This window comes from Silurus aristotelis, assembly GCF_946808225.1.
Source record: "Silurus aristotelis genome assembly, chromosome: 7".
NCBI lineage: Eukaryota > Metazoa > Chordata > Actinopteri > Siluriformes > Siluridae > Silurus > Silurus aristotelis.
In genome coordinates this window covers 20,425,397-20,651,772 of record NC_139580.1, presented here as the reverse complement: position 1 = coordinate 20,651,772, position 226,376 = coordinate 20,425,397, and the positions used below count along the sequence as shown (strand labels likewise).

General features: G+C 37.4%; 6 protein-coding genes and 1 long non-coding RNA gene across 17 annotated transcripts in view; 5 read left to right on the top strand and 2 right to left on the bottom strand.

Annotated features, from left to right (window-relative positions):
* The first annotated feature begins 74,112 nt into the window (after positions 1-74,112).
* On the top strand, positions 74,113-79,806 carry sqor (sulfide quinone oxidoreductase). Its single transcript, XM_083545899.1, has 10 exons — positions 74,113-74,260; positions 75,140-75,371; positions 75,854-76,024; positions 76,418-76,471; positions 77,369-77,563; positions 77,728-77,937; positions 78,028-78,211; positions 78,398-78,465; positions 78,566-78,744; positions 78,838-79,806. The coding sequence occupies exons 2-10, from the start codon at positions 75,156-75,158 to the stop codon at positions 78,893-78,895; spliced, it is 1,335 nt and encodes a 444-aa protein (XP_083402025.1). The 5' UTR covers positions 74,113-74,260; positions 75,140-75,155; the 3' UTR covers positions 78,896-79,806.
* A 722-nt stretch (positions 79,807-80,528) lies between these two features.
* Positions 80,529-89,457, top strand: ctdspl2a (CTD (carboxy-terminal domain, RNA polymerase II, polypeptide A) small phosphatase like 2a). 3 transcript variants are annotated; one of them, XM_083545893.1, is made up of 13 exons: positions 80,529-80,761; positions 83,039-83,247; positions 83,369-83,507; positions 84,170-84,316; positions 84,848-85,072; positions 85,225-85,312; positions 85,405-85,516; positions 86,017-86,103; positions 87,197-87,259; positions 87,396-87,475; positions 87,646-87,772; positions 87,854-87,949; positions 88,143-89,457. In XM_083545893.1, exons 2-13 carry the CDS (start codon positions 83,062-83,064, stop codon positions 88,206-88,208), a joined length of 1,416 nt encoding a protein of 471 aa, XP_083402019.1. In that variant the 5' UTR covers positions 80,529-80,761; positions 83,039-83,061; the 3' UTR covers positions 88,209-89,457. The 3 variants fall into 3 exon arrangements, with proteins under 3 accessions (XP_083402019.1, XP_083402017.1, XP_083402018.1); XM_083545891.1 differs by having other exon boundaries at positions 80,532-80,631; XM_083545892.1 differs by having other exon boundaries at positions 80,558-80,757.
* Positions 89,458-91,526: 2,069 nt separating this feature from the next.
* Positions 91,527-184,482, top strand: scaper (S-phase cyclin A-associated protein in the ER). Of its 4 annotated transcripts, none has more exons than XM_083545861.1 (31): positions 91,552-91,863; positions 108,392-108,530; positions 110,526-110,602; positions 110,794-110,991; positions 119,505-119,605; positions 120,080-120,196; positions 122,049-122,191; positions 122,309-122,547; positions 123,088-123,396; positions 125,594-125,761; positions 125,851-125,899; positions 125,996-126,113; positions 126,407-126,518; positions 127,195-127,335; positions 127,656-127,811; positions 127,951-128,093; positions 129,414-129,495; positions 129,612-129,764; positions 132,650-132,757; positions 140,020-140,156; positions 146,138-146,203; positions 146,515-146,641; positions 154,227-154,342; positions 162,518-162,641; positions 164,808-165,028; positions 168,611-168,766; positions 171,541-171,787; positions 174,684-174,833; positions 181,854-182,045; positions 183,194-183,242; positions 183,468-184,482. In XM_083545861.1, the coding sequence occupies exons 1-31, from the start codon at positions 91,693-91,695 to the stop codon at positions 183,557-183,559; spliced, it is 4,401 nt and encodes a 1,466-aa protein (XP_083401987.1). In that variant the 5' UTR covers positions 91,552-91,692; the 3' UTR covers positions 183,560-184,482. The 4 variants fall into 4 exon arrangements, with proteins under 4 accessions (XP_083401989.1, XP_083401987.1, XP_083401990.1 ...); XM_083545862.1 differs by lacking the exon at positions 91,552-91,863 and adding an exon at positions 98,909-99,393; XM_083545863.1 differs by lacking the exon at positions 123,088-123,396 and having other exon boundaries at positions 91,527-91,863.
* A 4,006-nt stretch (positions 184,483-188,488) lies between these two features.
* Positions 188,489-195,895, bottom strand: isl2a (ISL LIM homeobox 2a). Of its 3 annotated transcripts, XR_014534262.1 has the most exons (7): positions 193,441-193,547; positions 192,821-193,010; positions 192,067-192,332; positions 190,911-191,197; positions 190,564-190,731; positions 189,841-189,931; positions 188,489-189,254 (listed from the first exon to the last, which is right to left on the bottom strand). XR_014534262.1 is itself a non-coding variant. In XM_083545902.1 (6 exons), exons 2-6 carry the CDS (start codon positions 192,991-192,993, stop codon positions 189,138-189,140), a joined length of 1,011 nt encoding a protein of 336 aa, XP_083402028.1. In that variant the 5' UTR covers positions 192,994-193,010; positions 195,785-195,895; the 3' UTR covers positions 188,489-189,137. The 3 variants fall into 3 exon arrangements, 2 of the variants coding, with proteins under 2 accessions (XP_083402028.1, XP_083402027.1); XM_083545902.1 differs by lacking the exons at positions 189,841-189,931; positions 193,441-193,547 and adding an exon at positions 195,785-195,895; XM_083545901.1 differs by lacking the exon at positions 189,841-189,931 and having other exon boundaries at positions 193,441-193,634.
* Positions 195,835-211,913, top strand: etfa (electron transfer flavoprotein subunit alpha). Its single transcript, XM_083545904.1, has 12 exons — positions 195,835-195,970; positions 197,701-197,850; positions 197,935-198,016; positions 198,759-198,841; positions 202,151-202,250; positions 206,127-206,234; positions 206,405-206,506; positions 206,766-206,834; positions 206,962-207,044; positions 209,074-209,139; positions 210,222-210,302; positions 211,340-211,913. Exons 1-12 carry the CDS (start codon positions 195,932-195,934, stop codon positions 211,373-211,375), a joined length of 999 nt encoding a protein of 332 aa, XP_083402030.1. The 5' UTR covers positions 195,835-195,931; the 3' UTR covers positions 211,376-211,913.
* tmem266 (transmembrane protein 266) overlaps positions 211,774-226,376 on the bottom strand; it is a 50,071-nt gene continuing 35,468 nt past the window's right edge. For 2 of the 4 annotated variants that reach the window (XM_083545884.1, XM_083545887.1), the window contains 7 exons: positions 225,724-225,780; positions 224,303-224,441; positions 221,203-221,318; positions 217,660-217,852; positions 214,792-214,854; positions 212,841-213,750; positions 211,774-212,744 (listed from right to left, as the gene is read on the bottom strand). In XM_083545884.1, coding sequence (XP_083402010.1) covers positions 213,125-213,750; positions 214,792-214,854; positions 217,660-217,852; positions 221,203-221,318; positions 224,303-224,441; positions 225,724-225,780 — 1,194 coding nt within the window. In that variant the 3' untranslated portion in view covers positions 211,774-212,744; positions 212,841-213,124. Of the gene's footprint in view, positions 212,745-212,826; positions 213,751-214,791; positions 214,855-217,659; positions 217,853-221,202; positions 221,319-224,302; positions 224,442-225,723; positions 225,781-226,376 lie in introns of all 4 variants that reach the window. The other 2 variants (XM_083545886.1, XM_083545885.1) reach the window with 2 other exon arrangements.
* Positions 222,568-226,376, top strand: part of LOC310728479 — a 4,024-nt gene continuing 215 nt past the window's right edge. Inside the window, exons 1-2 of the long non-coding RNA XR_014534267.1 lie at positions 222,568-224,745; positions 224,841-226,376. The exon at positions 224,841-226,376 is cut by the window's right edge and continues 215 nt beyond it. This is a non-coding gene — a long non-coding RNA (uncharacterized lncRNA). The remainder of the gene's footprint in view (positions 224,746-224,840) is intronic.

Below are 226,376 nucleotides of genomic sequence, written 5' to 3'. Positions count from 1 at the left end.
AATCGATTTACAGTTTAATATCACAAAGTAGACAAACTATTATGTTTTATATATAAAAAATAAAAATATAAACTACAATGCCAATTCTGGGACTTGAACCCACAACCTTGTGGGGACCTGCTGACCAGTAAACCTATGCTTTACCCACTGAGCTATCGGATCTGTCTTGTGCAAGCAGTCAATAAGCCTAATGAACCAGCATGGCTTCTTTTCCATACTTAAACAGTATGTAACTCATATTAAAAGTAGGCCAAACAAGTTTTTAAAAAAAAAGACAAATAAATAAAGCAATATTTTAAACAGGTCTCTCTAATTAACAAATCGATTTACAGTTTAATATCACAAAGGAGACAAACTATTATATTTTATTAAAAGAATAAATAAATAAAAAATACTACCATGCAAAATCTGGGGCTTGAACCCACAACCTTGTGGGGACCTGCTGACCAGTAAACCTATGCTTTACCCACTGAGCTATCAGATCTGTCTCATGCAAGCAGTCAATAAGCCTAATGAACCAGCATGGCTTCTTTTCCATACTTCAACAGTATGTAACTCATATTAAAAGTAGGTCAAACAAGTTTAAAAAAAAAGACAAATAAATAAAGCAATCTTATAAACAGGTCTCTTTAATTGACAAATCGATTTACAGTTTAATATCAAAAGTAGACAAACTATTATGTTTTATTAAAAAAAATAAAAAAATAAAAAATACTACCATGCAAAATCTGGGGCTTAACCCACAACCTTGTGGTTACCTGCTGATCAGTAAACCTATGCTTTACCCACTGAGCTATCAGATCTGTCTCATGCAAGCAGTCAATAAGCCTAATGAACCAGCATGGCTTCTTTTCCATACTTAAACAGTATGTAACTCATATTAAAAGTAGGCCAAACAAGTTTAAAAAAAAAAAGACAAATAAATAAAGCAATATTTTAAACAGGTCTCTCTAATTAACAAATCGATTTACAGTTTAATATCACAAAGTAGACAAACTATTATATTTTATTAAAAGACTAAATAAATAAAAAATACTACCATGCAAAATCTGGGGCTTGAACCCACAACCTTGTGGGGACCTGCTGACCAGTAAACCTATGCTTTACGCACTGAGCTATCAGATCTGTCTTGTGCAAGCAGTCAATAAGCCTAATGAACCAGCATGGCTTCTTTTCCATACTTAAACAGTATGTAACTCATATTAAAAGTAGGCCAAACAAGTTTTAAAAAAAAAAGACAAATAAATAAAGCAATATTTTAAACAGGTCTCTCTAATTAACAAATCGATTTACAGTTTAATATCACAAAGTAGACAAACTATTATATTTTATTAAAAGAATAAATAAATAAAAAATACTACCATGCAAAATCTGGGGCTTGAACCCACAACCTTGTGGGGACCTGCTGACCAGTAAACCTATGCTTTACCCACTGAGCTATCAGATCTGTCTCATGCAAGCAGTCAATAAGCCTAATGAACCAGCATGGCTTCTTTTCCATACTTCAACAGTATGTAACTCATATTAAAAGTAGGTCAAACAAGTTTTTAAAAAAAGCCAAATAAATAAAGCAATCTTATAAACAGGTCTCTTTAATTGACAAATCGATTTACAGTTTAATATCAAAAGTAGACAAACTATTATGTTTTATTAAAAAAAATAAAAAAATAAAAAATACTACCATGCAAAATCTGGGGCTTAACCCACAACCTGGTGGTTACCTGCTGATCAGTAAACCTATGCTTTACCCACTGAGCTATCAGATCTGTCTCATGCAAGCAGTCAATAAGCCTAATGAACCAGCATGGCTTCTTTTCCATACTTAAACAGTATGTAACTCATATTAAAAGTAGGCCAAACAAGTTTTTAAAAAAAAAGACAAATAAATAAAGCAATATTTTAAACAGGTCTCTCTAATTAACAAATTGATTTACAGTTTAATATCACAAAGTAGACAAACTATTATATTTTATTAAAAAAATAAATAAATAAAAAATACTACCATGCAAAATCTGGGGCTTGAACCCACAACCTTGTGGGGACCGGCTGACCAGTAAACCTATCCTTTACCCACTGAGCTATCAGATCTGTCTTGTGAAAGCAGTCAATAAGCCTAATGAACCAGCCTGGCTTCTTTTCCCTACTTCAACACTATATTAAAACTCATATTAAAAGTAGGCCAAACAAGTTTAAAAAAAAAAGACAAATAAATAAAGCAATCTTTTAAACAGGTCTCTCTAATTAACAAATTGATTTACAGTTTATTGTCACAAAGTAGACAAACTATAATATTTAAAAAAAAATACTACCATGCCAATGTTGGGGCTTGAACCCACAACCTTGTGGGGACCTGCTGACCAGTAAACCTATGCTTTACCCACTGAGCTATCAGAACTGTCTTGTGCAAGCAGTCAATAAGCCTAATGAACCAGCATGGCTTCTTTTCCATACTTCAACAGTATGTAAATCATATTAAAAGTAGGTCAAACAAGTTTAAAAAAAAAAGACAAATGAATAAAGCAATCTTTTAAACAGGTCTCTCTAATTAACAAATCGATTTACAGTTAAATATCAGAAAGTAGACAAACTATTATGTTTTATATATAAAAAATAAAAATAAAAACTACCATGCCAATTCAACAACCTTGTGGGGTCCTGCTGACCAGTAAAACTATGCTTTAACCACTGAGCTATCAGATCTGTTTTGTGCAAGCAGTCAATAAGCCTAATGAACCAGCATGGCTTCTTTTCCATACTTCAACACTATGTAACGCATTAAAAGTAGGCCAAAGAAGTAAAAAAAAGAAAAAGACAAATAAATAAAGCAATCTTTTAAACAGGTCTCTTTAATTAAAAAATCAATTTACAGTTTATTGTCACATAGGAGACAAACTATTATATTAAAAAAAAAATACTACAATGCCAAAGTTGGGGCTTGAACCCACAACCTTGTGGGGACCTGCTGACCAGTAAACCTATGCTTTACCCACTGAGCTATCAGATCTGTCTTGTGCAAGCAGTCAATAGGCCTAATGAACCAGCATGGCATCTTTTCCAGACTTCAACACCATGTAACGCATATTAAAAGTAGGCCGAACAAGTTTAAAAAAAAAAAAAGACAAATAAATAAAGCAATCTTTTAAACAGGTCTCTCTAATTAACAAATCGATTTACAGTTTAATATCACAAAGTAGACAAACTATTATATTTTATTAAAAAAATAAATAAATAAAAAATGCTACCATGCAAAATCTGGGGCTTGAATCCACAAACTTGTGGGGACCTGCTGACCAGTAAACCTATGCTTTACCCACTGAGCTATCAGATATGTCTTGTGCAAGCAGTCAATAAGCCTAATGAACCAGCATAGCTTCTTTTCCATACTTCAACAGTATGTAAATCATATTAAAGTAGGTCAAACAAGTTTAAAAAAAAAAGACAAATAAATGAAGCAATCTTTTAAACAGGTCTCTCTAATTAACAAATTGATTTACAGTTTAATATCACAATGTAGACAAACTATTATATTAAAAAAAAATAAAAAAATAGAACCATGCCAATGCAGGGGCTTGAACCCACAACCTTGTGAGGACCTGCTGACCAGTAAAGCTATGCTTTACCCACTGAGCTATCAGATCTGTCTTGTCCAAGCAGTCAATAGGCCTAATAAACCAGCATGGCATCTTTTGCATACTTCAACAACATGTAACGCATGTTAAAAGTAGGCCAAACAACTTAAAAAAAAAAAAAGACAAATAAATAAAGCAATCTTTTAAACAGGTCCCTCTAATTAACAAATCGATTTACAGTTTAATGTGACAAAGTAGCCAAACTATTATATTTTATTAAAAAAATAAAATAAAATAAAATACTACCATGCAACATCTGGGGCTTGAACCCACAACCTTGTGGGGACCGGCTGACCAGTATACCTATGCTTTACCCACTGAGCTATCAGATCTGTCTTGTGAAAGCAGTCAATAAGCCTAATGAACCAGCATGGCTTCTTTTCCATACTTCAACACTATATTAAAACTCATATTAAAAGTAGGCCAAACAAGTTTAAAAAAAAAAAGACAAATAAATAAAGCAATCTTTTAAACAGGTCTCTCTAATTAACAAATTGATTTACAGTTTAATATCACAATGTAGACAAACTATTATATATATTAAAAAAAAAAATACTACCATGCCAAAGTTGGGGCTTGAACCCACAACCTTGTGGGGACCTGCTGACCAGTAAACCTATGCTTTACCCACTGAGCTATCAGATCTGTCTTGTGCAAGCAGTCAATAGGCCTAATGAACCAGCATGACATCTTTTCCATACTTCAACACCATGTAACGCATATTAAAGGTAGGCCAAACAACTTTAAAAAAAAATAAATAAATAAATAAAGCAATCTTTTAAACAGGTCTCTCTAATTAACAAATCGATTTAGAGTTTAATATCACAAAGTAGACAAACTATTATATTTTATTAAAAAAATAAATAAATAAAAAATACTATCATGCAAAATCTGGGTCTTGAACCCACAACCTTGTGTGGATCTGCTGACCAGTAAACCTATGCTTTACCCACTGAGCTATAAGAACTGTCTGTGCAAGCAGTCAATAAGCCTAATGAACCAGCATGGCCTCTTTTTCATACTTCAACAGTATGTAAATCATATTAAAAGTAGGTCAAACAAGTTTTTAAAAAAAGACAAATAAATAAAGCAATCTTTTAAACAGGTCTCTCTAATTAACAAATCGATTTACAGTTTAATATCACAAAGTAGACAAACTATTATGTTTTATATATAAAAAATAAAAATATAAACTACAATGCCAATTCTGGGACTTGAACCCACAACCTTGTGGGGACCTGCTGACCAGTAAACCTATGCTTTACCCACTGAGCTATCGGATCTGTCTTGTGCAAGCAGTCAATAAGCCTAATGAACCAGCATGGCTTCTTTTCCATACTTAAACAGTATGTAACTCATATTAAAAGTAGGCCAAACAAGTTTTTAAAAAAAAAGACAAATAAATAAAGCAATATTTTAAACAGGTCTCTCTAATTAACAAATCGATTTACAGTTTAATATCACAAAGTAGACAAACTATTATATTTTATTAAAAGAATAAATAAATAAAAAATACTACCATGCAAAATCTGGGGCTTGAACCCACAACCTTGTGGGGACCTGCTGACCAGTAAACCTATGCTTTACCCACTGAGCTATCAGATCTGTCTCATGCAAGCAGTCAATAAGCCTAATGAACCAGCATGGCTTCTTTTCCATACTTCAACAGTATGTAACTCATATTAAAAGTAGGTCAAACAAGTTTAAAAAAAAAGACAAATAAATAAAGCAATCTTATAAACAGGTCTCTTTAATTGACAAATCGATTTACAGTTTAATATCAAAAGTAGACAAACTATTATGTTTTATTAAAAAAAATAAAAAAATAAAAAATACTACCATGCAAAATCTGGGGCTTAACCCACAACCTTGTGGTTACCTGCTGATCAGTAAACCTATGCTTTACCCACTGAGCTATCAGATCTGTCTCATGCAAGCAGTCAATAAGCCTAATGAACCAGCATGGCTTCTTTTCCATACTTAAACAGTATGTAACTCATATTAAAAGTAGGCCAAACAAGTTTAAAAAAAAAAAGACAAATAAATAAAGCAATATTTTAAACAGGTCTCTCTAATTAACAAATCGATTTACAGTTTAATATCACAAAGTAGACAAACTATTATATTTTATTAAAAGAATGAATAAATAAAAAATACTACCATGCAAAATCTGGGGCTTGAACCCACAACCTTGTGGGGACCTGCTGACCAGTAAACCTATGCTTTACCCACTGAGCTATCAGATCTGTCTTGTGCAAGCAGTCAATAAGCCTAATGAACCAGCATGGCTTCTTTTCCATACTTAAACAGTATGTAACTCATATTAAAAGTAGGCCAAACAAGTTTTTAAAAAAAAAGACAAATAAATAAAGCAATATTTTAAACAGGTCTCTCTAATTAACAAATCGATTTACAGTTTAATATCACAAAGTAGACAAACTATTATATTTTATTAAAAGAATAAATAAATAAAAAATACTACCATGCAAAATCTGGGGCTTGAACCCACAACCTTGTGGGGACCTGCTGACCAGTAAACCTATGCTTTACCCACTGAGCTATCAGATCTGTCTCATGCAAGCAGTCAATAAGCCTAATGAACCAGCATGGCTTCTTTTCCATACTTCAACAGTATGTAACTCATATTAAAAGTAGGTCAAACAAGTTTTTAAAAAAAGACAAATAAATAAAGCAATCTTATAAACAGGTCTCTTTAATTGACAAATCGATTTACAGTTTAATATCAAAAGTAGACAAACTATTATGTTTTATTAAAAAAAATAAATAAATAAAAAATACTACCATGCAAAATCTGGGGCTTAACCCACAACCTTGTGGTTACCTGCTGATCAGTAAACCTATGCTTTACCCACTGAGCTATCAGATCTGTCTCATGCAAGCAGTCAATAAGCCTAATGAACCAGCATGGCTTCTTTTCCATACTTAAACAGTATGTAACTCATATTAAAAGTAGGCCAAACAAGTTTAAAAAAAAAAAGACAAATAAATAAAGCAATATTTTAAACAGGTCTCTCTAATTAACAAATCGATTTACAGTTTAATATCACAAAGTAGACAAACTATTATATTTTATTAAAAGAATAAATAAATAAAAAATACTACCATGCAAAATCTGGGGTTTGAACCCACAACCTTGTGGGGACCTGCTGACCAGTAAACCTATGCTTTACCCACTGAGCTATCAGATCTGTCTCATGCAAGCAGTCAATAAGCCTAATGAACCAGCATGGCTTCTTTTCCATACTTCAACAGTATGTAACTCATTAAAAGTAGGTCAAACAAGTTTTTAAAAAAAGACAAATAAATAAAGCAATCTTATAAACAGGTCTCTTTAATTGACAAATCGATTTACAGTTTAATATCAAAAGTAGACAAACTATTATGTTTTATTAAAAAAAAAAAAAAAAAAAAAAAAAATACTACCATGCAAAGTCTGGGGCTTAACCCACAACCTTGTGGTTACCTGCTGATCAGTAAACCTATGCTTTACCCACTGAGCTATCAGATCTGTCTCATGCAAGCAGTCAATAAGCCTAATGAACCAGCATGGCTTCTTTTCCATACTTAAACAGTATGTAACTCATATTAAAAGTAGGCCAAACAAGTTTTTTAAAAAAAAGACAAATAAATAAAGCAATATTTTAAACAGGTCTCTCTAATTAACAAATCGATTTACAGTTTAATATCACAAAGTAGACAAACTATTATATTTTATTAAAAGAATAAATAAATAAAAAATACTACCATGCAAAATCTGGGGCTTGAACCCACAACCTTGTGGGGACCTGCTGACCAGTAAACCTATGCTTTACCCACTGAGCTATCAGATCTGTCTCATGCAAGCAGTCAATAAGCCTAATGAACCAGCATGGCTTCTTTTCCATACTTCAACAGTATGTAACTCATATTAAAAGTAGGTCAAACAAGTTTTTAAAAAAAGACAAATAAATAAAGCAATCTTATAAACAGGTCTCTTTAATTGACAAATCGATTTACAGTTTAATATCAAAAGTAGACAAACTATTATGTTTTATTAAAAAAAATAAATAAATAAAAAATACTACCATGCAAAATCTGGGGCTTAACCCACAACCTTGTGGTTACCTGCTGATCAGTAAACCTATGCTTTACCCACTGAGCTATCAGATCTGTCTCATGCAAGCAGTCAATAAGCCTAATGAACCAGCATGGCTTCTTTTCCATACTTAAACAGTATGTAACTCATATTAAAAGTAGGCCAAACAAGTTTAAAAAAAAAAAGACAAATAAATAAAGCAATATTTTAAACAGGTCTCTCTAATTAACAAATCGATTTACAGTTTAATATCACAAAGTAGACAAACTATTATATTTTATTAAAAGAATAAATAAATAAAAAATACTACCATGCAAAATCTGGGGTTTGAACCCACAACCTTGTGGGGACCTGCTGACCAGTAAACCTATGCTTTACCCACTGAGCTATCAGATCTGTCTCATGCAAGCAGTCAATAAGCCTAATGAACCAGCATGGCTTCTTTTCCATACTTCAACAGTATGTAACTCATTAAAAGTAGGTCAAACAAGTTTTTAAAAAAAGACAAATAAATAAAGCAATCTTATAAACAGGTCTCTTTAATTGACAAATCGATTTACAGTTTAATATCAAAAGTAGACAAACTATTATGTTTTATTAAAAAAAAAAAAAAAAAAAAAAAAAATACTACCATGCAAAGTCTGGGGCTTAACCCACAACCTTGTGGTTACCTGCTGATCAGTAAACCTATGCTTTACCCACTGAGCTATCAGATCTGTCTCATGCAAGCAGTCAATAAGCCTAATGAACCAGCATGGCTTCTTTTCCATACTTAAACAGTATGTAACTCATATTAAAAGTAGGCCAAACAAGTTTTTTAAAAAAAAGACAAATAAATAAAGCAATATTTTAAACAGGTCTCTCTAATTAACAAATCGATTTACAGTTTAATATCACAAAGTAGACAAACTATTATATTTTATTAAAAGAATAAATAAATAAAAAATACTACCATGCAAAATCTGGGGCTTGAACCCACAACCTTGTGGGGACCTGCTGACCAGTAAACCTATGCTTTACCCACTGAGCTATCAGATCTGTCTCATGCAAGCAGTCAATAAGCCTAATGAACCAGCATGGCTTCTTTTCCATACTTCAACAGTATGTAACTCATATTAAAAGTAGGTCAAACAAGTTTTTAAAAAAAGACAAATAAATAAAGCAATCTTATAAACAGGTCTCTTTAATTGACAAATCGATTTACAGTTTAATATCAAAAGTAGACAAACTATTATGTTTTATTAAAAAAAATAAAAAAATAAAAAATACTACCATGCAAAATCTGGGGCTTAACCCACAACCTTGTGCTTACCTGCTGATCAGTAAACCTACGCTTTACCCACTGAGCTATCAGATCTGTCTCATGCAAGCAGTCAATAAGCCTAATGAACCAGCATGGCTTCTTTTCCATACTTCAACAGTATGTAACTCATATTAAAAGTAGGTCAAACAAGTTTTAAAAAAAAGACAAATAAATAAAGCAATCTTATAAACAGGTCTCTTTAATTGACAAATCGATTTACAGTTTAATATCAAAAGTAGACAAACTATTATGTTTTCTTAAAAAAAATAAAAAAATAAAAAATACTACCATGCAAAATCTGGAGCTTAACCCACAACCTTGTGGTTACCTGCTGATCAGTAAACCTATGCTTTACCCACTGAGCTATCAGATCTGTCTTGTGCAAGCAGTCAATAAGCCTAATGAACCAGCATGGCTTCTTTTCCATACTTCAACACTATATTAAAACTCATATTAAAAGTAGGCCAAACAAGTATAAAAAAAAAAAAAGACAAATAAATAAAGCAATCTTTTAAACAGGTCTCTCTAATTAACAAATCGATTTACAGTTTAATATCACAATGTAGACAAACTATTATATAAAAAAATAAAAATAACATAGAACTATGCCAATGCTGGGGCTTGAACCCACAACCTTGCGGGGACCTGCAGACCAGTATACCTATGCTTTACCCACTGAGCTATCAGATCTGTTTTGTGCAAGCAGTCAATAAGCCTAATAACCCAGCATGGCTTCTTTTCCATACTTCAACACTATATTAAAACTCATATTAAAAGTAGGCCAAACAAGTTTAAAAAAAAAAAGACAAATAAATGAAGCAATCTTTTAAACAGGTCTCTCTAATTAACAAATCGATTTACAGTTTATTGTCACAAAGGAGACAAACTATTATATTACAAAAAAAATACTACCATGCCAAAGTTGGGGCTTGAACACACAACCTTATGGGGACCTGCTGACCAGTAAACCTATGCTTTACCCACTGAGCTATCAGATCTGTATTGTGCAAGCAGTCAATAGGCCTAATAAAACAGCATGGCATCTTTTCCATACTTCAACACCATGTAACGCATATTAAAAGTAGGCCAAACAACTTTTTTTTAAAAAAAAGACAAATAAATAAAGCAAACTTTTAAACAGGTCTCTCTAATTAACAAATCGATTTACAGTTTAATATCACAAAGTAGACAAACTATTATATTTTATTAAAAAAATAAATAAATAAAAAATACTACCATGCAAAATCTGGGGCTTGAACCCACAGCCTTGTGGGGACCTGCTGACCAGTAAACCTATGCTTTACCCACTGAGCTATCAGATCTGTCTTATGCAAGCAGTCAATAAGCCTAATGAACCAGCATGGCTTCTTTTCCATACTTCAACACTATATTAAAACTCATATTAAAAGTAGGCCAAACAAGTTTAAAAAAAAAAAAGACAAATAAATAAAGCAATCTTTTAAACAGGTCTCTCTAATTACCAAATTGATTTACAGTTTATTGTCACAATGTAGACAAACTATTATATAAAAAAATAAAAATAAAATAGAACTATGCCAATGCTGGGGCTTGAACCCACAACCTTGCGGGGATTTGCTGACCAGTAAACCTATGCTTTACCCACTGAGCTATCAGATCTGTCTTGTGTAAGCATTCAATAGGCCTAATGAACCAGCATGGCATCTTTTCCATACTTCAACACCATGTAACGCATATTAAAAGTAGGCCAAAAAAGTAAAAAAAAAAAAAAAAAGACAAATAAATAAAGCAATCTTTTAAACAGGTCTCTCTAATTAACAAATCGATTTACAGTTTAATATCACAAAGTAGACAAACTATTATATTTTATTAAAAAAAATAAATAAATAAAAAATACTACCATGCAATATCTGGGGCTTGAACCCACAACCTTGTGGGGACCTGCTGACCAGTAAACCTATGCTTTTACCACTGAGCTATCAGATCTGTCTTGTACAAGCAGTCAATAAGCCTAATGAACCAGCATGGCTTCTTTTCCATACTTCAACAGTATGTAACTCATATTAAAAGTAGGCCAAACAAGTTTTTGAAAAAAAAGACAAATAAATAAAGCAATCATTTAAACAGGTCTCTCTAATTAACAAATCGATTAACAGTTTAATATCACAAAGTGCTTTACCCACTGAGCTATCAGATCTGTCTTGTACAAGCAGTCAATAAGCCTAATGAACCAGCATGGCTTATTTTCCATACTTCAACAGTATGTAACGCATATTAAAAGTAGGCCAAAAAAGTAAAAAAAAAAAAAAAGACAAATAAATAAAGCAATCTTTTAAACAGGTCTCTCTCTAATTAACAAATTGGTTTACAGTTTAATATCACAATGTAGACAAACTATTATATAAAAAATAAAAAAATAAAAAATAGAACCATGCCAATGCTGGGGCTTGAACCCACAACCTTGTGGGGACTTGTTGACCAGTAAACCTATGCTTTACCCACTGAGCTATCAAATCAGTCTTGTGCAAGCAGTCAATAAGCCTAATGAACCAGCATGGCTTCTTTTCCATACTTCAACACTATGTAACTCATTAAAAGTAGGCCGAAGTAGTAAAAAAAAGAAAAAGACAAATAAATAAAGCAATCTTTTAAACAGGTCTCTTTAATTAACAAATCGATTTACAGTTTATTGTCACAAAGGAGACAAACTATTATATATATTAAAAAAAAAATACTACCATGCCAAAGTTGGGGCTTGAACCCACAACCTTGTGGGGACCTGCTGACCAGTAAACCTATGCTTTACCCACTGAGCTATCAGATCTGTATTGTGCAAGCAGTCAATAGGCCTAATGAACCAGCATGAAATCTTTTCCATACTTCCACACCATGTAACGCATATTAAAAGTAGGCCAAACAACTTTAAAAAAAATAAATAAATAAATAAAGCAATCTTTTAAACAGGTCTCTCTAATTAACAAATCGATTTAGAGTTTAATATCACAAAGTAGACAAACTATTATATTTTATTAAAAAAATAAATAAATAAAAAATACTATCATGCAAAATCTGGGTCTTGAACCCACAACCTTGTGTGGATCTGCTGACCAGTAAACCTATGCTTTACCCACTGAGCTGTAAGAACTGTCTTGTGCAAGCAGTCAATAAGCCTAATGAACCAGCATGGCCTCTTTTTCATACTTCAACAGTATGTAAATCATATTAAAAGTAGGTCAAACAAGTTTTTAAAAAAAGACAAATAAATAAAGCAATCTATTAAACAGGTCTCTCTAATTAACAAATCGATTTACAGTTTAATATCACAAAGTAGACAAACTATTATGTTTTATATATAAAAAATAAAAATATAAACTACCATGCCAATTCTGGGGCTTGAACCCACAACCTTGTGGGGACCTGCTGACCAGTAAACCTATGCTTTACCCACTGAGCTATCGGATCTGTCTTGTGCAAGCAGTCAATAAGCCTAATGAACCAGCATGGCTTCTTTTCCATACTTAAACAGTATGTAACTCATATTAAAAGTAGGCCAAACAAGTTTTTAAAAAAAAAGACAAATAAATAAAGCAATATTTTAAACAGGTCTCTCTAATTAACAAATCGATTTACAGTTTAATATCACAAAGTAGACAAACTATTATATTTTATTAAAAGAATAAATAAATAAAAAATACTACCATGCAAAATCTGGGGCTTGAACCCACAACCTTGTGGGGACCTGCTGACCAGTAAACCTATGCTTTACCCACTGAGCTATCAGATCTGTCTCATGCAAGCAGTCAATAAGCCTAATGAACCAGCATGGCTTCTTTTCCATACTTAAACAGTATGTAACTCATATTAAAAGTAGGTCAAACAAGTTTTAAAAAAAAGACAAATAAATAAAGCAATCTTATAAACAGGTCTCTTTAATTGACAAATCGATTTACAGTTTAATATCAAAAGTAGACAAACTATTATGTTTTATTAAAAAAAATAAAAAAATAAAAAATACTACCATGCAAAATCTGGGGCTTAACCCACAACCTTGTGGTTACCTGCTGATCAGTAAACCTATGCTTTACCCACTGAGCTATCAGATCTGTCTCATGCAAGCAGTCAATAAGCCTAATGAACCAGCATGGCTTCTTTTCCATACTTAAACAGTATGTAACTCATATTAAAAGTAGGCCAAACAAGTTTTTAAAAAAAAAGACAAATAAATAAAGCAATATTTTAAACAGGTCTCTCTAATTAACAAATCGATTTACAGTTTAATATCACAAAGTAGACAAACTATTATATTTTATTAAAAGAATAAATAAATAAAAAATACTACCATGCAAAATCTGGGGCTTGAACCCACAACCTTGTGGGGACCTGCTGACCAGTAAACCTATGCTTTACCCACTGAGCTATCAGATGTGTCTTGTGCAAGCAGTCAACAAGCCTAATGAACCAGCATGGCTTCTTTTCCATACTTAAACAGTATGTAACTCATATTAAAAGTAGGCCAAACAAGTTTTTAAAAAAAAGACAAATAAATAAAGCAATATTTTAAACAGGTCTCTCTAATTAACAAATCGATTTACAGTTTAATATCACAAAGTAGACAAACTATTATATTTTATTAAAAGAATAAATAAATAAAAAATACTACCATGCAAAATCTGGGGCTTGAACCCACAACCTTGTGGGGACCTGCTGACCAGTAAACCTATGCTTTACCCACTGAGCTATTAGATCTGTCTCATGCAAGCAGTCAGTAAGCCTAATGAACCAGCATGGCTTCTTTTCCATACTTCAACAGTATGTAACTCATATTAAAAGTAGGTCAAACAAGTTTTTAAAAAAAGACAAATAAATAAAGCAATCTTATGAACAGGTCTCTTTAATTGACAAATCGATTTACAGTTTAATATCAAAAGTAGACAAACTATTATGTTTTATTAAAAAAAATAAAAAAATAAAAAATATTACCATGCAAAATCTGGGGCTTAACCCACAACCTTGTGGTTACCTGCTGATCAGTAAACCTATGCTTTACCCACTGAGCTATCAGATCTGTCTCATGCAAGCAGTCAATAAGCCTAATGAACCAGCATGGCTTCTTTTCCATACTTAAACAGTATGTAACTCATATTAAAAGTAGGTCAAACAAGTTTTTAAAAAAAAAGACAAATAAATAAAGCAATATTTTAAACAGGTCTCTTTAATTAACAAATCGATTTACAGTTTAATATCACAAAGTAGACAAACTATTATATTTTATTAAAAGAATAAATAAATAAAAAATACTACCATGCAAAATCTGGGGCTTGAACCCACAACCTTGTGGGGACCTGCTGACCAGTAAACCTATGCTTTACCCACTGAGCTATCAGATCTGTTTTGCGCAAGCAGTCAATAAGCCTAATGAACCAGCATGGCTTCTTTTCCATACTTCAACACTATATTAAAACTCATATTAAAAGTAGGCCAAACAAGTTAAAAAAAAAAAAAAAAGACAAATAAATAAAGCAATCTTTTAAACAGGTCTCTCTAATTAACACATCGATTTACAGTTTAATATCACAATGTAGACAAACTATTATATAAAAAAATAAAAATAAAATAGAACCATGCCAATGTTTGAACCCACAACCTTGCGGGGACCTGCAGACCAGTATACCTATGCTTTACCCACTGAGCTATCAGATCTGTTTTGCGCAAGCAGTCAATAAGCCTAATGAACCAGCATGGCTTCTTTTCCATACTTCAACACTATATTAAAACTCATATTAAAAGTAGGCCAAACAAGTTTTAAAAAAAAAGACAAATAAATGAAGCAATCTTTTAAACAGGTCTCTCTAATTAACAAATCGATTTACAGTTTATTGTCACAAAGGAGACAAACTATTATATTACAAAAAAAATACTACCATGCAAAATCTGGGGCTTGAACCCACAACCTTATGGGGACCTGCTGACCAGTAAACCTATGCTTTACCTACTGAGCTATCAGATCTGTCTTGTGTAAGCAGTCAATAGGCCTAATAAAACAGCATGGCATCTTTTCCATACTTCAACACCATGTAACGCATATTAAAAGTAGGCCAAAAAAGTAAAAAAAAAAAAAAAGACAAATAAATAAAGCAATCTTTTAAACAGGTCTCTCTAATTAACAAATCGATTTACAGTTTAATATCACAAAGTAGACAAACTATTATATTTTATTAAAAAAAATAAATAAATAAAAAATACTACCATGCAATATCTGGGGCTTGAACCCACAACCTTGTGGGGACCTGCTGACCAGTAAACCTATGCTTTACCCACTGAGCTATCAGATCTGTCTTGTGCAAGCAGTCAATAAGCCTAATGAACCAGCATGGCTTCTTTTCCATTCTTCAACACTATGTAACTCATTAAAAGTAGGCCAAAGAAGTAAAGAAAAGAAAAAGACAAATAAATAAAGCAATCTATTAAACAGGTCTCTCTAATTAACAAATCGATTTACAGTTTAATATCACAAAGTAGACAAACTATTATATTTTATTAAAAGAATAAATAAATAAAAAATACTACCATGCAAAATCTGGGGCTTGAACCCACAACCTTGTGGGGACCTGCTGACCAGTAAACCTATGCTTTACCCACTGAGCTATCAGATCTGTCTCATGCAAGCAGTCAATAAGCCTAATGAACCAGCATGGCTTCTTTTCCATACTTCAACAGTATGTAACTCATATTAAAAGTAGGTCAAACAAGTTTTTAAAAAAAGACAAATAAATAAAGCAATCTTATAAACAGGTCTCTTTAATTGACAAATCGATTTACAGTTTAATATCAAAAGTAGACAAACTATTATGTTTTATTAAAAAAAATAAAAAAATAAAAAATACTACCATGCAAAATCTGGGGCTTAACCCACAACCTTGTGGTTACCTGCTGATCAGTAAACCTACGCTTTACCCACTGAGCTATCAGATCTGTCTCATGCAAGCAGTCAATAAGCCTAATGAACCAGCATGGCTTCTTTTCCATACTTCAACAGTATGTAACTCATATTAAAAGTAGGTCAAACAAGTTTTTAAAAAAAGACAAATAAATAAAGCAATCTTATAAACAGGTCTCTTTAATTGACAAATCGATTTACAGTTTAATATCAAAAGTAGACAAACTATTATGTTTTATTAAAAAAAATAAAAAAATAAAAAATACTACCATGCAAAATCTGGGGCTTAACCCACAACCTTGTGGTTACCTGATGATCAGTAAACCTAAGCTTTACCCACTGAGCTATCAGATTTGTCTTGTGCAAGCAGTCAATAAGCCTAATGAACCAGCATGGCTTCTTTTCCATACTTCAACACTATATTAAAACTCATATTAAAAGTAGGCCAAACAAGTTAAAAAAAAAAAAAAAGACAAATAAATAAAGCAATCTTTTAAACAGGTCTCTCTAATTAACAAATCGATTTACAGTTTAATATCACAATGTAGACAAACTATTATATAAAAAAATAAAAATAAAATAGAACCATGCCAATGCTGGGGCTTGAACCCACAACCTTGCGGGGACCTGCAGACCAGTATACCTATGCTTTACCCACTGAGCTATCAGATCTGTTTTGTGCAAGCAGTCAATAAGCCTAATGAACCAGCATGGCTTCTTTTCCATACTTCAACACTATATTAAAACTCATATTAAAAGTAGGCCAAACAAGTTTAAAAAAAAAAGACAAATAAATGAAGCAATCTTTTAAACAGGTCTCTCTAATTAACAAATCGATTTACAGTTTATTGTCACAAAGGAGACAAACTATTATATTAAAAAAAAAAAAAAAAAAAATAGCACCATGCCAATGCTGGGGCTTGAGCCCACAATCTTGTGGGGACTTGCTGACCAGTAAACCTATGATTTACCCAATGAGCTATCAGATCTGTCTTGTGCAAGCAGTCAATAAGCCTAATGAACCAGCATGGCTTCTTTTCCATACTTCAACACTATGTAACTCATTAAAAGTAGGCCAAAGAAGTAAAAAAAAGAAAAAGACAAATAAATAAAGCAATCTTCTAAACAGGTCTCTCTAATTAACAAATCGATTTACAGTTTAATATCACGAGGTAGACAAACTATTATATAAAAAAATATATATATATAAAACCATGCCAATGCTGGGACTTAACCCACGAACCTTGAGGGGACCTGCTGACCAGCAACCTATGCTTTAACCGCTGAGCTATCAGATTTGCTTTGTGCAAGCAGTCAATAAGCCTAATGAACCAGCATGGCTTTTTTCCATACTTCAACAGTATGTAACGGATATTAAAAGTAGGCCAAACAACTTTTTTTTTAAAAATGACAAATAAATAAAGCAATCTTTTAAACAGGTCTCTCTAATTAACAAATCGATTTACAGTTTAATATCACAAAGTAGACAAACTATTATATTTTATTAAAAAAATGAAAAAATAATTAATACTACCATGCAAAATCTGGGGCTTGAACCCACAACCTTGTGGGGACCTGCTGACCAGTAAACCTATGCTTTACCCACTGAGCTATCAGATCTGTCTTGTGCAAGCAGTCAATAAGCTTAATGAACCAGCATGGCTTCTTTTCCATACTTCAACACTATATTAAAACTCATAAAAAATAGGCCAAACAAGTTTTGAAAAAAAAGACAAATAAATAAAGCAATCTTTTAAACAGGTCTCTCCAATTAACAAATCGATTTACAGTTTAATATCACAAAGTAGACAAACTATTATATTTTATTAAAAAAATAAATAAATAAAAAATACTACCATGCAAAATCTGGGGCTTGAACCCACATCCTTATGGGGACCTGCTGACCAGTAAACCTATGCGTTACCCACTGAGCTATCAGATCTGTCTTGTGCAAGCAGTCAATAAGCCTAATGAACCAGCATGGCTTCTTTTCCATACTTCAACACCATATTAAAACTCATATTAAAAGTAGGCCAAACAAGTTTTAAAAAAAAAAGACAAATAAATAAAGCAATCTTTTAAACAGGTCTCTCTAATTAACAAATCGATTTACAGTTTAATATCACAATGTAGACAAACTATTATATATAAAAAAAAAAAAAAATAGAACCATGTCAATGCTGGGGCTTGAACCCACAACCTTGTGGGGACTTGATGACCAGTAAACCTATGCTTTACCCACTGAGCTATCAGATCTGTCTTGTGCAAGCAGTCAATAAGCCTAATAAACCAGCATGGCTTCTTTTCCATACTTCAACACTATGTAACTCATTAAAAGTAGGCCAAAGAAGTAAAAAAAAGAAAAAGACAAATAAATAAAGCAATCTTTTAAACGGGTGTCTTTAATTAACAAATCGATTTACAGTTTATTGTCACAAAGGAGACAAACTATTATATTTAAAAAAAAATACTACCATGCCAAAGTTGGGGCTTGAACCCACAACCTTGTGGGGACTTGCACCTATGCTTTACCCAGTGAGCTATCAGACCTGTCTTGTGCAAGCAGTCAATAAGCCAAATGAACCAGTATGGCTTCTTTTCCATACTTTAACACTATATTAAAACTCATATTAAAAGTAGGCCAAACAAGTTTAAAAAAAAAAAGACAAATAAATAAAGCAATCTTTTAAACAGGTCTCTCTAATTAACAAATCGATTTACAGTTTAATATCACAAAGTAGACAAACTATTATATTTTATTAAAAAAATGAAAAAATAAATAATACTACCATGCAAAATCTGGGGCTTGAACCCACAACCTTGTGGGGACCTGCTGACCAGTAAACCTATGCTTTACCCACTGAGCTATCAGATCTGTCTTGTGCAAGCAGTCAATAAGCCTAATGAACCAGCATGGCTTCTTTTCCATACTTCAACACTATATTAAAACTCATATGAAAAGTAGGCCAAACAAGGTTTTAAAAAAAAGACAAATAAATAAAGAAATCTTTTAAACAGGTCTCTCCAATTAACAAATCGATTTACAGTTTAATATCACAAAGTAGACAAACTAATATATTTTATTAAAAAAATAAATAAATAAAAAATACTACCATGCAAAATCTGGGGCTTGAACCCACATCCTTATGGGGACCTGCTGACCCGTAAACCTATGCGTTACCCACTGAGCTATCAGATCTGTCTTGTGCAAGCAGTCAATAAGCCTAATGAACCAGCATGGCTTCTTTTCCATACTTCAACACCATATTAAAACTCATATTAAAAGTAGGCCAAACAAGTTTAAAAAAAAAAAGACAAATAAATAAAGCAATCTTTTAAACAGGTCTCTCTAATTAACAAATCGATTTACAGTTTAATATCACAATGTAGACAAACTATTATATAAAAAAAAAAAAAAAAATAGAACCATGTCAATGCTGGGGCTTGAACCCACAACCTTGTGGGGACTTGCTGACCAGTAAACCTATGCTTTACCCACTGAGCTATCAGATCTGTCTTGTGCAAGCAGTCAATAAGCCTAATAAACCAGCATGGCTTCTTTTCCATACTTCAACACTATGTAACTCATTAAAAGTAGGCCAAAGAAGTAAAAAAAAGAAAAAGACAAATAAATAAAGCAATCTTTTAAACGGGTCTCTTTAATTAACAAATCGATTTACAGTTTATTGTCACAAAGGAGACAAACTATTATATTTAAAAAAAAAATACTACCATGCAAAAGTTGGGGCTTCAACCCACAACCTTGTGGGGACTTGCACCTATGCTTTACCCACTGAGCTATCAGACCTGTCTTGTGCAAGCAGTCAATAAGCCAAATGAACCAGTATGGCTTCTTTTCCATACTTCAACACTATATTAAAACTCATATTAAAAGTAGGCCAAACAAGTTTAAAAAAAAAAAGACAAATAAATAAAGCAATCTTTTAAACAGGTCTCTCTAATTAACAAATCGATTTACAGTTTAATATCACAAAGTAGACAAACTACTATATTTTATTAAAAAAATGAAAAAATAAATAATACTACCATGCAAAATCTGGGGCTTGAACCCACAACCTTGTGTGGACCTGCTGACCAGTAAACCTATGCTTTACCCACTGAGCTATCAGATCTGTCTTGTGCAAGCAGTCAATAAGCCTAATGAACCAGCATGGCTTCTTTTCCATACTTCAACACTATATTAAAACTCATATGAAAAGTAGGCCAAACAAGGTTTCAAAAAAAAGACAAATAAATAAAGAAATCTTTTAAACAGGTCTCTCCAATTAACAAATCGATTTACAGTTTAATATCACAAAGTAGACAAACTAATATATTTTATTAAAAAAATAAATAAATAAAAAATACTACCATGCAAAATCTGGGGCTTGAACCCACATCCTTATGGGGACCTGCTGACCAGTAAACCTATGCGTTACCCACTGAGCTATCAGATCTGTCTTGTGCAAGCAGTCAATAAGCCTAATGAACCAGCATGGCTTCTTTTCCATACTTCAACACCATATTAAAACTCATATTAAAAGTAGGCCAAACAAGTTTAAAAAAAAAAACACAAATAAATAAAGCAATCTTTTAAACAGGTCTCTCTAATTAACAAATCGATTTACAGTTTAATATCACAATGTAGACAAACTATTATATAAAAAAAAAAAAATAGAACCATGTCAATGCTGGGGCTTGAACCCACAACCTTGTGGGGACTTGCTGACCAGTAAACCTATGCTTTACCCACTGAGCTATCAGATCTGTCTTGTGCAAGCAGTCAATAAGCCTAATAAACCAGCATGGCTTCTTTTCCATACTTCAACACTATGTAACTCATTAAAAGTAGGCCAAAGAAGTAAAAAAAAGAAAAAGACAAATAAATAAGGCAATCTTTTAAACGGGTCTCTTTAATTAACAAATCGATTTACAGTTTATTGTCACAAAGGAGACAAACTATTATATTAAAAAAAAAATACTACCATGCCAAAGTTGGGGCTTGAACCCACAACCTTGTGGGGACTTGCACCTATGCTTTACCCAGTGAGCTATCAGACCTGTCTTGTGCAAGCAGTCAATAAGCCAAATGAACCAGTATGGCTTCTTTTCCATACTTCAACACTATATTAAAACTCATATTAAAAGTAGGCCAAACAAGTTTAAAAAAAAAAAGACAAATAAATGAAGCAATCTTTTAAACAGGTCTCTCTAATTAACAAATCGATTTACAGTTTAATATCACAAAGTAGACAAACTATTATATTTTATTAAAAAAATGAAATAATAAATAATACTACCATGCAAAATCTGGGGCTTGAACCCACAACCTTGTGGGGACCTGCTGACCAGTAAACCTATGCTTTACCCAGTGAGCTATCAGATCTGCCTTGTGCAAGCAGTCAATAAGCCTAATGAACCAGCATGGCTTCTTTTCCATACTTCAACACTATATTAAAACTCATATGAAAAGTAGGCCAAACAAGTTTTTAAAAAAAAGACAAATAAATAAAGCAATCTTTTAAACAGGTCTCTCCAATTAACAAATCGATTTACAGTTTAATATCACAAAGTAGACAAACTAATATATTTTATTAAAAAAATAAATAAATAAAAAATACTACCATGCAAAATCTGGGGCTTGAACCCACATCCTTATGGGGACCTGCTGACCAGTAAACCTATGCTTTACCCACTGAGCTATCAGATATGTCTTGTGCAAGCAGTCAATAAGCCTAATGAACCAGCATGGCTTCTTTTCCATACTTCAAGACCATATTAAAACTCATATTAAAAGTAGGCCAAACAAGTTTAAAAAAAAAAAGACAAATAAATAAAGCAATCTTTTAAACAGGTCTCTCTAATTAACAAATCGATTTACAGTTTAATATCACAATGTAGAAAAACTATTATATATAAAAAAAAAAAAAAACTAGAACCATGTCAATGCTGGGGCTTGAACCAACAACCTTGTAGGGACTTGCTGACCAGTAAACCTATGCTTTACCCACTGAGCTATCAGATCTGTCTTGTGCAAGCAGTCAATAAGCCTAATGAACCAGCATGGCTTCTTTTCCATACTTCAACACTATGTAACTCATTAAAAGTAGGCCAAAGAAGTGAAAAAAAGAAAAAGACAAATAAATAAAGCAATCTTTTAAACAGGTCTCTTTAATTAACAAATCGATTTACAGTTTATTGTCACAAAGGAGACAAACTATTATATTTAAAAAAAAATACTACCATGCCAAAGTTGGGGCTTGAGCCCACAACCTTGTGGGGACTTGCTGACCAGTAAACCTATGCTTTACCCAGTGAGCTATCAGACCTGTCTTGTGCAAGCAGTCAATAAGCCAAATGAACCAGCATGGCTTCTTTTCCATACTTCAACACTATATTAAAACTCATATTAAAAGTAGGCCAAACAAGTTTAAAAAAAAAAAAAGACAAATAAATAAAGCAATCTTTTAAACAGGTATCTCTAATTAACAAATCGATTTACAGATTAATATCACAAAGTAGACAAACTATTGTATTAAAAAAAAAAAAAAAAATAGAACCATGTCAATGCTGGGGATTGAACCCAGAACCTTCTGGGGATTTGCTGATCAGTAAACCTATGCTTTACCCACTAAGCTATCAGATCTGTCTTGTGCAAGCAGTCAATAAGCCTAATGAACCAGCATGGCTTCTTTTCCATACTTCAACACTATGTAACTCATTAAAAGTAGGCCAAAGAAGTAAAGAAAAGAAAAAGACAAATAAATAAAGCAATCTATTAAACAGGTCTCTCTAATTAACAAATTGATTTACAGTTTAATATCCCAAAGTAGACAAACTATTATATTTTATTAAAAAAATAAATGAATAAAAAATACTACCATGCAAAATCTGGGGCTTGAACCCACAACCTTGTGGGGACCTGCTGACCAGTAAACCTATGCTTTACCCACTGAGCTATCAGATCTGTCTTGTGCAAGCAGTCAATAAGCCTAATGAACCAGCATGGCTTCTTTTCCATACTTCAACACCATATTAAAACTCATATTAAAAGTAGGCCAAACAAGTTTAAAAAAAAAAAAGACAAATAAATAAAGCAATCTTTTAAACAGGTCTCTTTAATTAACAAATCGATTTACAGTTTAATATCACAATGTAGACAAACTATTATATAAAAAAAAAAAAAATAGAACCATGTCAATGCTGGGGCTTGAACCCACAACCTTGTGGGGACTTGCTGACCAGTAAACCTATGCTTTACCCAGTGAGCTATCAGACCTGTCTTGTGCAAGCAGTCAATAAGCCAAATGAACCAGCATGGCTTCTTTTCCATACTTCAACACTATATTAAAACTCATATTAAAAGTAGGCCAAACAAGTTTAAAAAAAAAAAGACAAATAAATAAAGCAATCTTTTAAACAGGTCTCTCTAATTAACAAATCGATTTACAGTTTAATATCACAAAGTAGACAAACTATTATATTTTATTAAAAAAATGAAAAAATAAATAATACTACCATGCAAAATCTGGGGCTTGAACCCACAACCTTGTGGGGACCTGCTGACCAGTAAACCTATGCTTTACCCACTGAGCTATCAGATCTGCCTTGTGCAAGCAGTCAATAAGCCTAATGAACCAGCATGGCTTCTTTTCCATACTTCAACACTATATTAAAACTCATATGAAAAGTAGGCCAAAAAAGTTTTTAAAAAAAAGACAAATAAATAAAGCAATCTTTTAAACAGGTCTCTCCAATTAACAAATCGATTTACAGTTTAATATCACAAAGTAGACAAACTATTATATTTTATTAAAAAAATAAATAAATAAAAAATACTACCATGCAAAATCTGGGGCTTGAACCCACATCCTTATGGGGACCTGCTGACCAGTAAACCTATGCTTTACCCACTGAGCTATCAGATCTGTCTTGTGCAAGCAGTCAATAAGCTTAATGAACCAGCATGGCTTCTTTTCCATACTTCAAGACCATATTAAAACTCATATTAAAAGTATGCCAAACAAGTTTTAAAAAAAAAAGACAAATAAATAAAGCAATCTTTTAAACAGGTCTCTCTAATTAACAAATCGATTTACAGTTTAATATCACAATGTAGAAAAACTATTATATAAAAAAAAAAAAAAAATAGAACCATGTCAATGCTGGGGCTTGAACCAACAACCTTGTAGGGACTTGCTGACCAGTAAACCTATGCTTTACCCACTGAGCTATCAGATCTGTCTTGTGCAAGCAGTCAATAAGCCTAATGAACCAGCATGGCTTCTTTTCCATACTTCAACACCATATTAAAACTCATATTAAAAGTAGGCCAAACAAGTTTAAAAAAAAAAAAGACAAATAAATAAAGCAATCTTTTAAACAGGTCTCTCTAATTAACAAATCGATTTACAGTTTAATATCACAATGTAGACAAACTATTATATAAAAAAAAAAAAAATAGAACCATGTCAATGCTGGGGCTTGAACCCACAACCTTGTGGGGACTTGCTGACCAGTAAACCTATGCTTTACCCAGTGAGCTATCAGACCTGTCTTGTGCAAGCAGTCAATAAGCCAAATGAACCAGCATGGCTTCTTTTCCATACTTCAACACTATATTAAAACTCATATTAAAAGTAGGCCAAACAAGTTTAAAAAAAAAAAGACAAATAAATAAAGCAATCTTTTAAACAGGTCTCTCTAATTAACAAATCGATTTACAGTTTAATATCACAAAGTAGACAAACTATTATATTTTATTAAAAAAATGAAAAAATAAATAATACTACCATGCAAAATCTGGGGCTTGAACCCACAACCTTGTGGGGACCTGCTGACCAGTAAACCTATGCTTTACCCACTGAGCTATCAGACCTGTCTTGTGCAAGCAGTCAATAAGCCTAATGAACCAGCATGGCTTCTTTTCCATACTTCAACACTATATTAAAACTCATATGAAAAGTAGGCCAAACAAGTTTTAAAAAAAAGACAAATAAATAAAGAAATCTTTTAAACAGGTCTCTCAAATTAACAAATCGATTTACAGTTTAATATCACAAAGTAGACAAACTAATATATTTTATTAAAAAAATAAATAAATAAAAAATACTACCATGCAAAATCTGGGGCTTGAACCCACATCCTTATGGGGACCTGCTGACCAGTAAACCTATGCGTTACCCACTGAGCTATCAGATCTGTCTTGTGCAAGCAGTCAATAAGCCTAATGAACCAGCATGGCTTCTTTTCCATACTTCAACACCATATTAAAACTCATATTAAAAGTAGGCCAAACAAGTTTAAAAAAAAAAAAGACAAATAAATAAAGCAATCTTTTAAACAGGTCTCTCTAATTAACAAATCGATTTACAGTTTAATATCACAAAGTAGACAAACTATTATATTAAAAAAAAAAAAAAAAAAAACAGAACCATGCCAATGCTGGGGCTTGAGCCCACAACCTTGTGGGGACTTGCTGACCAGTAAACCTATGATTTACCCACTGAGCTATCAGATCTGTCTTGTGCAAGCAGTCAATAAGCCTAATGAACCAGCATGGCTTCTTTTCCATACTTCAACACTATGTAACTCATTAAAAGTAGGCCAAAGAAGTAAAAAAAAGAAAAAGACAAATAAATAAAGCAATCTTCTAAACAGGTCTCTCTAATTAACAAATCGATTTACAGTTTAATATCACGAGGTAGACAAACTATTATATAAAAAAATATATATATATAAAACCATGCCAATGCTGGGACTTAACCCACGAACCTTGAGGGGACCTGCTGACCAGCAACCTATGCTTTAACCGCTGAGCTATCAGATTTGCTTTGTGCAAGCAGTCAATAAGCCTAATGAACCAGCATGGCTTTTTTCCATACTTCAACAGTATGTAACGGATATTAAAAGTAGGCCAAACAACTTTTTTTTTAAAAATGACAAATAAATAAAGCAATCTTTTAAACAGGTCTCTCTAATTAACAAATGAATTTACAGTTTAATATCACAAAGTAGACAAACTAATATATTTTATTAAAAAAATAAAGAAATAAAAAATACTACCGTGCAAAATCTGGGGCTTGAACCCACAACCTTGTGGGGACCTGCTGACTAGTAAACCTATGCTTTACCCACTGAGCTATCAGATCTGTCTTGTGCAAGCAGTCAATAAGCCTAATAAACCAGCATGGCTTCTTTTCCATACTTCAACACTATGTAACTCATTAAAAGTAGGCCAAAGAAGTAAAGAAAAGAAAAAGACAAATAAATAAAGCAATCTTTAAACAGGTCTCTTTAATTAACAAATCGATTTACAGTTTACTGTCACAAAGGAGACAAACTATTATATTTAAAAAAAAATACTACCATGCCAAAATTGGGGCTTGAACCCACAACCTTGTGGGGACTTGCACCTATGCTTTACCCAGTGAGCTATCAGACCTGTATTGTGCAAGCAGTCAATAAGCCAAATGAACCAGCATGGCTTCTTTTCCATACTTCAACACTATATTAAAACTCATATTAAAAGTAGGCCAAACAAGTTTAAAAAAAAAAGACAAATAAATAAAGCAATCTTTTAAACAGGTCTCTCTAATTAACAAATCGATTTACAGTTTAATATCACAATGTAGACAAACTATTATATATAAAAAAAAAAAAATAGAACCATGTCAATGCTGGGGCTTGAACCCACAACCTTGTGGGGACTTGCTGACCAGTAAACCTATGCTTTACCCACTGAGCTATCAGATCTGTCTTGTGCAAGCAGTCAATAAGCCTAATAAACCAGCATGGCTTCTTTTCCATACTTCAACACTATGTAACTCATTAAAAGTAGGCCAAAAAAGTAAAAAAAAGAAAAAGACAAATAAATAAAGCAATCTTTTAAACGGGTCTCTTTAATTAACAAATCGATTTACAGTTTATTGTCACAAAGGAGAAAAACTATTATATTTAAAAAAAAATACTACCATGCCAAAGTTGGGGCTTGAACCCACAACCTTGTGGGGACTTGCACCTATGCTTTACCCAGTGAGCTATCAGACCTGTCTTGTGCAAGCAGTCAATAAGCCAAATGAACCAGTATGGCTTCTTTTCCATACTTCAACACTATATTAAAACTCATATTAAAAGTAGGCCAAACAAGTTTAAAAAAAAAAAGACAAATAAATAAAGCAATCTTTTAAACAGGTCTCTCTAATTAACAAATCGATTTACAGTTTAATATCACAAAGTAGACAAACTATTATATTTTATTAAAAAAATGAAAAAATAAATAATACTACCATGCAAAATCTGGGGCTTGAACCCACAACCTTGTGGGGACCTGCTGACCAGTAAACCTATGCTTTACCCACTGAGCTATCAGATCTGCCTTGTGCAAGCAGTCAATAAGCCTAATGAACCAGCATGGCTTCTTTTCCATACTTCAACACTATATTAAAACTCATATGAAAAGTAGGCCAAACAAGTTTTTAAAAAAAAGACAAATAAATAAAGCAATCTTTTAAACAGGTCTCTCCAATTAACAAATCGATTTACAGTTTAATATCACAAAGTAGACAAACTATTATATTTTATTAAAAAAATAAATAAATAAAAAATACTACCATGCAAAATCTGGGGCTTGAACCCACATCCTTATGGGGACCTGCTGACCAGTAAACCTATGCTTTACCCACTGAGCTATCAGATCTGTCTTGTGCAAGCAGTCAATAAGCCTAATGAACCAGCATGGCTTCTTTTCCATACTTCAAGACCATATTAAAACTCATATTAAAAGTATGCCAAACAAGTTTTAAAAAAAAAAGACAAATAAATAAAGCAATCTTTTAAACAGGTCTCTCTAATTAACAAATCGATTTACAGTTTAATATCACAATGTAGAAAAACTATTATATAAAAAAAAAAAAAAATAGAACCATGTCAATGCTGGGGCTTGAACCAACAACCTTGTAGGGACTTGCTGACCAGTAAACCTATGCTTTACCCACTGAGCTATCAGATCTGTCTTGTGCAAGCAGTCAATAAGCCTAATGAACCAGCATGGCTTCTTTTCCATACTTCAACACTATGTAACTCATTAAAAGTAGGCCAAAGAAGTGAAAAAAAGAAAAAGACAAATAAATAAAGCAATCTTTTAAACAGGTCTCTTTAATTAACAAATCGATTTACAGTTTATTGTCACAAAGGAGACAAACTATTATATTAAAAAAAAAATACTACCATGCCAAAGTTGGGGCTTGAGCCCACAACCTTGTGGGGACTTGCTGACCAGTAAACCTATGCTTTACCCAGTGAGCTATCAGACCTGTCTTGTGCAAGCAGTCAATAAGCCAAATGAACCAGCATGGCTTCTTTTCCATACTTCAACACTATATTAAAACTCATATTAAAAGTAGGCCAAACAAGTTTAAAAAAAAAAAGACAAATAAATAAAGCAATCTTTTAAACAGGTCTCTTTAATTAACAAATCGATTTACAGATTAATATCACAAAGTAGACAAACTATTGTATTAAAAAAAAAAAAAAAAATAGAACCATGTCAATGCTGGGGATTGAACCCAGAACCTTCTGGGGATTTGCTGACCAGTCAACCTATGCTTTACCCACTAAGCTATCAGATCTGTCTTGTGCAAGCAGTCAATAAGCCTAATGAACCAGCATGGCTTCTTTTCCATACTTCAACACTATGTAACTCATTAAAAGTAGGCCAAAGAAGTAAAGAAAAGAAAAAGACAAATAAATAAAGCAATCTATTAAACAGGTCTCTCTAATTAACAAATTGATTTACAGTTTAATATCCCAAAGTAGACAAACTATTATATTTTATTAAAAAAATAAATGAATAAAAAATACTACCATGCAAAATCTGGGGCTTGAACCCACAACCTTGTGGGGACCTGCTGACCAGTAAACCTATGCTTTACCCACTGAGCTATCAGATCTGTCTTGTGCAAGCAGTCAATAAGCCTAATGAACCAGCATGGCTTCTTTTCCATACTTCAACACTATGTAACTCATTAAAAGTAGGCCAAAGAAGTAAAGAAAAGAAAAAGACAAATAAATAAAGCAATCTATTAAACAGGTCTCTCTAATTAACAAATCGATTTACAGTTTAATATCACAAAGTAGACAAACTAATATATTTTATTAAAAAAATGAAAAAATAAATAATACTACCATGCAAAATCTGGGGCTTGAACCCACAACCTTGTGGGGACCTGCTGACCAGTAAACCTATGCTTTACCCAGTGAGCTATTAGACCTGTCTTGTGCAAGCAGTCAATAAGCCTAATGAACCAGCATGGCTTCTTTTCCATACTTCAACACTATATTAAAACTCATATGAAAAGTAGGCCAAACAAGTTTTAAAAAAAAGACAAATAAATAAAGAAATCTTTTAAACAGGTCTCTCCAATTAACAAATCGATTTACAGTTTAATATCACAAAGTAGACAAACTAATATATTTTATTAAAAAAATAAATAAATAAAAAATACTACCATGCAAAATCTGGGGCTTGAACCCACATCCTTATGGGGACCTGCTGACCAGTAAACCTATGCGTTACCCACTGAGCTATCAGATCTGTCTTGTGCAAGCAGTCAATAAGCCTAATGAACCAGCATGGATTCTTTTCCATACTTCAACACCATATTAAAACTCATATTAAAAGTAGGCCAAACAAGTTTAAAAAAAAAAAAGACAAATAAATAAAGCAATCTTTTAAACAGGTCTCTCTAATTAACAAATCGATTTACAGTTTAATATCACAAAGTAGACAAACTATTATATTAAAAAAAAAAAAAATAAAATAGAACCATGCCAATGCTGGGGCTTGAGCCTACAACCTTGTGGGGACTTGCTGACCAGTAAACCTATGATTTACCCACTGAGCTATCAGATCTGTCTTGTGCAAGCAGTCAATAAGCCTAATGAACCAGCATGGCTTCTTTTCCATACTTCAACACTATGTAACTCATTAAAAGTAGGCCAAAGAAGTAAAAAAAAGAAAAAGACAAATAAATAAAGCAATCTTCTAAACAGGTCTCTCTAATTAACAAATCGATTTACAGTTTAATATCACGAGGTAGACAAACTATTATATAAAAAAATATATATATATAAAACCATGCCAATGCTGGGACTTAACCCACGAACCTTGAGGGGACCTGCTGACCAGCAACCTATGCTTTAACTGCTGAGCTATCAGATTTGCTTTGTGCAAGCAGTCAATAAGCCTAATGAACCGGCATGGCTTTTTTCCATACTTCAACAGTATGTAACGGATATTAAAAGTAGGCCAAACAACTTTTTTTTTTAAATTGACAAATAAATAAAGCAATCTTTTAAACAGGTCTCTCTAATTAACAAATCGATTTACAGTTTAATATCACAAAGTAGACAAACTATTGTATTTTATTAAAAAAATAAAGAAATAAAAAATACTACCATGCAAAATCTGGGGCTTGAACCCACAACCTTGTGGGGACCTGCTGACCAGTAAACCTATGCTTTACCCACTGAGCTATCAGATCTGTCTTGTGCAAGCAGTCAATAAGCCTAATAAACCAGCATGGCTTCTTTTCCATACTTCAACACTATGTAACTCATTAAAAGTAGGCCAAAGAAGTAAAGAAAAGAAAAAGACAAATAAATAAAGCAATCTTTAAACAGGTCTCTTTAATTAACAAATCGATTTACAGTTTATTGTCACAAAGGAGACAAACTATTATATTTAAAAAAAAATACTACCATGCCAAAATTGGGGCTTGAACCCACAACCTTGTGGGGACTTGCACCTATGCTTTACCCAGTGAGCTATCAGACCTGTATTGTGCAAGCAGTCAATAAGCCAAATGAACCAGCATGGCTTCTTTTCAATACTTCAACACTATATTAAAACTCATATTAAAAGTAGGCCAAACAAGTTTAAAAAAAAAAAGACAAATAAATAAAGCAATCTTTTAAACAGGTCTTTCTAATTAACAAATCGATTTACAGTTTAATATCACAAAGTAGACAAACTATTATATTTTATTAAAAAAATGAAAAAATAATTAATACTACCATGCAAAATCTGGGGCTTGAACCCACAACCTTGTGGGGACCTGCTGACCAGTAAACCTATGCTTTACCCACTGAGCTATCAGATCTGTCTTGTGCAAGCAGTCAATAAGCTTAATGAACCAGCATGGCTTCTTTTCCATACTTCAACACTATATTAAAACTCATATAAAAAATAGGCCAAACAAGTTTTAAAAAAAAAGACAAATAAATAAAGCAATCTTTTAAACAGGTCTCTCCAATTAACAAATCGATTTACAGTTTAATATCACAAAGTAGACAAACTATTATATTTTATTAAAAAAATAAATAAATAAAAAATACTACCATGCAAAATCTGGGGCTTGAACCCACATCCTTATGGGGACCTGCTGACCAGTAAACCTATGCGTTACCCACTGAGCTATCAGATCTGTCTTGTGCAATCAGTCAATAAGCCTAATGAACCAGCATGGCTTCTTTTCCATACTTCAACACCATATTAAAACTCATATTAAAAGTAGGCCAAACAAGTTTAAAAAAAAAAAGACAAATAAATAAAGCAATCTTTTAAACAGGTCTCTCTAATTAACAAATCGATTTACAGTTTAATATCACAATGTAGACAAACTATTATATATAAAAAAAATAAAAAATAGAACCATGTCAATGCTGGGGCTTGAACCCACAACCTTGTGGGGACTTGCTGACCAGTAAACCTATGCTTTACCCACTGAGCTATCAGATCTGTCTTGTGCAAGCAGTCAATAAGCCTAATAAACCAGCATGGCTTCTTTTTCATACTTCAACACTATGTAACTCATTAAAAGTAGGCCAAAGAAGTAAAAAAAAGAAAAAGACAAATAAATAAAGCAATCTTTTAAACGGGTCTCTTTAATTAACAAATCGATTTACAGTTTATTGTCACAAAGGAGACAAACTATTATATTTAAAAAAAAATACTACCATGCCAAAGTTGGTGCTTGAACCCACAACCTTGTGGGGACTTGCATCTATGCTTTACCCAGTGAGCTATCAGACCTGTCTTGTGCAAGCAGTCAATAAGCCAAATGAACCAGTATGGCTTCTTTTCCATACTTCAACACTATATTAAAACTCATATTAAAAGTAGGCCAAACAAGTTTAAAAAAAAAAAGACAAATAAATAAAGCAATCTTTTAAACAGGTCTCTCTAATTAACAAATCGATTTACAGTTTAATATCACAAAGTAGACAAACTATTATATTTTATTAAAAAAATGAAAAAATAAATAATACTACCATGCAAAATCTGGGGCTTGAACCCACAACCTTGTGGGGACCTGCTGACCAGTAAACCTATGCTTTACCCACTGAGCTATCAGATCTGTCTTGTGCAAGCAGTCAATAAGCCTAATGAACCAGCATGGCTTCTTTTCCATACTTCAACACTATATTAAAACTCATATTAAAAGTAGGCCAAACAAGTTTAAAAAAAAAAAGACAAATAAATAAAGCAATCTTTTAAACAGGTCTCTCTAATTAACAAATCGATTTACAGTTTAATATCACAAAGTAGACAAACTATTATATTTTATTAAAAAAATGAAAAAATAAATAATACTACCATGCAAAATCTGGGGCTTGAACCCACAACCTTGTGGGGACCTGCTGACCAGTAAACCTATGCTTTACCCACTGAGCTATCAGATCTGTCTTGTGCAAGCAGTCAATAAGCCTAATGAACCAGCATGGCTTCTTTTCCATACTTCAACACTATATTAAAACTCATATGAAAAGTAGGCCAAACAAGGTTTTAAAAAAAAGACAAATAAATAAAGAAATCTTTTAAACAGGTCTCTCCAATTAACAAATCGATTTACAGTTTAATATCACAAAGTAGACAAACTAATATATTTTATTAAAAAAATAAATAAATAAAAAATACTACCATGCAAAATCTGGGGCTTGAACCCACATCCTTATGGGGACCTGCTGACCAGTAAACCTATGCGTTACCCACTGAGCTATCAGATCTGTCTTGTGCAAGCAGTCAATAAGCCTAATGAACCAGCATGGCTTCTTTTCCATACTTCAACACCATATTAAAACTCATATTAAAAGTAGGCCAAACAAGTTTAAAAAAAAAAAGACAAATAAATAAAGCAATCTTTTAAACAGGTCTCTCTAATTAACAAATCGATTTACAGTTTAATATCACAATGTAGACAAACTATTATATAAAAAAAAAAAAAAAATAGAACCATGTCAATGCTGGGGCTTGAACCCACAACCTTGTGGGGACTTGCTGACCAGTAAACCTATGCTTTACCCACTGAGCTATCAGATCTGTCTTGTGCAAGCAGTCAATAAGCCTTATAAACCAGCATGGCTTCTATTCCATACTTCAACACTATGTAACTCATTAAAAGTAGGCCAAAGAAGTAAAAAAAAGAAAAAGACAAATAAATAAGGCAATCTTTTAAACGGGTCTCTTTAATTAACAAATCGATTTACAGTTTATTGTCACAAAGGAGACAAACTATTATATTTAAAAAAAAATACTACCATGCCAAAGTTGGGGCTTGAACCCACAACCTTGTGGGGACTTGCACCTATGCTTTACCCAGTGAGCTATCAGACCTGTCTTGTGCAAGCAGTCAATAAGCCAAATGAACCAGTATGGCTTCTTTTCCATACTTCAACACTATATTAAAACATATTAAAAGTAGGCCAAACAAGTTAAAAAAAAAAAAGACAAATAAATAAAGCAATCTTTTAAACAGGTCTCTCTAATTAACAAATCGATTTACAGTTTAATATCACAAAGTAGACAAACTATTATATTTTATTAAAAAAATGAAAAAATAAATAATACTACCATGCAAAATCTGGGGCTTGAACCCACAACCTTGTGGGGACCTGCTGACCAGTAAACCTATGCTTTACCCAGTGAGCTATCAGATATGCCTTGTGCAAGCAGTCAATAAGCCTAATGAACCAGCATGGCTTCTTTTCCATACTTCAACACTATATTAAAACTCATATGAAAAGTAGGCCAAACACGTTTTTAAAAAAAAGACAAATAAATAAAGCAATCTTTTAAACAGGTCTCTCCAATTAACAAATCGATTTACAGTTTACTATCACAAAGTAGACAAACTATTATATTTTATTAAAAAAATAAATAAATAAAAAATACTACCATGCAAAATCTGGGGCTTGAACCCACATCCTTATGGGGACCTGCTGACCAGTAAACCTATGCGTTACCCACTGAGCTATCAGATCTGTCTTGTGCAATCAGTCAATAAGCCTAATGAACCAGCATGGCTTCTTTTCCATACTTCAACACCATATTAAAACTCATATTAAAAGTAGGCCAAACAAGTTTAAAAAAAAAAAGACAAATAAATAAAGCAATCTTTTAAACAGGTCTCTCTAATTAACAAATCGATTTACAGTTTAATATCACAATGTAGACAAACTATTATATATAAAAAAAAAAAAAATAGAACCATGTCAATGCTGGGGCTTGAACCCACAACCTTGTGGGGACTTGCTGACCAGTAAACCTATGCTTTACCCACTGAGCTATCAGATCTGTCTTGTGCAAGCAGTCAATAAGCCTAATAAACCAGCATGGCTTCTTTTTCATACTTCAACACTATGTAACTCATTAAAAGTAGGCCAAAGAAGTAAAAAAAAGAAAAAGACAAATAAATAAAGCAATCTTTTAAACGGGTCTCTTTAATTAACAAATCGATTTACAGTTTATTGTCACAAAGGAGACAAACTATTATATTTAAAAAAAAATACTACCATGCCAAAGTTGGGGCTTGAACCCACAACCTTGTGGGGACTTGCATCTATGCTTTACCCAGTGAGCTATCAGACCTGTCTTGTGCAAGCAGTCAATAAGCCAAATGAACCAGTATGGCTTCTTTTCCATACTTCAACACTATATTAAAACTCATATTAAAAGTAGGCCAAACAAGTTTAAAAAAAAAAAGACAAATAAATAAAGCAATCTTTTAAACAGGTCTCTCTAATTAACAAATCGATTTACAGTTTAATATCACAAAGTAGACAAACTATTATATTTTATTAAAAAAATGAAAAAATAAATAATACTACCATGCAAAATCTGGGGCTTGAACCCACAACCTTGTGGGGACCTGCTGACCAGTAAACCTATGCTTTACCCACTGAGCTATCAGATCTGTCTTGTGCAAGCAGTCAATAAGCTTAATGAACCAGCATGGCTTCTTTTCCATACTTCAACACTATATTAAAACTCATATAAAAAATAGGCCAAACAAGTTTTAAAAAAAAAGACAAATAAATAAAGCAATCTTTTAAACAGGTCTCTCCAATTAACAAATCGATTTACAGTTTAATATCACAAAGTAGACAAACTATTATATTTTATTAAAAAAATAAATAAATAAAAAATACTACCATGCAAAATCTGGGGCTTGAACCCACATCCTTATGGGGACCTGCTGACCAGTAAACCTATGCGTTACCCACTGAGCTATCAGATCTGTCTTGTGCAATCAGTCAATAAGCCTAATGAACCAGCATGGCTTCTTTTCCATACTTCAACACCATATTAAAACTCATATTAAAAGTAGGCCAAACAAGTTTAAAAAAAAAAAGACAAATAAATAAAGCAATCTTTTAAACAGGTCTCTCTAATTAACAAATCGATTTACAGTTTAATATCACAATGTAGACAAACTATTATATATAAAAAAATAAAAATAGAACCATGTCAATGCTGGGGCTTGAACCCACAACCTTGTGGGGACTTGCTGACCAGTAAACCTATGCTTTACCCACTGAGCTATCAGATCTGTCTTGTGCAAGCAGTCAATAAGCCTAATAAACCAGCATGGCTTCTTTTTCATACTTCAACACTATGTAACTCATTAAAAGTAGGCCAAAGAAGTAAAAAAAAGAAAAAGACAAATAAATAAAGCAATCTTTTAAACGGGTCTCTTTAATTAACAAATCGATTTACAGTTTATTGTCACAAAGGAGACAAACTATTATATTTAAAAAAAAATACTACCATGCCAAAGTTGGGGCTTGAACCCACAACCTTGTGGGGACTTGCATCTATGCTTTACCCAGTGAGCTATCAGACCTGTCTTGTGCAAGCAGTCAATAAGCCAAATGAACCAGTATGGCTTCTTTTCCATACTTCAACACTATATTAAAACTCATATTAAAAGTAGGCCAAACAAGTTTAAAAAAAAAAAGACAAATAAATAAAGCAATCTTTTAAACAGGTCTCTCTAATTAACAAATCGATTTACAGTTTAATATCACAAAGTAGACAAACTATTATATTTTATTAAAAAAATGAAAAAATAAATAATACTACCATGCAAAATCTGGGGCTTGAACCCACAACCTTGTGGGGACCTGCTGACCAGTAAACCTATGCTTTACCCACTGAGCTATCAGATCTGTCTTGTGCAAGCAGTCAATAAGCCTAATGAACCAGCATGGCTTCTTTTCCATACTTCAACACTATATTAAAACTCATATTAAAAGTAGGCCAAACAAGTTTAAAAAAAAAAAGACAAATAAATAAAGCAATCTTTTAAACAGGTCTCTCTAATTAACAAATCGATTTACAGTTTAATATCACAAAGTAGACAAACTATTATATTTTATTAAAAAAATGAAAAAATAAATAATACTACCATGCAAAATCTGGGGCTTGAACCCACAACCTTGTGGGGACCTGCTGACCAGTAAACCTATGCTTTACCCACTGAGCTATCAGATCTGTCTTGTGCAAGCAGTCAATAAGCCTAATGAACCAGCATGGCTTCTTTTCCATACTTCAACACTATATTAAAACTCATATGAAAAGTAGGCCAAACAAGGTTTTAAAAAAAAGACAAATAAATAAAGAAATCTTTTAAACAGGTCTCTCCAATTAACAAATCGATTTACAGTTTAATATCACAAAGTAGACAAACTAATATATTTTATTAAAAAAATAAATAAATAAAAAATACTACCATGCAAAATCTGGGGCTTGAACCCACATCCTTATGGGGACCTGCTGACCAGTAAACCTATGCGTTACCCACTGAGCTATCAGATCTGTCTTGTGCAAGCAGTCAATAAGCCTAATGAACCAGCATGGCTTCTTTTCCATACTTCAACACCATATTAAAACTCATATTAAAAGTAGGCCAAACAAGTTTAAAAAAAAAAAGACAAATAAATAAAGCAATCTTTTAAACAGGTCTCTCTAATTAACAAATCGATTTACAGTTTAATATCACAATGTAGACAAACTATTATATAAAAAAAAAAAAAAAATAGAACCATGTCAATGCTGGGGCTTGAACCCACAACCTTGTGGGGACTTGCTGACCAGTAAACCTATGCTTTACCCACTGAGCTATCAGATCTGTCTTGTGCAAGCAGTCAATAAGCCTTATAAACCAGCATGGCTTCTATTCCATACTTCAACACTATGTAACTCATTAAAAGTAGGCCAAAGAAGTAAAAAAAAGAAAAAGACAAATAAATAAGGCAATCTTTTAAACGGGTCTCTTTAATTAACAAATCGATTTACAGTTTATTGTCACAAAGGAGACAAACTATTATATTTAAAAAAAAATACTACCATGCCAAAGTTGGGGCTTGAACCCACAACCTTGTGGGGACTTGCACCTATGCTTTACCCAGTGAGCTATCAGACCTGTCTTGTGCAAGCAGTCAATAAGCCAAATGAACCAGTATGGCTTCTTTTCCATACTTCAACACTATATTAAAACATATTAAAAGTAGGCCAAACAAGTTAAAAAAAAAAAGACAAATAAATAAAGCAATCTTTTAAACAGGTCTCTCTAATTAACAAATCGATTTACAGTTTAATATCACAAAGTAGACAAACTATTATATTTTATTAAAAAAATGAAAAAATAAATAATACTACCATGCAAAATCTGGGGCTTGAACCCACATCCTTATGGGGACCTGCTGACCAGTAAACCTATGCTTTACCCACTGAGCTATCAGATCTGTCTTGTGCAAGCAGTCAATAAGCCTAATGAACCAGCATGGCTTCTTTTCCATACTTCAAGACCATATTAAAACTCATATTAAAAGTAGGCCAAACAAGTTTAAAAAAAAAAAGACAAATAAATAAAGCAATCTTTTAAACAGGTCTCTCTAATTAACAAATCGATTTACAGTTTAATATCACAATGTAGAAAAACTATTATATAAAAAAAAAAAAAAAATAGAACCATGTCAATGCTGGGGCTTGAACCAACAACCTTGTGGGGACTTGCTGACCAGTAAACCTATGCTTTACCCACTGAGCTATCAGATCTGTCTTGTGCAAGCAGTCAATAAGCCTAATGAACCAGCATGGCTTCTTTTCCATACTTCAACACTATGTAACTCATTAAAAGTAGGCCAAAGAAGTGAAAAAAAGAAAAAGACAAATAAATAAAGCAATCTTTTAAACAGGTCTCTTTAATTAACAAATCGATTTACAGTTTATTGTCACAAAGGAGACAAACTATTATATTTAAAAAAAAATACTACCATGCCAAAGTTGGGGCTTGAGCCCACAACCTTGTGGGGACTTGCTGACCAGTAAACCTATGCTTTACCCAGTGAGCTATCAGACCTGTCCTGTGCAAGCAGTCAATAAGCCAAATGAACCAGCATGGCTTCTTTTCCATACTTCAACACTATATTAAAACTCATATTAAAAGTAGGCCAAACAAGTTTAAAAAAAAAAAGACAAATAAATAAAGCAATCTTTTAAACAGGTCTATCTAATTAACAAATCGATTTACAGATTAATATCACAAAGTAGACAAACTATTGTATTAAAAAAAAAAAAAAAATAGAACCATGTCAATGCTGGGGATTGAACCCACAACCTTCTGGGGATTTGCTGAACAGTAAACCTATGCTTTACCCACTAAGCTATCAGATCTGTCTTGTGCAAGCAGTCAATAAGCCTAATGAACCAGCATGGCTTCTTTTCCATACTTCAACACTATGTAACTCATTAAAAGTAGGCCAAAGAAGTAAAGAAAAGAAAAAGACAAATAAATAAAGCAATCTATTAAACAGGTCTCTCTAATTAACAAATTGATTTACAGTTTAATATCCCAAAGTAGACAAACTATTATATTTTATTAAAAAAATAAATGAATAAAAAATACTACCATGCAAAATCTGGGGCTTGAACCCGCAACCTTGTGGGGACCTGCTGACCAGTAAACCTATGCTTTACCCACTGAGCTATCAGATCTGTCTTGTGCAAGCAGTCAATAAGCCTAATGAACCAGCATGGCTTCTTTTCCATACTTCAACACCATATTAAAACTCATATTAAAAGTAGGCCAAACAAGTTTAAAAAAAAAAAAGACAAATAAATAAAGCAATCTTTTAAACAGGTCTCTCAAATTAACAAATCGATTTACAGTTTAATATCACAATGTAGACAAACTATTATATAAAAAAAAAAAAAATAGAACCATGTCAATGCTGGGGCTTGAACCCACAACCTTGTGGGGACTTGCTGACCAGAAAACCTATGTTTTACCCAGTGAGCTATCAGACCTGTCTTGTGCAAGCAGTCAATAAGCCAAATGAACCAGCATGGCTTCTTTTCCATACTTCAACACTATATTAAAACTCATATTAAAAGTAGGCCAAACAAGTTTAAAAAAAAAAAGACAAATAAATAAAGCAATCTTTTAAACAGGTCTCTCTAATTAACAAATCGATTTACAGTTTAATATCACAAAGTAGACAAACTATTATATTTTATTAAAAAAATGAAAAAATAAATAATACTACCATGCAAAATCTGGGGCTTGAACCCACAACCTTGTGGGGACCTGCTGACCAGTAAACCTATGCTTTACCCAGTGAGCTATCAGACCTGTCTTGTGCAAGCAGTCAATAAGCCTAATGAACCAGCATGGCTTCTTTTCCATACTTCAACACCATGTAACGCATATTAAAAGTAGGCCAAAAAAGTAAAAAAAAAAAAAAAAAGACAAATAAATAAAGCAATCTTTTAAACAGGTCTCTCTAATTAACAAATCGATTTACAGTTTAATATCACAAAGTAGACAAACTATTATATTTTATTAAAAGAATAAATAAATAAAAAATACTACCATGCAAAATCTGGGGCTTGAACCCACAACCTTGTGGGGACCTGCTGACCAGTAAACCTATGCTTTACCCACTGAGCTATCAGATCTGTCTCATGCAAGCAGTCAATAAGCCTAATGAACCAGCATGGCTTCTTTTCCATACTTCAACAGTATGTAACTCATATTAAAAGTAGGTCAAACAAGTTTTTAAAAAAAGACAAATAAATAAAGCAATCTTATAAACAGGTCTCTTTAATTGACAAATCGATTTACAGTTTAATATCAAAAGTAGACAAACTATTATGTTTTATTAAAAAAAATAAAAAAATAAAAAATACTACCATGCAAAATCTGGGGCTTAACCCACAACCTTGTGGTTACCTGCTGAGCAGTAAACCTAAGCTTTACCCACTGAGCTATCAGATTTGTCTTGTGCAAGCAGTCAATAAGCCTAATGAACCAGCATGGCTTCTTTTCCATACTTCAACACTATATTAAAACTCATATTAAAAGTAGGCCAAACAAGTTAAAAAAAAAAAAAAAGACAAATAAATAAAGCAATCTTTTAAACAGGTCTCTCTAATTAACAAATCGATTTACAGTTTAATATCACAATGTAGACAAACTATTATATAAAAAAAAAAAAAATAGAACCATGTCAATGCTGGGGCTTGAACCCACAACCTTGTGGGGACTTGCTGACCAGAAAACCTATGTTTTACCCAGTGAGCTATCAGACCTGTCTTGTGCAAGCAGTCAATAAGCCAAATGAACCAGCATGGCTTCTTTTCCATACTTCAACACTATATTAAAACTCATATTAAAAGTAGGCCAAACAAGTTTAAAAAAAAAAAGACAAATAAATAAAGCAATCTTTTAAACAGGTCTCTCTAATTAACAAATCGATTTACAGTTTAATATCACAAAGTAGACAAACTATTATATTTTATTAAAAAAATGAAAAAATAAATAATACTACCATGCAAAATCTGGGGCTTGAACCCACAACCTTGTGGGGACCTGCTGACCAGTAAACCTATGCTTTACCCAGTGAGCTATCAGACCTGTCTTGTGCAAGCAGTCAATAAGCCTAATGAACCAGCATGGCTTCTTTTCCATACTTCAACACCATGTAACGCATATTAAAAGTAGGCCAAAAAAGTAAAAAAAAAAAAAAAAAGACAAATAAATAAAGCAATCTTTTAAACAGGTCTCTCTAATTAACAAATCGATTTACAGTTTAATATCACAAAGTAGACAAACTATTATATTTTATTAAAAGAATAAATAAATAAAAAATACTACCATGCAAAATCTGGGGCTTGAACCCACAACCTTGTGGGGACCTGCTGACCAGTAAACCTATGCTTTACCCACTGAGCTATCAGATCTGTCTCATGCAAGCAGTCAATAAGCCTAATGAACCAGCATGGCTTCTTTTCCATACTTCAACAGTATGTAACTCATATTAAAAGTAGGTCAAACAAGTTTTTAAAAAAAGACAAATAAATAAAGCAATCTTATAAACAGGTCTCTTTAATTGACAAATCGATTTACAGTTTAATATCAAAAGTAGACAAACTATTATGTTTTATTAAAAAAAATAAAAAAATAAAAAATACTACCATGCAAAATCTGGGGCTTAACCCACAACCTTGTGGTTACCTGCTGAGCAGTAAACCTAAGCTTTACCCACTGAGCTATCAGATTTGTCTTGTGCAAGCAGTCAATAAGCCTAATGAACCAGCATGGCTTCTTTTCCATACTTCAACACTATATTAAAACTCATATTAAAAGTAGGCCAAACAAGTTAAAAAAAAAAAAAAAGACAAATAAATAAAGCAATCTTTTAAACAGGTCTCTCTAATTAACAAATCGATTTACAGTTTAATATCACAATGTAGACAAACTATTATATAAAAAAATAAAAATAAAATAGAACCATGCCAATGCTGGGGCTTGAACCCACAACCTTGCGGGGACCTGCAGACCAGTATACCTATGCTTTACCCACTGAGCTATCAGATCTGTTTTGTGCAAGCAGTCAATAAGCCTAATGAACCAGCATGGCTTCTTTTCCATACTTCAACACTATATTAAAACTCATATTAAAAGTAGGCCAAACAAGTTTAAAAAAAAAAGACAAATAAATGAAGCAATCTTTTAAACAGGTCTCTCTAATTAACAAATCGATTTACAGTTTATTGTCACAAAGGAGACAAACTATTATATTAAAAAAAAAAAAAAAAAAAATAGCACCATGCCAATGCTGGGGCTTGAGCCCACAATCTTGTGGGGACTTGCTGACCAGTAAACCTATGATTTACCCAATGAGCTATCAGATCTGTCTTGTGCAAGCAGTCAATAAGCCTAATGAACCAGCATGGCTTCTTTTCCATACTTCAACACTATGTAACTCATTAAAAGTAGGCCAAAGAAGTAAAAAAAAGAAAAAGACAAATAAATAAAGCAATCTTCTAAACAGGTCTCTCTAATTAACAAATCGATTTACAGTTTAATATCACGAGGTAGACAAACTATTATATAAAAAAAAATATATATATAAAACCATGCCAATGCTGGGACTTAACCCACGAACCTTGAGGGGACCTGCTGACCAGCAACCTATGCTTTAACCGCTGAGCTATCAAATTTGCTTTGTGCAAGCAGTCAATAAGCCTAATGAACCAGCATGGCTTTTTTCCATACTTCAACAGTATGTAACGGATATTAAAAGTAGGCCAAACAACTTTTTTTTTAAAAATGACAAATAAATAAAGCAATCTTTTAAACAGGTCTCTCTAATTAACAAATCGATTTACAGTTTAATATCACAAAGTAGACAAACTATTATATTTTATTAAAAAAATGAAAAAATAATTAATACTACCATGCAAAATCTGGGGCTTGAACCCACAACCTTGTGGGGACCTGCTGACCAGTAAACCTATGCTTTACCCACTGAGCTATCAGATCTGTCTTGTGCAAGCAGTCAATAAGCTTAATGAACCAGCATGGCTTGTTTTCCATACTTCAACACCATATTAAAACTCATATTAAAAGTAGGCCAAACAAGTTTAAAAAAAAAAAGACAAATAAATAAAGCAATCTTTTAAACAGGTCTCTCTAATTAACAAATCGATTTACAGTTTAATATCACAATGTAGACAACTATTATATATAAAAAAAAAAAAAATAGAACCATGTCAATGCTGGGGCTTGAACCCACAACCTTGTGGGGACTTGCTGACCAGTAAACCTATGCTTTACCCACTGAGCTATCAGATCTGTCTTGTGCAAGCAGTCAATAAGCCTAATAAACCAGCATGGCTTCTTTTCCATACTTCAACACTATGTAACTCATTAAAAGTAGGCCAAAGAAGTAAAAAAAAGAAAAAGACAAATAAATAAAGCAATCTTTTAAACGGGTCTTTTTAATTAACAAATCGATTTACAGTTTATTGTCACAAAGGAGACAAACTATTATATTTAAAAAAAAATACTACCATGCCAAAGTTTGGGCTTGAACCCACAACCTTGTGGGGACTTGCACCTATGCTTTACCCAGTGAGCTATCAGACCTGTCTTGTGCAAGCAGTCAATAAGCCAAATGAACCAGTATGGCTTCTTTTCCATACTTCAACACTATATTAAAACTCATATTAAAAGTAGGCCAAACAAGTTTAAAAAAAAAAAGACAAATAAATAAAGCAATCTTTTAAACAGGTCTCTCTAATTAACAAATCGATTTACAGTTTAATATCACAAAGTAGACAAACTATTATATTTTATTAAAAAAATGAAAAAAATAAATAATACTACCATGCAAAATCTGGGGCTTTAACCTACAACCTTGTGAGGACCTGCTGACCAGTAAACCAATGCTTTACCCACTGAGCTATCAGATCTGTCTTGTGCAAGCAGTCAATAAGCCTAATGAACCAGCATGGCTTCTTTTCCATACTTCAACACTATATTAAAACTCATATGAAAAGTAGGCCAAACAAGTTTTTTAAAAAAAGACAAATAAATAAAGCAATCTTTTAAACAGGTCTCTCCAATTAACAAATCGATTTACAGTTTAATATCACAAAGTAGACAAACTATTATATTTTATTAAAAAAATAAATAAATAAAAAATACTACCATGCAAAATCTGGGGCTTGAACCCACATCCTTATGGGGACCTGCTGACCAGTAAACCTATGCTTTACCCACTGAGCTATCAGATCTGTCTTGTATAAGCAGTCAATAAGCCTAATGAACCAGCATTGCTTCTTTTCCATACTTCAAGACCATATTAAAACTCATATTAAAAGTAGGCCAAAGAAGTAAAAAAAAGAAAAAGACAATTAAATAAAGCAATCTTTTAAACAGGTCTCTCTAATTAACAAATCGATTTACAGTTTAATATCACAATGTAGACAAACTATTATATTAAAAAAAAAAAAAAATAGAACCATGTCAATGCTGGGGCTTGAACCCACAACCTTGTAGGGACTTGCTGACCAGTAAACCTATGCTTTACCCACTGAGCTATCAGATCTGTCTTGTGCAAGCAGTCAATAAGCCTAATGAACCAGCATGGCTTCTTTTCCATACTTCAACACTATGTAACTCATTAAAAGTAGGCCAAAAAAGTAAAAAAAAGAAAAAGACAAATAAATAAAGCAATCTTTTAAACAGGTCTCTTTAATTAACAAATCGATTTACAGTTTATTGTCACAAAGGAGACAAACTATTATATTTAAAAAAAAATACTACCATGCCAAAGTTGGGGCTTGAGCCCACAACCTTGTGGGGACTTGCTGAACAGTAAACCTATGCTTTACCCAGTGAGCTATCAGACCTGTCTTGTGCAAGCAGTCAATAAGCCAAATGAACCAGCATGGCTTCTTTTCCATACTTCAACACTATAATAAAACTCATATTAAAAGTAGGCCAAACAAGTTTTAAAAAAAAAAGACAAATAAATAAAGCAATCTTTTAAACAGGTCTCTCTAATTAACAAATCGATTTACAGATTAATATCACAAAGTAGACAAACTATTGTATTAAAAAAAAAAAAAAAAAATAGAACCATGTCAATGCTGGGGATTGAACCCACAACCTTCTGGGGATTTGCTGACCAGTAAACCTATGCTTTACCCACTAAGCTATCAGATCTGTCTTGTGCAAGCAGTCAATAAGCCTAATGAACCAGCATGGCTTCTTTTCCATACTTCAACACTATGTAACTCATTAAAAGTAGGCCAAAGAAGTAAAGAAAAGAAAAAGACAAATAAATAAAGCAATCTATTAAACAGGTCTCTCTAATTAACAAATTGATTTACAGTTTAATATCCCAAAGTAGACAAACTATTATATTTTATTAAAAAAAATAAATGAATAAAAAATACTACCATGCAAAATCTGGGGCTTGAACCCACATCCTTATGGGGACCTGCTGACCAGTAAACCTATGCTTTACCCACTGAGCTATCAGATCTGTCTTGTGCAAGCAGTCAATAAGCCTAATGAACCAGCATGGCTTCTTTTCCATACTTTAACACTATATTAAAACTCATTAAAAGTAGGCCTAACAAGTTAAAAAAAAAAAAAGACAAATAAATAAAAAATACTACTATGTAAAATCTGTGGCTTGAACCCACAACCTTGGGGGGACCTGCTGACCAGTAAACCTATGCTTTACCCACTGAGCTATCAGATCTGTCTTATGCAAGCAGTCAATAAGCCTAATGAACCAGCATGGCTTCTTTTCCATACTTCAACAGTATGTAAATCATATTAAAAGTAGGTCAAACAAGTTTTTAAAAAAAGACAAATAAATAAAGCAATCTTTTAAACAGGTCTCTCTAATTAACAAATCGATTTACAGTTTAATATCACAAAGTAGACAAACTATTATATTTTATAAAAAAAAATAAAGAAATAAAAAATACTACCATGCAAAATCTGGGGCTTGAACCCACAACCTTGTGGGGACCTGCTGACCAGTAAACCTATGCTTTACCCACTGAGCTATCAGATCTGTCTTGTGCAAGCAGTCAATAAGCCTAATGAACCAGCATGGCTTCTTTTCCATACTTCAACACTATGTAACTCATTAAAAGTAGACCAAAGAAGTAAAGAAAAGAAAGACAAATAAATAAAGCAATCTTTTAAACAGGTCTCTCCAATTAACAAATCGATTTACAGTTTAATATCACAAAGTAGACAAACTATTATATTTTATTAAAAAAATAAATAAATAAAAAATACTACCATGCAAAATCTGGGGCTTGAAGCCACATCCTTATGGGGGACCTGCTGACCAGTAAACCTATGCGTTACCCACTGAGCTATCAGATCTGTCTTGTGCAAGCAGTCAATAAGCCTAATGAACCCGCATGGCTTCTTTTCCATACTTCAACACTATGTAACTCATTAAAAGTAGGCCAAAGAAGTAAAAAAAGAAAAAGACAAATAAATAAAGCAATCTTTTAAACGGGTCTCTTTAATTAACAAATCGATTTACAGTTTATTGTCACAAAGGAGACAAACTATTATATTTTATTAAAAAAATAAATAAATAAAAAATACTGCCATGCAAAATCTGGGGCTTGAACCCACATCCTTATGGGGACTTGCTGACCAGTAAACCTATGCTTTACCCACTGAGCTATCAGATCTGTCTTGTGCAAGCAGTCAATAAGCCTAATGAACCAGCATGGCTTCTTTTCCATACTTCAAGACCATATTAAAACTCATATTAAAAGTAGGCCAAACAAGTTTAAAAAAAAAAAGACAAATAAATGAAGCAATCTTTTAAACAGGTCTCTCTAATTAACAAATCGATTTACAGTTTAATATCACAATGTAGACAAACTATAATATAAAAAAAAAAAAAAATAGAACCATGTCAATGCTGGGGCTTGAACCCACAACCTTGTAGGGACTTGCTGACCAGTAAACCTATGCTTTACCCACTGAGCTATCAGATCTGTCTTGTGCAAGCAGTCAATAAGCCTAATGAACCAGCATGGCTTCTTTTCCATACTTCAACACTATGTAACTCATTAAAAGTAGGCCAAAAAAGTAAAAAAAAGAAAAAGACAAATAAATAAAGCAATCTTTTAAACAGGTCTCTTTAATTAACAAATCGATTTACAGTTTATTGTCACAAAGGAGACAAACTATTATATTTAAAAAAAAATACTACCATGCCAAAGTTGGGGCTTGAGCCCTCAACCTTGTGGGGACTTGCTGACCAGTAAACCTATGCTTTACCCAGTGAGCTATCAGACCTGTCTTGTGCAAGCAGTCAATAAGCCAAATGAACCAGCATGGCTTCTTTTCCATACTTCAACACTATATTAAAACTCATATTAAAAGTAGGCCAAACAAGTTTAAAAAAAAAAAGACAAATAAATAAAGCAATCTTTTAAACAGGTCTCTCTAATTAACAAATCGATTTACAGATTAATATCACAAAGTAGACAAACTATTGTATTAAAAAAAAAAAAAAAAAATAGAACCATGTCAATGCTGGGGATTGAACCCACAACCTTCTGGGGATTTGCTGACCAGTAAACCTATGCTTTACCCACTAAGCTATCAGATCTGTCTTGTGCAAGCAGTCAATAAGCCTAATGAACCAGCATGGCTTCTTTTCCATACTTCAACACTATGTAACTCATTAAAAGTAGGCCAAAGAAGTAAAGAAAAGAAAAAGACAAATAAATAAAGCAATCTATTAAACAGGTCTCTCTAATTAACAAATTGATTTACAGTTTAATATCCCAAAGTAGACAAACTATTATATTTTATTAAAAAAAATAAATGAATAAAAAATACTACCATGCAAAATCTGGGGCTTGAACCCACAACCTTGTGGGGACCTGCTGACCAGTAAACCTATGCTTTACCCACTGAGCTATCAGATCTGTCTTGTGCAAGCAGTCAATAAGCCTAATGAACCAGCATGGCTTCTTTTCCATACTTCAACACTATGTAACTCATTAAAAGTAGACCAAAGAAGTAAAGAAAAGAAAGACAAATAAATAAAGCAATCTTTTAAACAGGTCTCTCCAATAAACAAATCGATTTACAGTTTAATATCACAAAGTAGACAAACTATTATATTTTATTAAAAAAATAAAGAAATAAAAAATACTACCATGCAAAATCTGGGGCTTGAACCCACATCCTTATAGGGACCTGCTGACCAGTAAACCTATGCGTTACCCACTGAGCTATCAGATCTGTCTTGTGCAAGCAGTCAATAGGCCTAATGAACCAGCATGGCTTCTTTTCCATACTTTAACACTATATTAAAACTCATATTAAAAGTAGGCCTAACAAGTTAAAAAAAAAAAAAAGACAAATAAATAAAAAATACTACTATGTAAAATCTGTGGCTTGAACCCACAACCTTGGGGGGACCTGCTGACCAGTAAACCTATGCTTTACCCACTGAGCTATCAGATCTGTCTTATGCAAGCAGTCAATAAGCCTAATGAACCAGCATGGCTTCTTTTCCATACTTCAACAGTATGTAAATCATATTAAAAGTAGGTCAAACAAGTTTTTAGAAAAAGACAAATAAATAAAGCAATCTTTTAAACAGGTCTCTCTAATTAACAAATCGATTTACAGTTTAATATCACAAAGTAGACAAACTATTATATTTTATAAAAAAAAATAAAGAAATAAAAAATACTACCATGCAAAATCTGGGGCTTGAACCCACAACCTTGTGGGGACCTGCTGACCAGTAAACCTATGCTTTACCCACTGAGCTATCAGATCTGTCTTGTGCAAGCAGTCAATAAGCCTAATGAACCAGCATGGCTTCTTTTCCATACTTCAACACTATGTAACTCATTAAAAGTAGACCAAAGAAGTAAAGAAAAGAAAGACAAATAAATAAAGCAATCTTTTAAACAGGTCTCTCCAATTAACAAATCGATTTACAGTTTAATATCACAAAGTAGACAAACTCTTATATCTTTTATTAAAAAAATAAATAAATAAAAAATACTACCATGCAAAATCTGGGGCTTGAACCCACATCCTTATGGGGGACCTGCTGACCAGTAAACCTATGCGTTACCCACTGAGCTATCAGATCTGTCTTGTGCAAGCAGTCAATAAGCCTAATGAACCCGCATGGCTTCTTTTCCATACTTCAACACTATGTAACTCATTAAAAGTAGGCCAAAGAAGTAAAAAAAGAAAAAGACAAATAAATAAAGCAATCTTTTAAACGGGTCTCTTTAATTAACAAATCGATTTACAGTTTATTGTCAAAAAGGAGACAAACTATTATATTTTATTAAAAAAATAAATAAATAAAAAATACTACCATGCAAAATCTGGGGCTTGAACCCACATCCTTATGGGGACCTGCTGACCAGTAAACCTATGCTTTACCCACTGAGCTATCAGATCTGTCTTGTGCAAGCAGTCAATAAGCCTAATGAACCAGCATGGCTTCTTTTTCATACTTCAAGACCATATTAAAACTCATATTAAAAGTAGGCCAAACAAGTTTAAAAAAAAAAAGACAAATAAATAAAGCAATCTTTTTAACAGGTCTCTCTAATTAACAAATCGATTTACAGTTTAATATCACAATGTAGACAAACTATTATATATAAAAAAAAAATAAAAATAGAACCATGTCAATGCTGGGGCTTGAACCCACAACCTTGTAGGGACTTGCTGACCAGTAAACCTATGCTTTACCCACTGAACTATCAGATCTGTCTTGTGCAAGCAGTCAATAAGCCTAATGAACCAGCATGGCTTCTTTTCCATACTTCAACACTATGTAACTCATTAAAAGTAGGCCAAAGAAGTAAAAAAAAGAAAAAGACAAATAAATAAAGCAATCTTTTAAACAGGTCTCTTTAATTAACAAATCGATTTACAATTTATTGTCACAAAGGAGACAAACTATTATATTTAAAAAAAAATACTACCATGCCAAAGTTGGGGCTTGAGCCCACAACCTTGTGGGGACTTGCTGACCAGTAAACCTATGCTTTACCCAGTGAGCTATCAGACCTGTCTTGTGCAAGCAGTCAATAAGCCAAATGAACCAGCATGGCTTCTTTTCCATACTTCAACACTATATTAAAACTCATATTAAAAGTAGGCCAAACAAGTTTAAAAAAAAAAAGACAAATAAATAAAGCAATCTTTTAAACAGGTCTCTCTAATTAACAAATCGATTTACAGATTAATATCACAAAGTAGACAAACTATTGTATTAAAAAAAAAAAAAAAAATAGAACCATGTCAATGCTGGGGATTGAACCCACAACCTTCTGGGGATTTGCTGACCAGTAAACCTATGCTTTACCCACTAAGCTATCAGATCTGTCTTGTGCAAGCAGTCAATAAGCCTAATGAACCAGCATGGCTTCTTTTCCATACTTCAACACTATGTAACTCATTAAAAGTAGGCCAAAGAAGTAAAGAAAAGAAAAAGACAAATAAATAAAGCAATCTATTAAACAGGTCTCTCTAATTAACAAATTGATTTACAGTTTAATATCCCAAAGTAGACAAACTATTATATTTTATTAAAAAAAATAAATGAATAAAAAATACTACCATGCAAAATCTGGGGCTTGAACCCACAACCTTGTGGGGACCTGCTGACCAGTAAACCTATGCTTTACCCACTGAGCTATCAGATCTGTCTTGTGCAAGCAGTCAATAAGCCTAATGAACCAGCATGGCTTCTTTTCCATACTTCAACACTATGTAACTCATTAAAAGTAGACCAAAGAAGTAAAGAAAAGAAAGACAAATAAATAAAGCAATCTTTTAAACAGGTCTCTCCAATTAACAAATCGATTTACAGTTTAATATCACAAAGTAGACAAACTATTATATTTTATTAAAAAAATAAAGAAATAAAAAATACTACCATGCAAAATCTGGGGCTTGAACCCACATCCTTATAGGGACCTGCTTACCAGTAAACCTATGCGTTACCCACTGAGCTATCAGATCTGTCTTGTGCAAGCAGTCAATAGGCCTAATGAACCAGCATGGCTTCTTTTCCATACTTTAACACTATATTAAAACTCATATTAAAAGTAGGCCTAACAAGTTAAAAAAAAAAAAAAGACAAATAAATAAAAAATACTACTATGTAAAATCTGTGGCTTGAACCCACAACCTTGGGGGGACCTGCTGACCAGTAAACCTATGCTTTACCCACTGAGCTATCAGATCTGTCTTATGCAAGCAGTCAATAAGCCTAATGAACCAGCATGGCTTCTTTTCCATACTTCAACAGTATGTAAATCATATTAAAAGTAGGTCAAACAAGTTTTTAAAAAAAGACAAATAAATAAAGCAATCTTTTAAACAGGTCTCTCTAATTAACAAATCGATTTACAGTTTAATATCACAAAGTAGACAAACTATTATATTTTATAAAAAAAAATAAAGAAATAAAAAATACTACCATGCAAAATCTGGGGCTTGAACCCACAACCTTGTGGGGACCTGCTGACCAGTAAACCTATGCTTTACCCACTGAGCTATCAGATCTGTCTTGTGCAAGCAGTCAATAAGCCTAATGAACCAGCATGGCTTCTTTTCCATACTTCAACACTATGTAACTCATTAAAAGTAGACCAAAGAAGTAAAGAAAAGAAAGACAAATAAATAAAGCAATCTTTTAAACAGGTCTCTCTAATTAACAAATCGATTTACAGTTTAATATCACAAAGTAGACAAACTATTATATTTTATTAAAAAAATAAATAAATAAAAAATACTACCATGCAAAATCTGGGGCTTGAACCCACATCCTTATGGGGGACCTGCTGACCAGTAAACCTATGCGTTACCCACTGAGCTATCAGATCTGTCTTGTGCAAGCAGTCAATAAGCCTAATGAACCCGCATGGCTTCTTTTCCATACTTCAACACTATGTAACTCATTAAAAGTAGGCCAAAGAAGTAAAAAAAGAAAAAGACAAATAAATAAAGCAATCTTTTAAACGGGTCTCTTTAATTAACAAATCGATTTACAGTTTATTGTCAAAAAGGAGACAAACTATTATATTTTATTAAAAAAATAAATAAATAAATAAAAAATAGAACCATGTCAATGCTGGGGCTTGAACCCACAACCTTGTAGGGACTTGCTGACCAGTAAACCTATGCTTTACCCACTGAGCTATCAGATCTGTCTTGTGCAAGCAGTCAATAAGCCTAATGAACCAGCATGGCTTCTTTTCCATACTTCAACACTATGTAACTCATTAAAAGTAGGCCAAAGAAGTAAAAAAAAGAAAAAGACAAATAAATAAAGCAATCTTTTAAACAGGTCTCTTTAATTAACAAATCGATTTACAATTTATTGTCACAAAGGAGACAAACTATTATATTTAAAAAAAAATACTACCATGCCAAAGTTGGGGCTTGAGCCCACAACCTTGTGGGGACTTGCTGACCAGTAAACCTATGCTTTACCCAGTGAGCTATCAGACCTGTCTTGTGCAAGCAGTCAATAAGCCAAATGAACCAGCATGGCTTCTTTTCCATACTTCAACACTATATTAAAACTCATATTAAAAGTAGGCCAAACAAGTTTAAAAAAAAAAAGACAAATAAATAAAGCAATCTTTTAAACAGGTCTCTCTAATTAACAAATCGATTTACAGATTAATATCACAAAGTAGACAAACTATTGTATTAAAAAAAAAAAAAAAAAATAGAACCATGTCAATGCTGGGGATTGAACCCACAACCTTCTGGGGATTTGCTGACCAGTAAACCTATGCTTTACCCACTAAGCTATCAGATCCGTCTTGTGCAAGCAGTCAATAAGCCTAATGAACCAGCATGGCTTCTTTTCCATACTTCAACACTATGTAACTCATTAAAAGTAGGCCAAAGAAGTAAAGAAAAGAAAAAGACAAATAAATAAAGCAATCTATTAAACAGGTCTCTCTAATTAACAAATTGATTTACAGTTTAATATCCCAAAGTAGAAAAACTATTATATTTTATTAAAAAAATAAATGAATAAAAAATACTACCATGCAAAATCTGGGGCTTGAACCCACAACCTTGTGGGGACCTGCTGACCAGTAAACCTATGCTTTACCCACTGAGCTATCAGATCTGTCTTGTGCAAGCAGTCAATAGGCCTAATGAACCAGCATGGCTTCTTTTCCATACTTTAACACTATATTAAAACTCATATTAAAAGTAGGCCAAACAAGTTAAAAAAAAAAAAAGACAAATAAATAAATAAAAAATACTACTATGTAAAATCTGTGGCTTGAACCCACAACCTTGTGGGGACCTGCTGACCAGTAAACCTATGCTTTACCCACTGAGCTATCAGATCTGTCTTGTGCAAGCAGTCAATAAGCCTAATGAACCAGCATGGCTTCTTTTCCATACTTCAACACTATGTAACTCATTAAAAGTAGACCAAAGAAGTAAAGAAAAGAAAGACAAATAAATAAAGCAATCTTTTAAACAGGTCTCTCCAATTAACAAATCGATTTACAGTTTAATATCACAAAGTAGACAAACTATTATATTTTATTAAAAAAATAAAGAAATAAAAAATACTACCATGCAAAATCTGGGGCTTGAACCCACATCCTTATAGGGACCTGCTGACCAGTAAACCTATGCGTTACCCACTGAGCTATCAGATCTGTCTTGTGCAAGCAGTCAATAGGCCTAATGAACCAGCATGGCTTCTTTTCCATACTTTAACACTATATTAAAACTCATATTAAAAGTAGGCCTAACAAGTTAAAAAAAAAAAAAGACAAATAAATAAAAAATACTACTATGTAAAATCTGTGGCTTGAACCCACAACCTTGGGGGGACCTGCTGACCAGTAAACCTATGCTTTACCCACTGAGCTATCAGATCTGTCTTATGCAAGCAGTCAATAAGCCTAATGAACCAGCATGGCTTCTTTTCCATACTTCAACAGTATGTAAATCATATTAAAAGTAGGTCAAACAAGTTTTTAAAAAAAGACAAATAAATAAAGCAATCTTTTAAACAGGTCTCTCTAATTAACAAATCGATTTACAGTTTAATATCACAAAGTAGACAAACTATTATATTTTATAAAAAAAAATAAAGAAATAAAAAATACTACCATGCAAAATCTGGGGCTTGAACCCACAACCTTGTGGGGACCTGCTGACCAGTAAACCTATGCTTTACCCACTGAGCTATCAGATCTGTCTTGTGCAAGCAGTCAATAAGCCTAATGAACCAGCATGGCTTCTTTTCCATACTTCAACACTATGTAACTCATTAAAAGTAGACCAAAGAAGTAAAGAAAAGAAAGACAAATAAATAAAGCAATCTTTTAAACAGGTCTCTCCAATTAACAAATCGATTTACAGTTTAATATCACAAAGTAGACAAACTATTATATTTTATTAAAAAAATAAATAAATAAAAAATACTACCATGCAAAATCTGGGGCTTGAACCCACATCCTTATGGGGGACCTGCTGACCAGTAAACCTATGCGTTACCCACTGAGCTATCAGATCTGTCTTGTGCAAGCAGTCAATAAGCCTAATGAACCCGCATGGCTTCTTTTCCATACTTCAACACTATGTAACTCATTAAAAGTAGGCCAAAGAAGTAAAAAAAGAAAAAGACAAATAAATAAAGCAATCTTTTAAACGGGTCTCTTTAATTAACAAATCGATTTACAGTTTATTGTCAAAAAGGAGACAAACTATTATATTTTATTAAAAAAATAAATAAATAAAAAATACTACCATGCAAAATCTGGGGCTTGAACCCACATCCTTATGGGGACCTGCTGACCAGTAAACCTATGCTTTACCCACTGAGCTATCAGATCTGTCTTGTGCAAGCAGTCAATAAGCCTAATGAACCAGCATGGCTTCTTTTTCATACTTCAAGACCATATTAAAACTCATATTAAAAGTAGGCCAAACAAGTTTAAAAAAAAAAAGACAAATAAATAAAGCAATCTTTTAAACAGGTCTCTCTAATTAACAAATCGATTTACAGTTTAATATCACAATGTAGACAAACTATTATATATAAAAAAAAAAAAAAAATAGAACCATGTCAATGCTGGGGCTTGAACCCACAACCTTGTAGGGACTTGCTGACCAATAAACCTATGCTTTACCCACTGAACTATCAGATCTGTCTTGTGCAAGCAGTCAATAAGCCTAATGAACCAGCATGGCTTCTTTTCCATACTTCAACACTATGTAACTCATTAAAAGTAGGCCCAAGAAGTAAAAAAAAGAAAAAGACAAATAAATAAAGCAATCTTTTAAACAGGTCTCTTTAATTAACAAATCGATTTACAATTTATTGTCACAAAGGAGACAAACTATTATATTTAAAAAAAAATACTACCATGCCAAAGTTGGGGCTTGAGCCCACAACCTTGTGGGGACTTGCTGACCAGTAAACCTATGCTTTACCCAGTGAGCTATCAGACCTGTCTTGTGCAAGCAGTCAATAAGCCAAATGAACCAGCATGGCTTCTTTTCCATACTTCAACACTATATTAAAACTCATATTAAAAGTAGGCCAAACAAGTTTTAAAAAAAAAAGACAAATAAATAAAGCAATCTTTTAAACAGGTCTCTCTAATTAACAAATCGATTTACAGATTAATATCACAAAGTAGACAAACTATTGTATTAAAAAAAAAAAAAAAAAATAGAACCATGTCAATGCTGGGGATTGAACCCACAACCTTCTGGGGATTTGCTGACCAGTAAACCTATGCTTTACCCACTAAGCTATCAGATCTGTCTTGTGCAAGCAGTCAATAAGCCTAATGAACCAGCATGGCTTCTTTTCCATACTTCAACACTATGTAACTCATTAAAAGTAGGCCAAAGAAGTAAAGAAAAGAAAAAGACAAATAAATAAAGCAATCTATTAAACAGGTCTCTCTAATTAACAAATTGATTTACAGTTTAATATCCCAAAGTAGACAAACTATTATATTTTATTAAAAAAAATAAATGAATAAAAAATACTACCATGCAAAATCTGGGGCTTGAACCCACAACCTTGTGGGGACCTGCTGACCAGTAAACCTATGCTTTACCCACTGAGCTATCAGATCTGTCTTGTGCAAGCAGTCAATAAGCCTAATGAACCAGCATGGCTTCTTTTCCATACTTCAACACTATGTAACTCATTAAAAGTAGACCAAAGAAGTAAAGAAAAGAAAGACAAATAAATAAAGCAATCTTTTAAACAGGTCTCTCCAATTAACAAATCGATTTACAGTTTAATATCACAAAGTAGACAAACGATTATATTTTATTAAAAAAATAAAGAAATAAATAATACTACCATGCAAAATCTGGGGCTTGAACCCACATCCTTATAGGGACCTGCTGACCAGTAAACCTATGCGTTACCCACTGAGCTATCAGATCTGTCTTGTGCAAGCAGTAAATAAGCCTAATGAACCAGCATGGCTTCTTTTCCATACTTCAACACTATGTAACTCATTAAAAGTAGACCAAAGAAGTAAAGAAAAGAAAAAGACAAATAAAAAAAGCAATCTTTAAACAGGTCTCTTTAATTAACAAATCGATTTACAGTTTATTGTCACAAAGGAGACAAACTATTATATTTAAAAAAAAATACTACCATGCCAAAGTTGGGGCTTGAACCCACAACCTTGTGGGGACCTGCTTACCAGTAAACCTATGCTTTACCCACTGAGCTATCAGATCTGTATGGGGCAAGCAGTCAATAGGCCTAATGAAACAGCATGGCATCTTTTCCATACTTCAACAACATGTAACGCATATTAAAAGTAGGCCAAGCAACCTTAAAAACAAAAAAGACTAATAAATAAAGCAATCTTTTAAACAGGTCTCTCTAATTAACAAATTGATTTACAGTTTAATATCACAAAGTAGACAAACTATTATATTTTATTTAAAAAATAAATAAATAAAAAATACTACCACGCAAAATCTGGGGCTTGAACCCACAACCTTGTGGGGACCTGCTGACCAGTAAACCTATGCTTTACCCACTGAGCTATCAGATCTGTCTTGTGCAAGCAGTCAATAAGCCTAATGAAACAGCATGGCTTTTTTTCCATACTTCAACAGTATGTAAATCATATTAAAAGTAGGTCAAACAAGTTTTTAAAAAAAGACAAATAAATAAAGCAATCTTTTAAACAGGTCTCTCTAATTAACAAATCGATTTACAGTTTAATATCACAAAGTAGACAAACTATTATATTTTATTAAAAAAATGAAAAAATAAATAATACTACCATGCAAAATCTGGGGCTTAAACCAACAACCTTGTGGGGACCTGCTGACCAGTAAACCTATGCTTTACCCACTGAGCTATCAGATCTGTCTTGTGCAAGCAGTCAATAAGCCTAATGAACCAGCATGGCTTCTTTTCCATACTTCAACACTATATTAAAACTCATATGAAAAGTAGGCCAAACAAGTTTTTAAAAAAAGACAAATAAATAAAGCAATCTTTTAAACAGGTCTCTCTAATTAACAAATCGATTTACAGCTTAATATCACAATGTAGACAAACTATTATATAAAATAAAAAAAAATAGAACCATGTCAATGCTGGGGCTTGAACCCACAACCTTGTGGGGACTTGCTGATCAGTAAAACTATGCTTTACCCACTGAGCTATCAGATCTGTCTTGTGCAAGCAGTCAATAAGCCTAATGAACCAGCATGGCTTCTTTTCCATACTTCAACACTATGTAACTCATTAAAAGTAGGCCAAAGAAGTAAAAAAAAGAAAAAGACAAATAAATAAAGCAATCTTTTAAACAGGTCTCTTTAATTAACAAATCGATTTACAGTTTATTGTCACAAAGGAGACAAACTATTATATTAAAAAAAAAATACTACCATGCCAAAGTTGGGGCTTGAACCCACAACCTTGTGGGGACTTGCTGACCAGTAAACCTATGCTTTACCCCGTGAGCTATCAGACCTGTCTTGTGCAAGCAGTCAATAAGCCAAATGAACCAGCATGGCTTCTTTTCCATACTTCAACACTATATTAAAACTCATATTAAAAGTTGGCCAAACAAGTTTAAAAAAAAAAAGACAAATAATTAAAGCAATCTTTTAAACAGGTCTCTCTAATTAACAAATCGATTTACAGTTTAATATCACAAAGTAGACAAACTATTATATAAAAAAAAAATAGAACCATGCCAATGCTGGGGATTAAACCCACAACCTTCTGGGGATTTGCTGACCAGTAAACTTATGCTTTACCCACTGAGCTATCAGATCTGTCATGTGCAAGCAGTCAATAAGCCTAATGAACCAGCATGGCTTCTTTTCCATACTTTAACACTATGTAACTCATTAAAAGTAGGCCAAAGAAGTAAAGGAAAGAAAAAGACAAATAAATAAAGCAATCTATTAAACAGGTCTCTCTAATTAACAAATTGATTTACAGTTTAATATCACAAAGTAGACAAACTATTATATTTTATTTAAAAAAATAAATGAATAAAAAATACTACCATGCAAAATCTGGGGTTTGAACCCACAACCTTGTGGGGACCTGCTGATCAGTAAATCTATGCTTTACCCACTAAGCTATAAGATCTGTCTTGTGCAAGCAGTCAATAAGCCTAATGAACCAGCATGGCTTCTTTTCCATACTTTAACACTATATTAAAACTCATATTAAAAGTAGGCCAAACAAGTTTAAAAATAAATAAATAAATAAATAAAGCAATCTTTTAAACAGGTCTCTTTAATTAATAAATCGATTTACAGTTTAATATCACAATGTAGACAAACTATTATATAAAAAAAAACAAAATAGAACCATGTCAATGCTGGGGCTTGAACCCACAACCTTGTGGGGACTTGCTGATCAGTAAACCTATGCTTTACCCACTGAGCTATCAGATCTGTCTTATGCAAGCAGTCAATAAGCCTAATGAACCAGCATGGCTTCTTTTCCATACTTCAACACTATGTAACTCATTAAAAGTAGGCCAAAGAAGTAAAAAAAAGAAAAAGACAAAAAAATAAAGCAATCTTTTAAACAGGTCTCTTTAATTAACAAATCGATTTACAGTTTATTGTCACAAAGGAGACAAACTATTATATTTAAAAAAAAATACTACCATGCCAAAGTTGGGGCTTGAACCCACAACCTTGTGGGGACTTGCTGACCAGTAAACCTATGCTTTACCCCGTGAGCTATCAGACCTGTCTTGTGCAAGCAGTCAATAAGCCAAATGAACCAGCATGGCTTCTTTTCCATACTTCAACACTATATTAAAACTCATATTAAAAGTAGGCCAAACAAGTTTAAAAAAAAAAGACAAATAATTAAAGCAATCTTTTAAACAGGTCTCTCTAATTAACAAATCGATTTACAGTTTAATATCACAAAGTAGACAAACTATTATATTAAAAAAAAATAGAACCATGCCAATGCTGGGGATTAAACACACAACCTTCTGGGGATTTGCTGACCAGTAAACTTATGCTTTACCCACTGAGCTATCAGATCTGTCTTGTGCAAGCAGTCAATAAGCCTAATGAACCAGCATGGCTTCTTTTCCATACTTTAACACTATGTAACTCATTAAAAGTAGGCCAAAGAAGTAAAGGAAAGAAAAAGACAAATAAATAAAGCAATCTATTAAACAGGTCTCTCTAATTAACAAATTGATTTACAGTTTAATATCACAAAGTAGACAAACTATTATATTTTATTTAAAAAAATAAATGAATAAAAAATACTACCATGCAAAATCTGGGGTTTGAACCCACAACCTTGTGGGGACCTGCTGACCAGTAAATCTATGCTTTACCCACTAAGCTATCAGATCTGTCTTGTGCAAGCAGTCAATAAGCCTAATGAACCAGCATGGCTTCTTTTCCATACTTCAACACTATATTAAAACTCATATTAAAAGTAGGCCAAACAAGTTTTAAAAAAAAAGACAAATAAATGAAGCAATCTTTTAAACAGGTCTCTCTAATTAACAAATCAATTTACAGTTTAATATCACAAAGTAGACAAACTGTTATGTTAAATAAAAAAAAAATAGAACCATGCCAATTTTGGGGCTTGAACCCACAAACTTGTGGGGACTTGCTGACCAGTAAACCTATGCTTTACCCACTGAGCTATCAGATCTGTCTTGTGCAAGCAGTCAATAAGCCTAATGAACCAGTATGGCATCTTTTCCATACTTCAACACCATGTAACGCATATTAAAAGTAGGCCAAACAAGTTTTTTTTTAAAAAGACAAATAAATAAAGCAATCTTTTAAACAGGTCTCTCTAATTAACAAATCGATTTACAGTTTAATATCACAAAATAGACAAACTATTATATTTTATGAAAAATAAATAAATAAATAAAAAATACTACAATGCAAAATCTGGGGCTTAAACCCACAACCTTGTGAGGATTTGCTGACCATTAAACCTATGCTTTACCCACTGAGCTATCAGATCTGTCTTGTGCAAGCAGTCAATAAGCCTAATGAACCAGCATGGCTTCTTTTCCATACTTCAACAGTATGTAAATCATATTAAAAGTAGGCCAAACAAGTTTTAAAAAAAGACAAATAAATAAAGCAATCTTTTAAACAGGTCTCTATAAATAAACAAATTGATGTACAGTTTAATGTCAAAAAGGAGACAAACTATTATATTAAAAAGATAAAAAATAAAAAATACTACCATGCAAATGCTGGGGCTTGAGCCCACAACCTTGTGGGGACTTGCTGACCAGTAAACCTATGCTTTACCCACTGAGCTATCAGATCTGTCGTGTGCAAGCAGTCAATAAGCCTAATGAACCAGCACGGCTTCTTTTCCATAATTCAACACTATGTAACTCATTAAAAGTAGGCCAAAAAAGTAAAAAAAAGAAAAAGACAAATAAATAAAGCAATCTTCTAAACAGGTCTCTATAATTAACAAATCGATTTACAGTTTAATATCACGAGGTAGACAAACTATTATATAAAAAAATATATATATATATAAAACCATGCCAATGCTGGGACTTGAACCACGAACCTTGAGGGGAACTGCTGACCAGCAACCTATGCTTTAACCGCTGAGCTATCAGATCTGTTTTGTGCAAGCAGTCAATAAGCCTAATGAACCAGCATGGCTTTTTTCCATATTTCAACAGTATGTAACGCATATTAAAAGTAGGCCAAACAACTTTTTAAAAAAAAAAGACAAATAAATAAAGCAATCTTTTAAACAGGTCTCTCTAATTAACAAATCGATTTACAGTTTAATATCACAAAGTAGACAAACTATTATATTTTATTTAAAAAAATAAATAAAAAAAAAATACTACTATGTAAAATCTGTGGCTTGAACCCACAACCTTGGGGGGACCTGCTGACCAGTAAACCTATGCTTTACCCACTGAGCTATCAGATCTGTGTTATGCAAGCAGTCAATAAGCCTAATGAACCAGCATGGCTTCTTTTCCATACTTCAACAGTATGTAAATCATATTAAAAGTAGGTCAAACAAGTTTTTAAAAAAAGACAAATAAATAAAGCCATCTTTTAAACAGGTCTCTCTAATTAACAAATCAATTTACAGTTCAATATCACAAAGTAGACAAACTATTATATTTTATAAAAAAAATAAAGAAATAAAAAATACTACCATGCAAAATCTGGGGCTTGAACCCACAACCTTGTGGGGACCTGCTGACCAGTAAACCTATGCTTTACCCACTGAGCTATCAGATCTGTCTTGTGCAAGCAGTCAATAAGCCTAATGAACCAGCATGGCTTCTTTTCCATACTTCAACACTATGTAACTCATTAAAAGTAGACCAAAGAAGTAAAGAAAAGAAAAAGACAAATAAATAAAGCAATCTTTAAACAGGTCTCTTTAATTAACAAATCGATTTACAGTTTATTGTCACAAAGGAGACAAACTATTATATTTAAAAAAAAATACTACCATGCCAAAGTTGGGGCTTGAACCCACAACCTTGTGGGGACCTGCTGACCAGTAAACCTATGCTTTACCCACTGAGCTATCAGATCTGTATGGGGCAAGCAGTCAATAGGCCTAATGAAACAGCATGGCATCTTTTCCATACTTCAACAACATGTAACGCATATTAAAAGTAGGCCAAGCAACCTTAAAAACAAAAAAGACTAATAAATAAAGCAATCTTTTAAACAGGTCTCTCTAATTAACAAATTGATTTACAGTTTAATATCACAAAGTAGACAAACTATTATATTTTATTTAAAAAATAAATAAATAAAAAATACTACCACGCAAAATCTGGGGCTTGAACCCACAACCTTGTGGGGACCTGCTCACCAGTAAACCTATGCTTTACCCACTGAGCTATCAGATCTGTCTTGTGCAAGCAGTCAATAAGCCTAATGAACCAGCATGGCTTTTTTTCCATACTTCAACAGTATGTAAATCATATTAAAATAGGTCAAACAAGTTTTTAAAAAAAGACAAATAAATAAAGCAATCTTTTAAACAGGTCTCTCTAATTAACAAATCGATTTACAGTTTAATATCACAAAGTAGACAAACTATTATATTTTATTAAAAAAATGAAAAAATAAATAATACTACCATGCAAAATCTGGGGCTTAAACCAACAACCTTGTGGGGACCTGCTGACCAGTAAACCTATGCTTTACCCACTGAGCTATCAGATCTGTCTTGGGCAAGCAGTCAATAAGCCTAATGAACCAGCATGGCTTCTTTTCCATACTTCAACACTATATTAAAACTCATATGAAAAGTAGGCCAAACAAGTTTTTTAAAAAAAGACAAATAAATAAAGCAATCTTTTAAACAGGTCTCTCCAATTAACAAATCGATTTACAGTTTAATATCACAAAGTAGACAAACTATTATATTTTATTAAAAAAATTAATAAATTAAAAATACTACCATGCAAAATCTGGGGCTTGAACCCACATCCTTATGGGGACCTGCTGACCAGTAAACCTATGCGTTACCCACTGAGCTATCAGATCTGTCTTGTGCAAGCAGTCAATAAGCCTAATGAACCAGCATGGCTTCTTTTCCATACTTCAACACCATATTAAAACTCATATTAAAAGTAGGCCAAACAAGTTTAAAAATAAAAAGACAAATAAATAAAGCAATCTTTTAAACAGGTCTCTCTAATTAACAAATCGATTTACAGTTTAATATCACAATGTAGACAAACTATTATATAAAAAAAAAAAAAATAGAACCATGTCAATGCTGGGGCTTGAACCCACAACCTTGTGGGGACTTGCTGATCAGTAAACCTATGCTTTACCCACTGAGCTATGAGATCTGTCTTGTGCAAGCAGTCAATAAGCCTAATGAACCAGCATGGCTTCTTTTCCATACTTCAACACTATGTAACTCATTAAAAGTAGGCCAAAGAAGTAAAAAAAAGAAAAAGACAAATAAATAAAGCAATCTTTTAAACAGGTCTCTTTAATTACAAATCGATTTACAGTTTATTGTCACAAAGGAGACAAACTATTATATTAAAAAAAAAATACTACCATGCCAAAGTTGGGGCTTGAACCCACAACCTTGTGGGGACTGGCTGACCAGTAAACCTATGCTTTACCCAGTGAGCTATCAGACCTGTCTTGTGCAAGCAGTCAATAAGCCAAATGAACCAGCATGGCTTCTTTTCCATACTTCAACACTATATTAAAACTCATATTAAAAGTAGGCCAAACAAGTTTAAAAAAAAAAAGACAAATAAATAAAGCAATCTTTTAAACAGGTCTCTCTAATTAACAAATCGATTTACAGTTTAATATCACAAAGTAGACAAACTATTATATTAAAAAAAAATAGAACCATGCCAATGCTGGGGATTGAACCCACAACCTTCTGGGGATTTGCTGACCAGTAAACCTATGCTTTACCCACTGAGCTATCAGATCTGTCTTGTGCAAGCAGTCAATAAGCCTAATGAACCAGCATGGCTTCTTTTCCATGCTTTAACACTATGTAACTCATTAAAAGTAGGCCAAAGAAGTAAAGGAAAGAAAAAGACAAATAAATAAAGCAATCTATTAAACAGGTCTCTCTAATTAACAAATTGATTTACAGTTTAATATCACAAAGTAGACAAACTATTATATTTTATTTAAAAAAATAAATGAATAAAAAATACTACCATGCAAAATCTGGGGTTTGAACCCACAACCTTGTGGGGACCTGCTGACCAGTAAATCTATGCTTTACCCACTAAGCTATAAGATCTGTCTTGTGTAAGCAGTCAATAAGCCTAATGAACCAGCATGGCTTCTTTTCCATACTTTAACACTATATTAAAACTCATATTAAAAGTAGGCCAAACAAGTTTAAAAAAAAATAAATAAATAAATAAAGCAATCTTTTAAACAGGTCTCTTTAATTAATAAATCGATTTACAGTTTAATATCACAATGTAGACAAACTATTATATAAAAAAAAAATAGAACCATGGCAATGCTGGGGCTTGACCCCACAACCTTGCGGGGACCTGCAGACCAGTAAACCTATGAGTTACCCCCTGAGCTATCAGATCTGTCTTGTGCAAGCAGTCAATAAGCCTAATGAACCAGCATGGCTTCTTTTCCATACTTCAACACTATATTAAAACTCATATTAAAAGTAGGCCAAACAAGTTTTAAAAAAAAAGACAAATAAATGAAGCAATCTTTTAAACAGGTCTCTCTAATTAACAAATCAATTTACAGTTTAATATCACAAAGTAGACAAACTGTTATGTTAAATAAAAAAAAAATAGAACCATGCCAATTTTGGGGCTTGAACCCACAAACTTGTGGGGACTTGCTGACCAGTAAACCTATGCTTTACCCACTGAGCTATCAGATCTGTCTTGTGCAAGCAGTCAATAAGCCTAATGAACCAGTATGGCATCTTTTCCATACTTCAACACCATGTAACGCATATTAAAAGTAGGCCAAACAAGTTTTTTTTTAAAAAGACAAATAAATAAAGCAATCTTTTAAACAGGTCTCTCTAATTAACAAATCGATTTACAGTTTAATATCACAAAATAGACAAACTATTATATTTTATGAAAAATAAATAAATAAATAAAAAATACTACAATGCAAAATCTGGGGCTTAAACCCACAACCTTGTGAGGATTTGCTGACCATTAAACCTATGCTTTACCCACTGAGCTATAAGTTCTGTCTTGTGCAAGCAGTCAATAAGCCTAATGAACCAGCATGGCTTCTTTTCCATACTTCAACAGTATGTAAATCATATTAAAAGTAGGTCAAACAAGTTTTTAAAAAAAGACAAATAAATAAAGCCATCTTTTAAACAGGTCTCTCTAATTAACAAATCGATTTACAGTTTAATATCACAAAGTAGACAAACTATTATATTTTATAAAAAAAATGAAAAAATAAATAATACTACCATGCAAAATCTGGGGCTTAAACCAACAACCTTGTGGGGACCTGCTGACCAGTAAACCTATGCTTTACCCACTGAGCTATCAGATCTGTCTTGTGCAAGCAGTCAATAAGCCTAATGAACCAGCATGGCTTCTTTTCCATACTTTAACACTATATTAAAACTCATATGAAAAGTAGGCCAAACAAGTTTAAAAAAAAAAGACAAATAAATAAAGCAATCTTTTAAACAGGTCTCTCCAATTAACAAATCGATTTACAGTTTAATATCACAAAGTAGACAAACTATTATATTTTATTAAAAAAATAAATAAATAAAAAATACTACCATGCAAAATCTGGGGCTTGAACCCACATCCTTATGGGGACCCGCTGACCAGTAAACCTATGCGTTACCCACTGAGCTATCAGATCTGTCTTGTGCAAGCAGTCAATAAGCCTAATGAACCAGCATGGCTTCTTTTCCATACTTCAACACCATATTAAAACTCATATTAAAAGTAGGCCAAACAAGTTTAAAAATAAAAAGACAAATAAATAAAGCAATCTTTTAAACAGGTCTCTCTAATTAACAAATCGATTTACAGTTTAATATCACAATGTAGACAAACTATTATATAAAAAAAAAAAAAAAATAGAACCATGTCAATGCTGGGGCTTGAACCCACAACCTTGTGGGGACTTGCTGATCAGTAAACCTATGCTTTACCCACTGAGCTATCAGATCTGTCTTGTGCAAGCAGTCAATAAGCCTAATGAACCAGCATGGCTTCTTTTCCATACTTCAACACTATGTAACTCATTAAAAGTAGGCCAAAGAAGTAAAAAAAAGAAAAAGACAAATAAATAAAGCAATCTTTTAAACAGGTCTCTTTAATTAACAAATCGATTTACAGTTTATTGTCACAAAGGAGACAAACTATTATATTTAAAAAAAAATACTACCATGCCAAAAAAATAAACCTATGCTTTACCCAGTGAGCTATCAGATCTGTCTTGTGCAAGCAGTCAATAAGCCAAATGAACCAGCATGGCTTCTTTTCCATACTTCAACACTATATTAAAACTCATATTAAAAGTAGGCCAAACAAGTTTAAAAAAAAAAAGACAAAAAAAATAAAGCAATCTTTTAAACAGGTCTCTCTAATTAACAAATCGATTTACAGATTAATATCACAAAGTAGACAAACTATTATATTTAAAAAAAACAATAAAAACACCATGTTAATGGTTGGGTTTGAACCCACAACCTTGTGGGGACGTGCTGACCAGAAAACCTATCCTTTACCCAATGAGCTATCACATCTGCCTTCTTGAAGCAGTCAATAAGCCTAATAAACCAGCATGGCTTCTTTTCCATACTTCCACACCTTTTAACTCATATTAAAAGTAGGCCAAACAAGACTTTTAAAAAAGACAAATAAATAAAGCAATATTTTAAACAGGTCTCTTTAATTAACAGATCGATTTACAGTTTAATGCCAAGAAGTAGACATACTATTATATTTTAAAAGAGAAATAAAAACTTTACTTTGGCAAATATGGGGTTTGAACACACAACCTTGTGCAGGCCTACTGACTAGTATACCAATGCCTTACCCACTGAGCTATCAGATCTGACTTGTACAAGCAGTCAATAAGCCTAATGAACCAGCATGGCATCTTTTCCATACTTCAACACCATGTAACTCGTATTAAAAGTAGGCCAAACAAGTTTAAAAAAAAAAAAGACAAATAAATAAAGCAATCTTTTAAACAGGTCTCTCTAATTAACAAATCGATTTACAGTTTAATATCACAAAGTAGACAAACTATTATATTAAAAAAAAATAGAACCATGCCAATGCTGGGGATGGAACCCACAACCTTCTGGGGATTTGCTGACCAGTAAACCTATGCTTTACCCACTGAGCTATGAGATCTGTCTTGTGCAAGCAGTCAATAAGCCTAATGAACCAGCATGGCTTCTTTTCCATACTTTAACACTATGTAACTCATTAAAAGTAGGCCAAAGAAGTAAAGAAAAGAAAAAGACAAATAAATAAAGCAATCTATTAAACAGGTCTCTCTAATTAACAAATTGATTTACAGTTTAATATCACAAAGTAGACAAACTATTATATTTCAAAAGAGAAATAAAAATGTCACCTTGGCAAAGCTGGGGCTTGAAGCCTTGCTAATCGGTAAACTATCACCTTACCCAGTGAGCTACCAAGCTCCACCATGGCTTCTTCTTTCGGCTTCACTCATTATTGGTCGCCACAGCGGATCATCCATCTCCATAGCCCCTGTCCTCTACATCTGTCCCTTTTAACCCTTCTACCTGCATGTCTTCCCTCACCACATCCATAAACCGCATCCTTGGTCTTCCTTTTTTTCTCCTTCCTGGCAGCTCCATCCTTAGCATTCTCCTACCGATATACCCCATGTCCCTCCTCTGCACATGTCCAAACCATCTCAATCGCTCCTCCTTTACTTTGTCTCCAAAACATCCTACATGCGCTGTCCCTCTAATAAACTCATTTCTAATCCTGTCCACCCTTGTCACTAACAACGAAAACCTCAATATCTTTAGCTCTGCTACCTCCAGCTCCACCTCTTGTCTTTTACTCAATGCCACTGTCTCTAAACCATACACAATCACAGATCTTACCACAGTCCTATAAACTTTCCCTTTCACTCTCACAGATGTTCTTCTATCACAAATCACTTCTGCTATCACTCTTCTCCACCCACTCCACCCTGCCTGCACTCTTTTCTTCACTTCTCTAACACACTCTCCATTACTTTACACTGTTGACCCCAGATACCTGAACTCCTCCACCTTCTCCACCTCTTCTCCCTGCATCTGCACCCCTCCACTGCCCTCCCTCTCATTCACACACATGTACTCTGTCTTACTTCTACTGACTTTCATTCCCCTCCTCTTCAGCGCGTACCTCCACCTTTCCAGGTTCTTATCAACCTGCTCCTTACTCTCACCACAAATCACAATATCACCCACAAACATCATAGTCCATGGAGACTTCTGTCTGACCTCATCCTTCAACCTGTCCATCACCACTGCAAACAGGAAAGGGCTCAGAGCCGATCCTTGATGCAGTCCAACCTCCACCTTGAACCAGTTTGTCGATCCTACTGCACACTTCACTGCTGTCATACGCTTTCTCTAAATCCACAAACACACAATGCAACTCCTTCTGACCTTCTCTATACTTCTCCATCAACTTTTTCAAAGCAAATAATGCATCTGTGGTGCTCTTCCTCGGCATAAAACCATACTGCTGCTCACAGATGGTCACCTCTTCCTTCAGCCTGGCCTCCACTACTCTTTCCCATAACTTCATAGTGTGACTGATCAACTTAATTACCTGTATTTACTGCAGGTCTGCACATCCCCCTTTAAAAGATCGATACCAGCACACTCCTTTTTCATTTCTCAGGCATCCTCTCACTCTCCATAATCCTGTTAAACGATCTTGTTAAAAACTCCACTGCCATCTCACCTAAACATCTCCATGCTTCTACCGGTATGTCATCTGGTCCAACTGACTTTCCACTCTACATCCTCTTAATTGCTGCTCTCATTTCCTTCTTACTAATCCTATCCACTTGCTGCTACACCATCCAAACTTCTCTCTATCTTTTTCTCATTTTCCTCATTCATCAGCTGCTCAAAATACTCCCTCCATCTTCTCAACACACTCTCCTCACTAGTCAACACATTTCCATCTCCATCCTTTATTGTTCTTAGTGTTCTTTTGCCACATCCCTCTTAACCTGCTGCTGCATCCCCTTGTACTCCTGTCTACTTTTCTTATCACTCTTTCAATCCCAATTCTGTTTTGCCAACCTCTTTCTCCTTATGCTTTCCTGCACTTCATCATTCCACCACCACGTATATTTATCCTCCTTTCTATTTCCAGATGTCACACCAAGTACCTTTTTAGCTGTCTCCCTTATCACCACTGCAGTAGTTGCCCAATCATCCAGCACCTCACCACCACCAGGCTCCCGTCTGACCTCTTCCCTAAATCTCAGTTCCTCCTTCAGTTTCCACATCTTATTCTTCTTTCAGTCTTCACTCTCCTCCTCTTCTTCTTCAACTCCAGGACCATCCTTCAGACCACCATCTGATGCTGTCTAGCTACACTGTCCCCTCCCCACACTTTACAGTCTTTAATCTCTTTGAAGTTGCATCTCGTGGATAGAATATAGTCCACCTGTGTGCACCTTACAGAGCCTTTAGCCATGTTGTTAGCAAATCATTGCTCCTCTACTTCATGAGCAGCACTAACATCTTGATGCTGGATCAGTAGATTTCTAACATTTGGATCCAGATTGGATTATATCTGTACTATTCACCTCTTTAGCTTTATAAAGAGATATGTATCTGGCCCCATTCTCCCTTTCTCCATTAGGTCTTGCCAAAGCTATATCATGGCATTACTACTAGCCAGAGACTGTCATGTGGACAGAGGGTATAATGAGTAGCTCTGTTATCTAAGTGTTTAGCAATTACAATAAATTTATACATTTATAATAAAGTCATGAAACATTTATATGAAAATAGTGTGTTAGTAGTTATTTTTTTTTATTTCATTAAGGGCTTCAGTTTTAACAGATCTATTATATTCAAATTATTAAATGCATTTTCATGTAATCTAACAAAAATAACTTGCTTAGTATTAACATAATTTGTGGCTTAAGTTTACCCTGAAGTTTCATTCTGGTGCATCAACAGTAAATGTACTTAATTTTGTTAATTTTATAAATTAATATACATTTATAAGTAAATAAGTAAATAATCTATTGTGTAATATACATTACATTTACATATATTTAATTATTGATCAATAGATGGTGCTAGAGAGTGGGAAGGACATGACACACTTCCAGAACAGTGTAACGGTGGGGTCGGCAATACCATGTGTGATCTCTAGGGGTGCATAGATTAAACAGTCACACAGATTTTTTTCTTAAAAATGGACCCAATAGGGTCTTCAGAAAAAACCTCACTGAGCGTGTCTAGACACTGTTTGGGAGGTGCTTGTATGGCTTTGCCGGTGGGGACCTCAATTTAGGTCCCCACGGTGACATGGGTCCCCATGAGTCATTGTGCATTCAGGTTGAAGTCCCCACCGGGATAGGAGAACAAGTACACACACACACACACACACACACACACACACACACACACACACACACACACACACACACACACACACACACACACACACACCTGCATTGGCTCATGTTGTTGCAGTCGAAGTTAGCAGCACAATTTCCCTATAGATCATGACTTGCTCCTTTGCTTCAGAACAAACAGACCCAGTGATAATCCTGGAAATTTGCAACAAACAAGTTACAATAACAGTTAGATATTTTTTTTTCTTCTTGTAAATCATGAACTTAAAGTGTAAAAGTTACTCCTAAATTAATTTGTATACTATACAAAGTAATATACACCAACATGTCAATGAAAGAACATTGAACTTCAGGAACATCATATAAAATGTTTATTTAACATTTCTGTTATCATACTTTTTTACAATTTATTTTGTAAAATGTTACTTAGTGGTGTTTTTATCCATTGTGTTTTTACTTAATCTGTTGCATATAATTAAATATAAATAAAATATTGGTTATTCATTTTTTTTTTTTTATAAATGTTTCCAAATATCTCTATATATATATATATATATATATATGTTAATAATAAAATAAGAGTATCTTGTTGTATAATTGTACAACCTATCAGAATATGCTGACACAGGATCTATAGCCTTTTTAATACTGGTACTGTATTAATATTTGGTTTAATATCAACATAAGTGTGCTACAAATAGAAGAATAGAATAAAAGTTATTCTAAAATAAATTTTAAATGTGTCACTAAGGATGAAATCAATGAAAATCATAAATGACCAACGTGTCAACTAAGCAGTTTTCAGTCTGTCTTAATTATATCATTATTATTAAATAGTAAACATAAAAAAAGATCTGTGTTGAGGTATTTATTTGATTACATTCTAAAACAGGTCATATATATATATCAGTTGACCCTAGTATGATAATTAAAAATCTATATTCACAGGTATCATCAAATGGAGAGAAAATCAATCCTCTATCAGCAATCTTAATTGTAACGTTGTTATGTTTAGTATTAAATTAAATATAAACAAAACAAACAAACACAAACATTCAACATGTAATTCCAGGCCTAAAATTTTAATCTCAGCTTTATGTGACTTTTGCTTGCTCTTCAGTAAATATCTCCATCTAGTGGTAAAATGTTATGACACCTGATTCCCCTTTTAACAAAAACAATATTTACTTTGTTTTTTTTGTTTTTGTTTTTGTTTTTAATATTCACTTAATATATAAACATTTTCACAAAATTTCAAGCAAAATATTTCCCAGAACATACTGGACATACAATTATAATAATAATAATTATTATTATTATTTAAAAAAATTGTATTATTATTATTATTATTTTTTTTTTTACACTAAGATCAAGTTTTGAAACACTTTCTGGTCATCTCTTAATGTGAATGAATGACACGGTTTTTATTTCAATAAGCTGTAAGGAATTGAAGTGTACTGCCTACACACATCCATTATAAATTACCTGGGGTCCAGCTTGTTAAAAGTAATGACAAACGAGTTGAAAGAACGCTTTAAGGAAAGCTATCAACCGTTTACACACAGAAGGCCGCTCTGTTCACAAGATCAGCAAAAACCTCTGAGAAGAACCTTTAAAAGAACCTCTTAAGGAAAACACTACATTATTAGAAACAAAAAAACACCAGCAGACCGAGCAGATTAATTGTGAATAAAACCAAGAAAATCCAGTGAGATATCTCAGTAAGAAATGCTTCATAAACTAGTAAGAATTACTAAATTAAACTAGAGAAAATAAATTAAAAATTCATGTTAATGATGAAAGAGAGAAAGTAATGAAACAGAAAAAAAAATCTGTCTCAAGAAGTCGAGAAGCAAGGTTGAAATTAACCAAGTTACACACAAATAGACAGCAAACAGCCTAATCTGGAAACCGGTCTTATTTTCCACAGCACTTTAATGTAACATGGTAAAATCTGAGAGGAGAGTATTTGTGCAGAGAAAAAGAAAAGTAAGCTAATTCAGAGTGCAGAGTAGACTGAGACTATCAGTTACTGTTATGTGTTACTTTTAATATGAATTGTTCTGGTTTGGCCTGAACAGGTTCCAGAAAAAGGATAGTAAGTGTAGCTCAGCAAGTTTTTCCTAAATCATTTACAGTCTTGTCAGATATTGGTGAACTGATTTTGCAGAGCACTATGTGTCAGGTTTGAGAGCAGGTCTTGAACACTCTAGCAGTCTGGCACGGGGAGGCGTTGGAACCCAACTGCAAAGACACATTCGAGATATTATTTTCATTAAAGATTCATGCCATTGCATAAGTCCAAAAACAGCTCAAGAAAAGAGAATCAAAAATATAAAAACAGGCAGAGTAGGTTTATCAATACAAAATAAGCACAATACAAAAAAAAAATAATAATCTCGGGAGAACAGAAAAGTCAGGAGGCTAGAGAAGACAGCAGAAGCTAGGAGACACCAGGAGGCTAGGGAAAACAGGAGAAACCAGGAGGCTAGGGAAAATTCGAGAAAACAGCAGACAAATCAAACTAAATAGAAACACACAGAACAAAACAAACCCACACATATCTAGTTTCAAATGTTAGTATCAAGACAGACAAATACCAAGACCAATATCAAGAAAGAAGATACCACAACAAAAAATACTGTCACATTCAAATGACAACTATACTGCAACAAAAGTGAAGACAAACATGATGAACCCACAAAGACCAAGGCAAAAAGGGCAACTTAAATAGACAAAACTAACAAGGAGCATGTGGGAGACATTAAACAGTTAGGGGCTAGGGAGTAGGGGATAAGGGTGTAGGGGATAGGGGCTCAGTGGCGGCATCTGGTGGCAAAGACAAAAACAATCCCAAAAAAATGTCCCGACCCTGACACTATGCTGTTTTTCTGCCATGTTTCTGCAACGCCTTTAACAAAGTAGGCGTGGCCAAATGTATACAGATGATTAGAAGATTAGAAGACCAATAGATAAAATGACCAATAGGAAAAATAAGGTTCCCAATAGAAAGAAATCTTATGACCAATATGAAAAATCTGATTACTAGTACACAAAATTAGATGAAGAAAATAGATAGCAATATAAAAAAAATGGATGACCAGTAGAGATTTTATAGATTTTTATTAAAACCCCTAAATGTAGGACTGCAGAAAGCAGATTACAAAAAAAAAAAAAAACACACACACACGAGAAAAATATACAAAAAAATGTGAAAGCAAATTGGAAGGCATATTAAAACCTTTTTTTATATATTTGATTTTTAATATTTGCATTTGTAAAAAAAATTTTTATAATGGCTTGCTTATGGATATCTGATTATATCTGATCTGAAAACTATTGGCTGCAAATGAAAGCGGTCCTAAAGAGTCGGTTCAAAAGAGTCGACTCTCCCGTCAACGGCATTTCATTAGACGTGCAGTACATTAAGTACTGAGAGTAAAAGTAAACAGGAACTGAGTGGAGCTGCAGCGCGTCAGAGCACTCTATCAAGCCTGAAGCCCACGTTCGGTGAGTGGACATTAAATTTCGCATTCTGGGCTGATATTATTGTGTTATAAAAGGATATATCAGGTGTTGAGGTCAACTATAACGCTGAAGCGGAAGTCGGGTGTTGTGTAGTGGTCATGTGTTCAGTGTGCAGTTCTAACATTAACACTGTAAGTGCTTCGTACACAGCAGGGTTTTACTGTCATTCCTGTGCAGATAAATCCTCTGTGCATTGCAACACAGCTTCTGTTTTTTTTTTTTTTGCTACACTGTGGAGCTTTGTCGACTGTATAATGTATAGGTGTTGAACAGGATCCATGCATGTCTCTCATTATACTGTAACACACTAACGTGATGTACTAGACACAGCAGACTGCCTGCTCAGTGTTACTGTTGTTTTTCTATCCCCAAAGCACCAGTTTCAGCAAAGACATGATCATGCACAGAAAGATTATAGGAAGGGAAGCTTGTGAAATCCTTGCTCAAATATAAATAGTTTTTTGCTAAATCTGTTGTGTTGAAAAAACGATAATAACCCAAATGACCACAGCACTTGCTTTATATATATAGTACTCCTAAATATGTGTATCGCCTCTAAATTAACCTGTGCACGCTATACTGTTTTATTACGCAATAAACCTCCAGACACGCATTCCTTCGATGTTTTGTATTTTGGCTTCACAAATCATTGTGACTCAGCAGAACTTTCTACACCGTGTAGAAGATTGCCATCATGAGTCGCACGTAATGAAGCAGTCTGACGGCCTCACAAAGAACGAATATTTACCCCCCCCCCCCCCAGCTCTTCTGCACTCTACTCTTTGTCTTCATCCAGCACATGTGTTTACTTGCCATAACCCCCACCCCACCCCACCCACCTACCTTTTATTTTTTCCTTAGATCAAACTGCAAGACCATGGCGGGTGCTTTACCTTTACAAGTGGCTATGGTGAGAAGATTTAACAGGCTACTGTACTGTGTGAGGTCCAACTTCCATTCCAGTAATGGATTGGCTTCCAAGGAGCATTATAAGATCGTGGTGGTTGGAGGAGGCAGTGGTGGTATTTCCATGGGAGCCCGTATGAAAAGGAAGGTTGGCGCAGAAAATGTGGCTATTGTAGAGCCCAGTGAGGTACGGTGTTCTACAATCCTTAAATCACTGTATAGACTTACTTTTTTCAGAAAATATCTGGAAATATAGTAGACATTTATTGATGCTGTTTTGTGCTGATGATTTTATCTAGAGTGACACAGACCTAGGGGGATTACACTAAAAGCCACTGTTTGAGCAAATTATTTTTAATGGCAAATAACCCTAAAATGTCTCTCTGGAAATAATGGGATTTGTGCTGATGTGATATAAAATAATAATACATCATTCACAAAATGCACCAATGCCCTGCCCTAGATTGTCTGTTAGTCAAGATTACTCTGAAGGAAAAGGAGAATTTTTTTATAGCAGCTGTATAATTCTCAACTTGGTTAAAATTTGACATGTACAATACTGGCTACGTTATAAGATTTTTGTTTTACAGTTTGTCTGTAACATATACTTGTGTATAAGTAAGTAGATGTAAATGAACTTGAAACATTTTGTTTTCCTTTTTTTAACAGATGCATTATTACCAGCCCATGTGGACACTAGTAGGAGCAGGGGCTAAAACTGTACAGGCGTCTGGACGGTCCACTGCTAGTGTGATGCCCTCTGGAGTCAAATGGGTCAAATCCAGAGCCATGAGGATTGACCCTAAAAACAACACTGTCTTCACAGAGTGTGGGAAAGAGGTGGGGATAGGGACATTGTAGTTAAATTTAACTTATCTAACAGTAAGAAGAAACAATCCTATTGCTGGGTGGTTTATTGTTCAGTTGCTCTGGTAAAGCAATAAGGGGTGTAGGTGTGGGTGATTTACTGGAACTGTGCTGGACATAAAATTAGTCATTTGGAATAAATGTGATTTCAAACTGTAATAAATGTTTAGATTATTTTGACAAACATGATTAGCTGAAAAGAATAATGTGTACTCTGCATTTTTATTTATATAATATATATATATATATATATATATATATATATATATATATATATATATATATATATACTTATTTATTTATATTTATACATACATATATGTGTACAGTATGAATATACTGATTGTATATTATATCTCTTCTTAGATTTCCTATGACTACCTTGTTGTATCACTGGGCCTCCAGCTTCACTATGAGAAGGTACCTTTTTCATCTCTTGTCATTTTAGAGTTAGTTGTTGTTAATAAATCAAATGAAATCTAAAAAAGCATAAATGTTTTAGTTTGCATTATAACCCTTTATATCTTAATGCAAGTGTTTAATAAGACTGTAATGATACTGAACAATAGCATTATATGACACAAATAAAACACGTATTCAAGCACATATTAAAGACCTAACATGCACTTTGTGGCCAAAGGTATTGGGACACCCATATGTGGTTCTTCTCCAAACTGTTACCACAAAGGCACAAAAATTTATAGAAAGAGTTTCCCTTCACTTGAACTGGGAGGCCCAAACCTGTTCCATTATGAGATTGCCCCTGTACACAAAGCCAGCCATATTAAGATATTATTTACCTGGGTTAAGTGGAAAATCTTGAGTGGCCTGGTAAAGAGATCTGACCTCAACTCTATTGAACAACTTTGGCGTGAACTGAAATGCTGATTGCATCCCAGGCCTTTCACCCTACATCAATACTTGACATCAGTATCTTAGTTTTAATGCCCTTATTAGCACAAATTTCCACACCTATACTGCGAAATCTAGTGGAACATCTTTACAGAAGAGTGGATGATTTATGATCAAATTAAATCTAATTGTGGAATGGAATGTTCAAAAAGCACTTTTGAAACTTGTTGTACACAAACTTTTGTCCATATATAGTATTTTGCATGCCCAATTTATATATTTTTTTTTTCATAGCTGCAATTCTATATTACTTTATTCATATTTAATAATAATTGTATATCATGCCATTATATGTACAGCACAGTGTAAGACTACTTTAGCGCACTGTAAAAGTTTAGCTTATATCAATGTCTACATGTCGAACAAATTTCATGTTCGTTAACTACTGCTTTTGTCTGATTTCAGATTAAAGGACTTCCAGAAGGTTTTGAACATCCAAAGATCGGATCAAATTATTCACTGCAAACAGTCGAGAAAACATGGAAAGCATTACAGAACTTCAAGGAGGGAAATGCTGTTTTCTCTTTTCCCAACACTCCTGTGAAGTGTGCAGGAGCTCCTCAGAAGATCATGTACCTTTCTGATTCCTTCTTGAGAAAGGTATTTATAGATAAGTGTATGTAGATAAAGTAGATAGGAAACGAGTATTTAGTGTAGTTCCAGTGGTAAAGAAAAACTACTGTTTAATAAAATTGGAATAAATTCAAGTGATGAGAATGAATTAATTTTATTAATAATGACACCCTGGAGTTTTGTTTTCTAAGACTGGAAAGCGGTCCAAAGCCAACTTTATTTACAACACCTCATTGCCCGTGTTGTTTGGAGTTAAGAAATATGCCGACGCACTCTGGGAAATTGTGAAAAAACGTGACCTGAATGTAAACCTCAGACACAACCTTATAGAGGTCCGAGCAGACAAGTATGAAGCGGTATTTGAGAACCTTGATAAACCTGGAGAAACAAAGGTTTTTGAGGTAAGATATCAATGCTGCTTGGTTCAACAAAAGTCACATCATGTGTTGATTTACTCACTTTTGAGAATTCTTGTTTGTTGATAAAAATAGTATGAGATGCTCCATGTTACCCCTCCTATGGGACCTCCAGCAGTGCTCAAGGGTTCCATGTTGGAAGATGAAGGTGGCTGGCTTGATGTAAATAAAGACACCCTTCAGCATAAGACATACTCTAATGTATTTGGAATTGGGGACTGTACCAATCTTCCAACTTCCAAAACTGCAGCTGCTATAGGTAAATGCATAAAAGCCATAAATAAATGCTGCCTATTGTATGAATTATGCACTTCTGTATGTTTTACTACATCAATCACTAGGTTTCCACAATAGATTTACAAATGAGCATAGTAGGAAGAGAAGTATGAATGAATGGGCATTGTTATTTCAAATAATGTTTCATTCTTTTTTTTTTTTTTTATAGCTGCACAATCAAGTGTTCTGGATAGGACCATTACCAAAGTCATGAAGAAAGAAAATCCTGATAAAAAGGTGAGCATGAATGAGTTGAAAAATAAACCTCTGTTTAAGCAACCTGCCTTCATTCAGTAATCATGACTAAATAAATGCAAATGTTTTAACCCCCTCATAGTATGATGGCTACACCTCTTGCCCTTTGGTCACCAGCTACAAGACGGTCATCTTGGCTGAGTTTGACTATGATGGACAACCTCTGGAGACTTTCCCAATAGATCAGAGCAAAGAAAGCAGAATCATGTATCATATGAAAGCAGACATAATGCCCCATCTATACTGGCATGGTCTTCTCAGGTGAGTCTTGCTTACTCAATTTTAAAGCACAAAGACCTTATGTTCTCCAGTATAACATTTTCTGGCTCTAATTTATTGTCTCTATTCTTAAAGGGGACTTTGGGGAGGCCCAGGACCATACAGAAAAATCATGCACCTTGGGATGAAATAGAGGCTGACAGAAATTATTTGAAACAAATAGACACTCATTACATTTTACTTAACCTTTGTGTTAACATTCTAACCTTCAGACATTATAAAACAATTGGTGTGATTGTATGCAAAAGCAAACAAACAAAAAAGTAATACCTGTGCCAATTACCATTTTAGGATATTTTTTTTTTTAGCTCAGGTAAAATGGGAAACAAATTAATTTTTTAATCAGCTATGAAGACAGATGGGATAGCAGAATAATGGCTAAAAATTTTTTTTTTTTTTACAAAATGGGTATATTTTAGAAACTGAACACTATGAGTGTTTGTTTATTTATGACCTTTTTAGATTACAATGCAACTATGTGCAGTGTGAATATTTTGCTGTAAAAAGCCTTTTAACTATGGTTTTATTCAATTGAAAATATTGGTACTTGACAAAACCAGCATTCCACAGCACTGTTCAAACCTCTAATCTGGTTTTGATGAATTAACTACAGCAGAAGCTCTGGATGTCTTGCTGGCTCTGATTCAAATCAAACGTTTTTGTGAATGTGCTCAAAACAGGTTTTATCATTTCTGTAGTACACATATACAGATGTGTATACTAATGAACAAAAAAATTTTTTAATACAATTGTAAAACTTTTTTTTACTATCTGTGAAAGGAGTCTTTGGTGTCAAAGCTTTGTAACAGTCCGAGATCTTTGCAACAGTCCGAGATCTTTGTGACAGTAAGAGATCAGTCTCTTCACTTAAATTCTTCAACATTTAAATTGTTCTTTGTAGTTTCTTGGTAACAACCAAACATTTATTTTCCTCAAAAAGAAATAAAAACAGGCCAGTAAGTGAACAACTGTTTATAGCTGTTATATTTACAATGTTCATTGTTAAAAGCGCTATACAAATAAAAATGAATAAACTCATTTAAAGTACCATTTGTCTTTAATAAATATTGTTACATATAATCATTATTATTAAAATTGGCAAATTGTTACCATATAAAAGGAATAAAACAGGACCGAGCAGAGTTTCCGCATCACATCTGTACAGTCCCCAGTTTGGTCCTATGCTCAGGTATCTGTACAGAATTACACATTGTCCCTCTGTACTGGTTTCCTCAGGGTTTTCTAGTTTTCTCCTTCTGCCCAAAAGACATGCAGGTGGGTGGATTGGTTCCACTAAATGTCCACATAGTGCAAGTGTGTGTGTGAGTGTGTGTGTGTGTGTGTTGCTTTGGGACTGACTGGCATGACCTTTGGGAAGAATATATTCTCTCTTACTTTGCACTGCATGTATGGTATCCATCAAACACCTTCAGAGCTCCTGGCCATGCTTCCCAGGATGTATCTCTAATCTATGATATTTCAAAAGAGCTCAAACATTTAGCAATCAGTGCTGTGAATGCGAAAACAAATACACATTTATGTGGATTGATAGTTTGATATTGGTAATTCACGGCTTTTCGATATCAAGGTTATTGTAAATAATCGAATTTATTGTACCCTTCGGTTCGGGGTGCTGTAAACACAATAACGTGTAATTTTATATACAATTGTTACTGATGAATGTATTATTGGCACGTTTTAAACGGACCACAGTCTGATCGTGTGTGCATGTGTGAGCGTGTGTGCGCGCGCCCCGGAGCTGCGCCGAAAGTGAAGTTTTGCTCATGCGCAAGACATTATCATCCGGGTTCTTTCAAGAGTGTCTCGGTGAGGAGGCGGGAAATGGCGTCCCGAGAAGCAGTGGGAGAGGTATGTGTCGTTCCTTGACTCATACTGGACAGACGCGTGAAGGACAGAGACTTTTCAAAGCGGTGTCCACCGTCGTGGCGCCACACAGCCACTGCAGTACCGTCCCGGTGTTATAACCCTGCGCATGTGAGTGAGTAAAGAACCGCTGAACACTGGGGAGGCTTTTTTTTGCGTGCAGAAAAAGCGTAACCGTGCGCCACGGCTGCAGTGTGCGGCGTTTAAATCTCGCGTGTTCACACGCCTTCTGCGATGTTCGTGTATCTCTCTGTGTAAGTATTTGTGTGAATGTGTAAGCGCAGGACGGCTTGTTGTCTTCGGCCGCCGCCGTCGTCCTGTGTGATTAAAAATTCTCTAGCGCGAGCCCCGGCAAATCGCGTTCGCGCGCTGGTTGTGTTGCCCCGGTGCGGGCGCGCGCGCGCTCTCTCTCTCGTTTGCTTGCTCGCGACAAAGCTGCGCGAGCGCCTCCGCGGCCGGCCGATGTCGCGCGACACAGCTGGAATGTGAGCTGAGCGGCTAACCTGCTCGCTAGCCCATTAGCATTAGCGTCGCTTTTTAAAGAAAGAAAATATATATCTCCCCCCTCCCCCCCCCCCCCCCCCCAAAAAAAAAAATGTCGCATGTCTTGTCAAGCAACAAAATCTCGAATTATATATCTAAATTTTTTTTATCGATTTTTATTTTTCCGGAAACCACGTGATGAACAATCCGTTGCCTTTTTTTTTTTTTTCTTTTTTTTTTAAATGTTAATGGACCTAACGCAGGCTAATTAGAGGCTAACGGCTAACTAGCTCGCAAATCATACCCATCTCTCAAGGAGTGACTGTATAGCCAGCTCCCGCGCTTTCTTCAGGTTTTGATCCTGCACGGTGTTTGTGTCAAACTGCTTATTGTTTTGTAGTAAAAATAAGCCCGAGCTAGTCAGAGTTGCCTGAATGCATCGTTAGCCTTAGCATTATAGCGGTAGGTAGCTAGATGCTAAGCAAGGAGACATGTTTTTGACCCCGCCCACTTTGGCCGCTGTTTGAGTGCCAGGCGGTTGTTTTGTCTCTGCTCTGATTTGACTTTTACTACATACCTGTAATAAGCGACACACTGCAGTATTGGGCATGTCGGAGATTCCCCCAACACTGCACCCCAGTGCATTTATACTGGTCATAAAACGTTTGGTGTGTCCAGAGATTCTGGTTTGAATGGTTTTGTATGTTCCTGGGAGAAGTCACAGGGGAGGTTACTAGTCTTTTGTCACTCAGCACGTTCCACATTGTGCAGTGTCAGGAGATATTAGTGGAGACACTAAACATAAGAAGTGCTGAGAAGAAACACCATAGGGTGGGTTTCGAGTTAGAGAATGCAGCGTGAAGTAGATGATGAGTCGAGCCAAGTTACGGCAGAGATTCGGTTCGACTCGTAAACGGTCTGTGAAAGGGCATTTTCACCAAAGGCTGTCTGTAATTTTACATTTCTGACCTCTGACTAATGGGGGGAAAAGTGTAATCCTATGAAAACTAACTTTCAACTCTGAATTCTCACTCAGAATGCCTAAATGGGGCGCTGACCACGGAGTCCAGCAAGTGGTGTCAAATCATAATAAACAAAATGGCACTATTTGCCTGTTAAAGCTATAACACTGATTAAATTAGCACTTTCCACGTTTGCTTTGTAAAAATCAAGCGTTATAGTCTGATTTATATTAAGTTTGTAATCTAGCGTACCAGTGTAGCTTCATTCACTGCTAGAGACTCAAAGCAATTTTGTACATCACCCTGGTTAAGGGTGTCTGCTAAATGCCGTAAATGTAATGTATACAGTTTGTTGTTTTAAAGACGGAACTGTGCTTCACACTTTAGTTACCTGGCCAGCTGAATGACGAGATCTCCGCACCTGTTTTTATATATATATATATATATAATATATATATATATATATATATATATATATATATATACACACACACACACACACACACACACATTTAATATAGGTGCAGAGATCTCGTCATTCAGCTGGCCAGCTAACTGTGTTTGTGTGTGTATGTATGTATATGTATATGTATATGTATATATAATATATATATATATATATATATATATATATATATATATATATATATATATATATATATATATATATATAATGTGTGTGTGTGTGTGTGTGTGTGTGTGTGTGTGTGTGTGTGTGTGTGTATATATATATATATATATATAAAATATCAAAATACATTTTTATTTTTATTTATAAATTTTTTTTATATGATCTATTATACAAGTACCATTTACATACTTCTGAGGTGCATTAGTTTAAAAGTTAAAGTTTACCATGACAAAAAAAAAAATATTTTTTGAATGTTTCCTTTGACAATATCTGAAACTACATGATGTTTCAGTTTGGTGATCTTCCTGTCTCGCAGTCTTACATGTGACATTTGGGACAATGAGGCTGAGAGTGCGCAAAGCATCTCAGCAGCCGAGCGCCACCCCACCTGCCCGCACCACCAAGGCCAAGAGGAAGCACTCTGAAGTGGAGCACACCAGGTCCTCTGGAGGAGCCACCATGCAGAAGAACGACAGTGGCATCTTCTCCACAATCAAGAGATTTATTAGGGGCAATGCTGTCAAGGTTTGTTAGAACTGTATTGTACAACTTTTACGCAGGTCATTGGAATGAGGAACTTGTTCAGTTTTTTTTTTCTTTCCTTTAAGATATTAAATGATTTTAAATGTTTCTCTTTGCATATTAGGTGGAGCAGTGTACCCCTGCTAAAAGGAGCCGTGTGGATTGTGACTCGGACAGTAACTTGATCACATCCATCCCACCCACTGGGAACCTGTCCAGCAGAGCTAACCCTAGAACTCGCAGAAAAGGTCCTGCAAATGGAGGTGAGTTACAGTGTTCAGTATTTATCTCAAGTTTTGCACTTAATAGGGTTAATATGAAATTTTATAAATTTTTTTTTGCTAAAAGTAAGTAAACCAAGGTTTAAATAAAATGTGTTCCCAGTTAAACTGCTAATTTTCTATAAAGTCTCTCTAATTTTGTAATTACAGAGAATTTCTGTCTTACAGTTTTCCTGTTAAGCAATTATCACAACTGGTTGGTGACGACAGTTAATGCTTAATCATTAGTGTTTATTTCATGGCTATAAATAACAGTTTGAGAAGGGGTTTGGTTTCATAGTGGTGCTTCATGTTGATTGATGCCTTAGAATTTGATCCTGGTTGAATAAACACACCGTTCTTTGTCCCATAGTGCTTAAACATATCAGAGATTTCTTTAAGCAACCAATATTTCCAGTTTGTTTTTTTCTCTCCTGTGTAATGTTTCCCTGTTTGCTAGTTTGTGGTCCTGTGAGCTGCCTCAATCATGTAATTTGCTTAAAAGTATGCAGTCTGATAGGCTGCAGAGAGAATCGGCTCTAGAATCCATGCAATTTCAAGTTTTAGAAAACTACATCCAAAATACAAGTCTGGTCCTCTGAATTAACATCACTGAATCTGCATCCACACCATGACCCATGAACTGTTAATGCTTTTCTCTTCAGACACCATGGCATGTCCGAGTAAACTGGTGAAGCCTAATGGGAAGTTGGAGGTCCAGCCCGAAACCCCCAGCAGTCCCCCACGCACCACCTTGCTAGGAACCATCTTCTCTCCTGTCTTCAACTTCTTCTCACCAGCCAACAAAAATGGTAATTGGTTAGAAAGTTTCACCTTTGTGTTCTTTTCCAATCTTTTGCTTAGGATATTGATCTGCATTTATCTGTAATGAAAATTATATTTGTCTTGCAGTAGCTTAAGATTACTAATGTATAATCATGAGTGAACAATGTTTTATGTTTACTGCACGTAATTAGTATTAGTGGGAGCTGCTTTGTAATACATGACTTGCGACATAATTGCCTGATGTTCCTGCTCTTTATAAAGCTTTGCATCTATATTTCTAGAAGCAAATATGTTTTGTTTAATCTTGTTGGGTAGAAAAAAGTTAATTCACTAAATGAATACAAAGTGAATGTTTAATCAAGTTTAGCATTTGCGAGTGGCCAATTAAATTTTACATATTGGGGTTTGTTTCTCCTGCTATAAATGGACGTCTAAACTGTCAGTCTAACTGTGTGTTCCTTTTTTCAGTGACTCACATTTAAAGCATGGTTAATATTTGCATACATTTAATTATTTTTTTTTAATTCCACCTTTCAACTTTTTTTTCTTTCCTTTAGCTACGTCAGGCTCAGACTCTCCCGGGCAGGCAGTCGAGGCAGAGGAGATTGTAAAGCAGCTGGATATGGAACAGCTGGAAGAGACCCCTACTAGCACTACCACAGACAGTAGCAGAGACATTACATTTGACCACCCAGCACTAAACCCAAGGCCTCTGCTGGCCACAGATGCAGCTGAGGAGGAGGGTGAGATCGTCACTGAGGCAGACATGCCACCTTTGACAGGTGAAAAAAAAAATTTTTGAGAAAAAAACATTTTTCTGTTAACAAAAACAATCAGACGTTAGACCGTGCATTAGTTTAGATTAGAAAATAAAACATATCTAAAATAAAATAGTTATGTGACTTTTTCTTTTTTCTTTTATTTTTTATAATAGTTGTTGGATCCAACAATAATTACCCTGATGCTCCCACCTCGCCTCCTGCAGAGGGGACATATGAAGAAGACTGGGAGGTGTTTGATCCGTAAGTGTGAAAACAAGCAAAAGATGATGAATAATAATTGCCTCTGTTTTGCCCACTGTGCTCATGTGTCTAATTGGTGTCCCTCTCCACAGCTATTTCTTCATTAAGCATGTTCCACCTTTGACAGAGGAGCAGCTTACCCGTAAGCCAGCACTTCCACTGAAGACCAGGAGTACTCCAGAGTTCTCTCTCGTCCTGGATCTGGTGAGTTTAGACAAGTTAAAAAGACTTCTTTTCTTTTCAAACATTACTAATAAAAGTTTTAATAACTTCAATAACTTCAATATTTTTGAATGCTTTTTATTTCTAAATATGATTTAATATTTTTGTGCTTTATATTTTATTCAGTTTATAATGGTTTCCCAAAATCGTCCTGTGTATATAAACTTACATAACTGAGCATTCCTGTTGCATAGAAATGTGCATTTTAACACTTAATTTCATTTGGTTGTAGAAAGCATAGATACTTTACTTTTGGTTTGTTTAATATTTCTAAAGTAAATTTAGGAATCTTACATGTGAAATTTGGAACATAATTTTAAGTCTTGGTAATTATTATTATTATTATTTTATATATATATATATAATATATATATATATATATATATATATATATATATATATATATATATATATATATATATATAATATATAAAATATAATATAATATAATATAAAATATACCAAACCATTTTCTATTTTAGGATGAGACATTGGTCCACTGCAGCCTGAATGAGCTGGAGGATGCTGCACTGACATTTCCTGTGCTTTTTCAAGATGTCATTTACCAGGTATCACTGTGTATATGGTACTTGTAGTTATAGGGATTGCCAGCCTTGTGGTTCCTTGCATAAGTATCTACCTTTGGGTATCTAACCTTTTCCATATATTGTATGGAAGTGTAGTACAAGTAAAACGATTAATTTAATTTTGTGTCGTGAATTTGCACAAAATGGGCCAAGAAACTACATTGTGTGAAAATTTGGTGGTTTTTCTAATTATGAAATCACAAACTGTAACGGTTTAAGAGTTTGTTAGAGAACATAATCAAAAACATCATGAAGACTAAGGAGCAATCAGAACAAGTCAGGATATGGCAACATATCAGTCAAGGTTTAGGTAAAAAAACTAACAAATCTCAAACTTTGAACATCCAGGAGATCATCATTTACAGGCATTATATAAACATACAAATGGTAATATTGCATAACCTTGACACTGGGGGTGGTGGAAAGATCCACAACTCAGTTCGAGAATCTATTCATCGTCATACATAAGATGATCAGTGAGAACAAAGCCTGCTTGTATGAGATATGATTGCAGAACATCCAAATCTTGTGGATAAGGTTTGGACCATTTAAATGTTTTAGCTTAATTTGGTGCATTGCTGGAAAAACGAAAAAAAATCACACTGATACACCATCCACATAGTGAAGCATGAAGGTGATGACAGCAATCACATAAGATGATTCTCATCACTATGGACTGTAAAACTGACCTCAAAGGTTTCATATGTTGTTAATCAAACTGTAAATTGAGTGCATGTAAGTCACTGTAACATTCCTTGTTCTAATATTAAACACACAGATGATGTCAAACGATGGCAAAATTAGTACTGCATTTATTTAAATGCAAGGAATATAATATATAAAGAAAAAAAAAACATTATCATTAGTATTGTGCTGCTTTCAGGAGTCTGCCTTCCAGGATTTATGTTTAAGTACTTAAAAAATTTTATTTGGAAAAAGGAACACTGTTTTTACATGTATGGAACACTCAAGGCATTGTGAGTTCTTAGTAATATACATTATTATAACTGTCATTTCTATTGTAATATGATTGAACTGCCTCCTCATATACAAATGTTTTTGTTTTCTTTTTCAGGTATACGTACGGTTGCGGCCATTTTTCAGAGAGTTCTTGGAACGCATGTCTCAAATTTATGAGGTAAGACTACCCACATGTAACAGTGTGTCCTCATTTTCTGCAAAGAATATTTGGGTTCTGTTGAAGTTGGTGGGTAGTACATTCTACAAATGGTTTAATTAATAATATACAATGTAACTTTTTGTGTCTCCTGCAGATTATACTTTTTACTGCTTCCAAGAAAGTGTATGCTGACAAACTGTTGAACATTCTGGATCCTAAGAAACAGCTCGTTAGGTCAGCTGCTTTTACACAAGCGTTTTACTGTCTTCATTATGTGTATACATTTTTTTTAAAGCACTTTTTATTTAAACCCTTTTTAACATAAAATCTTGTTCTGGGTGTTGATCAGCTTCGTTTACTTTTGTTGTTGTAACGTAATAATCCTTCCCTCTGCTTGTGATTAGGCACAGATTGTTCCGTGAGCATTGCGTATGCGTCCAAGGCAACTACATCAAAGACCTTAACATACTTGGAAGAGATCTGTCCAAAACTATAATAATTGACAACTCTCCTCAAGCCTTTGCATACCAGGTTAGTCGGTTTGCTTGTTTGCTAGTTTCTGTTTGTATTTGGAGGAATCTGACAGTCGGCTTGTTTTTCCCCCCTTTGCAGCTGTCCAATGGAATCCCCATTGAAAGCTGGTTTGTGGACAAGAATGACAATGAGCTCCTGAAGCTGGTCCCATTCTTGGAGAAGCTGGTGGAATTGGTAAGTGTATGCGCATATTTAAGAGGATAAACTTAGTTTTTTCTGTTCAAAGGGTGTGTGTGTGTGTGTGTGTGTGTGTGTGTGTGTGTGTGTGTGTGTTTATATATTTATTATATACTTGTATATGGTTTATTTAGCAATTACCGTGGATAAGTAGCTCATTGAATTATTTTGTGAATTCCTTTCCCCGCAGAATGAAGATGTGCGGCCACACATAAGAGAGAAGTTTCGCTTGCATGACCTCTTACCCCCAGATTGAGGGACCTGATGCTTGCAGATTTACCTGACTGTTTTAGTAAATTGGATTTTTCAAAATGGGGGGGGAATTGTACACAACTCTGAACTCTAATGAGGATTTCAACTATCGTTTTACTTTTGCCGACTTGTTTTAAGTGGAAATGGGGGCGGGTTATCGACAATGTTAAAGGAATGACTTTTGAGTTTGCATACATTTTATATATGTGTGTAAATCAAATTGTAATTGAAGGAAATAACAAAATTCCTCAGCTTTGACTGCCTTGCCACTCTACAGATATTTGTAAGGCTTGGCAATGGAGGAAACTCGAAGCAAGTTGCTGTTCCCTTTTTGCCTGAATTGGACTTCATGTAAAGTGCTGTGGAGAAGAGGACCGATGTCACTCCTTTTGGTGCTCAAGGGGACACTCTGCCCTCACTAGCCATCGACCTTTAAACCCGGAATGGCCAGTTAAATATGGTTTCATAAACATATAAATATATACATATTCAGTTGTGTATATGTATATATAACATTTGTAAATATGTATTTTCCTGTCAGGTTTGTAAAACGTTCCTTTTGCTCTTGAGTTCAACACGCATTCCTTTTAGTTGGAAGGCTTGTTTGATAGATATGCTGACTTTTTATTGATTTTTACTATAGGTTTGAAGTTTTATTTTTAAACGGCTTCTCTTACGCTTTGTTTAATAAATTCTTTTAGACTGGTTTTAAAGAAAAGAAAAAAGCGAACACATCCAGTCATCTGTAAGATGCGTAGCATAACGGTGGGGGGTTGGGGGGTGTCAATAATGTACATCACAAAACTGTCTTTACTGCCTCTTGTGTATTATTCGCTGATATTATGACAAATGAATCAAGGCATTTGGTTTATGACGGCTTTCACTTCGTATGTTCTTTGGGGAGTTTTAATGTTTTTATTCAACTGTTAGTTTGTTTTATATGCCAAGTATAGGTTAAAAAAAATGTAAAATACTCTGTGCTTTTGATTGCTTTTTCTGTGAAAATAATGCCTGGTCTCTTTAAGAAATGTCTGGTAATTGTAGCACCAGCACATGGACTAGCCTGATCGCTGCACATGTGTCATATTCAGTGTTTTTTCTCTAGCCAATTCAATCTTGCTTTTGAACTCAGTCCTCTGTTTTAGGAATCATGTACAATGCTACCTCTCTTTGAAGGGTAGACCCTGCATTTCATTCAGTGTTACCCCAATGTTTTTTTTCTATGGACATTAATACATTATTTTTATGTATCAGCATGACTGAAATGGCTGGTTCTTTACTTTTTATTGTGGCGTCTGATAACTGATTGCTGTTTGTTTTTATTTTGTTTTGCCGTTTAGTTTTTCCTTTGGAAACTTAATGTAGCATACAGAGGACCTGTTTCAGCTCTGCTTATCATGTGCTTATTATTTTTCACTTTCATATTGCACAAAATATTTCACAAACTATATTTAATACCTGGAATGGTTTTGACCGAGACAGCTCTATGTAACTTGTTTGCATCATTACCAAAATAAGTTAATGAATACATACCTTGGATCAGGCATTGAGGTTAGTGGATTGTGTTTGCATACTTTAAAGAGGATTTTCATCTATCAATGAAAGCTCATACTGCTGAGATTATTACTCTCATTCTTAAGCCCATACTGGGGAAATCATGGGGATGCAGCTATATTTATGTTGGGTAGCACATTCACTAAGATCTGCAATTAATTTGCCCAGTTTGAACATTTAGTGGAATATTTAGAACATGTGGTTCACATCTAATGAGTAAAGACAGATTTTATTTATTTTTTTTGCAAAAAAATAAAAGTTTAGCAATGACATGGCCCTTTTAAATGACATAGAAGATGTAATGGTGGTGTGGATCCTTTTAACAATGTGTTAAAAAAAAAAAAAAAGATTTTTACAATTGAGCTATTTTACTTGTAAAATAAATGCAAAGCGTTTTTTTTTTTTTTTTTAAAGGATACACCCAAATGAATGTCATGTAGTATTGCTCCAGGGTTCCTGGTTTAATCTTGAGCTCAGGTTATTATCTTTGGAGGTTTGTTAGTGTTTTTTTTTTTTTTTTCCCCTTCCCACCTTCCAAAACATGTCAGAAGATGAATAGGCTAAATTGCTCATTCAATGATGGGGAAGATGAATGAATAAACACAGGAAGTCTTTCCTTTAGCAGTAGGATTACACTATTTACAAGTAGGGTTTGTTAAATTGAGGTGTTTTGGACATGTGCAGATGAGGGACATGGGGTATATTGGTAGGAGAATGCTGAGGATGGAGCCAGCAGGAAGGAGGAAAAGAGGAAGGCCAAGGAGGAGGTTTATGGATGTGGTGAAGGTAAACATGTAGGTAGTTGGTGTGAAAGGGCAGCTGTAGAGGACAGTAGTACGGAGAAGGATGATCTGCTGTGAAGAAATAAGTTAATACATTTTGTTGAATTTAGAGAGTTATTAAACATTCAGCAAAAAAAAAAGCAAATATTCACACTGCGTTTGTTCTATATCAGCCCATTCTCAAACTGTTCTGATCCATTTTATACAAACTAGTTTTGTATTGTGACATTTGTTTTCCAGGAGGGTTGAATTTGCTAACTCTCAGCTCCAGGTTCACCGTTTAATTCAGGGATTTGGTCACTATCTGTGTGAAGTTTATGTGCGTGTTCTACCCGTGTTCATCTGAAATACAGCCTTTCAGCTCTACTCCTGGACTAAACCTTGGCCTGCACATCATTTTTGTATTCAGACACAGGTTCATGAGTGTGTGAAACTACAGCATGAGCACTCAGAAGTAAAAGTACAAAAGTGTTGTGCTTTTGCTTGTTGCTTGGGGTTTAACATCAAGGGTATAAGGTTTGTATTTTTCACTTCTAATGGTGCGCTATTAAAGCAATGGCCTGGAGCAATAGGTCTTGAGATACATTTATGTAATGTATGCAGGTGAATATATATTTATATTCATACAGTTTAGCACCTTTATTTCTGAGTATATATACACACATATGCATGTATGTACACTCTGGCTATTATAATAGAAACATTACTCATCTATGGAGTTCCCCAATCGGCCAGTCACGTGACAGCTGTCATTGATTGTATGAATGCATTATATAACATAAAAAAACAACATGGTATATTAAGATTTAACTGAGGCTCGTAAAAAGGTTCAGTAATGTTACCTTTTTGTGTGTATTGTTCTCAAAACAATACCATCCAATAATTTTAATGTCAGAAAGTCATATATGAAAGAAGAAGTATGTATCATTAAGATAACAGAACGTAGAGTTGATAAACACAGACCGCAGTCGTGCTCCAGGCCAGGAGGTGGCATTAATGCACCATGACTCTGCTTAACAACCGTCGCTAAGAATAACAGAGAAAGAAGAGGAGGCCTCTTCAATTTTGGTACAGCAGTTTGTTTTCTGACATTAAATTACAGATCGAGCAGAACGAACGAGGTCACGTTATATTGACCGGACGGGCGTGACGATGTCTAAAGACAGTCGGCACGATGGTCGTCGGCGCGGCGGAGTTCAGCATCGGGGCGGCCAGAGAGCGACTTTGAGCGGGGACGCCAGAGAGAGATCGGGCAGTAACAGCTCCGGCTCCTCACACGGAGGAGGTAAAGGCAGGAGCACCTCCATCAACGCTGCCCTAAAGGTAACGCTGCAGTCACTTCCCTCTCTCAGCTAGCTCCAAGTCTCTGATCAACGACATCAAATAACATGTGGTTTAGTCTTCAAAAAGTTTAGAATTGAATCAGTTTGGATAGTAGACTGGGACTGCAATTAACTCCATCAACTCCATCAACTTACAGGGTGTTTCTCAAGCCCTTGTGTGTACAGGGCTTTCCCATCCAAGAGCTTTAGATATTGTGTTGGGCTTGTGTTTCATGTGGTTTGTAGCCAAGACCAGTAACAATGGAGTCAGGAATACTGGAAGTTCCACTTTCAGATACACACTCCTGCCTTACAGTCACATCATATACGCACTCCCGCCTTACAGTCACATCATATACGCACTCCCGCCTTACAGTCACATTATATACGCACTCCCGCCTTACAGTCACATCAGATACGCACTCCCGCCTTACAGTCACATCAGATACGCACTCCCGCCTTACAGTCACATCAGATACGCACTCCCGCCTTACAGTCACATCAGATACGCACTCCCGCCTTACAGTCACATCAGATACGCACTCCCGCCCTACAGCCCGACCAGATACGCACTCCCGCCCTACAGCCCGACCAGATACGCACTCCCGCCCTACAGCCCGACCAGATACGCACTCCCGCCCTACAGCCCGACCAGATACGCACTCCCGCCCTACAGCCCGACCAGATACGCACTCCCGCCCTACAGCCCGACCAGATACGCACTCCCGCCCTACAGCCCGACCAGATACGCACTCCCGCCCTACAGCCCGACCAGATACGCACTCCCGCCCTACAGCCCGACCAGATACGCACTCCCGCCCTACAGCCCGACCAGATACGCACTCCCGCCCTACAGCCCGACCAGATACGCACTCCCGCCCTACAGCCCGACCAGATACGCACTCCCGCCCTACAGCCCGACCAGATACGCACTCCCGCCCTACAGCCCGACCAGATACGCACTCCCGCCCTACAGCCCGACCAGATACGCACTCCCGCCCTACAGCCCGACCAGATACGCACTCCCGCCCTACAGCCCGACCAGATACGCACTCCCGCCCTACAGCCCGACCAGATACGCACTCCCGCCCTACAGCCCGACCAGATACGCACTCCCGCCCTACAGCCCGACCAGATACGCACTCCCGCCCTACAGCCCGACCAGATACGCACTCCCGCCCTACAGCCCGACCAGATACGCACTCCCGCCCTACAGCCCGACCAGATACGCACTCCCGCCCTACAGCCCGACCAGATACGCACTCCCGCCCTACAGCCCGACCAGATACGCACTCCCGCCCTACAGCCCGACCAGATACGCACTCCCGCCCTACAGCCCGACCAGATACGCACTCCCGCCCTACAGCCCGACCAGATACGCACTCCCGCCCTACAGCCCGACCAGATACGCACTCCCGCCCTACAGCCCGACCAGATACGCACTCCCGCCCTACAGCCCGACCAGATACGCACTCCCGCCCTACAGCCCGACCAGATACGCACTCCCGCCCTACAGCCCGACCAGATACGCACTCCCGCCCTACAGCCCGACCAGATACGCACTCCCGCCCTACAGCCCGACCAGATACGCACTCCCGCCCTACAGCCCGACCAGATACGCACTCCCGCCCTACAGCCCGACCAGATACGCACTCCCGCCCTACAGCCCGACCGGATACGCACTCCCGCCCTACAGCCCGACCGGATACGCACTCCCGCCCTACAGCCCGACCGGATACGCACTCCCGCCCTACAGCCCGACCGGATACGCACTCCCGCCCTACAGCCCGACCGGATACGCACTCCCGCCCTACAGCCCGACCGGATACGCACTCCCGCCCTACAGCCCGACCGGATACGCACTCCCGCCCTACAGCCCGACCAGATACGCACTCCCGCACTGCCTCACTTTCTCTATAATTATCTGTGTGTTGAGTGTCACAAAGCATCCTTGGTGGACAAATTTGCACATATATGCATTTAATTTCAGTTTACATTGTTTGCAACTTGAAATAAAACTATTGAACTATTGAAATAAATATCAAGATGGAAATTAGATTAGAAATGGAGATCGGTGGCAATTGCATTTTACCTATATTTTCTTATATATTGCATGGTGGCATAAGTCTGAAATAAAAAGAAAAGAAAACCCACAGAAAGGTAACAATAACTTTAACATCCTGTTTCAGGGATTCCATGGAGTCTTAAAAAGGCGAAAATTTAAATAATCCACATTTTAGTCCAAAAATGTCCAAAAAATGTTCTATAGGTCTTAAATAATTTAAAACGGGTCTTAATTTTCTGATGTCAATGTATCGCTACCTCTAATGCTTATTGAAATGCCCACGCAGCACATTTGAAATTTCTTTTGAGTTCTTTATTTTGCTAGTTTAAATATAATTCGCTGTATTACAACTACAAACAAGACCAGCAACCAGCGTGTTTCTGTTAACATGCATTACTTTTTACAGATACTTTTTCCAAATTACATTCGTATTAGTTCCATACATTCTCCAGCATACTTGTTCCAGATACCCGACAGTGTTTTGTAGTAGGATGGTATTTTGTGGCTTTGGTGCAAGTGACTCCAGCTCACTTGTGCATTGTGTGTTAATTGTACTTTATCTTTTAGTCAGGGTCAGTTTCTGACCACAGCGAATCTGATGGTTGGATATTTTGTACTGAGGTGTTTAGTAGCAACAGTTTTGGGCCCAATATACTGTCGTACTGTGATACCTGCTGCTATATTAGTTACTAATGCTTTGTTTACACAGTATTCGTCTCCGGCACTGTTTTTGATAGTTGCATATTTGCAAGTTAAACTTTTCCCAACTGTGCCGTGTTCCTGGACACACCCATGTCTAGTCACCAGTAGTTGCTTTTATATATATATATATATATATATATATATATATATATATATATATATATATATATATATATATATATATATATATATATATATTATAAAGTGAAGAAAATAAGTATTTGAACACCCTGCTATTTTGCAAGTTTTCCCACTTAGAAATCATGGAGGGGTCTGAAATTGTCATCGTAGGTGCATGTCCACTGTGAGAGACATAATCTAAAAAAAAAAAAATCCAGAAATCACAATATGATTTTTAAACTATTTATTTGTATGATACAGCTGCAAATAAGTATTTGAACACCTGTCTATCAGCTAGAATTCTGACCCTCAAAGACCTGATAGTCTGCCTTTAAAATGTCCACCTCCACTACATTTATTATCCTAAATTAGATGCACCTGTTTGAGGTCGTTAGCTGCATAAAGACACCTGTCCACCCCATACAATCAGTAAGAATCCAACTACTAACATGGCCAAGACCAAAGAGCTGTCCAAAGACACTAGAGACAAAATTGTACACCTCCACAAGGCTGGAAAGGGCTACGGGGAAATTGCCAAGCAGCTTGGTGAAAAAAGGTCAGCTTGGGGGTGTTTTTCTGCACATGGGACAGGGCGACTGCACTGTATTAAGGAGAGGATGACCGGGGCCATGTATTGCGAGATTTTGGGGAACAACCTCCTGAGGGACAGTTAGAGCATTGAAGATGGGTCGAGGCTGGGTCTTCCAACATGACAATGACCTGAAGCACACAGTCAGGATAACCAAGGAGTGGCTCTGTAAAAAGCATATCAAGGTTCTGGCGTGGCCTAGCCAGTCTCCAGACCTAAACCCAATAGAGAATCTTTGGAGGGAGCTCAAACTCTGTGTTTCTCAGCGACAGGCCAGAAACCTGACTGATCTAGAGAAGATTTGTGTGGAGGAGTGGGCCAAAATCCCTCCTGCAGTGTGTGCAAACCTGGTGAAAAACTACAGGAAACTCCATGATTTCTAAGTGGGAGAACTAGCAAAATAGCAGGGTGTTCAAATACTTATTTTCCTCACTGTAATATATGTATATGTATACAGTACAGACCAAAAGTTTGGACACACCTTTTCATTCAAAGAGTTTTCTTTATTTTGAAACTATGAAAATTGTAGAGTCACACTGAAGGCATCAAGGGCTATTTGACCAAGAAGGAGAGTGATGGGGTGCCTGGTCCAGATGACCTGGCCTCCACAGTCACCGGACCTGAACCCAATCGAGATGGTTTAGGGGTGAGCTGGACCGCAGAGTGAAGGCAAAAGGGCCAACAAGTGCCAAGCATTTCTCGGGGAACTCCTTCAAGACTGTTGAAAGACCATTTCAGGTGACTACCTCTTGAAGCTCATCAAGAGAATGCCAAGAGTGTGCAAAGCAGTAGGCAAAAGGCATAGCCAAAGCAAAAGGTGGCTACTTTGAAGAACCTAGAATATGACATTTTTCAGTTGTTTCACACTTTCTTGTTATGTATATAATTCCATATATAATTCCACGTGTTAATTCATAGTTTTGATGCCTTCAGTGTGAATCTACAATTTTCATGAAAACAAAGAAAAGTCTTTGAATGAGAAGGTGTGTCCAAACTTTTGGTCTGATCTATCTATCTATCTATCTATCTATCTATCTATCTATCTATCTATCTATCTATCTATCTATCTATCTATCTATCTATCTATCTCTCTCTCTCTCTCTCTCTCTCTCTCTCTCTCTCTCTCTCTCTCTCTCTCTCTCTCTCTCTCTCTCTCTCTCTCTCTCTCTCTCTCTCTATCTATCTCTCTATATCTCTATATCTCTATATCTCTATCTATCTATCTATCTATCTATCTATCTATCTATCTATCTATCTATCTATCTATCTATCAAAATTAGAGAACAAAATTAGAGAACAAAATTAGAGAACAACAATGACTGTAGCTTGGAAAAAGATTACAACAAAATATTCTGAAGGTTACAAAAGTCAGCAATTAGTAGGAAGTGTACAGGCATCTGCTCTGAATGACTTTAGCACATCTGAGGCCATAGGACAGCACTAGTCTCACGCTGCTCTGGTGTGATTTTGGTCCACTCTTCTTCCAGTCTCCTCCACAGTTCGGTGACTGTAGTGGGTTTCTTGGCCATAACTTTGTCGCCAAGGATTTTCCAGAGGTTCTCTATTGGGTTGAGATCGGGACTCTGGGCAGGCCATGTCATTATTTCAATGTTTTCAGTTTCAAGGAACTGCTTCACCCGTTTTGCTGTGTGACATGGAGCGTTGTCCTGCATGAACACTGCGGGCTGATTGGGTGATGAACGCAGGGAAGGAACCATATGTTGTTGAAGAAGGTTCTGATAAACATTTGCATTCACTCTGCCATGTAGCTGTATAAGAGGCCCAACTCCTGCTGCAGAAAACATGCCCCAAACCATGACACTTCCTCCTCCACTTTTCACTGACTTCTTTACACACTTTGGGTTCAGTCTTTCTCCAGTTTGTCGCCGAACATAATGTTTCCCATTGGACCCAAATAAATTAAACTTGCTTTTATCTCTGAAGTGAACTTTGGACCAGTTCTTCTCTGTCCACACAACATGCTCCTCAGCAAAGCTTAGTCTAGCCTTTTGATTCTTTCTGCTAATGAGAGGTTTGGTCACTGCAGAGTGGGCTTTCAGTCCAAATGCTCTTAAACGTCGAGACACTGTATGACGAGACAGATCCTTACCCTGTTCAATCTGGACAACCTGCTGCCGGGGGCTTTCAGTCACTTTAGAACGGAACACCATCTTGGAGAGTCAGTGAAACTGGAATTTAGGCTGCCAGTTAAATAGGGGTTGACAGATAATCAAGGAAATTAGCACCAGGTACCAGATTAACATCAATAACTGGGAGGTACCTAAAAGTGTTCTCTAATTTTGATCAGTGTGTTTTCTGGAAAATAATGGGTTTTTTTGGAAATGCCTATTTTGTGGAAAAGGTGTTCTGGTAGCATGGTATAAACAGGACAAAAACTCCCTCAACTGTTGAGCAGTGAAGATGACATTATTTCAGAATTGTTCAATTGTTTATAAATTGTTCTCTAATTTTGATCGTGTGTGTGTGTGTGTGTGTGTGTGTGTGTGTGTGTGTGTGTGTGTGTGTGTGTGTGTGTGTGTGTGTGTGTGTGTGTGTGTGTGTGTATGTATATGTATGTATGTGTATGTATATGTATATGTGTATATAATATATGTATAAAAGTGGTGTGTTCAAATCCAAGCACTCCCTCAATTGCCCAGATGTGGAAATTAAATAATTATAAATGGGCCTGGATTATGGCATCTGCCAAATGCTGTAAATGTAAATCATAGAGAAATGGAGAAATCTGGAGAGATGCTGTAGAGTAATCATATCAGCACAGTGCAGGATTGTAATCGAAGGATTCACTTTTCTGTTCACTCTTACAGCACACATTGCCTGGGAAAGAAACCAATGACTTGTCTAGGATTACATGACGACGATCATTTTTATAGGGCTGCTCAGGATCAACCAGGTTGTTTTTACTTCCTTGATTCTTGAGAAATTTGCAGACCAAATATTATAATGTTTTACATTCTTGGGCTATGAAAATTATATTCCCATCTAGATAAACACTATTGTAGACAGAAGCTACATCCTGCTATAAAGAATAAAAACTGATTCTGCTCGCTGTATTTATATATCCATATTGAACTTTTTATGATTTTGAGAAATCGGACGGATGTGATCTCGAGAGTTTTTCTCTGCTTTAAAGCTGAGAGTCAAGAAATATGTGGTTTTGCAAAAGTGCCTAATTGCTGTACCGTTCACACTGCATGACCGTTATCACTTCTGGTGCTATAAACTGCAACTCCATTTTAAATTTGATCCTAATGGGAGAAGCTGAAAAAAAGTTATTCTATTTTTTTTTTTATTATTATTTGTTGTCCTCTTTCCTCCAGGGATGTCGCTGTGGTTCAGCTTGTGTCAGCATGGCTTTGTTTACATGCCCCTGTCCAGCATTAATCATGTGCTGCTAAGTCCAATTAGATGCAGTGTGTGTGTGTGTGTGTGTGTGTGTGTGTGTGTGTGTGTGTGTGTGTGTGTGTGTGTGTGTGTGTGTGTACATAATGTGTGTGTGTGTGTGTGTGTGTGTTTTCTCGGGACTGACACACACAGACTGAGCCCTCCAGCAGTGAGTGGGCCGGTGTGTCGTGTACACATGACTGCATGCAGAGAGATGAGACTGCGAGGAAGAGAGCGAGCAAGCGTTCTCTTTTTCTGCTGTTTGTACAGACTTTGTGCAGCAGAGAAAGACAGAAAGAGGGATAATTTAACAGCAGATGACAGCAAAGACAGTTTGCAGCAATAGCGGTTGCAGCGTTGGTCTGGCAGGGACCGTGCACGCTCAGCAGGGCAAACGCGCAGTATTTATAGGCTGAGCTCTGATTAGCACCGGAGCATGCAGTACTCTGTACTATCCTGATTGGTGGAGAGGCTGAAACAGTCGGCCTGAGCGGCTATTTTAGTCCCGCTGTCAAATGACTCTGTCACCCTGCGCGTGCGACGACTACGATGCCAGCTAGGGGCAAGCGGGTCGTGTGAAGTTTTTCGGCAAAAGTATGTCACTGCCAAACGAGGACAAAGAACCTGCTTACCAACTCTACTTCTACTCTGTATGTACCTTCAGATCCTGTTTCTTGCTGCTTCTTTCCTTGTTCTGTCCTGCTCTGCATGCCTCTGTGTTTAGACCTGCTTACAGACACGAAACCTTATCCCTGCTGCCTCTGCGACTCTTCAGCTGACTGCCACTCTGTGTGCTGTACGTGTGCATGGAGCTTTTTAACAAGTGGCGCCCACTTCCTTGTTGGTGTCACATCATGCTACAGTGGAGAACTTGGCAGAGATTTTCAATTTGCCACTTTTATATTCTCGAATAACAACACAATCTAGACGATAATCTTTTTTGGTTAGCTGCTCGATAACGCTTAGATCTGCAACGGCTGCATGCTTATGTAACGTCACTGGCAAAAGCCTAAGTAAAAAAAATTGCTGCAGGATGAATCACATTGTAATTGTGAGTATTGTTATTTTACCTTAACAATTGCTATAAAGTGCAGAACCAATAAACATGAGCAAAACAAGTTTGTCTGCTATTTTAGGTTTATTGAGAGTAAGAGAGAACATTATTTATTGCCAGCTGTGAAGTCAGGAAATGCTTACTGGCAGTGGCAATTGTGGACAAACCACCTTAAAATCTGTACCCTGTGGTTGTGCAATAATGATTAGATCACTAACCGTTAATCATTAAACGTTAGATCACGGTAAAAACACTGTATAACCTCTGTACAATTATACATACAATGTACATATTATATAGTATATCTTTTTTACCCCTCATTACATCTGTAATATTTTATCTATATGTATCTTTATATGCTTACTATACATTATGCCTATTTCGTGTGTGTGTGTGTGTATTTGTATATATATATAATATTATATAAAAATTAGACTTGTTTATTCAGCTTGCACGTTTCTTAAATGCCATAATCTTATAACATTCCACTTCTGCACATTTCCTCTTCAATGCCATAGCCTTAGAACATGTATCTGTACTTCTCAACAATGTCCACACATCTCTGCACTGCTATAGCCTTTATATTTATTCACTGTACATATGCTTACATATATATCACATGCTGTAAATATGCTACATATTTATCTGCACTATTGCTACTTTTTGCACTTCTGGTAGATGCCAAACTGCATTTCGTTGCTGTGTACCTGTACAAGGCAATGACAATAAAGTTCTTTCTATCTATCCAATCTATCTATCTGTCTGTCGCAAAATCTAGAACAGTACATTTTTCCTTTATGTAATTCCTTTAAACCATTTGTCTGATAAACGCATGGCTGACATATTCACTGCTTGTTAAAGATGTGTAAAGTGTTTGAATGCATCCGGGTGCTGATCAACACACGAGAGAATCACTGTCTATTTGCTATTAGCCTGATTTTCCAGCTGTTAGGTTTAAGAATTCAGTGTAGACCACTGATCTATATCTATATTAATCCTTATTCTGGTTTTTTTTCTTTCTTTCTTTCTTTCTTTCTTTCTTTCTTTCTTCCTTCAATATTGACTGAAAATGGTTAGTGGTTAATTAACCTCATACTGTGCTGCTGATGAATTCTCAAGTCTAATTGGTCAGATAGATTTAATTAATTTTCTCTTTGTTAATTACACAAGTGACTAGTTTATTATTCGTTTATACAATTAGAAACGCTCATTGAAATCTTTTTCATTGGACCAGCTTTTAGTAATTCTTTATAGCAAATCGTATCCGATTTAAGAGGAATGAATCACTTCATTCTCATTTTCCCATTAGAAAATGAAACGTAATAGAAACATGTCCTAAATTTCCACTAACTGGTGTTGGCGTTTATTTATTCTGCTGAGGTTAATCACATATAAAGCGCTTGGGTAGGTAGATTGTAATGTATTATATGTAATATAGTTAATATATTGTACCAAATAAATATAAAGCTTTACCAGTTCAAATAAATAGAAGCATATAAATGAGCCTGCAATATAAAATGAGGGCATGCTTTGCGATTATTTAATAAACTAACATAACAAACTAATTAAAATATTGTGATGAATCAATCTCGAGCAAAACGATCGTGACCACTTCAGCCATTTTAATTATCTTGCAGCCCTAGCAGCTGCCCTGTGATGTCACAGAATACCATGAATTAATATTTACTGTTGTCCAGTGTCGTGGGCATGCAGCGTGGCTGTTTTTTAGTCGCTGCTGAGTACAGTATCCTGTGCCGGTCCAAATAATTTAGCTCCAAGAAAATATGAAGTCAAAAGAGCTTGGAACGAAGATGATGCTTTGCCACTGTAAAGTAGGTAATTGGTGAAAATTTTTAATACAGCATGGCTATGACATTTGACAGAGAAATATGATTGATTATTTTAGTAAAATATTTATTAATACATAATCGCTTATAATATAGTAAAAATGTGATTAACAATCATGATAAGAGAAAAATGTATGGGTGTTGATGTGACTGTTTCTGTAAGGAGGCAGTTTTGTAACATTTATGAAGCGTTCGAGTATTTGTTCTGGATATTAGGGGAGGATGAAAGGACAAACTATTATACGATGATGATCTGAGATTTCTATGCTACATGATATTTATTATGATTTATGGTATAGCTGTACTGCTGGCAGATTTCAGCAAACCTTTAGAACACTTCTAAATAATGAAAATGTATTTATTAGTAGTAACCAAATGTATAATACATAATCTTAATTTTAAAAAATTACATTTTTTTTTAACCACTGAAACACAGTTTATCATGATGTCAATACAGTAAAACCCCGTTGGACGTGCATAATTCGTTCTTGAAAATTGCTCGTAGGTCCATTTGCTCGTACTTTCGAACTGATTTTCCCAATTGGAATAAATGTAAAAGTGATTTAATCCATTCTGAAACCTATTCGATCGCTTATTTCTGCACTTATAAATTATTTGTAGCCTATTTTAACAAACAAATACACCGCAAATTACCGTAATGTAAACATTAGGGATGCACCGAAATGAAAATTCTTGGCCGAAACCGAAAAAGAGGAAAGCAAGGCTGAAAACCGAAACACCGAAAGAAATTATGCCAATTATTATTACCATTGCATTTATGGCTATGACTGTGTACTAAACTTACTAAAATCAAAGCATTTCAATTGCATAAATTAATATTAAAGTTTCAAAGCATAAATCAATTACAAATTCTGAAAATATTTATTTATTTATAGCACATTGCAACAATGCACAGGATAAAATTATTTAAAATTCAAACTTAAATGTTTAACTTAAATGCACTCATGTGTACATTAATTAATAATGTACAGGCCTTCTGGCCTGCTAAAAGGTTGTAAAATTAAATGTTATTTCATAAAAACAAAGTGCATTCAGAACAAGTGCAACTGCTTAAAGATACAACAATATCACTGGGAAACTTCCTGCCTTTTCAAAAACGTCCGCCACAGACGGAGTGCGCATGCTCGGAGGGGTTTTGCTTTTCTGTGCCGCGTTTCTCTCATATTCAGCATAGCGATCGGGATGTTTGGATTTCAGGTGATAAATTAAACCCAACGTGGAGAAAGTCTTTGCAGACGAAATTTCGGCATTACATGTTTTGCACATCGCTATCCGTGGGTCTTTCTCAGATATACTGAAATACGTCAACACCGCAGACATGTTGTTTTAGACACGCACGTGCAGGCCGCGGTGTCTGTTTGCGTCATCACAACAAAGTTTCGGCCGTGTTTTTTCGGTGATCAAAGTAATTCGCCGAAAACCGAAAATGCACTTGTGGGCCATTTTCGGTGCATCCCTAGTAAACATAATTAAACACTTACTCGTGTGGTAGTGGTTGATTGCGAGTGTGAGACGCGCACCACGCTCGTAACCTTCTTGGTTTCCATGGTAATTCTATTTACTTTCGTTTTCACAGCACAGTCACTGATTTTCTTGGAAGACATTTTTTTCAAGATTTCTAGTGAAATAAAAATATAACACTTAAAAAAAGGTATGTTTTTGCTGCACTGAACAACGAGAGCGATCGAGTAATACGTCATCAACAAAGCGACTGATGCGACCCTCCGCCGAAACCGGGGAACCGGCAGCGTGGGTTTGCTTGTGAAATAGGGTACAATTTTGCGAGCAAGGTCGCTCGTATCTCCGTTTACTCGTACTATTAGTTGCTTATACAACAGGGTTTTACTGTATAGCATCATATTGTCCAGCCCTATTGGAGAGTCACAGTAACATGAGCAAATGACAAATGCCAGTCTAATATTTTGCTAGTGATCAATCAAACTAATAATATAATAGAATAATTTTTATTGTCATTGTACATGTGCAATTAAATAGAATTATGACTCACTAGGTGCTATAAAAAAAGAAAAGGAACATCGACAGTACTGTCATTGAGAGTTATGTTTGTTGGTTATACTATGGCTTACTTCATTAATGTTCCACAACAGAAAAAAGGTTTAAGCTGAATAATTTCTTTAAAATGCATATTATACAATCCTTTGTGACATGATCTGAAAAAAAGACAACTCAAGGTGAAACAAAAGTCTTTTGATTTATTTTTATTTCTTTACACATAATGTGTACATCTCTGGACTGTCACTTTAGCTCTGGACTTTCACAGCACAATGCATTTTATACCACACCATACCGCACACAATCACATCAACCACCTTAAATTTTACTGTTTACTGTCATAAGCATACCAGCATAACTTGTATATACACCGTTTTTTTTTTCTTATATATCTTTATATATTTTATATTTGATATAGTTTATAATTTATTTATCTGCCTTCTTTTTCTTGGTTTATTTTTTTTTCCCCCATCCCATTCCCTCATGCCGGAATGTCGTAAAAAACATTTCGCTGCATGTCGTACCCTGTTTGTATGTGTATGTCACAAATCACAAATTTGATTTTATTTATTTATGTGTATTTAGATTATAGCAGTACTTGGATGGATATTTATAAAATGTAATGTGTACATCGTTCGATTGCTTTCTTTATCCCAGAGAGAAAATTCAACTATTATAATAATGTTTGATAGTTAGATTATTTGGCAGATCGTTCGATCGCTTTCTTTATTCCAGAGAGAAAATTTATGTATTATAATAATATACCGTGTTTCGCCGAAAATAAGCCCTAGTTAAAATCGTCAGCCGGCATTTACGGTGGTGCAATAAGTCTGTTGCATCACATGATGGTGAATTGAATTTTAAAAATATAAAATATGAATATAATAATAATAGTAATATAATAATGTAATACAGGTAAAATAAATTATAATTACCGTAAGTATTTGTAAGTAACCAAGCGGGTGCCTTTGTACAAGATGTACGGTAAACAGATAACCAATCAGAGTACAGGTTGCAATATGAATTGGATGATATACAGCTTTTTATACCATTTATAAATAAATGTACCGGAAGATTGTTGCACACGGACATTCCACTAAAATAAGCCCTAGCAAAAATAAATATAAGACCCGGTCTTATTTTCGAGGAAACACCAGTAGTATATTATGTATTTGTACTATTTAAAGCAGCTGAAATGAATTGTGTGGAATTAAACATGAATTTCAGCCTCAGTTATTCAGCTAGTAATTACCATTTGTGTTAGATAAAAGCAGTGTAGTATGAATGTACTGTATGTGCGAGTCGAGGGAAATTATTATTGGTTTGCTTTGCCAGCTTGCTGTTATTTTGGATTGCAGTACTGATTGTGAATACTAATAGAACCATTAACAAAACGACTCGCTCCTCAAACTGGGTCGAGAGAGAGAGAGAGAGAGTACAGAAAAGGTGTAAACGAGATGCATTGTGTAATTATAAAGCGCACACTGTGTGTCAGTGCTGAGAAGATTTCAGCAATTAAAAGTGTTTTTCCTGCAGAGAACATGTGAAAATGTTCTCTTCCACAGCATGAGACGTTCCTGACAAGCTCTGTTATGAGTGCTTTCACTTTGCAGGGTTTTTATTTTTTTTGGGGGGGGGAAACGGAACGGAAAACATTGGGGTGTCTCCCTTGACCTGTGCAGTGCTCATAGAAAGCCACTCGCCCCTACACACACACACACACAAACACACACACGCACATGCTGGCGGTAACTGAAAAGAACAGTGTTCTGAGCTGAGCACTTGTTGTTAAATCAGTTCTAATGTAGTGGTGTGCAGCCTTCTTATCAACCAGACTGTGTGTATAAACACTACCTCATCTGTGTGTGTTAGTCACATACTCTATAGTTTATGTACACCAGTGTTTAAATCATTAGCATGTTCAGTACATTTAATACTGAATCTCAGAGCAGTGCCTCTAACAGGAAGTGCTAGATAGGATGTACACATGGAGGTTTTGCAGATTTAGTGATGCTCTGAAGGGGTGAGACTTTGTATAACAGGACCAGACATGCTGTTGCATGAAACGGATCAGTGCTGAGGTAGTTACTATCTTAAAGCGGATTAACGTCCAACAACTTCTTTTAGTGGAAGTGTTGACAGTACTCCGCATCACCACAATACACTTTTCTATTACAGTATTTCAGCATTTCAATTCATACCGAATCGGATCTGTAGGGTTGAGGTCAGGGCTCAATAGCAGGCCACTCCAAGATCTTCCACTCCATCCCATGTAAACTATATCTTTTATGTAGCTGGCTTTGTACACAGGGACATTGTCATGCTAAAACAGGTTTAGGTCTTATAGTTGAAGTGAAGCGAAAATTGAATTCTACCACATCCAAAGGCATCCTATACAACTGTCTGCCTCTAACTGTGTGCTAACAGTTTGGAGAAGAACCCCATATGGCATATATTTTTTTTTGTTACACTTTAATGTTTCAGATCATCACACCAATTTAAATATTAGTAAAAGACAACTGTGAAGATAAAAGTGAACACAACATGCAGTTTCTAAATGAAGGTTTTTACTACTACTTAAAACTACATGGCCCTGTGTGAAAAGGTGTTTGCCCCCTAAACCTAATAACTGGTTGGGCCACCCTTAGCAGCAACAACTGCAATCAAGCGTTTGTGATAACTTGCAATGAGCCTGTTCCAGCACTGTGGAGGAATTTTGGTCCACCCATATATGCAGAATTGTTGTAATTTAGCCACATTGTAGGGTTTTCGATTATGAACTGCCTTTTTAAGGTCATGCCACAGCATCTCAATAGGATTCAGGTCAGGACTTTGACTAGGCCACTCGAAAGTCTTCATTTTTTTTTCTCCAGCCATTCAGAGGTGAACTTGCTGGTGTGCTTTGGATCATTGTCCTGCTGCAGAACCCAAGTTTGCTTCAGCTTGAGGTCATTAACAGATGGCTAGGCATTCTCCTTCAGGATTTTTTGGTAAACAGCAAAATTCATGGTTCTATTTATCACAGCAAGTCTTCCAGGTCCTGAAGCAGCAAAACAGCCCCAGACCATCACACTACCACCACCATATTTTGCTGTTGATATGATGATCTTTTTCTGAAATGTGCTGTTACTTTTACACCAGACGTAATGGGGGACACACCTTCTAAAAAGTTAAACTTTTGTCTCATCAGTCCACAGAGTATTTTCCCAAAAGTCTTGGGGGTCATCAAGATGTTTTCTGACAAAACTGAGATTAGCCTTTATGTTCTTTTTGCTCAGCAGCGGTTTTCGTCTTGGAACTCTGCCATGCAGACCATTTTTGCCGTCACTTTCTTATAGTGGAGTCATGAACACTGACCTTAACTGAGGCAAGTGAGGCCTGCAGTTCTTTCGATGTTGTTGTGGGGTCTTTTGTGACCTCTTGGATGAGTCGTCACTGTGGTCTTGGGGTAATTTTGGACGGTTGGCCACTCCTGGGAAGGTTCTTCACTGTTCACCATGTTTTTGCCATTTGTGAATAATGGCTCTCCCTGTGGTTTGCTGGAGTCCCAAAGCTTTAGAAATGGCTTTATAACCTTTTCCAGACTGATGGATCTCAATTACTTTCTTTCTATTTTGTTTCTGAATTTCTTTTGATCTCGGTCATGATGTCTAGCTTTTGAGGATCTTTTAGTATACTTTACTTTGTCAGTCAGGTCCTATTTAAGAGATTTCATGATTGTAAACAGGTGTGGCAGTAATCAGGTCTGAGTGTGGCTAGAGAAATTAAACTCGGGTGTGATAAACCATAGTTATATAATAAACAATATTAACAATAATAAAAACCTTCATTTAAAAACTGCATGTTGTGTTCACTTGTTATCTTTTACTAATATTTAAATTAGTTTAATGATCTGAAACATTCAAGTGTGACAAACATGCAAAAAAACTAGGGGGCAAACACTTTTTTACACCACTATCCGTGTGTGTGTGTGTGTGTGTGTGTGTGTGTGTGTGTGTGTGTGTGTGTGTGTGTATTTATATTTTTATATACAATATATATGTATACACACATGTAAACAGCTGCACTCTTACCAAGTGCATACTAACCTGTATTAAAAATACAATCTGCATTATTCTTAAACAGTAGTTTGGGGTTATTTCTTTATTTTTTATACTGTATATGATCTGAGCAGTATTCAGGCAGAATTTGCATCCTGGATATAAAGGGTCAGACAGATTAGATTTAGAATTTTCATTGTTTTATAGCTAGAATGACTGCTAAGCCAAAACTCTCATGAATTGTGAGTGTAACGTGATGTCCATGCTTCATTATACGTTTGGTTTGTATAAGCATTTGATTGTGTTTTTATTGATTTTAGTTTTCAATATATTGATAATTGTGTTGTTTATAGAACGTAGACATTGCAATTGATAAAATATAAAGATATAAAATAAGTCAGCAGTGCATAATTACACAGTGAATAAAAGAACTGTGACCCTCTAGCAAACCGATCTCCAGTAGAAAACGGAGCATAAATTGTTATGCTCTACAAGCGCACCGTTCTACCTGTTTTCTAACTGCAGAGGAAGAGCTGAATGCAATGTTGTGCTTCAGAAAAACACAATGTGCATGATGCGCTGTACCTTTTACATTGCAGGTTGTGCAAAATTTGAGCAGATCTGTGTGCACTATTGCCAACTCGCTCTCTGCTTTCGTGTTGCTGTTCCGCAGGCCTCCTTCCAGCGCTCCAATAGCCATGACAAGGTGAGGAAGATCGTAGCGGAGGAGGGACGTGCTGCTCGCAACCTCATTGCCTGGAGTGTGCCTTTGGAGAACAAGGAGGAGGAAGGCAAATACACACAAACGAACGGTATATTCTCCAGCAAAACACATGATGTAAACATACTCATTTACAGTACAACAAGAATATTACCCGCTGAACTGCTCCCACTAGTATAGACCGCATTTGCAAAGCAAATAGAACTTAATTGTTGTAAGTGTGATCATAAATAGCCTTAAGCTTGTAATTTCATTTGTTGTGCATAATGTGGAATTGTTGTATTCCCACGCTAACAATTATATATATATATATATATATATATATATATATATATATATATATATATATATATATATATAATATACACACACACAGTGAGGAAAATAAGTATTTGAACACCCTGCTAGTTCGCAAGTTCTCCCACTTAGAAATCATGGAGGGATCTAAAATTGTCATCGTAGGTGCATGTCCACTGTGAGAGACATAATCTAAAAAAAAAAAAATCCAGAAATCACAATATGATTTTTAAACTATTTATTTGTATGATACAGCTGCAAATAAGTATTTGAACACCTGAGAAGTCAATGTTAATATTTGGTACAGTAGCCTTTGTTTGCAATTACAGAGGTCAAACGTTTCCTGTAGTTTTTCTCCAGGTTTGCACACACTGCAGGAGGGATTTTGGCCCACTCCTCCACACAGATCTTCTCTAGATCAGTCAGGTTTCTGGCCTGTCGCTGAGAAACATGGAGTTTGAGCTCCCTCCAAAGATTCTCTATTAGGTTTAGGTCTGGAGACTGGCTAGGCCACGCCAGAACCTTGATATGCTTCTTACAGAGCATATCAAGTGTGTGTGTGTGTGTGTGTGTGTGTGTGTGTGTGTGTGTGTGTGTGTATATATATATATATATATATATATATATATATATATATATATATATATATATATATATATATATACATACACGTCTTTACATACCGTCGTTTATTACTTGTGTGTGCAAAAACCTAAACACAGGTTTTCATATGTATTCTAACCAACTTTAGTGCATAAACAGAACACAGTCCTGAATAATTGGTGAAGCTCCTGTATGTTAGAAGCTCCACCTTGATCAGAGAATGTTTGAAAGTTATTCTTTTAAGATCAGCATTTACTGCCCTGTCCCTTTGATGCATTGCTGATGAACATCCTTGATCCTGCATCTAAGCATTGTTAGTCATTGTGCTTCTTATGCTGTCATCGTGCTCATTAGTGATAGTGGGACTTTGTAACTACTGCATACGTATGTTCTATTCTATAAGGATCCTTTGCTCTTTTACTGTCTTCAGACATGCTTGAGGTTCTACCAGGGCTCTTTGACCCTTTATCCTTTCATGTAACCTTCCATTCAAGTTTCATTTGTTGTTTAATCTGTTTAGGAGAATTTTACGCGCACTTTAAGTCGTGGACGCCGCTATGCAAAAACCTCAAAGTTGCACCTGAATATAATCAAAAGGGAAACATGTATATCTGAGAATATCTGAGCATGTGCAAAGCATTCAAGAGTGTTACAGGAACTAAATTCTGTAAATTAAAGAATGCTGACTTTCCTGTTTAGCGTAAACAAAATTGCAAGCATCAAGGGGTAAAATCACATAAGCAGAGGTGGAAAGAGTAAGAAAATATTCTACTCAAATAAAGTACTGTTACTTCAATGACGTTTTATTTAAGTACAGTAATGCCCTGCTTTACAGCGAATCTCGACTCGGTCAAATCTCGCTGTTCATCGTGGAATTGCGTTTCACATTATCCGTATACCAATGAGTTTGGCTGATTTTCCCGGTCTCTCGCAGATAGCACCATAGACCAAAATACTTTATAGTTTTTGTCAGCATTTTCATTGCAGCCTGTCTCACAAGTCAGCACCCTTAAAAATGATTAGTGCTTCATTTTTAAGATAGGAATGTCTTCTAGATGCATTTAATTTGCTAAACACCAACATTTTCCACAAAGATTTGATATTATTTTCATTCTGGGCAAGTTTAAATAAAACAATTAAACTAAATAAGCTGTGTAACATGTGCAATTTTTTTTTAAACTTGCAGGAAAGCCAAAAGCTCACAACAACAGCAATGCGAGAGCTCAGCGTATTAACGCTGGACAACATAGGAACAAAAAACAGGTAGGAATTATTTTACCTTGGCTGCATCTGAAATGTACAAATGTTCACCACTAGAGGGAAGCAGAGACCAGCTTACTGTGGGCTGAACGAGGCTGGGCTTCTAGACAGTTTTAAGTTTTTCCAAGTTTTTATTTATTTATTATTATTAAGAGTCTATGTAAACTAATACTCAAAGTTGTTTGTGTGTTTAGCCCATGTTGTTGGACTGCAAAGCAGCAGCAGGGTCCATGCTGGATAAAGGAGCTGAGAAAAGCCCCACTAAATCCAGGCAGCCACGCAAAGTAGATCTGAGGGCACGTTACTGGGCGTTCCTCTTCGATAACCTGCGCCGAGCCGTCGACGAGATCTACGTCACATGTGAATCAGACCAGAGCGTTGTGGAGTGTAAGGTAGGAGCCTAATGACTTTTCTGCCAAAATAAAGGTAACTTTCCAATTGAGTGGTGAATTGTTAAATCCAGGCACACGGACTCGCTCCAAAGAGAGACCGACTTCAAATTTTTCACTCCTATTCTGTTTGTCTGTTTTGTTCAGTTTTCAAAGGGGAATTTGTGCTTTTGCCTAGTTTTCGGTTTGGTCCAAAAAAAACAAGGGAACATGTTATTTGCTGAAGGTCTTTTAGAGAAAAAAACTGGACTGGAAATGTGCGGACAAAAAACGCTATTTCGTTGGTTAGAAGGAATAAACAGTAAAAACAAAACAAAAAAAGTGAACCAGCTTTTCTTGAAGCCATACACATTTTAACTGAACCGTATCCAGCTTTTATTTTATGTTCTTTAAGCTAAAGATTCAGAATATTTCTTCGGAATATATTCAGAATACACTAAAGCAACACACGTGTAAAAATATACATAAATAGTCAAGAAAAGATATATACGTTAAATTTTGACTTCTTTTCTCGTAAGTAGTTTTGGTCACAAACAAGTAGCACTAAGAGGATCAACTTTAAGGGTTTCATACACACAGTTAAACTTGGTTCACACATTCGGTTCCTTATAATTGATTCATATTTGGAAAATCCTTTCAAACCCATCCAGCCAAAAGCTTTTCGCTGACCCAAAGATAACCCATTGCAGTAAGAAATATTCCTTGAGAACGTTTAGCACTGTCCTGCCAAAGCTAATCCACCAAGAAGGGAGTGCTGCCTAATTTCTTTGGCATTTTCATGTTTTTTTTCCCCTGCCTAGTGCTAGGTCACTGAGAGGAAAGTCTGGCTGACCTCTCAATAAAGATTCCTGATAACCCTGTCTCTACTCTTCAGGAATGTGGATTGGGCTTTGGCAGTCAACAGTCAATCAGATTTACTACGCACCCCATGGTCACAGAGGAAATGATGTCAGATACCGGAATGGCTTTCAGAGTAAACGTCATGATGGGAATAAACCTCTTTTTAGGGCTGTGTGCGACTTAAAATGAGCAAAAGTGGCAACGGCGGTTGTTTCCCTGAGTGAACAGTAGAGGGAAACGAAGGGTCGAGGAAGTTGGATTTTTGTCGAGTTTCCCTCCTCCTATCAACATTCCTTTTGTTTTCTGGTTTGTGTCAGAGAGTGCTTTGAAGGTGCGCTGGTGAGAGAATTATCACTGGCCGCTCTCTAGGGCCTTCCTGCAGGGAGTGCAGATTGATGATGGTGTGTAAACAAAGTTCCCCCTACTCCTCCCCCATTTTGTGTGTGTGTGTGTGTGTGTGTGTGTGTGGAGAAAGCAAGCCCAGGGCCTCAGTGTGAGGGGTCTATCAGATGACGTCTGATAACACTGTTTTAAACAGAATTGGGAGCCCTGGCTTTCTTGTTACTGTGGCCAAACAGAGGTAAGGGCAGAAAAGGAGCATGTACTGCCCTTAGCTAAGCGAACACACACACCAGCCCGCCACACAAACATTTCTACAGTGCTTTGGTTGTCTCGCCAGTTCTGTTACCCTCCGGCAGTGGCACGTCCAGCCAGCTGATATATATTTGGAGGTGGTAGCCCAGTGGTTAAGGCATTAAACTTTGGATCGGGAAGGTCACAAGTTTAAATTCCACCACCACCAAGCTGCCACTGCTGGGCCCTTGAGAAAGGCCCTTAACCCTCCCCTGCTCAGTTGTTAGTCGCTGTGGATAAGGGCGAATGCCATAAATGTAATGTAAATGTAAACATAGTGCGGTGTGCATTGGCATGTCCGTGAGTCCACACAGCATGCCATGTGTTTACTCTGGCTGCTCCGCAGTGTTGGAGTGCTTGATTAGAGTCCCTGCTGCGTATTCTTCCAAGTTCCGAGTTCTAGATTAGCATGTAATCTTGAATCACAGTGAATACGGTTCAGATGAGGACTTCTGAATGCGCAGCTGAAAGCGCAGCTGAATGCGACACCTTGTGGTCTCCTCGTTGACGGTATCTTTGTGCAGCATCCATGCGGAACCTTCGCCCGGTGAATCTAGTGAGTGCAAGAAGCTGGTGTTTTGCCTCTGCACACCCTCGCATGCTACATATAAACATGCTGGTTTTTTTGCTGCTGTACACTAACCATCTGCAACACAGTAACTCGTAAAGGCTTTGATGAGGGAATTGTCAACCCATTGGGAAGATGGGCCACGTGCAGGTTTGCAGTTTCTCTTTTGGTGATTTAGTACAATAAAGAGATGTAACTTGACATATATGCCTGAATGGATCCACGATTCAAAATCAACTAATGATGCGAGTTTCCTTAACAGATACAAATAGGAGATTTTTTTTCCAGTCTGTAAATTTGCTAGAAAGGTTTACAGGTCACTGAGTCAAGTGGTGCACTTTGGGACTAGGATAATGTGAGCAGCAACAAAACAGTTCCTGCGTCATTGGCGATGGTTGAAATTACACCGTTAGATTCTTAATATTTTGGAAAATACATCAGAAGCATGTGGACACCCAACTATCAACGCCTTATGTGTTTAAAACACAGGGCATTAATATGCCATTATTCCTCCTTTTGCTGTTGTTTAGATTTTTGCTGATTCAGCTGTAAATGCATAGCAGATGTTGAACAGGGTTCCGGGTTCATCCCAGAAATGCTTAGTTCGGTTGAGGTCAGGGTTCTGTGCAGGACACATTCGAGATTCTAATGAACTTGGCACACTTTGTGCACAGGGGCATTGCCATTCTGGAAATTAAATTTATGCTGGAAAAGGTTTGGGTCTAAATAGAATCAAATAGATTGAATAGAAATCCATTCGGTTCCACCCCAGTACTGTATTTCTCAAATTCGTTGCTCATTAGTTTAATTGAACAAATCCAATTTCAGCACTGTGTATACTCTATATTATGCTTATTATTCAAATGAGTACAGTAATATATTTTGTATATAATATAGGTTTTTGTTAATCACCATTAACTTTATAGCAACAGAAAACAAGTTTATTAAACTTCAATGATAAATATAAGAAACAAGTTAACAAATATTTTCATAACGCTTCTTAGGCACCTGGACCACATTTTGAGAATCAACATTATGTGGGCAAACGTTTTGGGACACCTGAGGTTTCCATCCATATGTGGTTCTTCCACAAACTTTCGACATAAAGGTTGGGGCACATAATTGCATATAATGTCTTTTAAATAAAGAAGCAAAAATAATTATTTTCCTCAATTAAACTAGGAGAGTCAAACCTGTTTCAGCATGGTAATGTCCCTGTGCACAAAGCTCCATGAAGATGTGCTTTACATACTGTAGGTTGGAGAGGAAGCTCTGGAGTGGCCTGCTGCAGAGCTCTGACCTTCATCCTATTGAACACCTTTGGGATGAATTGGAACACTGACTGCACCCGGGCCTCCTCACCCTACATCAGTACCTGACTTTACTAACACCTTTGTGGATAAATGAGCGCAGATCTCCACAAGTACACTCCAAAATCCTTTGGAACATCTTCCCAGAAGAGTGGAGGTTTGGAGGTTCAAAAAGTAAAGGACTAAATGTGGAATTAGATGTTCAAAAACCACATGCGGATCTTACGCTCAGGTGTCCACAAATGTTGACCATATTGTGTAGTGTGGTGCTAAAATCTTAACCAGTGAGTGTAATTGAAAGTCACAAAATGTAATTTGTGTATGCCAGAGGGTTTTGAGGTTTTTTATTACTTTCCTAAAAAAAAATATAATGATAGAAGCTAGAAGTAAAAGATTTGAAGTAAAGAGAAACAACAACTAAATAATTAAATGTTTGCATTGCCATTGGTTTGATATTTTATATGGTCGTATTAGCAAGAGCTTAAATTTATAAATTTATAAACTTTTTTTAATGTATAAAGAAATTATTACGGTTGGGTAAGATGAACTAATATTCTCAAACCTATTGATGTGGGATATAAATATGACCATGATTATGTGGACCTGGATCTTAGAGCTTTTCTTAATTAATTAAGTCAGAGGTGTCTTTCAGAATTCTTGGCACCAAAAAAAAACGTTCACTACCAAAAGATCTTATTGTGGAATTGGTACATAACCAAGATTTCCACCAACAGGTACTGTATAAATCAGGGGTCACCAACATGGACCGCAAGGACCACATGAGTCGCCCGTGGGCCTTTTCTAGAAATAGCTCACCATAGCGCCACTTATCAGTGAGCTGAATCTAATGTTTATTGTTGCTATTCTTTTTTAAATCACACTTGCATTGGTGTGAATTTGAAAATGACAATATTAAATTTTTTTTTGATTGATTCTATTTGATTGATCATCTGTACAGTCATGATGCAACGTAGTGCATAACTTGTTAAAAATTGTTAGTGGCTAGTGAAAATGTTGAAGTGATCATTTAAAAATGTAAATACTTGCAGAGATTTATATAAATAAAGTTTTGCATATTGATATTTATGTTTCCTACCTTGTTAAATCATTGTTGATGATTATTGTGAGATCATGAACATAATCAGTGTCCACATAGATGGATATCAATAATTATTAATATTAACATATAATTAAAGGTAAATTGAGCAAATTTATTTCAGAAGTGTGTATCAAAGTGGTCGCCCTTCACATTAATCGGTACCCAAGAAGTAGGTCTCAGTTTCAAAAAGGTTGGTGACCCCTGGTATAAATGGTACTGGTATGCCCCAGCCCTGAATGTTTATATGCAGTATTGCGTATCGCATCATGGTATTTTTTCCTCAGAACATGCCAGCTTTCTGTTTTAAAGCAGTGCTAGTACAGTTAGTTAATCCTTCTGTCTCACCAGTGTGTTTTAGTAGACAATGTTGATGCAGTACAGGGCATTGAGCCAGTTCTGTATTCCTTTACTTTTAGAGGGATGATTGTTCCAGCAAGATGATTTATTCTCATATTATAATAACGCCCACATCTTTAACCTGCAGCCCTGCACCTAATTACTTCTTATCAGGCTTTTCTTCAATCCCAAGCACTGATTTATACCACCAAGGCCTTAGTAGTGGCTCCTTGGTGTGTGTGTGTGTGTGTGTGTGTGTGTGTGTGTGTGTGTGTGTGTGTGTGTGTGTGTGTGTGTGTGTGTGTGTGTGTGTGTGTGTGTGTGTGTGTGTGTGAGTGAGACAGAAATAGAGAGGCCGCATTCATAAAAAAAAAAAAAAAAAAGCCTGTAGTGTAAACAAATCTGCAGTTTCTGCAATAAAATCATTTATTTAAATCATACTGATAGTTTGGTGTGTGTGTGTGTGTGTGTGTGTGTGTGTGTGTGTGTGTGTGTGTGTGTGTATATATATATATATATATATAGCCAGTTTCAAAATCTGTAAAAAAGTTTAGTTTTGCAACTAAACTCTATCTGTAGTGTATATAGTCCACCCTTTACATTCACATGTGCTGCACATACACTGTCAAACATTCATGTGAAGTATCTAGATCAAATAAATATACAGAATAGTTATCATATAAAATAATGCGTAATTAAATAACAAATAATACTAAATATTAATGCCGATCAAATGCACTGACCTTAAACCTGTGGTTGCGGAGCGCCGACCGTATCTTAAGTAATGCTGCTTTGACTGTAATATAATAATGCAATAAAGATTATAATGTTGTTAACTGTATTAAACTAGACAGCACAACTCGGTAGCATATTTTTTTTTTTTATGAGTCTGTCACTAGATGGTTTTGGGATTGTCCATGAGTACATCTTTCTGAGATTCTCCTTAGTGTGATATCCCAAGAACAAGAGGTTAAGAGTTTATAGTTGTTGCAATCAGCAAATTAAATCATTTAATTTTTTTATTGATCTAAACAGGGTCAGGGTAGCAGCAAGGCCAAATGTCTGAAACTGCTACAGATGTTTGCAGCAGAGGCATCCATGTTGATGCCATTGTTGTCAAATTTTGCATGTATAGGACTAAACTATTTATTAATTTGTTTATTCGTGAATGATTGATCCGAAGTCCAGAGCCCAGAGGCCCTGGAGGAACCCTTTGTAGACATGAGGACATCTTACAGACAGCACCATTAATTTCAAATTAATTCCAGGTCTGAACTTGGAAACCTGGAGCCATGACATGGCAGTGCTTACCACTGCATCACCATTTTTTTAGAGGATCGAGAAAAATCCACAATCAAGCTGAAATTTTAAAATTGGCAATGCCAGCAAGCTGCTCATGACTTTAAGATGTTAATTTTACACCCTCATGTACTCTCTTTAAACATGAAATTTATTTTATTGTCCTGTCTTTATTATAGCTCTCAGTTCTGAGTAATAGTAATAGTTCTCCGAGCAGGAAACAGGGAGCAATCAATATCAGAAAAAGCTTATGTAGCACCATAAAAATAGTTTTGCATTCGATTTAAAAAATAAAGTTTATTGTGATACAGTACATTTTATAAATAAACATTAAATTATTAAGAATTTGGCAAACACTAATTTCAGTAACAATCTGCCAGCCGGTAAAATACTTATTATTATGATTTATTTTCTTTTTCTTTTACATTTGGTTTCATTAATAAATAAAAAGTTGCAAACTATCGAGGTTCAAAAACTAAGGAGAGTCAAAATCTTGTGCGATATATATATATATATATATATATATATATATATATATATATATATATATATATATATATATATATATATATATATAATATAATATAATATAATATAAAATAATGAGAGAGGGGGGGAGAGATAAAGTCCTGCAAAGCCTTTTTCAAGTTTGGCTTGCCTCACTCATTATTCCCTGTAAGAATGACCACCTGTACACTGTGTGCCAGCTCTGAATTCTGCAGCACACTTCTTTCACTGGCTTCAGTCCTTTATTACCCAAATGTGCCATGAACATTTTCTCTGAATGACTCCTCCCACCAGCCCACCCATCAATCTCACACAGGTCTGTTTCACAGCATGTCTGCCCTTGTTCTGCCTGTCAGTTCTTCTTAAGCATACATTGGTGCTTCTGGGCATTTACATGTGTTGCATTACCATTCGCAGTATGTAGAATAGTCTGGGCTGGGGCTTAGTCTTAGTCTCAGTTTTAATGGTCTGTTTGTATGTTTTTGGGCAGTTGTATTTTAAGGGCCCTGTGCTAGTGCTCAGAGTCTATAAATGTTGGCCAGCTTCTCTATTTGACCCAGAGGATTAATGCTCAGCTTTGTGGCTACACTGGCTCAGATGTTATTTCTTTCAGGACAGGTTTGGCAGAAGTTCTTGTGCTAGGCTGGGGTTGAAGGTCTGAAGTAATCCATGCTGAAGCAGGAATCCACACTGAACTCTTGCTTCGTGGCTTTGTTTAGGCTCAGGGATTCCCCAGAGTCGCCCTCCCTCCTGCAGATCGAATGTCACGCAGACAATGAGATGCCGTCATCTGCCTCGCTCCCTTCGCCAGTAACTAGAAATGATTAGGGCCTCAATCAGATTTGCCAGCCCTCTCTTGCTAAACTAATTGGTAATTTCAGCTGCACCTCTTGTGGTGGACCAGCGAGGCAGCAATGAAGGGTGGCGTTTTTTCCCCTCCTTCTCTTTTGTCCTCTCTTGTCCTTTGTGAATGGAGTGATTCCTTGACTGTGCTCCAGTGACTGTGACCCTTCTTCGATGCCCGAGCCTGTTTGTCTGCCGAAGCTGGAGGAGGTGGGGTGAGGTTTAGGGTTACAGGAGCCCCTCTGTTGGCCTGAAGATCAAGACCTCCACTGGGGCTCTGCTGAGACCTTTGCGTCCTGTCTCTCCTGACTGGCTTCATTAAAAGGCCTTTCAGATCAGCTGCAAAGGTCTGTGTTTGTGTCCAACGGCAAGCTAGGCTCAAAGTTACCTGAGACATGGTGCTGAGGTGGAAATCAGGCTGTTGTGTTCTGGATTTTTTTTTTTTTTACTTTATGCACAGTTTAAAATGTGTTGAATGGATTTTTGTCTAATGCTTATGCAAAATGTTTTATGCTTCTTTTACTTGCATTACTGATGCACTTCAGCTTGAATGGGTGTGATTAACCCGCTCTCTAGTATATGGGTGTGGCTCACCTACTGTAACATAAATGGGTGTAATTCATCTGAAGTGTAGTGAATGAGTGTGTTTTATCTGCTGTGTAGTCAGTGGGTATGGTCAACCTGCTGGATCATGAATGGGTGATATGTGAATGGCTGTTTTTGTGTAAAAAAAAAAAAAAAAAAAAGCTGTTTTTTTTGTAGAATGAGCGTACATTTTGAATCTTTAATAATGTGTATGAATTATATTGTTATTTAGTTTTTTTTATGTATTTTTATTTCAGAAAACCTAGAAAACTTTGGGTTTCTGTTCTGTGGTCCTTTGAAAGGAACATTCTTTGTCCAAAGAAATCCTCAGATATGGGCATAATACATCTGTTTTGGCCAACAACCATGAATTCCTAAATCTGAGTTTCCATACTGTGATGATGCACTGCTTATTTCTTTCAACGAATTACATAAAAAGAACTTTTCCTAAATAAACCGAATCATCAATTTTTCAGTTGTGTCTATTTTATTGTAGGAAGTTCTGATGATGCTGGACAACTATGTACGGGACTTTAAAGCTCTCATTGACTGGATCCAGCTGCAGGAGAAGCTGGAGAAAACTGATGCCCAAAACAGGTGATCTGTTCATTGCACTGCACATTGGGGACTCTTTGATAAGTGTTCCAGTTGCAGTGGATCAATAGGAACAGCTGTAATTTAAGGGGATCCGCCAGTTTATTGGCTTCTCTTTAACTGAATGGCTGAAATTACCACAACACCAACACAATGCATTGATTAAGATATAAACCCGAGCTTTTAAGTTGCTCCCCAGTTTAACCAAGACTCCTTATTGATCAAGTTTTGTGCGCACACACACACACACACACACACACACACACACACACACACTACCACCCCCCACAGTATAGAGTATAATTTACACTGTAATGGTACGTGGAAAAATGATCACTAAATGGATTTAGGCAGCTTTAAATTGCAGCAATCATTTTTTTTTTAAATTGCAGTTAATATTTAATTTCTAGGTTGAAGCACCCAGTATTGTTCGATTGTTTAGTGTTATATTGAATAATGTGTTGTTGACCCTACCAGACCTACTTCTTTGGCGTGGGAGGTTCGCAAAATGTCCCCTGGACGCCATGTGATGCCCAGTCCTTCAAAAGACCGACTTGTTCCATCTCCCAGTGTTCGGCGCGCCCTCAATTTCGGGTAAAACCTTTTCACTTCTGTGCCCAGTCCAAACCACTGTTTTCTTACCACAAAAAGGCCAAGTCATGATTAGCGATTAACCACGAGTCATTATCTCGTCTTACTTCCCACTGATTGAGACCATATTCTCGCTTAGCAAACAATGTCTAAGGCCTGAAATGGGGAAACTCCACTTCCTACATTAACGCTTGAGATTTGTCTCGTTCCATTAGTGTGTGCGCGCGTGTGGTTTTTACTGGTAGTGTAAAAGGAAAAGGATTGATAACTCAATTAAAAGGGTACTGAATAGCTAAATTAAGAAATCAATAGCAGATTTGATACATAGAGAGCCCTGGCCTAAGGCTGCAGAGAAGATACGCATTGTCTGGAAGAGCTGCGAGATCGATCTGTAAGGCCCAAGCGTTTGTTTAATGTGATTTCTTTTTTTTCTTTTTTTTCCTTTTTTTTTTTTTTCGGGTTTTTCCACGGCTTCTCTCCGAGACAGTAGGAGGTGCAGATATAAGTGTGGTTGAAGACTGCTGAAGCATGAAGTTCAATACCTGCATTACACTGTAATCAGATGCCTCAGGAAATGGATATTGATCAAGCGGTGAGGCTGTTAGGCTGACCTGCTAGCTGTTGTCTGAATTCTCAGTCCTCACTGATACAGGATGCTCTGAGTGTGAGATGTGCTCTCGTTACCGCTGGCTGGTCTAGGGGCAGACCATCCGAGTGGCCAAATCCTTGCCTTGTCATTAGGCTAATAAACAGATTTAGTGAAACAGACAGCAGTGTGTAAGATTCAAGTTCAGTCGGATTGCCAGGCCTTCAGTATAAACCTATACAGTGATGCATATTATGACACAAAGAGAAACACTACACAGATGATCACTCAAAATGAAAATAGTGAAAATCAAGTCATGTACACCGCTCCATTTCAACACACAACAGCTAGATGATTCAAAGAGATGTTCAAACTTTTCCTATGAAAGGCCAATAACCAAACTCAGTGTGAAAATAAATGTTGATTAAAATTTATTTTTATTTGTCTAATGCTTTTAACAATCTACATTGACTCAAAGCAGCATTACAGAAATACAGCAGTAATAAAAGAAAGTTTTAATGAGATAAACCTTGATTAGAAATGTTAAAACTAGCGTTTTGAGCAGCTCGCGGTTGCTCACGAGCCGATCTGAATGAGAGTTGCCGGTCGGAATGAAAGTCGCGAGCATGCGAGGTCGCGAGCGCTGAGGCCGCGAGCTCCGAGGTTCCACTGTACATAATTGCATTTGTTTTGCAGGAAGTCTTTTAAATCAAATGCAAATATTTCCAACCCTGGCCTAAAACATGTCTTTCTCATTTTACTTTTACTCTTTAATTATTCAATCAATAATCTACCTAGCACCCATTTTTTGGGTTGTAGTTGGTGCACTAATCAGATTGACTTACCCCCTTCCCCAGGCATTAAAAAAAACTTTCATTCGGCTAACAAAGTATTTCTCACACTCACATTGTCAAATGGCAAGTCAGAAAACATGGTAACACTGTGTATACACACTGTGTGTACTGTGTGTATTCACACCACATGGTATATACTGGTGCCACAGTGTTTTTTTTTTTTTTAGGTCCAGATAAGTGCCACTATAATTCTCCATAAATGCAGTCCTGTGTTAATATTACTGTAATTAGCAGTGTGATTGCATTGGAATTGAACTAACCTTGTTGTTGTGATTGGCTGAGGGAAATGGAGTTCCAGAGCATTTAACTTCCCCAAAAGATGTCAGAATGCTGATGGAAACTTAATTTATGTTCATTATATGTGCTAATGCCTGCATCACTGAAATGTTTGAACCGGATGCGTGTGTGTTGACAGGGGTCCTCCTCCTACTCTTGCCGTATCGTGTCTTTCTCACTCTGGACACAGCTATGCTGACCGTGTGAAGTGCTCCCAGGCACTGCCCGTGCTCAACCAGAGTGCTCCAGTTCCTACAAACAACATTTACGAATGCAAACCATGTTAGTGCATTTTATCTTGGTGTATGCTCTATAGACTTTTTTTTTATTATTTCTGTTGATCATTATGTTTTTCTAAATAATCTCCTTTGCGTGTGCATGTCTGGTGTTTATCACCAGGCAAAAAAGATGCTGATGGCTGGGAGACAGTGCAGCGGGGCCGCTCCATGAAACCTCGTTCCATTGCGATGGTGGCCAAGGTCAGTCCTGTGCTGGCCAATGTCAGGCCCAAAGATGCGAGAGATAAGGAGAACCAGCAGCTCCAGGACAAAGTGCAGAGACCTGAGGAGAACCAGGGGGACAGCAAGCTCATCTCCCCAGAGCAAAACCCAGAGTGTGAGAAGGCCACCGTACTCGAGGTAGTGACGTCAACCAGCAGCTCCCACCCATCAATAATTCAGGCACAGAAGGAAGAGTCGAGGGCTCTGTAACGTTAGAGTTGATCCTCTCTGTTTGTGTTTTGGGCTGTTCACAGACACACAGTCCAGACAGGGCCGTATCAGTTGATCAGGCATTGATTTTTGTACATACGTTGCTAGACCACAGAGTTAGAAATAACATTGAGGGTCTTATGAAATATTTATAGGTTTTGTGTGATGCAAGGCGTTTGTGCATGCAGGTGTAGTCACTAGTGTTAGATTAATAAAAATAACGATTTGTATGTTTGTATATTTTAATGTGTTGCTGCACTGTTCATGTTTATTGCCTGTAACATGATTCTTTTTTTTAATCTAATCTCAGCATGTTGTGTTTCCTCAGCTGCATGTTTCATTCCTTATTTTGCTGTTTACATGTCTGACCATCATCTTTCATGAAGGTCCCTGAGAAGAATGCAGACAGTGTGTTTGTTTGTAAATGTGTATGTAAATTTGTGTTTGTGTTTGTTTGTGTTAATGCAGCCCCCATCAGACAATGACCAAGAGTCTAGCCGGTGTGTGTCACCCCTTATATTTGAGTTCCCTCCAGTTCCTTCTTCCTCTGAAATTCCAACCCCAGCTCCAGCTCTAGCTCCTCCTCTATCATCTCCCCAGTCGGAGGAGTCTGGAGCTGGACCGGTTGGTGGGGAGAAGGAGCCGGCGGGGGCAACGTGCCGGGTCACGGCACCATCTGCTGCTGAAGAAGGAGCAGCAGTGACAGCAGCAGCGACCCATATTCCCTTGGCAGAAGTGAAACTGGAGAGCATGCTGGACCCCACAGAGCTTTCCACCGTGAGTGCTGAGAGACACAGGCCGGGGGCATAGCTCTCGCCTAAACAACTTCAATCCCAAAAACCTCCAGCCACAGCAGCATAACCACCACACTCCCCTTTTCCGAACCCTGCATAGTCAGCGTTTGTGTATGAGCAAGTCTGTGACCACAGAAGGCTTTTCTGTGGCTTTTAGGGGACACCAATGCCACACATTTTAGCTTTTAGTCTTGTGGTTGTTTTTCCAGATTAAGAAAGGCATTTTTGCTTAATTCCTGATCCCCATTGTTAATTATTATTATTATTATTATTATTATTATTATTATTATAAATTTTTTTTTTAATGGCTAACATTACACTACAATTATTGAATGTAATGGCGATTTCTGAATTGAAATGCTTACATGTAAATAAGTAGCAGTTTAAGGGCTACTGCTGCAAATGTCATCAGAGGTATTGTAATAATTTCAAATATAAAATATTTTTTTAAGTGTTCTTGGTCAAGGCATAATTCCATATGTGATAAATGGATCATTTAAATAGAAGAAAATGGTAAACATCTTTTTATGAAAAATGTGTCCCAAACTTTAGATTGGTGGTGTAAACTGAAAAACGCAATCCCCTGATGAACCTGAAAAAGTGTACTAGCTGTAGTTTAGAAGTCCAGTGGAATATTGAGATTCCAGATTTGCTGGAATACCAGTGGAAATACTAACAAGTGTCTAATGCTTCTCGGGTTCCACTTTTTTTCCAAGATTGCTGTGGTGGTGTCGATGAGTTCGAACTGCGGTCTAACAAAAGCTAGGCTTGCCCAGTCTTGTTAGCATAGTGGTGTTGATTCACAGGCACTTGAACAAGCTGAAGTTTCAGATTCCTTTCGGTAAGAGACTTTGTCCCGAGCCCTCTGACCTGCCAATCCATTATGATATTTAAAGGATTTACACGAGAAAAAAAAAAACACAAGCTGAGCTTTTACAACTTAACGAGAATAAAATGACATCCCGTTGGACGAAGCTATGTTTACGGAGTGTATGTCAAGTGCGCGTTCTCATCACTTTACCGTGTTTAATTCCATAAAGTTTTACAGGCATGTTTTCATTCTGTAATACTTGCTGTGCTGTTCTCTCTCACCATACCATGCGTTGCCATCCCGGTGCGTGTAACCCTCTCAGGGGTTAATTAAGGCTTAAGCCTCCCTCCTCTCTACCTCAGCTACTGTCATCCATTTCTCAACAGCATACCAAAAGCCTGTCCGAAACTATAGAGATGGATGGCACATAAATAGCGTTGGGGGAGTGCTATCTAAGAGCAGATCATAAAGGAACCTGGTCTTGCTGCTACAGAGATCCAGACACCACCTCTTTGGGTGGCTGAGATAAGCCCAGCTCTGTTTAGACTCCTGCTTGAGACTAACAGGCACAGTGTTGAGAGAAATCTCTCTCTCATTACGCTCATTAGGATGATGTGTCGCACTGATCCTAGCGCTCCGACGTCTCTGTCGTCCTGCACGGGTGCTCCATAACTGACACTTGGCATACTGCTCACTCGGCAGTTTAAGAAGCTGAGGTCAAGTGTTAGGGTGCAACTGGGATTCTTTTACAAAAAATATGTCAAAAATTTGCTAATCATCGTGTGCTAATCAGACTCACAGGTGCATTATAGCAGGCTCAGATGGTGGCAAGTTTAAATCCTGGCACCCCAAATCCTGTAACTTTCATTTGCTCAGCTTAATTGTCAATCACTTTGGATCAAAAGCATCTGGCAATCGATTTAATAGAAATGTACCTCAAAGGAAAATACATCACTCTCTTACAAATAGAACCCAGCATTATATGGGTAATATAGTTGGACTGGGTAAGAGTTGTAAAGTATAAACAGTAAGTCCCGCCTAGTAGAGGCTTCGGTCATTTCCTCATAGTGGATGTTTTATGCATGACTTTGGTATGCTTCCCTGTGTGTGGTTTTTGTGATTGATTGTGTTTATGGTGCCTGCCTATGGTTTGACTTTTTCATTTAAATAATGTTTTTCATAGTGCGCTTATTTATTTAATGCTGCTAAGTATTAAAATGTCAGAGTGCATAATCGTTTTATACATTGATCTCAATTGGTTTTCGCTTGTGGCATGTTTTAAGAGGCTTGGTGTGGTCAGCTTGGGAGTACTGGTATGACTTGTGCTGCAATATGTTTACTCTGAGTGATTTTTCATGCCCGTGTCCAGCCCCAATCCATGGCTGAAGTTCTGGCTAAGAAGGAGGAGCTGGCTGATCGGTTAGAGAAAGCTAACGAGGAGGCCATAGCCAGTGCCATCGCCGAGGAGGAGCAACTTACCTTGGAGATCCAGGCTGAAAACAATGAACTGGAGCGGGACAGCGAGAGTGATTTTTCAGTGAGAAAACTAACACACACCACTTTGGCCAAATATTTCTGACAATAATTATTATTTTTTTTTTTTACTAATCAGATTTTTTAACATAGGTCAGCATTGGAGGTGGAGTCTGGAGTGAGATGCTGTCTGATTATGACGGTACTTCTTTTGTTTCTTGCCTAAGGTGACAGTATTTTGTGTGTGTGTTTTGTGAGTACATGTGTTGTGACTTGCTGTTTGTCATGGTGTGAGCAGTGCGAGAACCCTGGCATCAGAGCACCTCATGGGGGGACATCCCGGAGGAGGAGCCATCTCGGCCTCCTGGCCATGGCATCCACATGCACGAGAAGCTCTCCTCACCATCACGGAAAAGGTACGGCATGGTTTACAGGCAAAAAATGGTTCCTATGAGTTTGCCATCCATCAGCCGTCTCTCGGTGTGAGCAAGCAGGCGGCATAAATCAGAGGAATTTTGGAATAATGATTTTGTCTGTACGTTGCCACGTCTATAAATGTGTCTTTTAACTAGAGTAATGATTGGATTAATATTTTACACTCCCCAAACTGCCATCTTTGGAAACTATGTTTTAAAAGTAAATCAAGTATTTATGTCCAAGGCCTATCAAGGTGAAAGGAATTCCATATGCGGCTTTTGTTTGTTGGCAGGACCATCGCAGAGTCCAAGAAGAAACACGAAGAGAAGCAGCTTAAAGCTCAGCAGCTACGAGACAAGCTGAAAGAGGAGAAGAGCCACAAGCTGCAGAAACTTTTAGAGAGAGTGAGTCTTACATACATCTCGTAACGATGTCAAAGACTGGCTAGTATACGCTAGTCTACGACATCGACGTGACGTCCAGGCCCAGCTGTTTTAGCTAAATACGGTACAAGTACATGACACAAAAAATCTTTTTCAACCGGTTTGTTTTGGTTTCTCCCATTCCGTAAAAGATGAGCGAAACTTGAAACAATCTTGTATATTTGCATGCCAATGCCTGAAGGTGAATATTAACATGCGATATGATCTTTAGAGCGCGGGTGTTAAGAACACAGGCGTGTGATGACAGAGGCTACGAAGGCTTTAGAGGGTGGTTTTTGGATTATGAGTTGATTGTGGCTTCTCCTTCCCAGGCTTTCTCTCTCTCTTAATTTCTTTCTGTCACTTAATGTCTTTTTATATGCATATTTTAACGCATGTAAAGACTCATGAGATAATCTTTAAATATTATATCTTTCACTTTACAAATCGCAGATGCTCTCATCCAGAGCAGTTTAGAGAAAAAATTGTTATTGAGGAGTTTGTACAATAACTTGTTTTATTTAATTTTTTATTTTTTCCTTTTTTTTTTTCTTTTTTTTTTTTTTTCTTTTTTTTTTTTTTAAACCACCGAAGAGTTTTTTCATTCTGTTTTTCTTCTGAAGTGTCTTTTACAGTCTGTCCCATCCCTAACTTGCAGGAGAAGGAGGTTAGAAAGTGGAAAGAAGAGCTTTTAGATCAGAGGAGGAAGATGATGGAGGAGAAGCTGCTCCATGCAGAGTTCAAGCGAGAGTTGCAGCTCCAGGCCATTGTGAAAAAGGCACAGGAAGAGGAAGCAAAGGTGAGGATGTCATAGGTTGTTTAGTGTGACTTGGTAGGGCAACATATAGTGGTGCTGCATCACAGCCCCAGGGCTTTATCCTGAGCTCGGATTGCCGTCTGTGTCCGGAAGTATTTTAGTAGGTGGATCGGCTATTATAAAGTGCCCTTTAGTTGTTATTGTGTGTGTCCTGTAATGGATTGTCTTCCCATTTTTTTCTTCCAACTTTGTATAAAGTTTCCTAGATTGCCTCACCAAGTTACTTTGAACCTGACTAGGATAAAATAGTTAATGATGATGAATGGAATGATCTTAAACATAAACGGCGATCGCTTTTGTAGGTGAATGAGATTGCATTCATAAACACACTTGAAGCTCAGAATAAGAGGCATGATGTACTGGCCAAGCTGAACGAGTACGAACAGCGACTCACTGAGCTACAAGAGGACCGCCAGAGGAGGCAAGAGGAAAAGCAGGCCAGAGATGAAGCTGTGCAGGTTTGATGCTTTTTTTTTTTTTTTTTTCCACCCTAACATATCTTTTAATGCTTTGATACAAGTACTTTCCTAGCGTACTTTCTTTTCTCCCTGGTGGTAGAAATCGTGATGACTTGTTTATGTGCGTGTTGTGTAACAGGAGCGTAAGCGAGCTCTAGAGGCAGAGCGGCAGGCACGGGTGGAGGAACTACTGACGAAGAGAAAAGAACAGGAGGCACGGATAGAGCAGCAGCGACAGGAGAAGGAAAGGGCGAGGGAGGATGCGGCCCGTGAGAGAGCAAGGTCTGAACTTGTGCTGGAGAGCAGTACGCTGTCTGACTGTTCATGCACTGAGTGGTTATACTATAGTAATTCTCTCTTACAGCATGTTACAGTTTTGCCCTTAGAGGAAACAATGGCCGATTCTGGCAAAATCTCTTCCAGATCTATTGTCAAGTCGTTATATTCGAAGGTAATGTCAGTAATTGGGAATATGAAGAGACCAATTCACGTGTTCTAATAGCTCCAATTTAAATAGTGCAAAGCTTATGTTAAGAACTGTAAGAGGAAGCATGGCACACACCTGAGAGAAAACCCCGTGTCCAGTGTCAACAAACAAAAGCAAAAATCCAGCATCAGGTGTATAAACACCGATTATAAATTAGGCAAGTTTGTGTAAAAACTAGCGGCTTGACAATTAACGACTAGGTGGCCTTGTATATCGGCACACCATGCAGCCCGCAATACACATTACAGGTGTAATTCTATGTTGCTATCCGCTTATATTCGAAAATATATATTCGTACAATTTAATATTCATATCTAATTTTAGATTTAATCTCAAAGTGAACATGGTATAGACTGTAAGATGTTACAGTCTACTGAAATATACAAAATAAATAAACAGAAAAAGTGGTTTTATTTATTTATTTTATTTATACCCAATAACCAGTGGAAAATTAAACTTCATTCATTATCTCAGCTACATTTATGGTAATCTAAAGGGTATACGTACACTTGCAGTCTTTCAAATCAGCATCTCTTGCAAATCCAGGAATTATAGTCTATAGTTAATGACAATAGCCACCTGATAGAGTTTGTATGGTGTTTGCATTAGTTTTAAGGTTCGCTAATTAAGATGGGTTTTTTTTTGTTTGTTTTTTTATACTTTTAGTAATGATTGTGAATATTAATTAACGAATGATTGAAATCACTTAAAGAATGTTAGTTAATTCACAGAAGGGAAGGCCTGGGGGGTGGAATTTAGAACCCTCATAGTTTGTATCATGTTATTGAGTGTCATCTTAATCCTGTAAGCTTCATGCTCACAACCTACAAGCTCATGACTGCTGCACTAGTGAAAGGCTCCTGCAGCAATTCAGTTGAAACCCCAATCCTTACCTATACCTCTAATCTCAACCAGATACCCCCAAAATCATTCATATTTCTTATATAAAAAGAAAATAGTGCTGCTTCTGTTCATGTCTCTATTTGCACTCATTTAATACAGATTTCTGTTCAATCCAATAGCATATTCAGCTTTAGTTATAATAAGAAGTGCAATGTGGCCCCACATGTCATCTAATGACTTCATCTAATATTGTGTGTATGGGTTCTGTGCAGAGACCGCGAGGAGCGCCTAGCTGCACGGAGTGCTGCTCACCAGGAGGCCGTGGAGGAGCTGCAGAAAAAGATTCAATTGAAGGCAACTCCCCTCCTACTTCCCTTCCATATCAGTACTGCCATTTTTATTCAGCATGCAACCCTGCCTCCTACCTCAGCCCTGACACCTACTGCTCTTCTCTGTTCCTTCACACACAGCATGATGAGAGCAGTCGCAGACACATGGAGCAGATTGAGCAGAGGAAAGAGAAGGCGGCCGAGCTGAGCAGTGGCAGACACGCCAACACAGACTACGCTCCCAAACTCACTCCTTACGAGCGCAAGAAGCAGTGCACGCTGTGCAGTGTTGTGGTGAGAGAATCATTACATTACTCAATACTGTATATTTTTAAGACAGTCCCCAATGTTTTATTTTTTATTTTTTTCAAACAATATACCACAATGCTCTTGAACACTCAATTCAAATTTGTCAGAAGGTATCTATAAAAGAAAACTCTATGACAGTAGTTCACGCTAAGCGGCAAATCACAGGTTATTAAACATTTTCTTTAGTTTATTTAGTAACTGGTTGATACTGTGGAAGCGGCACAAATTATTTTCTTCATGTTGAACAGATTTCAAGGAAAAAAAAGTTTTATTTAACAGTAAAAAATTGTATTGTTAGAATGATGAAGCTTTCTGTAAGTTAAGCTTATTTGACAGTAATAGAAGGAGTCTTCAGTGTTAGTGCTTTGCTACAGTTGGATGGAAAGCTTTTGGTTTTCTGCCACTGGACAGATTTCAAGAAAAAGGACATAAAACTTTGGTTTCTGTGGAACAAGCTGTTTTCTTTTCTTTCATTATTGAGAGAGAAAAACAATACACTAATGAGAGAGCAGGTGTACAATGTAAATGATAAGAGGAACTTATTATTTATACGAGGTGGATTCAAAAAGTTTCCAGACTAATGGTGCTTTTAGAACAAAGAGACAACGTGAAATTCTGTGTGAAACTGGGCAAATCTGCCACAAAGCTGTTTGACATACGATGATGATGATGCAACGAGTCGTTCGAGGTGTTTTGAGTATCACGTGCGCTTCAAAAGTAGAAGAACATCACTGGAAGACGATGTGAAAACAGGAAACCCTTCAACGAGCTCAAGCCCCAAAAATGATGAAACATTCGGCAACTTGTGCATGATGATCATTGGATAACAATCCACATTCTGCACCCACCCAACTTGCCTGATTTGGCTCCTGTGGACTTCACCCTCTTCTTGAAGATGAAGAGCCAGTTCAAAGGTCGCCGTTTTGACACCATTGCGGAGATCTTGCGTTAATCACAGACACGCTTCTAAATGAAGTCTTCATTTTTCCACATTTTGTCGTTACAGCCTTATTCCAAATTGGATTAAAATCATTATTTTTTACAAATACCCCATAATGACAACGTGAAAGTTTGTTTGTAATCTTTACAAATTTATTAAAAATAAAAAAAACAAAATAACTCGCGTACATAAGGATTCACAGCCATGGCACTCAAAATTAAGCTCAGGTGCATCCTGTTTCCACTGATCATCCTTCAGATGTTTTTACAACTTGATTGAAGTTCCAGTGTGGTAAATTCAGTTGATTGGACATGGTTTGGAAAGGCACACACCTGTCTATATAAGGTCCCTCAGTTACCAGTGCATGTCAGAGCACAAACCAAGATATGAAGTCCAATCTTGGGAAGGGTACAGATGAATTTCTGCTGCATGGAAGGTCATCAAATGAAAGAAATTTGGAACCACCAGGACTCTTTCTAGAGCAGCCCGCCCAGTCAAACTGAGCGATCAGAGGAGAAGGGCCTTGGTCAGGGAGGTGACTAAGAGTTCCAGCATTTCTTTGTAGAGAGAGGAGAACCTTCCAGAAGAACAACCATCTCTGCAGCACTCTACCATTCACGCCTGTATGGTGGAGTGGTCAGGTGGAAGCTGGAGAAATCTGAAAATGGCTGTGCACTGGCGCTCCCCATCCAACCTGATGAAGCTTGAGAGGTTCTAAAATGAAGAATGTAAGAAACAGCCCATATTTTCCGGGTGCACTGTATTCCAGAAGTGGCAGGAACATTGGGAGCGCAGTTATCGGTGCGCAAGGGGACTATTTTGTAGGCGATGGCGTCTTTCTTGTAAACAGAGCTAGTCCATAAACCTTTTGATTCTACCTTGTGTACAGGAAAAATATATACTCGTTGTGCAATCAATCTAAATTTGATCTCTGATCACTTCACACACTTTCTTCTCATGTTCAGTCTTCCAGTTTGGATGTTTTCTGGTGCTTGTTCTAGCAGGCAGTGTCCTGAAAAGTGCTGGATGCAGGGTAATTGGGAAGATGTCGAAGAAAGAAGGCATTCAAATGAGCATTTAACTTCATTAATTAAACATGAACTTAGGATGGGGATTTATGAGCGGTCATGAACATGCTTTCCTGGTGACAGGCAGCAAATCAGCACACAGGCATGCGTTTATCTGTGGCAGGCCTGGCTTTCATGGCAACGAGGGCCAGACACCTTGGGGCTTCAAACAGACATCAGATTAAGCTTTTGGGTAGAATGAAATCTTGTTAAAATGTCAGATGACCTTGGCCAGTCAGTGACTCCAGCCATCATCTTTAGGTCAGAGGATAGCACTCTGCTTAATGACATTAAACACAGGCCATCGTGCTCGGGCTCGTATCCAACACAGACACACAAACAATGCCAGTTGTCTTATGACGATCTTTTTATACCTGCGTCTCCACTTTGTCATCAGTTTCACTTTCTATAATCAGGTTTATGGAATTGTGAGTGAAATAATGTTTTATAGCAGCCGGTATAAAATAGTGAGAATTGCGCGTGGCATTTAAAAACACGAATGTTGAAATGAGATACGGGGGGGGGGGAGCCCCTTAGGCTCAAAATGGCGGTAAAATTTTTTTTTTTTTTTTATCTCTGTTGCTGCCATTATGCACATCCTGTCCTGATGTTGCAGCTTTAAGTCGGTGTATTATGCTACTATGCAGATGTCCGTCATCATTTAGGGATTATATTTTACTTTGAAGTGCACTTCAGATTGTAACAATCGTTTTTGTTATCCGAGAACTGCTCCGGGAAAGAAGAATATGCGAACGTATTGTGAGCTTGATGCTGTTGTTGTTGAAGACACTAGTATCTTTTTCCCACCTAGCTTCCTTTGGAATTGTTTTCCTGTTGCTGACCTTTGACCTGTGTGTTTGTAGATCACCTCCGAGGTGCACCTGTTCAGTCACACCAAGGGCAAGAGGCACCAGCAGGCAGTAAGGGAGAGCAGCAGCATCCAGGGAAGAGAGCTGTCTGATGAAGAGGTCGTAAGTAGACACTAAAATTGTTTTCCAAAACGGTGGCATTAAAATGTATAGGAACATAAAAAAAAAAAAACTTGCACCAGCATCAACCGCGAAGCTGGAAAATGCTTAACATGCATCGCTAATGTTTCTGGTGTCCGTGGGGAAATGAATGACTACTGAGTTCAGTGACACAGTGGAAGGGTGAGATCACCCCTCTACGTCTTTGTTAACAAAGTGCCTGTCTCGTGGCCGCTTCTTGTTAAACATCAACCCAATCACTGCAATATGAGATTGCATTGGGATCTTTGTAGAGCTGACAACTGTTGGTGCTATATGCTGCACCTTTGGCCTCCACATCTCCTTCATCCCCCCTCCCCCCCAATGTAGTCATTTTTAACTGGCTGACTCATTAATGCTACCCTTTTCTCCTACCTGACAGAGGGGTAAACAAGCTCTGAGCAACTGCTCGAAAGCGGGAATATGTTTAAAGTCTGACAGATACATGAACTCTAAATTTAACAAGGTAATGGATTAAATTGGCTTCTGTATAATTCTAAATTATTTCTTTCCATAACCGACTTCAAACTATGATTTAGTTCCGTTCGAAGAATTATGGAGCGCAGTGTAGAACAGTGAAGGAAAATTGCACTTGGAAAGAATTATTACAGAAAGTTGGCACTGTAAAATTGTCCCTGTATTAATCAGGCCTGTCCTCGGTACTAATTAAAAACAAAAATGTTGCTCCTGGAAATCGTCAAAACGTTAAATTTTTGTTTTTATAAGCTGTGTGTGAACTGCCCGGGAACTTTTGTTTGCATACTCTTAGCATAGGCCCCTTTACCGTTTCATATTTATGTCTCGTCCCCATTTTGGTGTGCCGTATTTCATTCATGCAACCGCTACCTATTTTCCAGTCGAGGCTTCCATAACTCTTGCCCGTTGTGAAAGATTTTTAATTAAAATTAAGACGGTTGGCTGAACTGTGTAGAGGTCATACCGTAGTTTCTCTGTGAAAGCGGCACCTCCGCAGCTCTCTCTCCTCGTATTTGGTCACATTTTGTCTTTTTAAGGACTCTTGGATTAAATTGAAAATAAGGTGATTATCAACAGGGACGGATCGATGGGCCTCATGGAAACGCTCTGAGCTGCCATTGCTCTTTTTGCTTACTTTTATTGGTCGTCACCTGTCCTGCTTTAACATGATATACAGGAAGATCCTGTCCAGTTGTGCTTGATGCATTGGGGAATTTAAATTTACTGATCATCCTTGATGCCCAACCACACAAAAACCTTCCATGATTCTTAAAATTCTGTCATCATGCTCTCTTGGTTTAAAACACTACTACTGACATCTATTAAAACACATACAAAAACTGGAAGGGATTCTTCAGAGGTATTATATAAAAGTGTGTTTACGCGAGAGAGAGGAAAATAAGAGGGCAAGATAGATAGCATGCCACCTGATACACCATATATTCACCTTGAACCTGGATGACATGTAGCTGTCTGTCTGAGATTGGAGGAAGGCCTTCCTGTGCCATCCATTGTGTGACACAAAGGAGTGGAGGATGGGAGGGTCATAGGAGTGTGACACTGGGAGGATGTATAGGCCCTGAGCAGGTCATGTCGGTGTGATGTTTGGAGTAGTCTCCCATTTCTTCCATTACCTACAGAAAACACTATGTGGTATTGTCGGGCAGATTTTGCCCAAGGCACACCTCACTCAACAATTCTCTCTCTTGCCCCTAGTATTGTTTCTCAGGTGCAAAGAAAACGGCAAATGTTTTCTTTTTCATTTCATGCCAAATGTTTTCGGTACAGAGCTTTCAGTTTGGTATGTGATCAATAAGAGTTCAATAAAGAAGGTATTAAGTGACTGACTGCAAGTTTGTTTAGTTTCCACCTCGCAATTTCACTGCTTTTTATTATTATTATTATTATTATTATTAAACTTGGAAACATATACAATATACAGTTTTACAGTATAAAAAAAGAAACAAGAATTAGCACAGTGTCACTGTGGCTACTTACTCTGTACAGAAAATAAGATTTGTTTTGGGCAAACTTGAAAACGCTAAAGAATCCATAGCGCTAGCGTTAGCTGCTAACCAGGAAGTGGCTAATGCTAGCACTGGAATCCTTATTGTTTTATGTCCAGCTTAAAGAATTTCTCTTAAAAGGGGAAAATTCTGACAATTCCGCATATCGAGGGAGTGAATGAATGAAGGATGGAAGGAATGAAGACATTTGTTAAAGTATGCTGAAATAAGTAGAACAGTTAAGTAGATCATATCTTTGGAAAATTAAATATCAGATGTAAAACACACACACACATACACACACACACACACACACACACACACACACAAATACTTACATACACATCTGTGTTACCCGAATGGTGTCTAACAAATGTAAACAATTAAATTGAATTTTTCCTTTTTTTTTATTTAATTGATTTAATTTGTGCCAATTTAATTGATTGATTCTTATTTTTATAAAGTATTATAAAATATTTTATCATATATTATTTAACCAAGCATTCAGAATTGTTAATTATAAACTGCGTTACAATAAACGACAAGCAATTTTATGTTTTAAAGAGATATGTTCCGAAAATAAACAAACTGTGACTTAAAAACAGAGGTGCGTAACAAACCGTGAATTTTGACGTTTTGTCATAAATTACTTTTACACCCCTAATACACACACACACACACACACACACACACACACACACACACACACACACACACACACACACACACACACACACACACACACACTGACTCCAGTCAATGCAGAATGATTTGTTTTGTTTCCTTAATTTAATTTGTCTATCTTAACCTCTAGTAAAAAGCTTACTCCAGCAGTCGATTCACTACACAGTCAGCTCTAAGGTTTTCTTCAGAACACTGTACTGATATAATCTCAAGATGGTGCATGTCTTTAAAGTGTTGCAGAAACAATCCCATTAACAGCGCAGCAGGAGAAGTAGATCGCCTTTCAGAGAGATTACTCGCCAGATGCCTCTCTGGCCAGTGGGATCCAATGGTTATGACTGCAAGGCTCAACTCTTGCTCCCAGGGGGATGTGCAGTGCCACACACACACGCACAAACATTTATTGCTCTTTTATTTACACTGCTAGAAAAATAATGTTTGCAAATGTAATCCTGTGAGCTAATTTCGATGTTTTATCTTCAAACCCATTCGTTACTTCAGTGTGCAGGATTGCAAACAGTAGTGTCACTATAGGGATCACTTACATAAGAAATCCATGACAACAAGACATGCTGTTCTAGAAATACAATATACTATCATCTCTATATTTGCATATACTGTTATTAATACTTTCACAACCCTTAATTTTTGTCCAATGCCAACGCTTTCTAAAGTGTTTGTCTATTTTTTTAAGAGCAGGTTGCCAACGGATACAATTATTTTATATTCATATTCGTATATGAGCACTACACATACTTTTAGCCATTGTGAAAAATCCATGCTGCAAATTATCGCTTCAGTTAGAGCAGCTATAAACAGTTACTTCCTCACCAGACTCTTCAGCTTGTTACTGAGAAACGGCAATGAACATACTGCTCTGTCCTGAAGACTTTGCATGGTGTAACTGACCGTTACAAAAACACTGACAGGGTCCAATAAACACCAACATACAGAATGCTACACCATATGATTTTATTTGTTATATATACAGTATATATGTGTGTGTATATGTATATATTCTTTTGTGAAATAACAAATTTTTTAAATCTATTTTAGGTTAGGCTTGATCATGTCATTGTACATAGTATAGAGCCAATAAGATGCAGTTAGCATTAAACCAGAAGTAGCTGTATACATGTGTATATATATAGTATATTTTTATTATTATTATTATTATTATTATTATTATTATGAGCTTACATCGTGTAGTATCTGCTATACAGTTCCCTGTAGACACATTAGAATGAGAGCATACATATAAACATGACAGCACAAATGTCAGAGCTGCTGTTTCCTTAACAACTTCTGCCCAATAACTTTTTGTGAATTCAAAAGCACTGTGGTATAATAGAAGAATTTGTGAATAAAAAAGTGAATTAAAAATTGTTTTATATTAGCAGTGCTTTTGCTTTTACTTTTCTTCCATGAAATAAATCTATCCGGGTTACACACAGTTTTTATTTTTTATATCTGTTTGATATGTTTGTTACTACTTCATTTTTTACGCTTGTTTACATTTACGTTCAGACCGGTTAAGTGTTTATCATATTTTTACCTGTCGTTATAAAGTAGAGCTTGTACTATGTACAATTAAGAGCAATTGTTCGATGATCTCTCTATTTGCTGTGCTTTGGAAAAGGTGATGATCATAGATCCTAAGACTTACTTAGTCTATATACATTCTATTTCCAGAATGTAGTTATGGACAGTTAATGATCAGTATTTGTCTGTCACCCAATTACACACACATACACAAGAAATTCATTCATAGAGAATAAGTGACCCTGTGTGACATGTTACTGCACATATTGAGCAGTTTATTCTGTCAAAAGATTTTTCCCCACTGGGCTTTAAAAAAGAGATCACTGCACTGACTTGCAGATTTCAGAAGTCTGACATGCCAACATCTTTCCCATATTTCACCCGTGCGATAAGAGCCAACATTGTGTCCCTGCACTAAAACTGGCTTCGGAATGGCTGGGTAGAGGCTCTGAATGCAAACCCTTCTCAATCCTCCCCACCCATCTCTCTCTGTCCAGTCTCTGAGGTGCTGGATGACAGGATAATTGGATAATTGCATTCTGGCACATGCGTCATTTAAATTGAGTTACATAGGTCTTTCTTCCCATGGACGTATCAGCATTATCCGAGTAGACCCAGTGGTGTCTAGATGGGAAGTTATACCTCTCTTTCAGCATTTCCATTGCCTTCACATCGCAAGCAAGGGGGAAGATAAACAAGTAATTACTGTGCACGGTACCCGACTCATAATACCTGCGATTTGAGTGATATAGCTTACCTTTACATCTAGAACTTTCTAGATATAGGGTATCTGCCAAATGGTGTGTGTGTGTGTGTGTGTGTGTGTATGTATGTATGTATGTATCTATATATATATATATATATATATATATATATATATATATATATATATATATATATATATATATATATATATATATATATATATATATATATAAAATATACTTTTGGTTAACACTCCCTCCCACAACTCAGGTACCTGATCAGCCTGTTGGTGGCGCTGATAGTAGCTCTGTTGCACAGAATTATGTTTCGCAACATTTCTCAAGCACCATTAGTGTTAAATACGACATTCTTTCCCCCCTCTCTGATTCTCTGGCTTGCTTATAATTTTATACTTTGGTTTTGATAAATACATTTCAAACAATATGGACTCTACATGTGAATCATTTCTAGAAAGGTGGGAGTATAATTTGTTGTTAATGGGGTGACAGGGTTAAGTAAAAAAATTTTTTTGATTTTTGATAAAGACTTGATTAATAACGTGGATGCCATAACTCGGTTAGCTTTCAGCATTTTTTTTCCCCACAGGTTGGGTTTAGAAGTTGTTCTCCTGAGGCTTGAATAATATGTTTATCTGTGGTCTATTTTGGTTTTTGGTTTTCTTTACAACTTGGCAAGAACTGGCAACTAGGGCCACTATTTGTGGAGGCTGCTTGGACCCCTTTAGATCACTGCTTGTGATGATTGTTGTCTTTTTTTTTTTTTTTCCTTCAATAGCATTATGTTAAGTGTTGAAGTTTTGTAGGTTCTTGAATGGCTTTCGTATCATATCAACTAATCGCATTTTCATCTAAAGCAAAGGTACAGCAAAAAAAAATTAAAATAGAAATTTCAGTCAGACATAAAAGCAGAAGATAAGCAGTCAAATAGCAGCAAATTTGTGCCTTACACTGTAGTACCTATTGCTAAAAGGAGTCAGTGAATGATGTCCTGTGACAGCAGAACACCATCCTGACTTCTCAGATGTTGAACCTCATTAAGAGTTTCCCAAACACCAGTAAGTGAGTTTATTCACTGGTATAAAATGGCTTAAAACTGTTTGTCTGATTGTGCACAGAGTAAGTATGTACAGTGTAAAGATACACACCTTTATCAGATTTTAAAACGTATATAACCTATGTATATACAGTACACACTAAAGTAACATTCAAGTGTAAAATGAACAGCTGGTAAAGAATTGTCTTGTAGGCTCATATGTTCCTCCTTCTCTCTCCATAAGCATTTTCATGATAAATTTGCTACAGGCAACTCTCTCCATGCATTTTCACAGCATAAGTCTGAAATCGTTTCCAGATCTTAGCGTGGGGTTTCTTTGGTGTCACACTGTTACCTTCCACACCTGAGGGACAAAGCTGGTATCCAATAACTGTTAAAAATTTCCTGTCAGCACTTCCCCAGTTAAACAGAGCATTCCCTCAGAACATAGTCTTTCACTCCACACCGCCAAGAAGACTCTGGGCGATTGATGCGGAACAGAATGGGTTTTGATATGTTGGATAAACAGAATCAGGATTCCCACAGTGTTCGTGTTTGCTCCTCTACATATATAGTTTTTGAAGTGGGCTGCACCGCAATTGTATAATTACTTTGAAATGATGCTAACCCTAAATACTATTAGGGTTATAGTTATGTAATTGGTATCAAAAGGTTTCAAGACTAGCTCTGTGTTTACACACTATCACGTTCAAAATAGTTCCCTTGCACAGCAATACAGTGCTCCTGCCACTTCTGGATTACATCCTGGAAGTCTTCTTTTTTTTAAGCATGTCATGCACCTTCTGTGATTCGCACTTGATTCCTCAATCTTGTCAAAACCACCTTTTGAGCTGGATCTTCATCCTCGGGAGGAGGGCGTCGGGAAGAGGGCGAAGTCCACAGGAGACAAATCTCCTGTGAACGACTTACGAGAACGACTCGTATAGCAAACGGATGTCATGTCGAACGTTTCGTGGCAGAATTTCACGTTTGCTCTTTGTTCTAACTTGCTGTTCCTGATGAAATGCTGAATGTGGTAATGCACCTGGTCAGTATAGCACCAGTGAGAACCATTAGATTTAAAACATTTTGATGCCACCTCATATGTCTTTTTACTATAATACAAAAGCTTTTGATTCTACTTCCTAACACAGTGTGACTGTTTTGGGTTCTGTGGGTGGGTAGTTACAGAAATATGTAGTATAATTTCTATTGTGTGCTCTCATTTTATGAATCCCTGTCGATTTGCTTTCACCATAGGAGCACCTTTCTTTAAAGAAGTACATTGTAGACATCGTGACAGACACCAGCGTGTCTCCTGAGACGAACCACGATGGAGAGGAGAGACAGAAAGCTCGGAAAAAGGCAAAGAAACTCCGTGCACGGATGAACTCAAGGTGATCGTCCTCCCCCCCCCTAGTCTATTCTGGCTTGTGTCTTCATCTCTTTTTCTCTCTGTTTCTCTCCTCTCCCTCTGCCCCTCCCTTCCTCTGTCTTTCCCTCCTCCTGTCTCTTCTTTTACTCTCTTTTCGCTGTTTCTCTCATGCGTGACAGTCACTCATATGACTAAAGGACAGTATTGCATATGTGCGAGAGCTTTATGAGTGACAAGGAGATGGAGAACAGAGGCACTGTGCATCTTGGCTGTCTGCAGAGCAACACTGATGAGCTTAATTTATGGCCACTTTGTGTGATTGGGAAGGAAAAAGTGAGAATCGATCTGGAAGGTTTGTTCGCTTTCACCTGTTAAGAGCTTTTCTCCTAATTGGTTGCCACAGCGCTGCCAAAACTGAAGCCTCCTCTGGTGTACAATGGTATGTTAAAGTATGTGTAAACCATGCCTGTTTTTCTTTCTCCTCTCTATTGATTTTTAAATGAAGTATCAAAGAAAATCAATAGTAATCAACAAATAGGAGGCAGCGTGCCTCAGTGTCAAATCCTAGACCTAGGCGCAATAAATTTTGCTCCTTGTCACAACCGTAGTGTGTGGTTGTGTTTTACTGTGACAAGAGGGAGACAGATAGAGAGTTGAGACACATACAGTAATTTTTCATGGTGTTGTAAAGAGGAGTCAGGAGAGATTAAGCTGTTGTGGGTGTGACTAGCCAGGCTGAGCTCAGTCTTTAATTCTCTATTGTCCTCCCCATACACCTCTATGAGCAGCTATATTGGGTTGTATTGTATTGAATAAGCAGCAAAAAAATGTAAGCTCTGTTGTAGCCTAGTTTGAAAATAAATAGCCTTTAGTTTGAAGTTAAACTACTGCAAATTCTATGCTAGCGTAGTTTTAACTACATCGACGGCACTTCTCTGGCTCCGATTAAGTACATGTTTTTTCTTTTTTGTTGATACCAATTTTCCCCTGGTGCTTATACAAAACTTAGCAACCTACTGATTCGATGCCGAGCTGGGCTTCATGGGACGTTTTGCATTACGCTGTTCACCACGAGCAATAAACTTGCATTGAGTTTTTTGGTTATCACCGAGTGTGGTTATTATAAATGAGCCTAAATTGCAGTGACGTGCACCTTCCCTTTCAAGCACGTATTTACGTTTGTTATTTTGGCTGAGCGACTGATCTAATTTATACAGTTGAGCAGGGGTTAAGGGCCTTGCTCACGGGTCCCAGGAGTGGCCGCTTGGTATGGCTGGGAAACTTGCAACCTTTTTCACCAAAGTCCAGTGCCTTAACCACCAAGCTTCAGCCTCCCCTATATGTAAACATACAATATGGGTACATATACAGTGCTCATACAGCGGTCAATACACGCTGAACTGAAGCGTTCACATGCTTGCAACACAGCTCCATAAACATGAAATACAGTTCCTGTGCAATTTACAGCACCTCATGCTCATTTTTAATGACTGTGCATCCTGGCACAGCTCTACGCACCTAACACTCTCTTTTCAAGATGCAATTTCAAAACCTTTATCAGGTAATTTATAGTTTCGTGAGAGCAGCTCGTCTTGATATTTTCTCCGTTTGTTCGCAGGGTTTGCTTTGCTTAGATTTTTGTTAAAAGCATTCAGGTTGCTTTGTATAGGAACATTTGTAAATGAATGAGTTGAAGTCAGCGTGCAAGATATCTAACTGAGCCTCTGATCCCTGGAGAGAACGCTGTCCAATAATCAGCTCTGGAGGAGACGGAACAAGACAGATGAAGCAGAGCAGCTTTGTTCATACATCAACAGCTTCAAACTTCAGGCCCACAACATGGTTACCGGTGGATGCACCAGAAATTTTGGCTGTTCACGAGAAATACACGATTCCCGAAAAAGTCGGAATTGCAAGAAAATTTTTTCGGAATTAGGATTTTTTTTTTTGCAGGCTTTTAAAGATTTAGGCGAAAGAAAACGACAACGTTTTCAAATTTTGGGATAATTTCAAACTAAAACAAGTGGAGGTTCCTTGCAAGTTTTGTGTTGCATTTTTGTTAGTTGGAGATTTGGTCAGGATTAATAATGTCCTCAATGCTGAGAAATACAGTCGGATAGTTATCCTTTATGCAATACCATCAGGGAGGCATCTGATTGCCTCCAAATTTATTCTGCAGCAGGACAACGACCTTAAGAATATAGCCAATATTAATCAGCCCTGTCTTTAGCATTAAGAAGAACGAGGAGTCCTGGAAGTGATGATTTGGCCCCAACAAAGCCCTGATCTCAACCTTATTGAGTCTGTCTGGGATTAAATGAAGAGAGAGAAGGATCTGAAGCAGCATACATCCACAGATGATGTGTGGTTAGTTCATCATACAGTTAAGGAACAATTTGCGATTACACCCTGCCGGTACTTAAAAGGCCTGAGCTAACCAGCCTCATGAGTAGATTGTCATGTTTTTTCAGCTCGGTTGATACTTTAGCAAGATTTTAAATAAAGCTTATGATGATTTTTAGTCACTGCCACAATTATTTTATCTTCGAATAAATAAATTAGAACAGGTTTCCAGTTAAAGTTGCTTAACAAGCTCCTGAGGGATGGCTTTTACACGGTAAACATGGTCAGGCTGGGCTTGATCATTAATATCTTAGCAGCCCAGGCTGGTGAGTGGCACTCTGCAGGGCTGGAGTTGAGAAAGTGACAGGCCTGAGCCCCCTCTGCTCGCTGTCACTCGCTGCCTGAGCTCTGGAGCGCCAAAGCTGAGAGAGAACAGGCACTTGCGATCATAAATCACTGCCGCCTTTGGTCCCGGCACGGCGGGGTTAGCGGCTCCACTGCTGGGTGGAAATGAGGCATTTTATAGGTGCACAGGGTGGTGTTTGGAAAAGGCAAGAGGGCTTTTGACAGGCCTCCCAGGTTGCCCTGTCCCCTATTGTCATTGTTAAGTTCTTTTAGTCCTGGCCACAGTTGAACTGTGGACAGTCGTGTTTTTTGTTTTTTAGTTTTTTAAACTAAGAACTTTGTATATTTTTCAGATGTACCGTTGTGTGTTTTCTTTCTCATATAAACATGGATGTAGCTATTGTCTCTTTCTTGCATGTGATGTTTGGCTCAGTGTCTAGGTTGTCTTTTCCCTAGGTTTGAAAACAGAGTGCTCAGTGTACAGGACCGCATACAAAGGGCCCCCTGTTTAATGCAAACCACTCTCATGAAGTTTACCAAAAAATCTCCTCTGGCAAGGAAAGAGGCGTCAAGCATGTGATGTGGACATACAGAAGTCGACAAAGGCACAGCGAAAAAAAAAAAAAAAAAAAAACTCCCTTCTTTCCCCCGCGACATATTTTATATAACGAAGGCTGCACCTGAACTATGTTTTATGACTCCGCCATCTAGATTACATTCGTGTCCTCATGTGCATTTGTAGAATTTATAGATGGGTCCCAGTTTGTTCCTTTTTGTACATTTTCCACAGCTCCAGTTCTAATTCCTTATCCGTCAGCAGTGAAGTTTCATGATTGAAAGCCTCAACATTAAAATACTGCTGCAGCACCTGGCCAAATCCTCTGTTACCGGTAGTGCCAAACCCCCGCATTCTCATTGCACCTCTTTTAAACAGATAAAATGTATTTGTTTTTTTTTATCCATCTGGACACGTGAACATTTTTATGGCCCAGTGTAGGCGAGCGACTGTCTCAATCCAGCATGGGTGGAGGTGAATGTTGGGGCAGATCGTGATGAATTGATTATTAGTTCTGCATTGTCTACGTGTAGCTTCACCCCCCTTTAATTCTGATTACTAATATTTATAACTCCCTCGCCCATTTAACAGGGCCTGCTGCCGGCACTGATTGATGGCCCGGCCATTGCACCCCGTTTAACCTGCACGGGTATAAAGCTGTCAGAGATGAATATTGTAATTCGGAGGATGATGAAGAGGCCAGGTATAGTTCAAGCCTTCCCTGAATGTTTCGCAGCATTCTTTATGCCGGTCTCTCGGAGGTTGCGGTAAATAATGCACCGTAGCATTAGGCTTTATTTTTTTCGCTGTACAGAGAGGGTGGTCTGTGTAACCAGTGTCTGGATTAGATCCTCGCGAATTTAGATAGCCTTTGGATACTTTGGCTTTCGTTTTTTTACTTCAGAAATGTATCAAATATACCGTGTAATTTGTAATAACTCTTTTTATGTAACATTGGTGTAGGCCAGGGCAAAATAGTTTTTCCTTTCTTTAATTTTGGGGAGCGGTTGGTTAAGCGTGTAGGAAAGCGTGTCAGAAAATTCATAGGCCGGAGTGACTACCAGTATTATTGTGGAGATTTTATGATGATTTTAAATGTATTTATTGTTCCTCCTAATGCTAGATTAATTTATTTTGTTATGCATTGTACAGTACAAACATGTAAGCATTAGTTTTAGATATCTAGCCTTTTAAAATAGCATTACTACTATCATAATTAAATTTTTTTCATATTCATTGCTGTTGAAATTAAAACATTTGCATTATGTTGAATGCACCATTTTGTTGGTTGGTGGGTGAATCTAACAAATAATTAGGCTACGTTAATAAGTCAGGGACATTTTAGTTCGAAAGCCAACCTTTATTATCAAATACAGATTTGATAAAAGTTATACATGTATACAATTTTCAAAATATGTCTGCCGTTGTTCGGAGGGCCGTTCCAAATGTGGAGGTTGGCTGTAGTTTGAGGACCCATGGTGTAGACTATAAACTGGACCTACCTCTTTTAAAAAGCTATTTTATTCTTCTGCTTTTTTTTTTGTATTCTTAAAAAAAAAAAATAAATTAGAGACTAAAAAATTGAACCCTGACATCATATTGAGGGGTTATATTAAGTGCTACGTAGGGCTCTGTGGCTTTTTTCCTGCAGCATTCCTGTCCTCTTGTGGTGTGTTATCAAATTCAAGTTTATAGTGTACAGACTGATTTATTCTCCTCTTAAAGATCAAGAATATAACTGTTTAATCCGACATCTGCAGAAGACATTTAATTCGGATTTTTTTTCCCCCCCCTTTACTTCTTTCAACTTGCCGCTGGTCACCCTGGTCACTAATTAAACCATCAACTTATCATTAATTAATCACGCTAAGCCTGACTCACGTTTGGCATGCAGTAAAGTGAAAATTGTCAGTACACCTCTCGGAGCATTTGAACTCAACTTTATTGATGGGTATTTAAATTTAAGCCTCGATCGGCTGACAGATGAGGGCTGTTTTGGGATTAAATTACATTGGCAGCCCCAACAGAAATGCTTTTTAATCTGCTGCTAGTCTTAGACTTTGTCTGGAAAAGCAGTCTTTAAAATGGCGATATTAAAGATAGACGTGGCCCTGGCTTTCTGGGAACATTCATCGTTCAGTTCGGTCTTCCGGAAAGTGCCAGAGTTTATCAGCCGCAGGTCATCTCTCCCTCAGGTGGTTTGTCAGGAACTGATCGATCAGTCTTATCGGCGAGATGTAGGATGGACAGGAATCTGTCTTGCTGGCAGACCACAGCACAGCTTCCATGGTTGTTTGCTGCTCCCCTCAGACTTAAACATCATTTGCATTTAAAACTAGATATGTAAAAGGAACTTGTTTGTCTTCTCATAGTTTGATTTGAGTATAACATTTGTCTGAATGTTTTTTGTCCAAGTAAACATTTTACTTGTTTGTATGTGACATTCGATTTTCTTTTTATAGAACTTCTAAAAGCAGCTGACAGGCTAAATAAACAGTTTGAGACACAGATTGACCTGCTGATCTTTTCTTTGTTCTCCCTGTCCTCTTATCACCTCATGTCCTCAGGCTGACATGTGTAGGAGATCTCTCTCTCTCTCTCTCTCTCTCTCTCTCTCTCTCTCTCTCTCTCTCTCTCTCTCTCTCTCTCTCTCGCCTTCTCCCTTGTGCATGCTCTCTCTGTCTCTGTCTCTCTCGCTCTCTTCCTTGCTCTCTGTCTCTCTCTCTCTCTGATGGACTGTTCATCTTTTTCCTTTTCAGAGCTAAGGAGTATGAGACATCCATGGAGGCGAAGATGCAGATTCCAGATTCTCCTTACAAGGCCAAGTAAGCTGCCAGCTCTGGTTATAATGAATGTACACCCACACCTGAGCTGTATCTACAAGTATTTGGCTTGCTCCTATCTCTGAAATGTTGTCTTTTAAGCCCTTCACACCCTACACACACTTAACACCTACCAAAGTCTTGCATCAGTCAAGAGTGTTTGTATAAAATTCTGTAATAAATGTGGTAGACCAGGCACACTTGTTTTTTTTTCTTTTCTGAAGTGTCCCATTCCGGATTTATGAGGTTATGGCCTTTTTGTGTGTGTGTGTGTGTGTGTGTGTGTGTGTGTGTGTGTGTGCGTGTGTGTGTAGACTTCAGCGACTGGTGAAGGACTTGGGAAAGCAGCTGCAGGGGCAGGACAGTGGCCAGTGGGCCAACAACAAAGTGTCTGGTTTGGACAGAACCCTGGGTGAGATCTCGCGCATTCTGGAAAAACAGGTACCGTATTTGGATTAGTAAACACAACTGCCCATGAAATATCGTTTTGAACAATAGATAAACAATAGATAATGCTGACTGTGCTGCTGTTCTTAACTTCCTCTCTGACTATTGGCCCTCTTCCTCAGGCTATTATGTATAAAGTGAAGAGTTCTGTTGCATCGTAGGTTTCCGTATGATCACAGTTTGTCACAGAATTTTGCCCTATAGTTGGTTCACATTGTGTGTTTGTGCGTGCCTGCCTGTGTGCAAGGATTTGAGAGGGAGATAAGCCCTCCTGGCTACTCTGTGTGCAGACTCTCCTAAACCACACAGCTTTGGCTGAAATCCTCCCTGTCTCACAGTCTGCACCGAGTATCACGTTCTTTCCCCAGCTCTTTGCCCTTGGTTATTTGAACGAGGTAACGAGGGCCAGATTAGTTGCATGTTTTCATTGCAGCAGATGTTATTAATCGAGCAGCTACCCATTTGTTAAGCAGCCAAGCATGTTTTCCAGTCTTCCGTCTGACTTCGCAGGCCTTGCTGGTGCACATCGCCGGTACGTGCAATAACCTGCCGCTTTTGTCGACCTAAATATTTAACCCAAACGGAGGGAAAGAAAAGGAAACTGCAACAGAGCCTTTAAAAGTGTATGTTTTGGCTGGGGGATCTGTTCCCCACAGTGATAATGGCACCTTGCATTTTTTTCCATGAGCAACCTGCATTCTGTACAAGAAAACTTTACAACGCTTTACAGTATTCATGTTTTGCTGCTTTACATTTTTTTTTTTCCAATTCCCATCCCAATTGATGTACATTGTTTGCACAGGCATTACTTCCTCTTGTCCTGTAGTCAGCCAAAGGCCAAAATTTGTTGCAGTTCTTTATGACTGGTTGATCAATACTGGGTTGGGTAGATGGCTGACGTCCGTTTTTGTTGGTTTTTTTTGTACAAAGGAAGGAAATTAGCTATCCTAGCAAGTGGCCCGCTGTAAAAGTCCTAGATGTGTGTATGGGCGGGAGGATGGGATGTTGATGGTGTCACTGCACTGGGTATAGGGAGGGGATGCTAGATGGTAATGGATGAAGGGATTCCTCCAGGGAGAGGGCAAGTGGCAGAGCAGGCTGGTAAAGTCGTGCTAATGGGAGGAGAAGGTGGAGTCTTGTCGAGAGCAAAAAACTGGTGGAGAAGACCTAACTGACTCTACTTAGAAATGTTTTAGTGTTTCATATAAAATTATTGTTTTTAAGGGTTTAAATGTCAAATTAATCTGAGTGTAGTTGTTAATGTTTTCTATATTTGCATTGGGGTTGAAATGAGCCTTTTAAAGCCTTATAAAGACTTCTGTGCCGTTCAAGACGTACATGCTCACCATCATATTTGAATGTAGTAAGGTACAGACACCACTTTGTACACTGTGCCCAGAATAGTCATATCTAATCTGATTAAACACTTTTTATTTGACCTCTCCAAACCAAATAACTGTCAGTGTTATTTTGTTAGACGCTTTTTAAGGCTGCAGATTCCCTCCTGAGTTCAAGTGTTTTCTCTCATGCTATCCCAGAGGCCTTGTGGTCTCTCTCATACCGACTGGTTGTGGACTTTTCCACAGAGACCTGCCTTTGAAGATCCCTCTGTTGCTGTTTTTCCAAGTCAGCAGGAATAGTGAAGTGCTTGTGGAAATGTCAGTTCTTCGAGATTTTCCTTGGGCTCTTATGGGGAAAGGAGTCTCTCCGTGTTGTATCTGGACTTCATTTGAGCTGTCTGTCAAACCGCACGGATTCCTTTAGCCAAGACCAGCCCGTGCCCAAAGCCGCGTCACAGGGCTTGTGTGTGAACCAGGCTGCTTAGGCACTTCCTCCTCTAATCCCTGGACAAAGTCAAATAAATATGTCTCCTTCAGCATGAGGCGTCTGCCCACAAGCCACTCCGGCTGCTCAATTTTAGTCAGGAGCGTTTAGATTATTTGACCTAACAAGCATCTCTCGTGTCACAGACTCACCTACAGATTTGTTTTTACACAGTCACCGTATCTGATTCAGTCTTCACTTTCTCAGCTAATTCCTTGAACAACACCCGACGTTGCACCCCCAACCCCCACACCCACCCAACGCAGCACTGCTTCAGCTTTGACCATGGGCTCCGACCCCTGCTTGCCTCTCCCTCTGAGCCCGCTAATGGTTTATTTTGTGTCAAACCAGGTTTCATTTTGACTCGCTGGCAAGTGACCGATCCAAAAGGGTTAATTTTTTTTTTTTGGTCGTTGTTGTTTTAAGAAAGGTCTGGACAGTCCTCTATTCTTTGGCTTTACCTTACAGCTGCTTACCTTGGTCGAATGACCTCATGTATTTACACGGAGTGCCGGCACATGTTTGTCACTGCTTTCAAATAAAGGGTTTGGAGAGACATACTACATTTATGACACTTCAGGGACTATCAGGACCATGCTGGAGGCAGTGGGCTGCCACTATTTACATTTTCATTTGCCAGCTGTCAGGGACTGGTTTCGTTTGGTGACCAACTGGTTGCTTTTCGTACCTGATCAAGGGGCCCCTAAACATAGCAAAGGTTTGTTGAGAGGTGGGGGGGGGGTGTCTTGTTCTTTGTCTATAAATCCCACGGTAGAAGACCTCATATTAGAAAGGGTCAGATTTAAGTTGGCTTATTCACAGAATGTTGATGACTTAAAGGGTGTGGACATGCTGCAGCTTTCACATCAATATAGTGGTAAGTGGCTCTGAAAGGGAAGTGTGGTGCTGATAGATTTTGACATGGTTAGTATTGTTTTTAGTAAGACACCTTGGACACACACTCTAAGTCCACTAGGAGCCAAATACTTTAAATGAGTGTTTTCTAAATTAATTAATTATTTTTTTTTTCCAGATAAAACTTAATGACTGTAGCGAAGTAAATGTAATTTGTTACTGTACTTAAGTAGCTTTTTTGTGTATCTACTTAACTGACTTTTAATTTCACTACATTTCAAAATCAAATATCTTACTTTTGACTCAACTACATTTAAAAAAATAAATAAATAAAAAATAAAATAAAAATAAAAGTCTGTTCCTTTTTTTTTTATTTATGAGTGGATAAAAGCATAACTAGTCAGGTACGCAGCAAGCCACCAATAAGCGTCGAGCTTTTTTTTTTTTTTTTTTTACTTTTGTTTGTCGCTTGGTGCTTAGCACGATCATACAGTTCAGCATCAGTTCAACAGCAAGCAGAACATTTAGAGGAAATTGAAGAAACTACAGCACCTGTAGCCTTATTTGAGTGGATTTATTTTTGGAGGTTTTTGAAAAGAAGGTTTTGGGCTGATAATAATTTTAATAAATACGAATCAGTGTTTGACCCATTGACATTCTATTAATAGATTGTTGTGCTGAGAGTAACATTTCACATAATCTAAGTTGATTAAGTAAGAGTCTTGTGACAAAAATAATAATAAGAACATTATAGCCATAATAAATCACAGTACTTTGCATACATTAGTTAATTTGAAGGCAAATACTTTTGTACTTTTACTCAAGTAAAAGTTTAAAGGGAGCACTTTTACTGGAGTAATATTTTTACTAATGTATCTCTACTTTAACTCAACTACTGTACATGGTTTGTGTACTTTCCACCACTGTATGATGGTATGTCCCAGAAAACCATGTCGGACTAAAAGTAGAAGCAGGCAAACATTATAATATGCACCACAGGGAAACCAAAAATGGGAAACACCACTTTAGATGTGTGTGTTGTATGTGATTGGAATTGTTTTAGCTACTGATGCTAGATTTAGGTCTAGGCATATTGTCAAATAGCTGAGCGAAAAATCACCAGTGGGAGGTTTTCCTACGAGTATATTAGACAAATGTGAATGTGTAGAGCAATAATCACATTTAGTCCAACCCATTTTCCCTTTTTTCGCCTGAGCTAATTCATTCCCATGTTTAACTGAATCGAATTGTAAAGAGCCTTGATTAGAAGTGTCGGGTAGGTTGAGGTGTGTGTGTGTGTGTGTGTGTGTGTGTGTGTGTGTGTGTGTGTGTGTGTGCGCGTGTGTGTGCGTGAGCAGTGTAGTTTAGAAGCCCTTTCACTTTGAATCCAGCTTGAATGACGGGCAAAGCCACACAGGGATTAGCACTAAAGAAAGACACTGGACATAGTGATGACATTCACTGTGCAACTTCAGTTAGGTAATTTTCCAGCTCTAATTCCTGGACTAATTCTTTTGTTCCACTTGGCTCTGCATTGCATGTGTATTTGTTTCTAGTTAATTCTTGTTTTCCCCTCAGGTATAGGTTGTGGTAAGTAACAAAAAACTCTGATGACAAATGCATTTGGATAGCATGTTTTAAATTATATTAGAGTAAAATATCCAAAAATTTGGATTCCCCAATTTGTGTATTACATATAAATCGGATCAGTTGCGTCTTCAATTACAAGATTAATGCTTTCGTTTTGTTTGCTAGTCTTAATTATGCCAAAGTATTATATCTACACTCGTTTCATGTTCACCCTGAATTTACCAGGAAAATCCAAACTGTACAACAGCTTGAGATTTTCTTTACTTTAAAAACACCACCCTGTGGTTTCTGTGGTCCCTTTGATTTTGTGCCTCAGTTGTCACTAATGAATGGTAGTCCTTTCTTTTACATAAACCAAACTCCAAACTGTTTCTCGTTCGAAATGAACCGTCACAAATCATCCTTTACTGTATACTTAGCTCCATTCCATTAAGCCATGTAAACATTAAAATGCTACAGATCTCTTGTTGTGGTTTTCTGCTCGTTCCCATTTTCTCTGATTTTAACTTGGGCCTCTTGAGGATTTTGTTTATTCCCTTTCGTGCGTTTCCATATCTCTGTTTGGCCCGAAACGTTGCCTCTGTATGCCGGCGCTCTTGTTACGAGCCGGAACTGTAAAAATGAAGTTTACTCTTGGTGCTTGAGCAATATCGGATAAGCCTAGGATGCAGTCTTGGTGGACCACTCAGTGAACTAGTCCTCAGCCAGTTGTTATCAGTCTGTTGTTACGACAGCTTGCAACTCATCCTATCCTTTTGGCTTTAAAAAGACTAATTAGAGTAATTTTTCCTAAAGGATAGAAACAAACGGACACGTCCACCCCGACCTGCTATTTAGCCTCATGCTCACCCCACCCCTGCACTACTGTCCTGATCAGAGCATAGAGCAGCTGTCTGGGCCTCTGATTAGCCTGGGCTAAAGTGGACACCCAGGATAATAATTGGATAAGGTTTTCAAGCAGTATAATTCAGGTTTGTACCCTTCCTTCTACTCCCCCCTTTTTTTTCCCTTTTGCCCTCTCATCTGTCTTCAGGTCTTTTGTCTGAGGTCTGTGTTTTGAGAACCGGAGCCTCTCATCCTATTATTCTGTCGTAGGAGTGTCTGCCAGGGAAGGCTGAGTGAGGACTAGAATCAGAAATCAGCAGTGGATTTGGACGTCACTCATCAGCTCAATGTGTCGTGGCTTTTCGAATTTCTTTCTACCCCAGTTTGTTGGTGCAACAGCTTTAAAACGTGTGTATAACAAGATGATGAAAGTTGTCAAAAAAAGAAATTGATGAAGTAATGAAAAATAATGATTAATCAGGGTGGTATCAGATAAAATCTCTTGGGCACTCATCACAAATGCACACATTTTGGTTTTTCTGCTTTGGTGTAGTCAGAACAACTGCTTCTTTTGACTACAGAAGTAACAGAATCCTGTCTGTGGATTTGTGAAGTGATGTAACCAAACTTAGATCCCTACACTGTTTCCTCCTTTACATTATAGTGATACTCATGTTCTCACGAGCAGGTGATCGTCTGCTAGATATGAAGTGATACTAAATGTTGCACTTAGCAATATGTATATTTATACAAATACACACCTCTTTATTTTCTTGTTAGCACAAATACTTTTATGGTTGCTTATACCAGTGTCTGTCTATATTACATGCACTGTGCTGCATGCTGGTATCTGTCATTAAGCCAGCTGTAGGTGCAGTCAGATCTCTTCCTCTGATCTGTGCTCCTCAAGTGGATACCAGGACTGTACAGGTCTTGTCTTAACTCTCCCTTGTCTCCATAAAGCGTTTCTTAAATGGGCCACCAGGCGAGGCCTGATCTTCCCTTGCCTCCGGCCAAAAGATCCTGTGCTGATGTGCGAGTCTAAGTCTAAGGCTGCTTAAGCCTCCCTTGCCGCTCTCGGCTCTGTTGACGAGGCATTGAGAGGAAGACAGCAGAGTCCTTTGGAGGCTGGTGGAGTCGAAGCTGAGCTCCTCTTAATCACCTTTGCTGTTCAGCATGCACTGCCTTTGGTGTACCTGACAACCTGCTTGTTCCAATCTCTTAACCCTGCCAGGGTTCAGCCTTCTTTTGCCACCAAATCTTCAGGAATTATTCTTTGGCGGCAGCTGTGATTGACAGGAGAAGAGCTTATGTGTAATTTTGCAAAGCGATTCCACTGTTCAACGCTCAATATGTTCAGGCTTGTTGGCAGGTTCGCTATCCCTTGAACAAAAACAGCCTGAAGTGCCTGACTCTAAATGCTGTCACACAGCATAGGAAATTCTGACCTCATTAAGAAGTGGAAGCGATCGTCTCATCTCTCGCTAATGTCCTCTTCAGTCTGATAGCTAGATTTAATTTGTATCTGTTCTCTAACTAAATCATTTTCTGTGTTATTTCTAAATGTATATATTTTGGTCTTTGTTTATGATATCTACTCGTAATTACTATGAATGCCCATTTTTACAGCGAGGTCAGCAGATGGGATATAAATATTTTTTTCCTTACCAAAAAAGGTTCAGTAATTTATTATTGGGCTGAGGATATGCTTGGTTTCACTTTTGTGGTCTTGGTGAGACTGCCAGCCTCTGAGATGGTTCTTTCCTTCATCAGCTAAAGCCCAAGAGGATCTGTGGATCTTTGTCTTACATCACATGACTCACTTAAAGGGTTCCCACTTTGAACTTGAAGGAATTTTATGATGCAAGTAAAAATGTCAAGTCTGTAAACAGTTTGATTTGAGAAGCATGTCAGTTAAATGACTGGTTTATGTCCTCTTTTAGACAAGGACACTCAGTCGCACCATATGAGTTTCAGGCACCGTTTGCTTGACCTCCTCTTAAAAGTTTTATCACTTTTATCTACGGTAAGCAACGAGCAAATGCCACGTTTGAAACAAAGCTTTTTTTTTTTTTTTCCTCTTCTTCTTTTTCTCCCTGCTGTTTTTCCCAGCTATCCATGCCCTTGTATTCCCTAAGCTCTTGTTTGTCAGGCTGGACCACCCCTGCTTTGTGTGCAGGTCTGTGTATTTGTTGTCCTGCATCAGGGATTTGGTGACTTAGGGGGGAGCTGAAAATGGTTGCGCACTTTGGAGATTTAGCAGGAATTCTTTGGGGATCACTTTTTTCAGATGTCACTCTCAGTCCCTTTTGCAAAGAGGGAGGTCGGGAGAGAAAGATGGGATCCTTACACAGTAAGAGCCATGCGATACCTCGACCTGTTCGCCTCTGCATGCATGTTTTTGACTGACTCTTTCTCTCTCTCTCTCTCTCTCTTTCTCTCTCTCTCTCTCTCTCTCTCTCTCTCTCTCGCCTCTTGTCTTCAGAATAATGCAGATCAGGTAGCGTTTCAAGTGGGAGGGGGTTTGTCTGCACTGGAACAGATTCTGCAGGTAGTCACGGCCGCCTCCACTCCCACAGCCGTCCCACGCATTCCACTTAAGTGAGTATCAGCTTTTGCAAAGCCTTACACACACACACACACACACACACACACACACACACACACACACACACACACACACACACACACACACAAATGCTGTTTTTTCAGACACGATTTTAAATGTTCATATTCCTGTTTGAGCCCATTTGCTTTTCTGAAGCATTAACCTTTACTTCCGAATGCGTTCTATCAGGCGAAAACCTTTTGATGCTCCTTTCATTCACAACATGGAGATTTCATTTTTTTGTTCCACAGTTAATTATTCATCATGATTATGTAATTAACTCGAGCTGCTCTCTTCTCTCTGTGCATGATGGGTGATCATAATCCAGGCTCACAGAACATCTCTGGATAGTTCCTTGTTATCCAGAACCCTTTCATGGCAATAAATAGTTACAAATGCATAATGAATAAAGATGTTCTCTGTTTAGAAAAACAAAACGGGCTGCAGTGAAGTCATCCATTTCTCCTCCGCATTGCTGCCATGCGAAAGGACACATTTATCGGATGCGTCAAGGCGAAATGGAAGTGCGGTTTGAATAGTGGCAATGGAGTTTGTGGGGTTGGCCACTAGATAACCTCACAGAGGGAGAGCTATTTCCACTAGAGAGAGCCCTTAATGGACTAGAATGGCTTCTCTCTCCATCATTAGCATTTGCTTCTTTTTTTTTTTCTCCCCCAAATATCCCCTAATGGAGGAATGTTACTTATATTTATAATGCTTTTACAGACCATCTAGTGTTTATTGATTTTTTTTTTTTCGTTCTCTCTCAATCTCTCATGCGCTCTCTAGCTCTTTCTTAATCAGTCATTAATGTTAAAAAATTTGAGAGGAAGTTTAAGATTGTAATGGATTTTTATGAACTGAACTGGAGTGAAGTTTTAAAGGAGGGTATAGGGTCTGGTTTAGGGTTAGATTAACCTGTGTGTGTGTGTGTGTGTGTGTGTGTGTGTGTGTGTGTGTGTGTGTGTGTGTGTAGCACTGTATTTGTGCACCAGCTTGTGTGTCTATTGGCTCGATTGTTCAAACACTTCCGCTGTTCTCTTCTTTTGAGAGATCCACTTAACTGACTCAGAAGGTGGCCCAGATCTTTAAGGCATGTCTGTCATTTGTACTGGTCTGATACAATCGCACACCAAAGTACTTTTTTGTAAGGATTAAGGAATGTCCTCATTTTCACATCTTATCCTGGTTAAATTACTTCCCAATTTTGGCTTGTTAAAAAGTGTAACCTTCTTGATGAACCTTGAACAGCGGTGTATTCACCAAGGATAAATAAGAATTCTATGTATTTATAAAGCGTGAATAAATGGGAATTTTTACCCTTGAAAAATAAGTACTATTGAGGACTCATTGATACCATCTTACCAACAGCTCACACACTGTGAATGGTGTACAATCAGTACTGGACACACTGAGGATGACTCAATGGCTCGTATGTGATCGGCAAGAAAACAAATTCCTATATCATTTTTCTTTTCGTACAGCCTTCACTTTCCTGAGGTTTCATGATGCTGAACCTGTGATAACCTTCCACATTAATCCTGTATGTCCAGAAGGCAGTGAAACCCAAACAGTCTTTGTGCCATCCTTCATTTTAGCCTCTGTCCTTCTCTCACTCCTACAGCAAGGTTTAGTCATTGTTGATGTAAACTGACCTTTGGACAAGCATTTTGCACTGTTTTGGAGCTCCATACTTTTTAAGAAAAACGATGACAAGATACTATAGCGTACAGCACCGGAAAAGGGGTATGACATAAGTGCGTGTGCGCTAATCACTCTTCTTCATCTCTGCTTCATAATGGAACTCGACCGAGACACTAACCCTCACAACAGCTCTAGTTTATCTGTTTACTGTAATGCTGGCATATCGATCGCCTCCTTTCAGATAAGCTGAGTGATTTACAAAAAAGAACAACTGCGGAGATGCTGCTGGAATATTACGCCCCAGGGAGGAGAATTCCATCTTGTTAGCATTACATTAATGGGCTAATTCCAGCGCGAGGCTCCGTTAATGTCCCTGTGCTACACTGCGGCTCGGAGTGGAGGGTTGGGCAGCAGGGGGAGGAAATGGGGGTCGGATGTCTGGAGCAGGAAGGTCATTACGTTTGTGTGAGTAACGGGGTAAGGGAAGAACCTGCAACAACCCAGACATTAACCCACATGCTTGCTGTTTAACTCTACAAGACGGGGATGTAAAAGCACATGTCAAACCGTCACTCTTGTATATCCTGCTACTGTGATTTTCTTGTTAGTTACTTTTTTATTCTAAACCATTTTGCCAGAAAGAATCAACCCTGTTGATTCTGAGAACAGAAAACTAAGTCAGTGATCTCTGCTTTACACAGAGACAGAGAGCTCTTTCAAAATGCATTTGATGAAAATATTTTCTAATGTTATTGAGTTACTTGCCACTCTTATTAATCTTTTAAATTGGTTAGCCAGATGATCAGATCATTTTAAAATTAGTAATAAAATCAATATTGCTTACTTTTTATCTCTATTTTCTACGCATGCCACATAACGTTGGCATGTTGATAAATAGATGAGAGCGTGACACTTGCTCTACTGTAAGAGAGCCTCTTGTATGCGTTTATGCTGTAAAGAGTGCTGGATCCTCGGGGATGAGAAAATAAAGCACATAGATTAAGCTGTAAAATGTTTTTTATTTTTATTTTTAATTTTTTTATTCTTACCTCTCCCCCAGGGATGAAGTGTGTGTGACTGCACTTGGAGGTGTGTTTGCTATTGAGATGGGGTTTGTAGAGCGTTAGAGCACTTCCTCTGGTCTTCCAGTAGGGGTCACTGAAGAGGAGTGACGGTGAAGTGAGAGAGCTGGGCTCGAGACCAGGCTGCTGTCAGCACACAAGCCCGAGAACAGGGAATGGAGTATGATTAAGCCACAGCTATCCCAGTGACACACGCACTGAGCGATGGTGGGGGTCACTTCTAAACGGATTTTACCAACAACTTGAAGGAAATCAGTTTTTTCTCTATAGACTGGAGACATTTGAAACTTTCTTCAAGGTCAGCAGGTCTGTGAAAAGTTTCGGAAATGGAGAACACTTTGCCCCTGTTTTAAGTGTGTCCCTACTTTGTGCTCGGGCATCCTGTTTTGTCTCACTTTCTGAGTGCTGCATTGCGAGCTCAGTGGCGCGGGGCTTCTTGTCACCTCACCTCCGTGTCACACGATGACTGAATGTACCCGGTGAAAGCTTCCACCTAGCGTGGTTTCATTTCAGGATGCCATTATGCCGCACACGCGCATGTGTGTATGCATGCTGTGCAGTGCGTGACAGAGCACTCGAGACTTATGCCCCGGCTTATGCCCAGCCAGTTGCAAAACACCGGGAGGAATGGATGTCTTGGAAGCAGTCATGATATCAGAAAAGATCAGTGGCAGAATCAAATTAAATGTCATTTGGATTGCAGTGAAAGAAAGAATTGTTTGACAAGTGCTAGGCAAAGGATTTGCTCTTCACCTTTTCTTTTTGGCTCTGGCGTTTTCCTTCCCTTGAGGCCCCCCTTTTTTCCCCTCCACTTCCTTTCCAAAAGCAGGTATTGCAGTCAGGCTGAGTACTTGTTCAGATTTCTGTGTTTTGCGTACGTCAAGCCTGAGTGGACATATAGGAGAAAGAGGGAGATTATATTGAGAGATTGGGAAATGTGAGCTTCTGGCCTGGGTCAGGCTATTTCCTGGTTGATAACCCAGTTACAAGGGGGTGCAGAAAAGGATCTTTACATGTTGCTGCTTATCCACCACATCCACATCTCTGGTTTTGGGTGCTCTTTCTCCCAGTGAAGAGCCCCCATGTTCCCATGCGGCTTTGGTTTCCAGACCTGTACAGTTTAGTAAAAGACAAGTTTTGGGGCAAACGGGACATTTACAAGTGATACCCCCTCCCCTTCCATGCTTTCCCAGGAGGCTTCCCATCTTTCTTGCCATCTGCCTGTTGTCCCTGGGATACCACATGGATTTCTGGAATGGGTAAAAGGCATTTATCTGAGCCCAAAGGTCAGTCTAGTGACCCACTAACTAGGGCCACCCAGGCTGACAAAGATGCCCTGTGGGCCTGACGTACATGGTGCAAAGGTGTGGCTGTGGGAGAGGTGTTTTTAACCCTAAGCAGCCCTTTACTGTTTGTCACAGTGGGCTAATCAGAGGGTAGGTGTGCTTGGGTGTCTAAGGTTAAGCTGGTTAGAGAAGGTGAGGAGATTACAGTGCTTGTTATCTGCATCTCTTAGTCTTGTATTCTTTATCCCTTCCTCTTTATCTCCATTGCAATCTCTATCTCTCTCTCCCTTCTCTCTCTCTCTCTCTCTCTCTCTCTCTCTCTCTCTCTCTCTCTCTCTCTCTCTCTCTCTCTCTCTCTCTCTCTCTCTCACACTTTCTCACTCACCACCGTCCCACCCCCCCTTCCTTCCTTTTCTATACTCTATGCTCTGACAGTGTAGGGTACCTTTGGAACTTAATCCTATGTCTACAAGATAAGGCTTCATTATGGCCAGATTAACAATGCGGCTGTTGTTTTTGGGGGCAGCCTACAGTCTGGTAGCAGAATAGGCACCGAGCACCGTGAGGCCGTCCTAAGGCCAGTGAGCATTGTCAGGCGCGGTAGTCTGTCAGGGAATCTCGGTGCAAGGAATGTTGCCTTCACGAACGAGTGGCACATGTGGGCCACCGCTGCATTCTCGACGAGTAACACGAGAACAAGTACAATGGCACTTTACCAAGTTGCTCATCAAAATCTTTGACGCGAGCTGTCATCGTTAGGGAGAGGGGGCTTCGAGATTCCATACGCAGGCTCTGGTGTTAGGTGTCATGCTAATCACTCTCAGTTAGCCAAGAGCAAGCTGAAAAAGCAACCGGGTTACAGCTTCCTGTTGCTGACAGAAGTGTAACAATTACAGTCATTTTAGCAGGACAGTGACAGCTACAACTATTTAATAATGTGTCTGGCATCAGCAAGTGAAGTTTAGTATGAGATTTCAGCCATAATAGTTCCACAATAGGAATAGTTTTCCAGAAACCAAGTAGTTCCTACAGAGGAACCAGGACCAGACAATATGTATGGAACTTGCTCTTTTGAATGTTACTAATTGGTCAATTCTTTGGAGAATTAATAACCCTATACCATATCGAATGGACAATAACAGCTTCAATAGGGTTTTTAATTTTACACAAGTGTGAAATCAGAAATGCCCAGTAGTATATTTTTAGTACCACAGAGGGTCTTGTGTTTTAAGTTCGTAGGTTTCTGAATTTTCATCTTTTTCATACAGCTACTCTAATTTTGGCAAAGCAAAAGATTTTAAATGAAAAAATAACTTGTAGATTATTTCAAGTTTTCTTTTTCCCCGCTGTGTTTTGACCACATGCTGATATGTCAGAACTCTTGTATGTTTAGCTCCACCTTTTTGTTATTTTGCATACTGTCTTTAAAAAATAAAAATAAAAAAGGAGAATCTTGATGGAGACGTATCTATAGAGGACAAAATCAATGATGGCCGCACAAGCCAGGCAGTGTGGACCACACTGCAACTGTAGAAGTATTTGAGTAACACCACACCCAGTAAAATATGCAATAGCTTTGTTCCTTATGCATTGTTGCTTAGCACTAGGTCCTCACTACCCTTGGTGGCATCTAACCTCTTAAGATATTCTACAATTGATGGGAGTGAAGTGTATTGTGTATTATTGAGTATGTACAAGGTAAAAGATGATTGTATATTTAAAGCTCTGAAAAGTGTAGCCCTCTTAAGCCATCTCCTAAATTGCTTTGATTTGTTGTATGTTGGGGTTTGATTCTATCACTAGGGGTTAGATGTGGGATTTGCCAAGTCGACAGCTGTTTGGACCTTTAATAAGATTATTGTAAAGAAATTAGTCGTGTGCTCTTTAATCTGCTGTTTAACCATGTGGGCCACCTGAGGGTCTGCCCCGTCGTGCCCGATCCTCCTGCATTCCTCACCACGAATGATCTTATAGGCATCAGATAACCTGCTTGTCAGGAACCTCGTAAACATGCACCTAGATCAGGTTCACCATGCATTTTGCATGGGTTTTAGTATGTCGGCCTACTTAAATTGTACCAAATTAAAGCTATAATATGGCTGTCTCTTTGAGTATTATTCATTTTATTATGGGATGTTAGGTGCCAAGTCTGGGCACAACTAAAGGTTTGTTAAGCATATCATTTAGACGAAAATTACTTGGTGGTGGTTCATTTTGTAAATCCATTTTATTTGATCTGTGCCAGGTAAACTAACAGGTAATAGATGGTAAAATGTCAAGAGTTTATGCTTTTAAATCACCATTTATACGTTGCGGACCCTAAACACTCTGAAGCCTATCGCTCAATCCTTGTCTGGCCATTCGACACCACTGCTGCTTCAAAAATCAGCCCACAATCAATATGGATACCTTAAATACCACGACAAGTGAAAAAATTCTCAGCGAAAATGTGCTATTGTCTTAAAACCTATGCCAATTCTGTCTTACGGGTGCACTCACTTACTTTGTTGGGTCAAGCTGAGAATGTTCTCGGAACCAAAGTGGATTTAAGACGGAGTTCCATAATCAGGGCTCTTTTTTCCACTGGAAAATCAGTGAGGCAGAGGCAATGCTGGTCTGCTGCCCAGAGTGCACAGTTCGGAGGGGATCTCATGTTTCTCTCCCCCGTTTACCGAACAGAGCCTGCAGTATCACTCCACTCACCCATAACCATCCCTCCCTCTCTGCCTCTCTCTCTGTGGTTCTGTTTCACTCCTCAATAGATAGCTTTCTATCAGTGCAAAAGAAACACTACACTGTGCGTGCTCTTGCGAATCAATGTTCTATGTGCTCACTGAGCGAGTGATTTTTAAACATCGGACATAAATTGAACCAGATCTCACTCAACACCCTGTCCCGAACATTTATTGTTTGTTTGGCAGCGACGAACAATGTAGATGAATATAGTCCACATAAAATAGGTACTTGTTTAAAATAGATTCCCCCTTTTTTTTTCTTTTCTTTTTTTTAAATAGTTAAAATGAGGAGCTGCAATCAAGTGGCTGAAAAATCACAAGGCTCAGATTGATGTGTGGAACACTTGGACACTTTCCCAGGAGTCCAGTCAGTTCGCCTTCTCCTCGCAGTCCCGTGCTGCATGGTTGATGCTTTTACGCCGCTATGTCAATACTGACACCGCTATCTCCCAGATCTGTCTGTCGGCGGTTTAAATATACATTCCTACTTTTGTCCGCGGGGTGGAAGTTATCGACAGGCCAAGACGTCCGTGGGCTGCCGTTATTTTTATTTTGTACGCCAATACAGTTCGACTGAAAACGCCAAACAGATGGCGACGGTTGCGGTAGATATCAAAATGTTTATGGCTAGAAATAAACACAGCCTACTTTAAACCAGAAAAGTCGGATTCCTTTCGTCCACACCACAGATAGGACCCCGCCACTCTGCTTTGGGTTAAAATATACAGTTGTCAGAAAATATTAACTGATGAAAGAAGGGAGTGGATTGGGTGGATGGTCTGCCAAAGTCAGAGTTGTGTGACTGGTCACTTATCAGCAGCATTAATCTGCTCTCGGGCTGGTGCACAGCAGACATAATACAGCGGACTGACTGACTGCTGACTGGCCTACAGGCGCTGACGGCTTGCTCCTTATCTCTGCACGGGGAGAAATAGAATAGAAAGGGAAGACAGGACAAGCAGTGATGGAGTGATTTGGAGGGACAGTGGTGGAAAGAATGATTGAGAAAGAAGAAGAATTGGACAGATTGAACAGGCTGGTTTCCTCCAGTCTTGTTACGCAGGTTAGAGTAAGAGCATGTTGACCTTTTCTTGAAAAAGAGTGTTGAGGGAGGGGAAGGGGGGCTGCTGAGATGCTGTTCTTACATTCATTGTTTGTTATAAATGCATCCCTGAACTGTTCAGCTCTTGTATGTACTATTTACACCCTGAGCTTATAGTGAATTTAGTGAAATGATTTATTTTTATTTGCTTTTAATTCCTACCATTTTACATACTTGGTTTAATTGATAGTATGTAAAATAGAACCTGACCTAAACTGAACCGTCCTGCTCTACTAATGTTAACATGCTTGTCTTTAATATGTGGGCAGGACACAATGAGCCTTTGGCTTATCTAAACTGAATCTTGTGTGTTTTTCAGGTCCCTGTATGCAGCTGTGAATGTGTATTACCTGGCCTGCTCTCGATGCTACAGCAACTGCTTTTACGTTTTCTACAGCAACAAAATCGCACCTCTCATCGACCTCCTTCTCCAACAACTAACGGTAGACCACTTTTTTTTTTTTTTTTTTTTTTTTTTTTTTTTTCCCGAATCATTTATTGTTCTACCGTAAATTTTTGTTGTCTTTATTTCATATGGCCAGTGCTATTATTTAAAAAAAAAAATCTGTTTTTACTCATGTCTGAACAAACAGATCACATCTACCCGACTGAGACCAGAGCTAAACAAGGAACCCTAACACATGCATCACACGTCTAGTTTATATGAGTCACTGAATGATCAAGTGTTCTGGGAAAGCTCTGTTGCTAGATTCCATTACTTTGTGTTTATTAAGTGGTATTGTGCCCCAATACAAACGCTTCCACTGGTAGATAGAGGCGAGACAAAAAGGGGAGGGTTAGCTTCACACCGTACACACCACATACATGTGGGTTTGTAGCACAAAAAAGCTATTAAGAAAATGTTAAGACTGGTACATACAGTGTGCCAGCTAATACATAATACCATGTTCCTCATCACTAAACCTAATCTTTAGCTATAAACGCACAAGTCTGGACTGTGTGTGTGTAACATTTGGTAAATCATTGAGCCAGGCTTAGTGTGGTCTGGAAGTTTGGAGAAATCATATTTCCTGTGGGCGTAGTAAGAGATGAGGTCCGTCTCGAAGCATTTGTTTACATGTGAATTAGGCCGGCAGCTATTCGGACCACTCTCTTAGTTATTCTGTCTGTTTAGTGGATTTTTTAAGAATCGCAGCAGTCAAAAAAAAAAAAACTTCTTGATGTCTGAAGGTTACATTTTTGTTTTGCCTTAAAATGGCTGCAAATTATTTCGTTAACAACGTTTGTTTGTTTCTGTGCAATTACCTAAATCAAACAGCTAAACGAGATCTTTCTGATCCTGAAGGTAAGGTGAAGGTTCAGATTAGCTGTTAGTTTATATACCATAGCACACACACAGTTCTATGTTTAACCTTATACATGTATATTAAAAAAGTGTGTGTGTGTGTGTGTGTGTAGAGCCAGGCAGCCATGGCGTCTCTCCCCTTTCCCTCCTGTAATTAGATTTGTTAAGAATGTAGCAGGCTTTGCCTGCTTTGTCAGTATTCTTATTCGTCCCTCAGTTCAAGCTGACATCTGACCACTGGCTGTACCCAGTGCTATATATTACTTCCTCCCACAGAATGACTGGCCCGTGCCTAATCACACACCCTCTTGCCAAGCACTTATCTGATGATCATACATCCGTGTTCTTTATTTAATGATCCAGTGCGAGCTTTAGAGAAGTGTTTAGTCCAAGTGATGAAATGATACAGGCTATAGAGAGCCTATAGTGCATTCACTTTACATAGACCTTGATTACTTTTTAAACGGAATGAAAATCATAACTCCAGCCAGAAGATTCAATACCACTTAAATCAAAGTACATCCTCATTAGTACCTGTTAAGTCCGGCTCGGCTGTAGGGCCTGCGTGCCGGTTACATGATGCCACCTGCAGCACCCTGCCAGGCTTCTTGCATGCCCCTTGCTGGCATGCCACCAGTGACAGTGTCACTCTGAGTTTAACCGTCAGTTTATAGCCTAGAGCTGATGAATAATAAATAAGACGTGTGTTGTTATTTATGTCTCGGAGGATCAGGATTCCAACCAAAGACTAATGGTATGTGCCTGAAAACAAAGAGGAAGGGATCGTTTTTATTTGCAACCCCCCCTGACTTAATTGGACAGGCTTTAAAATGCACACCGAGGTTTAAATGTCGTCGTCTATTGTGTAGTTGATATTGAGACTGCAGGAGCTGATGCTGAATGAGCCCCAGATACATATCACTGCCAAGATTAGAGGTAAAGGCAAGCTTTGCTTCAGTGGGTTAGACCTACAGTCAAGATATATGGCTCAATTTTTTTAAACTCACGTCATGCAATTTAAAATGGATGATCCTGGATTACATTAAGATCTAGTTGTATTATTCCACAACTCTAGCCGAGTCGGAAGTAATATATAAATATCTAATATGCATTTTGTGACTCTGTTCCAGCCCAGTACACATAGCACTTCTCAGTAGCTCTTACTCTTAAATAAATACTCTTTCAAACACACACACACACACACACACACACACAGTCACTGTCCTGCCATCGCCCACTTCTTCATTTGCTGCTTCTCTTGCTCATTTCTGAATCGTCCCTCTCCTATTGAACATGTTTTCAGCTCTATGTTCCTGATGAGGATAAGTCCATCTTTGGCCGCACTGTGAACAAACAGATCTTTGACGGTTTGACAACCGGTCTGCTCCAGACCACTGCTACAGTTGTGGCTATGCTGGATCCTTCTGGACTGGAAGCTGGAAAGACGGCTTCATGGGCCTTTTCCCCCAATATCAAGATTAAGGCCATCGAAAACTTCACCACCCGTGCTCAAGACCTCATCAGGTCAGTCTGTGTTTTAGTTCTTATTATTATTATTATTCAATTAGTACCCATGTGCAACATTCTGCCATTTATTTAATTTTGTATAGATCATATTGTGCAAATTATAAATTATTGCAGTACAATATCTGCTCTTTGTAATTGGTACCCAGTCGAGTGCTTCTCTTCCTGCTTTTTACTCTGAAAATGGGAAGACTGGTTGTTTTGTAACCTCAACATTCTTTCTCACATATTCATGTTTAGTGTGAAAAGCTTGTGTCTGTAAGGGGATTACTGCTCAGTAAATTGTAGCAGTAAGATATGAGTATTGGAAAGGATTCTTCTCTACAGGGAAAGGTCACTTGGAGACAACCCAGAAATTTAACTTTTCCTGTATCTTGTACAGTCACAAGCACTGGACCAGATTTAAGAAGCTGTTCCTAAATTCCTTCTCCACGCCAATCATTTGACATTTTACATGAGGGAAGATTATTAAGACTATACTCTATTTGAGCTTTACCATCATCCTGGTTAGTCCTCAACCCTCTCAGGGATATTGGCAGTCTTGTCAACATTTATCCTCTTTCTTATACAACACTTTCTCTCAAACCTTAAGTCCTTGTCTGCTCTAGCCAAGAGAGGAGCTGCAGCCAAAATCTGTTTCTGGAACTACACGACTTCCAGTTGAACTTGGTCTGAGAGCAAAAGGGCACGAGGGAGGGTCCAAACTTTTGGTTTAGTCTTTGACCATGAGGAAAGACAGACTGCCTTGAAGTCTTGGTGGAACCCAAACTTCCCACAGACCTACTTCACTTCTATTCTTTTACACAGCGGAACTGCCTCAGTGCCTTCATGGCCTTATATAAATGAACCAAACTATAAAGGTATAGTCTAGAGGAGACAAGCATTTTAACATTATGGCTATTCATGAAAGGATTGTGCCAAAACTATTTATTGAAAACTACTGTGAGACAGACCAGGACAGAGCTGTTAGTGAAGGGATATATGGATTAACACAATAAATGTTTCAGACATCACTGTTTAAGCACCTAGTAAACTCGAGTCTCATATCTGTTTGTGTGATCCCATCCTTTTGCTTTTTAAAAAGAGAAAAAAACTCCCCAAAATTGTTTGTTTGGTCCCACAAAACCTTGTGGGAACCCAATTCCACTCCACACCTTCAGTCTACAGGGAATCACAAAAGTTTCTTAACATGGGGGAAATTAACATTTTATTTTAAATAGAGAAATGCAACATTTTTTCTAAAAAGTATATTCTACATGATTGACATTACTTTGTATACAAACATGGCACTGTTTTTCCCCACTCATGTTGAACTTGTGTTAACACATCTGGCGTTAGGCCTGAAATTAGATTTCTAATGTGTTTTTCCCTCAAATAATATTTGTGCTAAAGTATTGTGTTAAAGTATATATATTGTAAAAAAAAATCTAAAAAAATAAATAAGAGCCAATGTCAGTGTGTTTACTCAGACACAACTAAAGGTGAATAAAAAAATTATATAATTCATATGTTTCATGGCACTGAACTGTGTAATTCTTTAAAAAGGTCTAGCGCTCAACAGGGATCCTACTGTCCCTGACAGTAGGATCTCTGTATTGACATTTTAAACATAACAAAAATGTACTCTGTTGTAATGATGGCATAAACAAATGACTAAAAAAAGTCAATTGTATGAGCTGGTTGTTAATAGTAATAGTACAAAAATAACATTTTATAAAATAAAAAAATTGAACATACTGTACATTTGTAATTCCAAAGAAGTACATGACTATATCCAATATCAAGTGAGGCAAATGCAACTGTTCTGTACTTTTATGTATAAATAAAGGAAGAAATTAGTTCTTCAAGGCACCAATCCACAGAATCTCTGGACATTTCCTCTGGGAGTTCCCTGTTTCCAGGCTGTTCTTCTTTGAATTGACCCCTTTTTCTGCTACACCATGGCTCCTACAGTCAGTGGTTTTCAAAAAGGTTTTCCAAAAATAAAATATAACTAAATATAAATATTTAGAAGATATTTAGTTAAAAAAGAATTGTGAGTTTCCTTTATGTATGGGGACTATGTATTGGGGTGCCTGAAGTCCTGCTAGAAAAGTTTTCAAAGAAGGTGCAATTCATGTTTAATTATAAAATGTAAAGGTTTTAAACAATGTTGCAGTACAGTGGAACACACTTGTTCTTCAGCAGACCTTCACAATGCAAATAAAACACTTTTTCTAATTCTGAACCTCCGTTCAGCTTCAAACCAGATGAAAAGATAAAGTAATAATAGGTAGCTTTGGTTTAAGTAACAGATGACCTACTGAAGGAAAGTGGGGAGTATAAGAATCATAATTACATAAGGAAACTTTGTCTACATGACAGCCATAGGATTTATTTTCTTGGGGCATTAAATTAAAAAAGTGGGCAAAGGAATGATAATGATAAGAATGTGTATAGATATAAATGAAAGAAGTTATAGCTATGTGAAGAAGTTGCCGTAAAGCAGACTGTAACAGACCCTGCTTCTCTGGGAGGTCTCTTGATTGACATTGTGGAGCCTCCAGTCACTATTGAAGGTGGAGGAGGGGGTAGAGGGAACAGGCATACCTGAGCTATGAGACAATACTGTAGTTCAAGAGGAGCGGATTATGACCACCCCCCCCTCCTCTCTTTTTACCTAGGCTGGTGCATGGAGGCACAGTCTGCCCAGTAATGGTGTAATTAGGTCTGATTTGTAGCTATGGGGGGTGGGGTTAACACCACCATGAGGCCTGTCATTTACCTGGACAAATGAGAGAGATGGGGACAATAGACAGGAGTGGCCGGCTCGGATGAGGGCTCCGATTTCCACTTGTTGAATAGCTTATGTGTGCACATTGCTTCTGCATCCGAGTCTGTCTTTTAATTTTTTTGTCCTTAATTCAGAATTATGTTGAATAACAAATTGGTATATTTCAACATCAATGGCCTTTGTGCACTGCAGATTTCCTGATTTTAGTCTTCGCCTTTTATATTCTGAGCTGTAGACAGGGATCCATCAAGCACTTCTGTCAAGTTTCAGTCCACATCAGCTGCATGATCTGAGCCCCTCCTGCCTGCTGTGTTTCACAGGTTGCCACTTGTGAAGTGTAAACTCCATACAAAATCCATTCAAATTACACCCTTAGACTTTCTATTCAGCCGGAACGTTGTTTTGTTTAAAGTATAATCTACAACAATTGTCTGGCCTCTAGGTGTAAAATGATAGGATATTCATTACACCAACACTGGGAACTAGAATCAACATAAATATGCTGTTTGTTCACTGTCCCGCTGTCTCATGCCACATTTTTAAGTGAACTGTGTTGTAATTATCGCTAGCCCAAGTATGACAGCCCCAATCCCCACATATTCTGTTGGCAGTGCTCTACAGAGGGGCAATACTTTTCTTGATTTAAAAAAAATGTATGCTACCAGTCATGTTGCTTATGTGTCACATCTAGTGTGAATTTTAAATTTCTCTGCAATGCAATATACATGTTAAATTTGCTTTAAAAAAAAAAAGGGTACAATTTATATATTTCCATGAACTGACTAATGTTGCATCTTGGTTTTCCTCAGCTACGTGGTGAATATGGGTGTGATTGACAAGCTGTACGGCTGCTTCCTGTCTGTGCAAGGCCCGATCGATGAGAGTCCTAAAATGTCTGCCTTTCTGGAGCAGGCTGCAGCTTTCCTTTATGCCATGTGCAAGTTGTGTTTTGCTGTGAACGTCCGGTGAGTGGCATATCTAACTCTTTTTCTCTCTCTCTCTTTCTCTCTTCCGTTTCCTGATGTGCTATAACACAGATACCAGAATGTCATAAATCACTAGTTGTTCATCAAGTTCCATCTCACTCATTGTAAACTCCTGCTTTCAGCCCACCCACACACACGTGTCTGTCTCTCTCTGTGTGTGTATGTACGTATGTTCTTATTTACGTGAGTGTGTGTTCTCTGACAGAGGCGAGCTCCATGAGCCCAAACTGTGAGGAAAGACTGGCAGTGACTCAGCTCTGTCTTTCTTTTACCCCTCATAAAACCTTTGAAGTCTAGTACACTTGTAAAGTCCATCTTCTGAAATGTCTAGTGTCTTTGCGTCTGTGTGTGTTTATTGATATTGTTCGGCCCTTCTTGGTCATGTTGACCAGTCCTGCGCATTCTGCTCTGCCCCAGCCCTGTATATGTCCAGCTGCTGTGTGCTGTAACACTGTCCAGCTGTTTAACACCATTCTCTCCCTCTTCCCACCTCTGTGTCACTAAATATCTGTGAGAAACCCCAGCAGCAACAGCTCTCCACTTTTAATAGCTCCACTCCACAGTGCCATATTATAATCAACATCCTTCTAATCCAGCCATCTATATCTCTATGCAGCCATTATTCACTAGGTGTGTAGAGCCTGAAAAGTCATTTCAGGTCGAATGTGGTGTGGATGTTTTGAAGTGTTTTTGCTCTCTGCTGCTTGCTGTGTCGTGGGATTTACTTGACAGAAGGGGTCATGTAGCTACACAGTTGCTAATTGCCACACTCTGCGCTTGGTTGTCTTCAAGCGCCAGCATGCACAGTGGGGTAACATCCAGAGGGCAGGCAAGTCCCTGTTCTTTAACTTTAAACCACAGCTTGTTAATGTGCTATACTAATAATTACTTGTCATGAGCTGAACTGTACTCAGTGATGGCTGTTGAAAGCTTCCCGTGTGATAAGATTTTGCAGAATCATAGCTTCCATATTTTTGAGTGCTTAATACTTCCCTGTCCACGGTGATTTATTCTAAATTTAAACTGCCACGTTCTTCTCCCTGGTTAACTGTAAATCAAGCAGACAATAGCTGCATTAGCAAAGGTTTTGCTGTAAGCATGGTTGAACCAGGCAGGCTGATTCAGTGTTTGTGAACGGGCTCAGGTTGCCACTGTCAGACCTTCACTTTCATCCCACGCGCTGGCTTTTTCCCAATCAGGGGATGTGGAACCTGTCATGCAGAGTCACAGTGAGAGAACCAAGCCTTTGTTCCCTTACACAGACGCTAATCCTGAGTGTCTGCGCAAGTAGGGCATACCCTGAGAACAGCTTTAGGATTTCGACTTCTATATGTATGCCTAGGAATTGGATTTGGCTGAACTGATCTTAAAACAGTTTTGGAAGCTCAGAACCTTTCCTCTCATTAAGGTGTATGATGGGCCACCGGGTTCTCAACATCAAGATTTTGGCGTTATCTTTAGTCTCATTCCAGGTTCACATTATCCCAGTGTGCTGATCTTGGAAATGCTCTTATCCAAATACCAACCTCTGTCATTAGAGAAATGGCAAAGCAGATCTCAGATCAGACTGATAAGGCAGCTTCATTCCTGCCTGTATAATTTGTGACTGGGGTGTGGAGTTACCTACCTGTTAATCTGCCCAGCGTTGTCCAGGCTAATACACAAACATGCTGTCTTAAATCCTGTAAAATGGGCTGTAATTAAATGTGCTGGAGCGCAAAAGGGCTTGAGACAGTAGTTTGTATTGTCAAAGCGATGCATTGGCTGTCAAAATGCTTTGTAGGTTTTATCGCTTCATCTTTTTTTTTTTTTTCCTTTTTTTTTTTTGGGGGGGGGGGTGGGTTTGGAGTTTGTTGGGTTACTGAGATGTGATGTGTTTATATTGAGGTGATTTTGAAATGTCAGCGTCATTGCTTACAGGCTTCACGTCTTTGAGTGCTAGTTGTCATTGCTTTGTCATTAAAATCCTTTTCCTGCCTTAAACCCGCCTGTTACGGATTCTGGTGGCAGACGTGTAAAATGTTTGCACTTTCTCTTCTTGTAACTAGACAAATCTATAGTTCAGCTATTCCACTGCCTATTCCCATGAGGCTGAACATGACCAGTTAAGCTTCTCTGCCCTGTAGGCATGCTGTACAGACAAGCTTTGCCCCATTATTTATATCCAACTGGACAGGACCTGGTCTAGCGAGTAAATCTAGAAGCCGCAGGGACCAGACTTCCCTCACTCCCTGCAACCTAGGTCTTTGACTCTCTGCGGTTAAGAAAGCAGCCGGCACCTCCTTGGGTTGTGAGACATTGAGCCGCTTGTCAGAGTCTCCCTCTCCAGCTGCCTCTCACCACTCCAGACTTGGTGAAGAGCTGTCTCACATGTTTGGCTTTGTTTGAAAGGGCTCTGCGTCAGATGGATGGTGCATAAACAAGGGGGAGTTGGTTCTGCTTTCCTTGAAGTTTTGATACAATGAGGGAACACCTTAGCTGAGGGAATGGCAATATATCTTGTTATTTCTTGCCCCCATATGTCAGCCAAATGTTTAGAAATATCATTTTTATTCTTGAAAAAATGATATTTATTCTTCAACCAAAGTTTGTGCGTTTACGTGCCTATATCGGTGCATATTTCAGTAAATGAATGTCCCTGTTTGTTTGTCTTGGACCTGTATATGTGTATGGGAACATGTGTCAGCCACATACTTTCTTTTCACTGCATCTCTCAAAAAAACCCTTTTCCCCTCCTCTCATCTTTCTTCCAGCTCCTCCAGTATCTTTGACAATAAGCGGCAAGACCCTACAGGACTGACAGCGCTGCTAAAGAACACTGACCTTGTTGGTGTGCTGCACATGCTCTACTGTATTCTGTTGCACAGCACCGTCCCTGAGCCCCAGTCTGGCAGCATGGCGTTTTTCCAGGAGCCATACAGCTCTGCTGTGGTCCAGGTGGCACTTCAGGCCCTACGCTTCCTCAACAGCTTTGCCCTGCTTGATATTACTGCATTCCAGGTACTCTTTCAGTAGTGCACTACATGATAGTGCTTTAGGCTGAGTGCCAGACCTTCAAATGCCATGCGTTACAATGCACGCAAGGTCGGGTGGCAAAACGGGTATTGCGACACTTTATTTTAACTTCACAAAGTGTCGTATAAGATTAAAGCAGTTTAAACAATATACAGAACAAATCATCATAGAATTATGGGATCAATGTGAGCATTCACCCGGTGCTGACATCTCGACACATTTTCTAGTTTCTGTTCCAGATGAGAGAGAGCAGAACTGTCATTGTGCACATTTTGTTCATTTTATTGACGTGCAACATTACATATGTACATATGCATATGTGTGATAGCCAATGTATATGGCTGTGGTTCTGCTTTCATATTTTTGGCTGCACTGACATAAAATTACAGCACACTTCCTAAGTTAAACAGTTATTCTTGTTTTATTTGTTAATTTCATTTGCCTTGCTCCAACTAAAAGTGCGGTTACTTTTTATCCGACAGGCAAATAACAAAAATAACTCTTGGATTACAGAAAAACAATTCATACAAATGAGAATCGTCAGCCTAACATTCTGTATATTCATTTACATTGGGAATACCGCTTCTCAGTTTTTACTGAGCAAAAAAAATATATAATCCGCTTCACATTCTTTCCCATTAAATCAGAGTCCCTGTTCTCAGTTACAGTGTCTAGAAGAGAAAGCACCTGTTTTCAATCTAAAAGCTGTGTAGCGAAAATTTATCCTGATTTAATGTTTACTATATATACAGCCTATAAGGGGTAACCTCTTTTTTTTTCCCTTTTTGATTGACATGTAACATTGAGAACCAACCATTTGCTGGGTCTAAATGATTTTTTTTTTTAGACTACTCGTGTCGATTATTGGCCAGTTTCTATTCAATCCTGTTTCGAGTTGTTCGTACGGTGTTCATCCCAGGTGCCGTGTATAATGTTCGGTCTCTGTGCACGGCCTGGGGAACGTTGTGCAGTGCTGTAAAATGCAGCTTTATGACATGAGAGGGTGTGTTCACCCTGCTGTCCATCTCTGCTATGAGGCTGGGCTCAGCGTAGCCACGCTGTCTGGCCAAAATTGTGTTGCATGGCTTGTTTTTCTTACGCACAGGGCAAGCGCATAGAATTGCCTTAAGCTAGCTGACAACATGCCATGTTGAGCCCATCCCTCAAACAGACATTCCAAACAGTGGAGAGAATAAAAAATGTTGCCAAAATTCTCCGGGGCTCATGAATGGACTAGTGAGTATACCTGTGCTCAGGAATTCAAGCAGTAGATGATCAGACCAGTAGTGCTAATGATCTGACCGCTGTTCAGATCCAAGCACCGCTGGCAGGCGCTCATTATTTATTCCTAGAACAAAGTGAGCCCAATGGACATAAACACGCTTGATCCTTGACCCCAGACCAGTCACGTTGAAGGCTTCGGGTCAGCTATGCGGATGGAAAGTGGCATTAAATGAAGCCTGTCCGGTCGTACGTTAGCCGGCCTGATGAAGAGAAAAGGACGGATTCATGGTGGTAAATCACCATGTAAACACTGAGGCGTGAGGGAGGAAATGCGGGAAGTGTATGAATTATTTTAATGGGTTTCAGTAATTACTCACACTTTGTGCGAGTGCACGTTTGTTGGGGTTTCTCCTCCCTGTGCTCGTTCCTTCTATATTTAAAACAGCTGGCAGTCAAAGCAACACCGCCATAGTTTTATGGATATTTTAAATAACGCTGTTTTGGGCCAGTAGTTGTAATCACTTTGTGGTTCACATTAGCAAACAGAGTATCTGAAGTGCTCAGCTCCTCCTCCTCCTCGCTCTTCTGCTCATTTACATCCCATAGCACTACAACAACTTCGAAATGATCTTCAGCCACTGTAAGAGAAACTTGTAAGGCCAGAGTGTCAACTACATACAACAGTAGTACAATTAAGAGAAAAGGCTCAGGGGAGATCTGGCTCAGGTATTATTCAAATGATTTGGACATAATTGCAACGTGTCCTAGAGAAGATAACATTGTTGTGTGCTTTATTAATTTTTCGATTTTAAAGGGTTCTGGTGAATCCAGAAAATGTCACGGGAACACTGAGTGCTAGGCACATTGAGAACACATTGGAAAATTGAGAACCTAAAGGAAATTCATACAGACAAGCCAAACTTCAAATAGAGAGTAATGTGAGCTCATTAGTACTGTTGACCTGGTGAGCCTGGTGCCGTGAGGTGGCAGTGCTGCCCACCGCATTAATAATGTCAAGAAATAAAGCTTACCTGTGTTTGCATTAGTTAACCAACAGCACCTGGGATTATATGTTTGTCAGTTTCAGCATCGAAAGCTGCATTAGTATGAAACGTGTAGTTAAACCTACATGAACCCTGTGTCACTGGCATTATTTAGGTATTGTTGTTTGTGCCTGCTTACTCAGATCTTCCATCCTCAACTCTCACACCCCACAGCTAATGTCAGTAGTCTCAGTTCTGACCCTGAGGCGCTTTGTCATACTGACATGTTTAATAAATACTGTCTGTGGCTCGGCTGATAGCATCTCCTCCATAGGGAGACTGGGGGGTCTGGAGTGGGACCTCTCTGTCTCCAGAGCTGTGGAAAGAGTCTCACAAGTCCTCCTCAACAACCCAAACTTGTTTTTCATCCACTTTAAAACACTAGTTATCTTCTTATGCTCTAAAATGTACCATGTGTCTTATACATAAACAGTTTAGAGAAGTCCGGTTAGGTTTGAGTATGAGTAGTCCTTTTAAACTGATGGTCAGGTAAGCATTGAACTTTATCTGCTTCCTAATTTGATTTGCCAGGTTTGGATCTTATTAAATGTGAGATGCAATGTGATCGCTGCCCGACGTGCTTTCGTATTCTTATTACCGTTGCTGTTTTTCAGTCTGTTTTGGAAGCGGAGGGCTTGTCTTTAGCCTTCAGACACATCGTGAGCTCTCTGCTGTGGTACTGCTCACAGAACACCTCAGAGGATGTGTTGCACGAGGTCATCATCTGCATAGGCTACTTCACTGTCAACCACCCGGACAACCAGGTGAGCATGATGTGGGCACATAAACAGCATAATGAAGTGGTTTAAAGAACAAACTTACAAATATTACAGTTCCCTGTGAAGGTCTTTTATCGAGCTATTATTTCTAGAAGCTGCCACCTTGTTATTGTTGATATGCCAGCTGCCTCTGCTTCCGGATAAACCTGAAAATGTAAAAAAAAATAAAAATTATAATAATGAATCATTTAAAAAACACAAATGGGATGCTCAAATTGGAAAAATTTATTTTATGTATTTTTAGAAAATGTGTTGTTATAATAATAATAATAATAATAATAATAATAATAATAATAATAATAATGAAAATAATAATGAAAATAAACAATAAAAATAAAATGACAAGCTTATAGGAAAATAATCAGCACCAGGGATGGTGAGATGTGACAGATTGTGTGGCAGAGTTACCACCCCAAAGTGAATTATTGTTTCGTATAACAGCACAGCATGTCGTATTTTATTTCTTTTGTACAGAGATTTGAAAGCAATTGCACTTAATAATTTAAAAATGAAAAAGTTGTGCTTTTTAATCATTTCACATTTAATGTTGTGAAACTCTATTAAACCCTTCACCAGCCCTACAGTGTTAATTAATCAACAAACTCGGCTTGATATTTTACTGAGAAACCACATGGGAGATCATCTGTCTTTAAAACTTTCAATTACATAATTGAATATAATGTACAATTTCTATTTAATTTATTATTAGGCTTAGCTGTTGTAGAGCCCTGAACCCCCTTGTGAATGAGCTGTTTCTATAAAAATGAAGAACATATTAGAATGAGTTCATTAATATAAAAATGGCAGAAATGTTGCCAGAGCTACTGTTGTAGGAAATGAACACTTCCAGATTTGAGAATTCAATGCGGTGGTATAAAGATCCCAAGGCAATTAGGGTGGCTCGCTATTCAAAAAGAATCCATAACACGTCACTAACCTGTTTTAAACCCAAAAGGCCTTCTGGCATTTTAACTAATCAACCAATCACATGGCAGAAAAATAAATGAATAACATGCAGATACGGGTCTAGATCGGTCACATCCAGCATCTGTTCACACTGATCATTCGAATGAATAAAAAGTGTGATTTTATCCATGGTGTGGTGGTTGGTACCAGATGAGCTGGTTTTATTATTTCAGAAACTACTGATATCCTGGAATATCAGTCTATGTAATATATATTACACAGACTTGCGTGAAAACCAAAAAACATTGAGTAGGTGAGACAGTTCTGTGGGTGAAACTGCCTTGATGAAAATAGGTTAAAGGAAACGGGCAGATTGGTACAAGCAACCATGAAGGATTAAGTGAGTCAAAGCAGAAAAGCACCACAGCCTGCACAAAACATTAGTCCTTGTGGTGGATGAGTTACAACAGCAAAAGACAACAAAAAAAAAAAGACAAGATAATTTATTTTCTGTCCAGTTTGGGTTCCCAAAGCAGAACCATGTTTTTCGCGTGCGTGCGTGCGTGCGTGTGTGTGTGTGAGAAATTCCAGTGAGATCAGCAGCTTAAGAAATACTTAAAACAACTCGTCTTGCACCAGCAGCCAGTTTGGGAACAGTATCTATCTACTGTTACACCCTAAGCAGTTACCGGCTTTTTGGAGTACTTTGGGCAATATTTCTTATATTTAAGAAATCAAGTAAAAAGTGGGTAAAAATGATGTGAGCGCATGTTTCAACCAGTCCGGCACTTTATTATTGACTTTGATTTTAAGGAAGTCTGCAAATGTGAGTCATTTTAAATAACCTTTCTGTGACAGCAGAAAGAGCGGAAAAAGAAAAGATCTTAAAAAGAAGTAAAAACCCTTATGTCTGTACACTGGTTTGCTAGTTTTAATAATATTTTCAAAGCATTTGTAGTGCTGTTTTGGAGATGCAGTTAAGCTTCTGTAAGCTATTCATTAGATCATGAGCCAGATGTGCTATTCTACAAACACGAAATAACCGATACAAATGCTAAATAATGCAGCGGCTATGACACCTCTGTGCCATGTTTTGCCTTACCACATGGCCCGGCTTTGTGGTTTTATTTTTGGCATTCGATCTGCTCATTGTTGGAGCTTAAGCAGGAAGCGGAACATGCAGGTGTAGATCATGGATCAGTGAGGCATGGAGCTTGCTGCCAGCTACATGGTCTGTGACAGCACTTCACTCAGTCCTCCAGGCTTTAGTTATGTGAGTCTCCCGAGGCCTGACCGTCCTCACGGGAGGTTCAGAGTCCCAGCAATTTATGGGCTTATTACAGATTCTAATTTAAACCATTTTTGCTATTAATTAAAAAAGGCCTCTCTTTTTTTATTTTTTTATTGCAGTTCAGTTCTCCTCTGCCACTTTAATCCAATTTAATTATTTTGATGTACACAATTAGCATTTGTTGGGCTGATTTGCATATTATATTGGATAATTGAATGAGGGGCTGAGGATTAAATTAGGGGGAGGAGTGACATATGATTAGGCTTTGTGGTCAGATAGGGGAAAGTTAACACAACGACCAGACTGGGAAATACACCTTTTGCATATTCATTTATCCCCCAGTTCACTTTGCTAATTTGAAAAATGCTCCAAGGGAAAGTCTTTAAAAATGTTCCAGGAGACCCGCGTATATTTTATTTTATATTGTAGTTTGGCCGAGCTTGATCTTTTATTTATGTATAAAAATGCTAGTATTAGTAGATAAATTAGTTTTATTTTAATTAATTCTATTTATTTATTTATTTATTTATTTATTGCCGTGTAAAATGTATGTTACTCTTGTATTACTCTTTAGAAATCTGACAGCTGAGCTGCTTGGCAGTGACTCAGATATGAGCTGTGTGACCGTGGGACTTCTTTTGCGATATAAATGATGGGTTTGCCTGGGCTGTGGCCTTTCTCAGGCTAGCGTAAGCACAGGCAGGACGCAAAGGCGGCACTGACCCCAGACTCCTGACTAAGACCTCTGGTTCAGTGCCAGCACAGCCGCCTGTGTTTATATGTGACGTCTGAGAAATAATACAGCGCATATCAGCAGCACAGGCTTTGAGGACTTGTGTGTACTGTATACCCGGTCATCTCAAAGCATATGTGTTACTCTGCAGCTTTTTCACTCGCAGCCTTTGCTAGAGTGAAGTATATATACAGTGGTGGTGTCTCTGAAGTGCTTGTATTCAGGGGCCATAATAGTGTCTAGGCTATGGTACATACTTCTCAGGTTTTAATTGGAGGCTCAGTTCAGCTATAAGATTAGATTTTATTAGATTAGATAAAATGGTGTAATATTTGTGTTGAGACATGATTGCTCTGAGTCGCTCTGTTACCAAGATCCTTTTTGATCTTTCATTGTTTGCATCTTCACTATCTGTGTACAGTGGTCCTAGTGTTTCACCCACTGCTGAACAGATACAAGGCAACGTTGAACAAGCTGTTTAATGTTCACAGCCACTTTTCAACATGGCACTTCTATCAAAGAGCCAGGCGGAAACAGTCCACTACACTCATCTCCACTTATCTCCCACTCTCTCCCTCTCTTTGCCACATCCAGTGCTATCTGCACTCCACTCATGCTCTCATCATATACTAACACAGCCATAACTTCAGCCTCGGCACTGGTCCTTTAATCCATAGCTAAACTGATGTTGAAACGCCGGCTTCAACAGTTTATTATTGCTGAGATAACCTGACCCTTTGGGCCTTGTTGCTGGCGAAAGCGCTGTAGTAAACACAGGCATGGGGTGGCTGCAGCGCTCAGCCTCCGAGTGGCAGTAGAGAGGATTAAACCTCTGCCAAGCACCATGCATGATTTACACACACCGTCATCAGAAATCTGCGGTTTAACACACTCGAGTATTATGCATCGGGCTTTCTTTTTTCAGGACTTTTATTTTATTTTTTGTATGCCTGCCCATAAATCGTTCAAAATTTAGGGCCCATTTAGGTCTAATGCTGGGTTTGAGTGCTGTCCAGGTCAGATGGGCTCCTGGTGAAGATCTCCCAGAGAGATTATCTTTTAAAGAATCGAAGTTGACGCTTGATTGTGTCAGGCAGCTGTAATAAATCACTGATCATTTGCCCCCCTTTTTTTTTCTCAAACAAACAGAGCTCTAATGCTGTTTCGGTAAGAGGAACCTTTTCGTCATTTTGAGAAATGTTCACAAACCAGTCTTTGGTTATTGCGCTATTTTTATTTTTTCATAATTATTATGCTCCTGCTCTAGGTGCCGTCAAAGAGTCTGGACAGACAGAGGTTTAGTTATGTTCTGTGTGCATTTTGTCCGTGGGTGGTAGTCTTTGTTCACATCGTTCTCACTAGTCGTAACGTCCTGTCTTGAGTGCCTCTTCAGCATCTTCATGAGCCGTTTACCCTTTACTCTTATCTGTGAGAGGCCTGTAGCCCCTCCTTCTTTAACATTAGACTGTCTACACACACACACACACACACACACACACACACACACACACACACACACTGAGCCCCACACACCCAGTAATACAATTTATATCTTCTATCTCAACATTACAATTTTTCTATTCAATAACTACATTTAAAATAAGACATTTTGTTTCTATTGTTTCCTCTGAGAAACCTGATCACAAGAAGTCACATTTAATTTGTACATTTAAGTCTTGGAGCCTGACTTTCTTCTACACTCTTATCAACACCTCCATCAAAGAACAAACCCGACCCGCTCGGGTATCCTTCCTCTTTACCTTGGGCTATTCGGAGCCTGTGTTTGCGTTTCGGCGCATTAACTTTACACTCCCTTTGTTTTCAGTGGACAGGCCGGGAATTATGTAATAGACTTGCCGTAAAAGCGTGGCTCTGTTTGAGAATCCCAAACGCTCTGTATTTAAGAAAACACAGTCCAGGCCTGGCCTCTCTGCTTCTTTATGACCATCTGTGCTTAAGCACGGGGGATAAAGGGGTTCTAAAGCCCACCAATGCTTTCATGATGTCAGAGGCTGAATCCTTGCTCTAGGACGACTGCTCGGGAGCCATTTTTATCCAGCTCATGCTAGAATCTAGAGCGCTTACAGGATGGCTGGAGCTAACCTCTGCTCTCTCCATGCTGTACGTCTCCCTGCTATGGACACTTAAGGGGGGACAATTTGTTTAGGTGTGTGAAGATGGAGTATCGTATGCTAGGGGATTATGAGACGGCTGCTTGATTTGTGGACGGAATGTCCGCACAGATCCAGGCCCTGCTACCCAGTGCGCACGCAGACACACATGTGCACACACACACACACTCTCTCTCTCTCTCTCTCTCACACACACTCCCACACACTTACACAACATCCTTTCTGAAGTTCAGAACTCCTTGGTTTATAAACACCAAGTGCCAAGTTCTAGTAAAGTTACTGTCAGCTGAGGTAATGTCAGTGCTATGAAGCATTATACTATGTAGCATTCAACTAACAGAAAAGGACAAGATCATATGTCTGTATGCGTCCTGAATATAGTACGGGAGTGACAGTAGAGATTAGTTCAGTCCTTCCCGGGTTTATAAAAAAAAAAAAAAAATAAATCCTTCTCAACCTTTCTACTCAATTTTGACATTGCACAGCTCTACCTCTGAGAACAAGCAGGTCTTTTCTCACTGCTATGGTGGTGCAGGAAATTCCCATTTTTTCTGCTTTTTTTTCTACATTCTTTCGGAAAACATTAATTACTTGCACGTCCAAGAGACGTCACTGTATCATGGTGTTTGTTCAGCACGCGACGGTGGGCTCACCCATCAGAAATGAGCCGGCGCTCAGCTGTTTTGAGCTTTTAGTACCATTAAAGGGACTCTGCGGTGGTTTGTTTTAGGCACTCAGTAAAGCATCTTTAAACAGTCCCTCATGCAGGATGACATTGCCTGAGAACCTTTGAACACTGCTGTAGGACTACACTGTGTAGGGCTTTCACCTTGAAATGATAAAAGGGGTGAGTTATCACTTTGTTTATCATGCTCTTAAACCCCTTGAAGTGCATTATTAAAGGACAGAATGCATTGGAAAGAGTATTGTTAAGACTATTTTTACAAATCTTGTAAATCTTGGTAATTTATGTCGCACAGTGCTCCGGGAATTTCACCTCAACCTTCTGGTTTGTATTTAGGTTTGAGCTGCACTGGAGGCTAGCTTGTATTGGGATGTAGGTGGTTGGGGAGGGGGGGGGGGGGGGTAATTGGTTCGTTCTTGTTCGCCCTCTCTGTCTTCCACTCGCTCTGTCTCACCTGTGGGGATTTACTGCAATGACCTCCCAGCTCCCCGGCCTTGCCTGGTTCTCAGACTTCAGCTGAAAACCTTCGGCTTCAGAAGCTGAGCCTGTGCTTTAATCAGGTCGGGGCTGGGAGCGATTTGATTTTAATGCCGGGGGGTGGACGGGGGGAGCCGGATGTGATGGTGTGATTGACTGCCATACTTGGAGGGGGGGGGGGGTGTTGGTGGTGAGAAACTCCATTAATGGTATTGCTTCATTTCTTAAAGTGGCAGACGCGTGTGTGTGACCATACGGGGGGTCTGCACTCCCAACCTCCCACCTTTGCCCTAGTCATCCACCCCTTTTTTCTTTTTTTTTTCTCTCGCCCTCTGATTTCCAGCTACATATTCGCCCACACCCTATGATATTACCTCTGTATGAACTTCAGTGGCACATTGATAGCTTGGGGCATTTTTTCCATAACTCTATCATCGTGGTAATCACTGTGTGTCAGTTTCCTCTTTGCCTGCAAGTGAAGTGAAGCGGTGTGACTCAGAAGGCTGAACGTCTGCTCTCGAGCGACTGATAGGAGCCGGAAAGTGTGTATACTCGTGCCACAGAGGGGAGGTGCTGAGGCATCCCTAGCTGGCTTTATGGTGTGTAATTGTGTACTGGGTAGGCTGTGCCCTCTGTTTCTCCTCTTAATGACTGTTTGTGTGTTGTTTTTAGTGGCAGATTTATGTGTGGGAGGGGCACAAGGCGAGGCTCTGATTTACAGCTGGAGGTTGCATTTGCTTGCTATGTGTAAGTGTGCACACTTTCTGCCTGTGTGTTCCAGGTGATTGTGCAGTCTGGCCGGCAGCCCAGCGTGCTGCAGAAACTGTGTCAGCTGCCGTTCCAGTACTTCAGCCACTCGCACCTTATCAAAATCCTCTTCCCCTCACTCATCAGCGCCTGCTACAACAACCAGCAGAACAAAGTCATCCTGGAACAGGAGATGAACTGTGTACTACTGGTCACATTTATACAGGTATGTTATGGGTGTTCTTACTAAACATTCCTGAATCTGTAGATCTAGATACATTACACTATATTACACTTATTCACATTTTCTCATATACATCAAGTTTACTACTTTTTTTTAACTAGTTTTATTTATAAATCATTCCTTATTCAAGCACTTAAAATGATCATGTTTCTAATTGCTAAAGTTTGTCTTCCCATCTCACCTGCAGCATGTCCTCTGACCTGTAAAGTCCCCTCTCCTCCCATGCGTGCACACACACACACACACACACACACACACACACACACACACACACACACCTTTCCACTGTTTCTGCACAGTGTCAACGTTTGACTCTTATCTCCCCAAACTCTGGCTTTGTCTCTGTTCCTGCCCTTTTGTTTTTGTGCTGCTGTCATTACCCTCCATTTTCCAAAGAAGCATCCTCCTCTCCAAAGATGGATGGCTTCCTCTGTCGATTTGGGTGGATTTACCTGCCACCAGTTGAGCCTCTTGTAAACAGGCTGACTCCTTCATCTTCCCCCTGACAAGCTTCCCTGCACTGGCCCACTACCTAGATTATTTATGTGGAGATTAACGCTCACTTTGACAAGGACAGTTGACCGCCATTCGGTAGAAACAACGGGAAGATACACAACAACCCATATCACAATATTGGATAGTTTTTGTTCACATGGTTAAAAAAAAAAAGTATTAGCTTGCGAAGTTTGGGTAAAACCATGATTGCTTATGAGGTTTTCTTTTTCCCCCTGACGACACAGATATTGCAGCACAATAATCTATATGTCACACAATAATTATATACAGTATAATGTATTTCTACATTATTTGATGCTAAATAAAAAACTGATATATAGGAAAATTATATATATGTATGTAATATGTATGTATATGTAAAATGTACAAAATAGGATGGTCTCACTATTTCTGTGATTTTTTTTATTTTATTTATTTTTTTTTTTTTTATCGGATCAAAGATCTAGGACATTACATTTAGAGCAGAGGGAAAACAAAAATGTTGATTGTTTTTTTTAAGGGTTTAAACTGGCACAACCCCACAAAGAAGTTCTACAAGGCTCCTTTGACTTAACTCAAGCTGTTGCATTTACAGACTTGGTGTTTTATTTTGTTTTGTTTTTTTTCTCCTGTAGGATTGTGCCTCCAGTGAGAACCAGACTAACAGGAGGCCCTCACAGCAAGGTGACTCATCTCACACTTAATGAGCTTTATTTTGGGTTAACAAGTATCGTTTATGTATTTATCTGAATGTAATTATATATAAACGCTTGTCACATAGATTACATTCCAATTCCTTTTTTGTACTGAAAATCACAATATATTCATGTTGCGTATAAATTGCAGGTAATGAAATAATGATGTAATCTCATTGAGAAATTATTTTTGTTCATGTGTGTATTCAAACAGATTTTCCCTCTTTCTGTGAGCTGTCCAACCGCTTCCCCCGAGACCAGTGGGACTCAGCGCTTCAGTTCTTCCTCAACAAGCAGGAAGAGTAAGCGAGACAAGGAGTCAACACTGGAATACCCACAGAGTCCTTCAGTACATGCTCCTCCAGAGCAGTACACGGTAGACTATAGCACGGCTGTTTGTACCGGGACATTTTGCTCTAAGCACAAAATTAAAAAAAATTTAAAAAACTTTCACTACATCACTTGAGTTACTGTACGTGGGCTTTAGGCCAAGTCTGACAAGTATGTGCCTGCATGTAGCAACTGATTTTTTCGACCGGATTTTCTTAGAGCTTCTTAATAACGGTGCATTTAACCAAATAATCACATCATAAATTCAGATTAACTTTTTGGATGTGCACACTGTAATAAACCGTACTCAATGCAAATACTTAAGGGTGGCATAACAAGCAACGTTTATAAATTTGCTTGAATGTATGAACATATTTGCTATGTAAATATACTGTTATTAGGAGCTGTCAGTTTCACGTGAAATCAGTTATCTTCTGAATGAATGGATCTGTTGAAAGTTTTTTTTTTTTTGTTTTTTTTGGAAGTGCACAATAGTTTACTGTTCTTCTTCCCGAGTTGGATGTCAATCTTTTTGGTTTATTAATTGTACGGTTTTGTATTTTGTTTTGTAAATAAAAGGTGTCATTTCTTTGATTATTATTATTTGTGTTCAGAGTAGACCAAGTTACTACAATTTTATGATATTAAATTGATATGCATAAAATACAAAACTGAAAATTGTTTGTTAGAGTATGTAGTCTGGATTCCAGACTTATTTCCTGTGTTTCATAATTATAATTTATTCAGCCTCATTATATATTTACATTTATTTGTCACAAATGCTGTGTAAGGCATTTTTTATTTTAATCATGTCCTTTTCGTTGTATTTCTCTCTGAGAGGTGAAGCACTTATAATTTATAGAAAAAAAAATCCCCTATTTAATAAACTTTTAAAGGCTCGTGTGTATCTTGTGATCTTGCTTGTAATGACTACGAAATTAAAAAAATCATTTAGTAAGGCCACTGGCACGATGAGAAGAGTCTTTCCCAGACATGAGTCTTTCAGGACATTTTCAGTTACAATGATTGAAGATTGGATTTGTTGTTAGTACAGATATTTTTCTCACATCTCATGCAGATTTTTGAAAGTAATGTGATGGAGACAGTCCATGATTGCACAGGCGGAGTCTATCCTACTCGTGTTTTCATTGTGGAGGTGTGAAGTGATCAGATTAGATATAAAAGATCAGCTCTGCAAAATGTAATGATGCAGAAACCTGTGTGAGCAGGGCAAACAGGTCTGATTTTGAACAGTTCTCGCCAAAGCAAATCTTGAAATAACCTGGTCTTATTTTTTTGTTTGTTTTTGCTAGGTAGAGCTGCAGGTTTTAACTGAAAAGTTCTGGTAGTGTAGATTTAGTTGTCTGTCTCCTGGATAAGCTGCATTAAGACTGAAATTTGACGTGGGCAAAACGGCACAGTGAAAGGACTCCCAACCAGATTCAAGTCCTCGGTGTGGCCTCAGGGCACCACAAACTGTGTGTGTGCGTGTGTGTGTGTGTGTGTTGGTGTGTCTCTCTCGCGCTCTCTCTCTCTCTTTTTCTCTCTCTCTTTCACACTCACACACACACACACACACACAACCTGTGTGCTTTCACCAGTTACCCAATGCTGCCTCTGAGTCACTATATACATTAGTGTGTCAACATGAGCTGGAGCCTCTCAGGTCAGATCCTCCACAGTCTCAGTGTTTCACGCGCGCACACACCTTTTTCTCTATTCAGAACTGTGTCTCCATAACAATAAATCTCTGTCAAGTGTGTTTGTGTGTGAAGAGACCGAGAGATTGTGTGTGTGTAGAAAATATGCCTATAAGTTCCACCAGTTCCTCTTTGCTGAAGAACTTTTGAGATTAAGGTAAACATTAGACCTAATAAACACATTTTGGTCAAAATAAATCCAAAACACTTTTTCTAAGATCAGTCTCTTACTCATAATAGTATGACATTTCCTCTTTCAAAACAGTGTGTGCAGTAACACACTCCTGCTTTGCTGGATGTTTTGTTACAAACAGTACCTTTGTTGATTTGCTTTATTCATTTAAAAAAATGCTTAGTTTATTTTTGTCCCTCATTCATTTTTTCATGAAAAGGAAAAAAAAAATCTCGATTGAAAATGATCACAAAAGCACAGGCGAAGAAATAGCGGCGGTTTCATGCGGATTTATTTGTTTGCATGACGTAGGTGTAGAAACACCTTGATTCGCTTTAAATGACCTCATACTTCTGCACTGGGATGCTGTTACTTGCATACTTGCATATTATTAGAATAAGTCCTGTATATAAATAAATGTAGGATAAGTCATTATACATAAATCGCTTTATATGTATATGGAATGGAAATCTAACCTCTCAAATGACCATAAAATACCATGTTTTCTGTCTTTTTTTTTTTCGTTTGAGTTAAATTTTTTATTTTTTTATTTTTACATTTTTTTTATTTGTACGTAATTAATTGTGAATCATTTGCCGAAGATTTAAACTCCACATGATTTCAGCAGGAATTGTGTTATAATGAGTTTATATTCACGGAGACCATTTCCGGTTCATTTAAATTCTTAAATCCAAAAATTAAAAAAAGAAGAAAAAGGAGGTGAGGTTTGGTGATTGAAACTGAACAGAAATGTTTTCTAGACGAATCTTATCCAGATGTTGACGCTTTGTGTAATTTAAAATGTGTATATTTAGACTGTTCATATTAAAGAGCGTTTCTCCATTTGGGATCTGTGTTTTTAAACCAAAGTCTGTCCTGAGCAAGGCGCAGAGGATCCGCCACAGTGTTCACAAAATGTGGAAAATCCAAGTCTTATTTACTAAACATTTTAGGCGCAAACCCCGAGTGTAATAATAGTGATGTATTTGTGATTTGTGTGTTTGAAACGCGGGTAATTTGTTGAAATGTTCTTTTATTTAATAAACGCATTTAATCAGCTGCGCACAACTCGATTAGAAAAAAAAGTCTGTCTGAAATTCAGGATTTTTTTGGAGCTAAAAGGCTGCAGGGTTTCACACGAGCCGTGATTTCTGCTTCATTTTAGAGATCAGAGAAGCGTTTACAAAATACTGCGTTTACAGAACAATGCAATACAAACTGAATATTAAACTCATAATAATAATTATTATTGTTGTTGTCATTTATTATTATTATTATTATTATTATCATCTAATACTTAATATAATTACTATCTATCTATCTATCTGTCTGTCTGTCTGTCTGTCATCTATCTATCTATCTATCTATCTATCTATCTATCTATCTATCTATCTATCTATCTATCTATCTATCTATCTATCTATCATAAAATAGGCACAATAATGTTTAGAAAAGCCTGAATAGTGGGCAAGTTGTCAGCCCCTATCTCACTCTTCCTTGCCAGAATTTTAAAAATAAATTTAAAGAGTGAAAATTATTTTTTTATAAGAGGTAGATCATATAAAACTCCGAGTGATTTAATGGACATCAGGTCGCAGTGTGACTCAGTCTCCAGGCAGATGGAATGAAAGTTCTTCAAAAGGGTTTGTGGAAGGAGTTGCTGCGCTGCTCAGTGTTATTGTTACTGTGTGTGTGTGTGTGTGTGTGTGTGTGTGTGTGTGTGTGTGTGTGTGTGTGTGTGTGTGTGTGTGTGTGTGTGTGTGTATGTGCAGGTGATGCCGAGCGCAGATAAGACGCCGCCCATCTCCCCTCTGTCTAGACTCGCGCCTTTACGAGCCCGTTGCTCAGTGCTCACGAGTCCGAGGCCATACGACACTCTCAATATCCGCTCGTACACCCGATCCGCGCGCTGATAACGACGCTATCTATGAAGGGTTCCATCTGACAGTTCAGACAACTAGGAATCGCTTTATAGCGTCTTGGCTCTGTGCCAACACGTGGGTCACCTAACACGAGGGGGGGGAAGAGCCAAACCAAGAAAAGTGGCCAAGAATCATTGAGTACCAAACACATCTCACCCTTCACACACTTCAGGATTAGAAAGAAAAAAAAAAAAAAACATCTAAAGTGTACTATTTTCTTAATTGCTGTATGGGGCGGTGAGCAGGTAGAAAACACATGGTAGTGTGTTCATTTTAATGTAAACTATATCCACATTTTTTAGAGACATACAAAAATACCACCTCAGACACAACAAAGTTGCAGTTTAGTATCTCTATTTGTTCTGATCGTGTACCGCCATGAATTAAACGTAGGAATGAAGCTCCTTTTTCCCTGCCAGACTGTTGATATTTTGTATGCTTCTCATGGTGTCTGTATTGATTAGGGACAAAGACACCTTTTCACACCATTCATTAACCCCTTATTAGTCCTACACTCTCAGAACAACGGTTATAATGGTGAAACCCTCAAAGGTACCTCCTAATAAGCGGACATCGTATACATTTTAAAATAATCCTCTGAACTTTAAATGTACACGACATGCACCTTTGTAGCTAAATAATACACACTGCATTATTACAAGAAGTGTGTGATTGGGGAAAGAAAACGTGTTTGAATACGCTTTTTTCAAAAGGTTGTATGTACTGTAATGTAATGTATTGTAATACACAATAATCTCATTTACCAACAATTCATTAGAAATACCAGTCTAATTGTTTTCCAGTAAAGGATCTAAATACGAGCTATTTCGTTTCACAAACTAAATTAAAACCAATGCATTTAAACCTTTTGTTTTCTGGTGGCAAAAAAAATGCAAGCCAGACCATTCATGAACTATTCTTTGACTGTGGAAATCAGATAGCAGAACATCCAGGCTAAACGCCATTCACTGATATTTCGTTTAGATCTGTGCTGTAGATGTGCTGTGATTCATTAATAAAATCCCGAATAGATCATGGGTTTTTTTTGGATTGGTCATTTTTATGTTAAAAAATATGCATGCAAAGTTTTTTTTGTTTCTCAGACATAAACAACACTTAGCATAGTTTATTAAGGTCATTTCTTAATTCTCGCTCGGACTATCTAGTCCCGACAATAAATAACAATAACTTACTTTTTTTTCTCTCGAGAAGTTCAAACAATTAGTCCTCCATCCGTAAAGATAAAATAGTTTACATGTCACTTTTTATACATTGTCTTCGGAGATCATGCGCATTAAAGACAGACTTGGCTCTGATGTCTCACTGATATTGGGGAAATGTCATCAGGTGTTGATAAAACTACATAATGAATACTGGTAAAGACATTATTGTTATTTGTTATGTAGTTGACAGTGGGTCAACTGGTTCATAATCCGCGGGAAGATCTCGGATCCGTGTGGATTCCTGAAGTAAACGTGTATGGAGAGTCCCTGTGGGTTGACTCCGTGTTTTCTTTTTTGTTTGTTTCTTCTTCATCTTTTTGTTGTTTTATTTATTTCGGTTTTTTTTTGTTGTCGTTGTATTTTTGGCAGATCTATTTTTGTGAGTTCCGAGTTTAATCCACTGTGTTGCTGTATGTCGCTTTCTGTGATTCTCGTCGTGTTCCTCAGGTGGAGGTGGCCATGGTGAGGTGCTCTGTGTTCATGCAGATCAGGGTGGGGTTCAGCATGCTGGGGTGGACAGAGGTCACATGGACTCCATCACGTCTCCACAGGACTGGACACCATGCTGTTGGGGGTGTCGGGTAACTGCGATGACAGCGAAGTCACATCACTGCCCGAGGAGGTGCCCAGAGAACCCGACTCAGAGAAGGACACCTTGTACAGAGTAGAGGAAACCAGAATGTAACATATATGGCTGAGAAATAGACAACAATATAGTTTTCTATTTAATAATAAGCCTTACAAATTTGAAATGAGCTTAGAAAAAAAAAAAAAAAAAAACTTACTGTTTTACTTACACCAAATTACATGCGTGCATGATTACAAATAGAAGAATCTAATGATAATAAAAGTAATATAGCTTTACAGCATGGGGCTCATTGATTTGCCCCATGATAAAGTGAAAAATTCTAATGACAAATAATTAACTATATGACATTTTTGTTAATGTACTGAAACTATGATGTATGTATTTATTGCAAATTCATGCATCAAAACATGCACCAATTTTGATCCATTTATTTTCAAGTATATGTCTATATTTAGAATTGCACAATGAGCCAGTATTTTTCAAGCATCCAATATCAAACCAGATGCATCAGAAATCTGCATAAATGTGCACGTGAGCCCAACTTATAGTGCAATAAAATAGGCTCTCCAAATATAAACGAATATCTCTATGTTTCTTTAGATAGATTTATCTAGTAAATGATTCGACAGTTGCGTGCATAAGTTTGCATACCCTATAAAACAAAACGAAGCAGACTTTTCCATTGCAGATCAAGATATTTTCAAGAGTTTTCATTCATGTTCCTTCACTATCACAGGTCAATCTAATAAAAACAGCAGAAATGGTGTAAGATATTAACAGGAAAAAGGAAAGAAATGTTGAAAATTTTTGCATTTCCCTTTCTGACTGGGATATAAACATGCTCTAAAAACATTTCCACCCTCTTCTTTTAGAACTGCATCCAGCCTCTTTCATATCCTCGGAGCAGCTTTTGGATTCTCTCAGTTGTATTATTCGCCCCCTCCCTCTTCATCTTGACACATCTGTTCTAACTCTGCCAGATTGCTAGATTAGCCCATGCTTTTTTGGATAAATCTGTTAGAACTTTGCCAGATGTCATATACCATACACTGCCATATCTGGAGAGCAAGAGTGTCCAGGACATAGCTTCGTGCTTTTGATTTTTTTTTGTGCCCAAAATAATGATAATTATAAAAAAAAAACGAACTATTTGTTTTTCCATGTGTTTATTCTCCTTATGTTTTAATATTTCACAAATTTCGTTATGACGTCATTCACAAATTAATATATTTGCGGGTAAATTGTATTATTGGAGCATGCCGATTTTTGTTCTTATTTTATCCACCCAGAGATGATGAGGGACGCATTTGTTTGTTTTTTTTATCTGCGAGATAGAGAGCAGAATGAGCTTGAAGAATAGGTAAGTCTTTGTACCAGCTGTTGAAAGGCAGGCTGCTCCAGGTCACTCTGTAGCGCGAACTCGCTCAGCGCTTTCCACGGCGGCTGGTAGGTTTGAACTTCTACTGGATTCCCCTGCATGGTGTTATCATGCCGGATGGGACTACCTGCCACCAGAGGTGTCCCTGTTAGGCCTTGGAGATTCTATGGAGAATGTATGAGATAAACGTTAATGCATTATTATTATTAATTATTATTATTATTATTATTATTATTATTATTATTATTATTATTGTCATCATCATGCATTTAAGTCTATCTCGTGAGCAAAGCGTTGTACGTCGCGTGAGGAACATGAAGGCGCGAGCAGAGCAGACTCTTACAGTTTTGTCGCTGTGCTGCTGCTGCTGGAGTTGCTTCATGAGGATGGACCGCTTCTTGTCCTTGCAGCGTTTGTTCTGGAACCAGACGCGGATAACTCGCGGACTGAGGCCCGTCATCTCCACCAACTGCTCCTTCATGAGCGCGTCAGGTCGCGGGTTGGCGTTGTAGCACGTGCGCAGTGTGTGCAACTGCTTCTCGTTGAGCACGGTGCGGACGCGGGTCGTCTTCTCCGACTGCTTGTGGACGTGGTTGCGGTGTGGGGGCTGCCGCACAGGTACCACCGGCTCTGCCAGCAAACAAACCGCAGTACAGTCTCGCCGTTAGGAAATGTCTTGGTCCACATGACAACATTTGTAGAATTGTGCGGCAAAATATGCGAACAAAAAAGGTTTTCTAGCCGCCTATAAAATAGTTGATGTAGCCAGGCTCAGTGCACCAACTCATCTGACAAATGAAACATGACTATAAATAAATAATCTCTGAATAACCCTGACATACCAGTCTCAACCTAATATAAATACACCAACAAAACTGAAATCTGTGTGACCTCCAAATGCACCAGTCACCTCAACAAATATAAACAACAACTGGTGTGTCCGCTATTAAATATTTTCTTCAATTCTTACAGTTATGCAAAAGTTGTTTAGTCTGCATACAAACATCAACGAGGTACAAATGCCTGCCAACAGCTTATTTTTTTTTGCCTTTAAAGAGAAGAACACATATTTTAGATCTTAACATTGAGCAACCTTTTCTGTTTAATTTGCTTTAATGCATTTAAGGAAATATATTATATAATATATAGCAGCACACAATTTAATAATTCTAAGTTGCAAGATTTAACATTTTTCATATTTGTAACAATATTTTGAAAATATTTTTTTTAATATTTATAATTTGACATTTAATAAAATATTTAACATCCATTCAAAATTCAAGTCAAAAGGCAGCCATGTAAACAGCAGTATTATTACATATAAAATAATGACACAAAGAATTACCTAAACAAACATCAAATTAGCCTGGATACAATATATCTTATATATACACATCCATATATCATATATACACACATATAAACAACCTTATTATCATTACTATTATTATTCTATTTATATAAATAGTCATATGTGAAGAGTGAATTCTTGTGCTCACCGGCCATGTGCAGGGCTCTGGTGGAGTGTGTGTTACCGGGGCTGATCGGTGGACTTCCCGACGCGGCGCGCTCCAGCAGCAGTCCGTGATCAGCGCGGCACAGCAGCTCCTCTTCCCGCAGAGAGAACTCATCTCCCGGCAGGAGGTGCCTGCTGCACACCGAGCACCTGAAACACTCCATGTGATAAACGTTGTCTCGAGCTCGCATCACCAGGTCACTACTGCAGAAGCCCACGTTACATTTCGCACATTTAATACCGAATAACCTGCAAAAGAACAAAACAAACGATGAGATAAATAAGGCCCCAAATTTCCAAGTGAACAACTTAGATTTTTTTTACAGCAACAACAAACAACAACAATAATAATACTACTAATAATATTAATAATAATAATAATAATAATAATAATAATAATAATAATAATAATAGCATTTTGAATTGTCGCAGCACTACATTTAATATTTTTTTTTTTCAACAAGTATATAAATATCCTCATATAACTTTATTCTGACATTTTATTAGAACCAACAGTTTCTTTGAAACTACATTTTCAAAAATACATTCTACAAATCATACGGAATGATTTGAGAGACGCATAAATTCGCAACTAGCAGCAAACAATGCAATACAACGAAATATGCATATTCATTCTGCACGTGTCTGCAAATTTGATTATTTTTTTTTTTTTCCAATTAATACATTTCTTCCTAAATTCCTCATCTGCAAATTGTGGAAAGCAGAGGGACGTCTACCTTACGTAGTCTCTTTTGCAATAGGTCTTGCCGTCCCGGACGAAGCAAGTGCAGGTCTCGTCCAGGTACTGACTGCACTCTGCGCACTTCAAGCAAGCCGCGTGCCACTCCAGGTCCGGGGAGACCCGCAGGATATACTGGTCATGGATCTGACTTCCGCAGCCGACACACATGGCGATCCCGGTCTTCTCTGTGTGCAAACGCGCGGATTAATGCCATAACCTGCAGCACACTTCAGCTCTACAGATCCTCACACTCAACGATCAATTCATGTGTCTGTCTTTATGCATACTGCAGTGCAAAAGCGTTTTCGTTCACAAGTCCATGCTTGCCTACCCGAAATTCACATTTTCCCTCGTTTGTTTAATGTTTGTCATTTCATTACATTAGTTGAAGATGCTGTCTCGCGAGAACGAAAGCACTAAGACAAAGATCAGTGCGAAGGGGTAGTAACCCAATACTTCCTCTAAACCCAATGTAAAATATTGAACAATATTTAAACAAGCAGCACAAAATCCTTATTGCGCTTCATTTCCAAACCACAAATCAAACACTGTGTGTGCAGAACACAATCACCATCAGCCCGAGAATCGCTTCTGCACAACCAACACCACACTTACTTTTTGAATGATCCCCCATATCACCCAAGAAAGAAGAATGAAGTAGAATATCCAGCATAAAGGAGGGTCAGCGCGCACTGCTACAGATGAGGGGACACACTGGGAGTGGGGCAGCGGCCCGAGCACACCAAGAACTTGTAGTCGATCCGCGAGCTGCGGCGGCCCACGCGTGCCGTGACGTCATACGCAAATTCGGACCGCGTTCCGAGGTGTGTGTGTGCGTGTGTGTGTGGAAGGGGAGGAGATCTGAGAGCGCGCGCGCGCTCTCTGTTTATGTGTGCGCATTTCTCACGGAGGGCTGATTAAAAACATTTATTTTCCTATGTAACATAACTTATTAATACAGTTTGGAAACAAACAAATTATTTTGTGTGTGTGTGTGAGTGTATATATATATATATATATATATATATATATATATATATATATATATATATATATATATATATATATATATATATATATATATATGCGTGTGTGTGTGTTAAATGAAAACATTAACTAGGCTGCCTCCAATTATTCTAAAATACGGAAGTAATGGTTTGTAATAATAATAATAATAATAATAATAATAATAATAATAATAATAATAATAATAATAATAATAATAATTTATTATTCTTATATTATTATTATTATTATTATTATAGTGAGAATGATATTTAAAATGATAACACTTATATTGTAAAAGAAATGTCTAGCCTATAGTTGAATGATTTGAAAAGAAAAAATAAAGATAAAGTAGAAATACAAAAGTTAAAATAAATAAATTGGTAAAACGGGTTCAAAACAATTAATGTCCAATAATCCAATTATTCCTTATAGTAAGCATCTTTTTCTGCTCTATTTCTTCTTCAGTAGTACAACATGGATCGCAATCGTTAGGAAAAAGGGTTTTCATTTCCGCTCTGTGTCACATGTAAAGAAAAAGGGCGTTTTCTTGAGAATCTTACAGAAAACCAGCAGCAAAAGGTTTGTTTTCTATCTGTCAGAAGTCTGTTTGCTCTATAGTGGAGAGCCTCCTACTGGAGTCCCAAAACTATTACATACGGCACATCTTCGGTGTCTAGTCCACATTTACACTTTATTCTCACTACAACCAGCCAACAAGCACTAAATATAATTATAACCATAAATTGAGTTTCTAGTGAAAATAATAAAAGGTCAGTTATTATAAACACTTTAATGCTTTTTAATTGAAACAATACTTTATAGTGGTTTATAATAATACCAGTCAGATTTTGTTGAGGCTAAAAAAATACCACGTATTTGTCGGGATTTATCCTGTGTCCCAATTTCACAACCAAACACTTTTTGATCTCGCATAATCTCACATTTACTCCACAGACAAATCATATTTATCTTCCTATATATTTTATTATAAACATTCTAATATCGAGCCAGTATCATAATAAATTAAGGACAATCAATTTGAGAATTTTAATAAAAAAAATAATAAAAAAAAACATTTTACAAAAATGCATAATCTACGAACTAATCTGCCCTGCATCCAGTTTGTAAATCGTTCCCTGCATTGCCTGTTTCATGAAATACATACGTATAAATTAAGGTGGACTTTGCAAACTGGTCTGCGACTCGTCTAAATAGAGTTGATAGATTTATTTATAGTGAATATTTGTGTAAGATCTTCACAGATTACCACGCGTGTACACCGCAAATCAGATGCACATTTTACACAGAATGCTCTTTTGACCCTCACCTTTAACATTGACCCAAACCAGTACTAAATCCAATTAACTCAATGTAAACCAAGAGCTCGCCCATGATTGCCTTTTCCCTCTATATATTTTCTCTAGCTATAATGAGGATGTTACAGCAGGGGCACTTGGCCAGTCCTGATTTTTATACAATAACAATAATTATGAAATAAACCCATGCATGTTACTTTAATATGTTTATAAACTGGCTAAACGCTTTTCTGAGACGCTACGTCACAAGTCGTTTAGTAAAAGTGTTTAATATGTTTTAAGGTACAAACGACCAGAAGGGGTTTAGAATAGAAGAGGTAAAATAGACCAAAATAAATAAATAAAAATGAAAACAAAAAATACCAATTGCAACTATAAGTTAAAGCAGATAATGAGGTTTAGAGCTTTTGCTCTTTGAAATATTACATGGTTTACGATAACAAAATTATGTAAAAAAAATAAAAAATTTTATAGGATGCATGTGCATAATTTCATAAAATTAACTGCAGTGAAAACAAACCAAATGAAAACTGGATAACTTATCTGGGCGAAATGTCCCTGTGGCCCCTTTTAATCCTTCGTTAGTTTAAATTTTTTTTTAAAACTTTTAGTACTCTTTCAAGAAAAAAATGTACCTTTGTTGCAGCCTATAAAACAGTGTCCCAGGCTTTCATAAATGGGCGTTCTTTAAATGGAAGTGGTTGGAGATCACGTGACGCCACGCGTAATCTCGCGAGATCTGGTGACTGCGCGAGACAGTGAGTGCTGTTGCTGCTGCAGACATGCTCAGAGTTTTCACCAAGACAAACCTCAGGTCGTTGGTAAGGGATATGGATACAGCTTTGATTTATAATTGTGTTTTTAGGAATTTTAAATACCGTGTTATTTGTTTTTTAGTCGTAAAATATGCGGATGTTGAGATGTTTTGTGTCTGTGTTAGCATAGCCCGCTAGCATTTGAAGCTAGCGAGCAGCACATTGTTACAGGTTATTGGGTGAAAGGCCAAGTGACACAACATTTTTATTCTAGATAACGAGTTTACTGTTCTAAAAGAGAGCTTTGCTATTTTTGTAACTCACAAAATGTATTCGGGGGTTTGTTGCTAACATGCTAAAGCTAAGCCGGTAACTAGCATTACCTCTCACCTACTTATTTAACCCCTATGACACCGTGCGCGCGACACCTGCTTACAATGTATATTAGATATTTCTCTAAAACATATATAGGCATATTTATATCTCCAAATATATTTCCATTTAATTCACTGACAATTGTATAGCGTTTGTTTTAAGACTCGGGGCTGACTTCTTTGCCTGCTAGTTAGCCATTAGCGACATGTCAAGGTTATTTTTTCACTGGGTGTGTGTGTGTGTGTGTGTGTGGGTGGGTTAGGGTTAGGTACAAACAGATATATACATATATAGACAGATATAGAAAGTTATAAGTTTATAAGGCCATATACTGTCTGATATACTGTGACTGAACATTAAGTATTTATTTGATAACCAGTTTTAGTATAATATTGTAGTTATTTATTAGTTCCCAAACATGTGTAAACCCCCCAAACAAAAAAATAAGCAATTCCCTGTGTAGTAAGCATTGATCAGAGTATCGATCAGCAGCTATCAGCTTAAACTACCCTGATTTGGATTGATTCGGTAACAGCCATGACAGTATATCTGATATCAGCTGTCACTCTTCTATTTACAGATGTCCTGATAAACCCATATTTGTTTACATTATATTTCCTTCGTACCTTCTCTAAATTTGCTTGTTATTTTCTTGATTTATGTGATATTGCTTGACATTCATTCACCTGCTCTAGATTTGCCTAATTGAATACCTTCGGCTGCAATGGAAACCGGCCGAATGAAAAACTGGACAACCCGATTTATCCCTGCAGCCCTTTTATTTTTTTGTTCGTATTATTTTTGCCTTACAAAATTTACAAGAAAATGAAACAGAAAGCAAGGTAACAGTGAACCAGGTATTTATGGGTTAATGTTTTTTTTTTTTTAAACAGATGATAGAAAAGATGTTGGACCAGTCCAAGGAAAAACCCACCCTGAATTACTTTAATAGTTTTATTTATTGTATTACTTACTTACTTAATTATTTTTCAAAGACTTTTAGATATTGGTCTGCTCAGAATGCTTTTCAGCTTCCTGCTTGAAGTGTTTGCCAATATAAGATAATTTCTATCTAAAGAGATCTGCTTTAGATGTTTTGACTGTCCAGGTCTGTCACCTTCTCGTCCTTATACTCTGCGGAAATATATATCATGTTCTAAGCAGATTTCATGTTAAAATGTGTCCACAATAACTGTTCTGGTCGTTTATTTTGTCTTGTAGATAATAAGCTGAGCATAGTCTGGAGTTCACTGTTTGCTGTGTAAACAACATTTTATGGTTGGGGAAATTTTATATTGCTGGAAAACAACACATTATTTTATTTATTTCTTGCAGCTTACAGCAGTGTTTGTTTGTTTGTTTGTTTATTTATTTATTAATTTATTTATTAATTATTATATATGATTATTTTCTCTCCACAGTCGGGCCTGATCCAGAGGTTTCAGAGCACACTGGTTGTTGCAGAGCACAACAATGACACCTTGACACCCATCACTCTTAGTGCTATCACAGCCGCCAACAAACTCGGCGGGGAAGTGTCTTGTCTCATTGCTGGAACGGACTGTGCAAAGGTATATGGGCATTCTTATCCAGTCATAATTTAATTATCACAGATTTAAGGTCTTTTTTCAGATTGCTGTAATGTTTGTGTGCAGGTGGCAGAGCAACTTTCACAGGTTGAGGGTGTTAAAAAGGTTCTGGTTGCACAGCATGATGCCTACAGAGGATTGTTACCAGGTGAAGTATCATATACAAGCTTAAAGAAAAAAACAACAAATATTTTATTTGCATTTGAGGGGAATCGGTGATAAATTTTCTATTTTTATTTTTTTTATTCTTGTTGCTGTTGTTCTGCTGGTCGAATATCAAAATGTGCAAATGTCAAAACCGAATTTGTTTATCTGATTTCTGTATTTTAATTTGGTTGTCTTCTTTAAATCTCGCCAAAATAACTATATCACCAAACTGATCTAAAAGGATGGGAGTCTTCCATTTAGACGGTACACACTTATTCACATAAGGCGTTCAACATTTGGGCATTTTCAACAGCCCATCTGCCTACTGGGGTGTATTTGGTAGGAAACCCATGCAAAAACTTGCACAAAATGTCTATACAGGTGCAAGCTCAGGATCGACCCAGGGACCCTTGGAGATATGTGATGCAGCAATTAGTCTTTGGTCTAACTCAGTAATTTAATAAACTATTAAAAATGTTTATAAGGGTCTAAAACATAGTAGAGTTTAAATGATTAGGGATACAACTATAACGCATGTATAACCACTTAGCTTTTTTGGGTATTTGATTGTGTCAAATCAGCAGAATAAAGCAATCCTGTTTCTTCAATCATATTTTTGGCATGAATAATAGCAATTAGACTGATGGAAGATTTTGATCAGTTGTGGCTTATTTCTGGATTCAGTGTAAAATAATTCTTGTTCCCTTCTCTCTCTCTCTCTCTCTCTCTCTCTCCCCCCATAGAGGAGTTGACACCTCTCATCTTGGCAACCCAGCAACAATTCAAATTTACACACATCTGTGCTGGAGCATCTGCTTTTGGAAAGGTAAATAATTTATTTTATTTTATTTATTTATTTATTTATTATCCTACACTAAAAATGGCAGCATATAAGTATACAGGAATAATGTCATTTTGGTAAAACATTAGTGTGTAATAGGGCTGAAACAATTCCACAAGTAATTCGATTACAAAAAAACCCAAAAAAGGTTTAGTCCATTTAACTACGCACGGAGCACCGTGTTTCCCATGAACCATTATTACTGACACACCACCTGCTGAACACTGTAGCGCTCTGGAAAAGTAAACACAGAAGATGCTGCAGAATAAAAAATGGAGGCATGGAGAGAAAACAGCGAGAAGAAGATTCAGGCCAAAGAAAATGTGCACTGTACAGTGCAGTTACTGTTTTTAAAGTCATTTGAAATATATTTTGATATTTTTTTTTTATATACAGTGTGTTTAAAAAAATCCGCAGTGGCCGCGAGAGTGGAGCACATTTGGAAAGCTGACGATAAATACATGGATTTAGTGTGTGGAAAATTTCAAACAGCTTCTCCGGAGACAAGAAAAGAATATATATCGACATATCAATACTGTGCGATATTTAATAAATAAATAAATACGAGTGAGAATAATAAAGAGCGGCCACTGCAGAGGGACTTTTTAAAGGCACTGTATTTGTATTTAAATGCACTAAATGGGATTAGTTTTCACAGATATTTTTGTATGAATTTCAGCAATAAAAATTTAAATTTCTCTTAAAAAACAAAAACAAATTACTTGTTCATTTTAAGAGACCCGTCTTCTTTTTCTTTCTTATTTAGTTTTGCTCTTCAATAAAGAAAAAGTACTTCTTATCTAATTATACGATGGAATAATTGTTAGAATATTCGATTGATAAAATAATTGATAGCAGCAGCCTTAGTGTATAAGCTTGAGTTTGGTTAAATACACTATATAAATGAAGATACTGGGAGACCTGACCTAAGAACTTTATCCGTAAATGGTTCTTGTCCAAACTGTTGAAGGCACACAATTGTATGGGAACCCTTTGGATGTAGTAGAATTAAACTTTTCCTTTACTTGAGTTGACAGTGCTCCTGTTCACAAAGCCATCTCCTTGAAGACATAGGTTGGAGTGGAAGATCTTTAGCGATAGAGCTCTGTTGAACATCTTTGATATGCCTCCCTACCCCACATCAGTACCTAATTTTACTTACACCCTTGCTATTGCGGACTAAATGTGGAATGGGATGTTAAATATACGAATATGCATCTCATGGTCAGGTGTCCACAAAAAATGTTCCATGTTGTGTATTTTGAGACGTCCCAAAGTCTTTTTATGAAAGAAAATCACATTATACACTCAGAGTTTAGTTACATTTATGTCGTGGAATCAAAGTTTTCACATGGAATGCCGATACAGAATTCTGACCACATTTTAAGTTTTGTTTTTTTACGAGGCTTATTTTATTTTTATGGCTTTCGTGTGAATAGATTCTGGTTCATGAAAGGGTTGCACTGGTATTTCCAGTCTTCACAGCACAGTGACAGCGCTCTGTGAATTACTGTACAGTCTGCATGTTTTATTTTAACTATTAAATAACCCCCACTTTCATTACTATGTTTTTGTTTTTTATTTTATTTATTCCTTATTTTTCGTGCTGGCAGGTTACAACATTCAGCGTGTAACTTTTATCTGATCTGTTATAGTTATTCTCAATGGGTTTATTGTGGAATATAAATGGGATATGAATCATGTCTGACACTACATAGTTAATGTTGTGTTAGACTTTACCCTTTATCTGAATTGTTTGAGAAGTCTGAAGTAAGTGAAGTGAAGCCCAGCCCACCATTATATGCAGAGCGATTTGTCATTCTGCAGCCAAACTGTCAGCTGGCAGATCTAATGGTATTTAAATTCAATTGTAATACATTTAACAGTATCTTGTGCAGTGTAACCCCAGACCAAATAGATATATCAGTCTCAAATTCCTCACTGGCTAGATGTATTTCATATGATGGATTTTTTAAGTGGTGGATTTGGTTTCATTATGTCACTATATGAAACACTTGAGGTACCACTGTGATATTTTTCACATCCAGACTTTTTTTTATTATTTTTTTTTTACCTGTTTCAGGCAGGATGTTTGTGTTCTGTCTGAGGTTTAAGATCATGGACGTTTTTACACATTGCAGAGCCTGAACCTGTATTTTTGCTCCATTACCAACTGAAATCTATATAATTATGGAAATCTACTCAACCCATAGACAGGAGACCAGGTTATGCATTTAATTCATGGTTCATTATTCCAGTAGCCTACACTGGTTCTTGAAGTATGAAGTTTGCCTACTTGTGAAATGAGTGATAGACAAGTTATGTTAAATTCAGTGCCCTGCAGAAGTTCACTTTTTCTAGTGTTTGTACCTGGAACTGAAATTTTGCCATTTGATTGGCACATGTTTGAAAGTGCAAAATTCTATATTTTTAAATGTTGACACAAGAGTTACATAAACAGAAAAAGACCGACATTTATTTGGTTGCAGATATTTCCCCTGATTTAATACTTTTGTGAAGCAATTTTTTTTGTATGCATTCACAGCCCCAAGTCTGCTGGGATATGTTTGGGTTATAAGGTTTTTAGGTTTAAACCAATCCAGTGTAGCTTTGTCAATTTGCTTGGCATCAGTGTCCTAATGGATAGTACACCTCTTTTTCACCATGTTGCTGCTGATGAAACATATCAACACGTACGTCACTATTGTAAAGGTGCTATCGGGGTAATAAGTGGTATTGTGTTTCTGGTAAACATGGTGCTTTTAAAACCAAAGTCCAAAAAAGTGAAATTGTGACTCATCATACAATACAAAATCATACAAAGATCTCTCTAGCATGCCTTAAAACTTCAGTAGGATTGTTGAAAAATTTTTTTTAAACATTGTTAGATACTGTTCCAGAAGAACATCTAGATAAATTGTTTTGATTGTTCTTTGGTCTTCATGGTGCTGGTTATCTAGGCAATATGACACAAAATCAATACCATGTAGAATCTTTGTCCTAACAGTGTCTTCTTTAACGTCCATCACCCAAACATTATAAAGAGCAGCAACTTGTACTTGGTAAATATTAAGATATTATGACTTTAGATTTTTCCATGAGTTGAGTTTTTAGTGGAATGAGTATATCATTGCACATTAAAGAAAGAATGTGGAAATTTACTGAGTACTGATCTTATGGCCATGCTGACCATTCTAAAATGCATTTTAAGACACGATACCCTAAATTATTAGCATTTTTCTTGTACATTTTTCGTTTACATATTTCAAAACGTAATTGTGGCATTCTTCACAGAATCTTCTTCCCAGGGTGGCTTCCAAGCTGGATGTTGCTCCGATCTCCGACATCATAGAGATCAAATCCCCTGACACGTTTGTGAGGACAATTTATGCAGGTAACTGTGAAGTTGAATCATTCTGTAATAATTGTAATTAACTGGCGTGTGTAATGAAACCCAGCCATTAGGGGGGCACAAGCCAGTGTACTCTTAGTGCCGGTCCCAAGCCCGGGTAAATGGGGAGGGTTGCGTTAGGAAGGGCATCCAGCGTAAAACATGTGCCAAATCAAATATGCGGATCACAAATGAGAATTTCATACCGGATCGGTCGAGGCCCGGGTTAACAACGACCGCCACAGGTATCGTTAGCCGACAGGGTACCGGTGGAAATCGGGCTACTGTTGGCCGAAGGAGGAGAAGGAGAGGAGGAAGGCGTCTACAGAGACGGCAGGAAAAGGAGCAGTGTAGGAGAGTAGAGGTTCGGGTTGGTACTTTAAATGTTGGTAATATGACGGGTAAAGGGAGAGAGATAGCTGATATGATGGAGAGGAGAAAGGTAGATGTGTTGTGTGTTCAGGAGACCAAGTGGAAAGGGAGTAAGGCCAGGAACATTGGAGGTGGGTTTAAACTGTTTTATCATGGTGTGGATGGGAAGAGAAATGGTGTAGGGGTGATTCTGAAGGAAGCGTACAGTAAGAGTGTAGTGGAGGTGAAGAGAGTTTCTGATAGGGTGATGATCGTGAAGGTGGAAGTTGAAGGGATGATGATAAATGTCATCAGTGCCTATGCTCCACAAGTTGGCTGTGAGATGGAGGAGAAAGAAAGATTCTGGAGTGAATTAGATGAAGTGGTAGATGGTGTACCTAGGAAAGAACGATTGGTGATTGGGGCAGACTTTAATGGGCATGTAGGTGAAGGGAACAGAGGTGATGAGGAGGTGATGGGTAGGTATGGTTTTAAGGAGAGGAATGTGGAAGGGCAGATGGTGGTAGATTTTGCTAAAAGGATGGAAATGGCAGTGGTGAACACGTATTTTAAGAAGAAGGAGGATCATAGGGTGACGTATAAGAGTGGAGGAAGGTGCACACAGGTGGATTATCTTCTGTGTAGGAGATGCAACCTGAAGGAGATTGGAGACTGTAAGGTGTTGGCGGGGGACAGTGTAGCTAGACAGCATCGGATGGTGGTCTGTAGGATGGTTTTGGAGGCGAAGAAGAAGAGGAGGAAAGTAAGGTTTGAAAGAAGAATAAGATGGTGGAAACTGAAGGAGGAAGAGTGTAGTGTGAGGTTCAGGGAAGAGGTCAGACAGGGGCTTGGTGGTGGTGAAGAGGTGCCGGATGATTGGGCAACTACTGCAGGAGTGATGAGGGAGGCAGCTAGAAAAGTACTTGGTGTGACATCTGGAAATAGAAAGCAAGACAAGGAGACGTGGTGGTGGAATGAGGAAGTGCAGGAGAGCATTAGGGGAAAGAGATTGGCAAAACAGAAGTGGGATCGACAGAGTGATGAGAAAAGTAGGCAGGAGTACAAGGAGATGCGGCAGCAGGTTAAAAGGGATGTGGCGAAAGCCAAGGAAAAGGCATATGAGGAACTGTATAAGAGGTTGGACACTAAGGAAGGAGAAAAGGATTTATACCGATTGGCCAAGCAGAGGGACCGAGCTGGGAAGGATGTACTGCAAGTTAGAGCAATAAAGGATGGAGAGGGAAATGTGTTGACTAGTGAGGAGAGTGTGTTGAGAAGATGGAGGGAGTATTTTGAGCAGCTGATGAATGAGGAAAATCAGAGAGAGAGAAGGTTGGAGGATGTGGAGTTGGTGAAGCAGGATGTAGATAGGATTAGTAAGGAGGAAGTGAGAGCAGCGATTAAGAGGATGAAGAATGGAAAGTCGGTTGGACCAGATGACATACCGGTAGAAGCGTTGAGATGTTTAGGAGAGATGGCAGTGGAGTTTTTAACCAGATTGTTTAACAGGATTCTGGAAGGGGAGAGGATGCCTGAGCAATGGAGAAGGAGTGGGCTGGTACCGATCTTTAAGCATAAGGGAGATGTGCAGACCTGCAGTAACTACAGGGGAATTAAGTTGATCAGTCACACCATGAAGTTATGGGAAAGAGTAGTGGAAGCCAGGCTGAGAGAAGAGGTGACCATCTGTGAGCAACAGTATGGTTTCATGCCGAGTAAGAGTACCACAGATGCCTTATTTGTTTTGAGGATGTTGATGGAAAAGTATAGAGAAGGACAGAAGGAGCTGCATTGTGTATTTGTGGATTTAGAGAAAGCGTACGACAGGGTGCCGAGAGAGGAGTTGTGGTATTGTATGAGGAAGTCAGGTGTGTCAGAGAAGTATGTGAGGGTGGTGCAGGACATGTATGAGGACAGTGTGACGGCAGTAAAGTGTGCAGTAGGTACGACAGACTGGTTCAGGGTGAAGGTTGGACTGCATCAAGGATCGGCCCTGAGCCCTTTCCTGTTTGCAGTGGTGATGGACAGGTTGACGGAAGAGGTCAGACAGGAGTCTCCCTGGACTATGATGTTTGCAGATGATATTGTGATTTGTGGTGAGAGTAGAGAGCAGGTTGAGAAGAGCCTGAAGATATGCGCTGGACAGAAGGGGAATGAAAGTCAGTAGGAGTAAGACAGAGTACATGTGTGTGAATGAGAGGGAGGGCAGTGGAGTGATGCGGTTGCAGGGAGAAGAGGTGGAGAAGGTGGAGGAGTTAAGGTACCTGGGGTCAACAGTGCAAAGTAATGGAGAGTGTGTTAGGGAAGTAAAGAAAAGAGTGCAGGCAGGGTGGAGTGGGTGGAGAAGAGTGACAGGAGTGATTTGTGATAGAAGAGTATCTGCAAGAATGAAAGGGAAAGTTTATAGGACTGTGGTGAGACCTGCGATGTTGTATGGATTAGAGACAGTGGCATTGAGTAAAAGACAGGAGGTGGAGCTGGAGGTAGCAGAGCTGAAGATGTTGAGGTTTTCGTTGGGAGTGACGAGGATGGACAAGATTAGAAATGAGTTTATTAGAGGGACAGCACATGTAGGATGTTTTGGTGACAAGGTGAGGGAGGCGAGATTGAGATGGTTTGGACATGTGCAGAGGAGGGACATGATTTATATTGGTAGAAAAATGCTGAAGATGGAGCCACCAGGTAGGAGGAAAAGAGGAAGGCCAAGGAGGAGGTTCATGGATGTGGTGAGGGAAGACATGCAGGTAGTTGGTGTAAAAGAGGCAGATATAGAGGACAGGGTGGTATGGAGACGGATGATCCGCTGTGGCGACCCCTAATGGGAGCAGCCGAAAGAAGAAGAAGAAGAACTGGCGTGTGTAATGTGTATTGAACGTATTCCAATTCACACCATGTTTCTCTTGTCCTTCTCACTAGAACATTTCTGTGCTTGTTCATATAATTTACTACTTTTGGATAAATATGCAACTAATGACTCACTCCCATGTATTAAATCAGATTTTCACCAAAAAAAATGTATATTTTAAAAATTGTTGCTTAGTGCCCTTTCCACCAGATTTTCACTAATTATGTCCCAAAAGTCTCTCATGAAATTGGACAGCATAAGTATGTGCAATAAATGCTGTCTTTAACCACTTTATCTTCTGGCAGTTATATATGTGCTTCATTTTTGCAATCTACTTGCAACATTTTTCACATGGCGCATTTGCTTTGTACTGTAAATTATTTTTAAATGGCCATTCACTAAAATGTAAACCTGGCCTACAATAATACTGTTCACTCACATTTTCCATAAGGGCAATTTTATATGAATGTTCAAACACAAAAAAAAAAATTATGATAAATTAGAGGAGCTCAAGTTCTGTTAAAGCATTTAGTTCATTGAACAGTGCAGCTCTGCAATTACACATAAATGTCCATTTCTTCTGAACCAATAGAAATCGAGATTGTTTCAAATGTGCAGTGTTTAGGAAAAAATATTATATGACACTATAAATCTCTTCAATCTCTGCTTTGTGTTTACCTTAGGAAATGCCCTTAGTACTGTCAAGTGCAATGAAAAAGTCAAGGTCTTCACAGTAAGAGGGACTTCTTTCGAACCTGCTAAACAAGGAGGAAGTGCAACATCAGAACAAGGTACTTCAGTAAGACTGATCCTGTAGAACTTTTTTATATTAGGTGCTAATTTTCCATTGGAATTTTTAATTGATGATCCACAGCTTTTTTTCTTTTCTTACAAGTGCAGTAAGTATAATTGAGAGTTTGCTGGTTATAAACCCCAAAAATACATTTTTCTTCTGTTGTAGTGTCTACTGCTGGTCCTGCTGGCATATCTGAATGGCTAGAGCAGAATCTGACCAAGAGTGACCGGCCTGAGCTCACCAGTGCCAAGGTTGTTGTGTCTGGAGGTACGAGATTGCTCATAAGCACAACCGCGTTCTAATAGGAGATTGCTGAGGTTCAGTGTGATGAGTCTGTTTCATTTGAACCTAATCCATTAAATTCAAAACACAAATGTGTGTCAGGATGCTGAATATTACTCATAATTTTTGAGTGTGGTCAATCAATAGGGTGAAAAGCAAACCAGTATTGATTTGACAAGGGTCATAATCTTGTCAATAATGTTACACTATATGAGTGTATGCCTTCTGTTTTTTTTCCTAACAGGCCGAGGTCTAAAGAGTGGTGAAAACTTCAAGCTGCTTTATGACCTGGCTGACAGATTAAACGCTGCTGGTATGTAGGGTTATATTTTTCTTAATAAAGAAATGGTTCATGATATGTTTGAGAATAATTATTATCTGACTTTTCCTATTTGTTTGGTGGGCATGACACTAAATATTATATACTTAAATTTTACAAGTTGGTGCCTCCAGAGCTGCAGTAGATGCTGGATATGTCCCCAATGACTTGCAGGTTGGACAGACAGGAAAAATTGTAGCTCCTGTAAGTAACACTATTTGCAGATTAACTTTCTTCTATTTACTGATTTCCAAAAGACTTCTAATGCTCATACATACTGTTTATAAACATGAGATAACTCACCCAAAATCCATCAGAAGGCATTATTCTTTGTATCTACTATGATGTCTGATGTATATGATAGATTGCTTTAACTTTCAAGCCAGCGGTCTTTTTTGTAGTCGGATAAAGATGGATTCTTGTTGCCTTTTAAAAAGGTTAATTTTCCATTATCTGGTTCAAGTGGGACCTCCCAACTGTCATTATCTACACATTAGAGCGGCTTGGAGCTGCCGTAATGTAGTTAATGGCACATTCAGGCTCCTAAATGATTTACCAGAGCCATTAGTGGAGCAGACTGCTGTGAATGTCTGCCCTCGGCTCAAATCAGGCAACCCAGTTTCAAACCCAGCTCACCAAATGTTTTGACAAGCTTGTCAGATGCTCCATGGTGTTTTTGTATTTGTAATCATTGTGAAAGAACACTTGTACAAATATACATTTTAACTAGATGACCAGTAATAAAAAATAAATAAATAAATAAATAAAAAAAGGGGATCAATAATTACATTAAATTATAATTATTATTTTTTTTTTTGTTTTTTGTTTTTGTACGGTGGGAAAAAATAAATTCAAGTTAAACCTTAGATTTATTTATATTTATATATATATATATATATATATATATATATATATATATATATATATATATATATATATATATATATATATATATATAATATATATAATATATATATATATATATATATATATATATATATATATATATATATATATAATTACTGTGTATATATACTGTATATATTATATAAATAAATGATGTTCAACTCCAGTCTTAGGACTGTCTCTCTTTAAAGTTACTGAGTGAGATAATAGTATTGTGCCATTGAATATAGACTTCACCTAGTCGGTAAACTGTTTTAACAATAAAATACATTTAGTCCACATTCTTGAAAAAACCTCCAGGTTCTTTTGTTGTGTGTTTCAGATTTAAACGGCAAACTTTTCTTTCAGACTCTTCTACGATTGTGTCTCTGTATGGATTCGAGTAAGAGAGTCTGGAACAAACTACTGTATTTGCCTGGCCTTGTTACAGTTAAATGTGGCCTGGCTTTTAGGACTGAGGCTGCCTGTGTGTTCACAAATTGATGCTGTGCTCTTGGGAAAGCATGGCAGTCACATTAAACAGCACTAAAATATTCATAGGCCAGTGCATTAAGCTGAGAGCTCATCCCTGGGGGCCAGGGGTGGTGAAAGAGGCAAAAGGAATGGTGGGGGCTCCTTTGGTCTACACCCCGTTAAGAGTCTGCTTTTGAGGGATTACTTGTAAAGGCTGTTCTGGCTCTAGAAATGTTCAGGTGGGGTCGCTGGTATTTCACTGATGTGCCCTATATATAAATATATATTTTATAAATTTTATATTTATATATATTTTTTACATACATTCACACATACATATATACACACACATACATATACATATGCATAGATATATGTATGTGTGTGTGTGTATGTGGTTGCGTAAGGCCTGCGCTAACCACCTTTATAACTGCCATTTCTTTTCAGTTAAATATTAGGTTTATTCCAAAAATTATAACTTCCACATTCATTAATTACAGATCTGGGGTTATTTAGCTTTCATAAGGGCTAGTTGCAGGCAGCAGTCACATTTATTATTCTGCATTTAAGTAGCACATTTGTACATGCCATATTTCTGCCTAAGGCAGGAACTGATTAGGGAAGAGCTCAGTTGGGCCCTGAAAGCTTATTAAATGAGTTATTCTATTCTAAAATTATTCATTACTGTCATGGTAATGAATAGAGTTAAAGAGATAACTATAATTCATGTTGATAAATTAATTAGGGGAATGTTTAGGCTAATAACGGTTAAATCGAAAATAGTTTTTAACACAAATCACTGACACCTGCTTGGTTAAAGATAAATGAATTATGCTGCAGATGACATTTACACCCAAATATGCTCTGTGCACAGGAGCTGTACATTGCAGTTGGAATTTCTGGAGCAATACAGCATCTTGCTGGAATGAAGGACAGTAAGGTAAGATAATGTAAATTATATATGCTGCTCTCTAGAATTAGCTGTAATAGAAGTAGCAAGTGAATAGTCTGTTGCCCAGTAGCACTTCTGAATCTTCCAGACTGTCTGTCCCAAGTCTTCTTTATATTGAACTTGACGGTGTGTTCAACTGGAGAGCAATTCTAAATGTGATCTGGAGGAGCTTTTTACCTGCATGTATTATTCACATGCATTTTCTGCCTGATTTGTGTGTTGTCAGTGCAGTTCTTTGTGACTATACTTAAGTATCTAACAGACCACCTATATCTTTGCTGATGCACCTGCTTCATTTGCAGATAATTAATTCTCTAAATTGAAAATTTTATATTGTGTACGTGTGTGTGTATGTATATGTGTAAAAATGTATTGTGTATGTGTATGTGTATGTGTGTGTGTGTGTGTGTGTGTGTGTGTGTGTGTGTGTGTGTGTGTGTGTGTGTGTGTATATGTGTGTGTGATATATATATATATATATATATATATATATATATATATATATATATATATATATATATATATATATATATATATATATATATATATATATATATATAAAACGCTTATAGGGTACTGCTGCTCGGATACAATTAGTCAGAAGGCATCAATTCAACTGCATCGAACTGTAATAAAAAAGGATAAAAAAAAAAAATTGGAGAGTTAAAGCTTCATGTGAATTGTTTATTTAGCTTTATGTTTGAAAGAAGTCTCCAGTCCCAGCACTTTGCAACAATCATAGGTACAACTGTAACTGTATTTACTGGCACAGGAAAGTATTTGGGGCTCTGTTTCTCAGTTTCATTGTCTTATTAATGTGAGATGACAACAGGAAATTACTTCTTTCACTGATGTTTCACACCTTAAATGTGTTGCATTAATTAAAACTGTAATGTCAGTGCTTCATTTTGTTGTATTACTTATTTATTGAGCCTGAAAGTATTTTATGGTCATGGTATACCTTTAAAAAAAAAAAAATACTTTTGTTTGTCTGTTCAGTAATTTCAGTAAATCAGGGAAACTCTTGCCTGCACAGTCGTACTGTCTGAAACCTGTTATCCTTTTTCCAGACAATTGTTGCAATCAACAAGGATCCTGAGGCCCCCATTTTCCAAGTTGCAGATTTCGGCTTGGTTGCTGATTTATTCAAGGTAAACGTGTCTCTTAGTTAATAGCACAAAAAAGCATCATCAAACACATTATTATGGTTTTAATCATAAGGAGGATTTATCCTTTAAAAAAAAAAAAAAAAAAAAAACTAATTAAAGGGGCATTGCACGTGAATGTAGTGTAATCAGACTCTACTGGTTCCTGTAGTGCCAAGTATACCTTATCACTTCCAGTCAGCAGACAGAAATGCAGAAAGACTGGGGAAATAAAAGCTCCTGTTTTTCTTGATAAATTTTGCAGCATGCATTATTCCAACTAATGGAAATGTGCTTTTGCTGAATTATTGACCTGCATTAATCAGAAGAGTCTGCTCTTATACTGGGGCCTGCACATTAAAGTGAGGGCAAGGTAGACATAACATACATCTCTCCCTCCTTCACACCAGAAAAGTAATTGATAGTTGCTGCAAGTGTTAAGGTGTAGAATTTCACAGTTTATTTTCACTGCCCCTTTGCCAGTGCTTTACATGGCCCATTGGCTCCTGTGGTTTTACAGTGGCATACAAAGTGCAGAAGGCAGAGGGTTGCCACACACTCTAGCACCTGCTCGTTGTGGGTGTTTAGCGCTAGTAAACCTTGCAGCATTTATCTTCACGTGTTTGCCCTGTCGTTCATGTTTTATTTAGGCTGTGTAGTGCTTGGTGCAGGTGTGTGTGCAAACTCTGGGGAAGTGATCGGTAATGATAGACCGAGGAGTTGCTCACCGATCAGTTTACACCTGATTACTCCTCAGATAACTGATTAATATACATGGGCTTTCTCCTCTTCCTTAAACTGAAAAGTGATCCAGGGGGTATATTCAGGTGATATTGTTTTACAGTTGCTTTGCATAACTAATATTTCAAACTAATTGAATAGTATTTTGCTGGTAAACCTTTTAATGAAAATTGAGCATATAGGACAGATTCTGATTCTCTTTCTGATACAGTGCTTCACACAAGTTTAATCTAGTTTATTATGATTTGCACAATTATTTATATATATTAATTTTTTTGTTTGTTTTAAATACCCACATATAGGCTGTCCCAGAGATGATCGAAGCTCTGAAGAAGTAAAATTCATTACACAGCTTGTAACTGGAACATTCACAGGAGCCTCCTCTGTAACTGTGCTGGACACATGCCTTATGAATGAGCTAGGAAATGTCACACCTCCTGCATTCATCCCTCCTGATTCTCACATCAGGCCTCTCTTTATTTAGGTAAAGTTTTCAGGAGTCTACATGTCATGTTGCTGTATCTAATAACATCATAATGTGGTCAGTATATTTTTGATGTCTGATTTATTTTACCAATAGCACTATGTTTTGGACTTTGCCTCAGTGCATAACAACTACACACACTTACTATTTGCATCATGTAATAAACATCAATCCAATATCAGTCCTTTTTTAGTTAGATTTTTATTTAAAGCTCACTTCATGAAAGAAAAGTGTGATACATAATTGTAAATCAGGTTTAAATTGCTTTTTATTAATGGACATGCTCCTGCATTTCAGTGCAATTAGACAAAATAAGCTAATTTCACATTTAGTTGTCTGGTTTAGACTTGGAATAAATCATTAAAATAAACAAAACTCTGTTTTGCAAAACAGTCACAGTCTGATCATCTTTCCCTGTTTACATTTTCCAGAAAAGCAGTAATATTTAAACACTTCACATGACTCTACTTAAACAAATGCAGAAAACCAAGGGATTCAATAAATTTACCAACTTTTATTTGCTTTGCAATTTATCCCATTATCAGTTATATAAAACGCCTTAATTAACAATACAGGATTAGTCAGCCTTAATCAAAAGCAGAAAATTAATTCTCATGCTGTAAGGATGGGGTCAATGTTAGGAGTTATGGCAACATTCTCACCCATCATTCCCCATTAAAAACCTTCTAATATTTTATTCCTGAAATGTTCTCAAAGTCAAATCTAAGCAGTTTTTTTTTATTAATACTTTGTTTGCATGCTTTGTTCCAGTCATAGAGTTTTGAATACAAACATTAGCATCAGTAAGAAAGGCAAAGGTAAGAAATTTGGCTGAGTAACACAGCTCGACACATTTGAACACAGATCAAATGTAACCCTGCAGCAGTCGGATCAGTAGGCCTTTACTGTACATTGTGATGTTATTCATATAAATAAAACGAATAAAAACTGTTACCTCGTTGACCCATTACCTCAACCAAACCCTGAAATAAGAACACATAAAGAATCACAAGTATTCCCGCCTCATTTCTATACTACGTGGCTGTCTGAAAGCTCAAGTGCGTTTATATCCCGTTGCTGGTTTCAGACGGTCACCGAACACGGACGAACATTGAAGTAGGAAATTCCTGATGAATGTTCCAGTGATGGCTCCCAATGTGCCTCTCCCTGGGCTCTGGAAGGTTGTGCAATTTTGGCAGGAGGGACACATTGTTTGTGTTTTGCTGAGAGAGAGAGAGAGAGAGAGAGAGAGAGAGAGAGAGAGAGAGAGAGAGAGAGAGAGAGAGAGAGCGAGAGAGAGAGAGCGAGAGAGAGAGAGCGAGAGAGAGAGAGCGAGAGAGAGAGAGAGAGAGAGAGAGAGAGAGAGAGAGAGAGAGGAGAGAGAGAGAGGACGGACATGTGCAGACAATTCCTTGCCATGAAGATAGAAAACCTCACTGGAAAAGGCAACTGAAAGCAAAGTCCTTAGCATGTTGCTCAGTGTACACTTCTACATGGCAAGAAGCCTGGGAGTCTAAGTGAACAGTGCTGGCTGAGAGAGAGAGAGACAAAGAGGGAAGCTGCTTTAGCTGGTGATGGTGGCCATGCCGCTGTACTCCATGCCCTACGTATCCGGGATGCGAGTCAGTGGAGCATCTGCAGGTTCCATGAGTCTGTACTTCTCATCCAGCAATGGTTCATTTCCCTGCAGGTGGATCAGTGGCTTGGTTTGGAACACAGCCATGCTCTCTTGGTTCCTCTTATTGTAAATATTGACCCTGTGCTCCAGCTCGGGGCTGGCTTTAGCTGAGCCGGCTGGACTGGGGAGCTTCAGGTTAAGCGGGTTCACTTTACCCTTCTGGGCTAAACATGAGTCCTCAGACAGGGATGAGAGAAGTTCCTGGACCACAGCACTGGGGTTGTGCCCTCCACCCTGTGTGCCCAGTGTCAGTGGACTGCAGTAAGGCGGTGGACAACAGTGCTGGCCGCTATAGTCAGAGGTGGAGGCCTCACGTACGGTCGAGCTACACTCACTGCTGGAGGCCAGTGTATGGCTGCTGACGCTGTGCTGGCGTGCTGAGAAGCTGCAGCTAGAGCATGACACTGTGCTGCTGGGAGCCTCGCTCACTGAGCTGCCTGGTCCATCAGCACTCACCAGAGATGGAGGCAGCTGGCATGGGTTTGTGGGCAGGTGCACGTCTATGGCTGTAGTAGTTATAATGCGTGCACCTGGCTCTGGAACCCCAATATCTGCAACAAAAACAAAAGCTGAATTTTTTTTTTTTTAAGTTTAATATACTCTGACCAGCCATAAAATCATGACCACTTGCCTAATATTGTGTTGGTCTCCCTTTCGGCTTACAAAACAGTCCTGACCCATCGAGCATTAACAGCATTAACTTCTTTAATTCAGCAATTTGAACTACAGTAGCTTGTCTGCTGGATCGAACCACACGATAGACATATGTTAAATCTAGAATCACTAAGGGTTCTTCAGTTTGTCTGGCTGGAAAAACATTTCCCAAACTGTTGCCACAGTTTACAATTGTCTACAATGGCTTTGTATGCTGTAGCATTACAGCCTTCAGTGGCCCACTAAGTGGCCTCTTCCAGTACAACAGTACCAATGTATACAAAGCAATTGGGCAATTTTACAAAGCTAATAGACAGGGTTTGACAAGGTTGATGTGGAAGAACTCAGCCAATTCTAAACATTTATTGTCTGCTCAGAGTTCTGATTCGACCATGTTTAACACTAGGCTTTTTTACCTGACATGAGTGGCTGATGTCTTTAAGGCTCTTTTGGCTGAATGAACACAAAGCCACATTTTAATAAATAGTGGACAGTCTACACCAGAACTGTGTTAAAGGAAGATATGCCATATTCATGCTCATGGTGTGGGAATGTGATGTTTACTGAGCACATATGAAGTTGATGTGCTTCCTCTCAGACACACTTCTGTCTTTTATTTTCCAAACTGCTGCTCATGCAGCATTATAAGCCAGCATACTACACATTGATGGGAATGTTCATAGGATTTCACATTAGCTAGCAGATGCCCACAGATGGCTAGGATTTTTTCAATTGACAGAAAAGAAAGCAGGAAGTCCTTCCTATTTAGAGAGCAGGACCAGCCATGCTCTCAGTCTCCTGTGTGTGGAATCCAGAAGATGGCCGAGTTACTTCTATTACTCAGTCCCCAGACTATAGAGCTTTTTTTAATTGCATTTTCCTTACTATAGATCAAGCATAAAATACATGCATTGTGCTCATATCAATATATTTCTTACCACTACTTGGCTCACTGTAATACTGGCTGATGTAATTGTTCATGTCATCTTGAGCGATGTTTTCTGAAATAAAACAAAAGCAGTCAATCACATTGCATAATAACATATTATGACTACTAATAATTTCACATTGGAAAAGCATTCTGTTTTGCTCAAACACACATTACACGTAATCTGTGATTCTGTAATGAATACGGTACACTATTGTACCTTCGAGTGGGCCAGGTAACACTGGAGCATAGGTGGCAGACTCTGGATAAGTGAGATGGCTTATGATCTACTCAGCAGAACGGGAAAGCTGCCACTCTTTTAAGTGCCACTCCTTCATCCCTGGAGACACAAACCTACTCCAAATGCCTTTATGTCATTCATTTTTTACTGTTTAAATTATTTATATGACAGTGGCCCAGGAGGAGAGATGTAGTGGCCTAAAACACCAGCAAGACAATCACTCTGGGATAAATAACCCATGAGGAGAAGGAGGAGCGCAGACTGTGTTAAAGCTGTCTACTTTTATTCTTAATTCCGAGTGAGACTGGAGAAAGAGTAAGATGGGGAGAGTAAGGAAAAGAGTGTGCGGGAGTGAAAGCACTGAGGCAGATTCAGGTGATTTAATGCTCCTGTAGTGTTATGGTGTGTGCTCTGAGCTTTGACCCCACGCTCTGACAGCTTGAGCCGTTCATCAGGCTATGAATTTTATGGTCTGTCAGAACCTGATCATGCTATCGGCCCCTTTATTTACTTTTCCTATCTGCTCTCAAAATGTGAAGAATTTCTCTGGTGGAAATAAGGGGACATTCAAAGCAATAATTTTAAACAAGCGAGTCTTAGTGTCTTTTGGATGCAGAAAATGGCAATAAATCTGAACATTCTGAACATTCATTATGTCACTGGGAAGCACTGGCACACATCAAAAAGAGAGTCTTTGTATCCGGGATCTCTCGCCCACTCTCGCTATGACGTGTATAAGTCTTGGCCACTAAAACACACAGCCTCAGGCTACTTTAGCTCTCTCTTGTCTTTCACTGAACGCTCCCCTGAGGTCAGGCGCCACTCCAACAGCCCTTTCTGTCCAGTCACTCTTCTGATTAGAAAAAGCCACACGCCAGGGTCCTGCTCCCACAATCCTCTGGGGGCCAGAGTGTAGCTTGCTGGCAGCCCATTGTGGTTTTTTCAGGTGAAAGGAACAGATGTTTATGCCATATCTGAGTACGCTTTTAGGAGTAACATGGCCCAATGCACAGAGCACTGTGGGTGAGTTTAGGATGTCAGCTGTAGCTGTTCAGATCTCAATGTGAGCTGACATTATGTGCACAACACAGCCAGCGTGCAACAATGTTTGTTACGCTCAGTCAAGTGGAAGTGATATGTGCCATGTTTTCATTCGCATTTTAAGCAACTTACCGCCGAGTTCACAAAATGATATGCAGTTTGTTGTTTTTTTTACGTGCAATTTCTTATTATATTTCAGATTTTGGAAGAGTTCCTTTAGAAGACTTTTTTTTTCCCACAAAGCCAAGAGAATACAACAGAAACTCAACATTTGATTGAAAACAGGATATTAACCTAGAACCTCTGACAATGTAATTCACACACTATTCTTGCTCTGTACTATTCAACTGCTGTCAGTAACATTCCGCCCTTCTGTCTGGCCATCTTCACCCTGACTGTTCTATTTATGCCCATAGAACCTTAGTTGAAGTTGTAGTGGTGTCTTGAGAAATCCAGGTGTTTATGTTGGTGGTTAGAAAATGCTTCCTTTCACAAATTCTTTGGCATCGAGGTGGTGTTACCATGATCCTTTTTTGCCCCCTGTGCCCATCCTCCTTACTGCATGTGAAGGGTAAAATTAAACTTGCATCCTCTCCAACACAGGTTTATTACAACTATTGAAGAGCTCATAACTGTGACAAATGGTTTTGTTAAAAAAATATTTATAATATTTGTTATACATTTATTTTAATTAAAGTCCAGTTAAATTTAACGTGCATGCCACTTTGAGCAAAAACACTGTTGAAAAGGTATATTTCTCATATTTTTGTCTAAGGTTAATCTTGAGGATGCCAATCATTCTACAGCGCACCACAAATAGCCATTATACACCAATCAGGCATTACATTATGACCACCTGCCTAATATTGTGTTGGATCGGACCACACGGGTCAACCTTCACTTTCCACGTGAATCAATGAGCCTTGTCATGACCCTGTCGCCGATTCACCTCTATTCCTTCCTTGGACCACTTTTGATAGATACTGTCCGCTGCAGACCAGGAACATCCCACAACAGCTGCAGTTTTGGAGATGCTCTGCCCCAGTCATCCAGCCATCACAATTTGGCCCTTGTGAAACTTGCGCAAATCCTTGCCCATTTTTCCTGCTTCTAACACAACAACTATGAGGACAAAATGTTCACTTTCTAAACATTATAAAGAGATGATCAGCGTTATTCGCTTACTGGTCATAACGTTATAATGTCATAATGTTATGTCTGATCGGTGTATATTGTAAATGGTTAATAATGTAATGTTTTAGTGAATATGGTGATAATGGGCTTATAATGTTATCATTTTCATTTTATTTTCCCCCAATGTGATCGTCACCAGTAACTCATTAAATTGGCAGTAATTAAATTGCACCATGGTCTAAGCTGGTTAACCAAATGCACAGTCCGACTGTCTTTTATCTAAATCGAATCCAAAGTGTTTTCTTCATGCGAGACATCGCACTGGTGACCAGTTTGCCAATAATGAATGAGAAACAGAACACCAAGTGCTGTTGTTATTTATTTGTCTTCCCGAAACGCATCCAAACACAAGACCCTAACCTGCAGCACTCTTAGACACAAAGTGTACTCTGAAGTCATTACCTGTCGGAGCTCCTGGCTCTCTCCTCTTGCCTCTGCCCTCAGTGTCGGAGGCTACGGGTCCGAGTCCATCCACCTCCTGAAAGCTGCTGCTCTGCTTTCCCCAAACATGGTGGATCTGCATAGCTGCCTCACGCTCTGCCACCAGGTCCAGATCCTGCTGAGCCAGGTGAGCTCGTAACTGCCTGATTTCAAACTGACGACGCAGGAACAGAAAATCGCATTACACATGACAGAGCTACGAATCTCTACAGATCAAGTCAAGTCAAGTTTATTTCTATAGCGCTTTTCACAACAGACATTGTCTCAAAGCAGCTTTACAGAATTTTAAGAGTTAAGGTGACTGCTAGAATACAGTGATGGTTGGTGACAATGTTGAACAATTGAGCTTAAACAATTGTCTTACTTATCAGCAACTATGCATTACTATAATTAAACTGGAAGTGTCAACAAAGCGGGCTTAAAGAAATGAGCCCAAATACAGACAAAACCTGGTAGGCATTTCTGCAGGTTTCATTACTTAATACTTCTATCAATGAGACCATGTGCGAATCTACAGTCTGGTAAAGATAGAAACCACAGCATAGCATCTAACTTACTGAAATTTTGAGTACTAGACAATATGTTAAGTTTTATCACTGTGCAATTACGTTCATTGCATAAAACACAAAAGTGCTGTTTTCACAAAAAAGTTACTCTGCTTATATACATTATACGGACAAAAGTTTGTGGACACCTGACCATAAGATTCAAATGTTCATATTCACAATGTTATAAATGAACAATAACCCACTTTTCTGTGTAGACGTTTGTTTTAGATTTTGAAGTGTGGTTCTGGAGATTTGTGCTCATTCAGCTACAAGGGTGTTGGTGAAGTCAGGTACTGATGTAGACGAGGAGGCCTGGAGTGCAGTGTCAGAACTCAGAACCCGTCTCTAATATGGGTGTGGATTCTTTGTTGCAATTGATTCCCAATGTAACACTTAATAATTATAATAATAATATAGAATAGACCTTAAAAACCAATGAAGGATCATCAGTCCTTCATTTTAGAAAAAGCATGTTGCAGTCATGTTCCACAGAGCTCAATAGAAGGTGGTCACTCAATCACATTAAAAAGATCAAGCAAACTCATTCTTTACACACACATATTTATACCCTGGTGTGGCATGGCACCTCTATTTTTTCTAATTTCTTTGTCTTGGAAAATTCCTCTTAATTTGGAGTTATCTTCTTTTACCTCATTCTTTTTTCATTTCCCCCTTATCTCTTAACCTCACCTGACCTCTCTGCTGTTTGGCATCACTAGACGCAGACTGACACTGAAGACTATGGTGACCTACACACTTACACACCTGTACCAACACTTCCATCCTCCCTTATCCTTCCTATAGGTCTCCTACTGATTACTCTCCCACCTGCCCTGTTCTTTCTCCCAACAATTATCTTCCTCTTATGCCTTCACCTAATTCTGACTCTCTCATATCCTCTCCAAGGCCTACAGTCTCTTTTATCCCAATAAACATGCCTAAATATATCTCCTGCGTGGGTGTTTTATTTTATCCGCACGCTCATAACCTCAGTCAAGCCCTATTTTACTCTGTGTTAGTATAAGTTTATTTTTATGTGGAGTAAATAGGTTTAATCAAAGCTATTTGTTACATTTATGGTATCTCATAAATTCTACACTGATTATTAGCTACATATGTTGCATGAATTACTCTCTAAGTAAGTTTGATTAAAATACAAGCTAAATAATACATAATAATTTTTCTCGACAGCAGTCAGCGTTCCAGTGTTCAGTAAAGATGAGGTCAGAGCTTTAGAGGAGGAAACTCAAGATCTTCCACTTTAACCCATGCAAACCATATTTTCATGGAGCTCGCTTTGTGCACAGGGGCATTGGAATGTGCATCTAAAATACATCTTATACAATTTAGTGATGAAATTTTTCCATTTTTGTCCTAATATTTATGTCCATATAGTGTATTTATGTTAGTACGATATTTCTAGTCCACCAGCCCTGGAGCTATAAATGCTATCAGTTCACACTTTCCTGTCATTGTTTAATTATGCTGTGATTGCGCATTTCTTTTATTGTTACAGAGCTAGAGATCACCCAAGGTGAGCCTTTACATTCATTTAGCATATTAAGCACCACTCACTGTACCTAATTAATGCTCTAATGACATTTACTCTGACCTGCATGCACATATTGACGAGCGTCATGTCAGTTCCCCACAGAGCCTACGTTTGGACATTGCTCTCCGTATCTAATCTGTCTTTTTTCTTTTTCTCCCAACAAAAGCAACACATTCCTATGATGTATGAGCTCTTTCACTATTGATTGGTTAGATAAAACTTGCTGAAATAGATGAGACTTTAGCTCTTATCTGACTGGAAAGCTCGACACAATTGCCTCAGTCATGTAACGTATGGCCTTGGGCAAAAGATTTCCCTTAGGACAAAACAAAGAAAGCAGAGACATTGTGTTATGTCCTTCGTAAGTTTCACGGACGCTCCATCATCATATAAAAGTTTGAGTTTCCCTTTCAGAATAGGACATTATTGTTGCATGTGCATTGTTTTCTTTTAGGATGATCTTTAAACTTTTTGTGTATATATTTTTAATCTACTTAAAAAGCGAAGCATACAAACTTTTAATAAGTATTGCAAGCATTTCAGATTTTCATGTAAAATAAAGACTGTCTTTATAAAACAGAACCCACCATCAGAAAGTATTGAAGCACTTCACTAACATTATATAATTTTTAGAAAGGAATTTTAAAAATCCTTATGAATGTAAAATATTTTAGAAAATTTGATTTTAAGACAATAATGGTTTGTCCTGAAAAAAATCATACATGATAAAAAAAGCTCTAGTTTAACGGTGGTGTATTTTCGGTTCTATGTGGCACTGCTGCCCTCTGTTGGTGTACAGACACATTACCAATGTACAATAACGAAGTAGTTGTTAATTTCAATTCGGCGGATTACATATACACAAATATTTTTATTTTCTTTGCTTTCGGTTTTTTCTCTGTGTTTCGCCAACACATCTATCCACACAAATATACGCAATGCATTGCTAGGGACTGTGATTCATACACTATATGAACAAAAAAAGGTTTGTGGACACCTGAAGATAAGGTTTGTATGTGCTTTTTGCTGATATTATAACCTCCACTCTTCTGGTAAGATGTTCCACCAGATTTTGGAGTGAGGTTGCTAAAATTTGTGCTCATACAGCCACAATAATGTCAGGTACTGATGTAGGGTGAAGAGGCCTGGGGTGTATTCAGCGTTCCAATTCATCCCAAAGGTGTCTAATAGAGTTGAGGTCTGAGCTCTAGAGCATACCATTCAAGATCTTCACTCCAACCCATGCAAACTATATTAAGCTTCTTCATGGAGCTGGCTTTGTGCACAGGGGCATTGTCATGCTGGAACAGGTTTAAGTCTAATAAAAATGAATGTGACCGCATCCAAACTTTGTCCATATTGTGTATAGTGTAAGAAAAGAATAAAAGGATATGTGTGTCTCACCGCCTGCTCTTGACAAATCTGCGTGAGCCTCTCCAGCTGCTCCTCCCGCACAGCTTTAGCCTTCTCATACTGCTGAAGCTCCATCTCCATCTCCACCTTTACCTGCAGCACGTATGCTACAGCCACAGGGAGACAGGAAAAAGGCAGAACAGGAAAGGCTATTTGTTATATGTCACGTCTGATATACATCTCCGATAACAAGTCAATTACAGGCCCCAGTGCTGCAGGTAACACTGTCCACTGAGAAGCAACTTTTATCTGGATGCCCTGACACTCTAGATTGCTCTTTTTATCCACTAAGAAACATTTACACCCAGCAAGCAGAGCAAAACACAAAAAGACTGTGGCTGTGGACAGACTCACACTGTGCCTGCTCTCTGCTGCTTGGACTGAACGGCTCTATCAGAGTTTACGCCAGACTCATTCCCACTGCTCCGAAATGTGACTGTACCAGCTGAGCACCATCATGTTACTCCATCATGTATCTCAATTAGACTGTAATCATTAGAGGCATAATACTGAGCCTAAAGTGACTGTTTATGTCCTGAATGCTACAAGCATCTTCTATAGAATCAACCTGTCTCTGTATTTTTCAGCTGTACAGCAGCGTCACTGTAAATAATAGTACTGACCTAAAAAACTATCCAGCAACAATAACATAGCAAATCAAATTGTGCACTCGGTTTGGATCTTTTCAGTGCCATCACTATCAAATGTTTTGTTATAGCTAACATTTACCTCACCATACAACTTCGATAGACTTCTAACAAGTGTTTCCTTTGTACTGTACATTTTTATAAGTATAAACATGGTGCAAACATAATTGTATGAACATTACACAAAAAATATATGGAGATTCCTTAAGGTTTGTTTCTATGGGTAATGTTTTCACTTTCATAGGATCTTTGATGGATCTGCCAAAACAAAGACAAAAAAATAAACTGTCCTGAAGGATGCTTTAGGGTACTAGATTTATACATTGTCCAGGTCAAACACCTTATTATTGTGTTGGAAATGACCACAGACTTTTAGAAATCAGTAGAAATCAGGTTTGTCCCTCTGGAGAAACTCAGATAGTTTATCCTTTCAGATATGATTCATCAATAAAAAATACTAATTATTTCCTTCAGAAAATACTTACAGTACAACAATCTGAGAAAAGAAAAGGTGTACATTTGATTAGGGTGGTACAATAAGTGTAAGTTTTTAAATTGTCACATATGTAAAGAAGCCATACAATGTTTCTGTCAGTGAACAAAACTGAACTAACACAGTACCCTTTATCCCCAGAGTGCATTCTCAAGGTAATGTTGATCACAAAAACAGAGAATTCAGAGTATCACAGTGTTTTTACACCATTTCCGGTTTTCTATCACATTTTATTAGAGATTTTTTTTTTTCCACGTAACAGAACAAAGTATTTCAGTAAACAGTCCTGATAATCTGCTGACATGGAGCTGAACTCTCAGCTGAAATGTCTGCGTGTATATTTATAACTCTACACCTGTGGCTCATCCGGTATTTGCATATGAATTCAGAGGGAGCGCTACAGGGGGGCGTTCCAGTGAAGACCTCACACAAAGTTCCGAATCATGCATTTGAAAGCCAACAGCAGCTTTTGCAGAAAGATGTGCTGCAAAAGCTGCTGTTGACTTTAAAATTGGCAATATTATTTGAAAAAATTGTAGTATAAAATTCAAAAAGGCAAAAAAAAAAATTATACTTTTTTATAGTTAGTAGTAGGAATATCGTACTTATCTCTGTAAAGCTGCTTTGGGACAATATCTAATGTTAAAACTGCTATACACATACATTCAAATTGGATTGAATTAAAAATCTTGCTTGTTGTCTGATCAGTGGCCATTGTTTGGGTATGTATTAAGCTCTTTCTCTCAATGTCTCAATGATGCTGTAAAACAAACAATAAAAAACATTGTACTTTCTTATTCATTGTACATATAATTTTTAATAGTGTGGTAACACTAACTGGTCCTTTTTTTTGGAATTGCTAACTGTATAAAAAGACATACTCCACAACTACCCTTATAAATAAGTAAAACAAGACTGTGTGTGTGTGTGTGTGTGTGTGTGTGTGTGTGTGTGTGTGTGTGTGTGTGTGTTTGGGGCAACTACCTGAAAATAAACACTGCAAGAATTGCATGCTCTTGTAAAGAACTGGTGACAATATTAATCTTTTTATACACACTTTCTGCTGAGTACACACTCTCTAACAGATCCAATAACTCAAATGTGTAACTAAGCAGGCATTTACAGAAATTGGTATTTACACACTGCTGACTGAAACACACACTGGTGCAGAATAGAAGCAATGCACAAAAAGTTGATATAAACATGTCCTAAATAAAAAAAACTATTATCCTCTACAAAAATGAACAAATAAGCAATAAAATGTTTAGCACCATTATAGCAGATTAATATACTAATGTATAAGTCAGAACTTGGAAGTAAATGAAACAGCAGAAAGCGTAAAGTTTTTAAAACCAGATTCTTAGTATTTTCTCTGGGATACAATGTAATTTATCCCAAAAAGACTCGTTCTGTATGCACAGCAATAAATCTTGCAGGAAGTAGAAGTTTGCTCGACTTCCTGTTCCACTGATCGACAGCCTGGACTGAGCAGATCGGAAATTGAGTCGTGGGAGGGAAACAAGAGTGACCTTGCAAACGCCTGCATTAATAGGAGCTGTGCTTAAGCGCTGTAGACAGGAGAGGTCAGCATGAATTTTAATCAAATGCATCCTGGTATCTCTGCTCGAAAAGGACCTATTGATTGAAAGGGAAATAGAGTTATAATGACTAGCTGACACAATAATCACTTGTTTTTGCAAATCACCTCTTCTGATTAGCACTTTGGAGTTTCCTGAAAAGGATTTTCCTCCCAAACATGATACTATCACATAGCATATTTAATGGCATCCATTTGACTATTTCCCGATGTAAATGTGTGTAACTATGTAAAACTATGTGCATTTGGAACAGTCGAAACAAAGAAAGAAGCAAAAACTAGAAAGCAAGGTAATACAATAGCTGAGAAATAAGCATGTAAGCAAAACAAGTGCAGTGCAAGAGTTCTGCTTACCATCAATAATCCTCTTGACCCTCCATATGCGAAGGGTGATTATGAGACTAATGGCATCCCAGGGGCTGCTGGGTCCATTAGCAACGGTGGAGGCAACCATCGGGGCCAACGAGAGCACGATCACAGCACCATCAAACACCTGCAGCCAACACACACACACACACACACACACACACACACACACACACACACACACACACACACAAAGTATATAATATGGATTTTCGTTGACTCTCCCATACATTTATGATGAGCATAAGAATATATTAGGTTTTTGAACCTGCACATGTAGGTAAGTTATATTCCTGTCTGCTTTCTAGACTCCACAAATAATAACTTAAATAATTAATCATTCATCTTCAGTAAATTGTTTATACTGGTGAGGGTCACAGACGATCTGAAGTCTACCTGGGCACACTGGGAGGCAGGAATACACTATGAATGTCATGATCAGGCTGTCACATTCACATTCATTAATATCAAGGCTGCAAATTCACCTACCAGTCTATTTTTGGAAGAAAATACATGTAGACCCAAGAAGAATTAAAACTTTGCTCAGATAATAAGCCCAGACCTTGGAGGGGTGAAGCAGCTACACTCTCCACTGTGCCACCATAACATTTTATTTGATGCAAATGTAGTAAACAAAAAACAATATACGATTACTATGTGTAAATAATGTAACATCATTCTCATGTATAAGTTTATGTTTTAAATGATCTTAGATGACGATAAAAATAGTTGACAGATTGAACAAAAACAATCATTTATGGCGGTGCAGCGATTTGCCTATACTCATCAAAATTACATTCCGTGTCATGTTAAATAGGAAAACATAATTAAAAAACATGACTTCCAGCTACTATACATGAGCATACAGACACCAATGATTGTTAAGTGTTGCTTTGATTGATGAGAAAGACTAATGCCAGACCTCCTACCAGAAAACACTGGCAATTTTGGTCTCTTGACTCCAAGCCATGGATGGCTGTAGAATCGCTGGGATTCCCCCAATGATAAAAATAACACTGTTTTTGTTGTTATCTGGTTAATATTGATAATAAGATGCATAACACTGCATCCACCAGCTATGGGATGATAACTGGCTTTCTAAACACTGTAAGCAATTGTAGAGAGAAAAACCAATTTAATTATGAACATTTAATGATGTGCTGCTGTTAGATGTGCTAAAGTATATATTCTTCCATCTGGCAACCTTATAGAGTTTGTTCATTGAACAGAAAGAGAAGCTGATTGGTGAACAGTATAAAGCCGGTATGAACACTGAGAACAGCGGTGCTGCTACAACACAGCTGTGACATTGAGAGCATGACACTGCAGCAGAAAGAGAGAAAGTCTCCTGCCTCATTACCTCTCTCTGTCTCCCTTGCCTAATGTTAATGAGTCCCTGAGGAGCTTACCTCAACTTTGTTCTCTATGTAATCCCATATCCCCAGCACCACAATCCTGAAGACAGTCTGAGAGGAAAGGCCGAACAGAGAGAGAGCGAGAGAGAGAAAGGGGGGGGGGGGGGGGGGGCAAAGGTCACAGAGAAACACCAAACAGAAACTGGAAGAGAAGTCTAAAATAATTTTTGAACAAGCATCACATTCCCATGCACTTTATAAAGAAGGTGTTTGGTCCAAATTAAAAAGGACAGAAAAGCATAAGATGTACTTTAGAGGAGAATCCATATAGCAAAGAAACACACACACGCACACTTCGAGTCCGGTCAGTGCAGAAGAGCTAGATAATGAGTTTGAGGACGAATTTCTGACGGCATAGCATAATACTAAATGAAAAGGAATAGGAGACGCAGCTGAGGCTATTCCACAGCAAAGGTTATTCAAATCACCACTGCATCCACAAGGGGAATGAGTACTAGGAATATTAACACCCCAGCAGTTCAGACTTAAAATGTGATTTTCTTCCACTCCTTGCAAAATCCAGTTCATAAATCATCAGTGGTGTGTAATTTTATAAAACTAAGGCAATTAATTTAATTCTGTATGTGGGAATCTGATAGCTAATAAGGACTCAATTTTAATTGAGCATTTCAGCCATTTCTGCAAAT

Bases quoted from the DNA above. Each gene is read 5' to 3' on its own strand.
- sqor (XM_083545899.1), top strand. From the start codon at position 75,156: ATGGCGGGTGCTTTACCTTTACAAGTGGCTATGGTGAGAAGATTTAAC. The intron at 76,025-76,417 runs GTGGGGATAGGG...ATCTCTTCTTAG, and splicing joins TCACAGAGTGTGGGAAAGAG to ATTTCCTATGACTACCTTGT. The intron at 77,564-77,727 runs GTATTTATAGAT...TTGTTTTCTAAG, and splicing joins CTGATTCCTTCTTGAGAAAG to ACTGGAAAGCGGTCCAAAGC.
- ctdspl2a (XM_083545891.1), top strand. From the start codon at position 80,547: ATGCGCAAGACATTATCATCCGGGTTCTTTCAAGAGTGTCTCGGTGAG. The intron at 84,317-84,847 runs GTAATTGGTTAG...TCTTTCCTTTAG, and splicing joins CTCACCAGCCAACAAAAATG to CTACGTCAGGCTCAGACTCT. The intron at 85,313-85,404 runs GTAAGTGTGAAA...CCCTCTCCACAG, and splicing joins GACTGGGAGGTGTTTGATCC to CTATTTCTTCATTAAGCATG.
- scaper (XM_083545861.1), top strand. From the start codon at position 91,693: ATGTCTAAAGACAGTCGGCACGATGGTCGTCGGCGCGGCGGAGTTCAG. The intron at 127,812-127,950 runs GTTTGATGCTTT...GTTGTGTAACAG, and splicing joins CCAGAGATGAAGCTGTGCAG to GAGCGTAAGCGAGCTCTAGA. The intron at 182,046-183,193 runs GTATGTTATGGG...TTTCTCCTGTAG, and splicing joins TACTGGTCACATTTATACAG to GATTGTGCCTCCAGTGAGAA.
- isl2a (XM_083545901.1), bottom strand. From the start codon at position 193,498: ATGCTGGATATTCTACTTCATTCTTCTTTCTTGGGTGATATGGGGGAT. The intron at 192,333-192,820 runs GTAGACGTCCCT...GTTCTTTTGCAG, and splicing joins TGCAAAAGAGACTACGTAAG to GTTATTCGGTATTAAATGTG. The intron at 190,732-190,910 runs GTAAGAGTCTGC...CATTCTCCATAG, and splicing joins AGCAGCACAGCGACAAAACT to AATCTCCAAGGCCTAACAGG.
- etfa (XM_083545904.1), top strand. From the start codon at position 195,932: ATGCTCAGAGTTTTCACCAAGACAAACCTCAGGTCGTTG. The intron at 197,851-197,934 runs GTATATGGGCAT...GTTTGTGTGCAG, and splicing joins CTGGAACGGACTGTGCAAAG to GTGGCAGAGCAACTTTCACA. The intron at 210,303-211,339 runs GTAAACGTGTCT...ACCCACATATAG, and splicing joins TGGTTGCTGATTTATTCAAG to GCTGTCCCAGAGATGATCGA.